Source organism: Callionymus lyra, chromosome 1, assembly GCF_982586985.1.
Source record: "Callionymus lyra chromosome 1, fCalLyr1.hap1.1, whole genome shotgun sequence".
In the NCBI taxonomy this organism is placed as follows: domain Eukaryota; kingdom Metazoa; phylum Chordata; class Actinopteri; order Syngnathiformes; family Callionymidae; genus Callionymus; species Callionymus lyra.
Genome location: NC_141818.1, coordinates 51546988 through 51835345, shown reverse-complemented (window position 1 = coordinate 51835345; position 288358 = coordinate 51546988). Strand labels below are relative to the sequence as shown.

Here is a 288358-nt window from a genome sequence, read left to right as displayed (position 1 = left end):
ATCTGACTGTATCATGTGACTCGTTTTGAAACCAGCTGTTTCAACAGACGCGTGGAGCTTATGACAAAGAAAGCAGCTGATTGGTTGATCTTTTTAAAAGTGATGTGTAAATGAAGCTTCATGAAACAGTGTCATTATCTTCAGAGTCCACTAGATGGTAGTGGTGTGTTGATGAAGCTTCACGAAGCAGTGTCATTATCTTCAGAGTCCACTAGATGGTAGTGATGTGTTGATGAAGCTTCATGAAACAGTGTCATTATCTTCAGAGTCCACTAGATGGTAGTGATGTGTTGATGAAGCTTCATGAAACAGTGCCATTATCTTCAGAGTCCACTAGATGGTAGTGATGTGTTGATGAAGCTTCATGAAACAGTGTCATTATCTTCAGAGTCCACTAGATGGTAGTGATGTGTTGATGAAGCTTCATGAAACAGTGCCATTATCTTCAGAGTCCACTAGATGGTAGTGATGTGTTGTTGAAGCTTCGTGAAACAGTGTCATTATCTTCAGAGTCCACTAGATGGTAGTGATGTGTTGATGAAGCTTCATGAAACAGAGCCATTATCTTCAGAGTCCACTAGATGGTAGTGATGTGTTGATGAAGCTTCATGAAACAGAGTCATTATCTTCAGAGTCCACTAGATGGTAGTGATGTGTTGATGAAGCGTCATGAAACAGTGTCATTATCTTCAGAGTCCACTAGATGGTAGTGATGTGTTGATGAAGCTTCATGAAACAGAGTCATTATATTCAGAGTCCACTAGATGGCATCTTAGCACTACTATTGTTTTGAACAACTGTTCTAATGAAACATCATTTTTACAGTGACGGCGCCAGCTACTAACCTCTGAACAACATGGCACTGTTTCATGAAGCTTCATCAACACACTTTTTAACTTGTGGACGAGCTGATCCAATCAGCTGGACCTTAAATAATGGTTTTCTTTGAGTGTGTAGTTTCAATGAAGTTGCAAATGTACTTATATAAAGAGAAAAATATAAAAGGCAAAACTGAAAAAAGAGATTTGACAAGAATCATGTGACTGAACTGATTGTATTACTTTCTGGACAGAAAAACACTTTTGGTAAATGACTCTGTAAATTACAAAACCATTTTCACCTTAATAAAATGTAACCGATAAATGGAGGTGAAAAAAATAAAGAAAAACACAATACTGTGTCGTAATCTTTCAGGTTACATGACAAAAGTCGATGATTGTGGCGAACAATAGAGCTTTTGTTGTCAGCAGTCGTTTCCGTACGATCACAGAGCTCAACGTTAAATCATTCTTTCTTTGTCCGGCATTTGTTTGAAAGCGTAGGAGAAAAATAAAAAAAGCTTTTCTCTGCTGAATCTTAAGGAAGTGAACTGGCCTGGGAAAGGTGGCAATTCCTGCTGTGGTCTTGATGTTACGCCTCGTAGAGTTTCGTGGCAGAAGAAAAAATTATATGTTGTGTGACTCCATGAGAGACGAGTGTTTGTTTTCGAGGGAAAGAGTTGGATCTACTTCAGATGGTCAAGAACACTTCTCTGTGTTGGTTGAAGGTGTTAGAATTAGCTGCGAGACGTTCCTCACACAATCTCCTGCCTGTGGTCGACTCACCGTTATCTGCCTCCGTAAATGTTTTCATCACATTCTCACAATCAGGAAGATCAAATTATTCAGCCTTTCTAAGCCTTTTCCTGTGATGGACCATGTAATGGAAACCTGTTTCCTTCTTGTTCCTGCCAGACGTATCTAGTGAACCATCAACTCATTCTGCTGCCATTAACCCTGTAACCTCTTCCATAACAAAATTTAAAATAGAATGTTTATATGATTTACGTCTAAACCAGTAGAGAAAAGAAAAAATGTGTTGACATCACATCACTACCATCTAGTGGACTCTGAAGATAATGACACTGTTTCATGAAGCTTCATCACAAATCACTACCATCTAGTGGACTCTGAAGATAATGACACTGTTTCATGAAGCTTCATCACAAATCACTACCATCTAGTGGACTCTGAAGATAATGACACTGTTTCAAGAAGCTTCATCAACACATCACTACCATCTAGTGGACTCTGAAGATAATGACACTGTTTCATGAAGCTTCATCAACACATCACTACCATCTAGTGGACTCTGAAGATAATGACACTGTTTCATGAAGCTTCATCAACACATCACTACCATCTTGTGGACTCTGAAGATAATGACACTGTTTAATGAAGCTTCATCAACACATCACTACCATCTAGTGGACTCTGATGATAATGACACTGTTTCATGAAGCTTCATCAACACATCACTACCATCTAGTGGACTCTGAAGATAATGACACTGTTTCATGAAGCTTCATCAACACATCACTACCATCTAGTGGACTCTGAAGATAATGACACTGTTTCATGAAGCTTCATCAAGACATCACTACCATCTAGTGGACTCTGAAGATAATGACACTGTTTCATGAAGCTTCATCAACACATCACTACCATCTAGTGGACTCTGAAGATAATGACACTGTTTGATGAAGCTTCATCAACACATCACTACCATCTAGTGGACTCTGAAGATAATGACACTGTTTCATGAAGCTTTATCGACACATCACTACCATCTTGTGGACTCTGAAGATAATGACACTGTTTAATGAAGCTTCATCAACACATCACTACTATCTAGTGGACTCTGATGATAATGACACTGTTTCATGAAGCTTCATCAACACATCACTACCATCTAGTGGACTCTGATGATAATGACACTGTTTCATAAAGCTTCATCAACACATCACTACCATCTAGTGGACTCTGAAGATAATGACACTGTTTCATGAAGCTTCATCAACACATCACTACCATCTAGTGGACTCTGAAGATAATGACACTGTTTCGTGAAGCTTCATCAAGACATCACTACCATCTAGTGGACTCTGAAGATAATGACACTGTTTCATGAATCTTCAACACATCAGTACCTTAAACTCAAATAAAATGTTTTCTATCGTTAAAAAAGGTGAATTAATTATAACACATGTATAATATCCGTGAAGAAAACAAGAATATTCTACATACAAGACGGTCTTGCACAATGACACACAGATGATACTTCTCTCCTCACTTGTTGACATCATTCAAGGACACACACGTCACTAAATAACCATTATATGAAAATCACCAACAGCTGTCAGAGGAATACCGACGCACACAAAAGACATACTGAGTGTGATCTTTGATTAATCGCAAATGATTTGAGGAAGTGAGTTTTCTTCAGAGAGAAAGTCTCCATGGATTCCTAGACTTTAATGCCTTTTTATTAAGCAGCAGGATTCACATGGATAAAGTAATCTGTGGTGAAGTTTTAAAGAGCTTCATACAAAATGTATCAGTGCTGTGTCTCAAATAGTGCACTTCTCTTAGTCTACTGCTTTCTAGTACACTGTAAGACAGTGCACTTACTTGTGCAGTGCAAACATTTTGACATTTAGTACTGTCTCAAATTAAACTCTGCTGCTACACACTTACAGTGTAGTTCTGTCTCAAATCAAACTCTGCTGCTACACACTTACAGTGTAGTACTGTCTCAAATCAAACTCTGCTGCTACACACTTACAGTGTAGTACTGTCTCAAATCAAACTCTGCTGCTACACACTTACAGTGTAGTACTGTCTCAAATTAAACTCTGCTGCTACACACTTACAGTGTAGTACTGTCTCAAATCAAACTCTGCTGCTACACACTTACAGTGTAGTACTGTCTCAATTCAAACTCTGCTGCTACACACTTACAGTGTAGTACTGTCTCAAATCAAACTCCTACACACTTACAGTGTAGTACTGTCTCAAATTAAACTCTGCTGCTACACACTTACAGTGTAGTACTGTCTCAAATCAAACTCTGCTGCTACACACTTACAGTGTAGTACTGTCTCAATTCAAACTCTGCTGCTACACACTTACAGTGTAGTACTGTCTCAAATCAAACTCCTACACACTTACAGTGTAGTACTGTCTCAAATTAAACTCTGCTGCTACACACTTACAGTGTAGTACTGTCTCAAATCAAACTCCAACACACTTACAGTGTAGTACTGTCTCAAATCAAACTCCTACACACTTACAGTGTAGTACTGTCTCAAATCAAACTCTGCTGCTACACACTTACAGTGTAGTACTGTCTCAAATCAAACTACTACACACTTACAGTGTAGTACTGTCTCAAATCAAACTCTGCTGCTACACACTTACAGTGTAGTACTGTCTCAAATTAAACTCTGCTGCTACACACTTTCAGTGTAGTACTGTCTCAAATTAAACTCTGCTGCTACACACTTACAGTGTAGTACTGTCTCAAATTAAACTCTGCTGCTACACACTTACAGTGTAGTACTGTCTCAAATTAAACTCTGCTGCTACACACTTACAGTGTAGTACTGTCTCAAATCAAACTCTGCTGCTACACACTTACAGTGTAGTACTGTCTCAATTCAAACTCTGCTGCTACACACTTACAGTGTAGTACTGTCTCAAATCAAACTCCTACACACTTACAGTGTAGTACTGTCTCAAATTAAACTCTGCTGCTACACACTTACAGTGTAGTACTGTCTCAAATCAAACTCCAACACACTTACAGTGTAGTACTGTCTCAAATCAAACTCTGCTGCTACACACTTACAGTGTAGTACTGTCTCAAATCAAACTCTGCTGCTACACACTTACAGTGTAGTACTGTCTCAAATCAAACTCCTACACACTTACAGTGTAGTACTGTCTCAAATCAAACTCTGCTGCTACACACTTACAGTGTAGTACTGTCTCAATTCAAACTCCTACACACTTACAGTGTAGTACTGTCTCAAATCAAACTCTGCTGCTACACACTTACAGTGTAGTACTGTCTCAATTCAAACTCTGCTGCTACACACTTACAGTGTAGTACTGTCTCAAATCAAACTCCTACACACTTACAGTGTAGTACTGTCTCAAATTAAACTCTGCTGCTACACACTTACAGTGTAGTACTGTCTCAAATCAAACTCCAACACACTTACAGTGTAGTACTGTCTCAAATCAAACTCCTACACACTTACAGTGTAGTACTGTCTCAAATCAAACTCTGCTGCTACACACTTACAGTGTAGTACTGTCTCAAATCAAACTACTACACACTTACAGTGTAGTACTGTCTCAAATCAAACTCTGCTGCTACACACTTACAGTGTAGTACTGTCTCAAATTAAACTCTGCTGCTACACACTTTCAGTGTAGTACTGTCTCAAATTAAACTCTGCTGCTACACACTTACAGTGTAGTACTGTCTCAAATTAAACTCTGCTGCTACACACTTACAGTGTAGTACTGTCTCAAATTAAACTCTGCTGCTACACACTTACAGTGTAGTACTGTCTCAAATCAAACTCTGCTGCTACACACTTACAGTGTAGTACTGTCTCAATTCAAACTCTGCTGCTACACACTTACAGTGTAGTACTGTCTCAAATCAAACTCCTACACACTTACAGTGTAGTACTGTCTCAAATTAAACTCTGCTGCTACACACTTACAGTGTAGTACTGTCTCAAATCAAACTCTGCTGCTACACACTTACAGTGTAGTACTGTCTCAATTCAAACTCTGCTGCTACACACTTACAGTGTAGTACTGTCTCAAATCAAACTCCTACACACTTACAGTGTAGTACTGTCTCAAATTAAACTCTGCTGCTACACACTTACAGTGTAGTACTGTCTCAAATCAAACTCCAACACACTTACAGTGTAGTACTGTCTCAAATCAAACTCCTACACACTTACAGTGTAGTACTGTCTCAAATCAAACTCTGCTGCTACACACTTACAGTGTAGTACTGTCTCAAATCAAACTACTACACACTTACAGTGTAGTACTGTCTCAAATCAAACTCTGCTGCTACACACTTACAGGAAATGACTCAACAGCTTCTTCTACTACTTTTTAACACTGATTGCAACCAGTTGTGAAACACTATCATCGACACTTGACAACAGTTTTCTTCAATAGAAACTATTTATTAAGTTATGTTTCATTGTGTTATTACTGTTGTTGTGTTGTTTTGTGGTAAAATAAGTGTTTAATCAAGACATTTACGTCAGTATACACTCCGAACAGTGAAGTAGCTTCAGTTTAGCGTCATCTACGTCACTAAGATGGCGGTTGTTAAGGGTGGAAAGTGTCCATCGATCCATACTCAATTTTCTGTCCATTTGCCATTTCCACTACATTTGCGCACACTGCTTATCAGGAAGCACTTGTGCACTCAAAATGTTAAGTGTAAGTGCAGAAGTGCACGATTTGGGATATAGCCCAGAATTGCTGGTGGATCCTTTTCTGTGTAAGGATGTAAAGACTCTTTTGTAACTTCAAAAGGGGAAATAATATATAAAAAAAGTATTCTACAATACAAATACATAGTAATATCCAGTTTCTAACAACTGACTGGTTGGAAAGGAAAGTTTCCGCCATAAACAGCCGACCTCAATGGTATCTTCTATATGCATCTGAGTCACGGTGTTTTTGAGCAGCTCCTCCACGTGACCTTTAAATGATTCCAAATATCAATCTTGTTATCGGAAACCCGGTTTATTCTCCCTCAATCCACACTCGCCGTCCGTGCTGGCACAATCTGATGTTTTCTAACCGCAGAAAATTGACCTCTCCATTGTGACTCCCCCCCCGGGACCTTTATCTACGAGCCTCCCTAGCGTGACGCCCCATCGCCTTTCAGTCGCTCCACAGCTTTGTCCTTGTTAGAGACTGTGGCTCACTTTTCTCCGGCAGATTTCCCTTCTACTGCGTCCTGAGAGGGAAAGCTGTTTATGCAAGTCCTTGTTGTTCTTCCCTGTTTTCCTCTAACGCTGATGTCACTTACGGTTGTGTTTGTTGACTTGATTTCAGTCGCTTCCTTGTCAAGGTGGGTTTAAAGCTGTCGACGTACAGCTGGAGTAGCCTAGCTAGCTTCGAGTCAAACGTGGCAGGAGAATAAATGTATTGTGGTTTGTTTTTTTTCCCCAGAGATTTGTGATTGTCAAGAATGCTTCAGGGGTCAGAAGATTGCAACACCTTTTATGACTTTTCGGTTTGAAGAACTTGGTGAACGATGGCGAGAGATCACAACATCCCTAGACATATCTAAAGGTCAACTAATGTCAAACTACAACTCTCCTGACATATAGTAAATGTTCTTCTTTCCAAGATGCAGTAAGTTCCTCATCATGACCATGTTTTACACTTTATTACTTTATAAAGTTGCTCTGAAATCTGGACGAACGAGAGGTTACGAGAGTCCATTGTGACGTAATAATGGCTTCACTCCTCCTTCAGCCAGCTGCAATCACTCCTGCTTTATTTATACAACGAGTCCCTTGGAGGTGGAGACCATTGATGACATGCGATAAAAACCTCCATGCTTGACCAATCACAGCAGAGTGGGCGTGGTTATGGTCAACAAGATGTCATCTTCAGAAAAACAAAGTGTTTTCAAGGAGATAAAATAAGATAAGTTTCAGGCATTCAATTATCAGTCTTCAAGGACGTTACGCTCCTTAAACTCAGATCTATTTGTTGTATCACTAATCTCTAAATGTAGATTTGGAGCCAGGGCCTTCAGTTTTCAAGCCCCTCTGATGTGGAACTAACTACTGGTTGCAGTACGGAGGGCAGACACCCTCTCTATGTTTAAGAATCGTCTTAAAAATTGACTTTTCCATAAAGCCTATAGTTAGGACTGACTCAGGGTCTGAACCTTTTTTTTTTTTTTTGGTGCTATAGTCTTCGATTGTTGGAGAACAAGTTTTAGAGACCGAGCTCTCTCTTTGTTTATCCTTCTTTTCTTCATTCTGTTTTTCACCTGTTCAGTGTAAACACTGTTCTTCTCTCCCGGAGCTCCAGAGCTCTACCTCCAGAGCTGCTACTGGATCTAGGACCTCCACCACGTCAACAGATCCAGAGTTTTCTCCAGCACCTCCATGGACTCTTCTATACTCTCCTCTTTTCTCTCACTGTATCCCCCCTCACTCTTTTCTCCATCCATCTGTCTACCCCCCCATCCTTCCTCCAAGCCTGTCGCAACAGGAGGCCGTCGACACGAGTCTGGTTCTGCTTGAGTTTTCTGCTTTCTAAAAGAAGGTTTTCTCCGGCACTTTCACGCTGTGATTCACTCATTGTTGAGTTGCTGGATCTATTTTTCTTTTCTCCAATATAGTCTGAGTTGTCTTAGGATAACTTAGTTATGATAAGACAAGTAAAAAAAAATTGAATTGAACACTTTTCAAGGGAAAATGTTCTGCAAAAACGTTGGCTCACAAGTCCATCACGGGTGATCCAGTGTTTGTTTTATCGTGATTCTCCGCATCCGTATTATTGCATGAAAACCGAAGCAAACGTCTCTTCTTCGGGCCGGGATGGGTCAGTTCCACGTTTCAGTCTACATGACGTGTATTTTACCGTCAGCCAATAGTGTTTTTGTTTTGGGAATTTGACCAGATGCATCTTACTTTTATAACTCGTTTCCTGTCCGAACGATCCAGTCAACACTCGAGATGACACTGGAAAGAAAAGGAATCAAATTCTGTTTTTTTAACCGTAGCAAGGCTCTCACGCAAAATCACTTTGTATCAATTAATTTAAAACATTTTACTGTTTTATTTGATGGATTTCCTGCTGTTTTTATGAAGTGCAAATGTAAGAGCGATGATATTTAAATATTTGATTAATGCTCTGCGACTGCCCTGACAATTCGGAATGTTAAATGTATAGATAATAATCATATAATAACCATATTTCCCTTTCAACTAATGAAATGCTGTTATTATAACTCCATTAGCTCAAACCAGGAAAGGGACTCGTACACCAGGAAAGAAATGTACGCTGAATAATTATACATAATAATATAGCTCGATGTCGAGACAGTGTAAAACATGATGGTTGCGCACTGATGATTGAAAGTGACAAGTGACAAGTGAAGCATGTTCAAATCCTCACCATTTTTCCAGCACACTGAAGATAATTGAGTGAAAGTACAGATATGTCACAAACCCTTGACACCGCAGTCGACACGTTAAACGGCAGCAGAGAACGAGCCTCTTATCGTCGACGTATTTCTCTTCTCTGAGAAGCGAAAGTGTCAAGAGAGTTTGCTTTGTCACCAGTTCGCGTTGACAGACTGAATAAGTGATGACCACATTAGCGGTGAACGAAAACAAATGGCTCACTCTGAGCCGTTAGAGACGAGTCCACCAGGAATAATCGTGTGGCTTCATTACGCTTGTTGTGGTGAGAACACATGAGACTCTCTCGACTAATTACGTCTTCAATTGTCTTAAGAGAAAAAAAACACAATAATTATTATAAAATCAATCCCCAAGCCATCTAAAGAACAGAAAGATAGTGGCAAAACAATCAAAATATTAACTTTAATTCCAAATTAATGTATGTAAGGGAGAGAAATACGTCTATAGAGAACAACATTTATTAAATAAACCTTAAAATTGATACTTTGGCTCATTGAACTTTAGTCGACCATGAAACTTGTTTTCTTTTATATTGTTTTAAAACTATTTAAAGTAATGAATGTTTATTATAAAAGATAGAAAGGAGCTTTTCCCAGATGTTCATTTACTTATCGTGTCTAATGGATGCGACACGTTGTGTTGGGTTTAACATTTGTGTCAGTAAAACACAATAAAGTCAGTGAATAAATTCAATGAATGAACAGATTGATGAAAATCTATATGCAGCCTGTCTCTCCTAAATGGAAACAACAGAAGGGGAATACTTTTTATATCCAACACAACATCATCGTGGAATCTCATCAACATACGGATAGAAGTCTGGCAGCGTGGGATGAACATATCGTGCGACAGGATCTCAAAGACGACGTGAGCGTTTCCGTTTATAGAGCGTTTCCTGTAGCTTTGAACACGTGTGTCAAGATGACGTTTTTTCTCCTTCAGGTCGTCAAAAGCAAGAGCAGCTCTCTCGTTTATTTAAAGGACTTGACAAAACGTCATCAGGATTCAGTCTTGATCAAGTGGAATTCCTGTGAAAGGTGAAAGCGCCAGGTTTATCAACAGAGAATGTATAAAGCAGAGACGTTACTGTCTACATGCAGCAGTGTTCTGAGAGAAGTCAGATACATCGACTCTGCCAGTGTAGCAAAAAACACAGAGTAAATCATCTTTGAGAAACTTGAGTGAGTATTGAGTGTAGATTTTCTAGTGTTGTGTTGAGTGATGAAGCTTCATGAAACAGTGTCATTATCTTCAGAGTCCACTAGATGGTAGTGATTTGTCGATGAAGCGTCATGAAAAAGTGCCATTAGCTTCAGAGTCCACTAGATGGTAGTGATGTGTTGATGAAGCTTCATGAAACAGTGTCATTATCTTCAGAGTCCACTAGATGGTAGTGATGTGTTGATGAAGCTTCATGAAACAATGTCATTATCTTCAGAGTCCACTAGATGGTAGTGATGTGTTGATGAAGCTTCATGAAACAGTGTAATTATCTTCAGAGTCCACTATATGGTAGTGATGTGTTGATGAAGCTTCATGAAACAGTGTCATTATCTTCAGAGTCCACTAGATGGTAGTGATGTGTTGATGAAGCTTCATGAAACAGTGTCATTATCTTCAGAGTCCACTAGATGGTAGTGATGTGTTGATGAAGCTTCAAAAAACAGTGTCATTATCTTCAGAGACCACTAGATGGTAGTGATGTGTTGATGAAGCTTCATGAAACAGTGTCATTATCTTCAGAGTCCACTAGATGGTAGTGATGTGTTGATGAAGCTTCATGAAACAGTGTCATTATCTTCAGAGACCACTAGATGGTAGTGATGTGTTGATGAAGCTTCATGAAACAGTGTCAATATTTTCAGAGTCCACTAGATGATAGTGATGTGTTGATGAAGCTTCCTAAAACAGTGTCATTATCTTCAGAGACCACTAGATGGTAGTGATGTGTTGATGAAGCTTCATGAAACAGTGTCATTATCTTCAGAGTCCACTAGATGGTAGTGATGTGTTGATGAAGCTTCATGAAACAGTGTTTTTATCTTCAGAGTCCACTAGATGGTAGTGATGTGTTGATGAAGCTTCATGAAACAGTGTCTTTATCTTCAGAGTCCACTAGATGGTAGTGATGTGTTGATGAAGCTTCATGAAACAGTGTCACTATCTTCAGAGTCCACTAGATGGTAGTGATGTGTTGATGAAGCTTCATAAAACAGTGTCATTATCTTCAGAGACCACTAGATGGTAGTGATGTGTTGATGAAGCTTCATGAAACAGTGTCATTATCTTCAGAGTCCACTAGATGGTAGTGATGTGTTGATGAAGCTTCATGAAACAGTGTCATTATCTTCAGAGTCCACTAGATGGTAGTGATGTGTCGATGAAGCTTCATGAAACAGTGTCTTTATCTTCAGAGTCCACTAGATGGTAGTGATGTGTTGATGAAGCTTCATGAAACAGTGTCACTATCTTCAGAGTCCACTAGATGGTAGTGATGTGTTGATGAAGCTTCATAAAACAGTGTCATTATCTTCAGAGACCACTAGATGGTAGTGATGTGTTGATGAAGCTTCATGAAACAGTGTCATTATCTTCAGAGTCCACTAGATGGTAGTGATGTGTTGATGAAGCTTCATGAAACAGTGTCATTATCTTCAGAGTCCACTAGATGGTAGTGATGTGTTGATGAAGCTTCATGAAACAGTGTCATTATCTTCAGAGTCCACTAGATGGTAGTGATGTGTTGATGAAGCTTCATGAAACAGTGTCATTATCTTCAGAGTCCACTAGATGGTAGTGATGTGTTGATGAAGCTTCATAAAACAGTGTCATTATCTTCAGAGACCACTAGACGGTAGTGATGTGTTGATGAAGCTTCATGAAACAGTGTCATTATCTTCAGAGTCCACTAGATTGTTGTGATGTGTCGGTGGAGCTTCATGAAACAGTGTCATTATCTTCAGAGTCCACTAGATGGTAGTGATGTGTTGATGAAGCTTCATGAAACAGTGTCATTATCTTCAGAGTCCACTAGACGGTAGTGATGTGTTGATGAAGCTTCATGAAACAGTGTCATTATCTTCAGAGACCACTATATGGTAGTGATGTGTTGATGAAGCTTCATGAAACAGTCTCATTATCTTCAGAGTCCACTAGATGGTAGTGATGTGTTGATGAAGCTTCATAAAACAGTGTCATTATCTTCAGAGTCCACTAGATGGTAGTGATGTGTTGATGAAGCTTCATGAAACAGTGTCATTATCTTCAGAGACCACTATATGGTAGTGATGTGTTGATGAAGCTTCATGAAACAGTGTCATTATCTTCAGAGTCCACTAGATGGTAGTGATGTGTCGATGAAGCTTCATGAAACAGTGTCATTATCTTCAGAGACCACTAGATGGTAGTGATGTGTCGATGAAGCTTCATGAAACAGTGTCATTATCTTCAGAGTCCACTAGATGGTAGTGATGTGTCGATGAAGCTTCATGAAACAGTGTCATTATCTTCAGAGACCATGACTACCGAGCAAGCGCACAGCAGTAACACTCCATTTATACACAAAGTATTTTGACAAGAGATTGAATCCTGGCGTCACTACTTGTGACAATAAAATCCATCGATGCCCTTTATAGTCCGGAAGTTACGGTGATTCGTAATTAATAATACTCGTTGAAACTGCTCTGACCATCAACTGTAGGTTAGTGGAAGAAATGTTTTATAATAGATATAATTACTTCCATTAGTTTCCATTCTTTTCTTTTCCTCCCCTGAAGTTGCTGCAGCCACTGACAACACCTGTCTATGTTTTCATTTCTCTTACAGAAAATACTTTTTTTTTCTCTCCTTCTGATAAGAAAATTGCATGAAATAACTGAAGCAAGAGAAGATAGGGGGATGCGTGGGAGGAGATGTATCCGAGGAAATATTTCCTCCACCGCAGATAAGCAATTGAAATACAAACAAAAACACCGGATCATCCATCAAAGAAACACAAAGATACTGTCAAGGCTCATCGCACCTCAATATGTGCGCTTGTTTGCTCACATCCAAAACCCCCGATTCTTGTCACTTTGCCGCCGTAACACTCGTAGAACCGGGATTGTGGCGTAAATCAACCACGATAATACTAATGCGAGAGAAGAGGAGAAGTTGAAACGCTGTTTTCAAGTTACTCCGACAACTCTGCTGAAACGTCGTCGCCAAATACGAGTTGAAGAATGATTGGAGTGGAGCAGCGTCGCTGCAGAGGTGGGCCCCGTCAGAGACTGTGAATACAGGATGAGATCAAGGGATGTAATCAGCTTCCAAGAGCCGGTGGAAGAGAGAGCCGGGTTTACTCTGTCCTCCTTCTCTGATCCATCCCTCCTTGTTTGTGTCTTTCTTAATTCTCTGCTCGCTATGAATCGTTCCTTCAAGCGTGTCCTTGAGCTCAGCTCGTCGCGGTCCCCTGAGGGCCACTTTAGCTAAACAAGGGGTTTGGAGATCTGAGCGGAATCTGCACGCCATGGTCGACGACACGTTGACCGAGCGTTTCCAGCCAATTATACGTCGCGCGGATAATAACTGTTGTGAGTCCGTGACGTCTTTTATAACAAACCACGGGAGATTTGACTGAAAATAAATGAGGATATTTTTACATCAGTGGAGTCACTGCGGTGACAAATTAAAATTCCCAAAAGTTCAGATTCATTTTTTTGATCTTTGCAAACGTGATTAATCCAGGATGAGGAGAAAATACAGAGAGGAGATAATATAAAGTAACTGAGCTTAAATTTGTTTCATAATTTACTGATCTGATGCAGCCTTACACCCCAGCTCGGGCTCTGAGGTCTGTGGATCAGAATCTACTGATGGTTCCTGAACTTCTGGACCAGAGGAGAGAAATCCTTCCAGACTGTTGCTCCTAAGCTTTGGAACCATCTCTGTGTTTGATGATCTACTGACTCCTTCAAGAAACATCTGTGTTTGATGATCTACTGACTCCTTCAAGAAACATCTGTGTTTGATGATCTACTGACTCCTTCAAGAAACATCTGTGTTTGATGATCTACTGACTCCTTCAAGAAACATCTGTGTTTGATGATCTACTGACTCCTTCAAGAAACATCTGTGTTTGATGGTCTACTGACTCCTTCAAGAAACATCTGTGTTTGATGATCTACTGACTCCTTCAAGAAACATCTGTGTTTGATGGTCTACTGACTCCTTCAAGAAACATCTGTGTTTGATGATCTACTGACTCCTTCAAGAAACATCTGTGTTTGATGGTCTACTGACTCCTTCAAGAAACATCTGTGTTTGATGGTCTACTGACTCCTTCAAGAAACATCTGTGTTTGATGATCTACTGACTCCTTCAAGAAACATCTGTGTTTGATGGTCTACTGACTCCTTCAAGAAACATCTGTGTTTGATGATCTACTGACTCCTTCAAGAAACATCTGTGTTTGATGGTCTACTGACTCCTTCAAGAAACATCTGTGTTTGATGATCTACTGACTCCTTCAAGAAACATCTGTGTTTGATGGTCTACTGACTCCTTCAAGAAACATCTGTGTTTGATGATCTACTGACTCCTTCAAGAAACATCTGTGTTTGATGATCTACTGACTCCTTCAAGAAACATCTGTGTTTGATGATCTACTGACTCCTTCAAGAAACATCTGTGTTTGATGATCTACTGACTCCTTCAAGAAACATCTGTGTTTGATGGTCTACTGACTCCTTCAAGAAACATCTGTGTTTGATGATCTACTGACTCCTTCAAGAAACATCTGTGTTTGATGATCTACTGACTCCTTCAAGAAACATCTGTGTTTGATGATCTACTGACTCCTTCAAGAAACATCTGTGTTTGATGATCTACTGACTCCTTCAAGAAACATCTGTGTTTGATGATCTACTGACTCCTTCAAGAAACATCTAAAGACGTTCTTATTTGTTCAGGCTTTTCCTTGATTTTCTGGAACTCCTGTTGTGTTATCAGTTTTATCTTGACCTTTAAAATATATACTTTATTGAATATTGTTTTGATTGTTTAAGCGCTTTGTGACCCTGGTCTGGAAAAGCCCTATACAAATAAAAATTACTTACTTACTTACTATAATTCATAATTTTAAAAGTAATATGTTTGTATCCTTTTAGTTCTACTACATACATGCTCCGCCCTCTAACAGGCTTTGCTATTGGTTAATACTAATTCACTAATATTGGTTAGTACTAATAGAACTGGAGTTACATCCAGGTTACTAATATTTCTTTGTGCTATTTCCTTTGATCTATGCTCTTTATATTTGGAATTTATCTCTTTGCACTTTGTTCTTTTTAGTTGGCCTTTGTTCTTGTTCTTGCTTTTATGAAACCACTGTACTTTCTATCGTCTGCCGTGAACCTTATTTCCCGAAGATCTCCAGAGGAATTTATAAAGTCAATCTAATCGAGTAAAATCAATTCTAATGTGTCATTATCTTCAGAGTCAACTAAATGGTGTCTCTGCACTTTTGAAACTGATGACGCCACCTACTGACCTCTGAACAACATGACACTGTTTCATGAAGCTTCATCAACACGTCACTACTATGAAGATGCCAGTGTTTAAGATAAGATAAGGAACAGAGATTATAACGGTCGCGCCTTCCACGATCAATAGACAATTACATAATTAGATTCGTACATTCTGTCACAGACAGTAATTATGATTCATTTTGTTTGCCTGCGAAAAGGTTTTGGCGCCGCGTGTGATGAAGTTTCACACCCGTGCACTTAACAAAGGCATGTCAGCAGGGAGGAGGTTCTATTTTAGTTCGCTCTGATCCTCCTCCTTCCATCCTGTGATCAGCCGACTCAAGGTGGAAGAAGAGATATTAAAAGATGTTTTTTTATGTAAATTATTTTCACTGTATTTCTCTTTTTCGCCTCTTTTCCAGTCATGTGGGGTTTTGAACGAGTCTTTAAAATGAAGTGGGTCCGACAAGTCGTCCGGGAGAAAGACAATAGTTACAATATTTACAATAGATTTTTGGAAAAATGACTCAAATAAAGGAGCTTAGACTCGGTCTCTCCTCCCAGTCTTCGGGCTCTTCTACCAGAGCTGTGTCTCTAATCGTGTACTTAAACTTAGTATTGTTAGTGCATAAGTGCGTCTCAATTCTTAGTATGTAAATGTAGTGCTCCATACACACTAAATTGTCACTAATTACCCACAAAACTGAGGATTGATGGACACTTTCGACACTATACGACTCCATCTTAGTGACGTTGACGTTGAGGTTATATAAATATACTTAAACGAGTATTTTCAGCAGCAGTAGGACGATGACACGTCTTCACTGCTGATACCGGCGTAAATATCTCGCCAATATTCACTTTCTCATATTTCTTGATCCAAACCAAACGTGCTGCCAGCAGGTGTCGCCAGTGTTCCTACAGCTGGTTGAAATCATCCTTAAATAGTAGTAGAAGAAGAAGCTGTCGCGTCACTTCCTGTTTCAGCTGACACGGCTATTTTTTAAACTCTCTATTTGTTTCCCTTTTCTTGTGAGCTGTCAGCGATCGATCTCAGGTTGTGATGGTAAAAGTTATGTCATTTAAAAATCAGCTTTGAGTCAAGGACGACACACACACACATATCTTCCTACATTCAAGGGTTGAATCTACAGTAGATGAATCTGTTTTCACATCAGTTCTGACTCTGCTTCAATCCTCAAGAGGAAGTCAATATGTCAGTGTATAAGTGTATATGTGTATGTTTGGATTTAAATCACATCTGGTGTCTGTTACTCCACGTATATAAAGTCAAAACGAATGAATGTTTGCGTGATTGTTTATGAACATGCTGTCAGTGTTGATTTGAGATTGCCGTGTTTGCACAGCTCACAGGAACTGACATTCTTTTCTTTCCTGCTGCTTTAAAAGATCTAGCAGCCTATTCCAGACTTCTCCCTCCCACACAACGCCTCGCCTCCTTCAATCGGAAGAACCTTTTTTTTTTGGTTGCAGAAAAGAGTCATCCCCGTCTGCTGCTGGCGGAAATAACCTTGTAATGAAAAACCTCTTCTTTTTTTAACAACCCTTCCTGCAAATTAAAACAGGTTATTTTAAGACGTTGAATCAACAGGAATTGACATCTTATCGCTTCATCTCCAGCGTTTAACGATCATTTGAACAAATGCACCGAAGATCGTCGGATGTTATTTCCCCCACGTTTGGATTGGACGATGTTCCGTACGAGATAAGACATGTCGCGACAAGTCGAAATAATTATCCCCTTTTGTTGAAAAAAAAGCCAATTTCATCATCAGAGATATATCAGCTCTGAGAAAGTCTCATCTATGAGTTTGAAACCTTGTTTGGCTTCAATACTAGTAACTCAGGGTCAAAGGTCGTTGGCAAAGAAGCCAAATAAATCAACGACGAATGCTTCGAAACTTTTCAGGATCGTAACCGGAATGAAACATTTTTATTTTATTTTTTTCCGACAGACAGACTCACTTCAACGATCACACCAGTAACTTGGCAGAGGTAAAAAAGCTTATGTGCTCAGTCTTAGCAGACAGCTCGATGTTATTGACGACTCATGATCATCCTCGCCAGGAAAAAAAAGTGTCTCTCGCTTCAAAAAAAGTCTAATCGGATCCTCCCCTCTCCTCAGTTCTCCACCAGAAAGTACCAGCTTCCCAGACCTCATTTTCAAGGTCACATGACCTCTTTAACGAAGGCGACGTCGCCTACATTACCGAGTGTTTTGCTCCATAAGAAGTCTCCGGTGAAAACCCAGGGGATAGAGAAGAGTCTTCAACGGACCGTGACCGAAACATGGCAGGTAGCAAATGAGGTTAGAGATGGAGGGGCGTGAAGGGGGATCCGGCGGGAGAGCCGAGTCCGCAGGTCTTAATTGGAAGCGTCTCTGTTCTGTTTTTTCCATCTTGAGCGATGCAGCAACGGAAGTGATGTCTGTAGTCCGCGGCGGGGCATTGATTATGCATCGTCTGATCCTCGGGGGGGAAAAGAACGGCTGTAGCAGGAGGAGGCCGTCCTAAAAGCAACGCTCTAAATGCATCCCATTCCATAGGAAGTGTGTTGTTTGTGTGTTATCCTCGTGCACATGAGTGTGTTCGCACTCTCCTCACCCCCCCCTTCCCCAGGGATTAGCCTGGAGGACTGAAAAAAAGCAGCTTCGGCAAAGCTGCCGGCTTGTAAAGTGCAATCGGAATCTCAAGTGGCCGGGAGGAAGTTTGTAATGTATTTATTTATTTGATCAGTTACTTCGTCTATTAGAGTTAAAGGAGCATTCTTTGAAAGTTCCCGTTCACTGACATCCAAGAGACTTGAACATAGACTGTTGACTTAATGTAGTGGAAGGACACGGATGCAAATATTTATAGCCAGTCGGTATGAAGTACAAATGAGTATAATAAAGATTGTGTTGCGCGTAGATGTCAAATGTTTATTTTTCTTGGACCCCAAATGTAGTCTCTTCAAAAATAAATGATTCTATGAGGGGGGTTGGCTAATTCTTAAGCAAACCACTAGGGCTCTATCAGGATGAAAAAGACACAGTTGTCGCGTCTGCAATTCTACAAGGAAACTTCAAAAGGGTTAATTGTAGTGATGGTGTCGATGAAGCTTCATGAAACAGTGTCATTATCTTCAGAGTCCACTAGATGGTAGTGATGTGTTGATGAAGCTTCATGAAACAGTGTCATTATCATCGGAGTCCACTAGATGGTAGTGATGTGTCGATGAAGCTTTATGAAACAGTGTCATTATCATCAGAGTCCACTAGATGGTAGTGATGTGTTGATGAAGCTTCATGAAACAGTGTCATTATCATCAGAGTCCACTAGATGGTAGTGATGTGTTGATGAAGCTTCATGAAACAGTGTCATTATCTTCAGAGTCCACTAGATGGTAGTGATGTGTCGATGAAGCTTCATGAAACAGTGTCATTATCTTCAGAGTCCACTAGATGGTAGTGATGTGTCGATGAAGCTTCATGAAACAGTGTCATTATCTTCAGAGTCCACTAGAAGGTAGTGATGTGTTGATGAAGCTTCATGAAACAGTGTCATTATCTTCAGAGTCCACTAGATGGTAGTGATGTGTTGATGAAGCTTCATGAAACAGTGTCATTATCTTCAGAGTCCACTAGATGGTAGTGATGTGTCGATGAAGCTTCATGAAACAGTGTCATTAACTTCAGAGTCCATTACAACATGACACTGCTTCATGAAGCTTAGTCAAAATATCACTAATATTATCATTGTAATTGCTGCTACACAACATTCCAAATAACATATAAGCTTCCAACCATCGGTGTGTTTGTCAACTACCTTAGTAGAAAATAAATATTTAATCCACAGTTTTTAATTTTTTCACTCACGTTTGTGTTGTTGGAAACTGAGTGGCTTGACAGGTCCTGCCTTACACTGAACACGGAGAAAACGGTCTCAATGTTTTTCTCAACAGACGAATCCAAAGTGTCCTCCCTATTTATCCATGTATATGATTACACAATCAAAAATGTTGAGGAAATGAAAAAAGTGGGTGTCCTTTTGGACCCTACACTTAATTTTAAAAAACATTTAAAAAAAAAAGAGCTCCTGATGTGTTAAAATGTAACATTGCCAACTTTCAACACATCAGGAGCTCCTTATCATTGGAAGCAGCAAAATGTTATTTTAATGCGATAATAATCTCACATTTTTTGTACTGCTTGTCATCATGGTCCCAAGCGAAACCCACAGTTTTAAACCTGCTTAGATCTTTGCATAATCAGGCCTTAAAAATCATACGTTGGTACATTAAATCCTCCATGATGCTGCACCTCCTCCCCTGAATACCTAGTGTATGTACAGCCACGCTCTCATCCCATCAAAGTGTGGAACGGGCTCCCAGACAATCTAATGAACAAAGCAGATTTTCATAGCTTCTCAAGGGCTGTCATGGACTGGCTTTTAGACCACCAGTCCTGCTCGCACTAACAGTTCCAGATAGGTATTTATGCTATCAGATGATACCCTCGTGCGTACCATCTGATGGCTGCCCCACTGTGAATGATGAACTTAAAACTTTAACTAAATTGTTGCACTTCAATCTACTTCTACACTTAAAATGTAGCTGTGAACAAACATAATTCCCCTCTTTCTAGTGCACCTTTTGTACCGATTGTACTGTGTTTTTGCTATATTTGTATGTGATGTATTATGTAAGAAAGTAAGTAAGTAATATTTATTTATATAGCGCTTTTCGAGACCAGGGTCACAAAGCGCTTAGACAATCAAAACAATACTCAAAAAAGTACATACTTTAAAGATCAAGATAATACTGAGAACATCACAGGAGTTCGAGAAATTCAAGGAAAAGCCTGAACAAATAGAAACGTCTTAAGATGTTTCTTAAAGGAGTCAGTAGATCCATCAAGCGCAAAGAGAGAGAAGATCGTTCCAAAGCTTAGAAGCAACAGCCTGTAAAGATTTCTCTCCTCTGGTCCTGAGCCGTGTGCGTGGAACCATCAGTAGATTCTGATCCACAGACCTCAGAGCCCGAGCTGGGGTGTAAGGCTGGATCAGATCAGTGATGTAAGGAGGAGCCTGACCATGAATAGATCTGAAAGTAAGAACCAGAATTTTAAAGTTGATCCTGAAAGAAACTGGAAGCCAGTGAAGAGTTTTAAGGATCAGAGAAATGTGAGTTCTCCTACTAGAGCAGGTCAGAATTCTCGCTGCAGAGTTCTGAATCAACTGCAGGCGAGACGATCCTTCTTGTTAAGACACGAAAACAAACTGTTACAATAGTCCAGACGAGAAGAAACAAACGCATGGATTACAAGCTCCAGATCATGTTCCGACAACATTTTCATAAGTTTAGAGATTTTTCTCAGTTGAAGGAAACAGTTTCTGGTTAGTTTTCTTCAGTGTCGAACAAGAGACATGTCTTTATCAAATACAACAATGTAAACTGTCTTCATCTTTGCTGAGGACTACAGATGGAATTTAGCATTGTGCTAAATCTGGTGCAGCCATCTTTTTAACGTAACTGCACATCGTCCTTTTAAATAAATGAACTAAACTAAACTGAACAAAGACCGTCCGTGACCCCAGTGACCAGATGTCACACCTCAGGCTGGAGAAAATAGATGTGCTTCATTTCCCCACACATATTATCTGCCCGAGTAACCTCGCGGTCCCACAGGACATCTTCTCCGGTATTAAAACGGCCGGTTGTCTTCATGGCTTCGTCTTCAGAGCCCCTCCTGGACCTGCTGTATGTTAAGCCCCTCCCACTTTGAACTCTTACCACCCAGGACATGGACTTAAAAGCCATAAATCCATCTGAGCTGGTTTTAACGTGTCATTCAACTTGTTTTTGATCGTCGTATAAATATTCATCCAGATTCTGAGCAGACGCTGAACCAGAGCACATGAAAGACTCCTTGAGTGGCATGAGTGTCTGTCACTTGTTGTTAGCTGAGCGGAGGAGTGACACTTTGAACTAGCTGGAGTGTGCTGAGCCGACGCTGTGACATGAAATGAGCCAATATTTATTTTACAAAAAATGCTTTAGTGTTTATGCCAATGGATGAATGGATAAGGGTTGGATAATGGATGGACAGAAGAATGGAATTATAGACGGACGGACGGATGGACGGACGGATGGATGGATGGATAAAACTTTATCCTTGATCCCTCTGGAGGTCTCGCTCCATGGTCTTCATCAGCTGTGAAGCCAGTGCCACTGTACTGAAATGGTTCAGCTCACTCGGCCGGATTCATTTCGGGACTGGAACGATACAGGAAGTATTACAGGATGGATGTTTATGTTTTACAACAAATTTCTGGATAAATACTTGACGATGGATGAATAAGGGATGGTCAGATGGATACATTTTAAATAAGTGAATGGCAGAGGGATGGAGGGATACATGTTGGCTAAATTGATGGCTAAGGGATGGATGATGGATGGATAAATGTAAGATAAGTGGATGGCTAAAGAATGCATGGATGGCTAAGGGATGGATGATGGATTGAGAAGGAATGGATGATGAATGGATTAGGGATTGTCAGATGGAAAGGGGGGGATGGATGTTGGATAAGTGGATGGCTAATGAATGTATGGTTGGATGAATGGATGGCTGAAGAATGTATGAGGGATTGATCAGGGATGATTAATGGATAAGGAATGGATGATGAATGGATTAGGGATGGTCGGATTGAAAGGGGGGTGAAATGGATAACTGTTGGATAAGTGGATGGATAAGGGATGGATGATGGATGAATAAACGTAAGATAAGTTGATGGCTAAGGGATGGATCGAATGCTAATGAATGGATGATGGATGTATTAGGGACGGGTGGATGGAAAGCGCAGTGGATGGATAAATGTTGGATAAGTGGATGGCTGAGGGATGTATGGTTGGATGATGGATGATGGATGATGGATGATGGATGATGGATGATGGATGATGGATGATGGATGATGGATGATGGATGATGGATGATGGATGATGGATGATGGATGATGGATGATGGATGATGGATGATGGATGATGGATGATGGATGATGGATGATGGATGATGGATGATGGATGATTGATGATGAATGATGGATGATGGATGGATTAGGGACGGGTGGATGGAAAGGGCAGTGGATGGATAAATGTTGGATAAGTGGATGGCTGAGGGATGTATGGTTGGACGATGGATGATGGATGATGGATGGATTAGGGATGGGTGGATGGAAAGGGCAGTGGATGGATAAATGTTGGATAAGTGGATGGCTGAGGGATGTATGGTTAGATGATGGATGATGGATGATGGATGATGGATGATGGATGATGGATGATGGATGATGGATGATGGATGATGGATGATGGATGATGGATGATGGATGATGGATGATGGATGGATTAGGGACGGGTGGATGGAAAGGGCAGTGGATGGATAAATGTTGGATAAGTGGATGGCTGAGGGATGTATGGTTGGATGATGGATGATGGATGATGGATGATGGATGATGGATGATGGATGATGGATGATGGATGATGGATGATGGATGATGGATGATGGATGATGGATGATGGATGATGGATGATGGATGATGGATGCTGGATGACGGATGGATTAGGGATGGGTGGATGGAAAGGGCAGTGGATGGATAACTGTTGGATAAGTGGATGGCTGTGGGATGTATGGATGGATGATGGATGGATTAGGGATGGGTGGATGGAAAGGGCAGTGGATGGATAACTGTTGGATAAGTGGATGGCTGAGGGATGAATGATGGACAGGTGTATAAGGGAGGGATGGATGGTCAAGGGATGGACGGATAAAAGGTTGCATAGGTGAATAGCAAAGTGATGGATGGATGCATAAGGGATGGATAGCTTAATGTTGAATAAGTGGATGGCTAAGGGACAAAAGAAGGATGCATTAAGGATGGATGGATACATGATGTGAAAGGATTGATGGTTAAAGGGATGGATGATGGATAAGAGGTGGATCGATAAAATATGACTAATGGATGAACTGATAAATGTTGGATAAGCGATGTACCAGGGATGGCTAAGTGCTGGACGGATGGATGAGGGGACGGCCCAATGGACGGACGACTGGTTGCCCAGTGATGGCGGATGTATGGACACAACAGGAGGCCGTCAACAATGAGTCTGGTTCTGCTCGAGGTTTCTGCCTTCTAAAAGGAAGTTTTTTCCTCGCCAACAGCACGATGTGATTTACTCATTGTTGAGTTACTGGATCTGTTTTTCCTTTCATCACTATAGTCTTACTTCAACTGTAAAGTGTCGTGAGATAACTTTGTTATGATAATAAACCTGAAATAAAATTGAATTGAAATTGAATTAAATTGAATTGAATCGGAAAAACAGAAGAAAGAAGGAAAACAAAAGCGTATAAATGACAATGAAATCCATATGAACACATCTTTGCTAAAGGAGGGTCACAGGGTTGCTTAGCAACTGGATCATATTGAAACTATAGGAAGCAGATGAAATATTTAAACTGTGAATTACATAAATACAAAGCGAGTACCTCACCTAAGAATTATGCTCAAGAAATACTTTCAAGCCAAAAAAAAACAAACATTAAAAGATTTGTTTTAATGTCAGTCCATTATGATTCAGAACATGTCCTTGTGGAGAAACGTTCCAAAATTCAATCCCATTTCCTAAATGTCATTTCAAATACGGCTTCATTTCCGCTGGAATCACGATGGCGGAGTCTCTTCGCTCTCCTGTTAACCTTCTGGCCTTTTACACTCCATTCCCGGTTGATCCCGAGCCTCCTCCTGGTTGAGTCTGACGCACCAAATAGTTCCTCGTCCGCCTCCGCCGCTGCATTATTGAAGGAGTGACGAGGGAGACGAGGCAGCAACTCGCGAGTTGAAGAGGTTACAAGTTGATGGAAACTCTCAACAAGTGGAGGATCTTGTCACGCAAACACAGAGAATTCCAACATGAGAGAAGATCTTCAGGAACTTCCTGGGAAACCTCATTATTTTTTTAGTTCATTTATTATTCACGGCCCTTTTTTTTTTTGGCTCACTTGTAAAAAAGTTATAACTTGATTAAATTTAGATCTCATAAGCCTTCAATTTGAGATCAAACTCTGTTGGAGATTAAAGCTTTTTATGGATCCTCGAGCAAAACGTTCGCCTTTTGGCAACATCTTTGTCTTTACAACAAAAATAAAAATACAAAAAAAGGGTTTTGTTACTCTTGCCAAAGACTCACACCAACAGCAGTCAAGCAAGAACATTGACTAGCCAGACATAAGCGAGTGGAGAGGCCCTGTTTTTCCCATGTTGCTATGATGGTTCAGGCAGGAAATGAGTTATAAAAGTAAAACGTGTCTGCGAATTGACAAAATAAAACAACATTTTTATGACTTTTGATTCATAAAATCACTTCTCTGTGCGACTGTCCCTCTTGATCTCTTCACAACATTTCATGACTTTCATCTTCCAAACACCGAATCCAACTGTTTTGATTGACAGCTGGATGATCCAATCGAAAACCTTTAACGCTCCCACTCAATGGGCGGGGCTTATGACAAAGACATCAGCTCATTTGTTTGTTTTCGAACTTGTGTCCAATGACCTGGAGATTTACAAACATGAGCTGTGCCTCAAATCGAATACTTGTGTACTTAAACTTAGTATTTTTAGTGCATAAGTGCGTCTCAATTCTTAGTATGTGAAATGTAGTGCTCCATACACACTAAATTGTCACTAAAACACCCACAAAAAATGAGTATGGATCGATGGACACTTTCTACACTAAACGACACACCAGCAGGTGTCGCTAGTGTTCCTACAGCTGGTTGAAATCATCCTTAAATAGTAGTAAAAGAAGAAGCTGTCGCGTCATTTCCTGTTAGTGTGTAGCAGCAGAGTTTGATTTGAGACATACTATCTGTGGAGAATTAGTAACTAGTTAGTACGTACACTATCCTGATGCATACTAACCAGTGCACTAAGCGAAGTATGTGATTTGAGACACAGCTCATGGTTCCTTTGAGTGTGTAGAGTCAATAAAGTTGTTGATGAATTTACATTCACTCAGTAAAATAATCACTTTTTGTGCGAATTCAAGAATCTTCCTTTTAGTTTCCTCTTCGTTTTGTACATACAATAGTAACATCTTTTGAATAAAAGTATGACATTAAATGTTACTGGCACACACAAAAAAGACCAAAAAACAAACGTGTGTTTAATAACGAAAAAGTTTCCGGCACACTTGGCTAGCGAGGGAAGATTAAAAAGATCTGAACCTTAGAAGCACATTTTAAATGTTGACTCGAGAAGGAAGAGCAGCTCAGAGGATGAAAGCAAAAAAAAAACCAACAGCCCAGTTGTTTCTGTAATCATTTCGTTTTTTCAACAGCGGGACGCAGAGAAGAGTTTTGCTTGTTCGCCTCTCCTTGTTTATTCATTCAAAAGAATGTGCAGGTGTTGCAGGAACTAAATGAAAGAAGGCGCTCGGTGTTAAATATTTAAAACCCGCTGTTTTTAATGACAAAATCCTTTTTTTTCATTGTAAACAATGTCACCGAGAAAACTATTTTGTCGTTTGATCTCGCGATGATTGTCTTTGATGTCATTTGTCGTGTTATTCCAACCGTATGCTCCGTTTTCTTGTCATCAGCGAGAGAAAAATGGAAAGCATTTGATTCTCAGCTGTCTCGACGCTGCCCTAAAAATGTCAATGCAGCCTGATGGCATCTCCCAGAGGGCCGGTATCCTTCCCAAGATGCACCTCCAGAGTTCACGCCGCCTTCTCTCGCTCTGCACCTGCATCCTTCACTCTTTTCACTCATCCTGTGGGAAGATAACTTGGCGGAGCGAGCGAAGATTAGCTTCAAATTACGACCACCTGCTGGATATCATGTAGGTCATCGAAGCTTCTCCGAGTTCTTCTTCTTCTTTCAACTCCTGATATTCCCGTGAAAAAAACGATGAATAATAAATGCTCTTTAAAAGTGTTCTCTTTGTTTTTTAAGAGAAAGATTTTTGACATTCAGAACAGTTGCTTCGCTTTCAGCTGCAGAGAAATGATTCATAGTGTTTCTTTAAAAAAGGGTTTAGATATAACAAAAATTGTCTTATAGGCAAAAGACAAATCTGCGAAGTGAAGACACTGTATCATGATACAGTTTTGTAGTGAAGACACTGTATCATGATACAGTTGTGTAGTGAATACACTGTATCATGATACAGTTGTGTAGTGAAGACACTATATCATGACACAGCTGTGTAGTGAAGACACTGTATCATGATACAGTTGTATAGTGAAGACACTGTATCATGATACAGTTGTGTAGTCAAGACACTGTATCATGATACAGTTGTGTAGTGAAGACACTGTATCATGATACAATTTTGTAATGAAGACACTGTAACATGATACAGCTGTGTAGTGAAAACACTGTTTAATGATACAGCTATGTAGTGAAGACACTGTGTCATGATACATTTGTGTAGTGAATACACTGTATTATGATACAGTTGTGTAGTGAAGACACGGTATAATGATGCAGCTGTGTAGTGAAGACACTGTATCATGATACAGTTGTGTAGTGAATACACTGTATCAGGATACAGCTGTGTCGTCAAGACACTGTATCATGATACATCTGTCTAGTGAATACACTGTACTATGATACAGTTGTGTAGTGAAGACACGGTATCATGATGCAGCTGTGTAGTGAAGACACTGTGTCATGATACAGTTGTGTAGTGAATACACTGTATCAGGATACAGCTGTGTAGTGAAGACACTGCATCATGATACATCTGTGTAGTGAAGACACTGTATCATGATACAACTGTGTAGTGAAGACACTGTATCATGATACAGTTAAATTTGGGTGAACTATCAAGTTCAACATCTGCAGGTGTGTCAGCTGATGATATCTTGTAATGACAAAAACTACATTAACTAAGAAACCAGGTCTGGAGGTTTCGTTCCTCGGCAGCATCCGTTGCAGACCCAGTATGAATCCAATTGGATCCGCGTCGGCCTGATGTGATTGTTCGATCAGCTCGGCGAGGAAGTTTACAGACGCACTCGTGGAGATATGAAGTCTCAGCCCACCTGCTGCTCAGGACCGGCCATGAATATTTATCCGGTAAACAAACAACCACGTGGTTCTGGTCACGACAGGAGAGAAAAAAGGAAGCAGATCCGGCAGAGACGACAGAACTGCAGCTGCAGAACCACCTCAGTGGCACTGATTTGTCTTCTTGCTCTGAGACTCCCTCAGGAGAAGCTGCTGCAGTCTCAGCTCTGGTGTTTCTCCTCCTCTCTTCCTTTTCCCCTCTTTTCCCTGTTTTTGCATCGCAGATTTGAGGGTTTTGAGCACAGACCAGGATGATGATCCTGCAGAGGTCCACGTCTGATGGTCTCCGGGAGCGAGAGTCGAAACAAACGTGTTAATGATCCGATCAACGCCTGGTAATTACATGTCCAGGATGAGTTTCCTGCCAAGGTTTGGTTATGATGTTGATAATAATGGGGGAGAAAAGAAACTACACTTGGTGTGAAAATAGATTCCTCTGGAGGAGTCGAACCAGAAGGTTTTCATCACAGTGTGGTTCGTCGATGACTCACTGCTGTGTGGAGTTTTTAGTCTTTTTTCTGATGAGTTGAAGAGAAACTCAAGATATGAACTTTTAATTAAGTTTTATTAGCTTGAAAACAGTTGGATTATAGTTGAAAATTGTTTGATTATAGTTGAAAATTGTTGGATTATAGTTGAAAATTGTTTGATTATAGTTGAAAATTGTTTGATTATAGTTGAAAATTGTTTGATTATAGTTGAAATTGTTTGATTATAGTTGAAAATTGTTTGATTATAGTTGAAAATTGTTTGATTATAGTTGAAAATTGTTTGATTATAGTTGAAAATTGTTTGATTATAGTTGAAATTGTTTGATTATAGTTGAAAATTGTTTGATTATAGTTGAAAATTGTTGGATTATAGTTGAAAATTGTTTGATTATAGTTGAAAATTGTTTGATTTTAGTTGAAATTGTTTGATTTTAGTTGAAAATTGTTTGATTATAGTTGAAAATTGTTTGATTATAGTTGAAAATAGTTTGATTATAGTTGAAAATTGTTTGATTATAGTTGAAAATTGTTGGATTATAGTTGAAAATTGTTTGATTATAGTTGAAAATTGTTTGATTTTAGTTGAAATTGTTTGATTTTAGTTGAAAATTGTTTGATTATAGTTGAAAATTGTTTGATTATAGTTGAAAATTGTTTGATTATAGTTGAAAATAGTTTGATTATAGTTGAAAATTGTTTGATTATAGTTGAAAATTGTTGGATTATAGTTGAAAATTGTTTGATTATAGTTGAAAATTGTTTGATTTTAGTTGAAATTGTTTGATTTTAGTTGAAAATTGTTTGATTATAGTTGAAATTGTTTGATTTTAGTTGAAAATTGTTTGATTATAGTTGAAAATTGTTTGATTATAGTTGAAAATTGTTTGATTATAGTTCAAAATTCTTTGATTATAGTTAAAAATGTTTGATTATAATTGAAAATTGTTTGATTATATTTGAAAATAGTTTCATTAAAGTTGACAATTGTTTAATTATAGTTGAATATTGTTTGATTATAGTCAAAAATTATAATTTATAAATTATAGTTTTGTTTTCTTTAAATTAAGTTTAAATTTAAAATAGTATACAGATTTATTTTATGGCATAAATGTTTCATTTAAATATTTCCCTATAGAAAGTTCTTGTACAAAAAGAACCTCCAGGTAGTCCACGTCCACCCATGAGAGTCAGTAAATGTAAAATAAGAATCACTCTCCTCAGTCTCTCCTCAGTCACTCCTCAGTCTCTCCTCAGTCTCTCCTCAGTCTCTCCTCAGTCTCTCCTCAGTCTCTCCTCAGTCACTCCTCAGTCACTCCTCAGTCTCTCCTCAGTCTCTCCTCAGTCTCTCCTCAGTCACTCCTCAGTCACTCCTCAGTCTCTCCTCAGTCTCTCCTCAGTCTCTCCTCAGTCTCTCCTCAGTCACTCCTCAGTCACTCCTCAGTCTCTCCTCAGTCACTCCTCAGTCTCTCCTCAGTCTCTCCTCAGTCTCTCCTCAGTCACTCCTCAGTCTCTCCTCAGTCTCTCCTCAGTCACTCCTCAGTCACTCCTCAGTCTCTCCTCAGTCTCTCCTCAGTCTCTCCTCAGTCTCTCCTCAGTCTCTCCTCAGTCTCTCCTCAGTCTCTCCTCAGTCTCTCCTCAGTCACTCCTCAGTCACTCCTCAGTCACTCCTCAGTCTCTCCTCAGTCTCTCCTCAGTCTCTCCTCAGTCACTCCTCAGTCACTCCTCAGTCTCTCCTCAGTCTCTCCTCAGTCTCTCCTCAGTCTCTCCTCAGTCTCTCCTCAGTCTCTCCTCAGTCTCTCCTCAGTCTCTCCTCAGTCTCTCCTCAGTCTCTCCTCAGTCTCTCCTCAGTCACTCCTCAGTCTCTCCTCAGTCTCTCCTCAGTCTCTCCTCAGTCACTCCTCAGTCTCTCCTCAGTCACTCCTCAGTCACTCCTCAGTCTCTCCTCAGTCACTCCTCAGTCTCTCCTCAGTCTCTCCTCAGTCACTCCTCAGTCACTCCTCAGTCTCTCCTCAGTCTCTCCTCAGTCTCTCCTCAGTCTCTCCTCAGTCTCTCCTCAGTCACTCCTCAGTCACTCCTCAGTCTCTCCTCAGTCTCTCCTCAGTCACTCCTCAGTCTCTCCTCAGTCTCTCCTCAGTCACTCCTCAGTCTCTCCTCAGTCACTCCTCAGTCTCTCCTCAGTCACTCCTCAGTCACTCCTCAGTCTCTCCTCAGTCTCTCCTCAGTCACTCCTCAGTCACTCCTCAGTCTCTCCTCAGTCTCTCCTCAGTCACTCCTCAGTCACTCCTCAGTCTCTCCTCAGTCTCTCCTCAGTCACTCCTCAGTCACTCCTCAGTCACTCCTCAGTCTCTCCTCAGTCACTCCTCAGTCTCTCCTCAGTCACTCCTCAGTCTCTCCTCAGTCTCTCCTCAGTCTCTCCTCAGTCACTCCTCAGTCACTCCTCAGTCACTCCTCAGTCTCTCCTCAGTCACTCCTCAGTCTCTCCTCAGTCTCTCCTAAGTCTCTCCTCAGTCACTCCTCAGTCACTCCTCAGTCACTCCTCAGTCACTCCTCAGTCACTCCTCAGTCTCTCCTCAGTCTCTCCTCAGTCTCTCCTCAGTCACTCCTCAGTCTCTCCTCAGTCTCTCCTCAGTCTCTCCTCAGTCTCTCCTCAGTCACTCCTCAGTCTCTCCTCAGTCTCTCCTCAGTCTCTCCTCAGTCTCTCCTCAGTCTCTCCTCAGTCACTCCTCAGTCACTCCTCAGTCTCTCCTCAGTCACTCCTCAGTCTCTCCTCAGTCTCTCCTCAGTCTCTCCTCAGTCACTCCTCAGTCTCTCCTCAGTCACTCCTCAGTCACTCCTCAGTCACTCCTCAGTCTCTCCTCAGTCTCTCCTCAGTCTCTCCTCAGTCTCTCCTCAGTCTCTCCTCAGTCTCTCCTCAGTCACTCCTCAGTCACTCCTCAGTCTCTCCTCAGTCTCTCCTCAGTCTCTCCTCAGTCACTCCTCAGTCACTCCTCAGTCTCTCCTCAGTCTCTCCTCAGTCTCTCCTCAGTCTCTCCTCAGTCACTCCTCAGTCACTCCTCAGTCTCTCCTCAGTCACTCCTCAGTCTCTCCTCAGTCTCTCCTCAGTCTCTCCTCAGTCACTCCTCAGTCTCTCCTCAGTCTCTCCTCAGTCACTCCTCAGTCACTCCTCAGTCTCTCCTCAGTCTCTCCTCAGTCTCTCCTCAGTCTCTCCTCAGTCTCTCCTCAGTCTCTCCTCAGTCTCTCCTCAGTCTCTCCTCAGTCACTCCTCAGTCACTCCTCAGTCACTCCTCAGTCTCTCCTCAGTCTCTCCTCAGTCTCTCCTCAGTCACTCCTCAGTCACTCCTCAGTCTCTCCTCAGTCTCTCCTCAGTCTCTCCTCAGTCTCTCCTCAGTCTCTCCTCAGTCTCTCCTCAGTCTCTCCTCAGTCTCTCCTCAGTCTCTCCTCAGTCTCTCCTCAGTCACTCCTCAGTCTCTCCTCAGTCTCTCCTCAGTCTCTCCTCAGTCACTCCTCAGTCTCTCCTCAGTCACTCCTCAGTCACTCCTCAGTCTCTCCTCAGTCACTCCTCAGTCTCTCCTCAGTCTCTCCTCAGTCACTCCTCAGTCACTCCTCAGTCTCTCCTCAGTCTCTCCTCAGTCTCTCCTCAGTCTCTCCTCAGTCTCTCCTCAGTCACTCCTCAGTCACTCCTCAGTCTCTCCTCAGTCTCTCCTCAGTCACTCCTCAGTCTCTCCTCAGTCTCTCCTCAGTCACTCCTCAGTCTCTCCTCAGTCACTCCTCAGTCTCTCCTCAGTCACTCCTCAGTCACTCCTCAGTCTCTCCTCAGTCTCTCCTCAGTCACTCCTCAGTCACTCCTCAGTCTCTCCTCAGTCTCTCCTCAGTCACTCCTCAGTCACTCCTCAGTCTCTCCTCAGTCTCTCCTCAGTCACTCCTCAGTCACTCCTCAGTCACTCCTCAGTCTCTCCTCAGTCACTCCTCAGTCTCTCCTCAGTCACTCCTCAGTCTCTCCTCAGTCTCTCCTCAGTCTCTCCTCAGTCACTCCTCAGTCACTCCTCAGTCACTCCTCAGTCTCTCCTCAGTCACTCCTCAGTCTCTCCTCAGTCTCTCCTAAGTCTCTCCTCAGTCACTCCTCAGTCACTCCTCAGTCACTCCTCAGTCACTCCTCAGTCACTCCTCAGTCTCTCCTCAGTCTCTCCTCAGTCTCTCCTCAGTCTCTCCTCAGTCACTCCTCAGTCTCTCCTCAGTCTCTCCTCAGTCTCTCCTCAGTCTCTCCTCAGTCTCTCCTCAGTCACTCCTCAGTCACTCCTCAGTCTCTCCTCAGTCACTCCTCAGTCTCTCCTCAGTCTCTCCTCAGTCTCTCCTCAGTCTCTCCTCAGTCACTCCTCAGTCTCTCCTCAGTCTCTCCTCAGTCTCTCCTCAGTCACTCCTCAGTCACTCCTCAGTCTCTCCTCAGTCACTCCTCAGTCTCTCCTCAGTCTCTCCTCAGTCTCTCCTCAGTCACTCCTCAGTCTCTCCTCAGTCTCTCCTCAGTCACTCCTCAGTCTCTCCTCAGTCTCTCCTCAGTCTCTCCTCAGTCTCTCCTCAGTCTCTCCTCAGTCACTCCTCAGTCTCTCCTCAGTCTCTCCTCAGTCTCTCCTCAGTCTCTCCTCAGTCACTCCTCAGTCACTCCTCAGTCTCTCCTCAGTCACTCCTCAGTCTCTCCTCAGTCACTCCTCAGTCACTCCTCAGTCTCTCCTCAGTCTCTCCTCAGTCACTCCTCAGTCACCCCTCAGTCACTCCTCAGTCTCTCCTCAGTCACTCCTCAGTCTCTCCTCAGTCACTCCTCAGTCTCTCCTCAGTCTCTCCTCAGTCTCTCCTCAGTCACTCCTCAGTCACTCCTCAGTCTCTCCTCAGTCACTCCTCAGTCACTCCTCAGTCACTCCTCAGTCTCTCCTCAGTCACTCCTCAGTCTCTCCTCAGTCACTCCTCAGTCTCTCCTCAGTCTCTCCTCAGTCACTCCTCAGTCACTCCTCAGTCTCTCCTCAGTCTCTCCTCAGTCACTCCTCAGTCACTCCTCAGTCACTCCTCAGTCTCTCCTCAGTCTCTCCTCAGTCACTCCTCAGTCTCTCCTCAGTCACTCCTCAGTCTCTCCTCAGTCTCTCCTCAGTCTCTCCTCAGTCACTCCTCAGTCACTCCTCAGTCTCTCCTCAGTCTCTCCTCAGTCACTCCCCACGACTCCCTGAGTCAGTGGTCACTCAGTGTAATGAATCACAGCAGGGAACTGCCTGAGATATGATGCTAACTTCTCTAATAGATCTTATTGATTCTAGTTTCTTCTGCTCAATGGCTGCCCGACTTTTACTAGTATTTTATGGTCAAATTGGTTTCCTGGTGCAGGAGTGGAAACTGTGCCCTTCAAAGAAACCTTCTTGAATCTCAGGAGCAGGAAAATATCTTCCGACATTAATGATGATTTAACTAAAATGCTAGAAGTCAAACTTATTATCTCTGCATCAAACTGCTGCTCTCTGATCTCACACACTTAGGAAATATTCTGGATAAATGGATCTAAGAGACAATTATTCTCAACAAGAAAAACATTTTTGTATGTTGCAGACACTTTAATTAGGAAGTTTTTTAAGCGAACCAAAGGCTTATCAGGACACTTGCTTCTTAACATCTTTGCTGTTTGATCTTTCTTATCTGAAGACCACGTCACCGAAACAGATCCTGTTTTAAAACATTGAAACTAAATGATCATGGAATCCATTTTTTAACATGATCACGTAACATGTCGTTGGAGTTTATGGAAGATAAAGACTAGATTTATCATTGTCATGAAAAGAAAATAGTGGATGAGTATATTGGGGTCATTTTCACGAGTGAGGGATGACGATGCACCGATCTATGGTTATAAAGAGAGAGATAATGATACTGATGTTGTATTTTTGAAGTGATAGGTCATCAAATATTCAAACTTTTATATATCATATATATTTTATATATTATATATTTATTGTTGAAAATTGTTTGATTATAGTTGAAAATTGTTTGATTATAGTTAAAATTGTTTGATTATAGTTGAAAATTGTTTGATTATAGTTGAAAATTGTTTGATTATAGTTGAAAATTGTTTGATTATAGTTAAAATTGTTTGATTATAGTTGAAAATTGTTTGATTATAGTTGAAAATTGTTGGATTATAGTTGAATATTGTTTGATTATAGTTGAAAATTGTTTGATTATAGTTGAAAATTGTTTGATTATAGTTGAAAATTGTTTGATTAAAGTTGAAAATTGTTTGATTATAGTTGAAAATTGTTTGATTAAAGTTGAAAATTGTTTGATTATAGTTGAAAATTGTTGGATTATAGTTGAATATTGTTTGATTATAGTTGAAAATTGTTTGATTATAGTTGAAAATTGTTTGATTATAGTTGAAAATTGTTTGATTACAGTTGAAAATAGTTCGATTATAGTTAAAAATTGTTTGATTATAGTTGAGAATTGTTTGATTAAAGTTGAAAATTGTTTGATTATAGTTGAAAATTGTTTGATTATAGTTGAAAATTGTTTGATTAAAGTTGAAAATTGTTTGATTATAGTTGAAAATTGTTTGATTAAAGTTGAAAATTGTTTGATTATAGTTGAAAATTGTTGGATTATAGTTGAATATTGTTTGATTATAGTTGAAAATTGTTTGATTATAGTTGAAAATTGTTTGATTATAGTTGAAAATTGTTTGATTACAGTTGAAAATAGTTCGATTATAGTTAAAAATTGTTTGATTATAGTTGAGAATTGTTTGATTAAAGTTGAAAATTGTTTGATTATAGTTGAAAATTGTTTGATTGTTTCATAGAAAGCATTGTTTCGTAAAATTCTACTGTTGTTCATGAATAGAAAAAAACATGATTTTGACCCGACGTGTACAATTGTTTAAAAACGAATTCACTGACATTAATGTAAATAACAAGTTGAGATTGAAACAAACAAATATGTATATAATATTATTATCTTCATTTATAGTTTGATTTTCTTCGCCGTCAAAGTTTCCCTCGACGACTGGACTTTTTCATTGAGTCCTGAGCAGAAATAAACGTGAGTGTCTTCCTCGCTCATCGACCGGAGACGACCTAAGCGTCCATGGATGCTTCAATATTTCCCCACTGACTGGATCTTCACACAGAGTAATTAACGCTGATTGCCATTTGAACGGCTGCTCTGTAGGTCTCTGTGCATCACGAGTGTTTCTGTCGAGAGGATCTCGAGTGTGAAACATGTGAGCGACTCCCGTCACGCTCGACAGAAACGATTCCTTGTGACGTCGTTGAAATGTATCCTAATCGAGGTACAAACGTGAAGGTTTGTGTCATAACTATTTATATTTACCACCTGTTTATTGACATTGTGAAGCTTCCATGTGAATGACAGCTCACCAGACGACCAGATCTTTTTCACACGTGAATTGTGTTGTCAGAGAACATCATTATTAACGCCACACAAATACACAAACTTAAAGGTCGACAACAAATAATAATTAATACTAAGAAACCAAACTAAATTAATTCTTGACCTTTTTCTAAAAGACTCATTTTTTGAGAAGGTCATGAAGAGATTTCTCAAGAGTGTGTTTAATTATCATTTCTTTGTTGGTCAAAATAAAGAGATGTTGGCGTGTGTGTGTTCAGAGTCCACTAGATGGTAGTGATGTGTCGATGAAGCTTCATGAAACAGTGTCATTATCTTCAGAGTCCACTAGATGGTAGTGATGTGTTGATGAAGCTTCATGAAACAGTGTCATTATCTTCAGAGTCCACTAGATGGTAGTGATGTGTTGATGAAGCTTCATGAAACAGTGTCATTATCTTTAGAGTCCACTAGATGGTAGTGATGTGTCGATGAAGCTTCATGAAACAGTGTCATTATCTTCAGAGTCCACTAGATGGTAGTGATGTGTCGATGAAGCTTCATGAAACAGTGTCATTATCTTCAGAGTCCACTAGATGGTAGTGATGTGTTGATGAAGCTTCATGAAACAGTGTCATTATCTTCAGAGTCCACTAGATGGTAGTGATGTGTTGATGAAGCTTCATGAAACAGTGTCATTATCTTCAGAGTCCACTAGATGCTAGTGATGTGTTGATGAAGCTTCATGAAACAGTGTCATTATCTTCAGAGTCCACTAGATGCTAGTGATGTGTTGATGAAGCTTCATGAAACAGTGTCATTATCTTCAGAGTCCACTAGATGCTAGTGATGTGTTGATGAAGCTTCATGAAACAGTGTCATTATCTTCAGAGTCCACTAGATGCTAGTGATGTGTTGATGAAGCTTCATGAAACAGTGTCATTATCTTCAGAGTCCACTAGATGGTAGTGATGTGTCGATGAAGCTTCATGAAACAGTGTCATTATCTTCAGAGTCCACTAGATGCTAGTGATGTGTTGATGAAGCTTCATGAAACAGTGTCATTATCTTCAGAGTCCACTAGATGCTAGTGATGTGTTGATGAAGCTTCATGAAACAGTGTCATTATCTTCAGAGTCCACTAGATGCTAGTGATGTGTTGATGAAGCTTCATGAAACAGTGTCATTATCTTCAGAGTCCACTAGATGCTAGTGATGTGTTGATGAAGCTTCATGAAACAGTGTCATTATCTTCAGAGTCCACTAGATGGTAGTGATGTGTCGATGAAGCTTCATGAAACAGTGTCATTATCTTCAGAGTCCACTAGATGGTAGTGATGTGTTGATGAAGCTTCATGAAACAGTGTCATTATCTTCAGAGTTCACTAGATGGTAGTGATGTGTTGATGAAGCTTCATGAAACAGTGTCATTATCTTCAGAGTCCACTAGATGGTAGTGATGTGTCGATGAAGCTTCATGAAACAGTGTCATTATCTTCAGAGTCCACTAGATGGTAGTGATGTGTTGATGAAGCTTCATGAAACAGATTCATTATCTTCAGAGTCCACTAGATGGTAGTGATGTGTCGATGAAGCTTCATGAAACAGTGTCATTATCTTCAGAGTCCACTAGATGGTAGTGATGTGTTGATGAAGCTTCATGAAACAGTGTCATTATCTTCAGAGTCCACTAGATGGTAGTGATGTGTCGATGAAGCTTCATGAAACAGTGTCATTATCTTCAGAGTCCACTAGATGGTAGTGATGTGTCGATGAAGCTTCATGAAACAGTGTCATTATCTTCAGAGTCCACTAGATGGTAGTGATGTGTTGATGAAGCTTCATAAAACAGTGTCATTATCTTCAGAGTCCACTAGATGGTAGTGATGTGTTGATGAAGCTTCATGAAACAGTGTCATTATCTTCAGAGTCCACTAGATGGTAGTGATGTGTTGATGAAGCTTCATGAAACAGTGTCATTATCTTCAGAGTCCACTAGATGGTAGTGATGTGTTGATGAAGCTTCATGAAACAGTGTCATTATCTTCAGAGTCCACTAGATGGTAGTGATGTGTTGATGAAGCTTCAAGAAACAGTGTCATTATCTTCAGAGTCCACTAGATGGTAGTGATGTGTTGATGAAGCTTCATGAAACAGTGTCATTATCTTCAGAGTCCACTAGATGGTAGTGATGTGCCGATGAAGCTTCATGAAACAGTGTCATTATCTTCAGTTTCCTTTGTTATGAACAACTATTCTAATGAAACATCATTTTTAAACTGATGGCGCCACCTACTGAACTCTGAGCAACATGACACTGTTTCATGAAGCTTCACCAACACATCACTAGCTTCAACCATTTCAGCTAATGTTGAGCTAATTAAACATTGTGAATGAATCCATTTAACCTCTAGTTGGACTAAAATCAAGCCTCTCTGGACACAAGCAGATAAAAGCAGTTTTAGGAATCGATCCCAGACCCTTCGTTTCTCCTCAGTTCCTCTACTAAGTCTTACGAAAAGCCCTGAGAAGCCGGCTGTGGTTTGAGCAGCGAGAGGATTAGACGTCTCTCCCTGCAATTACCCGCCACAGTCTTCTTGTCACCAGCCGACGCCGTTGTTTGCAAATGAGCATTGTGTGTCTCCTTGACACTTGAGCTTGTTTAAGCGGCGCATGTGTTCGACGGTGGCAGATAATGCTGAGAATTAACAGCCTCCCGTAGTCTGGGCTCTAACCTCATCAGGGTCTAATGTGCCACATCATTTGTCATCGCCCCTGTGGGGCGCCTCTTTATTTAGCCTTTCGCCGCCCACAGGTCTCGTCGCCGGGTTCGCCCACATTCTTGGGCTTTTATCGTTTGATTTCTCGCCGCCATTATCCTCTCGTGAGTTACGTCACTTTATTCACGTGCACGTGAGAGCGCACGGACGAAGCCGGTGTAGGTGCAATTGCGGTCCCCACTAAAATATCGGTCCCCCCACTTCCTACGTGATGACGTCACTCGCTGCACATGCGAACGTCGCTTTAAAATATTTTTTAGGGGTTAAAGAAACGTCAACAGAACGTTTACATGATACTTTTTACCACATAAAACATTTATATCGAGAAAAAGACGATGTTCGTCAACATAATAACTTTCCGTTCTTTCATTTCCTGGTCTGACAATCATGTGACTTTGACACTAACAGGAAGTGTCCGCGCTACATGTGACGAAGCCGCTGATTGGCTGAAGCTGTTTTATTAATATTAACGCACAACTGTACGATGAAATACAAACATTCGAGGTTACGAAATAATTAGCTTATGTACATTTAATAATTGATTTAAATCTGGGAAAAAAAATGGAAATGAAAACTAAATAATTACTGAGGTGTTTATAAACTACAGACAGGTAGAATGAGTTATTGAAAGAGGAATATTATAACATTGTTGTTATTTGAAAAGCGAATTATTTCGGAACTCGAATGTTTGTATTTCATTGTACAGTAGTGCGTTATTATTAGTAAAGCAGCTTCAGACAATCAGCGGCTTCGTCTCATGTAGCGCAGACACTTCCTGTTGGTGTCAAAGTCACATGATCGTCAGACCAGGAAATGAAAGAACGGAAAGTGATTATGTTGACGAACATCGTCTTTTTGTCGATATAAATGCATTATGTGTAGTAAAAAGTATCATGTATACGTTCTGTTGACGTTTCTTTAACCCATAACAAATATTTTAGAGACTTTAACACGTTAACATCAGAGCGAGCCTGGAATTATGTTTTTCATTCCTGGTTTTTCTTGAGCCTCCACAGTCCAAACATTTTCATCTATTCCTTCATTTGAGTCTTTAGGTCAAGAGTCCTGCTACCCTTGAGAAAAACTAACATTTTGTATGTATCTCATGTCAATACAAGAAATCTTTAAACCCAAAATTCACACATTTTCTACTCTCATGTTGACTAATGTTGGATTATTTTCAGAGTAATTTAATTAAGTTCTTTTTAGAGTTATAGACAAAAATGTTTGTTCATTTTAATGTAGCAAGTGGAGCTCAGTTGTCTTTGTCTTCGTCTTCATCCAAAAACACTGATAGCCAGAGATCTTCTTGAAATATAGACTTTTTTTTCTTTGAAACAATTCTTCTCATGTGAAGGATTCAACGCGACAGGGACGTTACAGACGAGCAGTATGGACTTCCTACATTTTCAACTGTAATCAAACAATTTTCAACTATGATCAAACAATTTTCAACTATAATCAAACAATTTTCAACTATAATCAAACAATTTTCAACTATAATCAAACAATTTAAACTATAATCAAACAATTTTCAACTATAATTAAACAATTTTCAACTATAATCAAACAATTTTCAACTATAATCAAACAATTTTCAACTATAATCAAACAATTTTCAACTATAATCAAACAATTTAAACTATAATCAAACAATTTTCAACTATAATTAAACAATTTTCAACTATAATCAAACAATTTTCAACTATAATCAAACAATTTTCAACTATAATTAAACAATTTTCAACTATAATCAAACAATTTAAACTATAATCAAACAATTTTCAACTATAATCAAACTATTTTCAACTATAATCAAACAATTTTCAACTATAATCAAACAATTTTCAACTATAATCAAACAATTTTCAACTATAATCAAACAATTTTCAACTATAATCAAACAATTTTCAACTATAATCAAACAATTTAAACTATAATCAAACAATTTTCAACTATAATTAAACAATTTTCAACTATAATCAAACAATTTTCAACTATAATCAAACAATTTTCAACTATAATTAAACAATTTTCAACTATAATCAAACAATTTAAACTATAATCAAACAATTTTCAACTATAATCAAACTATTTTCAACTATAATTAAACAATTTTCAACTATAATCAAACAATTTTCAACTATAATCAAACAATTTTCAACTATAATCAAACAATTTTCAACTATAATCAAACAATTTAAACTATAATCAAACAATTTTCAACTATAATTAAACAATTTTCAACTATAATCAAACAATTTTCAACTATAATCAAACAATTTTCAACTATAATTAAACAATTTTCAACTATAATCAAACAATTTAAACTATAATCAAACAATTTTCAACTATAATCAAACTATTTTCAACTATAATTAAACAATTTTCAACTATAATCAAACAATTTTCTACTATAATCAAACAATTTTCTACTATAATCAAACAATTTTCAACTATAATCAAACAATTTTCAACTATAATCCAACAATTTTCAACTATAATCAAACAATTTTCAACTATAATTAAACAATTTTCAACTATAATCAAACAATTTTCAACTATAATCAAACTATTTTCAACTATAATTAAACAATTTTCAACTATAATCAAACAATTTTCTACTATAATCAAACAATTTTCTACTATAATCAAACAATTTTCAACTATAATCAAACAATTTTCAACTATAATCCAACAATTTTCAACTATAATCCAACAATTTTCTACTATAATCAAACAATTTTCAACTATAATTAAACAATTTTCAACTATAATCAAACAATTTAAACTATAATCAAACAATTTTCAACTATAATCAAACAATTTTCTACTATAATCAAACAATTTTCAACTATAATTAAACAATTTTCAACTATAATCAAACAATTTAAACTATAATCAAACAATTTTCAACTATAATCCAACAATTTTCAATTATAATCAAACAATTTTCAACTATAATCAAACAATTTAAACTATAATCAAACAATTTTCAACTATAATCAAACAATTTTCAACTATAATCAAACAATTTAAACTATAATCAAACAATTTTCAACTATAATCAAACAATTTTCAACTATAATCAAACAATTTTCAACTATAATCAAACAATTTTCAACTATAATCAAACAATTTTCAACTATAATCAAACAATTTCCAACTATAATCAAACAATTTAAACTATAATCAAACAATTTTCAACTATAATCAAACAATTTTCAACTATAATTAAACAATTTTCATCTATAATCAAACAATTTTCAACTATAATCAAACAATTTGCAACTATAATCAAACAGTTTTCATCTATAATCAAACAATTTTCAACTATAATCAAACAATTTTCAACTATAATCAAACAATTTTCAACTATAATCAAACAATTTTCTGCTATAATCAAACTATTTTCAACTATAATCAAACTATTTTCTACTATAATCAAACTATTTTCAACTATAATCAAACAATTTTCAACTATAATCAAACAATTTTCTACTATAATCAAACTATTTTCTACTATAATCAAACAATTTTCAACTATAATCAAACTATTTTCTACTATAATCAAACTATTTTCAACTATAATCAAACTATTTTCTACTATAATCAAACTATTTTCAACTATAATCAAACAATTTTCAACTATAATCAAACAATTTTCTACTATAATCAAACAATTTTCAACTATAATCAAACAATTTTCAACTATAATCAAACAATTTTCAACTATAATCCAACAATTTTCAACTATAATCAAACAATTTTCATCTATAATCAAACAATTTTCAACTATAATCAAACAATTTTCAACTATAATCAAACAATTTTCATCTATAATCAAACAATTTTCAACTATAATCAAACAATTTTCAACTATAATCAAACAATTTTCTACTATAATCAAACTATTTTCAACTATAATCAAACAATTTTCAACTATAATCAAACAATTTTCTACTATAATCAAACAATTTTCAACTATAATCAAACATTTTTCAACTATGATCAAACAATTTTCAACTATAATCAAACTATTTTCAACTATAATCAAACAATTTTCAACTATAATCAAACAATTTTCTACTATAATCAAACAATTTTCATCTATAATCAAACAATTTTCATCTATAATCAAACAATTTTCAACTATAATCAAACAATTTTCAACTATAATCAAACAATTTTCTGCTATAATCAAACTATTTTCAACTATAATCAAACAATTTTCTACTATAATCAAACTATTTTCAACTATAATCAAACAATTTTCAACTATAATCAAACAATTTTCTACTATAATCAAACAATTTTCAACTATAATCAAACAATTTTCAACTATAATCAAACAATTTTCAACTATAATCCAACAATTTTCAACTATAATCAAACAATTTTCATCTATAATCAAACAATTTTCAACTATAATCAAACAATTTTCAACTATAATCAAACAATTTTCATCTATAATCAAACAATTTTCAACTATAATCAAACAATTTTCAACTATAATCAAACAATTTTCTACTATAATCAAACAATTTTCAACTATAATCAAACAATTTTCTACTATAATCAAACAATTTTCAACTATAATCAAACAATTTTCAACTATAATCAAACAATTTTCAACTATAATCCAACAATTTTCAACTATAATCAAACAATTTTCATCTATAATCAAACAATTTTCAACTATAATCAAACAATTTTCAACTATAATCAAACAATTTTCATCTATAATCAAACAATTTTCAACTATAATCAAACAATTTTCAACTATAATCAAACAATTTTCTACTATAATCAAACTATTTTCAACTATAATCAAACAATTTTCAACTATAATCAAACAATTTTCTACTATAATCAAACAATTTTCAACTATAATCAAACATTTTTCAACTATGATCAAACAATTTTCAACTATAATCAAACTATTTTCAACTATAATCAAACAATTTTCAACTATAATCAAACAATTTTCTACTATAATCAAACAATTTTCATCTATAATCAAACAATTTTCATCTATAATCAAACAATTTTCAACTATAATCAAACAATTTTCAACTATAATCAAACAATTTTCATCTATAATCAAACTATTTTCTACTATAATCAAACTATTTTCATCTATAATCAAACAATTTTCAACTATAATCAAACAATTTTCAACTATAATCAAACAATTTTAAAATATAACCAACAATTTTCAACTGTAATCAAACAATTTTCAACTATAATCAAACAGTTTTCATTTGAGGGTTGAGGTACAGTATGTCAGTGTATGTTAAACGTGCAGAAAATTGTAGCAAAGAAACTGTTGCTGAAAATGTTATTAAATAAATGGATCAACAGTTTATAGTTAATAGGTAATAATATTAGTATATTACGCCGTCGTTGTCTTAACACTGTTGAACTTCTGCCTCATCCAACAGTTCCTGATGTTGTCAGCAGTGGTCAGTGGCTGCTGGACAGCTGGAAGGGCTTGTTTGTAATAAGAGGTTAACGACCCTGTCAGACAGAAGCAAACGTTCTCCGGATGAGTCGACAGCGAGGATTTAGACGAGAAACGAGTGCAGCCTTGAGGGCACGAGCAGCGAGAGAGAGAGAGAGAGAGAGAGAGAGAGAGAGAGAGCTGGTGTTTGTGTTGTTTGTGTTGTTTGTGTTTGTCTATTTCTTCAGCCAGACTTCAGAAACATGTTTAATGAAACAAAGCACAAGTGTCTCTGAGCTCAATGTTTCATTATTAAACACAAGAACTTGTGATTTGAATTAATGATCGAGCGAAGGTACTGAAGGTCAAGTTGATTAATATCTGTTTCTTTATCGTCTAAAGCTCTATTTGCACAGGATAAGTATTACCTGAGGACCTCAGTGTTTTGTAAATGACCTCCTCTGCGTTATTTTAAGTGCATTCACACGGGACGTCTGATAAATAGTCATTTTTACTGACATTACCTAGAGATACAGATGTAAAAAGAAATCACTGAAAGAAAAAGTTAGTGTAACCAAGACAAGATAAAGTGGAAAAAACGTTTATTTTCTTTATTTTCTCAACTTATGCAGACGCTCAACAGCGAGAGCTGCACATTAATTTGCCCCAACATTATTCTTACAGAAGAGACACAGAAGAGTCTGCTACAGTAGTGTAACCGAGTGTATTCGAGTGGGAAACAAGGAGAACTTAGTTTGTAGCTGTGCAGCGCGCACTTCTTCTTTACTTTAGTCATGTGGAACACACCCCCAACATCAACGAACTCCATCTACTTCCTTTTCAACCCCTTCAAAATAAAACAGCGGAAGTAAATATTAACACAATGGCGAGTGTCTAGAAGTCCGTTACAGAGTCATATATATGCCGCATTCAGAATTACAAACAGACATTCGGATTCACACGGGACTAGTATTATTACCTGCCGTCTGTGTTTGATGACATCCAGCTCTACTGCTCTTTTGATCCAACTGAGCCCCAAAGGCTGAACAGCTTAGTCAATTGTTTGTTAGAAATCAAACAATGAGTAAAAACACTCTACAGCTAAATGTGGACAAAACTGAAACTCTGGTGATTGCTCCTGATGATAAGGTTCCAGGGTTGAGTCAGTACTTGGGTGACTTAGGTCAGTCTGTCAAACTGAGCCTGAGAAACCTGGGTGTTGTATTTGATAAAGACATGTCTCTTGTTCGACACTGAAGAAAACTGACCAGAAACTGTTTCCTTCAACTGAGAAAAATCTCTAAACTTAGGAAAATGTTGTCGGATCTGGATCTTATAATCCATGCGTTTGTTTCTTCTCGTCTGGACTATTGTAACAGTTTGTTTTCATGTCTTAACAAGAAGGATCGTCTCGTCTGCAGTTGATTCAGAACTCTGCAGCGAGAATTCTGACCCGCTCTAGTAGCAGAACTCACATTTCTCAGATCCTTAAAACTCTTCACTGGCTTCCAGTTTCTTTCAGGATCATTTTAAAATTCTGGTTCTTACTTTCAGATCTATTCATGGTCAGACCTTCCATCAGTGATCTGATCCAGACTTACACCCCAGCTCGGGCTCTGAGGTCTGTGGATCAGAATCTACTTATGGTTCCTGAACTTCAGGACCAGAGGAGAGAAATCTTTTCAGGCTGTTGCTCCTAAGCTTTGGAACGATCTTCTCTCTCTTTGCTCTTGATGATCTACTGACTCTTTTAAGAAACATCTTAAGACGTTTCTATTTGTTCAGGGTTTTCCTTGATTTTCTGGAACTCCTGTGTTGTTCTCAGTATTATCTTGATCTATAAAGTATGTACTTTTTTGAGTATTGTTTTGATTGTTTAATATATATACAGCTATATAAATAAATATTACTTACTTACTTACATACGTCACACACTCTCCTTCCTTTAGGAAACTATTTACAAATCCGTTGATATCAAACCATCCCAACATTTCCTTTTCAGAACCTGTTTTTCAAAGTCTTTTCTATGGAGCACCCTTAACATCGCCATGATGGGAAAGATTGTTTTGGCCTCTGCACTTGCTCTTGAATGGGTTGTTTGATTTTTTATTTTTTATTTTCCTGAATCTGTTTACCCGAGTGTCGCGTGGACTGACTTCTGTCACCTCGATATTTCTAAAATAGATCATGTATTTCCTTCAACTCCTGAACCACCACATGACGTTTTTTTTTTACTCAAGTCAATCCAAGGTGTTATGAACAACTTCTTAAGGACAGGTTTTAAAGAAACTAAAAGTTAAGAAGTTCAAAAACTGCATTTTCATCACCGGAGTACAAGGTTCGACTGGAGGAACTGGAGCAGGTTATCAGGGGAGATTGGGAACAGCTGAGGAGCACTTACACTCACGAAAGCTCCGGGAGGAAAAAAGACTAAATCAGGAAGTGGTTGAGCAAAATAATCTTCCCTTTTAAAGAAAAACGACATTTTGATCGTCTTTCACTTAATGTTGAAACTTATTTTAACATTTTGACGTCTTTATTTATCTATTTTCAAGCATTTTTCTGAGAAACCTAAGAAATCACGACTTTGGATTAAAAGAAAAATGAGTTTAATGTTCATTTTATTTCGACCTTCACTTTACTCATTCTGGTTCTGTTGAGGTTTCTACACTTAATCTTCACTTAAAGACAATTAGTGCGATCAAAACAAGTCATATTATCCATTTTCTAGTAAATCTGATTTAACTATTGATTTCTCCAAAAGTCTACATTTAAATGTTCTGATATTTTTGGGTCAAAAAGTCTACATTTTCTAGAATCTAAAAGATTAATGACCGTCATCGATTGCAAATTGGTATAATTGTTGATTTGTCGCTTCATAAACCTTCATCTTTGACAATGACTTGTATGAGTCACTGCTAAAGTATCACGTTTGAAATTCTACATTCAAATGATATAAAATTTCAGTATTTGGTTATAATTCTATTATTTAAATATAAAACAACCTCTGCCATTTTCAAGTATTTAAAACCTATTTATTGGGTGACAATCTTAATTCTCTTCACACTAGAATCCTACAAAACCAAAAATTGTGCAAATGTACCGATAAGAATCGATGCTGGTTTGAGGGAAAAGGGCAGTAACAACAAATATGGATTTGATTTAGATTTTCTTTTGTTCGCTCACTTTGCATTTTGTAAATTGATAAAATAAACAATTATTATTCATATTTTTGAAAGCATTGTTAGTTTACAGCATTTTTTCACACCTGCCTAAAACTTTTTCACAGTAGTTTATATATATATATAGTTATTTTTTGCAGCATTTGTCTTTCAAGAGCAAGAGAATAAAAGAATAACAAATTGCGTCAAAATGACATCGTAATGTTTCACAATCAACCTCTAGGTGTTTGGATTCTTACCCTGTTGGGTCTCAAGTGCCGCAGTTGGAAGCCCCCGTAAGTGTCGTTTGAACATTTGTTGCGCTTGTTTACTCGTTTCTTTTGGCCGATCGTGAGCACCAGTCGGCGCCATTCTGTTCCCAGCATGCATCCTTTCTCGCAAAAAAACCCCGGCGTCTCAGCAGCCAACCTCCTCCGGAGATGAATACATGAATGTTCAAGCAGTCGTAAAGTCAGAAAGTATGCAAACAGGCGACTGTTGTTTTATTTAATTTTTTGAATTTCAGACGAGTCAAGGTGAAAACCTCACAAGGACGTGTCGATCCCAACACTCGCTCTGATCCAAGATAATGAGGGGAAAACCTCCGGCATGAAAACTGTGTGGGTCCCGAGATGGAATGTCATGGAGAAGTTTTTTTAAATAATTAATCTCTTCTCCTCTGCTGTCAATTTGTTCTTGCCATTTGAAATTTCTGCGAGTGAAGTCTGTTCAGATCCAGGCGATCCATCCAAGGCACAGAGGGAGTGAGATTTTGGCTTTTCTACTGTTTTGAAAATAGGTCTATGCCTATGGAGCAACTGGCAACGCGATTCAACCAAACCTTTTTTTTAATCCGTTACTTTGAAGAAGTTCAATCGGTAAAATCTATTTCCAGGCTTGTTTGCATCGTCCTTATTGTCGACTTCTTCTGCTTGATTTGTGGTTGCATCGCGGGGGCAGCAGCTTGAGCAGGGAGACCCACACTCTCTTCTCGCCGAGCTACATCGTTCAGGCGTTCCAAGGCCAGCTGAGAAACATAGTCTCTCCTCATCGGTCTGGGTCTCCCCCCAGTGGTCTCTTCTGGTTGTGACGTCCAGGAGACAACCTAATCGGAGCAGGAGCTCTACTCCAAACCTCTCATGGAAGACGGTGCTTCTCCCTCCATATCTCTAAGGGAATCCCCCAGTCCACCCTCCAGAGAAAACTTATCTTGACCACTTGTTCTTTTGGTTTCTACTAGGGTTTTAACAAGAACCACTACTTCAGTACCAATTTGTTACCAGCACGCAAAAATACAACGATACCAGTATTTCTTGGTACCTTAAGTACCAAAATACTAGTGATGTGTTGATGAAGCTTCATGAAACAGTGTTATGTTGTTCAGAGGTCAGTAGGTGGCGCCATCAGTTTAAAAATGATGTTTCATTAGAACAGTTGTTCAAAACAAAGGAAAATCTTGTGGAATCTGAAGATAATGAGACTGTTTCATGAAGCTTCATCAACACATCACTACCATCTTGTGGACTCTGAAGGTAAAGACACTGTTTTTTTAATGAAGCTTCATCAACACATCACTACCATCTAGTGGACTCTGAAGATAATGACACTGTTTCATGAAGCTTCATCAACACATCACTACCATCTAGTGGACTCTGAAGATAATGACACTGTTTCATGAAGCTTCATCAACACATCACTACCATCTAGTGGACTCTGAAGATAAAGACACTGTTTCATGAAGCTTCCTCGACACATCACTACCATCTAGTGGACTCTGAAGATAATTACACTGTTTCATGAAGCTTTATCAACACATCACTACCATCTAGTGGACTCTGAAGATAATGACACTGTTTCATGAAGCTTCATCAACACATCACAACCATCTAGTGGACTCTGAAGATAATGACACTGTTTCATGAAGCTTCATCGACACATCACTACCATCTAGTGGACTCTGAAGATAATGACACTGTTTCATGAAGCTTCATCGACACACCACTACCATCTAGTGGACTCTGAAGGTAAAGACACTGTTTCATGAAGCTTCATCAACACATCACTACCATCTAGTGGACTCTGAAGATAATGACACTGTTTCATGAAGCTTCATCACCACATCACTACCATCTAGTGGACTCTGAAGATAAAGACACTGTTTCATGAAGCTTCATCAACGCATCACTACCATCTAGTGGACTCTGAAGATAATGACACTGTTTCATGAAGCTTCATCAACACATCACTACCATCTAGTGGACTCTGAAGATAAAGACACTGTTTCATGAAGCTTCATCGACACACCACTACAATCTAGTGGACTCTGAAGGTAAAGACACTGTTTCATGAAGCTTCATCGACACATCACTAGTTTCTACCCACCACTCATGATCATAGGTGGCGTAGATCTTGGCTTAACTTTCTTTTTACCAACACAGTTTGGTGCATCGTCTGCATAAATGCTGACGCTGAGACAATCAGCTTCTCGATCACAGGATCCCTCACTCGTGAACAAGACTCCTAGATACATGAATACTCTTCCACAACCCGGGGAAGGCTCCTCATCCTTTTTCTACTGAGAATGTGTCTCGTACGCCTGTTTAAAAATATGATCGTTCTTTGATGACGACAACATTGTCGGTGGAGGGAAGATGAGAATCAGCGTTTTATTCAAACCATTCAGATGTTTCTCCATCGACGCCGTCGTGTTCGATCTCCATCAAGAGGCGTCGAGGTGATGCAACCGTTGAGAAACGGCGCTGCGTCGCCGCGCGTGGAGGCTTGAACTGTATCACCGAGAAAGATGTGCTACCATCTGCCCTCCAGACTGCTATCTGCGGAACCTGTCACCCACACTCTGCTCTCCATAAGCCTTTGTGTCATCTGTATCGGCCTGTGAATGATGTCGCTGTCCACCGGAGCCCTGCGACCCCCTCGCAGCTCTTCTGGCCAGACGGGGGGATTAGTTCCGCCGCCGACACTCGGGTTTGTCTGATAAAAAAGGGATTGTGTTGAGATAGATCTGCTTTACTTTTCAACTCATTACCGGCCATAGAAACTTTGCATGTCGAGTCGGATCCGCAGGCTGTTGGACACGATGTTGACGTTCAATATTCATACGCAGGAGATCGTGCGGGAGAGCGCCCTCTCCTGATAGGTTTGAAAGGTGCAGAGAAAAGTTCATCCTTCTGGACCAGAAGTATAAAATCAGAGATGTTGGTTGTTTAGGTAAAATGGTTATATTGTTTTATTTTTCTGGAGATTAAATCTTGTTGGCCATAACCACACCCACTCTGCTGCGATTGGTCAATCATGGAGTTTTTTAAACTTGTGTAATCAATGGTCTCCACCTCCAAGGGACTCGTTGTATAAACAAAGCGGGCGTGATTACAACTGGAGGAGGAGTGAAGCCATTGTTACGTCATAATGGACTCGCGTAACCTCTCGTTCGCCCAGATTTCAGAGCAACTTTCTAAAGTGCAAAACATACTGCATCTTGGAGAAGGAAGATTCAACGTTTGAATCATGAGTCAGGAGAGTTGAGTTTTTCAAATTGATTTCCCTTTAAAGGACAGTAAATAAGTAAGTAAGTAATATTTATAGAGCGCTTTTCCAAACCAGGGTCACAAAGCGCTTAAATAATCAATAAAATACTCAATAAAATATATGCTTAAAAGGTCAAGACAACACCGAGACCAACACAGGAGTTCCAGAGAATCAAGGAAAAGCCTGCAGGAAAAAAAGTGTCTTCAGATGAGAACAAATGAATAGACTTAAGACATAAACTGGTTCTAGGTTGGAACCCTGTCTTTATGGTCACGCAGTAGAAATAAGTTCACTATTACATCTTCTAGTAAACCCGTCAAGTTGTTCTACATTTAAAAAAAAAAGAAGGATATTGTAAGACTGGTATGTAAACTATTCTCTGCTGAGGAAGTTGCTTGAATAAAAAAAATATCTTCCATTAAAAAAAAGTTAATTCCAAAAAACGTACTAAAAAACATTTTTTGTTTTGTTTTGTTGTTTTGTCTGAAGAAACAAATCAACTTTTATTGACACACGGAGTCAAAGGTCTTTCTAGAGAAGCTAAATGCTAGCAAAAGACCTCTGACAAACATCTCTCAACAACAAGAAAACTAACAACAACAACATGGTGACTCAATCTTCAGCATCATAAATATAGCCTTGTTGGAGTCATTTTAAGAGGAAGGACAAGGACACCCAAGTGCTTCCATGAAGAAGAATGTCTTTAACTTTTAAGTAAAAATTAACGTACATACAACAACAGCTTTTCTGTACGAGGAGCTCCGGCTACACGTGTCTTCAAGGCTGCTTGACACTTGACTCTTTTTATAGTATTTTAAATTCCGTGACAGAAGGAAGCGACCTTGGGTCGTCCTACTAGAAGTAACATCTGTTTGTCCTGCACGTTACTAAGATAAGATACAGGAGGGAAAACATGAGCACACATTCCCTTAAAACATATCTTTTATGTGTAAGTGAAACATGATTCAAGAGATGTTTTTTTGTTTTATTTTTGTTCATTTTTTCAACCATCTTAGAAGGTAATGATGATGATGATGATGTTCATGTTATAGTTGTTCATATTCTGCACCAATGGTCTCGATCCAATCTCTTCTGGGCTTTGATGTGTATCCACTGTATCATCTTAGATCGGATTAAATTTCCTCAGGGGCCACTTTATATTCTGTGACTGTTTTGAGGGGCCGTCGAGCTAAAAGCAAAAAAAAGTAGGGGAAAAAGAAAGATCCACAAAAAAACAAAAATAACAATAAAGTAGTTCCAAACCATTCATTTAAATACCAATTATTTATTATATAAAGTAACTATTTCTTCTTAATATGATCTCAAAATCTATTTAGCGGGACAATCAATATTTAACTTAAAAGACGAAAATAACCAAAGGAACTGAAGAAATTTAGAGTAAATACAAGAATAATTTGACTAAATTGTTATCTGTCAGAAAGATGTTCTACTCAGACCTCATGAGGGCCAAAGGTCGGCCTGGATATGGAATAAACTGAATATTTATACGTAACTATGACATATTGTTGTCGATGGCCTGGTTAAGAGTCTTTTTCAAGAATTCAGAATATGCATCAAACTGAGTTAGAAATGCGTAGAAAACACTCGACCTTTTACATTTAGTGAAAACTTAACTAGCAGTTTCTTCCTTTCGATTCAAAAGACACAGCACTTGTCATCATGTGTGCATTTAATACCTTTCCTGCTCACCATGAACTACAACTAGATCGTTATGAATTCAATCATTTATCTGAAGCATTTCACAACATATTATCAGCGAAAAAGTATATTATATTTAATAGTTGTATATTCTCATTTATAAGAAAATACAATGTAATATCTCTGTTCTATTCTAACAATATGTTAAAATATTATACCGAATAGTTTTTTGTGTCAATCTGATTTTACTGTTGCAATTCAATGTATTTTTGTTATCTGGGTGGCCTTTTATTTACATTATTTTGTCATTATAATGCTTTTTTAATCCATGTGTGTGTGTGTGTCTTCTCGTTTAGACAGTTTATTTTGTGTCTAAACAAGAAGGATGTGTCTCGCCTGCAGTTCATACAAAACTCTGCAGCGAGAATTCTGAGCCGCTCTAGTAGAAGAACTCACATTTCTCCTTCAAACTCTTCACTGGCTGCTCTAGTAGAAGAACTCACATTTCTCCTTCAAACTCTTCACTGGCTGCCAGTTTCTTTCAGGATCATTTTAAAATTCTGGTTCTTACTTTCAGATCTATTCATGGTCAGACCTTCCATCAGTGATCTGATCCAGACTTACACCCCAGCTCGGGCTCTGAGGTCTGTGGATCAGAATCTACTGATGGTTCCTGAACTTCCGGACCAGAGGAGAGAAATCCTTCCAGACTGTTGCTCCTAAGCTTTGGAACCATCTCTGTGTTTGATGATCTACTGACTCCTTCAAGAAACATCTGTGTTTGATGATCTACTGACTCCTTCAAGAAACATCTGTGTTTGATGATCTACTGACTCCTTCAAGAAACATCTGTGTTTGATGATCTACTGACTCCTTCAAGAAACATCTGTGTTTGATGATCTACTGACTCCTTCAAGAAACATCTGTGTTTGATGATCTACTGACTCCTTCAAGAAACATCTCTGTGTTTGATGATCTACTGACTCCTTCAAGAAACATCTCTGTGTTTGATGATCTACTGACTCCTTCAAGAAACATCTGTGTTTGATGATCTACTGACTCCTTCAAGAAACATCTCTGTGTTTGATGATCTACTGACTCCTTCAAGAAACATCTGTGTTTGATGATCTACTGACTCCTTCAAGAAACATCTGTGTTTGATGATCTACTGACTGCTTCAAGAAACATCTATGTTTGATGATCTACTGACTCCTTCAAGAAACATCTCTGTGTTTGATGATCTACTGACTCCTTCAAGAAACATCTGTGTTTGATGATCTACTGACTCCTTCAAGAAACATCTCTGTGTTTGATGATCTACTGACTCCTTCAAGAAACATCTGTGTTTGATGATCTACTGACTCCTTCAAGAAACATCTGTGTTTGATGATCTACTGACTCCTTCAAGAAACATCTGTGTTTGATGATCTACTGACTCCTTCAAGAAACATCTGTGTTTGATGATCTACTGACTCCTTCAAGAAACATCTCTGTGTTTGATGATCTACTGACTCCTTCAAGAAACATCTGTGTTTGATGATCTACTGACTCCTTCAAGAAACATCTGTGTTTGATGATCTACTGACTCCTTCAAGAAACATCTGTGTTTGATGATCTACTGACTCCTTCAAGAAACATCTCAAGACACTTTTATTTGAGCTTTTTCCTTATTTTCTGATGTTTGTCTTATGTTGTCTTGGCCTTTTAAAGTATATACTTATTGTTTGTGATTCTTAAAGTGCTTTGTGACTCTGGTCTGGAAACATCTTTACAAACAACTATTACTTACAATAAAATATATTTGTTTTGTTGCTTAAGAACATTTTTCAATCATATTTTATCTCGAGTCTGTCACACAATCAAGGTGAATATGCAGGTGATGTTATCGGCACCTCAGGGCGTCTCGTTGTCAGTTAGGACGTCATATTTCCAGCCGCTGACATTCCAAGGAGCCATATGTTCCACGTGTAGGAGGAAGGGAAGTGTAGCAGTGATGGAAACCGATGGCCGGTCTGATATTTCAAAAGGTTACCGGCTGCGTCTGTGTCTCGGGCGATTGTTTTCTGCAGATTTATATTTGTTTAAAAAGGGAGGTGTGGCTGTCAGCAACAACAAACCCCCGGTGACAGATAACTGAGGCTCCAGCGCCACTTGGAATTCCTTCGGCCGCACACGCTGGAGATGAAGGCGAGTGTCTATGAGCAGCGCCGCGTAAATCAGACGCCGGCGTGAATGTATTACTGTGGCAGGAAAAGTCGGCGCTGAAGGACGACGACGTATATTTACAAGCGTCCACGGAGAGGTCGAGTCTCGCTCCTCCTCAATCAGTCTCTTCCTTCTCTCGCTTTTCAAATTGTTACGAGGGATGGAGGGAAGAACGCTGATGGAGGAAGGGATCGGAAAACAAAGATAATTAAAAGAGGTTTTTCAACGATTCTTTCAATTATTTTTTCCATTAAAGCAAAACAAATGAATGCGTCAAGGTTGTGCTACTGGATTCTAATCTGTACTTTGTCATATATATACATGTATATATATATATATATATATATATATATACATGTATATATATATATATATATATATATATATATATATATATATATATAGCAGTGTATATATATATATATATATATATATATGTATTTGTCAATTTTCACATGAATAAAAAAATCTATTTAATGCAAATTGATACGTATCTGTGGCCAAGGAAGTGATCATTGAAGTTTTTTTTTTCACAAAAGTAAAAAACTAAAAACGGGAAACATCTTTTTATTTTAAGATATTTGTTCATTGATTTTTTTACATAAAACAACCAGTACAGCTCAACAGTGTAAATATATATGAAAAAATATGAAAGAAGAAAATGTCCATCAGAAGAAGAGAAATAACATTTTTGCAGCTGTAAAAATAAAAGTATATATATATATATATATATCCACACACACTCAAATATATACAGTATATTCATGAAAGAAATATGAAAAAATGTAAAGATACATACTTGTATAATTAACAGAAAAGATAAAAAAGAACTAAAACAAAAAACACAAAATAAAAACATACACACATCCTGTAGATAATGACATTGTCGATCTAAACAAGCATTTATCATAAACAAGAAATAAAAGAAAAGATGTTCATGAGGTGACAGTCAAGTGTCCTCGCATAAGCCAGGAAAGGTCCAAACATCCTTCTGAACTTAGTGCTGGATTCTCTTAAAGTGTGACGTAGTTTTTCTAATTTTAAGTTCCTGAGCACTTCTGGGAAACATCTTTTAAATCAAACTATGGTTTGTTTTCGTCAACATTTGCAACGTAACAATCAAAGTAATACAATTCCAATAGCATGATAGAGAAAAGGTGAAAATGAATAAACTAATAAAAAAAACATCTGGGATCGTTGTCAATGTATGGAAGTACATAAGTGTTGTCAATATTTTTAAATTATAAAAACTTGATTTTCTTCTTTTTTTTTTTGGTAAGCATTAAACTGATTTTCTCAATAATTTAATAATGTATATATTGAAAGATTGACATTGTTTCTTGTTGTTTTTATTTAATATTGAATAAAAAAAACTAAATGAATTATTCTTTTCTCATTGAGTTTGATTCTCTAATTACAATAATTAAAGGAATAAATGATCTAAATTAGTTTTTTTCTATTTGTAGTCATTTTAATTCTCAATAAAAACGCTGGTTTAATAGTTTCATGAGACAAAACCAAACGAATACCGAGATATTTCATTCAACTGTCAGCCAATCACAAGCCGAGCTGATAAATCGATTTCATTTATTAATAATAAATGATTATTTTCATGATCAGGATCCTCCAAATGTCCGGATAACAACCTGAAGCACAAACAAATACGTTGTTCAAATGTCAAATGTGATGGAAAATCTTTCAAACAAGTATTTTGTATTCAGTCGACTCACGGGTCGAAGCGATCGCTCGGAAGAAGGAGCTCGAGAAACACGTTTTTAAAACAAGGTCAGTCGCCCGACGGAGGTCGAGGAAGCGATGACGCTTCACTTCCTGCGTGGATGTTTAAAGACTTTACAAACACGCGTCTTTGATTTAGACGTACGAGCTTTTCTCATTCCAACGATCGCTCACGGAGACGCAGGCGTGCGGCGACACGTCCATCCATCTTTCTCTTAAGAGGAGGCGAAGAAAAGGCAGCAGAGCGAGATCACACGCACCCGGAGATCTACTGCACCAGTCGGGAACCTGAACATCCCTCTCGTCCTCGTGAGCCTGCGAGAGAGTCCAGAGGGAAAGGTTGAGGTCAGGCAGGGACAGACTCTTCATTTCTGCTGTTTCACGCTAAAAACATCTTGAATCTCTGAGGAAGTCGAGGAATCTTTCAGATTAAATCACAAGAAAACTTAATCCTACGAACATGTTCAACAAAAAGCAACATTTTGTTTTCTCTGACAAAGAGTTTGAGACAGAAAAGTGACATTTTATTAAATGTTTAATAGTGATTGATTGACATTACGTGTTAGAGAGTCAAAAGTATCTTCATTTAAGCAATATAACCATTATTTGATTATATAAATAATACAAATATATTGAAATAAAAAAGCCTGTTTTTCTAGTAAACTTTAAAATGTAACACCTATCTTTTCAATGATTGATAAATATGAATCTTCACAATATGATTATAAGGGATTTATGTCCAGGTTATCCAGTATCATTGTATATAATATATAGTTCTGGCCGTCTCTGACTGATCATCAATTATGCCTCGAAATAAGCAGTTTCATTTGGAGCACGAATGCTCCTCCCATGATGCAACACTAATAGACTCAGGGACTCGTTCATTCCTCGTGTTATTAGATTCTTTAATTCTGAGTTTGGGGTCAGGAGTGAAAAGATGATTCTATGTTAATCTTTGTGTAATTTGTCTTTGTTATTTCTCTTTGATATATGTTCTTTATCTTTATATTTAAATTGTGTCATCATGCGCTTTGTTTGTATTGCACTTTGTTCTTGTTCATGAATCTAACGTCTGTGTTGCTGTGAGCTGGAAAAACTATTAACTGAAGACCTGCAGAGGATTAATAAAGTTCATCCATCCATCCATCCATCCATCCATCCATCCATCCATCCATCCATCCATCCATCCATCCATCCATCCATCCATCCATCCATCCATCCATCCATCCATCCATCCATCCATCCATCCATCCATCCATCCATCCATCCATCCATCCATCCATCCATCCATCCATCCATCCATCCATCCTTCCTTCCTTCCTTCCTTCCTTCCTTCCTTCCTTCCTTCCTTCCTTCCTTCCTTCCTTCCTTCCTTCCTTCCTTCCTTCCTTCCTTCCTTCCTTCCTTCCTTCCTTCCTTCCTTCCTTCCTTCCTCCTTCCTTCCTTCCTTCCATCCATCCATCCTTCCTTCCTTCCTTCCTTCCTTCCTTCCTTCCTTCCATCCATCCATCCATCCTTCCATCCATCCATCCTTCCTTCCTTCCTTCCTTCCTTCCTTCCTTCCTTCCTTCCTTCCTTCCTTCCTTCCTTCCTTCCTTCCTTCCTTCCTTCCTTCCTTCCTTCCTTCCTTCCTTCCTCCCTCCCTTCCTTCCTTCCTTTCTTCCTTCCTTCCTTCCTTCCTTCCTTCCTTCCTTCCTCCCTTCCTTCCATCTATCTATCTATCTATCCATCCATCCATCTTTCTATCTCAACAAAAACATTTTTGAACAGAACTTGCAGCAGACGATTTAGTTCCATGAGAAAGCGAGAGTTGATAACAGTCATTATAGATTATTTATAAAAACTGAGTGTTTCTGTCACATCACTCATCGATTGTGTAAGAACCTCTTACACAACATTTAATAGTGATATAATCACAAGCCGATAAAAACCTTGGAGATGAAATCTCTCTATGATAGACGGTCCATCATCTCTCCGGCACGTCATGCCTGGAACATCTCACCGGTGAGGCGTCCAGATGGTTCCTGCGCCAGGTTATCTCATTATTATCTCATTATTATTGCAAGTACAGAACCAAGATGGTAAATCCATAGACTGCACACGTAGATTCAACTTGTCGAGGCTACAAACGACGCCTTCAACACGTCGAATCTTTGACGCGGTGAAACCTCCCACCTCACGATAGCAGCGTTGGAGATAGTGCTCAGGGGTTGACACTCTGTTGCAAAAAAGCAGAGATTAGGTTTGACACCTTCACTTCGACTCGTCTCTCAAAGACATCTTTCACAGCCACACAATCGCTTTCAGTCCGGCGCCACGGCAGGTGGTGAAACAGCTGATGAATGGTTCTCACACTTTTTCCTGTTACTTTATTCGTCTTGTTTTACTTGTTCTTTTGGCAGGTTCTATCAGGTGTTGGATCAGAAAGTCTCTTCACCCCCCGACCTGATCATAGTCAAGCTTCTTTATCATCACTTGCTTCCTGTCCTTCATCCAATCTCTACATTCATTGGCCCGGTTTCCCAGAGTCGCTCATTCTTTAAAGGTCAACTAGTGATCGACTCTGGTGTCATGTAGTGAATGTTCTTCTCTCCAAGATAGTAAGTTCCTCATCATGACCATGTTTTACACTTATTACTTTATAAAGTTGCTCTGAAATCTGGGCGAACGAGAGGTTACGAGAGTCCATTATGATGTAAATAATGGCTTCACTCCTCCTCCAGCTGTAAACACGCCCCGCTTTGTTTATACAATGAGTCCCTTGCGCACCGATTGCGCACATTCCTGACAGGTACTTAAAATAAGATTTCTTGTAGAGGTTTTGAGTTGTGTTAAGTTTATCTTCACCTTATTATCTTTGTCTTTTACCTTAATCGTGTTTCACGTCTGAAGAATAACCGCTCAGCACTTTTTCAAAAAGTTTGAAAGTCTGCCCGTAAGAGTCGAATTCTTCACGAACATAGAAAAAACATATTCTCAGCCCCCCTGAGATCCTCCTGGACCATCGGAGCAAAGGGATGGGAGCAAATGACACTCCCTGTCAACACACTAACACATGTCGCAGAGACAGTACCAGATGTCACGAGCGACACTAGAGTTTCTGGAGGAAAAAAAAAGATTGTGTCAAAGGAATGGTATCTTACACTGTCAGGGGGTTTCTTACTGTCAGTCACCCGATGGAACCTCAGCCAAGCTCTGATAACAAGCCTGCAAGAAAAAGGCTTTTTAAACGTGTTATTGTTTTTTGGCCCAGGCAAGTTCAAGCAAAGTTTTAGAAGAACTTTCTCCCCAAACTTCAGTGCTAAGAGTTGCTGAATCCGAAATCTACGTTGTCACATGGATGTACAGCCTGCAGCTCTTTCTATTAACTTGTGATAAAAACTTCCCCCTTGTTTCTGCCAATGTGGGGAAAAACTCCCTACACCAGCTGAACTCTCTCAGGGCAACCAGATGACACATTTTAAACCTTAATACAGCGGTTTACCACTTTGTCTTCCCAACCCCGAGGAATTAAACATTTAAGTTTGGAATTTGGTCCTTTTTTTTCATACAGATTCCAAAGAAAAGAGATCTGGAGTGCTTGATATTCATGAGCGTGGTTTTGCAACAGCATTCAAAGGGAAGCCTCCTACACAGTGGAGCTCTCTGGGAGCCTATATAGTAAGATCCTGTGTCGAGTCTTCATTGAAATTCCGTGTCCCTCCAAAGGCTCCGGGGGGAGCGTGACTCAGCAAAGCAACCTTTTCTTCAACTTAGAGCCGATCGAGGTTTTCCTAATTCCTCCTCATCCTCACATGGACATAAACTCTTGCTCTTTCGTTGACCTCACACTAAACTTTTGTGGCGTTTAGCAACATATGGTGAGAAACTTTTGGTGCCTAGAGAAACAAGGTCCTAAAAAAATGTGGTCAGTTAATAAATACTTTAAAATGTAAAAGTCTTTTGATGTATAAGAGAGTTCAAATTAGTAATTATCACATTTTTAGAAGCTTCATCAACACATCACTACCATCTAGTGGACTCTGAAGATAATTACACTGTTTCATGAAGCTTCACCAACACATCACTACCATCTAGTGGACGTTGAAGATAATGACACTGTTTCATGAAGCTTCATCAACACATCACTACCATCTAGTGGACTCTGAAGATAATGACACTGTTTCATGAAGCTTCATCAACACATCACTACCATCTAGTGGACTCTGAAGATAATGACACTGTTTCATGAAGCTTCATCAACACATCACTACCATCTAGTGGACTCTGAAGATAATGACACTGTTTCATGAAGCTTCATCAACACATCACTACCATCTAGTGGACTCTGAAGATAATGACACTGTTTCATGAAGCTTCATCAACACATCACTACCATCTAGTGGACTCTGAAGATAATGACACTGTTTCATGAAGCTTCATCAACACATCACTACCATCTAGTGGACTCTGAAGATAATGACACTGTTTCATGAAGCTTCATCAACACATCACTACCATCTAGTGGACTCTGAAGATAATGACACTGTTTCATGAAGCTTCATCAACACATCACTACCATCTAGTGGACTCTGAAGATAAAGACACTATTTCATGAAGCTTCTTCAACACATCACTACCATCTAGTGGACTCTGAAGATAAAGACACTATTTCATGAAGCTTCATCAACACATCACTACCATCTAGTGGACTCTGAAGATAAAGACACTGTTTCATGAAGCTTCATCAACACCACTACCATCTAGTGGACTCTGAAGATAAAAACACTGTTTCATGAAGCTTCATCAACACATCACTACCATCTAGTGGACGTTGAAGATAATGACACTGTTTCATGAAGCTTCATCAACACATCACTACCATCTAGTGGACTCTGAAGATAATGATACTGTTTCATGAAGCTTCATCAACACATCACTACCATCTAGTGGACTCTGAAGATAATGATACTGTTTCATGAAGCTTCATCACAGAACATATATTTATTATTTAATAATTGATATACTCATAAATGTAACGTGTATTATTTACATGATAAATCATCAAAATATTGTTATTTCTAATGAAACAGGTAAGAATGTGTGTAAAAATTGATCGATAAATCTGTGAAAGCCACATTTAAAGAAGTTTAAGATCAGGAAAATATGAGATAAATTTAAAAGTTAAAACCAAAAAATAAAGTGATAAACAAAGCCTTTTTTTCTTTTTTTAAGAACAGCAGACGAGAAAAGTTCATTCTCTCTCTTCCTGTCAGATGTGAAGCTCCGGCTCGAGTGATGGTTTCAAAAGAAAATGACTCCACACTGTCAGAGAAAATGATTTTATTGAGCATAAAAAAGGCTGTTTATGGTCCATTGTCAGATTTAGTTGAGCCGTGTACTGCTTTAATAACTCGTCCCCGTTCAACCCCCGATATATTCTTACCTTGAATGGATGGTCTTCAGTCATGTGGAATCCTACAGTCAGTTCTTCAGAATTCTACACATGAATATCAAGCAAAGACCCCCCTTAGGCCCGGAACGGTTGGAAAAACAAGGGAGAATTCTGGGATTCTCCTTCTTGAGGTGGAGAGGTTGAAGATTCTTCTTCCTCTTTGACTTTTTTTGACTTCAACTTTTCTACTTCAACAATAAACTTTTTTATCGTATTATTTTTGTGATAAATTTGGAATTGAAGACCAGAATAATTTTTTTTTTTTTTAAAAACAGAAGAAAGAAAATCAAATAGCAATTTTTTGGTGAAGTTCTATTAATTAAAAAAGTATATTTAAAGAAGTCAGAAGTGGAAAATTAAAAAATATATATATTGAAGTCTTCATAAATTGAATTATATCCAAAAATACAATCCAAATAGATCCATCCTAATGCATGCAAGAAGTATGCGATTTGAGACACAGTAAGTAAGTAAGTAATTTTTATTTATATAGCGCTTTTCCAGACGAGGGTCACAAAGCGCTTAAACAATCAAAACAATATTCAATAAAGTATATATTTTAAAGGTCAAGATTAAACTGATAACACAACAGGAGTTCCAGAAAATCAAGGAAAAGCCTGAACAAATAAAAACGTCTTAAGATGTTTCTTGAAAGATTCAGTAGATCATCAAACACAGATGTTTCTTGAAGGAGTCAGTAGATCATCAAACACAGATGTTTCTTGAAGGAGTCAGTAGATCATCAAACACAGATGTTTCTTGAAGGAGTCAGTAGATCATCAAACACAGATGTTTCTTGAAGGAGTCAGTAGATCATCAAACACAGATGTTTCTTGAAGGAGTCAGTAGATCATCAAACACAGATGTTTCTTGAAGGAGTCAGTAGATCATCAAACACAGATGTTTCTTGAAGGAGTCAGTAGATCATCAAACACAGATGTTTCTTGAAGGAGTCAGTAGATCATCAAACACAGAGATGTTTCTTGAAGGAGTCAGTAGATCATCAAACACAGATGTTTCTTGAAGGAGTCAGTAGATCATCAAACACAGATGTTTCTTGAAGGAGTCAGTAGATCATCAAACACAGATGTTTCTTGAAGGAGTCAGTAGATCATCAAACACAGATGTTTCTTGAAGGAGTCAGTAGATCATCAAACACAGATGTTTCTTGAAGGAGTCAGTAGATCATCAAACACAGATGTTTCCTGAAGGAGTCAGTAGATCATCAAACACAGATGTTTCTTGAAGGAGTCAGTAGATCATCAAACACAGATGTTTCTTGAAGGAGTCAGTAGATCATCAAACACAGATGTTTCTTGAAGGAGTCAGTAGATCATCAAACACAGATGTTTCTTGAAGGAGTCAGTAGATCATCAAACACAGATGTTTCTTGAAGGAGTCAGTAGATCATCAAACACAGATGTTTCTTGAAGGAGTCAGTAGATCATCAAACACAGATGTTTCTTGAAGGAGTCAGTAGATCATCAAACACAGATGTTTCTTGAAGGAGTCAGTAGATCATCAAACACAGATGTTTCTTGAAAGAGTCAGTAGATCATCAAACACAGATGTTTCTTGAAGGAGTCAGTAGATCATCAAACACAGATGTTTCTTGAAGGAGTCAGTAGATCATCAAACACAGATGTTTCTTGAAGGAGTCAGTAGATCATCAAACACAGATGTTTCTTGAAGGAGTCAGTAGATCATCAAGAGCAAAGAGAGAGGAAGATCGTTCTAGAAGATGCCTTTACCCAGAAGGAGAACAGTTGTACAACGGTCGAGGAGAAGGAGCAACCAGAACCTTTCTTTTTCGGTACACTTTCGGGACATTGGGAGTGGAAAACATCTGGAGTTGTGACGCAGATAAAGCTAACGGTGGATTGTTGAGAAATCATGGGACTTCAGGGAGGTAACTAGGTCTACCAGGGACGGCCCAGTCTTGTGAAGTTTTGTCTTGAGTCCGAGGTTCTGTTGATGATGCTCGGATGATGGTCAATAAACGAATGAACCTGTGACTTCGAGACTGATAATCTCATCAATGAAGAACCGACTCGTCCCTTCGATTCTGTGGTCGTCTCCGTCCTTCGGGTCCATCCTTCCACATACAGTTCCTGTGTGTACGAGTGGAGAATCGACCTCATGTATCTCAGCAAACCAGTCAAACCAATATGAATAGAATGTAGAAAACATCTGCGGAGACAATGAACAGAAGCATCGAATAATGTAAATCTACGTATGTATGAGATATTGAATGAGATTCCGATACAATACGTCGGAATCATTTCAGGCCAAACGCTACAAAACCAGCAATGACTTTTTTTTTTTTTTGCGAGCCGCCATCAGAACACTGCGGGCCAGAGGAAGAAGAAAAAAGAAGATGGACCAGACGCAGCCGAGCCAAAGTATATTTGCACTGGAAATGTTGAATAATTGAATCCGTGCTGTGAACACACAGAGAAGTCCGGGCGCTCTCGCCATCCACGAGCAAATTCATCTGATGCAAAAAGTCTTCCGAGTTGGTAAAAAAAAAGGAGGGGAATCCTGGTTTGGTTACGTTAAATAATAAAGGCACACAAGACGTATATTTATTCAGAACTCTGAATCATTTAAAGAGAGTCACTGAGTCTGTTTGTGCACATCTAGTTATACAAACACAGTTAATATTTCAAGATCTTTTTTTCTTTTTCTGCTGGAAATTGACCGAGAAAAACTGTTGTTTTTAAACTGGAGTAGATTCTGTGGGGAGAGTCTTCTCGGAATCATCAGCGGCGACGATGCGGATCCAGCTGCGTCTCAGTGTGTGCGAGAAATAAAAAAGATGTGAAACAATAGGAAAATGTTTGTTTATTCAACAGCTTTTAGATCAGCCGAACACATTCAAGCCAGCGGCGGCCAACCCATAGGGGGCGCTGGGGCGCCGCACTCCAACTGATTTGGCTGTTGTTTTTTTTAAACTTTATTTATCGTTTTATCTTTTATTTATTTTAGTTTTTTTTTAGTTTTGATTTAACATAGTTTTAATCGTCATCATTGATCATTTTGTATATTTTTAGAACTCTTTACATTGATAAACTATATTTTACTAATTTAATTTTACTTTTTTTTTGTTAATATTCGTTTTTTTAATTAATTGGTTAGTTTATTAGTTTAGTAAATCTAGTTTTTACTAATATATATAAATATATATATATATATATATATATATATATTTTTTCTTTGCAGTAAATTTGTTTGTGATAATTTGGTAGAAAGTATCTCTTTTGTTCTGGCGCAGACGACAGGTTGGTTTTTAGTTTTTTAAATAATTGATTTTATTCTGTATAATGTATATAAGATTATAATTAAAATATGTTTTCATTTGGAATGAAACAAGGAGCATAAAAAACACTATTATCCATCATTAACTTAAAGTGATTAGATTAAAGGCGCTTTACAAATAACCTTTACTTACTATTAATGTAAGTAAGTAAGTAATGTATATTTGTATAGCACTTTTCCAGACCAGGGTCACAAAGCGCTTAAACAATCAAAACAATATTCAATAAAGTACATACTTTAAAGATCAAGATAAAACTGATAACACAACAGGATTTCTACATGTCATATATAGGATAGGAGGGAAAATGTACCGGAAAAGAGCACCACCTTAAAATATTTGTCACCAGCCGCCACTGATTCGAGCGTCTGGTCTGACGACCTCCTTCTCTTCACTTACGCCGAGCACAACATATACCATGATGATGATGATGATGATGATGATGATGTGCTTTACATTGGCAGCACTTCAGATGCTATCGTCCGAACGTTCGCTCCGAGCGTGGCTTCCCTCCAAAAGGTTTCCATCCTCGTCTGTTTATCGTCTTCCTGCCAGGTCGAGGTCATTTTCCCTCAGCCATGTGTCGATAAAAGCTCTTCATTGGCTGCTATCATACCTGCTGCCCCCTGGTCTTCCCTTTTTTTGTTGTTGTTGTTTTTTAACAGATGCGGAAAAATGTAGACACATACTTTAATCGTCTGCTGAAAGCACAGCTGCGCTCCATCGCAAGATTCCATTTGCCAGAAGTGCCACGTAATGAGCAGCACCTGAAACCAATACTTGCTGTAAACACTGGCAGGATGGATTTCTGTGACGCCGGTCACTAGGATTTCAGTTCCCTCGGGAGTGGACCTCATTTTCCAACCTGAAATGACTGGAATTGTAACATTTTCACAGGAAAAAGTTGAACATTTATTACCTTTAGAAGAGAAGCAGATGTTTTTTTATTTCATCTGCTTTGGTTCATTTATTTTTCATGACAATTTCAGGTTAGTTTGAACATTTCTGTGATGATGGTTTAATGTCAAACAGTCCTGACTCAGTAGATCTTTCTAGCTCAGTGGTCCAGAACCACTGGTCCACGATGCATTTGATTTCAGGCGCCACATAAAATGTCTTTACTGTGTATTTGATATTTGAAGTTTTGTTTTTTTTCTACATATATTTAGACAACGTAGATATTTTAGGCAGTTACTTCGCCCACTATCTTCTAACGATGTGTAGTACCTGAGACTTGGGAATTAATAAAGTATTTATAAATGCTATGTTCTGTTCATAACTGTCTTAACAGTGTTTTACTTTGAAATAAAAATAATAAAAATCTCAAAATCTCCTTGAAAAAATGCTTTGTCACGTTTACAAAAAAAAAAAAAAACTTATAAAAATAAGTTATAACATGAACTCTATATGGGCTATGGTCAAATGTATTTTTTAATAAATCTTAGTTGTTGTTTTTTTCTGGTGTTATTTTATGTTTGTTAATTTTATCTGAAGTTCCGTCTGTGAAAATAATACACTAAACTTTTCCAACTTTTGGTGCTTGGCGGAGCTGTTAATGTCCATTTGACCAAAACTACTACAGGAGTTGGTCAGAGACAGTATTTTAATAAGCAGTACTGAGAAACAGTTTACATCTTCTATAAGGTAAAAATAAAGACACAACAAGAGACTAAAGTTCTCACAGAAAAGCAGCGACACAGAGATATTAAACCATTGCAGTTACACTGCTCCGACACCAGGGGGAGCCAGAAACTATATCTAGAATCTCAGCATTGGGGCTTTAAAGTGGACCAGTACCGTCAGATCCATTCACAGCATCAGCAACACAGACCTTTTTCAGAGAACCAATCAGCTGCTAGCAGAGGATCATAACAGGAAGAGAAAACAACAATCATACAGCCTCGACCAAAATACTTCTTTAAAAGACAGTCTAAAAGTAATAAAGGTAACATGTGAGTCACTCTATGAGAGATTTGAACCGTCTTCAAATCACGATATATCCTGCTGAATAATGACAGATATAGAAAATTAACTTATTAATAGGTAGGTAGGTAAATTGTATTTTTCCAAATCATCCACAGCAAATACAGCAATTTTTCAACAAAAAAAATTGAAGAAAAAAATAGAAGTGGTGGGTAAAAAAGGTAAGAAGAATCCTTCATTGTTATTCTGGTTTTCTTTTGGAAACAATCAATTACTGCGTCTTCATCTCTTCAATCTTTACAATCCCCTACAAAAATGTTTCTCCCTCTCAGCGATTCTTCACCAGCCCGTCCTCCTGTCACCGCTTTGCTGCCGCGCCACATGTAATATTCAGGTTATACGTGTCGGACTATAGGGGGCAGCGTCTAGAAAAAGGCCAGGATGTGAAATGTGTCCGCGGGTCATATGCTGCTCCGGTGTGATGATAGCGGTACTCAATATGCGTGTCTCACCGCTAACCGACCCTGAAATTACACACAATTTCCATAGCAATAAGCTTTATTGAAGGGAAATTGATCCCCGAGGTGGTGTTGGGCTCGTCTTTCCATCAGAAGACGGCGCCGGAAAGGGTTCCCGAGCCGCCGCCGACTTGTAAAGAGTGTCGCTACAGGGATGTTCCACGAGAACTCTCGTCTGATGTGTTCGCCTCTCGGCGGGACCTTCAGTTCCGGGAGGGATGAGGAGTTCAACAAAGTTCTGTCGGACTGTCACGTCAAGATTTACATTTAAAGTCGTGGACAACTTAAGAATGTATTTTAACCAATTCTTTCAGTCTGGCTTCGATCAGGAATGATCTGACTTCATGTTTATGTTTTTATGTTTTATTCGTTGGGATTGAAATTTTAATTGCAAGGACATTTAAAGAACATAATCTTAATTTAATTGTCTATTTTCTTTAGTGTCACCTGAGGTTTTTTCTGTCAGTTAAAAAAACATTTCTCTAAATAGGTTTCAATATAAATCAATATGTCTATATTCTCCCCGTGTTGTGTGGGTTTACTCCGGACACTCCGGTTTCCTCCCACAGAGACATACAGAGGTTGATTGAGAACTTTGGGAAAAATTGTCCATAGGTATGAGTGTGTGTGTGAATGGTTGTCTGTTTTTGTGTGTCCTGCGACAGACTGGCGTCCTGTCCAGGGTGTCCCCTGCCTCTTACCCTATGATACTGGGATAGACTCCAGTCTCCCCGCGACCCCGGTAAGGAAGAAAGCAGTAGAAAATGATTGCATTAATGTTGATATTGGAACTGAAAATTGAATTATTTTGATTATTCTTGATTAAGTGTTCCCTGTGATGAATAGCCAGGTTTAGTGTGTAAGACAAAAAATGTGAGGATTGCCTGAACGTAAAAGAAAAAGCCAGAAAAGAAATAACGCTATTTATGAAATAAACAATAACCATAAAAAACTGTCTTGGTTCAAAACTTAGGCCCTAAAATGTTGATATCTTTCAAACCAGACAATCTTAAAAAGCAAAAAAGATGGATGAAGTTGAATAATAAAACAAAGATTACAGTCTTGATTTTCTGTATTGAGCTACTCCACTGCTCTATACTGAGATCCATAGCACTGTCAAATGTCTTGTATGGATCTTAAATGCTGCTGCCACCTGCTGTCCAATAGTGCAAGTTCATACCTGAAGTTCGATTTTTAATTAGCTTAAAGTTAACTAATGAATAAAGATGAGAAAAATGTCCACGAGAGTTTGACGATCAGTCTCAAGAACCCAGATCTTAGACCTCCAGATACCTTTCTTTGGGTGGTACCTGAAACACAGAGTAAGTCAGTATGTTATTCGTAAAGCAACTTTCGAGACCAGGGTCACAAACCGCTTGAACAAACAAAAGCAATACACAGTTAAAAATACATACAAATTTAAAAACAAGACAACAGAAATGCAGGGAAAAGCACAAATAAGAAGGTCTTAAGATGTTTCTTGAAGGACGAAAATCGTTCCAAAGCTTAGGAGCAACAGTCTGGAAGGATTTCTCTCCTCTGGTCCGGAAGTTCAGGAACCATCAGTAGATTCTGATCCACAGACCTCAGAGCCAGTGGCAGCCAGTGAAGAGTTTTAAGGATCGGAGAAATGTGAGTTCTTCTACTAGAGCAGCTCAGAATTCTGGATGCAGAGTTTTGTATGAACTGCAGTGTAAGTGGGAGACCCAAGACTACCACAGAATGCATAGAACCCTCAGGGTGAAGATCAGAGCCAAGTCTGCGAGGGCGACATGGACAGTTTTGTGCTGTACCTCTAGAATAATGCACTAAATAAAAAGCCATCTCGAATACATGCTGTAGAACAAAGAATACATGCTGTAGAAGAAGGTAGAAAAGTCATAAGACTCTCCTGCTTGATATGATGATCCAAACATAAAATAATATCTATAACCAAAGTTGCATTCAATTATTGAAGAAAGAAAAGCAACCTATGGAAAGTCGGGGACCATTTTTTTTGGGTTACCCTGTATTAGAAGATACAAATATTTGTGCAGGTAAATCATACGGTGAACATAGTAACCAAGCCGGAGTACACGAGACCAATGCAGAGCGATATCGTCTTTGAGATGCTTCCAAAAAAGCGTGATTTCCAACCAACTGGACATCGTGACCATAGACAAGCAGCAGAGGAACGTCGTCATGTGACCTTTTCGGGCGATTGCAACAGCAGGCTATTGGAAACTTTGTTTATACAACGAGCTTGAAGCGCAGGAGAGGAAAGAGAGCTCAGGACCGACGGCCGGAAATAGCAAGAAAGCTTGAGATTGAAGCTGACAAAGCCGTACGGTTGCTTCGGCTCGAGCTACAACCTCAGGCTCAGGTAGCACCTCGTGGTTGTAAAATGGCGTCTTCTCCTCGATCATCCACCGACACTTTTGACATCACCAGGTACGTGACTTTGGTGCCAACGTTTCTGGAAGGTGACGTCGACTCTTACTTCGCAACATTTGAAGGCATTGCTAAAGCGTCACGGTGGCCTCGCCCTTTATCTCTAAGGGTTTTCTTTCATTGACGAGTCAATCCTCTGGCGCTTCCCAGTCTGTGATCCTGGCCTCACCGTTCTCTGAGCAATCCTGCCGTGGATATAGTGTAGCGTTGCGTGGTTTTGAAATGAGTTTCATCCCTCGGGCAATGCACCGCATTTTTATTAAGTCAAGTTTAATAACAGGTGCTTTTCCTGTTGCCGTGTGTCCAGCGTTGCCAATAGAAGGTGTTTGTTGTCCTGTTAATGGGAAACGATGTGGCGAAGTGAGACCTGCCTTGAAGGGTCAGGGCCCAGAACCACCGGTAGAAACTATCACTCGGTGTCCGGCTCCCACAACCAGGCGTAGGTTTTTGGTAATAGTAGGTTCTTGACTTCCTTACTGAGACCAACAGTTGATTTCAACTGGAGTCCTGAATGTCCAAATGTCTTTGACAATGTTGTGTCACTTCTCTGCCATAAGAAAGGGTCTGAGAACATGTTTGCTGATGATGTCACGAGTGTAAGTGTTTGTAGAAACATTTCTGTTCTCTTTTGTGTTATTTACAAACTGGCTAGTTTGGGTTTTAATGGGAGGAGTGTGTATTTATGTTGTTTCCATTACCCTAACGAGCTGGTGTCATGACACTGATGATACAATAGAGTCACACATCACAACAACACAAACTTACTTACATACACATTGATGATACAATAGAGTCACACATCACAACAACACAAACTTACTTACAAACACATTGATGATACAATAGAGTCACACATCACAACAACACACATACATTGATGATACAATAGAGTCACACATCACAACAACAAACGCACACACACACTGATGATAGAATAGAGTCACACATCACAACAACACACACTGATGATACAATAGAGTTACACATCACAACAACACACACACACTGATGATACTATAGAGTCACACATTACAACAACACAGGCACACACACACTGATGATACAATAGAGTCACACATTACAACAACACACGCACACACACACACTGATGATACAATAGAGTCACGCATCACTGCTACACACACACTGATGATACAACAGAGTCACACATCACAACAACACACACACACTGATGATACAATAGAGTCACACATCACAACAACACACACACACTGATGATACAATAGAGTCACGCATCACAGCTACATACACACACTGATGATACAATAGAGTCACACATCACAACAACACACACACACTGATGATACAATAGAGTCACACATCACAACAACACACACACACTGATGATACAATAGAGTCACACATCACAACAACACACACACACTGATGATACAATAGAGTCACACATCACAACAACACACACACACACTGATGATACAATAGAGTCACACATCACAACAACACACACACTGATGATACAATAGAGTCACACATCACAACAACACACACACACTGATGATACAATAGTCACACATCACAACAACACACACACACTGATGATACAATAGAGTCACACGTCACTTTAATGCTTAATTCAACACATTAGTCGACCTTCAAGGAAGGTTTATAGCTTTAATTGTGCGAGAGTCGTCACACTTCTGTCACTACCTCGTGGTATCTTCTTGTATTCTATAGTAGAAGACCTTGTTTGCTGAAATATCTTCTCACAGCTTCTACATAACCGATTGGATCTTGGACAATATAATAAGTTCTAATGCTGAGGCTTGAATAAGAAGGTGATAAGAAGGTGATGCTCTCCATCTATTTACGCAACGTTGTTCCCGATAAAACAACAACATTGAAACCTTCGGATGAGAAAACTCTGACGCAGACTCAAGTTTGCACGAACTTGTGAGGGTTAATTGTGCGAGTTAAAGAGAGGTTTATGATGCACGGCGAGGTAGAAGAGCGACTGTCAGAGGCTAGAAGGAGGCCCACACTCTCCGCCCACTCAGTCTTCCACCACAAAGGGTCATGAAAACATCACTTCTCTAATGGCACACTCGTGTGAATCACCGCGGCGCAGGCTAAAGAAACGGTGGCGGCGCCGGCCCGAGCTGACGCACCGATAACACCGTGTAGGTGGAAGGAAAAGTGAAGGCAGATCCGGGGCTGAACAACAACTCGGAGGTCAATAGCGTCGCCTCAGACGCTAATACGGGCTCGATGGCCGGCGCCGAAGCGAGGAGGAAGCGCAGCTTTGTTCATTTGAAAGGTTTGAGGAGGCAAACGGGTGATTGAAGCAGATGTTCTGGCTGTTTTGTTTGATTCGAGTCTGCAGGGAGCAGATGTGATTACACACCAGCCATGATCTCATTTCTAGCATCGTGTCTGTTTACACAACTTCCTGTTGATCTTTAAGTATTTATGAATGGATTTTGAATTCAATTGAATCAGTTCACCATTATTTTTTGATGATTTTTCACCAGAACTGTCGGAGGTTTTTATTCCAGTCACATTTCGGAAATAAGTGTAACAGTATTATTATGGTTTTAAAACGGTCACAAATGCATAAAGTATTTAACTCATATGTGTGTGTATCTGGACAGCGACCCGCAAATAACTGACTTCATTTATGCATTTTTAATTTGAGCAACAAACTCAAAACACACAAGTCAAGCATCACAGACAAGGTCTGAAACACGTACATCTTCCAAAACACAGTCGTTTTTTATTTTCATGAATGTTCTTTAATGATTTATATTTTAATTTATTGTTTTTAAGATACGTTTATCTTATATTTCTAATGATCGTTGTAATTGTATCGTCGAGCTGAATAAAGGTGATTCTGCCACCTGCTGGCAGGATAGGGAAACAAATCAAATCATCGCAACAAATTATTTATCTATAAATGTTGACATTTATTGATAAATTCTGTTACACACACAGGGTTTGTAACTCATGGTATTGCTTTGTAGTTAATCACTTTTTCATGAAACAGCTGTGTAGTGAAGACACTGTATCATGATACATCTGTGTAGTGAAGACACTGTATCATGATACATCTGTGTAGTGAAGATACTGTATCAGGATACAGTTGTGAAGTGAAGACACTGTATCATGATACATCTGTGTAGTGAAGACACTGTATCAGATACTGTATCAGGATACTGTTGTGAAGTGAAGACACTGTATCATGATACATCTGTGTAGTGAAGACACTGTATCATGATACAACTGTGTAGTGAAGACACTGTATCATGATGTAGTTGTGTAGTGAAGACACTGTATCATTATACATCTCTGTAGTGAAGACACTGTATCATGATACATCTGTGTAGTGAAGACACTGTATCATGATACAGCTGTTTAGTGAAGACACTGTATCATGATGCAGTTGTGTAGTGAAGACACTGTATCATTATACATCTATGTAGTGAAGACACTGTATCATGATACATCTGTGTAGTGAAGACACTGTATCATGATACAGCTGTTTAGTGAAGACACTGTATCACGAAACATTGTTTTCATTTTTCAAGGCCATTAGATGTCACTCTATTCTTTATATTCTTAGGCTCTAATCCATTAATTCAATGTAACCTGTTGTAATTTTTAAACTTGGAGTTCCATCGTGAGGCCTTGATACACTGTATCATGAAACAACAAATGGTAAAGATACACAGAAATATTTTTATTACCTTCATTTGTTAAACCTTATATGACAGCGTTACTGTGTATTACAATTGTTGCTGTAAACACCAGCCGTCCACAAATTTAACTTTTAATCACAAATGTTTTGTGTCGCTCTAGGTCTTGCTTTATAATGAGAAGATGTGCGGCGAAGATTAAATCCAGGTTCTTGAGGAAACAGACAGAATAGTTGATCCACTTTGACAGCGGCTCGTCGTCCTGCTCGGCAGCACATGTCAATCAAACCCGGTGGCCCTGAGACCCGTCGGCAACTATTAAATACTTTATTAAATGTCACCGTGTTGACTTTGTAGCTCCTTCTGTAGCCTGTTGTCTTGTCAGTCGCAGCCTCCGCTTCCTTCCCTGTGTGGCATCTGAGAAAGAAAGTTTCTTGACAATTTAAGTTGTAGAAAAGTTCATTTAAATCTCGTGTCGAAGTCGACAGACGCTTTTTTTTTTTTTCCGAAGCTACAACAGGTAGACGTGGGCTGGTTTCACACCCGGGCAAACAGCTCTTCTATCTCAGTTCCCTGAAAGACATGTGGGCAGTGGGTAGAAAATGTTTTTGGCCTGCAAGTCAGAAAGCTTGTCAGAGACATAATGGAGCAGGCAACTTCCTTAAGCTCCCCGGTCGCCAGGAGCAGAGCGTTCTGTTCTATCTGGACCGACGGCGTCCAGTCTGACCAGCAGCAGCTGCCGCTTTACATCTGCCTTCACTCTGCAAATCTTTCTTTAATCCTCTGCACAAGCAGCTCCTCACAGACCAGGTAGAGATGAAGCAGAAACGTGGCTCCGCAGCACAGCTCGCTTCAACTACTTAATATGGACTTAAGCAAGAGGAAAAGTTTTCCTCCGTCCGAGATCTACAACTACCTGAGGGATCCCAAGATGTTACCAAGTCTTGAGTAGAGATGTGTTGATGAAGCTTCATGAAACAGTGTCATGTTGTTCAGAGATCCGTAGGTGGCGCCATCAGTTTAAAAATGACCTGTTGTGACTAAGAAAAAAAATGTTCACTACACAGATGTATCATGATACACTGTCTTCACTACACAGCTGTATCATGATACAGTGTCTTCACTACACAGCTGTATCATGATACATTGTCTTCACTTCACAGTTGTATCATGATACAGTGTCTTCACTACACAACTATATCATGATACAGTATCTTCACTTCACAGCTGTATCATGACACAGTGTCTTCACTACACAGCTGTATCATGATACAGTATCTTCACTACACAACTGTATCATGATACAGTGTCTTCACTACACAGCTGTATCATGATACAGTATCGTCACTACACAACTGTATCATGATAAAGTGTCTTCACTATTCAACTGTATCATGATACAGTATCTTCACTATACAACTGTTTCATGATAGTGTCTTCACTATACAACTGTATCAGGATACAGTGTCTTCACTACACAACTGTTTCATGATACAGTGTCTTCACTACACAAGTGTTTCATAATACAGTCTCTTCACTACAAGGCTGTATCATGATACAGTGTCTTCACTACACAGATGTATCATGATACACTGTCTTCACTACACAACTGTATCATGACGCCTCATCAACCCATCACTAATCAGCAGTACACAAAAACCTGATTTTTGTGTGTGTTTAAGTTCCAAGGAGGGAAGAATATGAATCCCTATTTATTTTGTTTTGATTTTGATTTTATCACAGCTTCAGACCTTTCACTGTCGAGTACACTTTTTATCCTCTTGCAAAAAGGTACTTTCCCTCATACTCTGAAAGAAGTAACTAAGGAAATGTAACTAAGTAACTATTTTAAGTAACTTGCCCAACAACTACAGTAATCTAACCCCCAACCATCGAAAATGTTGCAATTCTCCGTAGCGTGACAGCAGTTGAACACAACAGTGTTCATATACATCCATACATTGCAAAGAAGCCTTTTAAGATTGAATTATTTACGTTTTTAAACTCAGTCTAATTCCAAAATTGTACTACATCCTCCTTCACAGCGGCGGCTTCAATAATTACTGCATATCTTTCTGTAACGTGTGAATCTGTATCATGATACAGTGTCTTCACTACACAGATGTATCATGATACAGTGTCTTCACTACATAGATGTATCATGATACAGTGTCTTCACTACAAGGCTGTATCATGGTACAGTGTCTTCACTACACAGCTGTATCATGATACGGTGTCTTCACTTCACAGTTGTATCATGATACAGTGTCTTCACTACACAACTGTATCATGGTACAGTGTCTTCACTACAAGGCTGTATCATGATACAGTGTCTTCACTACACAGATGTATCATGATACACTGTCTTCACTACACAACTGTATCATGATGCCTCATCAACCCATCACTAATCAGCAGTACACAAAAACCTGATTTTTGTGTGTTTAAGTTCCAAGGAGGGAAGAATATGAATCCCAATTTATTTTGTTTTGATTTTGATTTTATCACAGCTTCAGACCTTTCACTGTCGAGTACACTTTTTATCCTCTTGCAAAAAGGTACTTTCCCTCATACTCTGAAAGAAGTAACTAAGGAAATGTAACTATCTTAAGTAACTTGCCCAACAACTACAGTAATCTAACCCCCAACCATCGAAAATGTTGCAATTCTCCGTAGCGTGACAGCAGTTAAACACAACAGTGTTCATTTACATCCATACATTGCAAAGAAGCCTTTTAAGATTGAATTATTTACGTTTTTAAACTCAGTCTAATTCCAAAATTGTACTACATCCTCCTTCACAGCGGCGGCTTCAATAATTACTGCATATCTTTCTGTAACGTGTGAATGATACGCTCAGAGCCGCCGCGTCCGCCCTGTCGGGGGCACAGCGGCGTTCCACGAGCATCACAGGGTGGAACGTTTAAGAGATTTCTGGGAGGCCTGTGAAGATAAGGGTAATAGCTGTAATAGCGCGCTAATCCAATTACGGCTATTCTATTACAGCAAATTACAAATGTCCTCTTTAATAAGGTAATGCCACAGGAGGGGTCACAGGGGAGCCCAGTTGCCATGGCGACGCTCAGAAACCAGAGATATATGAAATGTGGAGTGCAACACAACACCCACGCACACCCTCCTCCGCTCGGAGACGTGGAAAGATTTTTTTCCCTCGTCCGTCGGTCGGGAAGAGGAAAAAAAACAGATGGAGTAAGACGCGCGGTGAGAGTCTTTAATGGATGGATGGATGGATGGAAGAATGGATGGATGGATGGAAGGATGGATGGATGGATGGATGGATGGATGGATGGATGGATGGATGGATGGATGGATGGATGGATGGATGGAAGGATGGATGGATGGAAGGATGGATGGACGGACGGACGGAAGGACGGACGGACGGAAGGATGGATGGATGGATGGACGGACGGACGGATGGATGGAAGGATGGATGGATGGATGGATGGATGGAAGGATGGATGGACGGATGGACGGACGGACGGAAGGACGGATAGATGGATGGACGGACGGACGGACGGACGGACGGATGAATGGAAGGATGGATGGATGGATGGATGGATGGATGGATGGAAGGACGGACGGACGGACGGACGGACGGACGGACGGACGGACGGAAGGATGGATGGATGGATGGATGGATGGATGGATGGATGGAAGGACGGACGGACGGACGGACGGACGGACGGACGGATGGATGGATGGATGGATGGATGGATGGATGGATGGATGAGGGATGGATGGATGGATGCGGGACGAGGGTTGTCAACGCAGGTGAGATGAAGGAAACCAGCACATGTTCAGCTGAGGAGCAACAGCAGGGAGATAAAGAGAGCCGGGCACAGATCCACGCCGTAGACGGAGATGATAAGCCAGATGAGACCATCTGCTGGGAAAATTATATTTCCCATGATGCAGGCGGACAAATATAGACGGCTATAAATTGTTGGACTGCGGGGCCCGAGACGGATGCAGCGAGTGAAATATAACAAACCTCGTGTCGGTCATATCGAGTGTTTTAACATCTATATGAGTTGAGGTTTGTTGATTTATTCTCTAAACCGATACATGTAAAGTCTGTTATTAAAAAAGTGTTGATCAGCTTCATCGGAATATTTAATGGTTGAAATCAACATTTTTTAAAGAGTAAAGATTTGTTGTACATTAAAAGGTTTAGTTTGTTTCTTTTTTTTTTATAATTGAAATGAGAAATATCAAATATTTTCCAAGTCACACATACAGTTTGTATTCTGATTCCAATAATTTATCTATCCTATCTAAGTCTATCCCAGCTTCATTGGGTGAGAGGTGGGGGACACCCTGGACAGGACACCAGTCCCAATCCACCTCTTTATGTTTTTGGTCTTCGGGAGGAAACGGGAGTGCTCTGAGTAAACACTAAATATTAGGAAGAAATGAGTATCCCTTGTGTTGTCTCTGGGTCAACGTAAACAATACCTCCCATTTGCTTCCAGGCCTCCGGGTCACCGTGACCCTGATATAACACAAGGGATAGATACCGCATTGATTCTCATGTTTCATTCATGTTGTTTTTCAACCGTGACTGATTTGTTCGTGTTTGAGGCAGAACTTGTTTGTCTTTCCAGCAGAATTGAGTGAATCCAGACACAATATAGCTTCTGGAGATCAGCGGGTGTCTGCGAGACACATCGACGACCTTGATGAAGACACTTTTGAAAGTATATTTTTTTCACCGAAACCAAAGTATAGTGTTTGTTTACATGTATTTGTGATTTTTATTAAACATAAGGGCTCGTCCTCTACCCTGGACTTCCACTTTTGTATTCCTTTTTTTTCCTAATCACCTCCAGAGATTCCTTTTCTCTGTGTTATCTTGATCTTTTTAGTATATATTTTTTGAGTATTGTTTTTGATTGTTTAAGCGCTTTGTGACCCTGGTCTGGAAAAGCAATCTACAAATATAAATTACTTACTTAATTACTTACTTCTGGTCCAGCATTTCTTAAATGTTGCTTAGTCTTGACCTTGCTAGCACGGATCTACACTGGTCTCCCTGTTTTTTTCTGAACAAGCTTTATTCTGTTGATATTCAAGATAAAAATACCAAAATAAAATACCTTAATATTACATGTTCTGGACAATGTTATCGAAAAAGTCGAGAGATGCGGAATCAGTTCAGAGATCCAGGTAATGATCCAAAAACAGTTTGATCACATACCGTAAAAAAAACAGAACGTCATCACAAACAACTTGTTCAACACTGCAGAAAACTGACCAGAAACTGTTTCCTTCAACTGAGAAAAATCTCTAAACTTAGGAAAATGTTGTCACAACATGATCTGGATCTTATAATCCATGCGTTTGTTTCTTCTCGTCTGGACTATTGTAACAGTTTGTTTTCATGTCTTAACAAGAAGGATGTGTCTCGTCTGCAGTTGATTCAGAACTCTGCAGCCAGAATTCTGACCTGCTCTAGTAGAAGAACTCACATTTCTCCGATCCTTAAAACTCTTCACTGGCTTCCAGTTTCTTTCAGGATCAACTTTAAAATTCTGGTTCTTACTTTCAGAGCTATTCATGGTCAGGCTCCTCCTTACATCACTGATCTGATCCAGACTTACACCCCAGCTCGGGCTCTGAGGTCTGTGGATCAGAATCTACTGATGGTTCCTGAACCTCAGGACCAGAGGAGAGAAATCTTTTCAGGCTGTTGCTCCTAAGCTTTGGAACGATCTTCTCTCTCTTTGCTCTTGATGATCTACTGACTCCTTTAAGAAACATCTTAAGACGTTTCTATTTGTTCAGGCTTTTCCTTGAATTTCTCGAACTCCTGTGTTGTTCTCGGTGTTGTCTTGATCTTTGAAGTATGTACTGTTTTGAGTATTGTTTTGATTGTTAAAGCGCTTTGTGACCCTGGTCTCGAAAAGCGCTATATAAATAAATATTACTTACTTACTTACAAAAATAAAACTGCAAAACGTGCCCAAGAACGGGAGTCAAAAAACAAAATCGTATCCACACTCGTGAACAACAGGATCTCGGAACCGAGGCTGGTCTCGCGGCCGACAACTAAAAAAAGGATCGAGAAAAAGTCACGTTAGAACTAAAGATGCTGACAACGTCGGAATAGAAACAGTCGTCAGTCTCGGTAGAGCGATCCAGAAACAACGAAGAAGCCAAACCTAAATAACAACCCAAAAACAAGGGCATCACGTGGTCAACATGATATAAAAAATCTGTTTAAATCTGAGGAAAATGCAAAAATAAATACATTTTCATTAATGCTACAATTGGGTCGTCTGGTGAGAAATGCCAAAAAAAACTAATATTGTGGAAAATCTGTTCGGAACCCGGAGATGACAAGTGTTGTTGTTTTTGCTTTTCTGGGAAGCATCTCTTGAGCTTAACGAGTCGCCCCAAAGAATGAACAAAAATAGGTGCAATATGTTAAATAACAGCTGCTGATGAAGCATCTTTTATTTTTTTTACTTTTTGGAAGTTTCTGAAAGTTGTCTTTTCGGATGTGGGCTCAAATGAACTTTGTCGGTGTAAATGTAAATGCCAATGTTTTCGACAGAAACGATCTGGAAATGTTGAGAAAACGATCTGCTATGAGAAAGTAAGTAAGTAATTTATATTTATAGAGCGCTTTTCCAGACCAGGGTCACAAAGCACTTAAACAATCAAAACAATATTCAATAAAATATATACTTTAAAGATCAAGATAACACAGAGACAAACACAGAAGTCTCAGAGAATCAAGGAAAAGCCTGCAAGAATAAAAAGGTCTTGAGATGTTTCTTGAAGGAGTCAGTAGATCATCAAACACAGATGTTTCTTGAAGGAGTCAGTAGATCATCAAACACACATGTTTCTTGAAGGAGTCAGTAGATCATCAAACACAGATGTTTCTTGAAGGAGTCAGTAGATCATCAAACACAGATGTTTCTTGAAGGAGTCAGTAGATCATCAAACACACATGTTTCTTGAAGGAGTCAGTAGATCATCAAACACAGATGTTTCTTGAAGGAGTCAGTAGATCATCAAACACAGATGTTTCTTGAAGGAGTCTGTAGATCATCAAACACAGATGTTTCTTGAAGGAGTCAGTAGATCATCAAACACAGATGTTTCTTGAAGGAGTCAGTAGATCATCAAACACAGATGTTTCTTGAAGGAGTCAGTAGATCATCAAACACACATGTTTCTTGAAGGAGTCAGTAGATCATCAAACACACATGTTTCTTGAAGGAGTCAGTAGATCATCAAACACAGATGTTTCTTGAAGGAGTCAGTAGATCATCAAACACAGATGTTTCTTGAAGGAGTCAGTAGATCATCAAACACAGATGTTTCTTGAAGGAGTCAGTAGATCATCAAACACAGATGTTTCTTGAAGGAGTCAGTAGACCATCAAACACAGATGTTTCTTGAAGGAGTCAGTAGATCATCAAACACAGATGTTTCTTGAAGGAGTCAGTAGATCATCAAACACAGATGTTTCTTGAAGGAGTCAGTAGATCATCAAACACAGATGTTTCTTGAAGGAGTCAGTAGATCATCAAACACAGATGTTTCTTGAAGGAGTCAGTAGATCATCAAACACAGATGTTTCTTGAAGGAGTCAGTAGATCATCAAACACAGATGTTTCTTGAAGGAGTCAGTAGATCATCAAACACAAAGATGGTTCCAAATCTTAGGAGCAACAGTCTGGAAGGATTTCTCTCCTCTGGTCCGGAAGTTCAGGAACCATCAGTAGATTCTGATCCACAGACCTCAGAGCCCGAGCTGGGGTGTAAGTCTGGATCAGATCACTGATGGAAGATCTGACCATGAATAGATCTGAAAGTAAGAACCAGAATTTTAAAATGATCCTGAAAGAAACTGGCAGCCAGTCAAGAGATTTAAGGATCAGAGAAATGTGAGTTCTTCTACTAGAGCGGCTCAGAATTATTTCTGTAGATTTTTGTATGAACTGCAGACGAGACACATCCTTCTTGTTAAGACATGAAAACAAACTGTTGCAATAGTCTAAACCACACAAACACATCAATTATAACTATTATTACTATTATTTGTGGTCAGTTTTCTACAGTGTTGAACTAGAGACATTCTTTCAAATACAACACCCAGGTCTCTCAGGCTCAGTTTGACAGACTGACCTAAGTCACAAAAGTACTGACTCAACCCTGGAACCTTATCATCAGGAATTTTAATTATTAACAAATTGAATTTATTGGATTAAATCTACGATACAACCACGTCAGCTGCACCTTCACGTGCTCCAACAATGATTCATGCGTCTTCTCCGCCTCACAAGTGCTATTCATCCACATTGGTCCACGTTGACATGAAACTCATTGGAGAGAAACTTCAGGGCTGCAGAATAAGAGGAAACTAGCTTCATCAATTTGTCGCTGTCTGTCGAACGCCGGCTCTTACGGCGGAGAATTAATCAAGGACAGTGTTATTGCCAAAATACTGACGCCGGTTCAAAGACAAATGAGAATAATATGACGGGTCTTAAGAGTGATTCATTCCTCGCCGCTCCGGTGATTGGCACCGGAGAAGGATCAACACATGTTGCTTATTTCCCAGAGTTGGATAATCCAGTCGTATTCTGTTGGCGTCTCAAGTCGAGGCTGTCAAGACGTCGACGTAGACCTTTGTTTTCTTGTTATTGTGGCAGATTAATGAACATTGGATCCGACACAACAACACAGAGATGTGGAGTCGCTGATCTGGCACAGAAAAAAGTGCTTCCAAGGAAATCACTCATTATTATTAATTGAACAAATCTAAAAAATGGGATTCGATGAACAAAAAGATTGAGTTTAAGTCATGAGCCAAGTGAAAGTATGATGTATTCTATTCTTAGTTAATCTTTGTGTAATTTTCCTTTGATCTACTCTAGTTCTTTGCCCAGTGTTGTGTGGGTTTACTCCGTAAACTCCGGTTTCCTCCCACAGTCCAAAAACATACAGAGGTTGATTGAGAACTTTGGGAAATTGTCTGTAGGTATGAGTGTGTGTGTGAATGGTTTATTTGCACTTTGTCATCCCTTGTGCTTTGTTCTATTTTTTTTGCCCTTTATTCAATTATTTGAACTTTGTTCTTTCATTTTTCTCCCTGTTATTTTCTTTGCACTTTGTTTTTGTTTTTATGAAACTATCGTATGCTGTGAACTGGAAACACAATTTCTCGATGAAGATCTACAGAGGAAGAGAAGTCCATCCATCCATCCATCCGTCCATCCATCCGTCCATCCATCCATCCATCCATCCATCCATCCATCAGTCCATCCATCCATCCATCTGTCCGTCCATCCATCCCTCTGTCCGTCTGTCCATCTGTCCACCGATCCATCCGTCCATCCATCCATCCATCCATCCGTCCGTCCGTCCGTCCGTCCGTCCGTCCGTCCGTCCGTCCGTCCGTCCGTCCGTCCGTCCGTCCGTCCATCCATCCATCCATCCATCAGTCCATCCATCCATCCATCTGTCCGTCCATCCATCCCTCTGTCCGTCTGTCCATCTGTCCACCGATCCATCCGTCCATCCATCCATCCGTCCGTCCGTCCGTCCGTCCGTCCGTCCGTCCATCCATCCATCAGTCCATCCATCCATCCATCCATCCATCCATCCATCCATCAGTCCATCCATCCATCCATCTGTCCGTCCATCCATCCCTCTGTCCGTCTGTCCATCTGTCCACCGATCCATCCGTCCATCCATCCATCCATCCATCCGTCCGTCCGTCCATCCGTCCGTCCGTCCGTCCGTCCATCTGTCCATCCATCCATCCATCCATCCATCCGTCCATCCATCCCTCTGTCCGTCTGTCCATCTGTCCGCCCATCCATCCGTCCATCCATCCCTCTGTCCGTCTGTCCATCTGTCCGCCCATCCATCCATCCATCCATCCGTCCATCCATCCGTCCGTCCGTCCATCCATCCATCCATCCATCCATCCCTCCATCCCTCCATCCCTCCATCCACCCGTCCGTCCGTCCATCAGTTCATCCATCCATCCATCCATCCACCCATACATAAATCCATCCACCCATCCATCCATCCATCCATCCAACAAAAAGACCTCATCCAACAAAGGCTTTAATGACTTGGATAGCCATGGTAGGTTTGAGGGTTTGTTTCTAGAGGCTGTAACAGCAGCAACTACGATCCACACTTGATAAGATTGAATCAACAACATGTTAAAGTCAAACAACATAAAGTCAGAATCAAAAGTCCAGGTCAGCTTTCGTTTCCCACTATCCTGCGGTGAAAAGATAAAGTGCATGAGAACAACAAATACAGTTAAAACAATAAAGAGACAAACTGATACTATAAATTAAAAGGTAAATATAAACTATCCATCCATCCACTCATCCAATCCGCCCGTCCATCCGTCCAATCAACAAGAATAATACATTTGATGTTTGAGCACCTTTCAAAACACTCAGGTCGCTTCACAAGTACTCAAGTTAAACAGTAATATAAGATAATAAATAATACTTACAATCCCATAACGATAAAGACACAAATTAACCTTCATAGATTTTAACGTGAGCTTGAAAATTCATTTCAAAAGCAGTTGGAAAAGCAGCAAAACATCAGTTGACTGGATCAATCCCAGGCTCTAAAACTCAGCTTAAGGAGCTTCATCATAAACATGTGCAGTTGTTGCATTATTTGTGATATTTTTCCTGGTGAATAACTCGCTGTCCTCCCACACCTCAGCCTCAAAGATTGATTTAGAGTAAACCAGATTCTACTCAGATGTTTTTCTTTGTGCCGTACGAAAGCAATACCTGCCCTCACTAATCCAATGAAAAATAGATCCCTGATGCGTGAAAAAACCTTGAGGCGTGATGGCTTCTTATTCCTCTCGGAGGCCTCGCCGTCTGCCGGTGACAGAATGATGTCGCGCGGTCACCCTCTCCTCGGATGCAATAAGAGAGGCGTGGAGAAGCCAGTTGTTTACCTTCTCCGCGCTCTTAGCTTTATGAGAGAAGACACGGATCTAATGGCCGTAACACGGCAGGACAGGTGGGATCCGAGCTCGTCCTTGACTCGCCGTGAAAGAGTGTCGGCGACGGACGGAGTGATGGAGACTTCAGCCCGTGGAGCTGCAAAATGACAACCTTTTGATCTGGTTCTGCTCGACAGACTCCCCTATCATCCTCCACATCCATCCCACGGCGAGGGAACGAGATCAATCGCGTCCATTACGTTGATCATGCTTTAAATGTGCAGGTTTCTGTTGTCATAGAAACAGCCGTAGAGAGAGAGAGAGAGAAGAGAGAGAGAGAGGAAAAAAAGGTGAGGTTGCTGCTGAAGGAAACGTGGAGAAATGAGGATGACCGTTGTGTGGAGTATCAGCAGCACAACTGCACAGTCGACCGTTTTCTTCTGATGAATGTTAGCCACTGGAAAGTACATTTAAATAAATTATTTATACAAACTTGTTTCTTTTTTTTTTCACAAGAACATGTGTCGAGTCAGAAAAATGCATGAACTGGAAACTAAAATAGTTCATAGAGCTAGAAGACGTAGATGATCATGATGATCACGACAGATCGTAAACGGCTCGGACTTATGTAGAACTTTTCTATGTTTATTCAGCAGCGCTTTACACCAAGTTACACATTCACACGCACAATGACACAGTGATGGGAGTAGGCTGCAACGCAGCGTCAGCTCAACCATCAGGAGAAATCAAGGCCCAAAAGTGCTGATGAATAAATAAATATTATCCTACCTGCTAATCCTCACCTTTACAGCTGCATTTGAAGCTGGGCTCTGAGGTCAGTGACCTTCCTGTGTGTAGGTTGTATGTTCTCACCGTGTTGTGTGGGTTTACTCCGGGAACTCTGGTTTCCTCCCACAGTCCAAAAAACATACAGAGGTGGATTGAGAACTCGGGGAAATTGTCCGTAGGTATGATTGTGTGTGTGAATGGTTGTCTGTCTTTGTGTGTCCTGAGACAGACTGGCGTCCTGTCCAGGGTGTCCCCTGCCTATTGCCCGATGAAACTGGGATAGACTCCAGACCCCCCCCCCCCCCGCAACCACCATAAGGGATTAAGCGGAACATACATTTAATGAATGAATGAATGTTTCCCTCTCTTGTTGCCTTATTATTCATTATTAAAGAATCAATATGCATATTGTTGTATTAGAGGAAAGTCATGGAACGTCCATAATATATTATTATTATTATATATATATTGAGTTATTTCAGAAGTTTGTACCAAACTGATGGTTGTCTTTCAGGGAGGAGTAGGTTGGAGTAAATCTCGTCTTAAAACACACTTTTATTCCCTGGCTTTTAACACAGCATGAGACTTTCAACTTTTAACAGCATGTTTTTAGTGCTTTTTTTACTTTTACTACGTTACGATACTAGTGTTTTATTTTATATGGTTTTATCTTTGTGTGTTTTAACTGCTTTCTTAGCATGTCATTGTACATTACTTATGTATGTATCGACTATTGTTGTTTTTAAAGTGCTTTATGAATAAAGTTGAGTTGAGTAGTTCATAGTTGACTCCTGGTCCAATGGCCGACCATTTTTTAACTGTTTTCTCTACAGAAATCCCAATGATCCCATTTCAACAGCTTAACTGAAGCTGCTCTGTCAGATAAGAACTTAAAAAACGGACAAGATAATTTTGTTTCGCACGACATTGGTCATTATTTCGACATTGCGCCGTGAATGTTACACACTTTTGGTTGAATTGCTAAATAAGGGCGTCCTTGGCCAAATATCCATCTAAAAATAATAAAACTTGTACAAAAACTTGCTAAATGTTTGTAAATATTAGGATAAAATATTTGACATTTTATAATGTTACTTATTGGCTTCATCTGTAATCTTTTTTCACTCATAATTCAGGTTTTATTCCTCAAAAAAAGGGAGTCTAACACATGGTATAATCCATGGAGACGATGGACCTTCTGTCTCTGCCTCGTCACAGAGAGACTTCCTGGACGGCGGCAGGTCTCGTGGAGATACGTCGAGGGAGAGAACGGCTGCCACAGGTGCGCGGTCTTGGCCGAGCTCCTGCATAATATCATCAGCGAGTGATAAAAATGTTTTTTCAGGGGCTCGGAATTGGTTTATACCTGCAGCAAAATGCGATCACGTCGCTCCGCCTTCCGTCAGCGAAGGAACCTCCGCCCGGCCTCGTCGAAGTCAAGCAGCTGCGCCGTGTGATGTGTTTTTTAAGACCTGCCCATTAGCATTCACACGGAACGAGGAGCTCTCCCGGCTTTACACAATCTCAGAGAGACGAGTGCTTCAATTCAATTGTTGGGCGGCGGACGAAGCGAGTGTGTGTGTGTGTGTGTTTCCATTTGAACAAATATCGACGACGCTCGGATGTTCACGATCGTGAGGAATAGAAACTCTCCAGCCTCAAAGTGAGAGCTTTTACATTTTGGTGTATTTTGACAGAGACTGCATGTGACCCTGTTAAATATAATCTAAAAACCAACCGACACTTCCCTTTATAGTTTTTATCTGTTATTAAACAAACTTAAATGTATAGGTTAGGTTAGGTTGAACCTTATTGATCCTTCAGACGGTCTCCTTCAGGAAATAGTTTTTTTTTCCAATTAGACACAGCAATACAGACGATTATTCATAAAAATAATAACAAGAACAAAGAGAAATAAAAAGAAAGACATTGACACAATCTAAGTCTAAAGACAAAGAACATAGATCAAAGAAAAACAACAAAGACAAAGGATACAAAGACTAACATAGAACAGAACATCATGATACTTCCACTCCACTCCTGCCCCCGAACTCAGAATTGTACAATCTAATAGCACGAGGAATGAATGAGTCCCTGAGTCTATTAGTTTGCATAATGGGAGGAGCATTCGTGCTTCATCTGCTTCTCTGCTCACTGATGACAGTGTTCAGAGGATGACTGTCATCATCCATGATGGACAGTAGTTTGTTCAGTGATCTCCTCTCAGCAACTGTCACCAGTGAGTCCAGCTTCATGCCAACCACAGAGCCAGCCCTCCTGATCAACCTGTTGACACTGCTCTTGGACACATTCCCTTCACATTCCTTATCTAATCCAATACGATGGTCTATCATCCGTCCACCTTGTCCAGTCGCTGTTTCGCAGGTTATTATAATTTTGCAAAAAGTATTGAATATTGAAATATATTGTTGTGTTCCCAACTGTCAAACCTTCGAGAAAATCTCCATTTTCTCATAGCTTTGTGTTTGATGAATAAAGCAGCTCTGGGTAGTTATGTGTACCTTGATATTTTGGACTAAAATAACTGGTGATGACTCATCAACTTAAAACTAGTTGAATGACTCATATACCGTGACTTGAGGAGTTTTGTGTGATTTTTATTAGGTTCTTGGGGAGGGTGTGAACATGCTACATATTACGCTGGTCGTGGTAGGAAGGGGGGGGGGGGGTTACGGTACAAAAACAAAGTTAAAGTTGTGTTGATACCGGCGTAAATATCTCGCCAATATTTAATTTCTCATATATCTTGATCCAAACCGAACGTGCTGCCAGCAGGTGGCGATAGTGTTCCTACAGCTGGTTGAAATCATCATTAAATAGTAGTAGAAGAAGAAGCTGTCGCGTCATTTCCTGTTAGTGTGTAGCAGCAGAGTTTGATTTGAGACATACTATCAGTGGAGAATTAGTTATTAGTTAGTACGTACACTATCCTGATGATACTTACTAGTACACTAAGAGAAGTATGTGATTTGAGACACATGCTGTGCAGCTTCTTCTTCTACTACTATTTAAGGATGATTTCAACCAGCTGTAGGAACACTATCGCCGCCTGCTGGCAGTACGTTTGGTTTGGATTAAGAAATATGAGAAACAAAATATTGGCAAAATATTTTCCCCGGTATAAAATATCTCATATATATATATATATATATATATATATATATATATGACGTAACTTCCATTTACAACGTCAACGTCACTAAGATGGAGTCGTTTAGTGTAGAAAGTGTCCATCGATATATACTCAGTTTTGTGGGTGTTTTAGTGACACTTTAGTGTGTATGGAGCACTACATTTACACATACTAGGAATTGAGACGCACTTATGCAGTAAAAATACTAAGTTTAAGTACGCAAGTATGTGATTTGAGACACAGCTACAGCTCTGGACTCAGGTGTTTGAAGTAGGTCGTAATTTTCGTGTGTCAACATAAGCGAAACAGGAGAAAAGGAAGTAGATCAAAATAAAATTTTGAAAAAAAAAAGGTTACACACATTTGTGTGTGAACATGACACAACATGAAGGACTTTCTTGACTTTTTCTACCAAGAAAATACTGCTTCTTCGTCTTCAAATCAGATGGATAATTGAAGCCAATAATATAAAAACAGATGATTTACTTTAGTTTTAATAGCAACATGCTTTTCTTCCCTGGCAAGTGTTTTCAATTCTTAATCAATGTCTAGATGTTGTGGTGGACGATGCAGCAGCGGAGAAGAGTCTAGGGCGAGTGAAAGTGTCCACGGGCGTCGACTGGGCTGAAAGTGAATCGCTGATCTGTTTCCTAACTCCCAGTCCTTCGCATTCAAAGCCTTTCCAAGACTTAAACACCTCAAAGGGGTCTTCTGAAGCAGCTTCTCCCAGTGTTTCGTTGGGAGGGGTCCTGCACCAAGAACATAAATGAATAAAGCTCCCCTAACTTCAAGGTTCACATGCGTCCTGCTGTCTCTGGGATGTCAGAAGTGGACGCTACTCTCTTCCCGGGGATCTGTTAACTTTATAGAGTTTTACATGTTTAGCTTTATGTACTTTTCACTTATCGCAGAGAAAAATCTGCATTTCTAGTGTTCAATTAAAGTCGATGAAGGTTTTACACTCGAACCAGAAGATGTTTGACATACATTATAAATCAAACTTTCCAAAATCTAAAAGGATTGAAAGAGTTTCCAAAGCTGCCCTTTGATTCTCTTCACAGCTTTTGATCAGCATTTCTAGGTGAAGCCGAGTTGTTGAGAGACAGAGTAGAGGAACCGGTTGAAGTGTCTTCGAGATTTAAGATGTTTCCTGGACGCCATGAGGGGTTGATTAGAGAGGGTCTGATGAAGCTTCATGAAACAGTGTCATTATCTTCAGAGTCCACTAGATGGTAGTGATGCGTTGATGAAGCTTCATGAAACAGTGTCATTACCTTCAGAGTCCACTAGATGGTAGTGATGTGTTGATGAAGCTTCATGAAACAGTGTCATTACCTTCAGAGTCCACTAGATGGTAGTGATGTGTTGATGAAGCTTCATGAAACAGTGTCATTATCTTCAGAGTCCACTAGATGGTAGTGATGCGTTTATGAAGCTTTATGAAACAGTGTCATTATCTTCAGAGACCACTAGATGGTAGAGATGTGTTGATGAAGCTTCATGAAACATTGTCATTATCTTCAGAGTCCACTAGATGGTAGTGATGCGTTGATGAAGCTTCATGAAACAGTGTCATTATCTTCAGAGTCCACTAGATGATAGTGATGCGTTGATGAAGCTTCATGAAACAGTGTCATTATCTTCAGAGTCCACTAGATGGTAGTGATGTGTTGATGAAGCTTTATGAAACAGTGTCATTATCTTCAGAGACCACTAGATGGTAGAGATGTGTTGATGAAGCTTCATGAAACAGTGTCATTATCTTCAGAGTCCACTAGATGGTAGTGATGTGTTGATGAAGCTTCATGAAAGTGTCATTATCTTCAGAGTCCACTAGATGGCGTCTTTGCACTATTTTCCTTAGTTTTGAACAAGCGTTCTAATGAAAGATCATTTTTAAACTGATGGTGCCACCTACTGACCTCTGAACAACATGACACTGTTTCATGAAGCTTCATCAACACATCACTAGTTTTCATACCCCATCGGTAGATTCTTTGGTTTGGTTCATAAGAATGAGGTAAATGGACGCTACAGAAGAGGGCGGGGAAGCAGCAGGATCAGAGGAGCTGTAACATATTTGACGGGTCGAGTAATCGTTCATATTTTAACGTTATTATGTGTATGTCATTGTCGAGAGAATATAAACTTTACGAGATTGTGGAAAATGTAAATGACAGTTTGAAAATCTGTAGGAGACCACAGGGGAGACCCAGGAAAGTCCTCCGGGCTCCCCTCTGGGAGGAGCTGCACAACGAGGATTCTAAAAGTACAACAAACAGGATTATGCAAATACATTGAAGTTCCAAACAACGTGTTGATGTAAAAGAGCTTTTAAAAAACAAAAAAATAAGAGTTTAAGATCATTCATAGATAGATTTAATCGTAGATGACCTCAAGTGTCCATGGAGTGAGGGAAGTCATTCAAGGTTCTTGGTTGTCCTGATGGTTGAGGATTATAAAGAATCCCTCAACATGATGCTTCTAAACAGGCGGATCTATCCCTCAGCGGAGGAAAATCCACGACAAATCTCCCAGCGGGGAAGATTTTCCAAGATTAGAGAAGCGACGCTGCAGTGAACACCTTCGGGAATAACACCATCCATGAAGGTGGTTTATGGTTCAAGTGAGATTGAGTTGACCTTCAATTACACTGATTGACCTTCATAATTATGTTCGGAGCAGATCTGAGAAACAAACCACATGATTGACGACTCTTTCAGTTTGACCTTCGTATTAAAGGAAGAGAATAATGGGAAGAAGAATGTTTGACACTTTTTTACTCCCTTATGTTTGTCATCATTAGTTCTCATTTATTATCTCTTGAAACAGAAAATAAACTCTTGGGTTTTAATATTTTATGGGTATTTTCAATGTCATATTTCAGTTTTATTTAGTTTGTTTTGAATACATCATGCAAATTAAATTGTTTAATTTTCAACTAAAATGTAATATTTCCAGATAAAATAAAACAACTTTTAGCTGATTAAAAAGATAATTTAAAGATTAAAATGATCAGCGAAAAGAAAAATTCTTCCGTTCTGTCGGTTTTTCATACTTTTAATTTTGGCAGAACATGTGTGTCATGTCATCATTTGTGATTTCTTCTGACTCATGTTGTGTTGCCACTGATGCCTTTTAATTTTTGAAGCACTGTCATGTTCCTGGATAATGGTTACTAGATACTGTATGTGTTTATGATGTCTCATGATACAGTTGTGTAGTGAAGAAACTGTATCATGATACAGTTATGTAGTGAAGACACTGTATCATGATACAGCTGCTTAAAGAAGATACTGTATCATGATACAGTTGTGTAGTAAGACACTGTATCATGATACAGTTGTGTAGTGAAGACACTGAATTATGATACAGTTGTGTAGTGAAGACACTGTATCATGATAAAGTTGTGTAGTGAAGACACTGAATTATGATACAGTTGTGTAGTGAAGACACTGTATCATGATAAAGTTGTGTAGTGAAGACACTGTATCATGATACAGCTGTGTAGTGAAGATACAGTTGTGTAGTGAAGACACTGTATCATGATACAGCTGTGTAGTGAAGATACAGCTGTGTAGTGAAGATACTGTATCACGATACAGTTGTGTAGTGAAGACACTGTATCATGATACAACTGTGTAGTGAAGTCACTGTATCATGATACAGCTGTGTAGTGAAGACACTGTATCATGATACAGCTGTGTAGTGAAGATACTTTATCATGATATTGTTGTGTAGTAAGACACTGTATCATGGTACAACTGTGTAGTAAAGACACTGTATCATGATACAACTGAGTTGTGAAGACAGTGTATCATGATACAGTTGTGTAGTGAAGACAGTGTATCATGATACAGTTGTGTAGTGAAGACACTGAATTATGATACAGTTGTGTAGTGAAGACACTGTATCATGATACAGCTGGGTAGTGAAGACACTGTATCATGATAAAGTTGTGTAGTGAAGACACTGAATTATGATACAGTTGTGTAGTGAAGACACTGTATCATGATAAAGTTGTGTAGTGAAGACACTGTATCATGATACAGCTGTGTAGTGAAGATACAGTTGTGTAGTGAAGACACTGTATCATGATACAGCTGTGTAGTGAAGATACAGCTGTGTAGTGAAGATACTGTATCACGATACAGTTGTGTAGTGAAGACACTGTATCATGATACAACTGTGTAGTGAAGTCACTGTATCATGATACAGCTGTGTAGTGAAGACACTGTATCATGATACAGCTGTGTAGTGAAGATACTTTATCATGATATTGTTGTGTAGTAAGACACTGTATCATGGTACAACTGTGTAGTAAAGACACTGTATCATGATACAACTGAGTTGTGAAGACAGTGTATCATGATACAGTTGTGTAGTGAAGACAGTGTATCATGATACAGTTGTGTAGTGAAGACACTGAATTATGATACAGTTGTGTAGTGAAGACACTGTATCATGATACAGCTGGGTAGTGAAGACACTGTATCATGATACAGTAGTCTCAATTTACAGGCCACTAGATGTCATGTTTTTGGAATCATCGCTGAGAAATCGGGACTTATTTACACTACATCTGTATATTAGCTCTTTATGATTCATAATTCCTCTTCTTGAAGCCAATAAATGTGAGAAGTCAAACTTCCCGGAGCAAAACTTTTTGAGTCAAAGCCGCCGTCGGTGTTTGAAGAAATACATTCGCCTGTTAAGACACTTGACGAGGCACGAGTGGGCTCAGGCTGAGAAGCGTATCAAAATACGAGCCTCGGAGAAAGAGAAGGCAGCGAGTCAGAGACCCGGAGCTCCAGCGACTCAAAGGTTCCTGTCTGTGTCGGCCAGGACGTGACTTGCTAACAAGATGAGGCGCGGCGAAGGGTGGGATTAGCGGAGGAACCGGGAAGATCATAATTGTCACTACCATGTGCTGCAGGTCGCACATGTTGACTGGATCATGACTCACACAGACAGCAAACTTCACAGGGAACTGGTGTTTGCTTTAAGGGTGAAATCGTCATCGGGTGAGTCACTCGCTCGCGACCGGAGCCGCTCGCCTTTTTCATTTACCTCGGCTTCTCTCCATCATTCCGCGCCAGTCAATCGGCGTTTCTGCTTCCTCATTACCGACTCCATAATGAAGATTCTCTCCTCCCTCGCTTTTCCACCTCACGTTGTATTTGTCGTTCAGCGAGCGAAGTCTTAATGGGAACACAGTCAGAGCGACACGTTTACCTCACGACAGCACATATTATTTACACAGAAATATTCACCGCTGTACCAAACTATACTGCTAAATATGAAGCATTAAATATGTTCACGACGGCCTTCGTAGCACTTATCGTTTCTAGCTCGGCATGATTTACATTAGATAAACTAATGAGTCTTAAAAAAATACGAAAAATGTTATTTATAAGAACAAATAAATATCAAAGTAGTCGTCTGTACCGATGTTTCTACTTGATATAGTGAAGCGTGAAATGATAACAATGTTCATAATTATGTTTGTAACAAATTTATAATCCTGAATAGTAAATTAAACTTACAATTGATGATCATTTCCAAAATAAGGTTTGATAAAGACGCACATATGAGGTTGATCATGACTAACTATCTACGATAGAATCACTTAAATACAGATACAGATCTATTCATGGTCAATTGATTTTAATTTACTATATATTTAATTGTTATTGTTTCAGGATCGTTGACTCGAAATGAATCCCAAACCTTAAGTCGACATTAGAGTGAAAAGAAAAAGAATCACTTTAACATGATCATCATTTCACGATCGATTGATTTTAATTTCTTATAAATTGATTGTTAAGTGTTTCAGGACGGTTAACTTAATGAGCTGAAATTCACTATTGATCACATCATGAACGATACTTTTCAAAGGAAAAAAGAAGACAAATAAAGTCGCACAACTTATACATCGCACTTATACTGGACCCAAACAAATGTTTGTTCTTCAAGTTTTCTTAGTATCTGGTTCTGTATGTAGGTTTTCTTCATTTTTTGGTTCATGTAAAGTGTCCTTGTGTACCTTGGAAAAACGCTATAGAATTATTATTATTATTATTATTATTATTACAACAATCTCCCCACACTCATAGATACATGTGTGTAGTTGTGTAACGGTTTAGAGAGCAACTGAAACTGTCACTAGAGTAGCCCTGATACAACATTCTAGTATATTTATTTTAAAACCACTTATATGGTGGAAACCTTTTGTCTTGACAATGCAATATTAGTAATTGATACTTTTTATAATAATCTATTGTTTGATAATCTACAAAAACACCTTTGTCGCATCTAACGGTTACACATTTTATAGTAACATCGGGGACATTGCAGGGTTTATACCTCACACTTACACTAGAGGCAGAGTTCAAGATTATACCCAGTGGGGGGTCACACACACACACACACACACACACACACACACACACACACAAAATTTTGTCCCTGAATTTCAAGATGTCCTCGTTCTATTCGAGCGTATCCTGAAAAATGTCCCCAATTAAACCACACACTCAGTCACTAACGCACTCGTCTATCTATCCTAACCAAGCTCCCGTCAATTTAACCAGCAATGACCCAGTTTACTAAAATAAAGATCCATCTTGCAGAAATCTTTTTGGTTCAGTCACGTCATTAAAAACTGTTCGTCCAATTTTAAGAAACTCAAAATTATATTTGGCGTCAGATCTGTTCTCACCTTCATCCAAGTCTAGAAAATCAGCTTTTCTGGTCTTCGATTGTTAAGAAACTAACCTTGAGTTTCACTTTATTTACCAACTGTCAATGCTAGAATACAAGTACAACTTATTTCAAACTAGATTTGCTCGCTTGATGTTGTTGAGGAAAAAAGTCTCATGAAAACGAAGATGAAAAAAGATGAAGCTGCTTTTGTTCAAACTTCCACCTTGTTTTTTTTAATATTTTGTTGGTAAATTTATTTATTTATCTTTTTACTTTTCATGGTGAGCCGTGTCCTTCATGTATGTTACATTCTGGACTTTTTAGGTTCATTAATGAACCGTTTAGTGATGTGTTGATGAAGCTTCATGAAACAGTGTCATTACCTTCAGAGTCCACTAGATGGTAGTGATGTGTTGATGAAGCTTCATGAAACAGTGTCATTATCTTCAGAGTCCACTAGATGGTAGTGATGCGTTGATGAAGCTTCATGAAACAGTGTCATTATCTTCAGAGTCCACTAGATGATAGTGATGCGTTGATGAAGCTCCATGAAACAGTGTCAATATCTTCAGAGTCCACTAGATGGTAGTGATGCGTTTATGAAGCTTCATGAAACAGTGTCATTATCTTCAGAGTCCACTAGATGGTAGTGATGTGTTGATGAAGCTTCATGAAACAGTGTCATTATCTTCAGAGTCCACTAGATGGTAGTGATGTGTTGATGAAGCTTCATGAAACAGTGTCATTATCTTCAGAGTCCACTATATGGTAGTTTTGAACAACTGTTCTAATGAAACATCATTTATGAACTGATGGCGCCACCTACTGACCTCTGAACAACATGACACTGTTTCATGAAGCTTCACCAACACATCACTAGTCAAACGTGCTCTCAGACTTGCTGAATAATTGACATCAAATTAACATCAAATTTAAACTAGAAAAATAATTCAGTAAAACAAAGACAAGAGAAAAATAACTGCTCTATAACAATACTATTACCTGACTTGAAATAACAGATAATACCATTTCCTAAACCCAAGTGCAAACTATTCTCATGCAGACCTGTGGCAAATATTTGGAATAAAAACCTCGGTCTCCGCGACAAGTCGATCTCTCTCTCACTGACTGAAAACAAATCTTTAAATCTGACCGAACTCACTCCAGAAGCACATTATGATGAAGCAAGTCCATTCTGCCAAGCTTCCCATCCGAGTCAATTTCACAGCTCGCCTAAATCGAGTTTTTTCCCCTGCTCCTCCACGTCTTTCAAACTCCATTTTCAAAGCATTCTGGGAGACAGCGGTGGCCTCGCGCTGGTCGATCACATTTCTCATTAATTTAAAGGCGCCATTGATGCCTCTCGATTGCATCATGAATAATAAAGAGGCCTGTTGGTGTCCTCGTGGTGGGACGCTTCCTGCTCCCTCTCCACGGGTGTGTATTAGAAGAACTGCTTTCCACGCTGAAGCCTAGTGACCTCGGGGCGGACGCTTCACATCGCCGTTCTTCACTTAATAAAGCAACTGTCGGGAGGATTTACAAAGAGCTGCAGCTCGACGGGGCTGAACTTTCCAGTGATATCGGAAGATGAGCAAGTGTTCCTCGGTCGTCCGACATCCGTCCCTGGGATTTATTGATTCTGCTGACTCGGTACATTCAGCGTGAAAATACTTCACGATCAAGAAACGACTTTTAACCCTTTGAGTCGCTTGGTTTTACGTAACGTTTCCCAAAAATGCATTAATCAAGGGCTCAAATACAGTGAAGAATAAATCCAAGTTATGCCTTGTAAATAAGAAAGTTAGTAAGTAATAGTTATTTGTAAAGATCTTAATAGACCACGGTCGAAAAGCGCTTGAACAACAAAAAAATACACAGTTAAAATATATACTTTAAAAGATCAAGAAAACATAGAGACAAACACAGCAGAAACAAGAAAGTTAAAAAAAAAGTATGTGTCTTATACAGTGTCAAACACAGATGTTTCTTGAAGGAGTCAGTAGATCATCAAACACAGATGTTTCTTGAAGGAGTCAGTAGATCATCAAACACAGATGTTTCTTGAAGGAGTCAGTAGATCATCAAACACAGAGATGTTTCTTGAAGGAGTCAGAAGATCATCAAACACAGATGTTTCTTGAAGGAGTCAGTAGATCATCAAACACAGATGTTTCTTGAAGGAGTCAGTAGATCATCAAACACAGATGTTTCTTGAAGGAGTCAGTAGATCATCAAACACAGATGTTTCTTGAGGGAGTCAGTAGATCATCAAACACAGAGATGTTTCTTGAAGGAGTCAGTAGATCATCAAACACAGATGTTTCTTGAAGGAGTCAGTAGATCATCAAACACAGATGTTTCTTGAAGGAGTCAGTAGATCATCAAACACAGAGATGTTTCTTGAAGGAGTCAGTAGATCATCAAACACAGATGTTTCTTGAAGGAGTCAGTAGATCATCAAACACAGATGTTTCTTGAAGGAGTCAGTAGATCATCAAACACAGATGTTTCTTGAAGGAGTCAGTAGATCATCAAACACAGATGTTTCTTGAGGGAGTCAATAGATCATCAAACACAGATGTTTCTTGAAGGAGTCAGTAGATCATCAAACACAGATGTTTCTTGAAGGAGTCAGTAGATCATCAAACACAGATGTTTCTTGAAGGAGTCAGTAGATCATCAAACACAGATATTTCTTGAAGGAGTCAGTAGATCATCAAACACAGATGTTTCTTGAAGGAGTCAGTAGATCATCAAACACAGATGTTTCTTGAGGGAGTCAATAGATCATCAAACACAGATGTTTCTTGAAGGAGTCAGTAGATCATCAAACACACAGACACACACTGATCCAGGATCTTCACCACGTCATCAGATCCTGAGTTCTCTCCAGCACCTCCATGGACTCTCCTACACTCTCCTCTTTTTTTTTCTCACTCCTCTCCTTATCCATCTGTCTACCCCCCCATCCTTCCTCCCAGGCCGTCAACAATGAGTCTGGTTCCGCTCGAGGTTTCTGCTTCTAAAAGGAAGTTTTTCCTCGCCATAGCTCACTGTACAGTGTTTCGCTTCTTGCTCTTTGTTGAATTGCTGGGATCTATTTTTCCTTAATCAACTATAGTCTTATTTCAACTGTATAGTGTCTTGAGATAACTTTGCTATGATAAGACACTTTAAATAAAATTGAATTGAATTGAAGCCAGTGAAGAGTTTGAAGGATCGGAGAAATGTGAGTTCTTCTACTAGAGTCAGTAGACTTGTGTATATGTTTCTTGGAAGATGTTTCTCTCACTAATTTTTTTTATTTCTAATAATTATTATAAATAAATAAATATAATATATACTGTATATATAAAGAAATTTTAATGCCCGATTCTCATTTCACTACCTAAAAACTTCAAGTGATGTAAAATGATGATAAAGATCTGTGGTGTCACATTAAAAAAAAAAAAAGAAGAAAAAAAATCAATGTTCAACATTGTCTTAGGGTTGCTAAACAAGATGATCAGATGATCTGACTTCACTGGAGTGTTAAAAACAATCTCATTTGGGATCAACAGCCAAACAAGAAATAGATTTTAAAGTAGAATTGTGCTGCTCGAGTGCTTCTTTAGTTACCTCCATCATTTTAGATTTCTTGTCAGCACAACAAAAACATACCCGTGTTGTGTTTACAAAACTATCAATAACAAAACAACTCCAAATATATTTATATAATTATATAACAACAACTACAGCTGACGTTTCTGGAGTTCATTTGGAGATCTTGTTAGTCAGTGTATTCTTGTTTTATTTTTAACTTTATCTTGTGATTTTCGTCCATATTTGGTTTTTTTGCTTCCATATTCTGACAACACTATGATCTCTGAAACCTTCAGAGCCACAGATACTGTTAACGATACATTCATGGGTGACGTCGTGTCAAATAACACATCATTTGTCATTCGGTTGCTCACGAGCGATGATGCGATTAACAAAAGTAATCATGAAAATTTTCCTTTACAAACGCAGGACAGACTTCCCATGACGCTCATATCGAGAGCGACAACGCCGCAGGTTTCCAAGGGGTTAACGCAACCATTTATCACATATGAAAGCTCATCACTCGATAATGGTTCGGTCGGGTCTCCCTGATTGTCACAGAAGTTATTCCGCCGAGGAGGCCTCCATACATAATTCAGAAGATTGTCCAAGTCAATAACAACTACCTCTCCCACTCTCTTGGCAAGTGTGGAGCTGCTGAGGGGTGATGTCTCCCCCTGCAGGTCGGTCAAGGAAGTGCTGCGTGAGCCTCCAAGAGCAGCAGGAGAAGAAGCAGGAATGATGGTTTCAACACTGCAGCAGCATTTGAGTCGGAGGAGATGCAGATGGCCGTCGAGCCTAATGAGGCATTAGGTGGACGGAGAGCGATGAGCGCCGTGATGTCGGCCCATTTGACCAGGAAACACTATCAGTGCAATTACACTGAAGCTCATAGAATATTTTCCCCTCAGATTTTAATTCACTCTGTGTCCTCAAAAGCTCAGATTTGATCCCGGCGAGAGTCGTTGCTGGTGTTGAATTCATAACGTGCTTCGGTGTCTCTTGTTTAAAAATCTCATTATCTGCGACGGAAGCGTTGAATGCAGCAGCACGAGAGAGACTTGAAGCTGAAGCTCTGCAGCTCTGGCTCCTCGAGCAACATCAGCGTCGAGCTTTGTGTGGGATTTATACCTTCAATATAACCTTGTGTGGCGTAATAACTGCTTGTAACCTTCCAGGGAGGCGTTTAAAGTCGTCCTCGCCTTCGCTTTCCACAATGGGATTTCAATCCAGGGGTTCAACATCTGTAGGCAACAAGGTTTGAGAGGATCAACGACAACAACAACAATGAAACAACCATTTTAAAATGTAATAAAGGCAAGAAGTGTTGGATTTAAATAAAAAAAATGGATCCTGCGCTACTTTTTTGTGTCAATTTCGTAAGTAAGTAAGTAAGTAATTTATATTTATAGAGTGCTTTTCCAGACCAGGGTCAGAAAGCGCTTAAACAATCAACAACAATATTCAATAAAATATATGCTTTAAAGGTCAAGATAACACCGAGACAAACACAGAAGTCTCAGAGAATCAAGGAAAAGCCTGCAAGAATAAAAAGGTCTGAAGATGTTTCTTGAAGGAGTCAGTAGATCATCAAACACAGATGTTTCTTGAAGGAGTCAGTAGATCGACAAACACAGATGTTTCTTGAAGGAGTCAGTAGATCATCAAACACAGATGTTTCTTGAAGGAGTCAGTAGATCATCAAACACAGATGTTTCTTGAAGGAGTCAGTAGATCATCAAACACAGATGTTTCTTGAAGGAGTCAGTAGATCATCAAACACAGATGTTTCTTGAAGGAGTCAGTAGATCATCAAACACACAGATGTTTCTTGAAGGAGTCAGTAGATCATCAAACACAGATGTTTCTTGAAGGAGTCAGTAGATCATCAAACACAGATGTTTCTTGAAGGAGTCAGTAGATCATCAAACACAGATGTTTCTTGAAGGAGTCAGTAGATCATCAAACACAGATGTTTCTTGAAGGAGTCAGTAGATCATCAAACACAGAGATGGTTCCAAAGCTTAGGAGCAACAGTCTGGAAGGATTTCTCTTCTCTGGTCCGGAAGTTCAGGAACCATCAGTAGATTCTGATCCACAGACCTCAGAGCCCGAGCTGGGGTGTAAGTCTGGATCAGATCACCAGAATTTTAAAATGATCCTGAAAGAAACTGGCAGCCATTGAAGAGTTTGAAGGAGAAATGTGAGTTCTTCTACTAGAGCCGCTCAGAATTCCGGCTGCAGAGTTTTGTATGAACTGCAGGCGAGACACATCCTTCTTGTTTAGACATGAAAAATAAACTGTTGCAATAGTCCAGACGAGAAGAAACAAACGCATGGATTATAAGATTTTCCTAAGTTTAGAGATTTTTCTCAAAAAAAAAAAAAAAAAATCTTATTTCATTATTTCATTCTGCACTGACACCACAAACAATTAATGTGTTGTGTTTACAAAAACTGGCAATAAAAGTTTTTTCTGATGAAGTGACAACTTGTCCAAGATGAAGTCGAACGGTCCGTTTCCAAAAGAAGTCAGTTTTTTTGTCTTCTTCAATGCGATGCATTCACTGACTTCCAGATCCAGCATCTCTAGATCTCTCACGGTATCCAGGCTGGTGCAGTAACAACTGACAACCTTGACCTTCTTCTGTTGTTCCTGGTAGATTCTGACCATTTGTGTCTCATGACTTTTGAAATAAATGTCAACAACATTTTCAGGGTAATAATGGGACGAGTACAAGTTCATCCGACAGATTCCACCTGGACCCTACAAATCTTGAAGAATCTGTCACTTTCTGTCATGAGATCTGCAAGGATGAAGAAAAAAAAATGAATCACAACCGACATCGTTTCCCTCGATAAACAAAACAAACTCATCATCAAGACAAACTACTTGACCTTCAGTCACTTGGTTTTTAATATCTTTTTATTTTTTTAAAGGGTCTTTTGATTAAACAAAGTTGCTCAAATACAGCGGAGAAAAAAGAATTGTGGAAGCTGTAAGTAGGTTGGAAGATGGTTGATTGATCGGGTTTCTTTGGACAGAAATCGATTTTTTTTAAGCATCACTTCCTGTATTGGTATCAGTCTTCGTAATCATTTAAAGTTAAAAAGGCTACAACAAAATGACATTGAATTTGGTTTTGACAGGTTGACGAGGCCTCGTGGTACAGATGTGTCTGAAATCACATACTTCTCTTAGTGCACTGGTTAGTATCATCAGGATAGTGTACGTACTAACTAGTAACTAATTCTCCACAGATAGTATTGCTGTGTCTCAAATCGCATACTAGCGTACTAAAAGTTAGTATTTTTAGTGCGTTAGTGCGTCTCAATTCTTAGTATGCGAAATTTAGTGCGCCATGCACACTAAATTGGCGTACTAACACGCCCACAAAACTGAGCATGGTTCGATGGACACTAACCACCCTAAACAGCTCCATCTTAGTGACGTTTTAAACGGAAGTTACGTCATATATAAATGCATATATATTCATATACTTACAGGTGCATTTTCCGCAGCAGTAGAAGGATAAACACGTCTTCGCTACTGATACCAGCTTAAATATCTCGCAAATATTTCTATTCTCATATTTTTTCTTTATTTCTTTTTCCAAAGTTGCAAAACGTGCTGCCAGCAGGTGGCGATAGTGTTCCTACAGCTGGTTGAAACATCGTTAAATAGAAGTAGAAGAAGAAGCTGTCATGTGATTTCCTGTTAGTGTGTAGCAGCAGAGTTTGATTTGAGACATACTATCTGTGGAGAATGTGCGTACTAGTTAGTACGTACACTAAACTGATGCATACTAACTTCTAGTATACTAAGAGTCGTATGCGATTTGAGACACAGCATATGTCTCAAATCAAACTCTGCTGCTACGCACTAAAAGGAAATGACTCGACAGCTTCTTCTTCTACTACTATTTAAGGATGATTTCAACCAGCTGTAGGAACACTATCGCCACCTGCTGGCAGCACGTTTGGTTTGGATCAAGAAATATGAGAAACTAAATATTGGCGAAATATTTACGCCGATATCAGCAGCGAAGACGTGTCATCATCCTACTGCTGATGAAAATATACCTGTAAGTATATGAATATTTATATATATATATATACATGACGTAACTTTACAACGTCAACATCACTAAGATGGAGCCGTTTAGTGTAGAAAGTGTCCATCGATCCATACTCAGTTTTGTGGGTGTTTTAATGACAATTTAGTGTGTATGGAGCACTACATTTACAAACTAAGAATTGAGACGCACTTATGCACTTCAAAAATACTACGTTTAAGTTTGCAAGTACGCGATTTGACACACAGCTCAAGTTAGTGACGGTCCAGCTGTTCGGACCAGCTCTTCCACAAGTTAGAAAATTAACCAATTGGATGCTTTCTTTGTCATAAGCTCCGCCCACTTAAAGTTTCCAGGCCAAGCCAACTTGTGACCTTTCTGTGTGTAGTTAGTATGTTCTCCTGTGTTGTGTGGGTTTACTCCGGACACTCCGGTTTCCTCCCACAGTCCAAAGACATACAGAGATTGATTGAGAACTCGGGGAAATTGTCCATAGGTATGAGTGTGTGTGTGAATGGTTGTCTGTCTTTGTGTGTCCTGAGACAGACTGGCCTCCTGTCCAGGGTGTCCCCTGCCTCTCGCCCTATGAAACTGGGATAGACTCCAGTCTCCCCGCGACCCTGACCCCGGGATAAAGCAGTAGAAAATGGATGAATGAAGGAACATATTCATACATAAATAAATGTTTCGTATTTTTCTAGTAGCTTCATCTTTTTGACTTCATCGTTTTAAAAAAGTATATCAAGTAATAAAAATATAGTTGTTCTTACCTTCTCAGGTGTTTGGACTTTATCACATCCCTATATTTTAGCACGACTTCCGACAGCCTTTGAGCAAGGTAAGTGTGAACACATTTAAACACGGACCACCAGAGCTCTGGCTGAGAAACGAACAGTTTATAAGAACAATAACCAACATTTGTCAACAGGTTTCAACCCCACAGAAGAAGAAACACAAAAGGGAGAAGAAAATACATCATTTCACGGTTTTTATTCAACATTTAGTCTGATATACAAACACTAAAAACAGCAACGGGATCATTATTCACATGAACTCTGCAAGTTTGCCTTTGACTTTCTCTTCAATGTTGGCAAAGTATTTCATTTGCACGAGCAGCTCTTTGGCAGCTTGAAGCTCTCCTGATATTAGAGGGAAACAAAAGAGAATTGAGTCGGTAATTCATCCAGCGACTAAAAGGGAAGCTTCAGCACATTTGAGGAAAACTAGAAAATGAAAGAGTGGGAGGCAGACGGAGGTCTTAATAAGCGTCTGGGTAGAATACCTCTCCGGAGGGCGGCGTCGATCTCTCCCGTCAAACCTGCCAACTTTCCTGAAGAGAAGCAGAGCGAGGAGGTGACGACGCTCGTTATTAAATGTAATAAAAGAAAGAACAGGATTTGTTTCAGGTGAAGAATAATCGTTTCAAATTGGACGGAACATTAGGCGGACTAATGTGTTCACCTTATATTAGCAGAGGAAATTATACTTTCACTCAGAACTTTCTTATAAAACCTGCTGTGTGAGAAAAGTTATCAGGGGCCTCATGTACTAAGTTATCAGGGGCCTCATGTACTAAGTTATCAGGGGCTTCATGTACTAAGTTATCAGGGGCTTCATGTACTAAGTTATCAGGGGCCTCATGTACTAAGTTATCAGGGGCCTCATGTACTAAGTTATCAGGGGCCTCATGTACTAAGTTATCAGGGGCCTCATGTACTAAGTTATCAGGGGCCTCATGTAATAAGTTATCAGGGGCCTCATGTAATAAGTTATCAGGGGCCTCATGTACTAAGTTATCAGGGGCTTCATCTACTAAGTTATCAGGGGCCTCATGTACTAAGTTATCAGGTGCTTCATCTACTAAGTTATCAGGGGCCTCATATACTAAGTTATCAGGTGCTTCATCTACTAAGTTATCAGGGGCCTCATGTACTAAGTTATCAGGTGCTTCATCTACTAAGTTATCAGGGGCCTCATGTACTAAGTTATCAGGTGCTTCATCTACTAAGTTATCAGGGGCCTCATGTACTAATTTATCAGGTGCTTCATCTACTAAGTTATCAGGGGCCTCATATACTAAGTTATCAGGTGCTTCATCTACTAAGTTATCAGGGGCCTCATGTACTAAGTTATCAGGGGCCTCATGTACTAAGTTATCAGGGGCCTCATGTAATAAGTTATCATGGGCCTCATGTAATAAGTTATCAGGGGCTTCATGTACTAAGTTATCAGGGGCCTCATGTACTAAGTTATCAGGGGCCTCATGTACTAAGTTATCAGGGGCCTCATGTACTAAGTTATCAGGGGCCTCATGTAATAAGTTATCAGGGGCTTCATGTACTAAGTTTTCAGGGGCCTCATGTTATAAAGTTATCAGGGGCTTCGTGTACTAAGTTATCAGGGGCCTCATGTAATAAGTTTTCAGGGGCCTCATGTACTAAGTCATCAGGGGCCTCATGTAATAAGTTATCAGGGGCTTCGTGTACTAAGTTATCAGGGGCCTCATGTAATAAGTTATCAGGGGCTTCATGTACTAAGTTTTCAGGGGCCTCATGTACTAAGTTATCAGGGGCCTCATGTAATAAGTTATCAGGGGCTTCATGTACTTAGTTATCAGGGGCCTCATGTACTAAGTTTTCAGGGGCCTCATGTACTAAGTTATCAGGGGCCTCATGTAATAAGTTATCAGGGGCTTCATGTACTAAGTTATCAGGGGCCTCATGTACTAAGTTATCAGGGGCCTCACTAGACAGGTTAAAAATGTTCACATCAGAGTCACATGAACCATCAATACTGATCATAAATTAACACACAGTAGCTGTAGTTACACGAGTGGATATTAAATTATTCACAAACTCATTAATTTGTTCTCATTCACCAAATTGATGATCTGTATTTATTAAGACGACATCCATCATTTTATAATGAATATTTAAATCCGCTTTTTTACACTGTTCAGAAAAAGAATTAAAGGAATTATGAGCTTGTTTTTATAGTATAACAGAGAAAATGATTCTGATGCTTCAAGTCAACAAATGTCACGAAGATTTTCGTGAAAAAATCTTTGATGAAAGTGAAGCTTCAGAATGAAAGCAGCTGAAGCTGTGATCACATGATCGGAGCGATCAATAAATACACTTTCAGATGATTTGTTCATTTGTTATTTGTACAAAAAACGTTTTGATTTAATACATTTAATTAGAACTCTTGTCAAACTCATTTTGAGACGTTTCAAATAAGCCCCTGATCGTCTGTAAATAAAGTATTTGTGTTAATAAGTGTGTATGTTAAATATAAACATTTACACTGGAGCTCGTCTGCACTGTTTAAATGTAAGCATGTGATCCATGTCAGAAATGTTTAAATGAACGAATATAAACTGTTAATCCAGTTTTAATTCAGGATTTTATTTGTTTTTCCTGATCGCGGAGAGAAAAATCAAGGATTTTTAACATGAAATAGTGAAACGTAGACAGATATCAACTAAGCTTTATATATAAAGTACTTTAAAACAACAGCAGTTGACAAAAGGTGCTCTACAAGTACATTAAATATAGTGCAAAAATAAAACAGTAAAAAAAAACTAGAATAAAACAATTAAAAATAACTAAAAAAAAAGTTGTATAGTACAACTGCGTGTAACCGGTTACACGACGGTTGCAAGCCTCGGCTACTTAAAGTAAACTGTAATGTTGACACCACTACTACAAATAAATCCTAGTTCCTACGGTATTACAATATATGGTATCTGTGACCCTGTATCGTGAGACGTATCATATCGAAAATAAACACAAAAATAATCCTGGAACATGCACACACTGGTGTGTACCCTATTTTCTGGACTATAAATTAGTCCGGGGGACATAGTTTGTCCGGGGGGGCGACCTATAATCTGGAGCGACTTATGTGTGAAATTATTAACACATTATTAGCGGTATATCATTTCACATGTTATTCTCACACTAAACCACCAGAGGGCGCTCTAGGCCTGTGTTGATCATTTCCACGTAGAAGAGGAAGCATCTTCTACCTCCGGAGTTAGTTAGTTGTTTAAAAGTGACACGAGGATGAAGAGTTATTTGAAGTTACACGGATGGTTTGGTAAACTTGTTAGTTATTTATGCTATAGTTCTCTGAATAACTCTTCATATGTTATGTTAACATACCAGGTTCTCAGTTCATGTAACGTAACGTACAATTATTCTGTTGTTGCCTCTAGTTTTATTTTAAATTGTCTTTCAAGATGACATGTCTGTTCTTGGTGTTGGATTTTATCAAATACATTTCCCCCAAAAAAGCGACTTATACTCCAGTGCGACTTATATATGTTTTTTCCTTCTTTATTATGCATTTTATGTCTATAGCATAAATAACTAAGGAGTTTACCAAACCATCCGTGTAACTCCAAATAACTCTAATCTTCATCCTCGTGTCACTTTTAAACAACTAACTAACTCCGGAGGTAGAAGATTCTTCCTCTTCTACGTCCAAATGATCAACACAGGCCTAGAGCGCCCTCTTGTGGTTTAGTGTGAAAATAACATGTGAAATGATATACCGCTAATAATGTGGTAATAATTTCACACATAAGTCCCTCCAGAGTATAGGTCGCCCCCCGGACACACTATGAAAAAAACCCGGCAATTTATAGTCCAGAAAATAGGGTACACACCAGTGTGTGCATGTTCCAGGATTATATTTGTGTTTATTTTCGATATGATACGTCTCACGATACAGGGTCACAGATACCATATATTGAATATAGAAATATATGTTGTATATTTATGACTTGGATATAATCAAATGTTTTTAACTATAATCAAACTATTTTCAACTATAATCAAACAATATTCAATTATAATCAAACTATTTTTAACTATAATCAAACAGTTTTCAACTATAATCAAACAATATTCAATTATAATCAAACTATTTTTAACTATAATCAAACAGTTTTCAACTATAATCCAACAATTTTTAACTATAATCAAACAGTTTTCAACTATAATCAAACATTTTTCAACTATAAACAAACATTTTTCAACTATAATCAAACAATTTTCAACTATAATCAAACATTTTTCAACTATAAACAAACAGTTTTCAACTATAATCAAACAGTTTTCAACTATAATCAAACATTTTTCAACTATAAACAAACAATTTTCAACTATAATCAAACAATTTTCAACTATAATCCAACAATTTTCAACTATAATCAAACAATTTTCAACTATAATCAAACAATTTTCAACTATAATCCAACAATTTTCAACTATAATCCAACAATTTTCAACTATAATCAAACAATTTTCAACTATAATCAAACATTTTTCAACTATAATCAAACAATTTTCAACTATAATCCAACAATTTTCAACTATAATCCAACAATTTTCAACTATAATCCAACAATTTTTAACTAGAATCAAACAATTTTCAACTAGAATCAAACAATTTTCAACTAAAATCAAACAATTTTCAACTAGAATCAAACGAGTAAGAACATTTTTTTTTTCTGCGTATTATTTGACTTGTACTCCGGAGCCACTTATAGTCCGGAAAAGACAGTCGTTTAAACGCTGCTCGGACGTGAGCGCGGAGCAGAAGGAATCGAACGGATTCGATCTAAAATCCAACTCATTTACTCACCCTTTGTCTCTTTTCCAATCCGAGCGACGGCATCTGGAGTCGGAGCTTCATCCAGAGCCTCGTTGATCTCCATCAGCTCCATGAGGAGCGCGGCGTCGGCCGTGGAATCCGTGCCCTCCTCGATGCGCAGACCCTGCAGCTCCAGCTGAAACATTGGGTCGTCAGAACCCTCGCCGACGTTTCTTTCACAGAACATCTGAGCTGGCAGCCAGAGATGGAAGCTCTCCAAACAAAAGACGTCCAACGAGGACGGCTCAGACACTCACCATATAAAGTCCGCGGCTCAAAGGCTTCAGCAGAGTATTGTACGCTTTGTTCACCAGAGCCGACTGATGTTCCGAGAACTCTTGTTCTTTCTGCGGGAGAGAGATTCTGGTATTAAAGTGGTCTCGTGGGGATTCACATGTATGTGTTCTTTAAATCAATCGTTGGCAGAATAGAAACACAGAGTCGGGGAGAAAAAAAAACATAAAAAGAACAAATGTCAGGAAATTTAAGTCTCACATACATTAAGTTATTTCACAATAACAGTTAGAAATGGTGTCAGAGGTGGGATGGTAATTTAAAGGGATTAAAAAATAATTCAGTATCGAGTATGAAAGTTCAATGGGATCAATAAAGATCCGAGTCAAGGATCTATTTTTCTTTTTTAATCCACATTTATCTAATATAATCTATAAATATATGGAGTTCAGTGAAATAAAAAAGTTAAATAAGACGCAGAAAAAAAAATGTAATGTTCTTACTCGTTTGATTCTAGTTGAAAATTGTTTGATTTTAGTTGGAAATTGTTTGATTATAGTTGAAAATTGTTTGATTATAGTTGAAAATTGTTTGATTATAGTTGAAAATTGTTTGATTATAGTTGAAAATTGTTTGATTATAGTTGAAAATTGTTTGATTATAGTTAAAATTGTTTGATTATAGTTGAAAATTGTTTGATTATAGTTGAAAATTGTTTGATTATAGTTGAAAATTGTTTGATTATAGTTGAAAATTGTTTGATTATAGTTAAAATTGTTTGATTATAGTTGAAAATTGTTTGATTATAGTTGAAAATTGTTTGATTATAGTTGAAAATTGTTGGATTATAGTTGAAAAATGTTTGATTATAGTTAAAATTGTTTGATTATAGTTGAAAATTGTTTGATTATAGTTGAAAATTGTTTGATTATAGTTGAAAATTGTTTGATTATAGTTGAAAATTGTTGGATTATAGTTGAAAATTGTTTGATTCTAGTTGAAAATTGTTTGATTCTAGTTGAAAATTGTTGGATTATAGTTGAAAATTGTTTGATTATAGTTGAAAATTGTTTGATTTTAGTTGAAAATTGTTTGATTATAGTTGAAAATTGTTTGATTATAGTTGAAAATTGTTTGATTATAGTTGAAAATTGTTTGATTACAGTTGAAAATTGTTTGATTATAGTTGAAAATTGTTTGATTCTAGTTGATAATTGTTTGATTATAGTTGAAAATTGTTTGATTATAGTTAAAATTGTTTGATTATAGTTGAAAATTGTTGGATTATAGTTGATAATTGTTTGATTATAGTTGAAAATTGTTGGATTATAGTTGAAAATTGTTGGATTATAATTGAAAATTGTTTGTTTATAGTTGAAAATTGTTTGATTATAGTTGAAAATTGTTGGATTATAGTTAAAAATTGTTTGATTATAATTGAACATTGTTTGATTATAGTTGATAATTGTTTGTTTATAGTTGAAAAATGTTTGATTATAGATTTTTTTTTATTATAGTTGAAAATGGTTTGATTATAGTTGAAAATTGTTTGATTATAGTTGAAAAATGTTTGATTATAGTTAAAATTGTTTGATTATAGTTGAAAATTGTTTGATTATAGTTGAAAATTGTTTGATTATAGTTGAAAATAGTTTGATTATAGTTGAAAATAGTTTGATTATAATTGAATATTGTTAGATTATAGTTGAAAATTGTTTGATTTTAGTTGAAAATTGTTTGATTATAATTGAATATTGTTTGATTATAGTTGAAAATAGTTTGATTATAGATGAAAATAGTTTGATTATAATTGAATATTGTTAGACTATAGTTAAAAACATTTGATTATATCCAAGTCATAAATATACAACATATATTTCTTTGACCCGAAGTGTACGATTGTTTAAAAATTCTTCTCAGACATGATGACATTGAAACAAACGTATAAATTGAGACAAAGGACAGATAATAACATTTGTTACTATTTGGACTTGAGAAGGTTCTAAAGGTTATGACAAGAATGGCCTCCATCTGCCGTCACTCTCTCAGTCCATCTCCATTTAGACAACTTGACGATATAAAACGAAGCAAATAAATCGATTTCTAAGATGAATCCTTGATTACGCGTCACGTTATTAATGGTCACACGAGGAAAACGCTACGTTTCATTTGTCTACTAATGCTACGAAGCTGATGTCCTACAAACTTCAACAAAAGTCAAGATCAAGAATTCAATTCATTCATTTTGGGGGGAAATAAAAAAATAACTGAGACCATCTTCTGCAGAACAAACTCCAAGCTAACTTTAAAGAACACATCTTATGTTTATTTATTGCACAGGCTCAATACAATAGCAGCTGTTTCTTCTCACCGGTATAAATGTAATATATCAACACCAACGTGATACGCGCCGAGCATCAGTCGCGGATCCGCCCGGGGGCTTCCACCATTGATGCGGCGTCTTAACACAATTAATTTGTAAAAACAACACCTGGGGGAAATATCCAAGGAATAGTTGGCACATCTATGTTAAGTTTGCTGCTGTAGAAACTCAGTGGGCTCCAGCACAGACCCCTGGGGTACGTCACGTCAAGCTGCTTCTGTAATAGCAGCCAGTGTGAGAGGAGGAAGCTGCCGTGTTGCCTTTTATAACTTTTCTATACGCCACGAGATCCCTGCGGTCGGACGCGTCTAATTAAGGACAAGTTTACGGTGAAGCCGTTAATGAAACGACATGTGAAACATCTTTGATGTACAGTGTCTGTGATGATATACAGCGTAGCATTTAATGGACACTAATGAGCATGTTAGCATGTTTGCAAGAACCCCATTTGTTACGGCCACAGACCCCCTATATACTGTATATAGATATATATATATCTATATACTGTATATAGATATATATATATCTATATACTGTATATAGATATATATATATCTATATACAGTATATAGATATATATATATCTATATACAGTATATAGATATATATAGATATACATATATATAGATACATAATTAACAAGTGTAGTTGTGAGAAAATATCGACACACCGATATATAGCGATGGTTGAAAATTGTTTGATTATAGTTGAAATTGTTTGATTATAGTTGAAAATTGTTTGATTCCAGTTGAAAATTGTTTGATTTTAGTTGAAAATTGTTTGATTATAGTTGAAAATTGTTTGATTATAGTTGAAAATTGTTTGTTTATAGTTGAAAATTGTTTGATTATAGTTGAAAATTGTTTGATTATAGTTGAAATTGTTTGATTATAGTTGAAAATTGTTTGATTATAGTTGAAAATTGTTTGATTATAGTTGAAAATTGTTTGATTATAGTTGAAAATTGTTGGATTATAGTTTAAAATTGTTTGATTATAGTTGAAAATTGTTTGATTATAGTTGAAAATTGTTGGATTATAGTTTAAAATTGTTTGATAATAGTTAAAAATTGTTTGATTATAGTTAAAATTGTTTGATTATAGTTAAAATTGTTTGATTATAGTTGAAAATTGTTTGATTATAATTGACATTTTTTTGATTACAGTTGAAAATTGTTTGATTATAGTTTAAAATTGTTTGATTATAGTTGAAAATTGTTTGATTATAGTTAAAAATTGTTTGATTATAGTTAAAAATTGTTTGATTATAGATGAAAATTGTTTGATTATAGATGAAAATTGTTTGATTATAGTTAAAAATTGTTTGATTATAGTTAAAAATTGTTTGATTATAGATGAGATTGTTTGATTATAGTTTAAAATTGTTTGATTATAGTTGAAAATTGTTTGATTATAGTTAAAAATTGTTTGATTATAGTTAAAAATTGTTTGATTATAGATGAAAATTGTTTGATTATAGATGAAAATTGTTTGATTATAGTTAAAAAAATGTTTGATTATAGTTAAAAATTGTTTAATTATAGATGAGATTGTTTGATTATAGTTAATATAACTAACGCAAAACAAACACTTCAAGACGCCCCTTCGTTCAACTTTTCGAAAAGCGTTTTCTTTCCTTTTATGACTCAATAGAGACTTTTGGGATGAAGCCGATTCCTCCTCCCTCACATTTTATCATCACATAAGAGAAAGTTATAAAGCAGCGTGAAGGCGTGGTACTTAGGGATGATCCACATTTCTTTCCTGCGACAGCTTTAAAGCGGCGAGGATTTGATGTAACGCTCAGGCCGAGCGCGCCCTGGGATGCATCTGATTTACCATGCAGATCACATCCTCCGCCGCCGAACATCGTGGAAAAGAAAGTGTGTACGAAGTGACAAATCAAAGTAAATGGCTGAGTAACAGCTGTATACATTTCCTTGGCAACAGTCAGCGAGTGTGCGAGAGCTCGGCGAACAACCGGCATTAGAGCAAATTTCCCTTTTCTTTACCTCTCCACGGAGAATGAAGCGTCTTAATTCTGTGGGTGTGTTTCACTTCCACAGCCTTTTCTCGCTCCATTTGCCGGCGTGAGACACAAACCAACGTGTCTTTAAGTTTCTCATCCGTAGGCTTTCATTACGGCGTCCATGCCAGAGTGGAGCTGTTTTAGTGGCGCGCCATTATTGATTTAATCATGCAGGTGGAGCGACTCCCGGGGAAGCTTTAATACTCGTGTATAGGTAATACTCGTGTATAGGTGCAGAACATCTACATGGAGATTTATGGAGATTATAAAGTCAACACACACCAGAGTAGGTTGGAGTTAAATGAACGCTGGCGCACTTGTTTAACGTGAGGAAGGCAAATGTAGACAGATCTCAAGTGACATATATACTGTATACATACATACATATATACATACTGCATATATACATTTATATGTAGCAATTTAAAACTACAAGAACAGAAAAAAAAAATAAAGCAGCAAAAACACTAGAATAATACAATAAAACAAGTAAAGGTTAAAAAACAGGGACTACAGGTAAGTTTTATACAGTGAGGTTTTTTTTTCAAATCATATATTATTTTTTATTATAGATCTCTTTTGGTTTGTTCAAATTCGATGAATTGAGTGTAAAAGAAAATAATTATATGTATTATTTAACAACAATTAACAATATTCACGACGTTTGTTCCTTCTTGTGTTGCAATTTAACTTCCAGGAACCCTTATTAGCAGCAGTTACTGTACTTCATACGCAGTAAAAGTAGCTTGAATTACCGCCAGATCCCGCCCATGACTGAGGATGAGAGGATACAGTCGAAACCAGCAGCTTTCAAAGCTGACATTTGCACTCATTTCAGTTCTGTTCTGTTCATTTAACCAAAAGAGAACAATCACTAAATTCAGTGTCGACTTAAATAGTTACAAAAACAAGTGTATCTTAATATAGCGAATACAATGGAGTTTTCACTATAGAGAATTTAAAACACAACATGAGAATATTCTGTTAAACCAGGGAATTAAGTTACTAAGACTTTCTTTTTCTTTTATTCTCATTAGACAGAAAAACACCGCAATTCCATTGCTTGGCTATCGTTAAAAAAAACATTGCATAGAATGAATGTATATAAAAAAAGTATAAATATGAATAAGTTAAAAATAGTGGAATATAGTATAAATACATAATGTTTTAAATGTTACATAGAATGAATGTATATAAAAAGTATAAATATGAATAAGTTAAAAATAGTGGAATATAGTATAAATAGAATAAATAAATAATGTTTTAAATATTTCATAGAATGAATGTATATTAAAAGAAGTATAAATATTAATAAGTTAAAAATAGTGCAATATAATATAAATAGAATCAATAAATAATGTTTTAAATATTGCATAGCTCGTGTTATATTGCATTTGACAGAATAAAGATATATAAAGTTATTTCTAATTATATTTTATAATGTGTTTTGCTGTTGCCATAAAATGAACTAATAAACTGTGTCTTGTAGACATTAATGAACAACAATAGAACAACTAAATCAAACCTGGATCATTCCTCACCAGAGACTTTTGGCTGAAGTTATCCGGGTGTAGAAGTCGCTGAAGCTGCAGGTAGACTTTCTGCAGCGTCTGCGTGTTCAACGAGAAGGTACGTTCACTGGAAATATGAAGAGATTAGATCGTTTATCTAAACTTTAAATGATGAATATACAGTGTATAATTTAGAATGATGAAGTATAGTTATTGTAAATTAACATGAAATACCATATAAAAAGGTAATAATGCAATTAATGTATGGTTTATGTTCCACTAATTTGTTATTTCAAGACAGATGTCTTACTATTCGTGGCTTCCTTTATCAGAATCAGAAGTCTTCAAATAATGAGTACAAATTGGCTTGTGACAGACAAGTATTGCCAGTGTTGGAAACACAACACAGGAATTGTTTTGTTTATATTAGTTTACAGTAAAGAATAGAATGAATTAAATAAATATGATAAAACACTAGAAAAATGCATTTGCAAGTGTGAAAAGCTCACCCTGCTGTGCTGTGGAAGTAGTAGTGAAATAGTAGTAGTATTAGTAGTAGAAGTAGTAGGGGAAGTAGTAGTGGGATTAGTAATTAAAGTAGAAGATGTGGAATTAGTAGGAAAAGTAGATGTAGAAGTAGTAGTATTAGTATTAGTAGTAGAAGTAGTAATGGAAGTAGTAGTAGAATTAGTAGTAAAATAAGAAGTAGTAGTATTATTAGTAGTAGAAGTAGTAGTGGAATTAGTAGTGGAAGTAGTAGTGGAATTAGTGGAAGTATTATTAGTATAAATAGTAGTGGAAGTAGTAGTGGAATTAGTAGTAAAATGAGAAGTAGTAGTAGTATTAGTAGTATAAGTAGTAGTGGAATTAGTAAGGTAAGGTAAGGTAAAACTTTATTGATCACTCAGGAGGTCTCCTTCGGGAAATTGTTTTTTGTAGTAAATGTAGAAGTAGTAGTAGTATTAGTAGTAGAAGTAGTAGTCGAAGTAGTAGTAAAAGTAGAAGTAGTATTAGTAGTAGAATTAGTAGTGGAATTAGTAGTAAATGTAGAAGAAGTAGTAGTAGTAGTAGAAGTAGTAGTAGTAGTAAAAGTAGAAGTAGTATTAGTAGTAGAAGTAGTAGTGGAAGTAGTAGTGGAATTAGTAGCGGAATTAGTAGTAACAGTAGAAGTATTAGTAGTATTATTAGTAGTAAAAGTATAAGTAGCAGAGTGGAAGAGATAAAAGAAAGCTAGTAAACAAAATTAATGCTTCCCAGCATTCACACAATCATAGAGCATCTGATAAGTGACACAAGTGTGCAAACTTGTTATGGTACATTTGCAATTCAACATGTCTCTACTATTCCTATGACTTTCCTCTCAGACAGGTACTGACCACTGCAGACAAATAAAAATCTGACTTTGTTCATATTCTGGTTTGATTTTTAATTCAAGACAAGTTGTAATAATGCTCTGGTTCCTCACATTGACACACAGCAACGATTCCCCATCATTTGATGAGGTAAAGGAAGAGAAATAACATTATTTTAAGAAGGAACTAAACTCACCAGTCCATGATCTTGAAGAAATCCGAGTCTTCATCTGCTGGTTGGACACTTTTACAGGAGAGACAGAAGAAAGCAGGAGGTTTGTCCAGAGTCTGGAGACAGTTCCAGCACTTTAGCTCAACTCCTGCAGCACAAAACCCTCTCACGTGACTGTTTAAATGTAAGTTTAGTTTCTTTTCCTCGCGACATGTTTCCTTCACTGGTCTCTGTGACAAACTTCTAACTAAACATGCAACACTTCTGTGACTCGTCCGGAAACACGTGGCTCCGAACAAAGTCCTGGACGTGAGTACGAGTCTCAAAGCGGGCGAAGACATGATAAATAAACGTTTTAAAAAATATTCAATTCTTATTAAATCATCTGCGCTGTGTTACATGGAAACATCCCCCGGCTCCTGACCGGAAGTGCTACTTTTCGCCTGTGTCGCTGTTGGCGCCCCCTTTGGTTCGGCGGCGAAACTGTCAAGACGCTGGTGGAAAAAACAACAGCTAGCAGTCGTGCTGTTAGCATTTGTACATTTCACAACAACCAGTGGATTCCTGTCATAAACCAGCGAATGTAGTAAGTCGAAATATTTTTAATTTTATACGCTTTGAGTCGCGGTTTTTTATACATCTCGAGTTAAAACAACATTTGGCATGTATGATATAGTTAGCTTGATGCTAACAACGCCATAGCACGTAAATGTTTTTTTTATTTTTATTGCAACAAATCTTAATTTTGTTTTGTGTAAACGCTTTCTGATTATGCGTGTGTGTGATTTAACATGTGTCGAACAACTGCTGTCAGCTCGGGTCTTTGTCAGGGATCATGCTGGTCCACAAAAGACAGTGAAATGCTAACAACAATGTGCACCGATGACAACCAGAGACAATGATTTCTGTTTTTTAACATGTCAGAGGTTTTTTCTGGAATCACAGCCGAGAATGTCAGGATCTATTGTCGTCAAGGAGAAAATGAATTATTAACCAGACCCTGACGCTATTTCTGATGACCTGTGCAGGAAAACGGTCTAAACCAGTTTCCCCAGGTTCCCTTTTTCCCCTTTTTCTTTTTTTTTTTCTACAGATGGTGAAATCCACAGCAACAAGGGTGGAACCGGTCCAAGAAGACTCATGGACACACAAAGAGTGGCTTGTTCACCAACAGCAGCGTCAGGAGTTCAGATAACATCTTCCAACCGGTCAGTTATATCATTCTCGTGAGTTAATTGTTTCTGAGACAAAAGCCAGACGGCCCTTTATGGGATCGCTGTCGTGTGTGTGGAAGCGGCGTTCTGAAGCCCGGGCCAGTCTAAATAAGCTCGCTTGGCCCCAGATCAGACGGGCGTCTTCTTGACTCCTCGTCTCCGCAGCTTCCTCAACAAAGTACGAGCGGAGATGAATGCCAGCGCCACGCTTCGCTTGTGTATATGTGGATGTGTAGCTCCCGAGTGGGAGGTGGCGGGACAAAAGGTGATTGGTGAATTCCAGAGAGAGACAACTGGATGGAGACAGCGGTGTCTGTAAGGTAAACAGGATCTCCTCCGGTCGGCTGGGGGGGAGGCGACTCTCAAGGCCCCAACAGACAATACTTTGGGTATTGCTAAAGGAAGTGGCTAAGAATAGGGAGCAAGGGGGCAAGGTGGCTCCTTTGGCAGTTGTGTTGCTTTGGCCAAACGAGCCAAAACGGAACATCATCTTTAGAAATGTGACCTCCTGAGATTACATGATGGGTGTGTCGAAACACGCACAAGTCTGGAACTGGAGTCGAGGTGCTCCATCTTGCGCTAATGTGCTGCGGAACCTGGCTCTTTTCAACACGAGACTGTGTTATGGAGTTTAACTATTGTAACGTGTGAGTAGAATTATTTTTCCTTGGATTCAGCTGTATTTCTGACATTCAATTTGTTAATTAATGATGTTATTTTTACTGTTGTACTGTCGTGAGATAAAGGGTTGGCGAGCAAAGTGGTATATCCTTAATTATTAATTACAAAACAAGTACATGTTTTCTGTTTTAAAAAAATAATCATAAATTCATGTCACATTTCTATTTTAAACACTAATAACATTTCTGCATGACTCATCGTGACTGCTTTTCTTATGATAAGAGTATTATATTTTACTTCAACTTCAAATCTCACTGGCTAGAACTTCCTGTATTAAAAAAAGACCTTAACCTTGCCTGGAATGTAGTAGTGATGGTGATCACACCTACCTGTTAAATATGTGAAGCTTTGTTTTGCTTTGTTTATTTAGCTCAACAAGCCAAACTTTTTAAAAGTGAAACATTTCCTTGTCTGTAAGTTTTTCTCTGCCGAGCACAATCTCCATTACGACTAATTATCTCGGCATACGTCTCCATTTTCTCTTCCATTTGGCATCTTCATTTATGTCTTAATGGCTGCAGAAAACTATTATATTAGTGCAGCATAATTAGTCCCTTGATTCACTTCACAATGCCGGACCTCAATAACTCTCACCATTGTTGAGTTTGACAAAAAATCGACGACTCGGTGTCGGCTTAATAGCGGAGAAGACTGATTATATTGAACGAAGATGAGAGGCTGTTTCTGTTTTCATTATTCACATTAAAATCACATATTTTCCTTGAAGATCCAATTCTGAAAAGTTTACATTTTTCGACATCTAGAATAAAGTTAGGCAGTAATGTTAGTGATGTAGTGGTTGTTATATCACACTTTGTTTGGTTCTTGTTTGTATACTAGTGTTTTAACTGTACAAATATGTAGCAAACAAGTAATATTCATATATTATTGTTATTTTTAATTATTATTATTATTATATAATCATTATTAATTATAATTTTTCAATTGAATGTAATGTTTTTTAATTCATTGTATTTTGTAATTGTCTTTTGACGTTCATATTATTTCATTATTTTATTCCGTTTATGCCAACACAAAGAAATTATGTTGTGTTTACAACAGTGGTAATAAATATAAACGTATGCATATATTTAATTCAGAATAGAACAAAGGAACCAATTTACACTCTTCTCACCATAATGTCTTATTATAATGTCAATGTATTTTCTTTTGCAACAAAATTAGACAATTTTAAAGGAAGCTTAGTGATGTCATTAATTAAGTGATATCATAGAGGTTCATTTATCAAGCGGTGGTTTTTATAGAAATGCTTGAGCACAGAACATGTAAGTAAGTAAGTAAGTAATATTTATTTATATAGCACTTTTCGAGACCAGGGTCACAAAGCGCTTAAACAATCAAAACAATACTCAAAAAAGTACATACTTTAAAGATCAAGATAATACTGAGAACAACACAGGAGTTCACGTCTTGGCTAAATGGCTGAGAAGCAAGGCAGAGGTGGTCGGTGTCCACCGAGAATTGTCTTGTGGTTCAGTCGTGGTTTGAGCGAGGGTTAGACACCGGTACTGACGATGAAGCCTCTAACTCAGCATGAATGTAAGTACCTGCCAGATAGTGCTCCAACCCTTCTGACCTTGCCTGTCGAGTGTAAACGGTGTAGGATTGCACGGCGTTTAGATAAGTGAACCAAAGGGAAAACTCTCCAGCACAGCATATATTGCTTTGAACTGCTAGACTGGACCAGAATTAAGTATTATAAGAACCGTTATGCAACATCGCAGCATTCCTTTTGCGGCAACTTCCTGACCTTGACAGTATTAAATATCACGGCTCTCTCGCTCTCGCTTTGCTTTCCGACAAAAAAAAGTGTGATTGTGCAGTAAAAGCCGACAAGTAGGCCACTTTTTCAAGGCACGCAAGTGAAGAAAGGAAGACTTGGCAGTGAAAATATAGAGGATTCCGCTGAAGATGATTGAACTCGTTTCATATCTTGAAGCCGTGTGACTTAAAAAAATGAACCTCCTTAAGTTCTGCCGCGTCATTGTCCAACAAACCCACATGAGAACAAGGGATGAAAAGGGATTTTCTAAAAGTCTGTTGTCTTTTATTTCAAAATTTTGTTTGTGTTTACTGTGTAACTTAAAGAAATAACTCTGTCCGTTCTACTTTCCATGTGTTTACATGCAGGTTACGTAAATGCCTTTGAAGGAAAGTAGTTCCTCTTGTAGCGCATGGTTTGTTTGAAGTTGAAATGTTCTGAGTTGTTTCTGTGTTTTGTCGCCGCAGATAAACAATGATCCCCATCACCGAGCTGCGGTACTTTGTGGACACGCAGCCAGCGTATCGAATCCTGAAACCATGGTGGGACGTGTTCACCGACTACATCTCCATCGTCATGCTGATGATCTCCGTGTTCGGGGGGACGCTGCAGGTCACCCAGGACAAGATGATCTGCTTGCCCTGCAAGTGGGTCGTCAATCAGACCTGCAAGAAGAACTTCAACTCCACCTTGTCCGCGTCCCTGTTTTGGGAGCCACGGGGAATACAGTATTATCTGGATCGCCACCAGTACAACTACGTGGACGCAGTCTGTTATGAAACCAGACTGCACTGGTTTGCCAAATACTTCCCCTACCTTGTTTTGCTCCACACACTCATATTCCTGGCCTGCAGCAACTTTTGGTTCAAATTCCCCCGGACTAGTTCTAAACTGGAACATTTTGTCTCCATCCTGTTGAAGTGCTTCGACTCCCCCTGGACGACACGAGCGCTATCGGAGACCGTGGTCGAGGAGAGCGATCCAAAGCCGATGAAAATGAACGGCTCGATGGACCACAAAGAGTCGGTTATCAGCGAGGACGTGGAGGCGAGCGTTCCCATGCTCCACCGGACAAAGAGCCGCTTGGAGCAGGGCATCGTGGACCGAACGGATACGGGAGTTTTGGACAAAAAGGAGGGGGAACAGGCGAAAGCTCTGTTTGAAAAAGTGAAGAAATTCCGCATCCACGTGGAGGAAGGAGACATTGTGTACAAATTGTATATACGACAGACTATCATCAAAGTCATAAAGTTCATCCTGATCATCTGCTACACCGGCTATTATGTCAACGACATAAAATTCAGTGTCGACTGCTCGGTCAACATCGAGAGCCTGACGGGCTACAGTGTTTACCGTTGCGCTCATCCGCTCGCGACACTTTTTAAAATCCTGGCGTGTTTCTACATCAGCTTAGTGGTCGTGTACGGCCTGATCTGCATGTACACGCTCTGCTGGATGCTCCGGCGCTCGCTGAAGAAGTATTCCTTCGAGTCCATCCGGGAGGAGAGCAGCTACAGCGACATCCCCGACGTGAAGAACGACTTTGCCTTCATGCTGCACATGATCGACCAGTACGACCCGCTCTACTCCAAGCGCTTCGCCGTCTTCCTGTCGGAGGTCAGCGAGAACAAGCTGAGGCAACTGAACCTCAACAACGAGTGGACCCTCGAGATACTCAGGCAGAGGATAACCAAGAACTCTCAGGACAAGCTGGAGCTGCATCTCTACACGCTGAGCGGGATTCCCGACACCGTGTTCGACTTGACGGAGCTGGAGGTCCTCAAGCTGGAGCTCATCCCCGACGTGACAATCCCACCCACCATCGCCCAGTTGTCCAACCTGAGAGAGATGTGGCTGTACCACACGCCCGCCAAGATAGAAGCTCCGGCCTTGGCGTTTCTCCGGGAGAATCTGAAGTCTCTGCACATCCGGTTCACCGACATCAAAGAGATCCCCCTGTGGATTTATAGTCTAAAAAACCTCAGTCAGCTCCATCTGACCGGGAACCTCAGCGCTGATAACAACCGTTACATTGTAATCGACGGGCTGCGGGAGCTCAAGAGGCTCAAAGTCCTCCGTCTAAAGAGCAACCTGACCAAGCTGCCTCAGGTGGTGACGGACGTGGGCCTGCACCTTCAAAAGCTCTCCATCAACAACGAAGGCACGAAGCTCATCGTGCTCAACAGCCTGAAGAAGATGGTGAACCTGACCGAACTGGAGCTCATCTGCTGCGACCTGGAGCGCATCCCGCATTCTATCTTCAGCTTGCACAATCTGCAGGAGATCGACCTCAAGGACAACAACCTGCAGACCATCGAGGAGATCATCTGCTTCCAGCACCTCCACAGGCTCGTCTGCCTCAAACTCTGGTACAACCAAATCGCCTACATCCCCATCCAGATCGGCACGCTGGTCAACCTGGAGAAGCTCTACCTGAACCGGAACAAGATCGAGAAGATTCCCAGCCAGTTGTTCCTCTGCAAGAAGCTTCGCTTCCTGGACCTGAGTCACAACAACCTCACCGACATCCCGCCGGATATCGGTTTCCTGGAGAACCTTCAGTACCTGGCCGTGACCGCCAACAGAGTGAGTATCATGAACTCTTTATCTTTTCATTATCATTTGAAAAAGAAAAACAAATACCATCCATCACTAGCAAAGATGTCAGATACAATGTTCACTCACCTGGAAACTCAAATCTGCTGCTGACGTTTACTGAATATTAATTCAGGGGTTTTGTTTCCTCGTGGCTTCTTGACGTTCATTTGGCTTCAGTGAGTTGTGACAGTTAAAGGTGTGTCTGTGAAATGCAATCGGATCAAATGTTACTTTAAACGAGAGAGCGGTGAGTTCAAAACTCTTGTTTTGTGTTAAAGTAGACTTTAAAAAAATGAATAAAAACAAGATGGATAAAAGTTTTAATTTGAAGTATAGAGTATGGAAGTACATTAGTACCATCAGAATGTTGAATAGTGTTTAAACTTTGATTTAATTACGTTTTTTAGTTGGAAAAAAGCATTGAATAGTTTGTTGAATCATCTAATTCAATAATTTCCATATGAAAGGTTCAATTGTTTTGTTTTTTTTCTTTTGTAATTGTGTATAAAACTTTTTTTTTATTTAATTCAATATAAAAATGTTTTTACTATTATACAAACATGCTCAAATTAGTTTAAAAGGTTGTGGAAAATATAGTGAATTTGGAAAATATATATTTGAACTTTTGGAATAACAAAAATGTTTTTAGAATATTAGATTTTGAAGATATTTGGTTTTGTTCTTCATTCAATTATGAAACTACCAACATTTTTATATTGAATTCAAAAGGCAACAAATTGAACATATTGAATTAGAAAAATGTGTTTTTTTTCAATAACTTGTTCAAGTCTATCTCCAAAGAAAAAAAATATATATATATATATAGTTTAGTTATATATATATATATATATATATATACATATATATATATATATATAACTAAACTAAAACTATAACTAAACTACTCACAGTTTGGGGTCACCCAGAAAATTGTGTTTTCCATGAAAAGTCACACTTATTTACCACCATGAGTTGTAAAATGAATAGAAAATATAGTCAAGACATTGACAATAATGATTTTTATTTGAAATAACATTTTTTTTCCTTCAAACTTTGCTTTCGTCAAAGAATCCTTCATTTGCAGCAATTACAGCATTGCAAACCTTGGGCATTCTAGCTGTTAATTTGTTGAGGTAATCAGGAGAAATTTCACCCCATGCTTCTAGAAGCCCCTCCCACAAGTTGGATTGGCTGGATGGGCACTTCTTGCGTACCATACGGTCAAGCTGCTCCCACAACAGCTCAATGGGGTTTAGATCTGGTGACTGCGCTGGCCACTCCATTACAGATAGAATACCAGCTGCCTGCTTCTTCTCTAAATAGTTCTTGCACAACTTGGAGGTGTGCTTTGGGTCATTGTCCTGTTGTAGGATGAAATTGGCTCCAATCAAGCGCTGTCCACAGGGTATGGCATGGCGTTGCAAAATGGAGTCATAGCCTTCCTTATTTAGAATCCCTTTAACCCTGAACAAATCGCCTCTTCACTGTAGATGTTGACACTGGCGTTTTGCGGGTACTATTTAATGAAGCTGCCAGTTGAGGACCTGTGAGGCGTCTATTTCTCAATCTAGAGACTCTAATGTACTTATCTTCTTGCTGAGTTGTGCAGCGGGGCCTCCCACTTCTCTTTCTACTCTGGTTAGAGCCTGTTTGTGCTGTTCTCTGAAGGGAGTAGTACACGCCGTTGTAGGAAATCTTCAGTTTCTTGGCAATTTCTCGCATGGAATAGCCTTCATTTCTAAGAACAAGAATAGACTGTCGAGTTTCACATGAAAGTTCTCTTTTTCTGGCCATTTTGAGCGTTTAATCGTCCCCACAAATGTGATGCTCCAGATACTCAACCAAAAGGAAGGTCAGCTTTATAGCTTCTCTAACCAGCTAAACTGTTTTCAGCTGTGCTAACATAATTGCACAAGGGTTTTCTAATCATCCATTAGCCTTCTGACCCAATGAGCAAACACATCGTACCATTAGAACACTGGAGTGATGCTGGAAATGGGCCTCTATACACCTGTGTAGATATTGCACCAAAAAACAGACATTTGCAGCTAGAATAGTCATTTACCACATTAGCAATGTATAGATTAGTTTAAACTTAGATTAGTTTAAAGCACTGTTTAAAAAAAACAGTGCTTTTCTTTCAAAAATAAGGAAATTTCTAAGTGACCCCAAACTTTTGAACTGTAGTGTATATATATATATAAAAGATATTTAAAAATAATATTTTTAAAGATCATTATGCTATTATACCGACATTTTTCTATTGAATTTAAAAGGTTGCAAATTCATTAAATCAAATAGAAAAGTGTAGTTTTGAAATATTGAAATTAGAATGTTTAAAAAAAAAAAAAGAATGAATTGTAAAAAGTATTTGCAAAAAATTCCACAATTCACTGTACAAATAATTCAATTAAATGATTCAATAATCATCAATGAACAAAATCAGTGTCAACATTTAAAGTGTCAACTTCTATATTCTAATGACACTAATATACGTCCATAGTTGAGCATATTTGTAATTGAGCCGATTTAAGGTGTTACTTTATTTGCTGGTTTAGTGACTCATTTACTTTCTCACTGATATCAACTCGAACAGGTTAATGTTTAGATTCAGCCACGAACCCGACGGTTTCCTGGAGATTTTTTTAAGCTGAAAAACTTTTTCTCACAACTTTTCTTCTCTGTGCTTTTACCTTGAAATACAGATCGAAAGTCTGCCAAACGAGCTGTTCCAGTGCAAGAAGCTTCGCACTTTGAACCTGGGGAACAATTGCCTGCAGACTCTGCCATCTCGCTTCGGAGAACTGACGGCTTTGAAGCAGCTCGAGCTGAGAGGGAACCATCTGGAGTGTCTGCCGGTGGAGCTGGGCGAGTGCCGGCAGCTCAAGAGGAGCGGCCTGGTGGTGGAGGAGGACCTCTTCAAGACCTTCCCCACCGAGGTGAAGGAACAGTTGTGGAAGGTGGACAAGGAGCCGGTGTGAACCAGTCCGGAAGCGACGCGAGGTCACAAAGGAAGTCGGAATCACCTGCGGGTTTGGGTATCGAAAGGACCGGATTAACCAAAACCAAAATGGCTGCTTGTGGTTCTTCTAGAATTCTTTTAGCGGATTTTTTTTTTCTTGTTGTGTTCCAAACACGGAAGTGATTCTTTCGATGACTAACCCACACGGTGCCAATCGTGATGGATAAACATGTTGACACTCCCTGCCACGGTCCAGTTGTAGACGACACTCCAGACCCACAACGACCCACAACGACCCACAACGACCCACAACGACACCTGAAGGAAGATCTCATCCTCACGATGGATGAGCAGGTCCTGCCGGTGTTCGACGTCTCGTCCTCGTGATCCTCCCTCACTCGTGGTCCAGGTCCAATCAAGTCAGTTTTCCCTCTCGGGGGGGCGTAGAGTTCTAGGCGGGGGTTGAGGTTTGTTCTGACATGTCCCGGGTCGGGAGACGAACGAGTGATGAGAAACCCATAGAAAAAGGTTCTTGTAAATGAATCGATCGCATCGATTTTAATCAGATTTTTTTTTTTAGAAACCGAGCCCGAAAAATCCAATTTCACAGGCTCCTGACTTTTAAGCGTGAAATGAAGAAAACATGTTAATATCATGGTAAAGATTGACGTTCGAAAAAAGAACCTCCAAATTTCTCCAGATCTTTAATAATCGAATTATTTACCGACATGCATCGGTGGAACTGGACCTTCTTTCGATTCTCGCAATCGACCCAGAGACTCTTTCTCATAACGGGCGACGTCGACGAGTCCCGTCATCAAAACATCTGCATCTGGATTACTTTCCCCGGCGCCGTTGAGCACGTTTGAAACCTTGTAGATAACAAGAGTCGTCGATCAGCATAATCCATATTTAATCGTTGTAAATCCACGTTCGTTTGACGCCGTCGTCAAAGGTTTCGAGTCTCGATCGCGACGAGTACAAACGAGGGCTCGATCGGGTTGGAATCCTTCTCTCGTCTTGTCTGGTGGAAGAACGACCTTTTAAATTCTCTTTATTTGTTCAAAGAAGGAGAGAAATGATTCACCTGCGAGTCTCCGTCGACGCCTGTGCCAAAGCATCCGTTTACAACGACGCACCTTCACATGCGGAGCCACGATGTGTTTGTGTCGAACGACTTTAGTTTTGAGAACCAGTGTCTGTGTCCCCGATGTCGTGAACCTCCCGTCCGACCACATCCTGTTCCCCGTCGCCGTGGCGACCATTAACCTGTCAAAGCGATTTAAAATCGACACGTCATGAAGATGTAAAGTTCTTCAATTAAATAATGGGGTTTCTTTAATTATATGTTAAATTTAAAAACCTGAAATGTATCGATATGACTTGAGCTCACGTTTCCTGTCAATTATTTAGATTTAATGTTAATAAGTTATTCCATTTCAAACTCAGTGAGTATTTCCCACCACGTGTTTTAAAATGTTTACCCGCCATTTATTCAAATCAACATGGAAAAGCAGGAAAACCTTTTGAACTAAGTAACTTTTTTTTTAATATATTCTTACCGTCATGTTATTTGTGGTATTTAATTTTTGTTTCAATCTCAACTTCAGTAAGGCTTTTAAAATATGAACTATTTTCTCTCCAGTAGCCACAAAAATCACATTTGTTGACGACGTTGACGATGTTTAAAAGTAACAAGAGATCATTTCCTGTCAAAACCGAACCAGCCTATTGTTGCAGAAGGATAATGAAGACGCAGCATATAACCCTTAAATGAAAACCCTCATTTATTAAGATCCCAGATCAGGAGCTCCACGGTTCAGTGCAGACGTGCTAAGACGTCGTGTTCGTTCCTCCGTTAATCCCGAGAGTCGAGGATTTATTTATTAACTGCTAAGATTATACACAGTAGTCACTCGGGCAGCAACAAGGGGATTTAAGAGACTTAAGAAATGATATTTATTGATCATCTTTTTTGGGCTTTTCAGATGAAGATCGAAGAAATAACTTGCACGAGTTGATATATCTGCAGCAATAAAACGCTTTTTTAGGTTAAACAAAGGAAATATTAAATGTCGAACCAGATTAATTTGATGGTTTGCTGAGACACTGATGCCGTCGTAATAATGCATTTCAAGGTTTTCACGACGTCACGTGATTTGAACTGTACAGACACACGTTTGTCCTGTAGTTTTAAGATTCACATGTCTTTGTCGGATACTTTAAACTGTTTTGGGTTCGTGGTCGTCGGAAGGTATGGATGTCGCCTCTCTGTGTCTGAGCAGCAGCAGCAGTTGCCATGGTGTCTAATTTATTCACCCGCTTAGGTTCGTCTGGATTGTTCCGCAGGACTCGAAAGTAAAAGTGTTTTTTTTTCTTCTGTCGTTGAGTGAGAAACATCACTCTCCTCCTCCTCCTCCTCCATGCATGTCCACTCGCTCCACGTCTGTCGTCTCGTCCTCGTCTGATCAGTTTTTTCCACGACGACGCGGCATGAACACGACTTTTTTTGGGGACTTGCTGCAATATTGTATGAGATCAATTTTGTTGTTAATTATTGGAGTTGATTTATTACTTTTTGATGCATCTTTTTTAACAATAAATGATGATGAAAACCACTGCAATCCACTTGTTTTTACTCTGACAAGTATAAATATGTATTTGGGAAGTATTTACTTTACATCACCAACATAACTTTAAATACCATTCATTGTAAAGCATTAATGATCGATGACGGAATGAATGAAGGATCGTTTTGAACTATTATATACTTTAATTTACAAGATGAAACTTGAACAAATGTGTACATTATTTATAATGATGTGTTGTTTGATTTATTAGTCTAATCATAAAAGGCTTTATTCACCAAGTATATATATCGACAATATACGTTTTCTTTTTCTTCGGCTGTGAGTGACTCCTTATGGAATTTTGCACTTCACACAGGAGATGGATTTTATTTCGAAATTCAAAAAGAAATAATAATAAAAACATTGCATACTTCATAATATATGGAATTTAAAAAAAAAAAAAAGCGTTACTATGCCATAAGATGTATTATGTAGTATTTCATTTTCTATACATTTCATTAAATTGTGTGATTTAAAAGTACTATGAAAAATATAAAACCAATACCCCCCAAAAATGACATAAGTAATAAAAAACGGATAAAAAATAAACTTATATGCAGAGTCTGGTATTAATATTGTTAGATATCCATCAGAAACATTTACGTATTTATTTTCTTTATTTTGTCATTTATTATTTATCGCACTTTAATTGTTATTTGTTATTTAAAATCCAAAATTAATTGGAATACAATAATAAGAAAGTAAACGTATAAAATCAGCACATATAATAATTATAATAAAATAAAACTACGTGTTGGAACTTTTTTCATTTTATTTTTTTTGTCGCGGAACCTTCAGTCTGGTCCTGAGTTTCCAGGCGGACAGTTTTACGTAGCGCACTCGTGATCTAACACCGTTTTTAAAATGGTAAACTTCCCGTCACACGTTTTTCACTTTAAATATCTTTATTCCTTTTATCTTTCGTGGTTTTGGATACATTTTAGGAATAATAACGTTTATATTATCCGACATGTTTACGTAGCAACCAATTAAAAGTGTTTAAAGAGGTTTCTTTTGTCTGTTCCTCAGGCGGTCTCGCTGCACACAGACCTGGGAGAAATAAAGATCGAACTGTTCTGTGAACGAACACCGAGATCTTCTGAGGTGAGTCAGAGATTCTGTCCTTCATTTCCTACCGAACCTTCATGGGTCGAGATCCTGGACTGAAGGACAAACACTGAACAAGCTTATTCTAGTTATTAACTGACAAATATCAAATGTTTCGTGTTCAACGTTTGTTCTACTCACTCTCTCTGTCGACTAATGTTGGATTCTTTTCAGAATAATCTGCTCTTTTTAGAGTTATAGACAAAAATGTTTGTTCATTTTAATTTATCGACTGGAGCTCAGTTGTCTTCGCTTTCATTTTCGTCCTAAAAGACACTTAAAAACATCCAAATACCTCCAGACTGCTCGACTGTAACGTCCCTCTTGGATTGAAGCCTCAACAAACAAACACGTTTATATTTTAACTTTATATTGGGTTTATAGTTTAACTTAAATGCAAAAGCTCATCTATTATTGTGTAGTGATGTGTTGATGAAGCTTCATGAAACAGTGTCATGTTGTTCAGAGGTCAGTATGTGGCGCCATTAGTTTAAAAATCATGTTTCATTAAAATGGTTCAAAACAAAGAAAAATAGTGCAGAGACGCCATCTAGTGGACTCTGATGATAATGACACTGTTTCATGAAGCTTCATCAACACATCACTACCATCTAGTGGACTCTGAAGATAATGACACTGTTTCATGAAGCTTCATCAACACATCACTAAATTCTAGTGGACTCTGAAGATAATGACACTGTTTCATGAAGCTTCATCAACACATCACTACCATCTAGTGGACTCTGAAGATAATGACACTGTTTCATGAAGCTTCATCAACACATCACTACCATCTAGTGGACTCTGAAGATAATGACACTGTTTCATGAAGCTTCATCAACACATCACTACCATCTAGTGGACTCTGAAGATAATAACACTGTTTCATGAAGCTTCATCAACATATCACTACCATCTAGTGGACTCTGAAGATAATAACACTGTTTCATGAAGCTTCATCGACACACCATTACCTTCTAGTGGACTCTGAAGATAATGACACTGTTTCATGAAGCTTCATCAACACATCACTACCATCTAGTGGACTCTGAAGATAATGACACTGTTTCATGAAGCTTCATCAACACATCACTACCATCTAGTGGACTCTGAAGATAATGACACTGTTTCATGAAGCTTCATCAACACATCACTACTATCTAGTGGACTCTGAAGATAATGACACTGTTTCATGAAGCTTCATCAACACATCACTAAATTCTAGTGGACTCTAAAGAGATAATGACACTGTTTCATGAAGCTTCATCAACACATCACTACCATCTAGTGGACTCTGAAGATAATGACACTGTTTCATGAAGCTTCATCAACACATCACTACCATCTAGTGGACTCTGAAGATAATGACACTGTTTCATGAAGCTTCATCAACACATCACTACCATCTAGTGGACTCTGAAGATAATGACACTGTTTCATGAAGCTTCATCAACACATCACTACCATCTAGTGGACTCTGAAGATAATAACACTGTTTCATGAAGCTTCATCAACATATCACTACCATCTAGTGGACTCTGAAGATAATAACACTGTTTCATGAAGCTTCATCGACACACCATTACCTTCTAGTGGACTCTGAAGATAATGACACTGTTTCATGAAGCTTCATCAACACATCACTACCATCTAGTGGACTCTGAAGATAATGACACTGTTTCATGAAGCTTCATCAACACATCACTACTATCTAGTGGACTCTGAAGATAATGACACTGTTTCATGAAGCTTCATCAACACATCACTAAATTCTAGTGGACTCTAAAGAGATAATGACACTGTTTCATGAAGCTTCATCAACACATCATAACCATCTAGTGGACTCTGAAGATAATGACACTGTTTCATGAAGCTTTATCAACACATCACTACCATCTAGTGGACTCTGAAGATAATGACACTGTTTCATGAAGCTACATCAACACATCACTACCATCTAGTGGACTCTGAACATAATGACACTGTTTCATGAAGCTACATCAACACATCACTACCATCTAGTGGACTCTGAAGATAATGACACTGTTTCATGAAGCTTCATCAACACTACTGTTGTGTCAGTATCACCAGGAATGTTTATTAATATTTACTCAAATGTATTCTCATCTTGTTTCACAGAATTTTCTTGCCTTGTGCGCCAGTGGCTTCTACAACGGCTCCATCTTTCACCGGAACATTAAAGGCTTCATGGTTCAAACTGGAGATCCAACAGGTACGAGTTTATACAGAAAATATATACGATAGGATGAGATATTTCTTTCTCTTTCCTGTGAGTTGTCACAGATTTCGTGGACCGGTGCCATTTCGTCAGATGATGACAACATGTCACAAACACTAACGTCTCTTCAAAAAGTTTTTTTTTATGAGTAAAAAAAATTGAATATAAATGTAAAATATGTTGTAGAAAGGGTCCTTCAATGGCACAATTAAAGTTTAAAAAAAATGCCGGTGCGACCGGAGCGTGTGGAGGATAAATACAAAAATGATATGACGTCAAACTGTCTATTGTATGTTCAATATAATAAGAATACACCGCTGTGAACTCTGTTACAACTTTATTTACATCGTACTCGTAACATCACGCCAAAAACATGACAGAAAGTAACATCCACTCTGTTGTCTTTATCTTGCTCTTCTGTGTGCTCTCTGGTCGCTATGGTAACGTGTAAACATGCCTTCAAAATAAAACGATACAGGTAAAATACCGATGCACCACGAAACGAGTATAAACTGCACGTTTTACTCACCATGACACCGCCAACGTATCACGTGACCCAGATGCGAGTAGAGAATCCGGTAAATTTTCAAAATAAAACATCGGATAATGGTTTAACAAAATCATAAATAAATAAATACAAATAATGGTGAAATCAATAATAAAATAAACATGATAATAAATAAAAGAATGATATTATGAACAACAATAAACAGTCATACAAGTGCACACGGTACAGGAGTGGTCGTAAGGAGTTATAAATAAGGCTGAACGATTAATCACTTAAAGATGACAGACTAGCAAACGTAATAAACATGAGCTGAAGAAAAAGGCAGAAGGAGTGACCAGTGTTTGCACTTTTATTCGCTCTGCAATTTATTACTGATTAATAATTATAAATGACTACATCACACCTTTTAAGCTCATTTTTGCCAGGAGTTTTTAAAGTATTTGCAGTGAATATATTGTTTACAACTGCTATTAATCTTGTAATTTGTAATGTAAGCTTGTAATCCATGCGTTTGTTTCTTCTCGTCTGGACTATTGTAACAGTTTGTTTTCATGTCTTAACAAGAAGGATGTGTCTCGTCTGCAGTTCATACAAAACTCTGCAGCCAGAATTCTGAGCCGCTCTAGTAGAAGAACTCACATTTCTCCTTCAAACTCTTCACTGGCTGCCAGTTTCTTTCAGGATCAACTTTAAAATTCTGATCTTTAAAGTATATACTTTTTTGAGTATTGTTTTGATTGTTAAAGCGCTTTGTGACCCTGGTCTGGAAAAGCGCTATATAAATAAATATTACTTACTTACTTACTATTAAAGTTACTAAATTAAACTTTATTTGAATGTACGTTTAATCTGCCTTTATGTTAAAATTGGCTTTTTAACTTTATCTTAACAAAGAAATACATTTTACTGTAAAGTCAATTATTTATTGTATAGAGGAAAAATTGGACGTTGAAAAAATAATCACATATTTAATCACAATATTTAGGAAAATAATAGCAATTCAATTATTTTTGAATAATTGTTCAGCCCTATTTATTAATAACCAATGAATAATGTTACATATTTTTACAAACAAACTGAACACACTGGGAAGGAAGGAAAGGACAGAATATCTTCTTATTTATGAATTAATTAATTATTCTTATTGTTGTTTTCACTAATTTTTAATTGCATTTACTATAAATGAAAACTTTTTCTTGACACAGTCGTTCATCTTCTCTTCCTTCTCTCAGACACGGGTAAAGGAGGGACGAGCATATGGGGTCGCAAGTTTGAAGACGAGTTCAACGAACACTTGAAGGTGATTTTTTTCTTCTCGTGTTTAACGTCCAACAATCTTGTAACAAGTTTGGTCTTTTCCAGCACAACGTGAGAGGCATCGTTTCCATGGCGAACAACGGGCCGAACACCAACGGGTCTCAGTTTTTCTTCACGTACGCCAAGCAGCCGCACCTGGACATGAAGTACACGGTTTTTGGAAAGTAAGAGAAGTTTTTAAATTCACGAGCGTTTCATGTCAAAAGTGGCTTCTTTTTTTTTTAGTTCGACGACATGAACTTGTGTCGTCTGATGTTTCAGGATCATCGACGGCTTCGAGACTCTGGACGAGCTGGAGAAGCTGCCGGTGAACGAGAAGACGTTCAAGCCGTTGACTGACACCAGGATCAAGGACGTGACGATTCACGCAAACCCGTTTGCTGCGTAGAAACCATGGAGGAACATGAACACGTTTTTATATTCTGGTCTAAACTGTTGAACTAGAAGAATTTTGAAAATGTGTTTTTCTCTCTTAAATGTTCTTCTGGGGAAAATCATGTAAATATATGCTTTTACTTTTCTTAAAAATAAAGTTTTTTTCATTCGTACTTCGTATTCACGTGTGAAAGATTCCACTATTGGGTTGCAATGGGCTGCATCCCAGCTGCTCAGGGCAGGAGGCCGGGGATACCCTGAACTAGTTGCAGAGCACACAAGATGATTGAACCACTTCTGTTGCATTTGAACATAAATACACAAGAAGTTTGTGGAAACACACGTATGTAAAAGCAGAAAAAGTATATTTCAGGACCATGAATATTATAATAATAACAATCATTTTTAATATTAAATTTAATGTGTTTATTATGTATATTTAGTATATGTGTAATATGTAGAATAAGATATATTTACTGACAAAAGACAACATTGTTTAGCTGTGAAATTAAATCTCTTACACACTTGGGAGCAACACAATACAACACATATAAAACAAATACAAAATGAAATGTAAAATAAAAACGGTAAATTAGTTGTTTGGGCAACTTTTATCCTTATGTTGTTTCTTTTGTTTTTGATTCTGTCCTCAAAACTAAAAGATGAAATGTGATCTTATAAATGATGATATACATATTAACATTAATTAGTAAATACATTAATAAAGAATCATTATTAAATAGAGATTAATTTCAACCGGACATTAATAAACTGTGCAAAGGGTGTTTGATTATTTATTTATGTTTTGTCCTTTTGTATCATATACACACTTTAATATAAAGTCTCCTTTTCATTCCGTTAGTCTCTATTTAATTTACATTTATTTCATTAATTGTATTCAAATACTGTCATCATCACATGCACAAAAAAAATCACGTGTTGTTTTTCATAGTAGATCAATAAATCAAAATATTCTGGCTCTAAACGAATTTAATTCTGATTAAATATGTGTACATTTAAATAATAACGCATTTTTCAATCGTTAGACATGACAGACTAAAATAAGTTATTTTTATTTTGTTAATCGAATTATAATAAACATACATTTTCCCAAAACACTTTTAAATACCACTCTATATCAAATATTTAACCGTGTATATATATTTTTAAAACAACTAATTTAAGTTTTAAAACTACAACAGCGACAGGAACTTTTTTTTCCTAGCGGCGGCACGTTGATGACGTCATCAGCAGTAGCCGGGCGCGTCTGTCATTCTCTCTCGTCTCTATGGCTTCAGTGGACGCGTTCAAAGTGAGTCGCTGACGATTTATTCTCGTTTATATCCGAACTTTCAAGAGTTTTAAAAACATGTTTTGTCGCGCAGGTCTCCTCTCTGAGGGCCAAAGTGTGTCTGGTCACAGGGGCCAGCTCGGGCATCGGAGCCGGAACCAGCCTTCTGTTCGCCAGACTGGGAGCCTCGTTGGCCCTCAACGGGCGAGATGTTGACAACCTCAGCAAAGTGGCCCTTCAGTGTGTGGAGGCTGGAGCTGCTCAGGTGACTTGTTGTTTAGTTTGAACCTCTGGTACCATCGAGGGCCCGGTTGGAGCCTCGAAACTTTAGAGTTAATTTAATTTAATCCAAAATCAAGTATAAAACATGTTCATGTGAGAGTTTAGAAGTTTAGTGACATTTTCCTGATTAAATATAGACTTTTCTTTATTTACGTCGTTGTTTATTTAGATGTTAAACAAACATTTAATATTTGCTCATATTAATTAATACATGATTCTCCTTCATGTGTTATTATCATGTGTAATTACACACACTAGTCCGAACTGTTGACGTTTGTTATTTTTAATTAAATTATATTTCATCCTATCGTTGCTATTTTTAAATGGAAATATTAATACGGCGAAACATCGCAATATTTTTTTTATGATACTGTATTAATATTCAACAGCCCCTGTTTTAACTTTTTTAATTATTTAATTTGAAAAACTTTTTGGCTTTCAAATATATTATTTTAACCATAGTTCCTTTATGTATTATAGTTAAAAAATAATGTGTTTAAGAAAAAACAAAAAACCCAATTAAAATGCAAAGATTTACAGCGTTTGTTCATTTTTGTGTTGCGATTGAACGTCCGGCCACTAGATGGCAGCAGTCGTAACGACTGCTAAAGGAAGAAAGAAAACCCACGAGATCGCGGTGATGACTGAGGACTAGAGGATACAGTGGATCACATCGTAACACGATGGATGATGCGTCAGATTCTTGCCGATACAGACACGCCTACTATTTTATTTATCCTATCATTTTGTATTTTGTTATTTGCACTTTATTGGATTTTTTCTTCTCTTTAAAGCAAGTGAAAAGTACGAAAACTTGAATCTTAATTGTTGTATCTGGTTACGAAACTCGGTTTCAAAGGTATCAAGTATAAAACATGTTCATGTGAGAGTTTAGAAGTTTAGTGACATTTTACTGATTAAATATAGACTTTTCTTTATTTACGTCGTTGTTTATTTAGATGTTAAACAAACATTTAATATTTGCTCATATTAATTAATACATGATTCTCCTTCATGTGTTATTATCATGTGTGATTACACACACTAGTCCGAACTGTTTAATTTAATTATATTTCATCCTATCGTTGCTATTTTTAAATGGAAATATTAATACGGCGAAACATCGCAATATTTTTTTTATGATACTGTATTAATATTCAACAGCCCCTGTTTTAACTTTTTTAATTATTTAATTTGAAAAACTTTTTGGCTTTCAAATATATTATTTTAACCATAGTTCCTTTATGTATTATAGTTAAAAAATAATGTGTTTAAGAAAAAACAAAAAACCCAATTAAAATGCAAAGATTTACAGCGTTTGTTCATTTTTGTGTTGCGATTGAACGTCCGGCCACTAGATGGCAGCAGTCGTAACGACTGCTAAAGGAAGAAAGAAAACCCACGAGATCGCGGTGATGACTGAGGACTAGAGGATACAGTGGATCACATCGTAACACGATAGATGATGCGTCAGATTCTTGCCGATACAGACACGCCTACTATTTTATTTATCCTATCATATTGTATTTTGTTATTTGCACTTTATTGGATTTTTTCTTCTCTTTAAAGCAAGTGAAAAGTACGAAAACTTGAATCTTAATTGTTGTATCTGGTTACGAAACTCGGTTTCAAAGGTATCTAGTATAAAACATGTTCATGTGAGAGTTTAGAAGTTTAGTGACATTTTACTGATTAAATAGAGACTTTTCTTTATTTACGTCGTTGTTTATTTAGATGTTAAACAAACATTTAATATTTGCTCATATTAATTAATACATGATTCTCCTTCATGTGTTATTATCATGTGTAATTACACACACTAGTCCGAACTGTTGACGTTTGTTATTTTTAATTTAATTATATTTCATCCTATCGTTGCTATTTTTAAATGGAAATATTAATACGGCGAAACAACGCAATATTTTTTTTATGATACTGTATTAATATTCAACAGCCCCTGTTTTAACTTTTTTAATTATTTAATTTGAAAAAAACTTTTTGGCTTTCAAATATATTATTTTAACCATAGTTCCTTTATGTATTATAGTTAAAAAAAAATAATGTGTTTAAGAAAAAACAAAAAACCCAATTAAAATGCAAAGATTTACAGCGTTTGTTCATTTTTGTGTTGCGATTGAACGTCCGGCCACTAGATGGCAGCAGTCGTAACGACTGCTAAAGGAAGAAAGAAAACCCACGAGATCGCGGTGATGACTGAGGACTAGAGGATACAGTGGATCACATCGTAACACGATGAATGATGCGTCAGATTCTTGCCGATACAGACACGCCTACTATTTTATTTATCCTATCATTTTGTATTTTGTTATTTGCACTTTATTGGATTTTTTCTTCTCTTTAAAGCAAGTGAAAAGTACGAAAACTTGAATCTTAATTGTTGTATCTGGTTACGAAACTCGGTTTCAAAGGTATCAAGTATAAAACATGTTCATGTGAGAGTTTAGATGTTTAGTGACATTTTACTGATTAAATATAGACTTTTCTTTATTTACGTTGTTGTTTATTTAGAGGTTAAACAAACATTTAATATTTGCTCATATTAATTAAAACATGATTCTCCTTCATGTGTTATTATCATGTGTAATTACACACACTAGTCCGAACTGTTGACGTTTGTTATTTTTAATTTAATTATATTTCATCCTATCGTTGCTATTTTTAAATGGAAAATATTGATACGGCGAAACTTTACGGTGTTGTTTTTCTCATGATGCTGTTTTAATATTCGACAGCCCCTGTTTTAACTTGTTTAATTATTTAATTTGAAACTTTTTGGCTTTCAAATAATTTTTTTCCTCGATAGTTCCTTAATGGTTTATAGTTCAATAAAAATGTGTTTAAAATACATAATATTAGATTTTTTATTTATTTATAATTAATATGCAAATATTTACAGCGTTTGTTCATTTTTGTGTTGCGATTGAACGTCCGGCCACTAGATGGCAGCAGTCCTTACGTCCTTACACTGCTAAAGGAAGAAAGAAATCCCACAAGATCGTGGCGGTGACTGAGGACTAGAGGATACAGTGGATCATATCGTAACACGATAGATGATGCGTCAGATTCTTGCCGATACAGACACGCCTACTATTTTATTTATCCTATCATTTTGTATTTTGTTATTTGCACTTTATTGGATTTTTTTATTTTTTATTTTTGCTACGTCTCTTTAAAGCAAGTGAAAAGTACGAAAACTTGAAAGGTAATTGTTGTATCTGGTTACGATACTCATTTTCAAAGGTATCAAGTATAAAACATGTTTATGTGAGAGTTTAGAAGTTTAGTGACATTTTCCTGATTAAATATAGACTTTTCTTTATTTACGTAATTGTTTATTTAGATGTTAAACAAACATTTAATATTTGCTCATATTAATTAATACGTGATTCTCCTTCATGTGTTCAGTTATAACAGAACTGTTAACATTTGTTATTTCTATTTTAATTATATTTCATTCTATCGTTGCTATTTTTAAATGAAAATATGAAAACCTCGCAATATTTTTTTCACAATACTGTACTTCCTTAATATTCGACAGCCCCTGTTTTAACTTATCTAATTTGAAAAACTTTTTGGCTTTCAAATATATTCTTTTAACAATAGGTCCATAATGGATTATAGTTAAAAAATAATGTGTTTATAATTAAAACATTAAACAATTAAAATAATTTACAGCGTTTGTTAATTTTTGTGTTGCAATTGAATGTCCAGCCACTAGATGGCAGCAATCGTTACGTCCTCCGCAGCTTAAGGAAAGAAGAAAGAAATCCCACGAGATCCCAGCGGTGACTGAGGACTAGAGGATACAGTGGATCATATCGTAACACGATAGACGATGTGTCAGATTCTTGCAGATACAGACACGCCTTTTATTTTATTAATCCTATCATTTTGTATTTTGTTATTTGCTCTTTATTGTAGTTTTGCATTTTTCCTTTGTCTCCTAAGGAAGTGAAAAGTATTGAAGACTTGAAACTTAATTGTTGTATCTGTTTATCTTTAGCCATTTTAAAGGGGATTCATTTAATCCAATTGTTATTTATTTATTTTATTTTAAATACCTCAGATATGAAACTTGTTGTCACAGTTACAATCGTTTTTTTAATTATAAATATTAAAAGTGTGTTTCAGTTCATTCTTTCATGTTGTAACAAAGGTTTATTTAGCTTTTTTCTTGTTAACGAAAAATTTTCTTTTTGATTTGAGGCTCTTTTTTTTTAATATCCTTACGGTTCGAAAATCTTGTCTTTAGTATCGTGATGAATATAATAAAGTAAAGCATAATAGCAGTTACATTGTTTAACTCAAAGATAATCACATTTAAGGACATTTGAAGACATTTTTGTTCTTGGTTTTTGTGTTTAAACATGTTTGAGTCACGTGACCCTTCAGAGTAACTGTCATTCGTCGGGTTTTCATTTATTTTTGGTTTTAACCGAGAGTTTGTTTTTAATTCAATAACATCTTATTCCAGACGAGCGACTCGACGAGTGTTTCTGTGAAAACCTCTGTTTAAAAACATGATTGAACTTCTTTTGTTTGAGTCTAAAGAGTCTATTTACAAAAGTCTCTCTGTCGACTGACGTTTAATCCTTCAGCTCCTCACCAACTAGTACTACAGTGATGCAAATACATGCTGGAGAAGAATCAGAAATATTTATAAATAGTATCTAATACTTTACTATTGGATGATGACATTTACAGTAACTTTTCAAACCTCAAAACTTTGACATTGATTTATGGAAATTAGCATTTCATAATTTAATTATTTATTAAGTATTGTCTTCGATAATTTGTATTTTTAAAGGTTACATTTGAGGTTTATATAATCATTTAATTCAGTAATATGTATATGTAAATGTTATATATGTTTTAATTGAATTAAAAAAAAAAATATATATATATATATATATATATATATATATATATATATATACACATGTGGTTTCATTTCTAATTAAACTCATTCAGAAATCAATGGTCAAAATGATTAATTCATTAATTTTCTACCACTTTATTGGGGGTCGCGGGGAGTCTGGAGTCTATCCCAGTATCATAGGGCGAGAGGCAGGGGACACCCTGGAGAGGACGCCAGTCTGTCTCAGGACACACAAAGACAGACAACCATTCACACACACACTCATACCTACAGACAATTTCCCCAAATTTCTCAATCAACCTCTGTATGTTTTTGGACTGTGGGAGGAAACCGGAGTGTCCGGAGTAAACATACAAACTCCATGTTTAAAATGATATATTTATTATTTCATACACCGTTATATTGTGTATAAAATGTTCTTGTAACACCAGACAGAACCAACAGAATCAGGATTAATTAAAAAAATGTTTTTTTATTCAATTATAATGAAAAATGTCAACTTTCGATATATTTTAACTATTTAAAGAAAGTAATACTTTATTAAATCATAAATAATAATAATGGATGATCCTCATGAATCATGGATTATTATCTTTTCTTCTGACTTTTCCTGCGCAGCCTCTTCTCCTCCCTGGAGATCTGACGGACGAGGTCGTGGTGAAGACGGCGGTGGATCAGGTCGTCGCTCACTTCGGTCGCCTGGACGTCCTGGTCAACAGCGCCGGGATCCTGATGATGGGAAGCATCGAAACCACCGACCTGGAGCAGTTCGACCGCGTGATGAACATCAACGTCAGGTTCGTGGCGACGATTGTTTGCTAATGTGTCGTCTATGTTGACGTTTTTTTAAATATATTTCTTTTAATTGTCTGGTTGTCACTATTATACCAACATTTATATATATATTGTATTATATTAGAACTAAAAGGCTGGGAATTAAAACTAAAAAATATATATATTTTAATCGTATATTTACAAAAGGTTTTTAATTATGGTAATTAAAATATCATTTTTTCTCATTAAAACATTTTTTAATTATTCAAACAAAAACAAATTAAAACATTTATTAAATAAACTGTTTCATGAAGCTTCATCGACACATCACTACCATCTAGTGGACTCTGAAGATAATGACACTGTTTCATGAAGCTTCATCAACACATCACTACCATCTAGTGGACTCTGAAGATAATGACACTGTTTCATGAAGCTTCATCAACACATCACTACCATCTAGTGGACTCTGAAGATAATGACACAGTTTCATGAAGCTTCATCAACACATCACTACCATCTAGTGGACTCTGAAGATAATGACACTGTTTCATGAAGCTTCATCGACACATCACTACCATCTAGTGGACTCTGAAGATAATGACACTGTTTCATGAAGCTTCATCAACACATCACTACCATCTAGTGGACTCTGAAGATAATGACACTGTTTCATGAAGCTTCATCGACACATCACTACCATCTAGTGGACTCTGAAGATAATGACACTGTTTCATGAAGCTTCATCAACACATCACTACCATCTAGTGGACTCTGAAGATAATGACACTGTTTCATGAAGCTTCATCAACACATCACTACCATCTAGTGGACTCTGAAGATAATGACACTGTTTCATGAAGCTTCATCAACACATCACTACCATCTAGTGGACTCTGAAGATAATGACACTGTTTCATGAAGCTTCATCGACACATCACTACCATCTAATGGACTCTGAAGATAATGACACTGTTTCATGAAGCTTCATCAACACATCACTACCATCTAGTGGACTCTGAAGATAATGCCACTGTTTCATGAAGCTTTCTCATTAAAACATTTTTTAATTATTCAAACAAAAACAAATTAAAACATTTATTAAATAAATGGTTTATTATTCACAAAATACTTTGACAAAATTCAATTTAAAATTCGAAGTTTCAACATTTGAAATGTTTATTTCAACCATCAATACTTCTGATCTAACGGATATAAAACAGTGTATCTTATGCCAAATATGGTTAAATCTCTTTAAATCTCCTCAAAAACACAAGAAAAAAAAACAACTTTTCTGAATGTCCAGGTCTGTGTTCCACCTGACTCACCTGTGCGTGCCTCACCTGATCAAGACTAAAGGCAGCATCGTCAACGTGTCCAGCGTCAACGGCCAGAGATCGGTGAGTGACCTTCGACTCCTCCTTCTTCTTCTCTTATCGTTCAAGTGTTTTTCTCTCTCCTCAGTTTCCCGGGGTTCTGTCCTACTGCATGTCCAAGTCGGCCATCGACCAGTTCACCAGCTGCACCGCCCTCGGTCCGTCCACACCTTCACCGTCGCCTTCACACCCGACTCACTCTTTCTTTTCACTTCCTCAGAACTGGCGCCGAAGCAGGTCCGAGTGAACTCCGTCTGGTACGTCTCGTTCGAATGATGAGGAGCCGTAACATTATGACCACCTGGCTTTGCTTAGGACAAGGATCGCGTGACGATGAACGAATGAAATATTCTGGTAAATGTTTTCCTTCTCAGCCCTGGTGTGATCGTGACTGAGGTCCACAAGAGAGCAGGACTGGACGAGGCTCAGTACGCTCAGGTATTCCTCTGGTTCTTCAACTTGAAGACACTGTATCATGATACAGTTGTGTAGTGAAGACACTGTATCATGATACAGCTGTGTAGTGAAGGCACTGTATCATGATACAGTTGTGTAGTGAAGACACTGTATCATGATACAACTGTGTAATGAAAACACTGTTTCATGATACAGTGTCTTAATTTTGCCTCATTTATTATCATAGGCTCTAATCCAATAATCCAATGAAACCTGACAACATTTAAAACTTAGAGTGACATCTTGTGGCCTTAAAAATGTAGACACTGTACCATGATACAACACATCACTACCATCTAGTGGACTCTGAAGATAATGACACTGTTTCATGAAGCTTCATCAACACATCACTACCATCTAGTGGACTCTGAAGATAATGACACTGTTTCATGAAGCTTCATTCACACATCACTACCATCTAGTGGACTCTGAAGATAATGCCACTGTTTCATGAAGCTTCATCAACACATCACTACCATCTAGTGGACTCTGAAGATAATGACACTGTTTCATGAAGCTTCATCAACACATCACTACCATCTAGTGGACTCTGAAGATATTGATACTGTTTCATGAAGCTTCATCAACACATCACTACCATCTAGTGGACTCTGAAGATAATGACACTGTTTCATGAAGCTTCATCAACACATCACTACCATCTAGTGGACTCTGAAGATAATGACACAGTTTCATGAAGCTTCATCAACACATCACTACCATCTAGTGGACTCTGAAGATAATGATACTGTTTCATGAAGCTTCATCAACACATCACTACCATCTAGTGGACTCTGAAGATAACGACACTGTTTCATGAAGCTTCATCAACACATCACAACCATCTAGTGGACTCTGAAGATAATGACACTGTTTCATGAAGCTTCATCAACACATCACTACCATCTAGTGGACTCTGAAGATAATGACACTGTTTCATGAAGCTTCATCAACACATCACTACCATCTAGTGGACTCTGAAGATAACGACACTGTTTCATGAAGCTTCATCAACACATCACTACCATCTAGTGGACTCTGAAGATAATGACACTGTTTCATGAAGCTTCATCAACACATCACTACCATCTAGTGGACTCTGAAGATAATGACACTGTTTCATGAAGCTTCATTAAACCATCACTAATGATCTCATCTTAACTTCCAGTTCCTGGAGAAGTGTAAACTCACACACGCCCTCGGTCGTCCAGGAGAAGTGGACGAAGTCGCCCAGAGCATCGCGTTCCTGGCGTCAGACGCGTCCAGTTTCATCACCGGCGTCAACCTGCCGGTGGACGGAGGACGACACGCCATGTGTCCAAGATAAGACGACGGATATAAAGTTTTACCGAGACAGTGATCCTGTCCTTTTTTCAACTTCATCAAGTGACAGGTGTTGTTTGATGGTTCGACACGGTGGAAAGAAACGTCTTCGACTTTATTAACGGTCACTTGTGACCTGTCTGTCACCTCATGAGACTACATTGAGCTGATCTGCAGTCACAGCTGTTGAGTATTATAATAATGTTGAAATAAAGATTTATAAAATATGTGGATTTGACGTTTGAAAATATTTTAATCTGAATCACTGAAGACGACATGTAGAAAAAGGTTTTCATAAACGACAAGCGAAAAATCCATATTTTTCAAAACGAGGAAAAAACTTCTTTATGTCAATAATTACTAATACTATTTTGAAAATATTTCACATTTCAAACAATGAGATACGAGTTGCAATAATAATGAAAAAAAAAGAATAAACCAATGTACTGAAACGAAAAGGGAAGAAATTCAAGCAGGGAAAAGATAAAATGCACAAAATAAATAAATGGATAAATGTTTTTCTGTACTCGTTTATGTGAGTATTTATTTCCTCATTGATACATAAGTGTCTTTATCTGTAGTCAAAGTTGTTTATATATGTATATTGGAAGTAAAGACATTGATGGGGAAACAAGTAGAAATATATCCATCCATATATCCATCCATCCATCCATCTATCCATATATCTGTGTATCCATCCATCCATCCATCCATCAGTCCATCCATCCATCCATCCATCCATCTACTGAATATCACCGTATTTACTAACTTGTTATTTAGGGCTTCAAGGGTCATAAACATCTGAGATTTAATGTCTTATAATAACAAATATTCATAAAAAGTATTTGTCAAAACGTTTTGGCATTATTTTTAATCAAAATAAATGAGGTGGAGCTCATACGAGTTAGTAAATTCAAATAACACTTTAAAACTTAAAATAACATCCTTTTTTCTTTTTGCCAGCATGGATGTGAAATTGGTTAAAAAAAATGTAAATAATAAAATACTTCCAATAATTCCACGGATCTGATTCTTGTTCCTGGCTGGAAACATTTGTCAAAATCGAAATAAATCATGAGTTTAAATCAAATTGAGAAAAACAATCCGACACATTCAAAAACATTCTTCTTATAATTTAATGATTTGAACAAGCGAATCACAAACTTTCCCTTTTTTTTTCTAACAACAAAAGCACCGATGGATCGTGTCGACGCCAGACGTTCCCGGGTTCCCGGAGCGTTGCTCAAGGGCAGGACGAGGTAGCATCTCAACACGATTCTGTGGAAGACCTGACGTGAACATGGTGGCACAGCAGTTTGTGTTGCTCTCAGCGCCGGAGCAGCTCGGAAGGAACAAACCTGAAGTCGGAGAGAGTCGATGCTTTTACCTGATGACGATGAAGTGGAGGCTGCGGAGGAAACACTATTGCACCTTATCTTACAATGTACACGACATATACAGGTATAAATAAACATTCATGTTGCTTCTGCACACAGGAGGTCGGACAGGATCAGACCTTGCAGGAATATCATACACCGTGGTCCAAACGTCCGAAACAAAAAGACATTATTTTCTTAAACGAGGGCGTCCAGGTCTTCACAAGTCCCTGAAAGAAGCTTATTCGAGTCGTGACCGGAGTCTCAGAGTTCGGCTCCTGGGTCTGCAGTCCGAGTGGGGATTGTCTCGAGGAGGTTCCAGGGGGGACCGGCGCCTACAAGAAGCACACGGGTCCGACCTCCAGGTGGTAACGTGAGCCAGGACTTGTGCCGGGTAAGTTGGTCACGTCCACGATGGGGAGTAGATTTGGGTCCTGGGTCTGGAAGACGAACCGGGTCTGATGCCAGCGGCCATCTTTGATCTGGAGAAAAGAGGTTCTCGTTATTTCTCGGAGTGTGTGTTGATATGAATCACGATACAATGAAATAGTGTCATCACTACACAGCTGTATCATGATACAGTGTCTTCACTACACAACTGTATCATGATACAGTGTCTTCACTACACAGCTGTATTATGAAACCGTGTTTAACTACACAGCTGTATCATGATACAGTGTCTTCACGACACAGCTGTATCATGATACAGTGTCTTCACTACACAGATGTATTATGATACAGTGTCTTCACTAAACAGCTGTATCATGATACGGTGTCTTCACTAAACAGCTGTATCATGATACAGTGTCTTCACTACACAGATGTATCATGATACAGTGTCTTCACTAAACAGCTGTATCATGATACAGTGTCTTCACTAAACAGCTGTATCATGATACAGTGTATTCACTACACAGCTGTATTATGAAACAGTGTCATCACTACACAGTTGTGTCACGATACAGTGTCTTCACGACACAGCTGTATCATGATACAGTGTCTTCACTACACAGATGTATCATGATACAGTGTCTTCACTAAACAGCTGTATCATGATACAGTGTCTTCACTAAACAGCTGTATCATGATACATGAGGCCTCATCAACTCATCACTGTTATATATATATATATATATATATATTGACACAGCATTAATATCAATACATAAATGTGAAAATGAATCGTGATATTTAAGCGTATCAATAGTTGATGATAAGAAGTCATTGTTTCTACCCAGCAGTCGTCCTGAGGCACCTGCAGCTCCAGCAGGTCTCCAACTTGAACCCTGTCGCCGGTCCAGGCCTTGAAGCCGACGGAGTCGGAGGGGGCCTGAGGTTGCGAGGAGGGTCCGGCCGACCACACCGGCGTGTCCAGGCAGTGGATGGTGATGTGCTGGACGGCCTCGGTGCTCAAAAGATGCACAAAGTTCATCTGGATTCGACCGACTCCGAACTCCGGCTGGAACGTCGGAGAAGCTGGGTCAGGAACTTTCATCGCAGGAAAAGAAAGGGGGAACATCCGTCACCTTGGAGACGCTGATGGGTTTCAGGCACGTCTGTCCTCCGGCCGTGAAGTTGCACATCACCTCGATGGTGTCGGCGGCGCAGCCCAGGTTCGGGTCGATCCAGTAAGTGCCTGTCAAGAAACAAATTGGTGTGATTGATGATCTCCAGAACCACTTCTGGACCGAGTCAGCTCACCGTCGTTCATCCTCTGCTCGCAGTTGAACAGGTCTCGGCAGATCCGGGCGGGGTTGTCTCGGGTTCCCAGCGGGTTCTTCAGAGTCTGGATCAAGGTGCTCAGCTGCTGCAGGGTCTGGAAGATTTGGGATCCCTGGTCCAACATGGGCAGGTCCAGACGCTGGTACTGCAGCTTCAGGCAAAGATTTCAATCTTTAAACCTCATGTTTTTCTTTTTGCTATTTTGATGAAAACTTCGCCTTCACAGCTGTGATTAGTTGGCTGGGCGGCGAAGCATTTCGGGGGTTTCTCAGGTCACCGTTACAGAAGTTCAGATCTTCTCAACAAGTACTCACTTCTGGTCTCAGTGCAGCCTGGGATTCAATGATGACTTGGAAAGCAGCGTTAAGAGCCTCGTACTTCTGCAGGTTCAAACCAACATTTTTATCATTTCATTATTAAAGAGCAGATTAACCGACGATGGTCTCACCAGTGAATCCACAGAGCTGGACGGACCCTGGTCACCAAGGCGGTTCAAGAGAAGATATGATGTTAATTTGTTGTTGAATTACTACGACTATCATTTTAGTTTTTTAATTTTTAACTCCGAGAATTATTATTTTTTAACATTACAAGATTAAGGTTGTAATATTTAATATTAATACTACTTTAATCTTGTGACAACTGTTATATAAACAACTTTAATCTGGTGATTAATGAAATATTACTTTAATATAATAATATTACACAATATATACAACTTTATTCTCGTAATACATGTTATACAAGACTTTGATATCATATAAAAGTTATGTATGAAGTTAATCTCGTAATAAACTTCTTTTCTACGACTTAAATGTTGTAAAAAGTAATATTTACGACTTAAATCCCTGCATAAATGTAATATAAAGGATATTCATTTATTAATAAACGCAATTTATGTGGCCTTGATGTTGTAATTATTGTAATAGCTACAACTTCAATCTTGTAATAAAGTTAATAAATATTACATTAATCTTGTGATAAAAATGATACACAACTTTAATCTGAATAGATAGATAGAACTTTATTGATCTCTCAGGAGGTCTAATAAACGTCATAACTAAGAATATAATCTTATAATGAATCGAATACATACAACTTTAATCTTGTGATAAACTTAATACATACGACTTAAATATTGGAATAAGTAATATATACGTGTTACATTCCTTAATACATGTAATACAGACAACATTAATCTCACACAATAAATTATAATAAACTCAATAAAAGTAATATTATATTTAATATTATTAAAGTAAGTAACGTTTATTTAATTTCTTAATCATTTCTTTTATCTCTAAATAAACTCATTTACATGACTATTTTTCTTGTGATTAACATAATAAATAAGACTTAAATATCATTACAAATCATCTAAATCTACGACTTTAATCTCTAAATACACATAATATATAAAACTTTAATCTCTAAATAAGATAATATACTACTTTAATCTCTAAATAAACATAATATCTATGACTTTAATCTCAAAACAAACGTGATACATTTGACTTTATCTCGTAACAATTGTAATATATTTCACTTTAATCTGGTAACAATCGTAACATAAACAACATTAATCTTGTAATGTTAATGTAAAAGACAGCGACACTCGTGGTACATTAAGAAATGATGTCCTGACAGGAGGTTCACTGCAGAACTGGGGATAAAAGGTCATTAAAAACATGGAACTCACTGGTGGTCCAGGTGGTCCGCGGGGTCCAGGAGATCCCTGAAAATTGTGTCAACTCATTAGCCCTCAAATTATTTATAAATTGGCCTTTTACAGAAGATAATTAATTGGTTCATTCTTTTCTGCTGGCGCCTGCAGAGAATAAAGATTAAGTGACGGAGGTGAATAATTACTCACCCGGGCTCCGAGCAGACCCTGCCCGGGACAAAAGACAAGACACAAGTGGACAATCAGACGACGACACAATCAGCGGCGACATGATGTTGGACAGCTGCTCTTTATCTCGTCTATTCAATTCCACTCATTCCGATTCCCAACCTTTAGCTGCTGTGAAGAGGACTGTCGATGTGACTACACAAGCTCGCTCAGAAAACTATGGGATGTCGTGCGCCCTCCATACTAAACACACAGATTCATAGAACACTCACCGACTCCCCTCGACTCCCCTTGTCCCCCTGGGGTCCCTGGTGAGGAGAGAGAAGACACAGCATCACTCCCTGACTGTCGGATTAAAGCCTGGCGAAGCTCAACAGAGTGAGATACGAGCTACGTACTGGATGACCGCTGGGGCCGACGATGCCCACGGGGCCCAAGACTCCCTCCGTGCCCTGGAACGCAGACGGACATTAGCATTAACCCCCCCCCCCATTATTTTTCAATGGAGGTTTTTGAACCGGCAGAAGTTCCATTAATCTTCATCTCACCGTCAGACCACGTGGTCCTCGCGGCCCCTGGATCCCAGCGGGGCCGACATCTCCCGGGGGCCCCTGAGAGGAGGCAACATTAGCGGGTAAGAAACTTGAGGAACGTTCTTTTTAAGAGGTTGAAAAACACAATGATTGAAATAATTCATCAAATAAATCAGACATGATGACATGAGGATCATAGATATGAAGAGATGTTGATGTTCTTCGGACACAATAGTCGTGCAAATGAAAGACTTTCTGAAGTTTTCTTTGGTAAGAATCATCGTAAAGTCGTTGCCGATGTTCGTCGGATCATTTCATACTGAAATTGTATTTTAAACACTTAAAAATATTTACTTATTTAAAACTAAAATGTAAACTCAATCACACAAGGGGCCACAATCCTTTAGTGATCTAGGGTCAAACAGTTACGTTCTGAGCACATTTTCTATTTTAAGATTAAATTAACATTATTTTTTTTAACATTTGAACTTTCAAACTCAACATTGAGTGAGATGCGACGTGACCTGAACAGCTCCCATAATGCTTTGCCGCCCAGCCGACTAATTTTTTTTAAAGATTTGAAGTCAAACCCAAGTCGGCAAAATGGCTTAAATGAATAAAATTGTAAAAGTTGCAAACGCCTGTCGATATCTTGAACCTCAGTGACCCGAGAAGCTCCCATAATGCTTTGCCACCCAGCCAACCAATCACAGTTGTCGATCACTTTTGACACAGAAACATATAAGTAAGTAAGTAATTAGTATTTAAAGACCAAGATCACGAAGCGCTTAAACTATAAAAGAAAATACACAATAAAATAAAATACTTAAAAGATCAACTAGAATTTAAATACGGTGTTGTAACAACCAATTTGTTGTCACTCAATAGTAGTGATGGATAGATGAGGCCTCATGATACAGTTGTGTAGTGAAGATACTGTATCATGATACAGCTGTGTAGTGAAGACACTGTATCATGATACAGCTGTGTAGTGAAGACACTGTATCATGATACAGCTGTGTAGTGAAGACACTGTATCATGATACAGCTGTGTCATGATACAGTGTCTTCATTTTTAAGGCTGCTATATGTCAGTTTTTAAAAATGATGCCAGTTTTCATTGAATTATTGGTTTAGAGCCTATTATAAAAAAGAGAGTGACATCCAGTGGCCTTTAAAATGAAGGCACTGTATCATGACACAGCTGTATCATGAGGCCTCGTCAACCCGTCATGTTTATTTGCAGTTCATATAAATTAACAGATACTTTTACATTTGTGACCAACTGAACAAAGACACGCAGATGAATAAATATGAGTCATATTTTAATATAATATTTTCATTTGTTGAGGCTCAACTGATCTTAATCATCTCTGTGTTCGTCCTCTGTCACCAAATGAATAGTGTCTTATCTTATCTTAAACACTGACTTCTCTAGACCATAGCAACGTGGACATTTATCTACTCATTGAACCATCTAACGGGCGGCATTAAATGAATCGATGGACCAGACTCGGCCCCGGGGCCATGAGACACATTTGCTCTAAAGCATCACGAACAATCAAGGTTTACCTTCGGTCCAAACAATCCCCAAAACCCCGGAAGTCCTTGGTCTCCCACGTATCCCTGATGAAGAGAAAAATCAATTCCCAACTGAGCATTGTCCAAGAGACCAGTTTTATAATTCACCGGTTGTCCTTTAGGGCCCAGGTCGCCATGTTTTCCCGGCGAACCTATCCCGCCGACAAACCCTCTCTTTCCTGCCGGTCCAATTTGGCCCGGATGGCCTCTGTCACCCTGGAAAACACACACCTGTGTCGTGAGCCCTTGAGTTTATTCCTTGGTTAATATTCCGCCGGCGGACGAGCAGGAAACATAAAAGACTAATCATTAGGAAAATATAATTAGTTTCCTCGGCTGCTCCCGAGAGACCGAACACATTGTAAATAATCGTCATATTTCCCGGACACAAACAGTTGTTGTCTCGCTGCCATCCGTGGGAATCACTCGCCGCCAGCCTCGTAACTTCCAAGACGTGATTGCTGCGAGTTTCACTCCAATAAAGTTTGCTCAAAAGCAGGAAACACCAGACGCAGTGAGCGCCTGGCGAAGCCGACGCAGCAGATTAACTGTAAAGCCGAGCTGGCAGTTTCCACTTGAACTCATCGATCTGTGTTTTTTATTCTCAACGACGTGATCCGATTGAAAAACATCTTTAGGGAAAACGCTGTCGCTATCTGACATCTTATGAGGAGACCACGAGGAAGATCACCTTCAGTCCAAAGGAACCTTGGCTTCCGGGAAGACCGGTCGCTCCGCTGGTCCCCTGCAGTCCTGGTTTCCCGAGAAGACCCGTCTCTCCGTCTTCTCCTTGTTCCCCCTGAATCATCCGCATCGTCAGCAGACGCCCAGGACTGATCGCAATGACGTTCTTACCTTAAATCCTGCAAGTCCCTCTTTACCGGTCGGTCCATCTGTTCCGGGCGGCCCCTCAACGCCATCCGTTCCCGCCACACCTTGTGCTCCAGGTGGGCCCTCGGGACCCTGCAAATAATCAGGGACATTGATCAAACACAGTCATTCAACCAAGAGACTTGAACAGATGCTTTCGTGTACCAGAGGTCCTTTGGTTGCAGGTGAACCTCTCAGACCAGATTTTCCTCTCTGACCCTGGACAACAACAGGTTGAAGGTGCTGTAGCTCAAAAACAACTGACAGACTCATCAAGGGTCTTACCTGATCTCCTGTAGATCCTTTAGGACCTGGTTGTCCTTTAGCTCCAGGATTGCCCTGAAATTGTCATTTACAATGTAGTTTCTCTGCCTCGTATTTTTTACCGTCATTTCAAGAGCAGAGACACTTACAGGAAGTCCTGGGTCACCGGCTGGACCTCGCTCTCCTTCTGCTCCTATTTGTCCCTGGAAAAAAATGACAAAAAAAAATGACAAGGAAGGACGTTGACTCTATGAATCTGTCAGTCACAGTCCAGTTTGCAGTTCCTCCTCATGACTTGGATCTGGTCCACTCACCTGCTCATCAGGTTGAAATGTACCTTTTAAAATCGTTGAATGAAATTTTCGTAAATGAGATTATTCTTGAACTTCTTGACCTTCATGAACTGCTGGAAAATAGTTGTGAAAACTGCTCCCCTAATATTATTCTAATAGAGTGGACAGGCCTATGTTCTTCACCACATCATGAGGAAGGTTTTAAACTATTACATTTAAGCTCTGTAGCTCAAATATTAATAAAGTAAAGCCTTTTAATAATGTTTTTTTTCTTTGCAGCTTCGACAGCTTTTGAAAAAAATCTCTAGCGATCGACCGAAAAATGACTGCAAGCATGTTAAAGAGACAATAGAATATTTAAAATTAGATGCATCTTTCATTTAAAATATTGTTTGCGGTTTTGTATATTATAAAAATCTCCTAGCATTTCAGCTGGTACTACTGTTGTACTACTATATTTGAACTGCTTTTGTCATTTCAAACTGTTGGTATAAATAGAAAAAAACTATAATACATTTGATTTTTTTTTTCTGGTGTATGAACTTTTAACTGTATTAGCTTTAGTTTAGCAGTTAAACAACGTTTGTGGTTTTAAGTAAGTTTTAATTTGGCGGGGAACGTATCATATTGACTATGATCATTGACAATATATGTTGGTATTACACAATCTAACAATATTATGAGTCTTGAGAATTTAAACGACTAACGACTAGACAAGATCTTGAAATGATGAAAATGTATTTAAGCTACAGCACCATCATGACATAATAATGGCTTCACTCCTCCTCCAGCTGCAATCACGCCCCACTTTGTTTATACACCCCTAAGTCTGTTTAGTTACGCAATAAAGTGTGTTAAAGTTTTGAGTGTTAGTGAAGGGTTGATGAGGCTTCATGAAACAGTTAATGAGGTATCATGATAGTGTCTTAATCCTGAAAGGCCACTAGATGTCACTCTCTGATTTGACTTTTATCTCCCAATTCTATGAAACCTGGCATCTTTTTCCAACTAAGAGTGAAATTTAATTAAAAATATTCACTGTATCATGAAACCTCATCAGCTGTTTCATGAAGCCTTATCAAACCATCGTTATTTTCACTGTTTTTAATCTTCAAACGTGACTCACCATGTAGCCAACATCGCCAGCGTCGCCTTTATCCCCTTTGGTTCCAGCCGGACCCTCGAGTGTCACAACAAACAAATCAATTCACCAAATGAATCGGGAACATTAGGACAAACCCGCCGAACCCCCGGTTAAACTCACTCTGGATCCTGGGGCTCCTGCAGGACCTGCCGCCCCCCTGTCGTCCCCCTGCTCCCCCTGAACACACGGAAACAAACCAGCAGCGATCAATGGCGTCTCCTTCGAGCCCGATGATCCGTGGAGAATCAACGACGGCTTTGTTCGGGAGAACAACGGTCAGTCAGCGACCACTTTGCCCGAAGAGTAAAATCGTTACAAGGGCCACTTTACTGGGACTGCAGCCGGTGGCGGCGTCGTGCTGTTCGTGGGACTCATTAAGCGAACGTGTTTTGATTTGAACGCACATGTTTCCAGGGACGGAACGGTCCTGGTATATGATGTACTTCCGTAATGAGAGGTGGAATAAAGCCGGCAGCCCCGGGTCCTGTTTACAAATGTGTTCGGCAAGAGTCACAAGCCGTGAGATTGCACGATATGGATTTGAACCCGACTTGTTCAAATGGTCACATGATGCAAACTTGATAACTTGTTTCCTGCTCCATTGAAAAAAACTTCCTCCGGTTCCGTATCCAGGTGCTGCGATGATGATGCATTTGACGAGGCAGAGATCATTGAGTTCTAGTTCATCTCTGGGTTCAAAAAAAAGGGAAAAGTCTCGTCGAAACAAGAACAGAGGGAACTCATTAGGTGCAGAAAAAAGGGACGAGTGCACAGAAGTCTTGACGATAAAATCAATACGACGTTCTGCTCACTGGCTTGACATTCAATCTTGAACTTCTATATGGATTCTTGACACAGAGGCGATCAAAGCTGTTAAACCTTTTTACGCCGCGGACGAGACTCTCCTGAATGTCTTATCACTGATTACTTTGAGGTCCAAGTTGACTTTTATACGCAAGTCAGCAAATTAATTCATCCTACATCTTGTGCTCAGTGTATTTTAATTCACACCAGTGGCATCGTCTTGTTTTCAATTCTTAGTCGTCTGGTTACCCATTTTTTGTGGTTTTATTTTGTTGGTTTGTGTGCTTTCATTGACAGATAGAAGCAGGTGAGCACTTTTGGGGATCATTGAGTGGAGGTTCCTCCCATTAGTGATGTGTTGGTGAAGCTTCATGAAACAGTGTCATTATCTTCAGAGTCCACTAGATGGTAGTGATGTGTTGGTGAAGCTTCATGAAACAGTGTCATTATCTTCAGAGGTCAGTAGGTGGTAGTGATGTGTTGGTGAAGCTTCATGAAACAGTGTCATTATCTTCAGAGGTCAGTAGGTGGTAGTGATGTGTTGGTGAAGCTTCATGAAACAGTGTCATTATCTTCAGAGGTCAGTAGGTGGTAGTGATGTGTTGGTGAAGCTTCATGAAACAGTGTTATTATCTTCAGAGTCCACTAGATGGTAGTGATGTGTTGGTGAAGCTTCATGAAACAGTGTCATTATCTTCAGAGTCCACTAGATGGTAGTGATGTGTTGGTGAAGCTTCATGAAACAGTGTAATTATCTTCAGAGTCCACTAGATGGTAGTGATGTGTTGATGAAGCTTCATGAAACAGTGTCATTATCTTCAGAGTCCACTAGATGGTAGTGATGTGTTGGTGAAGCTTCATGAAACAGTGTCATTATCTTCAGAGTCCACTAGATGGTAGTGATGTGTTGGTGAAGCTTCATGAAACAGTGTCCTTATCTTCAGAGGTCAGTAGGTGGTAGTGATGTGTTGGTGAAGCTTCATGAAACAGTGTCATTATCTTCAGAGTCCACTAGATGGTAGTGATGTGTTGGTGAAGCTTCATGAAACAGTGTCATTATCTTCAAAGGTCAGTAGGTGGCGCCATCAGTTGAAAAAATATGTTCCATTAGAACAGTTGTTCAAAACAAAGGAAAATAGTGCAGAGACGCCATCTAGTGGAAAGACAGTCCTTTCAATAGCTATTGTGAAATAAATACACATGAATGTGTATATCAATATTATCTGTTTGCTCATCTTGTTTTACCTCATAGTGTTTTCCCTCCTCATACATTTCATTATGCACAATACAATAATCCCAGTAGTGCCACAATTAGGTAATACTATGTGTTTGGAAACTGTAACATCTTAAAACAGACATAAATACAATTCTTTAAATGGCTATCATAAAAATAAATACGCCCATAAAACGTGTTGAAAAACCGCCATTCTGTTATCCATCTTAACGTAAAAGACTTTTTCCCAATGGAGTATTCAATAAAGGTCTATTCTAAAACTCTTCTTTTCATAATGACGCATTTACAAACACACTAGTGTGCATTTGCCAGTAGAAAACCCCGCCCACATTACAAATCCGCTAACCAATCATGACTGAGGGGCGTGAACAACGGAAACGTTTCATCAAGCAATGCTGAGTCAGCTGTACCATGTTTAAAATCACATACTTCTCTTAATGCACTGGTTAGTATGCATCAGGATAGTGTACGTACTAACTAGTAACTAATCCTCCACAGATAGTATGTCTCAAATCAAACTCTGCTGCTACACACTAACAGGAAATGACGCGACAGCTTCTTCTTCTACTACTATTTAAGGATGATTTCAACCAGCTGTAGGAACACTATCGCCACCTGCTGGCAGCACGTTTGGTTTGGATCAAGAAATATGAGAAATATTGGCAAAATATTTACACCTGTATCAGCAGCGAAGACGTGTCATCGTCCTACTGCTGATGAAAATGTACCTGTAAGTATATATATATATATATACTGTATATACATGTAATTATATATATGACGTAACTTCCATTTACAACATCAACGTCACTAAGATGGAGTTGTTTAGTGTAGAAAGTGTCCATCGATCCATACTCAGTTTTGTGGGCGTGTTAGTGACAGTTTAGTGCACTACATTACATTAAAAATACTAATTTTTAGTAGTTATTTGAGACACCGCTCAGGTGTTTGTTGTAGATGACGTGAGCATCAGATAAAATCTCTGTCCGCCAAAAGGAGAGAATTTGAATTCTGTAATGTAAAAACTTTCTATAACTACCGTATTTTCCGGACTATAAGTCGCAGTTTTTTTCATAGTTTGGCCGGAGGTGCGACTTATACTCTGGAGCGACTTATATATGTTTTTTCCTTCTTTATTATGCATTTTATGGCTGGTGCGACTTGTACTCCGGAGCGACTTATAGTCCGGAATATACGGTAGTTTATTATTCCTTCAAAAGCTCCCTGATAATAACATGGTCCTTTTGTAATTTTTGTTGTCAACCCGTGAGGAAGATCAAAGGACGAGCAGATCATCTTCCTTTCAACTTCAACTTCAAGTCAACTATTGAAAAACTGTCAAAGCTGTTTGAATTATGACCACGATTCGTATCTTCTCCCATAATATCGACCATTCAGAGCCTCATTGTACACGTTCTCTGCAGAGGTAGAAACAAACTTACCTAGAATCTAAGATCACACATTAGCTGACAGGAACGTTCAGAAACGAAATACAAAGACGCATCTCAACCAATGTACCTTTTCACCTTTAGGCCCAGTGGGTCCCCGAGGTCCCTGCATTCCCATGTGGCCCTGAAATAAACAAAAAATCATTATTAAGGCTGATGAATGAAATACAATTAACAGTTTTTCATACTATATTTTCTGAAGGAAGGTTTTAAACAGGGAACTGTCAGTCGTCCTCCATCTTTTTGTTTTTAATTTCAATTCATCTTACGTTACTTTGCTTTAAAGAAACGACTGAAACTGACAGGTTGAAGGGTGAAAATAGCAGTTTCAGTGATTTAAGTAATGTTTTTTGTGTGTGTTTTTGTATTTTGAATGTGTTTTGTATTGCCAATGCTAACTAAAGATGTATTATGTGTGTCAAGTAGCTTTATGGAATCATCAGCGTTTAGCTTGCGGTTAGTAAATAACTCAAAAACGGACGAACAGATTTAAAACCGTTTACTTCTGGCCGTACCTCATATCCTGGTAGACCCGGGTCGCCAGCTTGTCCCATGTTCCCCGGCGGCCCCTGAGGAAAAGCGAGCGACACTCAGCCTCGAGTCCATCAGTCAAGTCTCTCGCTCGTCTCACCAGTCGCCCGATGGTTCCCCTCGGACCCTTCTGTCCGACACATCCGGGCTGGCCTTGTTCCCCGACGAACCCGGACAACCCCAGCTGACCCTGGTGACCTTTGGCCCCCTGGAGAGAGCGCGTCAACGAGCTGTCATGTAGCGCATATTCCAACATGTCCGTGTCGCGCCCGTGGAGGTCGCTGACCTCCCGTTTGTCCAAGATTTGACATTCAGAGCAGAGACATGACAACAGGGGAAGCCGAGCCAACAAACCTTTTCTCCGACTTTTCCGCCTTCGCCGATGGTCCCCGGATTACCCTCCTGACCCTGGCGAAGGAAAATCGAAGAGGATTTAACGAAAGACAACAGCAGTATCTGGCGTCGTGAAAGTAAAAGCAAAGTGGTCCTTAATACACTCACCCTAATACCTGAGAGTCCCGGGAGACCTGAGGGCCCTTCCTTTCCCTTCTGGCCAACCTCACCCTCCTCTCCTTCAGAGCCCTCGGACCCGGCGTCGCCCTTCACACCCTGAAGTCAAACATATATTTTGATATGAAACCAATGTGATCTGCAGACACTTGAGTCCTCGATTAAGTGTAAGTTTATGATCCTTTTGTCACGAGTATGATTTCATTAACCAAGATTATTGTAACTCTTTGAAGGTTTAGATTTCAATCACATTCAGAGGCAGACAGTCTCGCTTCTACTACTGTTATTATGGTAGGAACCCCCAAAAACACAGACTACTAGTACAACGACTCACGAGTGATTAAAACAAAGTTTCTGAGAGAAGAAAATTAGAATATGCTGGTGCTCCTTTGTTTTGAACAACTGTTCTAATGATATGCTATTTTTCTGTTCGCTATTTTATTATAAGCTATATTTGGATAATGCAGCGTGTCTATATCTGAGCGATGTGGAGTTTAACAAATGGACAGAAAAGTATCACGAAGAACATTTCTAAAGCATCAGGCCATCACAAGGTCTACGCCGTCAACAAGTAGTATAACGTGAAGAGACACTGTTAAAAGTAATAATAATGAAAAACATCATATTTATTTAGAGCTTTTTGGGACGAACAAAGACTGATGAAAAACACACAAAAAATGGTTAAACAAAGAGAAGACCATCAAAAGTAGGCCATTTTGAACAGTTGGGTTTTGAGAAGTGATTTAAAGTCTGGAGTGAGTCGGAGTTACTGATCGGTTTAGGGAGTTCCAGAGTATGGGGGGGCGCCAGAGAAGGCTTGGTCCCCCAGGATTCGGTGGTTTATCCTCAGGGGACTGAGGAGGTTGGCAGTGGGTTGAACAGTTGCTACGTCAATGCATACGTTTGAATGATTGGACGACATTGACGTTGACACGGGCTGGACGTTCTTCTGAAGATCTGTCCTTCAGATCAGTCGAGTCCTGGTCTACGGGGTTTTGGACTGCAGGAAGAATCCTGAGGAAGTCTCAATCCACGAAGAGAGTTTGAATCCCGAGTTCAATCATTTGTTCCTTGAACGGATCAAATAATACGTCGAACCGATCGCGCGTCTGACAGTTAGCAGAAGCAGCGTCGAGGTCCAGATCTGCCAAAAGAAAAACCTGAAATTCATCTCGACTGTCTGGACTAATTTGACGCCGCCTCACACATCCAGCCTCGCCTCCTCCCCCCCGCTCTCGTCGACAGACTTTAATTGTCACAATGACTTCTCCGGAGCCAGAAAGCCGCTTATGCATCTGACAGCGCGGCTCCTGCAGCAGTCAGGCTCTGCTGAGTCGGCGGTTTGTTAGCGTTTCCCTTTCTTTCTTCCGTCTTGTTGCATCACACGCCAGCATGTAGAGCTCCTGAAATAGCTCCGTCTGTTTCCACTGAGCAAACAATGCAGCACAAATGTTCGGGCTGGAGTCTAATGAACAATCAGGATCTCGCCGTAATTGAAAGGGGCTGCGGCGTAATCCGGAGACTTCATCCAGCTCAGAGGCACAAAAGCCTCTGGACTCGACTCACCGGCGTGGAAACTGCTGCCCCGTAATTGGGTCTTTGGCAGATTCTACTTATGTTTTAACGAGAAGTCTTTTCATCTCCGGGAGTAATTGAACTTGCGTGTGCAGTCAGAAGATTCTAAAGATGATTTATACCTTCGCGCCGTTGTGTCCGCTCTGCCCGGCGTCTCCACCCAGGCCGACCTCCCCCTGAAAAACATCTCAACTTAACGGCATTTATTGAGAGATATTAAGGCTTTAAGGTCCGATGGGAACGTTGGCAAAGTCTTAAAATATGATATCTACAAGGACATGTATAACATTTTATTTACGAGAGCTATAGTATACAGTTTAACTTTGAACATTGCTAATGGACAGTAATAATATTTTATTATATATGTATCACAGTACAGATTGGAATCCAGTAGGATCTGGAATAGTACAGATTTGATTCCAATAGATTCCTGCTACTGAATATTGTTTTTCCTTTACATTAACACCATGGAAATAGATTTGAGTTCATCCTAGGACAGATTGAGATTGATGGTATATTAATTGTGAATTGTCACTATGACACATTTTGATTCCAATCCATCATGGGAAAATCCACAATAGTCCAAATGAAGAAGGTCTATGACCTGGACCAGACGGCTGTCGCCATGGTTACAATGTGTATTGACAGAAATGTTATCAGATAAATATGAAGTCATTCACCTACAATAGTAATAGTGACTGTATGCTGATATTTTAGCTGTGAAATGATTCAGTCTATTTTACAAAACATTTTGATCCGAATTTCTCCTATTAGAATTGGAGATTGTCCTGGTAGAATTCCCATTTGTCCTAGGATCAGATCCCAATACAGTAGTAGGATTCCAATCTGTACTAGTAGGATTCCAGTAGGATTCCAATCTGTACTACTGTACTCCTACTACTGTATTGGGATCTCAATATATTAGAATTCCAATCTGTCCTAGGACAAACTATATCCATGGTATGGTGTTAATGTAAAGGAAACAACAATATTCAGTAGCAGGATTCTATTGAATTCAAATCTGTATTTTTAGGATTCCTGATCCTACTGGATTTCAATCTGTACTGTGACATATACATACAGTATATATATAAACCATCAACCATCCACCTTGATTCATAAGGATAGACCTAGACTTTATATGATGTTAAATAACTATAAAAAAAAGTTAAATAAATGTCAATAAATGTCAGTTAACTGTCACAATTACAATGATATTTCATTAATTTGGTGATTGTCATAACGTTCCAGGACTTGGTCAAGCTTGCAGTCAAATTGTAAAAACTTACTCTTTGACCCGTCAGACCCTGATCACCCATGTTTCCTTGAGGACCAACGCTGCCCTAGAATGACATAAAACTCTTGAAAAAGTGACTGAATGACATAAAGAAAGTAACTTAAAGTGATAATTTACCCAAAATGTCACTTATTTTCTACTCACCCTCATGTCACAAACAAAGAAACTCAAAATAGACTTAAAGAAAAAAGATTCTGAACATTTCTTCTGATGTGGAGCTTCAATCCAAGAGAACGTTACAGTTTTAAGTGTCTTTTTGGACGAAGATGAAGACAACTGAGCTCCAGTCGCTACATTAAAATGAACAAACATTTTTGACCATAACCATAAAAAGAACAGATTAAAATGATCAACATTAGTCGACATGAGGGCGAGTAGAAGATGAGTTTGAATTTCGGGTGAATTATCACTTGAAATCAACAGCAGACAGTCATGAGTGATGAATGTCGGATGGAAAAAGAAAAAGTTACACAAGAAGAAAGTGAAGATTGTGAATTATGAGCTGATAATGACCCACAGCTGGAGATAATCCTGTAATCACCCAACACCTGCTCATGAGTTTCCCAGTTCCAGCATTAAGTGTCAGATTGTCTTTGTGCCAGAAAAGCTTTTCCTACATTTTTTTAATTATATTTTCAGAAGCTTTTCTTAGTATTTATCTGTCAGTGTCTTTGGTTTGTGATGTTTGTGTTTATTCTGAATTATTTCTTATTTTTTCGGAGGCTTGTGTTGACAGCTAAGTTGTATTTGGTTTATCCTTTATTCCTTTTGATTATTGTCATGATCATTGGCCAAAGATGAGAGTGACATATAGTGGCCTTAAAAAAACTAGATACTGTATCATAATAAAGTGTCTTCACTACACAGTTGTATCATGATATAGTGTCTTCACTACACAGCTGTATCATGATACAGTGTCTTCACTACACAACTGTATCATGATACAGTGTCTTCACTTCACAGATGTATCCTGATATAGTGTCTTCACTACACAACTGTATCATGATACAGTGTCTTCACTTCACAGATGTATCCTGATATAGTGTCTTCACTACACAGCTGTATCATGATACAGTGTCTTCACTTCACAGATGTATCGAGATATAGTGCCTTCACTACACAGTTGTATCATGATACAGTGACTTCACTTCACAGATGTATCCTGATATAGTGTCTTCACTACACAGCTGTATCATGATACAGTGTCTTCACTTCACATATGTATCCAGATATAGTGCCTTCACTACACAGCTGTATCATGATACAGTGTCTTCACTTCACAGATGTATCATGATACAGTGTCCTCACTACACAGCTGTATCATGATACAGTGTCTTCACTGCACAGCTGTATCATGATACAGTGTCTTCACTACACAGATGTATCATGCTACAGTGTCCTCACTACACAGTTGTATCATGATACAGTTTCTTCACTACACAGTTGTATCATGATACAGTGTCTTCACTACACAACTGTATCATAATACAGTGTCTTCACTACACAGTTGTATCATTATACATTGTCTTCACTACACAGTTGTATCATGATACAGTGTCTTCACTACACAACTGTATCATAATACAGTGTCTTCACTACACAGTTGTATCATTATACATTGTCTTCACTACACAGTTGTATCATGATACAGTGTCTTCACTACACAACTGTATCATGATACAGTGTCTTCACTACACAACTGTATCATGACACAGTGTCTTCACTACACAACTGTATCATTATACATTGTCTTCACTACACAGTTGTATCATGATACAGTGTCTTCACTACACAACTGTATCATAATACAGTGTCTTCACTACACAGTTGTATCATTATACATTGTCTTCACTACACAGTTGTATCATGATACAGTGTCTTCACTACACAACTGTATCATGACACAGTGTCTTCACTACACAACTGTATCATGATACAGTGTCTTCACCAGTACCCGTGGTAATTATCTCATGCAGTCTCAGCACATCCTCACCTTCTCTCCAGGTTCCCCCGTCATCCCAGTCTCTCCGGTCTTTCCTGGCGAACCCTGTCATGATCACAGAACCCCCTCAGTGTTGCAGCAGCTGCAGAACCAACTGTCTTCTCACCATCAGGCCCATCTCCCCGAGAGGTCCGACCGTCCCCGACGGCCCGACTGGTCCCTAGAGTCGCACAGGAACGTTTAATCTCTGACTGACACACTTGGGCAACAGAGGAAGACGTGCTGGGAAACGAGAACTGGGCCAGATAACTTCATCTGCAGCGAGAACATTCAAACAGCAGCCGTCGCTTCTGTTGCTGATAGAATGAAACCTTCTGTCATAGAGAAGCAGCCGAGCTGCAATAAAGCTGCCGCCCTGGGAAGACATCTTTTTAAAGCGCGTCCTCTCAGGCGTCTCTCGTTCTGACTCGTAGAGGGAAGCAGATTAAGATGTTTGGCCTTTTTTCTTCAGAGCAAAAGGCTTTGAGGAGGCAAACAAGCAGGAGTTTGTAAGTGAAGACGAGGGCGACTGTGCAGAAAATGCTGTTAGGAAGTTCAACTAGAATTCACAGACTTGACAACTGCTGTCAAATATATGTTTTGTATGCGTGTATGCAAGTGTAGATGATCGTGTAGACTAGTGCGCTCTGCAGGGGGGAGAGAGTCATGTGGTCTGTAAATACTACAACACCCGAGTCAAGTACTAGACAATACTACACATATATCCTTGGTCCTACACTCTCACAACACCAGAGTCAAGTACTCGACAATACTACACATATATATTTGTTACTACACTCTCACAACACCAGAGTCAAGTACTCGACAATACTACACATATATATTTGTTACTACACTATCACAACACCAGAGTCAAGTACTCCACAATACTACACATATATACTTGTTACTACACTATCACAACACCAGAGTCAAGTACTAGACAATACTACACATATATACTTGTTACTACACTATCACAACACCAGAGTCAAGTACTAGACAATACTACACATATATCCTTGTTACTACACTATCACAACAGCAGAGTCAAGTACTCGACAATACTACACATATATACTTGTTACTACACTATCACAACATCAGAGTCAAGTACTGGACAATACTACACATACTGTATATACTTGTTACTACACTATCACAACACCAGAGTCAAGTACTTGACAGTACTACACATATATCCTTGTTACTACACTATCACAACACCAAAGTCAAGTACTGGACAATACTACACATATATACTTGTTACTACACTATCATGACACCAAAGTGAAGTACTGGACATTACCAAACATATATACTTGTTACTATAGTATCACTATATATATCGGGATACGTAACCAGAAGAGATCTTTGCAGGTTGTTAACAGGGACCTAAACTATCTGGTTAATAAATATATTTTTGGATCACACAACAGAATTAGAATTTTAAAAATCTGGTGAAATATACATATAAAATTAAAAAACTATTATCTCAACACGTACTGGGTTCCCCTCAATTCCTTTGGCTCCTGGAAACCCTGACAGTCCTTGAACTCCCTGGAATGAACAAGAAGCTTCTGTTAAGTAAGAAACACAGACCGAGCCCAGAATTAACTTCTCAATCACTTACTGGAAATCCCTTCGCCCCGACTTCACCAGGCTCGCCCAGTTTGCCCTGAAGGAAGGAAAAAAAGTGCAAGTAAGTCAGAGATAAAAAACACGTTTGAACTATCAGGAGTGGGCGCTAGAAGTCGGCGACAGATGAATGCGTATTATTTGATTCTTTTTCTACATCATCGTCGTGACCAGGGGCGCATTTAAAAGCCTTTAAATTTCTCAAAAAACGACAGCGCGCCATATAATCCGGAGCGCCTTATATATGAACATTACCTTGTGGGTGACTTGTTTACAAACACTTTCATGACTCTGAGCCTGACACGCCGTGGGCGGGATTACGTCATTGCGTCATCACAGGGCGGGATTAACGACGCACGTCACCTCATTGCGGACGTCCATGGAGTAAGATTACTGCCATTTTTTTGAACGAGTGTGTCTTGGTTGTTGTACACTCAAAATCACTCTGCTGCGCACTCAACCAGTCATACACTTGCGTTCAAAATATTATACACGTGCGCTCTAGCTGTCATACATGCGCTCAACTTCACTCAACATTTGTCTGCTCACAACACCAGTCTCACGCGCTGCTGCTTGATACCTTTTAAACATCATTTGAACATCGTTACCATGGGAGCGAACGGAGTTGTCAGAACGCTTAATAAAGTTTGACTTTATCTGACTGTTTTGTTGACATTCCCTTTAGCACAGCTTTATCTAGTGGATGCATAACACAACCCCAGTCAAACGTTTATCTGTATCTTTTATTCTATGCGCCTAACAGTGTGGATAATACGGTAACCAAAGGATGTAAGATCAGATGTTTATGAATGTTTTTTTTTTTTTTTAAATGAAGCATTTTCACGACAATATTATAAGTTAAATGAAAACAAATTGCAGAAAAGTTTCCGATGAACTGGTTGAAGATAAAGCACTTTCTACTCTAAGCTTGTGAATCTTTAAACACGCTTGGACCCCCTGCTGACAGACATCCGAGCGTTTGATCGTCCAACGGTTCCACCGAACCAAACAACTCGCGATTAGATTCAAAGGAAGACGACGGGTCAACGATTCAAAGGAAGAATTTATAATTACCAGATCTCCAGGGAGGCCTTGTCCTCCAGGTGGGCCATCAGGACCCTGAGAGGAAACAAGACTCGGTTTTAAAAACACCATGAATACTTTAGGAAGTCTTTGATTTAACTTAGCGTTGTTGGATTTTCACGACAAAAACGTTTCCCTCGGATGTGGAGAATAGTTCGGGGAACAAAGCTGCTGGTGAAACATTCATGAAGTAGGTTTTATTATTGAGGAGTTTTCACGGCTTTGTTTCCTCGTTGTTGAGCCTCGACTATTAGTGGAGATTCTGAGATTCTCATGAATGTGCAGATGCTTCACACACACACACACACCTACATGCACACGCACACACATCCACACGCACATAAACACACATAGACACACTACAATAAACACACTCTAATGCACACAGACACACACACATGCTAACACATATACACAAACACGGACACTAATACACACATATGGACACACTACCATAAGCATACACTAATACACACATATAGACACACTACCATGAACACACAGACACACACATGCTAACACATATACACAAACACAGACACTAATACACACATATAGACACTACAATAAACACACTCTAATGCACACAGACACACACATGCTAACACATATACACAAACACGGACACTAATACAAACATATGGACACACTACCATAAGCATACACTAATACACAGAGACACTAATACACACATATAGACACACTACCATGAACACACATACACACACATGCTAACACATATACACAAACACAGACACTAATACACACATATAGACACACTACCATAAGAATACACTAATACACACATATAGACAAACTACCATGGACACACAGACACACACACATGCTAACACAATATACACAAACCCAGACACTAATATACACACACACACAGACACTTATACACACATATAGACACACTACCATAAACATAAACTAATACACTTATACACACAGACACACACACGCACATACATATAAACACCTTCATACACACACACAGACCCACCCACACAAACAAACATAAACTAACACACACGTACATAGAAAGCACACACGCACATAAAACACACCCACACACATAAAACACACAAGTATGAGCTGAATACACTTCTCAGCTCCTGGTGTCGACGATGACCTTTAACCTTTCATTCTCACAACCTAAGTTCTTGGTCGAGTTGAGAAGTTTTAACAAACGTCTCAGACTCAGGTTTTCTAAGAGTTGACGTGAATGTATTTGTATCTGGATATATGAATATCTGGTGATAAACACATCTTTGATATATTCACGTCTCAAACTTTGAAGGTCAAATGAATGCAAGACGTGAATATCAGAAACGAATATTTCAAGGTGTGAATAAATAATATTTACATATATAAAAATATTTCATGTAAATAAATACATTGTATTTATTCTTAGTTTAGTGAAAGAGTTTAGTAATAGTTAATAATCAAATTAAAAACAAAAATATTTTTGTATTCAAAGTAAAAAAGTAAATAAAAATAGTTTACATTAAAGCGCTTTGATCTTTGTTGTTTAATAAAATAAAATAAACTCCAACGATCTTTATACTTTTGTAATGTGAGCACTTCCTGTATAGACATCTGTCTGTTCTTCTTCGCTGCTAAGATAAAATGAACACTAATGAAAACAGTGGTACTACACTGCCACCTAGCGGCAGCAAGTGCTACAACCATGACTTTAACTGCAGCAGTTTTCCTTCTTTTTGTGATGATTTGGCTTCTTTGAACGTTGTTGACGTGAGTTAACTTTTGTTTCACTGTTACAAGTCGTTGATTTTATGAAATACTGGTTTAAGTTTTTACTTTAAAATGTGAAAAAAAAGAGAATTAAAAAGTTAATGGAATTTCAATTTAATTGGATTTGATTAGAAATCATGATGTTTGATGATGAAGTTTTGTTGATTCATTTGGATGTAAGAAGGATTTTCTCTCGATCACGTGTATGGCCTCTCACCCACGCTGCCCTCGTGCTCAGCTCTTTTAAGAACAAGGTTCACATGGAAAACTTCATAAAACACAGAATACATTTTTTAAAATAAACTCAACTTCGACGAACTTGTCATTTTTCCATTCAATATCATCAACGTTGTTACGCAAGACTTGGTGGTTTGATTCCTTCATTCTTGACAAATATAAATATATATATATATATATATATATATATATATATATATATATATATTCTAAACTACACTTTCAAGAGTCTCTCGGTTTGAACTAATTTCTAGAATCATTAAGGTTTCTTTTATGAACGTCGTTCTATAAAGCCTTGTGAAACGAGACCCTTGGCAGAGGTATGCTCCGTCTCAGTGCTTTGTATTAACCAAAAAATAACGACAATCTTCCAGCACCAGCTCTTGATCGCACACGATCTGAAGAATTCACGACGCGTCTGCATGAAGATTAACGAGCGCGGCCGCAGATGACAGTGAGGAGATAAATTATGTTTACTCACCTTCACTCCGGCGCGTCCCTTCTCCCCCGGCAAACCATCGGGACCCCTCGGACCCTGAGCGGACGCATAAAGCCGTGATTGATGAGTTGCTATTGAGGGCCCGACCCAGATGTTGTCGAGACGTATTCAAGCAGGAAAACTGAGCCTGTTAATCTCAATCTCGTCGTCGGGAGGTTATTAAGACGCTCGCGGTCGGAAAATGTTTTCAAAGACTATTTAGAAAAATAATCTGGCTCCGGCTCGACGCCGTTAATGACGGAGGGATTCTCTCTCCCGGAACAATGGGGTCTCTGTGAGGACACCTTGGGAAAAAAGACCACAAATCTGCTCCTGGAATCATCTTTTCTTCAAACCAGCACAAACAAGTTCCTCCAGTTTCCACTCAGACCGACATTTACGTGTCGTTTAGTTTTCATCAAAACAGATTCTCTTGAGCCTTCAAACTAAGGTGATGACAGAGAGAAGTACTACACCAGTTAATGTACTACACCAGTAAATGTCAAAGTTTGATGGATGACCTTGACGACCCCCAGACCTTGTAGGTCGAGCCTCTAGTTCTGTCAACACTTTGTGTTTAGAGCATCCTTTAAATCAGAATCAGAAATCCTTTATTTGTCCCGCGAGGGGAAATTCAGTTTAAACAACAGCAAGCGCAATACCTCAAATTAAAAAAAAAAACACCCAGAAATAAAATAGTAAAATGAAAAGAAAAATCTAAATAGAATAGAATAAAAATCTGACCTATATTATATATACACTAACATATTTACAAAAATAACAAGAAGAAAAGGTGCTGTTAAATATTTATCTGGCTGTGTGGAGTCTGATGGCAGCAGGGAGGAAGGACCTGCGGTACCTCTCCCTCACACACCTGGGATGGAGCATCCTATCACTAAATATCACTTGGATTAGATAATGTTTTTACCAAAGTGTTCATCAAGGTCGTCCATCAAGTTTTTTCACTGGTGTAGTACTTTTACTGGTGTAGTAATTTTACTGGTTTAGTACTTCTCTCTGACGACGTTTCTTCAAATCAACTCAGTGTGTTTTAAATCAGCGTCAACAGATAATTATTATTTAATTAATTTGCCATTTCAACTTTTAATTATTTATTTTTAAGCCTTTTTTTCAATAATTGAATTCCATATTTTCTATATCGCAAGGTTGTTTCAGTTTTTATTTAATAGTTGCATTAAATAATGTGTATATTGAATTTTTTACTTGAATACTTGAATTATAACATTTGATTTGACTTTTTCGCAAAGTTAGCAAAAAAGTTGGATCCAGTAGCTCGGATCTCTGTTGGTAATGTCTGGTGACTCTATTATACCAACATATATATATTGAATTTAAAATACTACGATTTTTAAAAATATAGAATAAAGAAAATGTGTTTTTGCATAATTGGAATAAGTATTTATTCCAACTACTGACCTCTGAACAACATGACACTGTTTCATGAAGCTTCACCATTGACATGGATACAAAATATTCAGACACAATAATGTTTGTACAGTTAAGTTACTGGTTTTAAAATAGTTTAAGTGCAAGAAATACAAACATATTCATTGTTTAAAGACTTGTTCCGCTCGTATGGAAATACGTTTCATTTCACTGGATTATGTGTTATTTTGCACACGCTCGGCAATTACAGTCACTAAATATTGCATTTGCCAGCCGTGCTGATATCAAGGGAGTCGTGTCGAACCGATCGGATAAATGAAATTCCTTAATTACACCACTTACTCATTTCAGATGAATTATTCATTTGGCGCAGTGATCTTGCTGCGCGACTGAGGGCTATTTTCCGAAAGTAGGGTTTTAAACATGGAGCCATCGAAAGTCTCCTCCTTGTAATTGCAGACGATGAGACTCGTGTAGTGACGCAGCAGAGCGTTAGACCGAGCGATTGAAATGACAAGTTGGTTCATATTTAGCTGAGGATTCTGTGCCGAGTCTATTTCATGAACGTAATAATGTTAAAAAACATGCATCTAAAAAGGTCTGAACTGTTCATTGAAGAGTTTGGAATTAAATAATGTATCATCGCAGATATATTGTCATCTGTATCAGCTACAGTCCAACACTTTTCACTCATTTCTTCCAAGAACACTGTCATGTTAGACTTTTATTTTGTCGTTTTCCTATTGTCTCTCCTTTTTTATTCTCTTTTTCTTGAACTAATCGTCAATAAAGACTGACTTCAGACAATGGAATTCTCGCAAAACTACTTGCTTCAGTCGTGTTTCCAGGAACTTCCTGCTTTTTTTTTTTTTTTACTGTTTATTCACTAATTTGATGGACGGTTTGTTTTTTTGGACTTTTGAGAAATTGGACTCTTGTTGTTGTATTTATTGGACTCCAATATTTATAGTACATTGTTTCCGAATTTGTCATGAACTTGTTTTCCACCTTATTTTTACTTTGACAGACAGGGTCAAATATCAGCAAATATATACATTGAAAATGCATTTATTTAACCAGATATTGAGTTATTCAATGACTACCATCATTAGAACACAGTTTAAAACCATATTTCAAAATGAAGCCTCACTAGAAGCCACTTTCTTTTAATGACTTTTATTCTGTTTTTTCTTACATTTCTATTTACTTTCTCTGCCTCGAACCTCCTTTCCATGAACTTGCACTTTTTCTTCCACCTTCTTCCAGACCAGTGTTCCTGACCAAACAAGTTTCCTGGCGTCGTTACTGGCTGTGTATCTTCCTTATTCTGCATTTCTCTGGACTATTTATTTTGCTTTTTTTGTCACAGTGCCTGAGCGGTTATTTTATTTTTTTATGGTTTTGACCAAAGTTTTATTTCAGATTACTTCTTTTTCCCACTTCTTTTTCCCAATTGTTAGTGGATATTATGGTTTTGGTGGATTTGGTGGAGATACTGGACTCTTGTTTGCTCGTGAGATATTGGTCTTTATTATTTTATTAAACTGTATCTTATTTTTAACTTTTCTTCCACCTTTTTCAGATCGTGACAATTGGTGAAGCTTCATGAAACAGTGTCATTATCTTCAGAGTCCACTAGATGGTAGTGATGTGTCGATGAAGCTTCATGAAACAGTGTCATTATCTTCAGAGTCCACTAGATGGTAGTGATGTGTTGATGAAGCTTCATGAAACAGTGTCATTATCTTCAGAGTCCACTAGATGGTAGTGATGTGTTGATGAAGCTTCATGAAACTGTCATTATCTTCAGAGTCCACTAGATGGTAGTGATGTGTTGATGAAGCTTCATGAAACAGTGTCATTATCTTCAGAGTCCACTAGATGGTAGTGATGTGTTGATGAAGCTTCATGAAACAGTCTCATTATCTTCAGAGTCCACTAGATGGTAGTGATGTGTTGATGAAGCTTCATGAAACAGTCTCATTATCTTCAGAGTCCACTAGATGATAGTTATGTGTTGATGAAGCTTCATGAAACAGTGTCATTATCTTCAGAGTCCACTAGATGGCGTCTCTGCACTATTTTCCTTTGTTTTGAGCAACTCTTCTAATGAAAGATCATTTTTAATCTGATGGCGCCACCTACTGACCTCCTTACAACATGGCACCGTTTCGTGAAGCTTCATCAACACATCACTAGTGACAATTATAGTGTAAGTGACTGACTGGACTTACCGTCCTGCCTTTTGGGCCCCTGATGCCAACAGATCCAAGCGACCCAAGAGGTCCCTGGATACAAGAAAAAAACAAATAAGGTTGTTGTCTTTTACTGAGATTAAAAGTAAACATGAGCAACACAAAATCACAGTTAAGATCACGTAACGAAACACTGTTTAAAAAGAGCCACATTCGATGCAGTGAAAACAATCGAGGGCCAAAAGAAAGAGAGAAAAACAAGCGTTTTCACCAAATCTTCATCCGACCAGACAGAGGAGGAAAAACATTTTCAGTGTTTAAGAATCACAAGGATATTTATTAACTCGTCATCGTGGAACATTTCCTTCTTTCCACGTCTACTTTCCTCATTCAGGACTTGTTTTTTTTTAAACTTAATCATGAACCTTTTCTTGCCGTTTACTTTCGACTCTCTCCTGCTAATAACTGCTCTTATCGTCGCTCCTCCATTCACATCCTCGCCCGCCCTTTCATCCATTCACGTCCGGGCTCTTATTAATAAGTCCCATTCAGTTTGCCGAGACGTGTCAGCGTCTTATTTGGACTCGGCGGCGCTCGAGGCGATTGTGCAGCGGAAGAGCATCGAGCCGTCGCCGACTGGAATCATCATCTTTGTGCAACATCAAGGAGAAATCGCTGCTGAGTCAGCGCCTGCAGAATGAATGACTTGGGGCCACGAGCACCGACAGCAGGTGGACTCGTGCTTTCATGCTGCGAGAATATGATGAGGGAGAATCACAACCTTCTGGCCGACGGAACACGCCGGTGGAAAAACATATATATATGCTCGCCTGGACGTCGGCGTCCTTCAAACATGAATGACATTTAGTCACGCTGTTGCGCAACATCGTATCATTTAGAATTCTTTATATGAATTCATCTTTATAAGGTGGTCGCCTCACAGCGAGAAGGTTGCTGGTTCGCTTCCAGGCCACGCCAACAAGTGACCTGTGTGGAGTTTGTATTGTTCTCCCCGTGTTGCGTGGGTTTACTCCGGGCACTCCGGTTTCCTCCCACAGTCCAAAAACATACAGAGGTTGATTAAGATCTTGGGGAAATTGTCTAAAGGAATAAGTGTGTTTTTGAATGGTTGTAAGTAAGTAAGTAAGTAAGTAATATTTATTTATATAGCGCTTTTCCAGACCAGGGTCACAAAGCGCTTAAACAAACAAAACAATACTCAAAAAAGTATATACACTTTAAAGATCAAGATAATACTGAGAACAACACAGGAGTTCCAGAAATTTAAGAAAAGCCTGAACAAATAGAAACGTCTTAAGATGTTTCTTAAAGGAGTCAGTAGATCCATCAAGAGCAAAGAGAGAGAAGATTGTTCCAAAGCTTAGGAGCAACAGCCTGAAAAGATTTCTCTCCTCTGGTCCTGAAGTTCAGGAACCATAAGTAGATTCTGATCCACAGACCTCAGAGCCCGAGCTGGGGTGTAAGTCTGGATCAGATCACTGATGGAAGGTCTGACCATGAATAGATCTGAAAGTAAGAACCAGAATTTTAAAGTTGATCCTGAAAGAAACTGGAAGCCAGTGAAGAGTTTGAAGGATCGGAGAAATGTGAGTTCTTCTACTAGAGCGGGTTAGTCTTTGAGCTCTGTGACAGACTGGCGTCCTGTCCAGGGTGTCCCCTGCCTCTCACCCGATGAAACTGGGGTAGACTAGTCTCCCCATGACCCCCACAAGGTATATAGCAGTAAAAAATGAAATTAAGGTTTGATAATAGGAGCAAAGATCATTTCTTTACATTCATCATCGTAAGTTTTCAGGATCAGTGACTGGAAAAATAATAATTTATTTGATGCTCCAGTCTTTATCTGGTTGACCAGTCCAACGGAGATACAATACATTTAATTAATGTAAGCAGAATTTTAAACTCTGTAGAAAAAAAACATTCATTTATAAAAGGTTTTTGAATTACATTGTTAAAATTCAATGGGTTGGAATATATATATATATATATATTGAATTATAAAAAACAAAAAACAAGCATTTTAAAATGCCAAATTCATTATTGAGTCATAATGTCACTGATATACTTCCACACTGAGTCTGGTTCTAATCAAGGTTTCTGCCTGTTTAAAGCTTGCTTGCTGTGATTTGCTGTTTTCTTCTCAACTTTTAAAGTGTAGTTTAAACTGTAAAGTATCTTCAGATATTTCTCGCCAATTCGACACTTAAAAACACCCTGTTATATTTAATAATATTGGGAATTCTTTCTCTCTTAGACTTCAGCTTTTCTGCTCAAAGTTGATGATGATAGGAAAAGTGGAGGTAGGTTGGAGGCTGAACTTCTGCCCAAACTATCTTGGCGAGGGCCGGTACACTTGGCGCCGCCATCAGGCGCTGAAACATATTGCAGGAATCATCAACAAAGGTTTCCGCAGCTGCAGCCGAGTGCAAAAATAATAACTTTTGTAAAGGCAGGAGTGAAGCCAAGGCCAGGACGCACGTCGTGGCAACAGGATCCTGTCATCAGCCCGGGCCTGGCACCTCTCAGTGGACCTGGAAGAACAACTTCCCGCAACACTTCGTCAGCACCACCTTGAGGCCAGATTTACCTCTGGTCTCCAAGGCTACCAGAACCATCATCCTTGTGGAGCTGACCCGCTTGGGTAAGGTCCATGAACGAAAAAAAGGACCAGGACTGAATATCTGGTCTTCGGCTCTTATGAGCAGGGCTGGAGAGCGAGGGGCCAGTGGAGGTGGGTTTTGTGAGCCCCTCACTCCAAAGAGCCCTCAGTAAACTGGGCATCATTGGAGGAGCAAGACCCAGAACTTTTAAGAGCATCACAAAAGCAGCGGAGAAGACTTGAAGATGGCTCTGGATCTTGAGGAAGGTCCGTCAGAAAGTGAACGCCACCTGAACGCACACAGGGTCTGATCAAGCGTGGCGGGGTCTGGGCCTGGAAGAGGGTGAGTGATCGTGGAATGACCCGAAACACCCGACCGATGATGTGTTCAGGAGCATCAGATGATGTATTGAATAACTGTTGGGTATCCAGAGGGGGACTCGTCTAGTGCTGTGTCTCAAATCGCATACTAATCTTAGTATGCTAGAAGTTAGTATGCATCAGTTTAGTATGCATACTAACTAGTACGCAAATTCTCCACAGATAGTATGTCTCAAATCAAACCCTGAAGCTACACACTAACCGGAAATCACATGACAGCTTCTTCTTCTACTTCTATTTAACGATGTTTCAACCAGCTGTAGGAACACTATCGCCACCTGCTGGCAGCACGTATTGCAACTTTGGAAAAAGAAATAAAGAAAAAATATGAGAATCTAAATAATCGCGAGATATTTAAGCTGGTATCAGCAGCGAAGACGTGTTTATCCTCCTACTGCTGCTGAAAATACACATTTAAGTATATGCATATATATGCATTTATATATGACGTAACTTCCGTTTAAAAAGTCACTAAAATGGCAGCTGTTTAGTATGGTTAGTGTCCATCGAACCATGCTCAGTTTTGTGGGCGTGTTAGTATGCCAATTTAGTATGCATGGCGCACTAAATTTCGCATACTAAGAATTGAGACGCACTAACGTACTAAAAATACTAACTTTTAGTACGCTAGTATGCGATTTGAGACACAGCATTGGACTCTATCGATCAAGGTGTTGTTCCGAAGACACAATTTAGCTTTAGAAGATCAGGAGGTGTCGGCAGTGGACGCTCAGTCTAGTTAATCTTGGGCCTCATGTACAAAGAAGTTTGAGGATTTTCTTCTAAAAACAGGTGTTAACTAAATATAAAAAATATTCGTATGAATCTGCTCGTGCGAACAAATACAATCACTTTTCCTTTGTTCATCCCAATCAACGTGGAATTAATCGCAGACTTGTTCGTCCCTTTTCACGCCCTCATTTACATATTTAAATCATACTTAAATGAACCAGAGTCTGTGATTTTTCTCTCCGCGATCAGAAATAACAAATGAAAACATTATTTTAAACTGGATTAACAGTTTATATTTGATCATTCAAAACATTTGATCGCATACTTGAAATTTAAATAGTGCAGACGAGCTCCAGTGTAAATGTTTATATTCCGATTCAAATACTCAGTTTCAAACGATTGATGTTCTCTTCATGAATACATTTCATCAGTTTGGTGAACGAGAACATATTTACAAGTTTGTGAATAATTTAATATCCACTCATGTAACTACAAACACTAGTGTGTGTTAATTTATGATCAATATTGATCGTTAATGTAACCGATGTAAACATCTCAACATGACTAGTGCATCTGAGCAGTACAAAAGAACGTACAAAATAGAATACAATAGAACAGAATTTAACTTGTCAACAGGATTTGACGTTTCAAATTTCTCCACCAGCTAAAAGATTTTGCTTCACAATGTTCAAACATGATCTGAGGTCCAAAGCTTTTTACTCATATAACTGTGACTACGTCAGCAACACTTCTGCAGCAGGACCTCAAACACAGACCAGATTCACGTGACACTGACCTCCCAGTTTAGAACGTTTGGCCAATTTTAAAAGTGGTTTGAAGTAATAAATAAACAATAAACAGAAACCTACCTGGATTCCTTCCAACCCTGGCAGACCTATTTCTCCAGGTATTCCAGTGTGTCCCTGGAAAAAAAAATACATATAACATGGAATGTGTCTGACAAATAAAAGTTAATGATATCAGTCGCCTTTGTCTTGGTCCAGACTTACCATCGGTCCTGATTCTCCAGGTAGTCCAGGAGGACCAGTTTTCCCGCGATCTCCCTGCATATATGTGTGGATTCAGATAAATCTGATTAAAGATATCTAAATGATGAAGACTGCACACATGGACCTCCTTGGCAGAGGTAATAAGCAGAGGTGGAAAGTCTGTGAAATATTGCTCAGGTCAACTGTTTAATTGGTGAGTTGAGCAATTGTTCAGCTTTATTTGTGTCGTTCACCTGACAGGACACAATTATTCTTGACTTTTTGTCCTGATCTGGTCTCTTACTTAAACAAATTAATAAAAAGAATGAATGAAATGAATAGTGACCACTCAAAATTTCACTGTTAAATTAAATGTAGAATAGTTTAAACAGAAAAAAATCTACTTCACTTTAACAACATTCATCTATTATTGATAATATTTATTAAACACCCATTGGATGACGAAGTAGACGGGCAAGGTTTAAATTAACCATATATATTTAAACTTGAAAGGTCACTGAGGCCTCATCCCTCTCAGTAACGGTGACCTCAACGGCTCACCTAATGCTTTGCCGCCCAGCCAACCAATCACTTCACAAAGCAACATAGAAGTAGAATTGAAATCCAGTATCGTAGCGACCACTTAATAGATCAGTGTGTAAAAAAAAAGGCATCATGGGAGTTCACGGTATCGTTGGCGCCATAAGTTAATTTGCTGTTCAAATAAATCGCATGTTTGTAACAGAGTGAACAAAGAGAAGGAGCTTTGCTGGTCCTGACTGCAGTTCTAACAATGTGTAGTACTGTGTACATACATCTGAGAAACAAACTGTGACTTGGTGAAGAACCAGTGTATATTTGTTTGTTTTTATTAATTATATATAGATCTCTTAAAAGAGTCACTCATTGTCTTTCGGATTAAAATACTCGCCTTTTCTCCGGACGTGCCCACCTCACCAAGAACCCCAAAAAAGCCAGGCAGACCCTGAGGAGAGTAAAGAATCCGTCAAACACACACATGGACACATAGCAAGAGCGTCTTCCTACCGTCTCTCCGGGTTTTCCAGCCTCGCCGTCCGACCCGGTCTCACCCTGCAGTCAAGTAGAATCTGTCAGTCAGAAATGTTCTGGGAAACGTTGTGTCTATACCACACATGTTGAGGTAACACCATGAACCACAAACACCTTCAGTCCATCTTCGCCTGTGGGCCCCTCGACGCCCTGCCTGCCGGGTCTGCCCTGCACGGAAAAGTGATGATTAAGCATTTTTTTTAAATTGCTTGTAAAGTGAATCATTTTAAAAACTTTGAAGATATTTTCATCAAACGGCGACTTACCTCCGGCCCGGAAGACGCAACGGGTCCAAGAGGTCCTTCGTCACCCTTGAGAAGGAAAAGACAAACGCGTGTAAATCGGCGAAAAAAGAAGCAACACAAGTCGCACACCAAACGACACCTGAATTCCTGATGTTCCCGGCGGCCCCGGCAGTCCTCGCACTCCTTGCTTCCCCTGACGAACACAGCAGCAGATGATGACCTTCGCTTCAGTTCATCACAAGTCAAGTCACTTCACTGACCTTCGGCCCGACTGCGCCATTCCGACCCGGGGGGCCGATGCCGCCTGGATACCCCTGGAACACAAGCGTCCACAACATCATTCCCTGCATCGGTCTTTTAAAACGGTTGCCTCTCAATCAACTTCCTAATGTTTTTAAATATGTTCTATGATTGCAATTTTATCCACATGTGAAGGTAAAGTCCGGAGCTAAAGTATGTTTTTTAAATGTATTTAAACAAATATAGTATTATCTCACATATGATTTCATCACTGCTTGTGTGAGAGAGAAATGTAGTGAGTGGAGTCAACTCGGTGAAGTTTGGAGTAAGATATTTAAGAAGAAGAATATAACAGCGAACTAACAGCTCTGTGCTTCAGAAAGGAGAAAGAAAAAAGAAAGTTAACTATAATACTTTCTCACTTAAATTAGTAAAATTAGTGACTTTAAACCATATCTGATTTCTATTCTTTGTTTAATTAAATTGTAAGTCAGATTTTTAACCTTTTTTTTTAATTAATGGCTGAAAAATGTTTTTTAAAATGTGTTAAAGCTTTTGTCCCTTTTTCCTACATTTCCAATATTTGGTAGTTTTTCAACAGTACAGAGAGTTTATAACGGTGTATTAGCAGTTTAAATGTAACACACAAAAAGACAAAAACATGAATTTGTTTTGACTTCTTAACATAGAAAAAACTCATTTATCATATGAATAAGATGATGATGATAATAATGATATAAATATTTTTTTTCAAATATTGTAAACTTACTCTACTTAAGATTATTGAGTATTATTCATATTATTAAGGTAATGTGCGAGGTTATTTAGTGGACGTTTACAGGTTTATGTACACAAGAGTCAAGCTAATTTCTAACATTTTCCCATCAGGCAGCATCAAACTCAGTAAAGTAACAACGTACCTCCAGACCAGTGGGACCTGATGCACCAGCAGGGCCCTTCACTCCAGGCTTTCCCTGAGGAGAGACACACGTTTGAAACATAAACTTCAGATAAATCGACCTTTTTCCAGCCTTAAATCAAACAATAGCAGGGGAGAAGGTGGGTTCAGGGTCAAAGTCAGTCTGAGTTGAGAAACAAATGTATTTTTATTAAGAAATATTCTTTACTGATAATGTCACTAACGTGAAGAGAGGCTTTTTTTTCCCCCAAAAGGTCAGGATAAACGGTTTAAAATCCCAGATGTCACGACCTGAACTTAGTCCCTCAATACTCTCTGTTATGATTCTTTTATTTGTGTTTTATATAGAGTTTTAAAGCTGGAAATCTTTGTATTTTCGTTAGCGTGTGTCACAAATGTTGTGCAATGATATTAAAGACATGTTGAATCTTGAGCTATAATCCGGGCCAATAACAACTTCCGAGTTATGTTTTTTCATGTATAAATGCTGAAGAAATACTTGTCCTCGAGCAACAACTGACCTGGAAGTTGGAGTTAACTTGGACAACGAGAAGATAAACAAGATGGTGGACATTATGGTGAGAAAATATAGCAATTTTTTAACTATTAGTTTTAAAAATGGCTCAAAACACTTGAGTTCCAGAGCAGAAGTTCTGATTAAGAGCACTTTATTCACGATGTTAAAAGGTTGAGCGGATTTGATTTCAAACTCACTCTTGTATCTAATCCATCTTTTTGTTACCTTCACAGCTGATCTGGTCCGACTCGGGAACACACTGTCAACATATCTATTTGGTTTCTCACGAGGCTGGCATATAAACGCACCAGCAGACGGCAAATTAAAACCATTTTTTTCATGTAATTGCTGGGAGGGTTTGAATCGTCTTTGTTTTGACAGATGCCATATTCCATCTCAGCACGCCTGGACGACTCGTCCTGCTTTCCAGGACTCGTTTGTGGTGCTGTCAAGATGCTGCTGATTAACTGAGAAACAAACCTCTTCATTTGAAAACATGTTCATACCATCAGCTGAGATTATTTTTTAGTTTGAATGAAAAATACAGGGACAGTTAAAATGACCTTTATTTAATTGTTAATTAAACACACAACAGAGGCAGGCAGACACACACACACACAAACACACACACACACACATATCAAACAGGAGTCAATTAGAAAACAACTATAACATGTTGAAGGATGTAAGAAATACATTGAAGTGAACTATTCATCCTACCTTAGGTCCTGGTCTTCCACATTGACCTGGTAAACCTGGTGAGCCAAGGAAGCCCTGTTTAAAGACCGAAAAAAAAAAAGTATGATTACCGGGAATATCATATTTTCTATCAAATTATTTTCATTCTACCTCAGTTTTACTGTTTCAAATTTAATGTTCTGTACAATTGTTGACATACATAATTTCTGTTCCTTTTCTTATCTTAAACTCTGACATATTTATAAGTCAAAATATGAACATAAATCTACTTTTTGGTCCACAATCTGGCGGGCCACATCAAATGTCTTGGTGGACTGGATGTAGCCCCCAGTAGTGATGTGTTGGTGAAGCTTCATGATCTTCACGTGTCATGTTGTTCAGAGGTCAGTAGGTGGCGCCATCAGTTTAAAAATGATTTTTCATTAGAACACTTGTTCAAAACAAAGGAAAATAGAGCAGAGACACCTTCTAGTGGAAGATAATGACACTGTTTCATGAAGTTTCATCAACACATCACTACCATCTAGTGGACTCTGAAGATAATGACACTGTTTCATGAAGTTTCATCAACACATCACTACCATCTAGTGGACTCTGAAGATAATGACACTGTTTCATGAAGTTTCATCAACACATCACTACCATCTAGTGGACTCTGAAGATAATGACACTGTTTCATGAAGCTTCATCAACACATCACTAAATTCTAGTGGACTCTGAAGATAATGACACTGTTTCATGAAGCTTCATCAACACATCACTACTATCTACTGGACTCTGAAGATAATGACACTGTTTCATGAAGTTTCATCAACACATCACTACCTTCTAGTGGACTCTGAAGATAATGACACTGTTTCATGAAGCTTCATCAACACATCACTACCATCTAGTGGACTCTGAAGATAATGACACTGTTTCATGAAGCTTCATCAACACATCACTACCATCTAGTGGACTCTGAAGATAATGACACTGTTTCATGAAGCTTCATCGACACATCACTACCATCTAGTGGACTTTGAAGATAATGACACTGTTTCATGAAGCTTTATCAACACATCACTACCATCTAGTGGACTTTGAAGATAATGACACTGTTTCATGAAGCTTTATCAACACATCACTACCATCTAGTGGACTTTGAAGATAATGACACTGTTTCATGAAGCTTCATCGACACATCACTACCATCTAGTGGACTTTGAAGATAATGACACTGTTTCATGAAGCTTTATCAACACATCACTACCATCTAGTGGACTTTGAAGATAATGACACTGTTTCATGAAGCTTTATCAACACATCACTACCATCTAGTGGACTTTGAAGATAATGACACTGTTTCATGAAGCTTTATCAACACATCACTACCATCTAGTGGACTTTGAAGATAATGACACTGTTTCATGAAGCTTCATCGACACATCACTACCATCTAGTGGACTTTGAAGATAATGACACTGTTTCATGAAGCTTTATCAACACATCACTACCATCTAGTGGACTTCGAAGGTAATGACACTGTTTCATGAAGCTTCATCGACACATCACTACCATCTAGTGGACTTTGAAGATAATGACACTGTTTCATGAAGCTTTATCAACACATCACTACCATCTAGTGGACTTTGAAGATAATGACACTGTTTCATGAAGCTTCATCGACACATCACTACCATCTAGTGGACTTTGAAGATAATGACACTGTTTCATGAAGCTTTATCAACACATCACTACCACAATTCTTGATTTGTGGCCTTTATCAAACTAACGTGTGAATAAAAGCTTTGACACGTTGTTAGTCGCGTCTCTAATCAGGTTGAAAAGTGAAAACGACTTGTTGCGTCTCTCAAAGTTATCTCTCTGAAGGACGAGACGTGACAAGAAGGCGAGTCAATAGCCGTTTAATTAAAGCGTCCCGGTCTCGCACCGACCTTGTCGCCTTTGAATCCGATCTCGCCCGGCGGCCCCGGAACACCGACGTCTCCCTGAGGACGATAAATCACTGATGAACGAGACACATGGGATCAATGTGGATCGACCCACAATGATGAGACATGATCGTGAAAAGTGTCTGGTGTTGGGAGGAGGACATGTGCAGATCACCTGATCACCTTTCAGTCCTGGCTCACCGGCGTTCCCCGAGACTCCCTTCAAAGCATAAAACAAAGTTATTAAAGAACTGAAGAGATGATGATTCACTCGTTCACCTTGAATCCTGCTGGACCCGATGATCCCATCATCCCTGACGGACCCACGTCGCCCTTTCAGAAGAACATCACAAGAATCCAAGTCAACAACTGACACAAGAACTTGAGCTTCTAATTTACAAATAGTCATCAATTCAAATCTGTGGAGACTTACTGTGAGGCCGAGGACGCCGCACGGACCTGGAGCTCCCAGTTCACCCTTCAAGAGGGAATATAAGAGGAACATATAAGAATCACCACCATATATTGTTCTTGTTCTTTTTATTTAATGAACCTATCGTCTGCTGTGAAATGGAAACCTAATTGCTGTATCATGATACAGTATCTGCACTACACAATTGTATCATGATACAGTGTCTTCACTACACAGCTGTATCATGATAAAGTGTCTTCACTACACAGCTGTATCATGATACAGTGTCTTCACTATACAGCTGTATCATGACACAGTATCTGCACTACACAACTGTATCGTGATACAGTGTCTTCACTACACAACTGTATCATGACACAGTGTCTTCCCTACACAGCTGTATCATGATACAGTATCTTCAGTACACAACTGTATCACAATACAGTGTCTCAACTACACAGCTGTAAAATGATATTGTCTTCAAAACACAACTGTATCATGATACAGTGTCTTCACTACACAACGGTATCATGATACAGTCTCTTCACTACAAAGCTGTATCATGATACAGTGTCTTCACTACGCAACTGTTTCATGATACAATGTCTTCACCACACAATCCTGATACAGTGTCTTCACTACACAATTGTATCATTATACAGTGTCTTTACTACACAGATGTATCATGATACATTGTCTTCACTATACAGATGTATCGTGATACAGTGTCTTTATCACACAGATGTATCATGATACAGTGTCTTCACCACACAGATGTATCATGATACAGTGTATTCATCACACATATGTATCATGATACAGTGTCTTCACCACACAGATGTATCATGATACAGTGTATTCATCACACATATGTATCATGATACAGTGTCTTCACTACACAGATGAACTTGTCACATGTTGTTTTATCGTAAAGTTGAATGATAACTATTTAAATATTGAAAAATGTATCTAGAAATTGCAAGTAAAAAATAAACTATCTAAATTAAACACAGGTTTATGAAAGTTGCTCTGTTATGGGTCACGTATGAAGAAGAAGAAAGCATGTACTTTGAAACTTACCATCGAGGTAAAAAAAACAACAACTTTCAGTTTAGGCTCAAGATCTTTTTGTTCTACCATCAACTCTGACTGTGTTCAAGGTGTTTCAACCCCCTGCTGTGAGGGGCTTTGTAGGGATGAACCTGTGGTAATCTTCTTTTCTTTGATGGTTTCATCCTAGTCCTGCACGTCTATAGGCAGGCGGTCATAATGCCACAACCGTGTTTAACTACTGACATTTAAATCGAAAGTACTTTGTACTCACAGGGTTGCCGTCTGGTCCGGGAGGTCCCCTCTCTCCCGGGTCCCCAGGAAACCCCTGACAAACACACATGAGGTTCCTCGTCACATATGTTGGTTCGTTCACCTTCATTCACAAAGGAGCTCATGAATGTAGAACCAGAACTTCATCCCTGGTGAAGGAACCAGGACATTCCAGGACTGAGTGTTTTCCAAGTGGTGGTGAACACGCCGTGGTGGGACCACGACCACAAGACCACACAAACCCCCCCCCAGGACTCGCCTGAGCGGTTGGATCGAGAGGCCCCGGAAAGTGCTGACTGTGTTCTTTTCTCCGGGTTTTTTTGGAGACAGAACGAGAAGCAGGACGAGGATCCGAGGGCCACACATACGCTCGCCGCCGAGCCAAAGTCAACAACTGCCGCGTGGCGTCGTGACGGTGGAGAAAGTTGTGTTGTTTGTGTCGATCCAGAGTCGCGGGCGAAGTAATTGATCCTAATGGGTGCAACATGAAGCCGGCGGGGGACGTGGAAACTTTTCGTCTGCGTCCAAAAATAGTCAAATAACTCATTCCGTGGGATCAGAAACACATGTGGAGTCACACGTAGTCGATCCTTGTACCTCGATGTGTTTGATGATGTTGTTGTCATATTGAGGTAGTAAAGAAATATACAGTCGTCTTCTAGTTCTTTTGATGCATTTTATTGTTGTATGATTGTGTTATACAGCGTGACCGAGACACAAGAGGCCCTTGACTTTTGAATTTTTTTTTTTTTTCGTTATTTATTTTAGAACTTGATGCAACTTTGGTTAAAACGAGTTTATTATGTTTAAAACTTCATTTAAAAACAGATTTCTGGTCATTCAAGATGGTGTTTTTTTATCACTAGAGTATACATGATGGTATTTTTGTTGAGTGTATTCAAAATAGTATTTTTTAAAGATTGTATTCAAAATAGTATTTTTGTCAATAGTGTATACATGATAGAATTTTTGTCGAATGTATTCAAAATAGTATTTTTTAAAGAGTGTATTCAAGATGGTATTTTTGTCAATAGTGTATTCAAGATGGTATTTTTGTCAATAGTGTATACATGATAGAATTTTTGTTGAATGTATTCAAAATAGTATTTTTTAAAGAGTGTATTCAAGATGGTATTTTTGTCAATAGTGTATTCAAGATGGTATTTTTGTCAATAGTGTATACATGATAGTATTTTGTCATTAGTGTATACATGATAGTATTTTTGTTGAGTGTATTCAAAATAGTGTTTTTTTTCGAGTGTAGTCAAGATAGTATTTTTGCCAATACTGTATACATGATAGCGTTTTTGTTGAGTGTACTCAAAATAGTGTTTTTTGTCGAGTGTAGTCAACATAGTATTTTTGTCAATAGTGTAAACATGATAGTATTTTTGTCAACAGTGTTTACATGATGGTATATTTGTTAATAGTTTATTCAAGATGGTATTTTTGTCAAGAGTGCATTCAAGATGGTATTTTTGTCAATAGTATATACATGATGGTATTTGTTATCAATAGTGTATACATCATGGTATTTCTTTATCAATAGTGTATACATGATAGCATTTTTGTTGAGTGTATTCAAAATAGTATTCTTTAAAGAGTGTATTCAAGATAGTATTTTTGTCAATAGTGTATACATGATAGTATTTTTGTCAATAGTGTAAACATGATAGTATTTTTGTCAACAGTGTTTACATGATGGTATATTTGTTAATAGTGTATTAAAGATGGTATTTTTGTCAAGAGTGTATTCAAGATGGTATATTTGTCAATAGTGTATACATGATAGTATTTTTGTCGAATGTATTCAAAATAGTATGTGTCAAGAGTATTTTTTTTATTTTATCAAGATTGTTAGACTTGTTTTTTGATATGAAGTTTTAAAAATCATGAACTATTTAAATTATTAAAGAAGATTTAAAAACTAGACTTATCTAAAGTCGCGGGTGTTCTTTTTGGGTCACCCTTTATTTTCTTTTACATCATATTTCCTCTTATTTTCCAGTTTTTGGGGCATTTTCATGTTTGATTTTTGATTGATTGTTAGCAGCTTCTATCACTTGAAATCTCAGGATAGACAGATTAAAAGTTTATCTTCTGAACGAGAGTCAGGTTTGATGATTTCATAAAAAAAGGAGATTCTGTCTTGATCCACTTTCCCTCTTTCAATAAACACGGTTTAACTTTCAGCCCAATTTTCTTTTTTTTCGATCATACTTTCAGTGAATATTTACTTGTCCTGCTCCACATCTCTAGAGAATTCAAGGAAGAATCTTTTAAGCAAACATGACCCTTTTATTCCTCTATTTTCAAATCTTTCGGCAAAACTTTTCACAGTATTATCTCCTGTTTCTCCTCAAAGTTTCACCTCGTATCAAAATCCTGAACTTGATAGAAACGGGAATATACGTCTTGGCGTCTAATAGAAAAAGTGTTTCTCGAGTCATGAAAATGTCCTTTTCATCAAACTTCAATCGTACTTTTGAGTAAACATCAGTAGAGTATCGAAGTGTTGAAACATCTCATTCAATGGTGCGAACACAAGAAGTTTGAGCAGAACAACGACCGCCATCATTTACTAGCGGCGAGAATAACCACCGCTACATGACTTGGCTGCACAGACAACCAACAGAACCTCTTGAAACATGAACGTTCAGACTCCGCCAGGGAAAACAATGGCTGCTAAGCGAGCGCAACTTTTTCCTGCACAGAAGGGAAATTGACTCTGAGGCGCCAATGACGACAGACTTCCCCCGTTCCGTGGTGCGAAGCCGGGCCGAGCCAAACCCGTAACTGACACATTATATCATCATCTCGGTGATCGGACGCATTAAAACGAACTTAAAATGCTTTTACGTTTGGCAACAGGCGCTCGTAAACGCTTGGCTAATTTGTCGTTACAAGCATTTCCAATCAAAAAAATGGCTTCGTAACGTGGATAAATAATCTCTGTGCCACATTTTTCACCATAAAAACACACTTTCCGTGTCTTTTCACGCGACGTGAAAATCTCCATCGCGTCGGCTCAACGATCTAAACTTCTGCTGAAAGTTTCACGACTAAGTAAATCATGGGATTCAAGGAAATTTCTTCTCCAGCATCAGAGACGCCAAAATAAACACCTGCTATTGACAAGTAAAACTCAACCCGAGCCAGCCCATAATATAAAACCCATAACGCACCTCAACAGTTTAAGCTCTTGCAGCAGCACAAGTTAAATGTATTCATTCATTTTATGTTCCGTTTAATCACTTATTGGGGCCGCGGGGGTTGGGCGGGGGTCCATCCCAGTTTTATTGGGCGAGAGGTGGGGGACACCCTGGACAGGACTCCAGTCCGTCTCAGGACACACAAAGACTGACAAAAAAGACATCCCAGGATTCAACCCAAGAGTGACGTTACAGACAAGCAGTATGAAGGTTTTTGTTTGTTCCTTTTGTAATAAGATGGAGACGAAGACAACTGAGCTCCAGTCGCTACATTAAAATGAACAAACAGTTTTTTACTCAGATTACTCTGAAAATAATCCAACATTAGTCAACATGAGAGTAGAACATGAGTGAAGTTTGGATTTTGCGTGAACTGTTACTTTAAGAATGCGTTGTCTGGCTTCCGTAGACCAAGACGACGTTAGAAAAAAAAAGGTTTGAAGGTTAAAAGTGAAGTCAAGGAAGTGTGTTGAGAGAAAACTTTACCGGCCTACCCATCTTGCCCTTCCGTCCATGAGTACCGGGAATTCCCTGGAAGCAAAAAAAGAAAAGAAAAAGTGGAAGTTGTTTGTTTTTGTCATCAAATACAAGTTTCTAGTTTCAATAATGTCAACACAGGGATCCCATCAAGCACGAAAAGAGAGAATAAATGATTTTTGTTGATTATCACCGTCTTAAAAGTGTTTTATTTTGAAAAATGATAGGATTTTCTTCTGAGACACTTTAGCGTCAAGCTTGGTCGCTCCGTGAAAATAATGCATGATTAAACTGGTGCTAAAAACGGTTGGAGAAGCATACACTCGAAAATCCCTGCAAGCTAGGGTCACACTACACTTTTTACAGGCAATTTTGCGTTTGGCAACAGGCGCTCATAAAAGCTTTACTAATTTGTCGTTACAAGCATTTTCCTTCGAAAAAAATGGCTTCATAACGTGGATAAATAATCTCTTTGCCACAATTTTCACCATAAAAAAACACTTTCCGTGTCTTTTAACACAACGTAAAAATCAGAGGCTAAAATAAACACCTGCTGTCAAGAAGTCAAACTCAAGGCCTGTCGACCCGAGCCAGCCCATAATATAACATCCATCACCACAACGCACTGCAACAGTTGATGGTATTTTTTATCAATAGTGTATACATGATAGCATTTTTGTCGAGTTTATACAAAATAGTATTGTTTAAAGAGTGTATTCAAGATATTTTTGTCAATAGTGTATACATGACAGTATTTTTGTCAATAGTGTATACATGATAGTATTTTTGTCAAATGTATTCAAAATAGTATTTTGTAAAGAGTGTATTCAAGATGTTTTTGTTTTTTACAGTAGTGTATACATGATAGCATTTTTGTCGAGTGTATACAAAAAAGTATTGTTCAAAGAGTCTATTAAAGATAGCATTTTTGTCAATAGTGTATACATGATAGCGTTTTTGTCGAGTGTATACAAAAAAGTATTGTTCAAAGAGACTTTTAAAGACAGTATTTTTGTCAATAGTGTATACATGATAGTATTTTTGTCACTAGTGTATACATGATAGAATTTTCGTCGAATGTATTCAAAATAGTATTTTGTAAAGAGTGTATTCAAGATGTTTTTGTTTTTTACAGTAATGTATACATCACAGTATTTTTTATCAATAGTGTATACATGATAGCATTTTTGTCGAGTGTATACAAAATAGTATTGTTTAAAGAGTGTATTCAAGATATTTTTGTCAATAGTGTATACATGACAGTATTTTTGTCACTAGTGTATACATGATAGTATTTTTGTCGAATGTATTCAAAATAGTATTTTGTAAAGAGTGTATTCAAGATGTTTTTGTTTTTTACAGTAGTGTATACATTATGGTATTTTTTATCAATAGTGTATACATGATAGCATTTTTGTCGAGTGTATACAAAAAAGTATTGTTCAAAGATTCTATTAAAGATAGTATTTTTGTCACTAGTGTATACATGATAGTATTTTTGTCACTAGTGTATACAGGATAGTATTTTCGTCGAATCTATTCAAAATAGTATTTTGTAAAGAGTGTATTCAAGATGTTTTTGTTTTTTACAGTAGTGTATACATCATGGTATTTTTTATCACTAGTGTATACATGATAGCATTTTTGTCGAGTGTATACAAAAAAGTATTGTTCAAAGAGTCTATTAAAGATAGTATTTTTGTCACTAGTGTATACATGATAGTATTTTTGTCGAATGTATTCAAAATAGTATTTTGTAAAGAGTGTATTCAAGAAGTTTTTGTTTTTTACAGTAGTGTATACATCAAGGTATTTTTAATCAATAGTGTATACATGATAGCATTTTTGTCGAGTGTATACAAAATAGTATTGTTTAAAGAGTGTATTCAAGATGGTATTTTTGTCAATAGTGTATACATCATGGTATTTTTTATCAATAGTGTATACATCATGGTATTTTTTATCAATAGTGTATACATGATAGCATTTTTGTCGAGTGTATACAAAATAGTATTGTTTAAAGAGTGTATTCAAGATAGTATTTTTGTCAATAGTGTATACATGATAGTATTTTTGTCAATAGTGTATACATGATAGCATTTTTGTCGAGTGTATACAAAATAGTATTGTTTAAAGAGTGTATTCAAGATATTTTTGTCAATAGTGTATACATGACAGTATTTTTGTCAATAGTGTATACATGATAGTATTTTTGTCGAATGTATTCAAAATAGTATTTTGTAAAGAGTGTATTCAAGATGTTTTTGTTTTTTACAGTAGTGTATACATCATGGTATTTTTAATCAATAGTGTATACATGATAGCATTTTTGTCGAGTGTATACAAAATAGTATTTTTTAAAGAGTGTATTCAAGATGGTATTTTTGTCAATAGTGTATACATCATGGTATTTTTTATCAATAGTGTATACATGATAGCATTTTTGTCGAGTGTATACAAAATAGTATTGTTTAAAGAGTGTATTCAAGATAGTATTTTTGTCAATAGTGTATACATGATAGTATTTTTGTTGAGTGTATACCAAATAGTATTGTTTAAAGAGTGTATTCGAGATAGTATTTTTGTCAATAGTGTATACATGATGGTATTTTTGTCAAATGTATTGAAAATAGTATTTTTTAAAGAGTGTATTCAAGATGGTAATTTTGTCAATAGTGTATACATGATAGTACTGTATGCTGATAGAACGCACTGCAACAGTTGAAGCTTTTGCAGCAGCACAAGTAAAATGTATTCAAAACTGAACTAAAACATAGAATTATTCGCCATAAAAACATAATTTTTTATCAGTTTTTTTCCTGAGTACCGTCAGTAAGTCACTTGAGAACATACAGCGTCACGAACATCGCGACTCAAGACCCGTCAATACTCACTCTCTCACCGTCGGAGCCGGGGAGGCCGAAGAGTCCGTGGCTGCCGATGTGGCCCTGAGGAGATAAGGACAAGATGGCGGGTGTGGAGGAGATAAGCCACCGAAAATGAAAGGGAAACACAAGGAAAATCGTTAGCAAATGGCTCACGTCTAACAAGCTCAATAAAGACTTCAGCCGTCGAGGATTCATGCTCGGACGGCTCGAAGCGAGTGTGTGGTTAAGACGGGACGGAGCGCCACCGAATCAGACTCCATCGATCTGCGGAGAGAACGTCTGAAAACCCTGGAACACAATCTGTGAGTTTGTTAATCACAGCCAGGAGCAGAAGAGCCTTGAGGCGAGTGTATATGCCCATGGACTGCATGGTGCTGGCTTCCACGATGTAGTCCAAGGGCACATACCCTCGTGTCAGGGAGCGTGTGGGGGACCTGGACCTGGACCTGGACCTGGACCTGCTCGGACAAACAAAAAGACACTTATGTTGAGAGGTTAGTGTTGGTTGTGACGCACCTTTACGTTGTTGTGCATTTGCTGACATAGAAGTTTTTAGTGTGTGTATCTTTGATTATTTCAGCTTTTACTGACATGTATATATAACACAGAATGAGTCCTGGCCAATCCAAAAGTTCTGTATCATCTGTGCTGATTGGATAATGAAGAGCTGCTGAAGGACTTCATTATCATATTCATTGTCTTGTGACATTTTTCCAAAGGTTTTGCTGAAGAAAAAACATCTGACCAGAGCATCATGACACAATCATGAGAGCCGTGAAGATTTATTTCTCTGTGCAGTGAACTTTATCATCATCATCTTCACCTTCATCTTTAACTTCACCTTCATCATCTTTATCTTTAACTTCATCTTTATCATCATCATCATCATCATCACCTTAATTACCATCATCTTCACCTTCATCATCGTTGTTGTCATCATCACCTTAATCATCTTCATCACCATCATCTTCATCTTTACCTTCCCCATCATCTTCATCTTTACCTTCACCATCATCTTCATCTTTACCTTCACCATCATCTTCATCTTTACCTTCACCATCATCTTCATCTTTACCTTCACCATCATCTTCATCTTTACCTTCACCATCATCTTCATCTTCACCTTCAACTTAATCTTCACCTTAATCATCTTCATCTCAATCTTCATCATCATCATCTTCATCTTTACCTTCCCCATCATCTTCATCTTTACCTTCACCATCATCTTCATCTTTACCTTCACCATCATCTTCATCTTTACCTTCACCATCATCTTCATCTTTACCTTCACCATCATCTTCATCTTTACCTTCACCATCATCTTCATCTTTACCTTCACCATCATCTTCATCTTTACCTTCACCATCATCTTCATCTTCACCTTCAACTTAATCTTCACCTTAATCATCTTCATCTCAATCTTCATCACCATCATCTTCATCTTTACCTTCCCCATCATCTTCATCTTTACCTTCACCATCATCTTCATCTTTACCTTCACCATCATCTTCATCTTCAACTTAATCTTCACCTTAATCATCTTCATCTCAATCTTCATCATCATCATCTTTACCTTCAACTTCATCTTGATCTTCATCATCTTCATCACCATCACCTTCATTATCTTCATCTTCACCTTAATCATCTTCATCTCAATCTTCATCATCATCATTATCTTCAACTTCATCACCACCTTAATCATCTTCATCTCAATCTTCATCATCATCATTATCTTCAACTTCATCACCATTGTTTAAATCACCTTCACCATCTTCATCTTGACCTTCACCATCATCATCATCATCTTCTTCTCCACCTTCACATCATCATCTTCATCTTCATCACCATCACCATCACCATCACCTTCATCTTCATCTTCATCTTAATCATCTTGATCTTCACCTTGATCTTGATCTTCATCATTATCTTCATCTTTACATTCACCTTAACCATCATCATCATCATCATCATCTTCTTCATCTTCATCATCGTCATCACCTTCATCTTCACCTTAATCATCTTGATCTGCACCTTGATCTTCATCTTCATCTTAACCTTCAAAATCTTCATCACCTTCATCATAGTCATCTTTATTATCATCATCATCATCATTATCATCACAGAAAGTAAATCATCATTGAAGTTTCCTCTCAGTCTTCAATGACGATCACAATAATATTATTCAAAAAAAAAAGTGTTTATTGTATTTTTATAGGATTTTAAAATTCTGTAAATAACAAAATAAATATCTTGATGTTCCTCCGCGGATTTTCACCAACACTGGATAAATGAGGAACACTGTTACGGTGTAAAAAATACAACAGGAAAAAAAAACCTTGTTCGAACCAAATAAGTAATTATTAATACCATAATAGGAATTTTTAGGAATATTGTTTGTTTCTTGATGAATCATTGTGTGTATTTTGCAGCTGTAAGCCTGAAGGAGGCAGTAAAACTGAGAAACAATATTTCAATTATTATCTGCGAATGCAGGCACTTTAAAATAAACACACTCTAGAAACAATAAAAGATCCATAATGTCACACAAACACTGCAAATATATCCATGTTAACCTTGGAAACTAAAGCAAACAGTTGTCCAGCAACACCTTCTAGTCCTGCAATGCATGATGGGATGTTCACTTATAAAAGAGCAATCAAAAATTTTAACCTCTGTTTGTTTATCACGAGATTTACGTTTACATTTATTCTTTTACATTTCAAATTAACTTTCAACCTCATAATGCTTTGCCGCCCAGCCAACAATCACTTTCAATCGTCTTTCTGACCATGACCTTTGACACAGCAGCATAGACGTAGAATTTAAATGCAGTATTGTAGCGACCAGTTTATAGAAAGGCATCATGGGAGTTCACCGATTTGTTGGCCCCCTAAGTAAGGTGGGTGTGGTCATTAGTGTCTCCCACTACCTAATAAATCAACTGTTTGTAACAGACTGAATAAAGAGCTTTCTTCTCCTGACTGACCAACTTCATGAAATACATTTAAACATGTAGTACCATGGGAGCACATATTAAAGTACATCAACTGGAAATATTTACTTGAAAATGATGTTATTTGCTGCAAAATTCACTCAAACTTTTGCTTATTATATGATTTAATGTTGTTGTTTTCTCTGTCCAAATATCAATAAAACAAAGTCTCACCTTCTCTCCTTTTGGCCCAGGTTTTCCTACCGGTCCTGATAAACCCTGAAATCACAAAATTGACACGACATCAGCAAAATCCACTTTCAATTGAAACCGATTTTCTTCTCAACATTCACGCAGTCAAAGTAGCTTTTAATGGTTGAAATACATCTGGAGCAACACGAGTATATTTTCGCAACATCCTTCACCGCAGGAAGTCTCATCCTCGGGCCACGGAGATGAACCGTGTCTGCAGCGCCGGTGAGTCACAGGACAGGGGGCGCTGGAACCTAATCCATCACGCCCCATTAAGACGTGTCTAAGGGGATCAGGGATGTGGCTCCGAGGACTTAAGTCTGCCAACGCAACAGAGACCTGGACTTATCAAAGGCCTCGGTGAGCAGCAGGAGGTTCATGTTTCCTCTAACCATCTTCATGTCGCACTTTTTCAATCCAACGCCAAGTTTGGAAAAACTTTGAGAGGTCAGAGAGAGGTCACGGGACCCCGGAGAGTTGAACCGTTAGCCACAGGTTTTCCTCGAGGGAAGTTATTAGAGATGAAACCTACTGATCTTCTCTCTGTCGTCACGGTAACAGGTGTTTCACAGCCAGAACAGGTGAAGTTCATTTGAGGACACGATACATGATTGATTTGCTGATCATTAGAAGTGGATTTTTAAGACTTGACAGTCTCTGAACTCTGCGGTAATAACTTTCTAAAACTAGTGATGTGTTGATGAAGTTTCATGAAACAGTGTCATTATCTTCAGAGTCCACTAGATGGTAGTGATGTGTTGATGAAGTTTCATGAAACAGTGTCATTATCTTCAGAGTCCACTAGATGGTAGTGATGTGTTGATGAAGTTTCATGAAACAGTGTCATTATCTTCAGAGTCCACTAGATGGTAGTGATGTGTTGATGAAGCTTCATGAAACAGTGTCATTATCTTCAGAGTCCACTAGATGGTAGTGATGTTTTGATGAAGCTTCATGAAACAGTGTCATTATCTTCAGAGTCCACTAGATGGTAGTGATGTGTTGATGAAGTTTCATGAAACAGTGTCATTATCTTCAGAGTCCACTAGATGGTAGTGATGTGTTGATGAAGCTTCATGAAACAGTGTCATTATCTTCAGAGTCCACTAGATGGTAGTGATGTGTTGATGAAGCTTCATGAAACAGTGTCATTATCTTCAGAGTCCACTAGATGGTTGTGATGTGTTGATGAAGTTTCATGAAACAGTGTTATTATCTTCAGAGTCCACTAGATGGTAGTGATGTGTTGATGAAGCTTCATGAAACAGTGTCATTATCTTCAGAGTCCACTAGATGGTAGTGATGTGTTGATGAAGTTTCATGAAACAGTGTCATTATCTTCAGAGTCCACTAGATGGTAGTGATGTGTTGATGAAGCTTCATGAAACAGTGTCATTATCTTCAGAGTCCACTAGATGGTAGTGATGTGTTGTTGAAGCTTCATGAAACAGTGTCATTATCTTCAGAGACCACTAGGTGGTAGTGATGTTTTGATGAAGCTTCATGAAACAGTGTCATTATCTTCAGAGTCCACTAGATGGCGTTTCTGCACTGTTTCCCTTTGTTTTGAACAACTGTTCAAAGGAAACGTTATTTTTAAACTGATGGCGCCACCTACTGACCTCTGAACAACATGACACTGTTTCATGAAGCTTCACCAGCACATCAGTACTAAAACCCTCTGAAGCATTGCTCACAGAGGTTAGTTTTTACAAACCTATGCATGTTTAAAAGAAGAGAAAGTTTCTAGTCGTCATCATTTTACACTTCTTGTGTAAAAGAAAAATGTGCAAAAACACATCAATGGAGAAATTTCTGATCTTGGCTTGTTTGTGTTTAACATATAAATGATATAACCAGCACTGCAACATTAGATTTACTGCACCTGCCTGCCAGGATAGCCTTTGGTCCCGGGCTTCCCATCATCTCCTCGTGCTCCCTGCAGAGAACAACAGAAACCATTAATACAAAGATTTTCTTTATCAAGAGTTATGTGCTTCTTCATACAACAACTCTTGGACCTTCTCTGTAACTTACAATATCTCTGGGAACAAAATAGGTAAAGCTATGAGCAGCACTGCTGAGTTCACTGACAAAATGTTACAAGAAACAGAGAGTATTAATGTCTACAGTTATACAGACTTGGAATAAAAGTCAAAACTGACATTGAAGGAAATAAATGTGTTGGAAAGCAAACACAAAGACATTTAAGATGAATTAATGAAACATCAGTCATACTTCCTGTTGCAGTTAATTCAGTAAAACATACTTTTTTGTTCGCCTGTGACTTGAATTTTAATTTTAAACTTCCCATAAGATGAGATATTGAATTGTATATGTTGTACTCGTGTTGCTCCAGATGGATATTCAATATTGGTGTCTTGAAGTGCGATATCGATATTAATGTGATATTTTTTTCTTTCTCCAAAAAATGTGAAACACAGTCGAGCGCAGGAGCGAGTACTGTAGTGAAGGTCCGGGGGTTTAAAGAAGGAAAACGATGCATTATTTACCTTTCATTTATTTCTGCACTTCTGTGCCGACATGAAGGTAGAAAAATATCACTTCTAACGCTCAGTCTCGCGGGACTTGCATCGGTTTCCCGCCAAACTGAGCGACATCAGAGAGGAGCCGCCGGCGAATCGTGATATCACCAAATCAATAATAAATCCACCTCCTTGTACACGCACACATAACACTTTATGAATGACGCTAACAACTTAGCTCGTTAGCATACGGTGAAGACGGACAGGTTTGTTCGGAAGTTCACGATCTTATAAGAAAACAACTGAGACGAGATGAAAAGTTCTTACAATATGTTGCTTTAACAAAGGAGTTTGAAAGGGACGAGTGACTGGATCACTAGTGTTTGACTAGATCAGAAGTTAGTATTACTTCCGTGGATATACTGAGCCTCGAAGACGCGTCGCCATAGCAACCGAGGCTAACAAGCTGCGTCGCACAGTTCACAGACGGACGGAGACGTAAACAACAACAAGACATAGAAGTACAAATTGACAACTTTACAGAACGTGACACTGATTGATCGAAGTGCGCATTTTAGAAATGCTTGATTTTAACAATGAAAAATGATAAATGATCACATGTTTTCAACATGCATATCACACATGCCAATATTGGGATATCGATATTTTCTCGATATCTCGTGCAGCCTTAATCTTGACTCATTTCTCAAATCGAATCAAACCGGGGCCACCTGGGAACAACCGTCGTTATCAAAGGGTTAATGCGTATCGCACAATGGATCCGTCACTCCGTTCATCGTCTACTCGTGTAATGAGTCCAAATAGTTTGTAAAATCATTAGAATGGCTGCAGGGAGAGTCTTTCATTGAGAGTGACGCGGCACATTCTTCCCAGAGATAGCAGACAGAATCCTGATCCAGCGCCAGGCAGAGGAGGAGGAGCAGGAATCCGGGTCCGGAGGTTTGGCCCAGTTGTGTGGACGCCAACAAACCTCTCTCTCTCTCTGTCTTCCCGCCAAGATTCCACAACAACTGTGTCTCCTCATGACACTGTTCCAACCCCCGGCTTCACTGTAACGACCTGCTGTTGCACTGCGAGCGTCTCCTGCGACTCCAACTATAAATGGAGAAGCGCCCGCGGACTCTCGCGGGACCCCAGTGTGGACCGAGCCTCTTATTGGACGAGTAAACATGGGGTGACATGTACACAAGACTCTAATAGCGTCGGTTGCGGCGCAAACAGAGCAGTCGCTGAGCTTGTGTTTACACTCGTCACCTTCATGGTAATTACATTTTAAATGAATGATGAAGCAGATTATTACAGCAGGAGTGATACTTACTGGGTCGCCATGGAGACCGATCGAACCCGGGTGACCTTTCTGTCCCTGTAGGTGACAAAATGGATCATCAGAGACGTTTTGATACAAACATCATCTATGGTGCACGACAATATTAAGTAAGTAAGTACTTTATATTTATAGAGTTTTTCTAGACCAGGGTCATCATCATTGTGCAGCTAAACTCTTGTTGATCATAACCACGCCCACTCTGCTGTGATTGGTCGAGCATGGAGGTTTGTCACCGTGCATCATCGATCCCGGAAGTCTCCACCTCCAAGGGACTCGTTGTATAAACAAAGCGAGGCCTAGTTACAGCTGGCTGGAGGAGTGAAGCCATTGTTATGTCACAATGGACTCTCGTAACCTCTCGTTCGCCCAGATTTCAGAGCAACTTTATAAAGTAAGAAGTGTAAAACATGGTCATGATGAGGAACTTACTGCATCTTGGAGAAGAACATTTACTACATGAGAGTCACAAGCCGTGCAGAACCAGTGACAGAGACATAAAAACTTTAACCTATTGATCAATTAAGTTGTGAGTTGATAAAACACCAAAAACTTGTCTAATATGTTGATGTCAGCACAGTTGAATGAGAAACAGACTCCTGTGTTTTGTAGTAGAATCACACAATTCAAATAACAATCCATTAGTTTGTATCACAGGAGAAGCACTTCAAGATGACACAGTGACAAGAGCAACTGTTCAAAATGGTAGAAGCTGGAAGAGAAAAACTGCCACTTTTCTTTAATGTTTGTGTGATTCATATCATAAGTATTCGCAGTGAATGTTTATAAGACTTCAAGTTTCATATTATGTTTGTTTACTACTGTAATTGATTTAACTAAATAAACATTTTTTTTTAATATATGCTTATTTTACCTTTTTTCTAAACAATAGTTTTATCACTTCATCTTAAAGCAGTTAGTGGACTAAAGTGGTTATTCCAGAGTCCACTAGATGGTGTCTCTGCTACTATTTTCCTTTGTTTTGAACAACTGTTCTAATGTAACATCATTTTTAAACTCATGGCATCACCTACTGACCTCTGGACAACATTACACTGTTTCATGAAGCTTCATCAACACATCACTACGGGTTGCTGGTTCCACTTCAATCAGTTTTGTAGATACAACTTGTAAGTAAGTAAATAAGTAATATTTATAGAGTGCTTTTCTAGACCAGGGTCACAAAGAACTTAAACAATCAAAACAATACCCAATAAATTATATACTTAAAAGGTCAAGATAACATCGAGAACAACACAGGAGTCTCAGAGAATCTATGAAAAGCTCAAATAAAAATGTCAGTAGATCATCAGACACAGAGATGGTTCCAAAGCTTCAGGGACCACCAGTAGATTCTGATCCACAGACCTCAGAGCCCGAGCTGGGGTGTAAGGCTGGATCAGATCACTGATGGAAGGTCTGACCATGAATAGATCTGAAAGTAAGAACCAGAATTTTAAAGTTGATCCTGAAAGAAACTGGCAGCCAGTGGAGAGTTTGAAGGAGAAATGTGAGTTCTTCTACTAGAGCGGCTCAGAATTCTGGCTGCAGAGTTTTGTATGAACTGTAGGCGAGACACATCCTACTTGTTTAGACATGAAAACAAACTGTTACAATAGTCCAGACGAGAAGACACAAACAAATGGATCATACGATCCAGATCATGTTCCGACAACATTTTCCTAAGTTTAGAGATTTTTCTCAGTTGAAGGAAACAGTTTCTGGTCAGTTTTCTTCAGTGTTGAACAAGAGACATGTCTTTATCAAATACAACACCCAGGTTTCTCAGGCTCAGACTGACCTAAGTCACCCAAGTACTGACTCAACCCTGGAACCTCATCATCAGGAGCAATCACCAGAGTTTCAGTTTTGTCCACAAATGTTTTCACTCATTGTTTGATTTATAATAAAAACAATTGACTTAACAGTTCATCCTCTGGGGCTCAGTCGTCCACTGTTGACTGCTCGTTACGTATCTGTTGGTGGTCATGAGATGAGACCAGAGTTGTTATGAGGTCTTTAAAGAAATCTGGCTTTCATCAGAAACTCACAGACTTTTCCCATCAATATAAAAACATCATCTCCTTCAACTTCTTAAGCAATGTCAGCTCATTTGTTTGTTTGAACATGACACTCGCGGGGATGAGACGCGCAGATGTTAATCACTCGCCGCTCCAGTCCGATCCGTCCTGTCAAAGTCTGATCACTCGACTATTTATCTGAGGACGGACCTCAAAAAGTGTGACTCTTGGAGCGTCGACGGAGCTCCTGCAGGAGCCAAAGAACAGCCGTGACAGAAGGACATAAAAATGTGCCTGAAGGTCCTTCAACGACTTCCAGCGCTTTACAGTTGAAAGAAGCTTGGAACGTGTTTAGTGACAAGAGGACGAACAAGAAGAAGCATCTGGTCTGTTTCACGGTTTACAATTGGGCACAGACGGGACAGACCGTCGTTGATCTTCCTTGACATTTATTTTGAGTAAATCGGTGCCATCTGAAAATGTAATTTTACATTTCATGAAAATATTTTTGGGTTAATTTAAATTGTTGTATTGTGCATAGTTTCTACAATAAAAGGTTGCATTTATTTCATTGATTTTTTTTAATTGTATTTCATTATTTATATAGTTTGATATTCTGATTCTAATAATCCCCAAAAAATCAATTATTAAATTGAATTATTAGTAAATAAATAAAAATCGAAAATAAACTGAAAAAAATTGGATTTTCTTTTTCATTTAATTAATTAAAAAACACTTTCAATATCAGAATTATTTAAATAAATGATTCAATGATAAGATAACAAAACAAAATTTAAATAAAGAGAGTTTTATCATTTTTAAATGTTCTGAAGCCACTGATGTGCTTCAGTACTTTACCATTTTAAATTATAGTACAGGGTATTTTTTAGGGCAGTAAGTATTTTTCTCCATGAAATTAGCTTCTTTTTGTTTATCAATAAAGTGAATAGAAATCAGAATTACAATGAATTGCACCAGAAGAAGAGCCGTTTACAGTTTTACATGCTTTATCTTGATGTCCATCTGTTAGCATTAGCAACACGTTAGCTCTGGATTTACATCTGGAGACAGGACAGTCCTGAAGAATCATGATGAACGTTGATGGCTCGTAACTACAGTTTGTTCCAGTGCTTTCCCTCTTCTGGATCAACCCCCTATCTTCTGGCTTTCTTCTCTTTCACGACCACCAAGATGTTCCTCAACATCTTCCACCCTGGACCACAAGGAACATCTGTCTTTGATAAACGATTCCAAACCTCCAAACATGTCACTTGGGTGATGAGCCGTAAATGAAAAGATGACTTGTAAATCTCAACTTTAATAAGAAAAAAAAAAAGAAAAAAAAGATGATCTCCAACAATAAAAGCAGATCATCTTGGAAATATAGGTCGCCAACATCTCATCCAATCTGCTGGAAATGATTCTCGTGAAATCATGATTGCGTTTTTAAATGAGCGTGTCAAACTGGATCCATGTGGTTCCAGACTTAATGTTCTTGACTTGGAGAGACTTGTGTCTGGCTCACGTCGATCCTTGACACCAACACAGTCAAAGAAGTTTAGGTTCTTCATGATGAGAGTCAGCAGGACTGTGACTCATGGCTCATATACGAGCGTGTGAAGGAAACAATCCAGAGACCGACCATCAAACCCGCAGGAGTAGGTGCGACAGCTTCTTCCAGTCAATGGAAACACTGTGAGTTTGAATCCTCCACAGGCTCGTCAGGCAGTTGTGAATCCGTCTGTAACAGTAACCCACTTGAACTGATGACTCAGAACAGGAAATGGAGCATCTGTTCCAAGACCCCGACCTCGGCCTGGACCCCGGCCAAAAGAGACCCCGCAAGCGACCGCGAACCAGCCGCCGGAATATCATCGTTTTCCCATGACTATGTGTTTTATGACTCACTTGGCAATAGGAGCACGAAGAGGTCTTTGTTTTTCCTGTCATGCTCGGTAAATTGAGTGGCCGAGACCGGAGGAGTCCAGATGGCTTTTCGCAGTCGGTTCTGTCCGGTTGCATAATAGATTGTCCCGGCTCCAGCCGAGGCATTATTGCTCTGCTGTAATTGAGTCCCGCGAGAGGAGGAGGAAAGAAAGTTGCACACAAAAGCGTTTTCTCGCAGCGTCGGCCTCCGTGGAAGTGCAGAGTCACGGTTGATCGATGGTACCGGCGTTTGAAAGATGGACCTCGACCTGGTTTCCTTTGATCGCCAGAGAATCCATCTTCACGAGCGGACAAGACACCAGGAATCACGGCTGTTAGACGGTGAGAAGAAATGTTCGGAGAGAAAAGGAAAGAGGTGTGAAGCTCAAAGTCACGTTGTTCACAGGAAAGACGAATACAAGAAATGGTTCAACGCGACGAACAATCCTTCACAACAGGAGCCAACACTGAGAGCGTCACTGCTCAGATGGTATTGGTCTACTTGTGGCCTGAGAAGTTGCAGGTTCAAAGCTCCGGGTGAGATTGTCGTGTTGTTTCCCCGATCAAGACACCTTACCCTGATTGCTCCTGATGGTTGAGCTGGTGTGCTGCTTTGCAGCCTACTCCCATCAGTGTGTTTGAATGGGTAAATGTGTAACTTAAAGCGCTTTAGATGCTGAATAAGCATAGAAAAGCGCTGTATAAGTAAGAGCCATTTAGAATTTATTCTTAAATTTTCGCTACAAATGGTGCCACAAGTAGGCCACCAGAGGAGGCAAGAAGCTGGTGAGATCCAAGTGTGAATGAGCAGTTACCAGAGTGGTCTTAGACTTCTACTCTTGCTCTTTCATCAAGTGAAGACCGGACATTGTTGGGACAGAAGATAGTTGTGTTCTGCTGCAGGAACCTGAGAACTCCCAGTAGACCATTGACCAGGCATCACAAAAGACAAAGTTAGTTAAATAGTTAACATATTTAGAGTATAGGTCCCACCGGATCATGAACATTTGTTCTGCTGCTGAACTGGTGGGCTTGAGTTTGAAATCCACTTCGTAACAGCTGCCATTTGTATACAAACACCATAACATTATTTGAAGCACAGAACCTATGTTGATGAAGCTTCATGAAACAGTGTCATGTTGTTCAGAAGTCAGTAGGTGGCGCCATCACTTTAAAAATGATGTTTCATGAGAACAGTTGCTTAAAACAAAGTGGACTCTGAAGATATTGACACCGTTTCATGAAGCTTCATTAACACATCACTACCATCTAGTGGACTTTGAAGATATTGACACTGTTTCATGAAGCTTCATCAACACATCACTACCATCTAGTGGACTCTGAAGATAATGACACGGTTTCATGAAGCTTCATCAACACATCACTACCATCTAGTGGACTCTGAAGATAATGACACTGTTTCATGAAGCTTCATCAACACATCACTACCATCTACTGGACTCTGAAGATAATGACACTGTTTCATGAAGCTTCATCAACACATCACTACCATCTAGTGGACTCTGAAGATAATGACACTGTTTCATGAAGCTTCATCAACACATCACTACCATCTACTGGACTCTGAAGATAATGACACTGTTTCATGAAGCTTCATCAACACATCACTACCATCTAGTGGACTCTGAAGATAATGGTTTCATGAAGCTTCATCAACACATCACTACCATCTAGTGGACTCTGAAGATAATGCTATGCTTCACACCTTTACTATTATAAGGTATTACTCCTCCTCGAGGAGTATACTGCTAATACTATTGAGGTGCAGCTTCATCACTTACTAACATTTCGATTGATTACGTTTAATTTCACATCACATTAAATCAGTTTGATTAGAACCAGATTTAATACATAAACACTTTTGACTTTTTGAGAAACGTAAAAGATTTAAAAATGCATCTTATAGTAAAAAAAAAAAAAAACAGTATTAAAAACATTTAAATTTTGACTTGATAGAAACTAATATTTAACCAATTGTGCGCAACGTCTATCATTTCCTGTTCCTTTTCCTGCATAGTAATAATTTCTCTGCTGGTGTGTTTTGACCTCTACGTGCCTTTCGTCTGTGCTTAGATTACATTCATTGTGTTTGGACAACTACTCTTGTTTTCCTTTTGCGTTTCTGACCTTTGATATTGTTTCTGTAAATGTGTCTTGACAACCAAATATTATTTGGAATTCCCTCATTTTGTGTTGTAATATTGTGTTCTGCGAGTACGTAGTGACATCAGCGTGATCCTTGGTTTTTAGGTTCTATCCCTTGTTTCTGTTTCTGGTTGTGTGTGTGTTACTGTTGGACATTCAGGTTATTTTCCTCCTGAATTTAATACACTTGTTCTCAGCTGGTTACATCATGGATATATTCACGTCCTATTGGTCGTTTAGAAGGATTTTAAACGACCGCCTCGACTTGTATTTTAAATGGAACCGACGTTAAAATAAAAAAGCACATCAAACATTTATCACTGAGACAAGCCCTATAGAATCATCTCCAGCTGTGAGGTTTAAAGGACGTTGAATACTTCAATATGTGCCAACGTTAGCTTTGTTTGGGTACAATTTTGAATCCGTAGCCAAACGCCGACAACAAGGCATGAACAGTCGATCACAGAATTGGCGGCTGACGTGATTCCACAGATGTGTTAGACAATGGTCGTCCAGCAAAGCCATGTGGAAGACATTGTCGAGCGAAGAATTAGTGCGCGAGTCTGGCGGACAAACAAGACCAGGGCATTTCAGGAAAAGTTCTCTATGTGCGAGTAACTGCCATAATGAATCTGCAGAGATGTTGAGAAAAGAAACTGATGAATATCATATTTTCTCGACTCGTGTTGTTACTGGAATCGAGGTTGCTGAGTTCGCCTGGAAGGTTCTTTTTTTAAGGGATCTCTGCTATGTCAGTCATTGATTATGAACTTTAACTTCTTTAACTTGTGCAAACATGCAGTTTGAGACCACTCTGGTTTCCTCCCACCCGAGTGTTACATTGTAAAACGACCCACACTCGGAGGACGACGGCAGGGATGTCGTGCTGCAACAGATCCTGGTTCAGTTCATCATCATCGAGGGCCATCGACAAACCTGACCTAATGAAGCTTGACATAACTCGCCTTCAGGAGGAATAGGAAATTAAAGATCCAACAAAGGAGTGGGACATCAATCTTTATCCAAACCTGTCAGGACAGAAGTGCTTCTTTCAGACACTCGCCCAGACTGCAAAGCATCTTCATTAAACTCAGGTCAGATCTGACCATTTCATGTTTCCAAGCGACAATGCACAGCCTCCGTTGAGTCTCCGGCGGACGACACAGTAACTCGATCCATCACATCCATTAGTCTTCCTGGCTTCATCCTTCTAAAATGAGCTGCAGTAATTCATCTTTTTTGGCAGATTTCTTTTGATTATTCCGGCTCATTGGGAGTCATATCCGTATAACTTGCTTCAGATGTCAAGAGTTTACCACGCACTCTGAATACAACCGTTTTGTGAGAAAAACAACGACGTGCTAGGAAACACCACACAGGACCGCATTAGCTAACCTACATTCAGAACTTGTCCTACTTTTCGGGGGAGAAACACACCCGATGGCCTTGATAAAAAGCATTTACCAGCTCTGATGTTGATGTGACGCAACGGCCCGGAGATTGCTGTTGCTTTGCCCAAGAGCGAGACCAGGTGTTCTGCTGCATGTCTGAATTTTGTCAGGCTGCTTTCCAAACACTAGATCAAGCATCATGTTTGGCACAAATCCTCCAAACACTCACAGATTCCCCTTAAGAAGTCTGATTCGGAGCAGGCGCCATATGAACGCTACACGTACTGTTCCTTCAAACAACATAAGTCAACTCCCAGAAGTTTGCAAAGGTGTTTGGGGTTCAGGGTGAGAGCAAAAGTCTGACACATCTTTTGAAAATACAAAAAAAAAAAACACCCAATACAAATCTTACTCAAACTAAAATTGTTAGACATCGGCCGAGTAAATGGAGAGATTTTATAAATATTATTTTGCCTTTTCCATATATGAGGAACTCTGTCACAATGCACTTGTTTTATTTTGTCGAAGTGCTTCCTGCTACGCCATTTTCTTTTTCTTTGACAGTTGACGGGCGCAGTTCCTGACAGTGGTTGGCACAACTGCTGGTGATCAATCAATCAGCCCTGACAGAATTAAGGGGCTGATCTCCAGCCAACAGTTGTCAGCTCGTTTCCAGTTCCACCTGCTAAATTTTGACTCCACTAAAATCTACCTGCTTGCTGTTCCAACTTGTCCCTTGGATGTTGTTGATCCTAACATTTTTCCAGTCAGCGTTTCTTGTTACTCCGTTTTTGGTGAGTGTTGGATTTGTCTTTTATTCTTTCCCCCTCAGTGGATTGTGTGTCTTGCTGCACTGTTGGAATCTTCCTCCTTGTTTTACTTGGACTGTTTTTGAGAGAAAGGACTCTGGACTTGATTGTTTTATTTTTGGAAAATACTGTTTCGGAACCTGGTTGCTATCCTGTGGACATTCGGAAGTTCTTGTGTTTATTAAATTGTTTTTTTATTTGTAACTTTTCTCCTGTCTGCCGTATGTCTTCCGCTCGTGGGTCACGTTATTAAGTGATTCATGAAAAACTCTTTCTATTGACCTTCCCAATAGGGAACGTACACAATATACCGAAATGCTGTAAATTTTAAATATGTTTTATAGAATTTCATGATGAAATTTTTACAGGTGAGATTTCCGTGAAGATGAAGATCAACATAAAAAGTCTTATTCCATCTTTGTTCTGTTATTAAATCACATTTTAAGACAAATACAGAACAATAAGTTCAAGATTACTTTATACATACAAAATAATATCAGAAAGTACCAGGATTGTGTAATCAACCGCCATTCACTCTATTTATCAATTCCTCCGTCTTGCTTCTGAAATGTCACTCGAACCATTATTTATCAAGTTAAATGAGCTCATTATGAAAGCAGGTGGTGAAACACCAACAGACCCACTCACACAACACAAAATAAACACCACATCAAGCAAATGTTATTCCAGCGTCATTCATCATCTGTTCCTTAACCCATGATAAAACTCATGTTTTTATCATAAATCCATTTAAAAGTGTGTCGATCATCATCCTAAAATATAAATTTAAAATGTACTGTATATGACAATATTTTCTTTTGACAGATTCTTATTACAGCTCTCAGGGTAGGCACATAGGTAGATGGACGGATGAATGGATGGATGGACAGACGGATAGGTGGGAAGGTTGGTAGGTGGATGGATTAATGGATAGTTGGATGGATGAATAGTTTGAAGAATAGGACAGGTAGGTAGACACATAGGAAGGTTGGAAGGTACTTGGATGGATGGATGGATGGATAGGCAGATGGAGGGATGGTTGGTTGGTTGGATGAATATGTGGGTAGGTAGGCACATGGATGAATGGATGGATAAATGGATAGTTGGATAGATGAAGGATTTGACGAATAGAAGGGTGGGTAGGTAGGCACGTATAAGGTAGGTAGGTACATGGATGGATGGATGGATGGACAGATGGATATGTGGGAAGGTTGGTAGGTGGATGGATGGATTAATGGATAGTTGGATAGATGAAGGATTTGATGAATAGAAGGGTGGGTAGGTAGGCACGTATAAGGTAGGTAGGTACATGGATGGATGGATGGATGGACAGATGGATATGTGGGAAGGTTGGTAGGTGGATGGATGGATTAATGGATAGTTGGATAGATGAAGGATTTGATGAATAGAAGGGTGGGTAGGTAGGCACGTATAAGGTAGGTAGGTACATGGATGGATGGATGGATGGACAGATGGATATGTGGGAAGGTTGGTAGGTGGATGGATGGATTAATGGATAGTTGGATGGGTGAATAGTTTGATTAATAGTACAGGTAGGTAGGCATGTAGGAAGGTTGGTAGGTACATAGATAGATGATGGATGGATGGATGGATGGATGGGTCACAATTTCTGCATGAATTTGACAAAAATCCAAGGAATCGATGTAACCCCAAAGTTTTGAACTTTTGCTTCGTCTTGAAACATGAAAAGTATCCTGGGAATCTGTTTTTCCTCTGATTATCGTTTGTTTCTTCTCTCCAGTTAAAATAATTGCTAACAATGAAAGTTAATACCTTCTGTCCCTCGTGTCCAGTCGGTCCTTGTGTTCCGCTCACACCAGGCTCTCCCTATAAGAAGAAAACAGCAGGTCAATATGTATGTAAAGCAGCTTCAGGAGTGGTTTATGAGACGCCATTACTTGTTGTCCTTTGGGTGCTTGACCGTTGGAAACGCCCGCATCTCCCTTTTGACCCTGCAACATAAAACAGGCGGCGTGTCATGTTGCTGTGCTGAATATGTCTCCAGTGCTGCTGTAATCCTCTCAAGGCGCTGAAGAGCTTTTCTGTTTGCATTCACACTATCAAAGCGTAATGAGCTCATCCGGCACTTTGGCAAGACCGGCGCTGGTATTTACACGAGCTCGAACTCCATTTAGGCCCTCCAGCAACTCCGTTTACACCAGGCCACTCAGAGTCCACAGGGAGGGCAGAGAACCTTCCCTTTTTCGGGCACTGAGAGTTTTCTCGGTTCACTCAGGGTCACTGTTCGACTTCCTGTTGCATCATCAGAGTTATTGAACATTTTACCAGGCAAGCGTTTGTCTGGATCGGTGGGAAGTTTTACCAGCAGCCATGTTACACAACCTCTCAATCTTAGAATGTAACACTGGGCTGTTCAACTTAAAGATATTTGGACTGAAACATTCACACATGAATACTAGAGATATTTAATCTCTAGCTATATTATACGTATCACAATACATGGCCAATGATACGATATATCTTGATACTGTAGTAACATGGTTATATGTGTAGTATTGTCCAGTACTTGACTCTGGAGTTGTGATAGTGTAGTAACAAGTATATATGCGTAGTATTGTCCAGTACTTGACTCTGGTGTTGTGATAGTGTAGTAACAAGTATATATGTGTAGTATTGTCCAGTACTTGACTCTGGTGTTGTGATAGTGTAGTAACAAGTATATATGCGTAGTATTGTCCAGTACTTAACTCTGGTGTTGTGATAGTGTAGTAACAAGTATATATGTGTAGAATAGTCCAGTACTTGACTCTGGTATTGTGATAGTGTAGTAACAAGTATATATGTGTAGTATTGTCCAGTACTTGACTCTGGTGTTGTGATAGTGTAGTAACAAGTATATATGTGTAGAATAGTCCAGTACTTGACTCTGGTGTTTTGATAGTGTAGTAACAAGTATTTATGGGTAGTATTGTCCAGTATTTGACTCTGGTGTTGTGATAGTGTAGTAACAAGTATTTATGGGTAGTATTGTCCAGTATTTGACTCTGGTGTTGTGATAGTGTAGTAACAAGTATATATGTGTAGAATAGTCCAGTACTTGACTCTGGTATTGTGATAGTGTAGTAACAAGTATTTATGGGTAGTATTGTCCAGTATTTGACTCTGGTGTTGTGATAGTGTAGTAACAAGTATATATGTGTAGTATAGTCCAGTACTTGACTCTGGTATTGTGATAGTGTAGTAACAAGGATATATGTGTAGTATTGTCCAGTACTTGACTCTGGTGTTGTGATAGTGTAGTAACAAGGATATATGTGTAGTATTGTCCAGTACTTGACTCTGGTGTTGTAGTATTTACAGACCACATGACTCTTGATGAAGTCGTAACTGCTTTCATTTGTTTTCAAACCAAAATATGTCCAAACATCAGCTTTAAAAGCTGCTGGACTAACTGTATTCTCTCGTTCTCAGTCATCACTGTGATCTTGCGGGATTTCATTCTTCCTTTGGCTGCGGAGGATGTAATAACTGCCGCCATCAAGTGGTCGGAGGAATAATCACGACACAAAAATTAACAAATATTTGCATGTAAATTTTCAATAATAAAAAATATTATTTTATTTTATACACACTTTAATGATATATAAACCTCTTTAAAAATGTATATTTAGAAATATTAATATTGTATACACCATTGTTATTAATGCGTAATTAAAAATATGCTAAACTCTAGTTTTGCTGCTTGGTGACATTTTGAGATTCTTTTTGTCACTTTTTCAGGTCACAGTCAGTCGAGACGCTTCATTTGAAATCATGTCAAATCTCAGAGTGATGAGATGTTGATACAGAAACAGAAGATTTAACGAAGAATATAAAAATATTAACTCAAAAGCATTCATTATGAAAAGTATCTCCACTTATTTAATAAGAGAACACTTAGCTATGTCATTACATTATTGCAAAATTCTTCATAACACTGTTTATTCTTGTTGCACTGTTGCATCTCTTTGCCCAACATTCAGCAGGAAATAGTACCAGAGGAAACTGTACACACATTTTTCCTTCAGTACTTTAGTGTCGTTGAAAATCCCTGATGTAACACGAGGATGATTTAGACTAAATCCTTCATTTCACACCTCATTTTTTCACCAGGCTGATAACATCTGGATGGTAGTTTGTTTTATTTAAGATATTAAGTGTGAGAGTTTCCGAGTAACTTCACACTGACCTCAGGTCTGGCAGCCGAAGACGTCTGAACTTCCTTCGCTACTAATGTCAACATGTGCAGCTTCTCACATCCTTCAACGTCCTCCTGGTATGAGGGGATTATTGCTGACCATCTGAAGCCGACACTTCTCTTGTGCGTCAGTGCTTGAAGCTCGTTCTGTCTCGCAACACATGTTCTACGACTCGACTCCCGCCAATGTTTCCATTCTGATCTTTTTTTGATCCGGCGTGTTTCTCGTTGTGGACCCTCGGCGCTGTGTCGGGCCGCGAGCCCGTTTGGATCCGGATCAGGCTCAGAACATATGTGCAGTGTAAGTCTGGGGTTACCCCGTGGAGGACCTGCCAAACGTCACAACCGTTGTGGAAAGACCTTGAATTCCAGTTCATTGACATGGTTTTGGCTCGAGACAGAAGCACCTTCAACAAACCCTCTTTGTGCCGCATGACTCACATGGACTCCAGCTCAGCAGTTCTTGAGACAAGTCAGACCAGACGTTTGTGGATTTGTCTGCAAACTAGAGTTTAAGATGGAAGCTGTGCAATGATGTTTTGGACTAAATAGTGATTTACTGTGAGAGAAGCTGGGTCAGGTCTGTTTCTTGACTCAACTTGTGGATTTATTTTGAAACTTCCCTTTTGTCCCACTTGGTTTCTGAGTTTGTTTTGATCCACAGCGCCTGTTGCTGTGTCTCAGCAGCTGCAGGACATGAAGGCACATCGTCCCTAGCAACAGGCGCCAGATTATAATCGTTGATTCAATGTACATCCCTTCCTTCCTTCTGTAGTCCAGAAATATAACCAGAGAGAAATATTCTTAAAATATTTTCCCTTTCCTCATAGTTCTTCTCCTTTTCATTCTATGCGCAAAGTGTTTTTCTGATCACTGCTGTATTTGTTTTTCATTTCTTTCCCCGGCTGAGTTGTGGTGCAGTTTCAGTTGACTTGAACTTGGACCCTTATGATCCTGGACACTTCTTCACAGCTCTAATGTATAAGGGTTGAATGAGGACTGGGCTGTCAAGGAAGGATGGTCAAATGGGTTGCAATAAAGATGGCTGACCGGCTGTAGCAACCCCTGATGGGATTCAAATTGTTGCTACGCCGATCCAAAAGTGTTCCTGCAGGAGGTTTAGATGATGTAGCTCTTAACCATGGAACATAAACCTCTTCTTTGACCATGTGATCAATTTGTCGACCAACATATAATTCAACTTTTAAAAGAAAAACTTGCTGAAGTACCTGGAGATTTTTACAAGATACAAAACTGCAGTAGATATTTTTAAATGTCGAATGTGAAGGCCATGTGATTTAGTTTTAACTTTAAAGGGACCTTCTGAAAAATGACACTGAAGCTGTTAAGAGCTAAAAAATAAAAGTACAATTAGTAGTACAAACGAATAAGGCCTAAAAGAAAAAAGGATCTTAGTCCAAACACAGTTGTTTTATGCATTTTGAGTCCAGGAAGATCTCAGTACCACCAACGCTAGAATAAATGGACTGAAACGAACAATATAGATATAGATCTGTCTACATTACAGAAATGTTTATATCAGATTATATCCATTTCCCCCAACCACAGTAGAAGTCCTCTTAAGAGTTTTATTATCCAGGCGTCAACAATAAGTCGGAGCTATTTTGTTGTGAGTCCGAGGTTATTAGGAAAGTACAGTAACTGGAAGAGCCGTCAGTTAAAATGTACTTGACTCGTCACGTCAACCTCCCTCGGATTCTTTCCAGAACGATCCAGCAGGATAATGAGAATCTCATGAAGAAGGATGTCGTTGTCTTTACATTTTGGAATGTCATGACTTCACTCATTAGGTATTATCTCAAGTCTACTATGAGGTAACACTTTTGTCTCACTGTAGCTCCATCACGATGACCTGATCGGTCTTTGGATCATCAATCAAAAGTTGAATATGTTCTTAAGGATCTTGAATATTCATCAGCAGGTTCATCTACTCCATGAAGACTCAGCTTAGTTCTGTTGCCACAAGGGTCAGATCTTCTTGGCTCATTCTGTCGTCTTGTTCCGTGAACGGTTTAAAAGTCAATTTAGAGCCGTGTAGCTTCAAACATGAAGCTAGTTCTAGCATTAAAAAAAATAAGTTTTCTAACATTTTAGTCTTTCCACTTCCTTTTTTTCTGAATCTGCCACGATCAAATGACACTGAGTCACGTTTACCTGCATGTTAAAACTAAACATGGCTTTTGCATTTTTCGTTCAGATATTTTTCGTGTTTTTCTCTCTTAAATAAAATCAATTTCTTACTTCAGCAAGTAAAGTATATAGTAGTGATGTGTAGGTGAAGCTTCATTAAACAGTAGTTATGTCTCAAATCGCACACTTTCCTTCTTTAACTTAGTATTTTTAGTGCGTAAGTGCGTCTCAATTCTTAGTATGTAAATGTAGCGCTCCATACACACTTAATTGTCACTATAACACACACAAAACGATATATATATATATATATATATATATATATATATATATATATGACGTAACTTGCGTTAACAACGTCTAAGATGGAATCGTTTAGTGTAGAAAGTGTCCATCGATATATATACTAGTAGTATACTACTCAGTTCATATATATACTGTATATATATATTATATTCATGTACTTAAAGGTGTATTTTCAGCAGCAGTATGAGGATAAACATGTCTTCACTGCTGATACCTGCGTAAATATCTCGTCAATATTTAGTTTCTCATATTTCTTGATCCAAACCAAACGTGCTGCCAGCAGGTGTCGCTAGTGTTCCTACAGCTGGTTGAAATCATCCTTAAATAGTAGTAGAAGAAGAAGCTGTCGAGTCATTTCCTGTTAGTGTGTAGCAGCAGAGTTTGATTTGAGACATACTATCTGTGGAGAATTAGTGACTAGTTAGTATGTACACTATCCTGATGATACTAACCAGTGCATTAAGAGAAGTATGTGATTTGAGACACAGCATGAGTCTTTATCTTCAGAGTCCACTAGATGGCGTCTCTGCACCTTTGTTTTAAATAAGTGTTCTAATGAAACATCATTTTTAAACTGATGGCGCCACCTACTGACCTCTGAACAACATGACACTGTTTCATAAAGCTTCACTAACGCATCACTAGTTTATAGACGTCCTGTCTTCTTCACTTATCCAGAACAGAGAGTCAAAGTCTCACCGGGAGACTTTCTGATCAGATGTTCAACTAACGTGGAGGAGCATCGACTCTACATCGAGTATCTCCCGGATGACAGTGTTTCTCAGCCTAAATAAACCAATGATAATAAATGGAACCTCCTCTTACAACACAGAGTCGTCCTGTTTTTAAAATATATACATCAGTGTTGATCATGTGATTCACCTTTGGTCCATGAACTCCAGCAGGACCGGGCGCCCCATGTGGTCCGGGAGGACCCTGAAAAAACAGATCCAGAGTTAGAGAAATATACAATCAGGAGTTGATTTAAGGGACATTTTGCTTGACACAGATCAGGTCAGTCGTGCCCTCGGGTCCCGAGAGGTTCTCCAGATATCTATGAGTCTCCCGCCTGTCTTTCCTGTCTGCCTCCGTGTCCAAGTCATGACATATGGATGTGATTTCCCTTCTGCCTACACTTTTTCCACCATGCATGGTGGAGTCCCCCCCATACATCACCCCCCGATCTAGAAGCCTCTGTAATAAATGGGTATCAGTTCATCCATTCATCAAAGCGACGAGGGTGGTGGGAGGTTGAAATGTAAATCGCTGACAGGTTTGAATTAAGGGTTAAAATACATCTTAAAAGTGGGAGGACAGAAGGAAAACTCAGAGAAACTGCAGGAACGCCATTGAAAGAGAATCTTTCATGAGATTTTTTGAAGAAAACATAACCTAGAGATGAATATCAGAAAGAAGTAGTGATGTGTTGATGAAGCTTCATGAAACAGTGTCATATTTTTCAAAGGTCAGTAGGTGGTGCCATCAGTTTAAAAATGAGCTTTTATTAGAACAGTTGTTCAAAACAAAGAAAAATAGTGCAGATACGCCATGTAGTGGACTCTGAAGATAATGACACTGTTTCATGAAGCTTCATCAACACATCACTACCATCTAGTGGACTCTGATGATAATGACACTGTTTCATGAAGCTTCATCAACACATCACTACCATCTAGTGGACTCTGAAGATAATGACACTTTTTCATGAAGCTTCATCAACACATCACTACCATCTAGTGGACTCTGAAGATAATGACACTGTTTCATGAAGCTTCATCAACACATCACTACCATCTAGTGGACTCTGAAGATAATGACACTGTTTCATGAAGCTTCAGCAACACATCACTTCCATCTAGTGGACTCTGAAGATAATGACACTGTTTCATGAAGCTTCATCAACACATCACTACCATCTAGTGGACTCTGAAGATAATGACACTGTTTCATGAAGCTTCATCAACACATCACTACCATCTAGTGGACTCTGAAGATAATGACACTGTTTCATGAAGCTTCATCAACACATCACTAGAGAGAGGAAGCGAGTGTTTTCTGAAACAACATTTTAAACTTGTCGAGGTTGTGTTGCAGAAAGTGATGATGTGGAGCTTCTGTCCACTGAGTCAGTCAAACTGAACATAATTTGAAAAGAATCTCAATAAAATTATTTATAAATCATAAATTGCTGCTTCTTTTATTTTCATCCCCTGGTGTTTGTCCCTGTTTTTGTTTAAGGACTTTAATTGAAAGCAACTACAAAAGAGAGATTGTTTGGAAACGCAAAACCACAACTTCCTTTTGAACGAAGCGGCAACTGATCAACAAACAAAAGTGCTGAGTTGGAAAAATGTGTCGCAGAGAAAGAAAAAAAAAAAAAGGTTGGAAAACGTTCAAAGACGTAATTGGAAGAACGCTGCTGCTTTTAAATTCTCCTCTTTGAAAAAACGACTTATCAACATACTTGTTTAATTATCTATTCTTCGGCTACTTTCACAAACGTTTCAACTTCAAATATCTTTGTACGGACCTGACACAAGTACAGTCTCAGAATCCATAAGATTAAAGATCTAGAAATGTTTCTTGATTGTTGAACTAATAACACTCAAAGATAGTTAGAAGAGATATTTTGGTAAAGGTTTATATTACTCGCTAGTGTCTTCATTCAAAATACTTTCTCACGTTCCCCACTTTTATTTGTCAATTAACTTTAATTCGTTCTTGTTTGTTTTTTAAAATATCAATTATCATTTTTGTGAAGATGCACCACAAATAATTGTGTACCACTTTGTTTCGGTTTACAGCGCTTGTTGCTGTGTCTCAGCAGCTGCAGGGCCTAAAAGCACAAGTTCCCCAGCAACAGGCGCCAGATTAAAATAGTTGATTCAAAAACAAAATGTTTGAAGATTTATTTCGGTATCAATTTGAAGCGTAACTCTAACATATTGATTGGTTTATAATATTAATGCTTAATATTCATAAGATTATTGAACATTTAATTTAATTTAATCTTATATTAAGGCTTCTTATCTTTAGACTTAGATTGTATTATCTTGTTAGTTCTCTTTATTTCTCTTGGTTCCTGTTCTTATTTTATTTTTATGAATAATTGCTGTATTGCTGTGGCTAATTGGAAAAAAAACAACAATATTAATAAAGTTCTACCTCAAGTTCAAGGGCCCTTAAAAACGGTCCCAATTAAAATGTGGCCCCTAGGTTGGCTGAAAATATCACTTCTATCCTTCAAAGCTTCTCTTTCACTCAAGCTGCTGCTTCGACGTCACAGTCGACACACATGCCGACCCGTCTGCACTCTCTTCTTCACCTGCTGTGATCTTCGCACCTCAGACACTTCTCACCTCTGCATAAAATAGTAAAAAACAGCTTCATCCATTTTTTTTTCATCCAACGCCATTTATCAGCCTGCGAACGGAGGTTCCTCTCGCTGCCCCCTCGACCCGTCGCAGACACCTGAAGCCTCTTACCAGAAGCTCATCTATGCATTTCCAGCCTTCACTCCACTGCGACTACTTTCTCTGGCTGCAGATGGAAGCGTATGGCAGCGTTTATCTTCAGATAAGCAGCCGAGGGAGGAGGAAACACGACCGTTTGGAACCAGAAGACACAGATTGCAGCACATACGAGAGCGACGCCGCTGACTCGGGTTTGACCCACAAAAAGAGAACTTTCCAGTTTATATTATCTGTAGATCTGTAGATCTTTGAGGACGTTCGAGAGCGACTCGAGTAAACAGCGTCGTAAAAAGTGAAGTTCCAGAGCAGAACACAAGAAGACACCTGGAGTAAACATATAAAAACCTGATTTAAAAAAAGACCAATAAGGACGTGACTCACAAAGATCAGAGAGTTCAAGCCATCGTTAAATTCATTAATGTGGAAAAGAAACTCAAAGGTTGCCGTGGGAAGAATTTGATGAACACCTGGAAGCTTGTTGTCTCTTAAAATGCTGATGATGCATATTATCACCAGTTACACATGTTTTTTACTTTAAAACCCACAACATGTGTTTTTTTATACACGCTGTGGTGCTTAAGCTCTCTTTAAAGTGTAACTTAATTGTGTTGTTGTGATGTGCGACTCTATTGTATCATCAGTGTGTGTGTGTTGTTGTGATGTGTGACTCTATTGTATCATCAGTGTGTGTGTGTGTTGTTGTGAAGTGTGACTCTATTGTATCATCAGTGTGTGTGTGTTGTTGTGATGTGTGACTCTATTGTATCATCAATGTGTGTGTGTTGTTGTGATGTGTGACTCTATTGTATCATCAGTGTGTGTGTTGTGATGTGTGACTCTATTGTATCATCAGTGTGTGTGTGTTGTTGTGATGTGTGACTCTATTGTATCATCAGTGTGTGTGTGTTGTTGTGATGTGTGACTCTATTGTATCATCAATGTGTGTGTGTTGTTGTGATGTGTGACTCTATTGTATCATCAGTGTGTGTGTTGTTGTGATGTGCGACTCTATTGTATCATCAGTGTGTATGTATGTGTTGTTGTGATGTGTGACTATTGTATCATCAGTGTGTATGTATGTGTTGCTGTGATGTGTGACTCTATTGTCATCAGTGTGTGTGTGTTGTTGTGATGTGTGACTCTATTGTATCATCAGTGTGTGTGTGTGTTGTTGTGAGGTGTGACTCTATTGTCATCAGTGTGTGTTTGTACAAAACTATTTTTTCATTTAAAATACATTTGAATAGTCGTTATTGAAAGATATGAGAAAATATTACTTGATCTTTATTTTTTAAGTATATCGCACAACTCTAGAGCCCAGAGACCCTCTTTTTGGAGAATGTTCGGCCAAAATTTGGAAGTATTTTTCAGCATCTCAAGAAATTGGGATATTTTCTGTTGGGAAATTGCAAATATGCATTAAACTTGGTTAGAAGTCTGTAAAAAAACACAGACTAACCCTAGAAAACTCCGCTCCAGTTAGTTTTCCCCTTGTTTTCGCACCTTGGATATTCCTTGCACTTTGTTCTCGTTTTCATGAAACGATCGTCTGCTGTGAACTGGAAATCAAATTTCCCGAAGGAGATCTCCAGAGGGATCAATAGAAGTCCATCCACTCCTGATGGGTCGGCCTTCCTCCGCTCTAAAAACTTCTGTCGGTACTTCAGCCACAACAGGAAATGGACGCAACCAAATGCAACTGCCGTCTCCGGCCCATTAATTGGTGGACACATCAGGACTAGTCAGGTCGCACTAGGAAGTTTGTTTAAGATGCTGCTGAGAAGCTCATCCATGCTTTTGTAACCTCCAGGCTGGACTATTGTAACTCTCTTCTGTCAGGATGTTCTAAAAAAGTCTCTCAGAACTCTTCAGCTCATTCAGAACTCTGCAGCTCGTGTCCTGACTAAGACTAAGAGGCGCGAACACATTTCCCCTGTACTGTCTTCCCTACATTGGCTTCCTGTAGAATTTAGAATACAATTTAAAATCCTTCTCCTAACCTATAAAGCCTAACATGGTCAAGCACCAACATACATTAAAGATTTAATCCAAAATGACCAACCCTCAAGGACCTTACGATCCTTAAACTCTGATCTATTAGTTATACCACAAATCTCTAAATGTAGATTTGGAGCCAGGGCCTTCAGTTTTCAAGCCCCTCTGCTGTGGAACCAACTACCGGCTTCAGTCCGGAGGGCAGACACCCTCTCTATGTTTAAAAACAATCTTAAAACCTTACTTTTCGATAAAGCCTATAACTAACTTAACTGTTTATCTTTAGCTGCTATAACTAACTTAACTGTTTATCTTTAGCTGCTATAACTAACTTTACTGTTTATCTTTAGCTGCTATAACTAACTTAACTGTTTATCTTTAGCTGCTATAACTAACTTAACTGTTTATCTTTAGCTGCTATAACTAACTTAACTGTTTATCTTAGCTGCTATAGGCTGAGAATGCAGGAGGAGTTTTAGACACCGAACTCTGTATATCCTTCTTTTCTGCATTACATTCATCACCTGTGCAGTTTAAACACCTTTTTATTTCTCTCCCGGAGCCCCAGGGCTCCACCTCCAGAGCTGCTGCTGATCCAGGATCTTCACCACGTCATCAGATCCCGAGTTCTCTTCAGCACCTCCATGGACTCTCCTACACTCTCCTCTTTTTTTTTCTCACTATAATTTCCCTCACTCCTCTCCTTATCCATCTGTCTACCCCCCCATCCTTCCTCCCAGCCGGTCAAAGCAGGAGGCCGTCAACAATGAGTCTGGTTCCGCTCGAGGTTTCTGCTTCTAAAAGGAAGTTTTTCTACGCCATAGCTCACTGTACAGTGTTTCGCTTCTTGCTCTTTGTTGAATTGCTGGGATCTATTTTTCCTTAATCAACTATAGTCTTATTTCAACTGTATAGTGTCTTGAGATAACTTTGTTATGATAAGACACTTTAAATAAAATTGAATTGAATTGAAATTGAATTAAGAGCAGCTTTAAATAAATGGCTACAGAGTTTTATCGAGTCACTCCTGACTTAAAAATATTAAAGGATTTTTGATGAAATATATGAACTACATCTTAATTCCTCCACTACGTGACAATCTCACTGTTACACAGTTATTATTAGAGCCTTTCATTCTCAACTGTTAAGGCTTTTGTTGGCCACACGCTGCTGTTTTGTGGATTTCCCGAGAAACACGTGAACTTATCGTCAGAAATCATTCTGGAATTCAAGCAGTGAAAGCCTGGATCTCAGGAGCTTCGGCGAAGAAAGAGCTCAGAGATGTTGGTGCGCCACATGAGGGACCTTCTGAGCTCCAGACGGGGTCTTAAACGCTTGCAATAAGACCAGGACAAAGACTTCTTTCTTCCTTTGTGGCAAGAGATTGGGTTCACATGGCTCGCCCCACCGAGAGCACGACCACAGGGTCTCACAAGCTGCTGCAGGTACAGTAACACAACTCACACACACACACACACACACACACACACAGAAGGAAAAGGTCCCTCATACACTTCTATAGAAACAACTACTCAAGTATGATCGTCTTACTCAGAACATGGTTCTCAGTTTGTAGAGGTAGAACTCAGATTCACGTCTCTTTTGATCGATAGCCCACCCGTTGTAGCCTCTTTATTCATCTTTACCCCGAAATGTCCATAGTCATGTGATCCAGTAAGAAGGTCCTGAAGATGACCATGTGCAGAAAAAACATGTTGACCACTGACATATTTATATTCCTCAGAATACTGTACGATCTTACTTAAGATAAGTTTTAAATTAAAATCATCAGATATAAATTCCAAAAAGAAGCAATAATTAAAGATATAACAATTATATTTAGAAGTTTATTTTATCTTTTCATGCATTAAGATGACCTTAAAATAAGTTGTTCATTTCATTATTAATAGACGAGGCCCGGAAAACGATCTTAAGAATCAACAATTAACTTAAACTGGAACAAGTAAATAAAAGTTAAATATGAAAAATAAACCAATTTGTTTGTTTTTTCAATTGAGTTAATACTAGTCAAGTGTATTCAAAGGTTTTTAAGTGAATTAATAAAACAGAGAATGTTATTTAAATAAAGAGCCAGTTTTGTGATCACGTAGGAAGTTGAGTGGAACCAAAAAAAAGAAAAACTGAAGATATTGCACGAAAAATAACATAATTGTTCTTCAAATTAATTCAATACACTTCCATATGTAATTAACTTTTGAATGTAAAAAATATTTTCAAGTGTCATTATCTTCAGAGTCCACTTGATGGTAGTAATGTGTTGATGAAGCTTCATGAAACAGTGTCATTATCTTCAGAGTCCAATAGATGGTAGTGATGTGTTGATGAAGCTTCATGAAACAGTGTCATTATCTTCAGAGTCCACTAGATGGTAGTGATGTGTTGATGAAGCTTCATGAAACAGTGTCATTATCTTCAGAGTCCACTAGATGGTATTGATGTGTCGATGAAGCTTCATGAAACAGTGTCATTATCTTCAGAGTCCACTAGATGGTATTGATGTGTCGATGAAGCTTCATGAAACAGTGTCATTATCTTCAGAGTCCACTAGATGGTAGTGATGTGTCGATGAAGCTTCATGAAACAGTGTCATTATCTTCAGAGTCCACTAGATGGTAGTGATGTGTTGATGAAGCTTCATGAAACAGTGTCATTATCTTCAGAGTCCACTAGATGGTAGTGATGTGTCGATGAAGCTTCATGAAACAGTGTCATTATCTTCAGAGTCCACTAGATGGTAGTGATGTGTTGATGAAGCTTCATGAAACAGTGTCATTATCTTCAGAGTCCACTAGATGGTAGTGATGTGTTGATGAAGCTTCATGAAACAGTGTCATTATCTTCAGAGTCCACTAGATGGTAGTGATGTGTTGATGAAGCTTCATGAAACAGTGTCATTATCTTCAGAGTCCACTAGATGGTAGTGATGTGTTGATGAAGCTTCATGAAACAGTGTCATTATCTTCAGAGTCCACTAGATGGTAGTGATGTGTTGATGAAGCTTCATGAAACTGTGTCATTATCTTCAGAGTCCACTAGATGGTAGTGATGTGTTGATGAAGCTTCATGAAACAGTGTCATTATCTTCAGAGTCCACTAGATGGCGTCTCTGCACTATTTTCCAACTGTTCTAATGAAAGATAATTTCAAAACTAATGGCGCCACCTACTGACCTTTGAACAACTTGACACCTCGCAGGAAGCTTCATCAACACATCACAACAGTTAAATAGGAAAAATAAGAACCACTGACACTCACCGGTGGACCCCGTTTTCCCGATTTTCCTGGCAATCCTGGAAGTCCCTGAAGGCCCTAAAAAGAAAACATATTTTTAAAAATTTTGGAATCGAGATTTTGCCCCAGTTGAAAATAAATGTATTCTACGGTTAGATAATTTTATTCCTGGGAACGTCTCGTTAGAACCTCAGACATCTAAGCAACAGCTGCCAATATTATTTCGATCCAAGCGGAGCTGGACTGACTGAGTTCTTGGCAGCGACGGCAGAAGTGATTCCAGCACCAGCCGATCACATTAATTAGCAACATCAGACAGTTTTAGTCAAAAAGCTGGTGAGGTCAGCTCTCATGAGGGGTCAACCTGTGGACCTGGAGAATGTTGGAGATGTTAGGACGGTTCTTTCTGTTCCCATGACTCCTGCCTGCGACTCCTACACTTTAAAACCCAGATAAGGGGAGAGTCTCGGACGCACTCCAGGCCTTATTAGTCAGTGTTTGCTTTTCGCTGATCCCTTAGGATGACGTTAAACTGGTGAAAACATCAACATCTCAAAACCTTCCATCATTTAATAATGGCATTATTTTCACAGACTGACCTTGAAAACTAAAATAGCAAGAAAACGTTAGGTACAAAAATACATCTCACAATAACCATTTGGAGTTTGTTTTACTAAAAGAAGAAAAGAAAATTAAAATATTAATATGTGTTAAAGGGCAACTAATGGGGAACCACACTCTCCTGACTCAAATGTTTTAAATGTAGAAATCTTCCTTCTTCAAGACGCAGTTAGTTCCTCATCATGACCATGTTTTACACTTTATTACTTTATAAAGTTACTCTGAAATCAGGACGAACGAGAGGTTACGAGAGTCCATTATGATTTAATAATGGATTCACTCTTCCAGCTGTAATCGAGGCCCGCTTTGTTTATACAAGGAGTCCCTTGGAGGTGGAGACTTCCGGATTGATGACAAGCAGTGACAAACCTCTGTTTGACCAATAACAGCAGAGTGTGTGTGGTCAACAAGAATCTCCAGAAGAACAAAGTGTTTTCAGTGGGCGGAGCTTAAGATCATTTTCTAATGTCAATGTTTCAATGAAAAGAGAGTTTTGTACAAACACACACTGATGATACAATAGAGTCACACATCACAACAACACACACTGATGATACAATAGAGTCTCACATCACAACAACACACACTGATGATACAATAGAGTCACACATCACAACAACACACACTGATGATACAAAAGAGTCACACATCACAACAACACACACTGATGATACAATAGAGTCACACATCACAACAACACACACGGATGATACAATAGAGTCTCACATCACAACAACACACACACACACACACACACACACACACACACACACACTGATGATACAGTAGAGTCGCACATCACAACAACAAAACACACACTGATGATACAATAGAGTCACACATCACAACACACACACACTCACACTGATGATACAGTAGAGTCAAACATCACAACATTACACATAGAGACTGATGATACAATAGAGTCACACATCACAACAACAGACACACACACTGATGATACAATAGAGTCACACATCACAACAACAGACACACACACTGATGATACAGTAGAGTCGCACATCCCAATAACACACACACACTGATGATACAATAGAGTCACACATCACAACAACAGACACACACACTGATGATACAATAGAGCCACACATCACAACAACAGACACACACACTGATGATACAGTAGAGTCGCACATCCCAATAACACACACACACTGATGATACAAGAGAGTCACACATCACAACAATGCACACATATTGATGAAACAATAGAGTCACACATCACAACAATGCACACATATTGATGAAACAATAGAGTCACACATCACAACAACACACACACCCACATACACACTTTAGTTGTCCTTCCTTGTCCCTAACATCTTTCAAACAGTACAAATAAATACGACGTAAATTACACATATTTTTTCTGTCTATCAAGTCCCTCAAGAACCAACAGTTGAGGGTCAAAGCTATAAACAATGACTTCCATCATGTTGCTAAACTAAATAAATGACTTGTTGATTCATTCAAAGATCTGACGTGAAAAGAGACGTCAGCAGGTGATGATAATCAGCAGCGGACCATCATATCTGTTCCACACTTCCTGTCGAGGCGCTCGTCTGCGCTGCTGAATCAACGGAAGCTAAACAACGTCACGTGAAGACGGACCACATACGATCCACTGCTCGAACACCAGAATCCAGTTAGGAGGTTCCAACAAACCCTCCAGAAGTTACATTGCGGTCGAACCAGAGTCTCTCTCAAGGAAAAGACTTTGAGGGTGAGCAGCCTTGTGGTTTCTCTCGCTGCCAGAGCAGGAAGGATTGACTTAAAGCCCTCGTTCTGCTCGTACAGTTCCTGATGCTGGAAGACAGCGTTTCTACAAACAGTGGAAATAACAAGCAGTTTAACTACCGACAGCTTTTTTCAATGTTAAGTTGGAAAAACATGATGTTTAGTAGTAACGCAACAAGGACTGTTGTGTTTTGAAAATATATTTCCAAACCAACAACCGGTCAATTTTTGTCAAATCTTTGGTGTTTGTCCAAATTACAAAGGTTGTACACGGTCGAACCATTTCTAAAGAAGGTTAAACCATTTATTTAAATCTCATGCTGCGAACATCAGCAATTCAAACTCAAAATGTCATGATGGGAATAAAAAGTTTAAACAAATTAAAGTAGAGCTTCTAGACTTCAGTGCCAGTCAAAACCAATATAAATATTTATATTTCCAAAAACAACAAGAAGTGACACAAACACAACTTAAATCAACTTCCTCGAGAATTTCCAAAGTTTCACAAAGATATTTTTCAGTTTTTCTTACAAAATCAGATTAAATAAAAAAATGTTTAAATGTATAACATTATTTAATGTCAAATCTGAGCATTTTCTACAAAACTCTCCTGTTTCAAGGTTTTAAATCCAACCATTCTTTGATAAATGTCATTTTTACCTTCAACAATGTAGTTTTTTGATCGTCTGCACACAATATTGATTTGCAAAATTGCTTGAAAAGTTATGAATTATGAATAATTTAAAAGTAGTTTTACGGTTGAAGTACATTTTAAATTATATATATTTTAAACAATTGCATCGATACTTTTTTGTTGATTATCAAGATACTAAATGTTCTTTCACCAAATGATTATTTTTCTCTACTTTCATTTAATCCATCGTTTGGCTCTGATCTGATTGACGCTAATAAAAGTCAAATTAAACGTCACATACTAGGATTCATGATCAAAACACTAACAATATGACATAAGAGAAGTCAGTGGAGTCTCACTGCAGCTCTCTAGACAAAGATTCATCCTTCAAAAGGTTTCTGGATCCAGATGGTTATCCGCTAAAACCCGTTCCTCATATGATCGCTTCCTGATGATGCGATCAAAGTGCGCTCGTCTGTTTGTCGTTCAGTATCGGGTCCACAAACAACAATAACCTTCTGGGCAGCGGTAGTTGAGCCGACCACCGTCTTGCGACGTGAAGCGCCTTGAGATTCTCGTCTGAGTTGAATTTGCGTCGTGTAAACATCGTCAGCCCGTCCGGAGGAGGATCACTTATATCAGTTACTCGGGGAAGTTTGTCGTCTTCAATGCAAATGTTTACAGATGTTCCGACTTCCTTTCGTTCGACGTGAATCCGTGAAATAGATGTTGGCTCGAGGACAGACACTCAAAGAACATCTGAAGAAACTTTCAAGCAAATAAATCCCCCCCACATCAAGATGAAGATGCACTCACCGGTGGTCCTGGCTCTCCCTTGAGTCCCGGGGGTCCGGCGAGCAGCGAGAACCGCGTCGGCTCCAGGTCGTACGTTTGCGGTCCATCTGTAGCAGCTGGTGTGACCACGATGAAAGAAGGGACTTCCTGTTTACTGATCGCCTTCCAATCCGGTTCCTCTGAAGCTGCTGTGGTCCACGTCTTTGTCTTGACGTGGTCGGAGTTCAAAGGAATCTCGGGGGTCGTCGGAAACGTGGGTCGATGGGTTCGGCTCCTGGAAGACGCATCGAGCCCAGTCACGTTTCTCAGAGGCGTTCTGGAGGTGCGGCTGATCCGGAGGGAAGAAGTGATGGTCGCAGTGGCCAGTTTCAACGGACCTTCAATCCCTGCGTGAACGGATGAAGTCACTGCGGCGTATTTGGGAGTTTGGTTGAAGGAAGTTCTCTTCTGTAGAACCTCACGGTTGGCTTCCGTGTTGCTTAAACTCATGACATCGACAGAATCTCTCTGTGGATTGTCTGGAGAGTCAGGGCTGAGATCCGGTGGAAGCAGTGGCGGCAGCGGAGGAAACACGGGCCGATGACTGTCGGCTTCTCTGCACTGCTTCTTGATGTAGCTGCAATAGTTATGAGCTGCCTGAGCCGAAGGATAAATGTCCAGCTGACAGATCGCGCCTTCGAACGGCACCGAATTCTGGCTCATCTTCCCCAACAGGAACGATCCTCCCGCGTCCAGAACCTCCTCCTCCTGCGAGTGCAACTGGGCTTCGACCCTCTTGTCTCCACACGACGTGTACAAGGTCAACCGATGACCTCGGACGTCAAAGGCGAGATGATGCCAGCGGCCGTCGTGAAGGTCGTAGTCGAAGGTAACCGAGTTCTTCTGGCCCACGTGGACCGAGATCTTCCCCGAGGAGAGCTGCACGCCGAGCTGCAGCTTCCTCTTCCGGGACAGCACGGAGAAGAGGAAGGCGCTGTTGACGCGATGGACCAGCAGGCCGAGGATCACCGAGAAGCTGGAGGAGTTGAAGGTCGCCGGGAGGACGGCGTGCAGAGGAGCCTGGACCCGAGCCGTGGGGGTGAGGATGACTCCGGACTTGATGGGGATGACGCCGACCGGGACGTGGGCCGGCACCGAGGACGAGCCGCCGACCCGTCGTCCGGAGAGGCCGAGCTGCTGCAGGACGTCCACATCTGGAGAGAAAGAAAATTTTCAGTTCAATCCAGTGAAAATACTTGAATCAAAACCAGCATCTTCTTCAATAATATTCACAATATTAGACACATTTGTCACAAATTTGTATGTAATACAGGTGTCATTTATAAATTAAACTTATTTTAATTGTTATTTTAATCCACTGTAACAACAAGATGATCTCTAAAAATCATCTACTGAGAAATATCCTCAATTTCAAATATAGGTTTGTTATTAAATTAAAACTTATTTGAAATTACGTAAATATATTCACCTAAATAAGATACACATCCCTATATTTTTCATTTATTTGTGCATTTGTGTGACCCTGGTGTCATTTTAAATAGAAGATAATGAGAAATGTATTTTTATTACACGGTAATAACAAGATTCTCTCCAAAAGAATGTCCTGGAAAATGTCTTTCAGTTTCAAATTAGGTTTTTTTTATTTAATTGAATCTTTAATTTACAAAACATATGCAATATATATGCGTCTTAGACATTAATCTTTACACATTTCATTTTTTCTTATATTTACATTTTTTTGACTCAAGTGACAAAAATTACGTGTTTTTACCATCATGTGATGCCAAAATAAAATAAGACATTAAATATATACTAGCAGCTAGGAGTTTTTATTTCAACAAAATATTATAACCCTGTAACGACAACACGCTCCTCAAATCAGCATCAAATGGCCTTAATTTGAAAACAGGTTTTTTTTATTAAACTTACATTTATATATATAGAAAAACCATGTTTTTTAAATTATTTAGATTTTTTTCTACCTTTTGTGTAAAGTTTATTAACAATGACTTGGGAATATACTGTATAAAGTGACGTTTTTGGATTTTTGTAAAGGATAAACTTGAAATTATTACTGGACCACAATGCACTGCAACACTTGACGGTTAGTTAATATTATGGATTAATAATTTTAAAATAGTTTTAAAAACATTACATTTAAATGTAAACTAATCTTGACATGAAAAAGTTAAGTTTAGTGTTTAATCAGTTTATGCTTTACATAAAAAATGTGTCTCCTATGAAACGTTGAATCAACAGTGATCGTGACCTTCAGTAAAGTTCACTTCAGTAAAGTTCACTTCAGTAAAGTTCACTCTTCTGTAAAACAAACTCAAAGTATCATCGTACAATCCTGTGAATGATTGGATTCATTTTAATACTGAAGAAATGTACATTAGAAAGGCTGGTTTAGAGAAGTGTTTTCTCTTAGAACAGTCTTGAGAAATGGACGTTCCCTGGAGACGCAGGTGAGAACATTTAAAAACCCTCGGAGCTGATGGAGGTCTGTCAAGAAATCATCGTCTCATCATGAAACGACTCTTTCAAACGCTACTGTGGTGAGGAAATGACTGTTGCACAGTTAAACGTTTGCTTTACGATTCCAAGATCTTAATTAGATCCAAACGTTTAATTACAACCAGATTCGAGCTCAGAAACACACTGAGCGCAGATTCTCTCGTGATTCAAGAAGTATTTTTAAACTAATAAAGTCACCAAAAATGTCTTCTCAAAATCAGTCTTTTTTTTTTTATTGATTAATTAATCCATTCGATTTTATTATTTGACTTCCTGTTTCTAGAGTTGCTAATGTTTTTGTTTCATGGAAGAAAATTTGAAAAATCTCTAATTTGATCTCCAAGTCTTTGGTGCATTTTTCTTTTTTCTCTCATTCCTTTTCATCCGACCTTTTCTGGTGTTTTGTTTTTGTTTTTGTTTTTTTAATGGGCGGAGCTTATCACAAAGTAGGCAGCCCATTGGTTGATGTACCAACTAGTGATGGAGCTGGTCCAATCAGCTTATATCAGGACTTATAATAAATCACAGAAACTGTCAAAAATATGGCTGTACGATATATCGAAAAAATATCAATATAGCGATATTGGCACGTGTGATATGCATATGGAAAACGTGTGATCATTTATAATTATTTATTGTATAAATCAAGCATTTCTTAAATGTGCACTTCGACCAATCAGTGTCACGTTGTGTAAAGTTGTCAATTTGTACTTCTATGTCTCGTTGTTGTTTACGTCTCCGTCCGTCTGTGAACTGTGTGGTGCAGCTTGTTAGGGTCGGTTGCTATGGCGACGTGTTTTGCTGGCGCGCTCACTTAGCTCAGTATATACATGTTTTTATCTTCTTCCAAGATCGCGGAACTTCCAAAAAAGTGAAAACCTGTCCGTCTTCGCCGTATGCTAACGAGCTAAGTTGTTAGCGTCATTTATAAAGTGTTATGTGTGCGTGTACAAGGAGGTGGATTTATTATTGATTTGGTGATATCACCACGCGCCGGCGGCTCCTCTCTGATGTCGCTCAGACTTGCATCGGTTTCCGACTGCGCGTGCAGAGCTACATTTTTAGGTGAAAGAAAAAATATCACATTAATATCGATATCGCAATTCAAGACACCAATATTGAATATCGCAGTTATTTCCAATATCCTGCAGCCCTCGTCAAAAATGACCTTCAAACAGACGAACAAATCAAGAAGTCAAGAGTTCAACTTCATTATTTGCAGAGATATTCACTTTCAAAAAGACGTTAATCATCTTTTCTTCCTTCTTATCTTTTCTACGAACGATTTTTCAGCAGCAGTTTCATCTAACTGTGTAATTGTGTTGTCGAACAGAGGAACTATTATTTCATGTCGAGCTCACACAATGTTGTGTGTTAATCCTCTCAGTGTGTGTGTGCGAACGGAAAGATTATAAACAGATCTTGCGTACAAACACGTTTCCACGGCGACACAAAACAAATGTAGAAAATTAATCTCAGATCAGAAGAATGTGAGTGTGTGTGTGTGTGTGTGTGTGTGTGTGTGTGTGTGTGTGTGTGTTATATCTTCCATCTTTATACGTTTGTATGCATTAATGGTATTTATTTGATTGTATTTATTTATTTGATCATTTTTATAGATGTTTGTTAGAAAGGATGCATTTTTACTTCAGGACGAGATCATTTCTCCTCCGTGGATCAATAAAGTATCTAATAAAACCTAAACCTTAGAAAGAGAAAAATGTTAAAATAATCACATTTTCTCTGAGATGTATTTTTTAAACGTTAACAAAAAACAAACAAAAAAAAAACGAATATTACTGTAAATACAAATCTGTCAACTAAAGCCTGTAAGATAGTTAAATTTAATTAAATAAAAAATGTATAACGTCATTGGTTACGTTGAAAATATGAATATATTTATGTATATCATTTGTGATCAATAACCAGGAAACATATTTTGCCAGTGACATGAACAGAGATCCTCAAACAATCCGACGAAAAGTAGAAAAAGATTTCATGAAACAACTGAAATATAAATGTATTGTCTGAACTTAAAACCATGAGTTTATTTTGAGTCATAAACCAGAAACATTTGAGTCTTAAAGTAAAATATAATTTAGGTGAGAAAAGCTTCGCTTGGATCTAAAGTTCCTCTGAAACATGGACGATGATCTCATCCGTTACTTCGACTCTCGCTGGAGAAACTTGTCAAATACGATGTTTGAAACTGTCAAACTCAAGGACCCTCAGAGTCCAGCTCTGGCATCAGGATGACCAGGTAAATGCAAACACAGGAAATGAGTCGTGACAGCGGCCGGCGTTCCTTAAGTGACCTGTCAATCAAAAGGAAGTGGTGCTTTGATTATGACCCCCGTGATTTATAGTCCATCTTCGTTCTTGCGTTCGTCTGATATTTTACAAGCTGGTGAACAAGTGTGAGCGGAAACACTTGGCGTTGCCTTGGAAAAATAAACATAAAATTACACTTATTTATTATGTATTAAATCTGCTCTAAAGTTGGACTTATTAGAATTTTCTGTGAGAGTCTTCTGCCCCCCTGTTGCCCCCTAACAAGTCAATTATATATATAGAGCGCTTTTCTAGACCAGGGTCACAAAGCGCTTAAACAATCAAAATAATACCAAATAAAATATATACTTAAAAGATCAAGATAAGACCGAGACAAACACAGGAGTCTCAGAGGATCAAGGAAAAGCCTGCTCGAATAAAAGTGTCTTGAGATGTTTCTTGAAGGAGTCAGTAGATCATCAAACACAGAGATGGTTCCAAAGCTTAGGAGCAACAGTCTGGAAGGATTTCTCTTCTCTGGTCCTGAAGTTCAGGAACCATCAGTAGATTCTGATCCAGAGCCCAAGCTGGAGTGTAAGTCTGGATCAGATCACTGATGGAAGGTCTGACCATGAATAGATCTGAAAGTAAGAACCAGAATTTTAAAATGATCCTGAAAGAAACTGGCAGCCAGTGAAGAGTTTGAAGGAGAAATGTGAGTTCTTCTACTAGAGCGGCTCAGAATTCTGGCTGTAGCTTAATTGACATTAATCATCCTTGTTTGTTTTTTTTGTATCAAATACGATTTAGTAGAAATTGGAAGCATTTAGGTTTTATATGGGGGACGAATGCTCCTCCCATTATGCAACACTAACAGACTCAGGGACTCATTCATTCCTCGTGCTACTAGATTGTTTAACTCCGAGTTTGGGGGCAGAAGGTAAAAGATGATTCTATTCTATGTTAATCTTTGTATCATTTTTCTTTGATCTTTATCTTCAGATTGTGTCATCTTGCACTTTCTTTTTATTGCATTTGTTCTTTTTTATGAATCTATTGTCTGTTGCTGTATCTGTCAATCAATGTTGTATTAAATATCGTTTAAATGTTATAGTTATTGACCCAATTGACAAAGAGTGAAAATGACAAAAATACATTTAAAGTGAATTTTTGGAAACATTATTTGGGACCAATGTTCATTTTTGGATCCATTTCTTTCCAAATTAAATTAAAACAACGACACTAGCGTTGAAGTCTTGCCGCCCATCTCGTCCAAACGTACACATTTATCGGGAGAAAGACATAAACGGCGTCTCAGTGAATCTCCTGCTGCTTGTGCACAAACACCAGTGAATCAACCCCCAAGTGTTCTCCTGCTCTCAGCAAAAATAGCAAACAACTGTGTTTCTCCGAGCCGGCGCCTCCTCCAGAGCTCATGTGGAACAAATGACGGAGCTTAGACAAGTCCATCATGAACAGGAAGAGGTTATTCCGAGGGGAGTCTGCGCGTCAAACAAGTTTCACTTCGTGAGCAACGAGAAAAGTTAAGAGTCAGACTGTTGACGGTTTGGCCTCCAAACTCAGAGCAGATCCAGATACGATGACGCAACGATTGGGAATCATGATTTTAGAAGTTAACTCTGGTTTAATCGAGGGATAAAATACTATGAATCTAATTAAACATGAAAAAGTAACAAGAGAGTATTTAAATGCTGCGTTACGTGAGCAATAAACTTCAATACAACAATCCAAATATATAATTTAATTTATTTCTTATTTAATTTTCAAATTATTTTCTATTTTCTATTATTTATGTTTCATGAAGCTTCACCAACACATCACTACCATCTAGTGGACTCTGAAGCTAATGACACTGTTTCATGAAGCTTCATCAACACATCACTACCATCTAGTGGACTCTGAAGATAATGACACTGTTTCATGAAGCTTCATCAACACATCACTACCATCTAGTGGACTCTGAAGATAATGACACTGTTTCATGAAGCTTCATCAACACATTACTACCATCTAGTGGACTCTGAAGACAATGACACTGTTTCATGAAGCTTCATCGACACATCACTACCATCTAGTGGACTCTGAAGATAATGACACTGTTTCATGAAGCTTCATCAACACATCACTACCATCTAGTGGACTCTGAAGATAATGACACTGTTTCATGAAGCTTCATCAACACATCACTACCATCTAGTGGACTCTGAAGATAATGACACTGTTTCATGAAGCTTCATCAACACATCACTACCATCTAGTGGACTCTGAAGATAATGACACTGTTTCATGAAGCTTCATCAACACATCACTACTATCTAGTGGACTCTGAAGATAATGACACCGTTTCATGAAGCTTCATCAACACATTACTACCATCTAGTGGACTCTGAAGATAATGACATGGTTTCATGAAGCTTCATCAACACATCACTACCATCTAGTGGACTCTGAAGATAATGACACTGTTTCATGAAGCTTCATCAACACATCACTACCATCTAGTGGACTCTGAAGATAATGACACTGTTTCATGAAGCTTCATCAACACATTACTACCATCTAGTGGACTCTGAAGACAATGACACTGTTTCATGAAGCTTCATCGACACATCACTACCATCTAGTGGACTCTGAAGATAATGACACTGTTTCATGAAGCTTCATCAACACATCACTACCATCTAGTGGACTCTGAAGATAATGACACTGTTTCATGAAGCTTCATCAACACATCACTACCATCTAGTGGACTCTGAAGATAATGACACTGTTTCATGAAGCTTCATCAACACATTACTACCTCACCGATGTTATCAGCCACATGAACAGGATTGGAAACCACTGACTTGGAATAAGAAAATTGATGGATTCAAGTTGAAACTGGAAACAAAAAAAAAGTTTTTTCATCAGTACTGGACTCACCTTGAGCTTGTGTGAGCTCCACTGACCAGACGTACCAGATGATAATCCAGAAGATCAGCACTCTCCTGGAGGAGAAGAAAATCAGATTAAACACCTGTTTTTTTCCCAAAATGGAAAATGTAGCGTCAACGTATCCAAACCTTCTCATTGATTGTTATAACTGTGATCAAAAGTGCATTTGTTTGTCTGACCCATCAGTCACCTGGTTGTCGACACACACACACACACACACACACACATCTGCTTCCAGACAAGACGAATGTTTTTATCTCCGGCTCTGACAGAGGGAAGATCAGAACCAGGTGACTGATTCTCAGCCTGTCAACCCTGGTGAACACTTCATCGCTCCAGATCTAGGAATTCAGTCTTGATAGAGACAAGCGCAGCAGGTTCAGTGCATCAGTGTGTCGTTCATCCACGTCACTCCAGGAGATACAAGCAACAAACCAACACCATCGTTTTCCTTTTCTTTTTTCAGACACAGCATCTTTTTAACTTTGTTCACAAATGATGTATTAAACTTGTTTTATGGTTTGTATTTCAATTAGCAGCTAATGTAATTATGAAATGAGATCCTGGCGATGACTGAGGACGAGAGGATACAGTAAGTCCATCAGCTTTTAAAGCTGATGTTTGAACATATTTTGGTTTGAAAACAAATGAAAGCAGTTACGACTTCATCAAGATTCATGTGGTCTGTAAATACTACAACACCAGAGTCAAGTACTGGACAATACTACACATATATCCTTGTCACTACACTATCACAACACCAGAGTCAAGTACTGGACAATACTACACATATATCCTTGTTACTACACTATCACAACACCAGAGTCAAGTACTGGACAATACTACACATATATCCTTGTTACTACACTATCACAACACCAGAGTCAAGTACTGGACAATACTACACATATATCCTTGTTACTACACTATCACAACACCAGAGTCAAGTACTGGACATTACTACACATATATCCTTGTTACTACACTATCACAACACCAGAGTCAAGTACTGGACAATACTACACATATATACTTGTTACTTCACTATCACAACACCAGAGTCAAGTACTGGACATTACTACACATATATACTTGTCACTACACTATCAAAACACCAGAGTCAAGTACTGGACAATACTACACATATATCCTTGTTACTACACTATCACAACACCAGAGTCAAGTACTGGACAATACTACACATATATATTTGTTACTACAGTATCACAACACCAGAGACAAGTACTGGACAATACTACACATATATCCTTGTTACTACACTATCACAAAACCAGAGTCAAGTACTGGACAATACTACACATATATCCTTGTTACTACACTATCACAACACCAGAGTCAAGTACTGGACAATACTACACATATATCCTTGTTACTACACTATCACAACACCAGAGACAAGTACTGGACAATACTACACATATATCCTTGTTACTACACTATCACAACAACAGAGTCAAGTACTGGACAATACTACACATATATACTTGTTACTACACTATCACAACACCAGAGTCAAGTACTCGACAATACTACACATATATACTTGTTACTTCACTATCACAACACCAGAGTCAAGTACTGGACAATACTACACATATATCCTTGTTACTACACTATCACAACACCAGAGTCAAGTACTGGACAATACTACACAGATATATATCCTTGTTACTACACTATCACAACACCAGAGTCAAGTACTGGACATTACTACACATATATACTTGTTACTACACTATCACAACACCAGAGTCAAGTACTGGACAATACTACACATGTATCCTTGTTACTACACTATCACAACCCCAGAGTCAAGTACTGGACAATACTACACATATATACTTGTTACTACAGTATCACAACACCAGAGACAAGTACTGGACAATACTACACATATATCCTTGTTACTACACTGTCACAACACCAGAGTCAAGTACTGGACAATACTACACATATATACTTGTTACTACACTATCACAACACCAGAGTCAAGTACTCGACAATACTACACATATATACTTGTTACTACACTATCACAACACCAGAGTCAAGTACTGGACAATACTACACATATATCCTTGTTACTACACTATCACAAAACCAGAGTCAAGTACTGGACAATACTACACATATATCCTTGTTACTACACTATCACAACACCAGAGTCAAGTACTGGACAATACTACACATATATCCTTGTTACTACACTATCACAACACCAGAGTCAAGTACTGGACAATACTACACAGATATATATCCTTGTTACTACACTATCACAACACCAGAGTCAAGTACTGGACAATACTACACATATATACTTGTTACTACAGTATCACAACACCAGAGACAAGTACTGGACAATACTACACATATATCCTTGTTACTACACTGTCACAACACCAGAGTCAAGTACTGGACAATACTACACATATATACTTGTTACTACACTATCACAACACCAGAGTCAAGTACTCGACAATACTACACATATATACTTGTTACTACACTATCACAACACCAGAGTCAAGTACTGGACAATACTACACATATATCCTTGTTACTACACTATCACAAAACCAGAGTCAAGTACTGGACAATACTACACATATATCCTTGTTACTACACTATCACAACACCAGAGTCAAGTACTGGACAATACTACACATATATCCTTGTTACTACACTATCACAACACCAGAGTCAAGTACTGGACATTACTACACATATATACTTGTTACTACACTATCACAACACCAGAGTCAAGTACTGGACAATACTACACATATATCCTTGTCACTACACTATCACAACACCAGAGTCAAGTACTGAACAATACTACACATATATCCTTGTTACTACACTATCACAACACCAGAGTCAAGTACTGGACAATACTACACATATATACGTGTTACTACACTATCACAACACCAGAGTCAAGTACTGGACAATACTACACATATATCCTTGTTACTACACTATCACAACACCAGAGTCAAGTACTGGACAATACTACACATATATACTTGTTACTTCACTATCACAACACCAGAGTCAAGTACTGGACATTACTACACATATATACTTGTTACTACACTATCACAACACCAGAGTCAAGTACTGGACAATACTACACATATATCCTTGTTACTACACTATCACAACCCCAGAGTCAAGTACTGGACAATACTACACATATATACTTGTTACTACAGTATCACAACACCAGAGACAAGTACTGGACAATACTACACATATATCCTTGTTACTACACTATCACAAAACCAGAGTCAAGTACTGGACAATACTACACATATATACTTGTTACTACACTATCACAACACCAGAGTCAAGTACTCGACAATACTACACATATATACTTGTTACTACACTATCACAACACCAGAGTCAAGTACTGGACAATACTACACATATATCCTTGTTAGTACACTATCACAACCCCAGAGTCAAGTACTGGACAATACTACACATATATACTTGTTACTACAGTATCACAACACCAGAGACAAGTACTGGACAATACTACACATATATCCTTGTTACTACACTATCACAACACCAGAGTCAAGTACTCCACAATACTACAGTATACTACAGTTTCACTATATATCGTGATACATAACACCGTCTTGACGATACACACATGATTATCTTTGTCGTAACCAAAGACAAAATCCATGTGGTTAATGAAAGGAGGAAGAGTCAGGAAGTAGAGGATCAGTATTTGGTGTCAATCATGCAGAGATTAAAGAAGATGAAGAAGAAAGTTCAGCCAGGGTGGAACAAGGGGAAGCTTTATAGTCAGGGAGTTCAATCGTTGTTTTTTTTGGTTTGATCATATTAGGGGTGTTAGAAAAAAATATATATTTATTTGTATTTTTCATGTAACTATCAATATTGAACAGCACTGTGTTCTTTTTGAAATTGTTATTTTGTTCTCCACTAGATTGAAGAAGCACCAAAGCACAGCCAAGGCTAGTCAAAGTCAGGTCAAAGAAACATTTAACAAACGAGCAACAACGAGTTCAATTATTAATCGTATGAACAAAGAACCAAAGTTAACTCACGAACAGACAGAATAAACCAAAGTCACAGCGAAGGAGACAAAGGACGACTGTTTACACAGAGCAGCAGCAAACATGACTACAGTCAGCAACTTGTTTATATCAGGTGTGAGGCAGGTGAGGTGATCAGGATTGGTGCAGGTGAAGATTGACCAATCACAGAGCAGGCAGAGGTGGGAGTAAACAGAACCCACAGGAGCCAATCAAAAACAAGCACTGGAACACACCTATTTGCATACAAATGTCACTGAAAACAGGGCAACAGGATATAACAGCCGCTGTGACGATAATCTTTCATTTTTATCAAAGTTCTCTTATGGTTTATGTTTCGATAAAGTGTTTATCACATCATTTGATGTTTTATTCAGAATCCTGTTTTAAATTTTTGTGCTGCACGTCCTCCGCAGATACACAATGAAATCCTGTGAGATTCTGGCGATGACTGAGGACAAGAGGATGCAATGACTCCAGCAGCCTTTAAATCTGATGTTTTGGACATATTTTGGTTTCAGTTCTATTTATTAAACCAAAAGAGAACAATCACAAGATGGCACTAAAATCTTTACAAAATAAGTGCATCGAGAAACGTGTATATCAAATTAATATATCTTATTGTGAGCAGAATATATCGTAATGTATTGTATTGTAAGAAGAATATATCATAACGTATTGTATTTTGAGCAGAATATATGGTAATGTATTTTATTGTGAGCAGAATGTATTGTAACGTATTGTATTGTGAGCAGAATATATCGTAATGTATTGTATAGTAAGAAGAATATATCGTAATGTATTGTTTTCTGAGCAGAATATATCAGAATGTATTGTATTGTAAGAAGAATATATCGTAATGTATTGTTTTCTGAGCAGAATATATCGTAATGTATTATATCGTGAGCAGAATATATCGTGACGTATTGTATCATAAACTGAATCTATCGCAACGTATTGTATCATGCGAAGAATATATCGTAATGTATAGTATCGTAAGAAGAATATATCGTAATGTATTGTTTTCTGAGCAGAATATATCGTAATGTATTATATTGTGAGCAGAATATATCGTAATGTATTATATTTTGAGCAGAATATATCGTAATGTATTGTATCGTGAGCAGAATATATCATAATGTATTGTATCGTGAGCAGAATATATCATAATGTATTGTATCGTGAGCAGAATATATCGTAATGTATTATATTGTGAGCAGAATATATCGTGACGTATTGTATCATAAACTGAATCTATCGCAACGTATTGTATCATGCGAAGAATATATCGTAATGTATTGTATCGTGAAAATAATTTATCATAACGTATTGTATGATAAGCAGAATATATCGTATTGTATTGTATCGTGAGCAGAATATATTGTATCGAATCCTCTCATGAGATTAATGTATCGCAGCAGTCCTAGACCTTAGATTTATGCTGTTTTTTAAAATGTCGTGTGAAATGCGCCCCTTGGCAGAGGTTTGTCCTGTCTCAGTGCTTTTCAAACTTTCTAAAAGACAATGTTCTGTTTCTTAATTTCTTTTGTTCGTAATTCCAAAGTTTGTAAACGTTCTACTTACAATATTCAATCCTGAGCTAAGACAGTAGATGTCATTCAGAATCATCAAATCTAAAACAAATCCATAACAAGCTGTGGTTTAAAGTCGTGGAAAAAGTTCCTGAGACGAAAACAGCTTCAGTCCAAGTTAAACTTTGCACCGCAGAGAACATTAGGATCCAAACATATTGTAATAACAAGTGTCATAACATGCCAGTAACAGTTTTCTAACCTTCTTCTACCATCGCTGCACAGGAGGTCCAGAGTGAGACGTCCTGACCCTCCTGTCAGTGACATGTGGTCCATGTTACAGACGTGAAGCTGCTCTCGTCACAGGTGGACGTCTGTTATCAGCATCTGTCAGACGCTCACACAGGTCAAGCTTTGGCAGACGCTGTTCCACGGACTCGTGTTTGCATCGAGCAGCACGACACAATGTCATGAAAGCTACTCCACAAGTCTATTAGTGGTTTCTACAGTGGGCTGTTGAAATGTACCGGTGCACCGCTGACAGCTGCTCGTAACTACCCTGCACTTAAGTGTCTCTGCGGAGACCACAGCCATCAAGGACATTCAAATAAAACATTTTGTCAAACACACTGGCTGTGTTTTGGAAGAATCTCGCGATAAGACTCGTATCAAGATACAGGGTCAACTAATTTGATATATAGTGATAGTGTAGTAACACGTATATATGTGTAGTATTGTCTAGTACTTGATTCTGGTGTTGTGATAGTGTAGTAACAAATATATGTGTGTAGTATTGTCTAGTACTTGATTCTGGTGTTGTGATAGTGTAGTAACAAATATATATGTGTAGTACTGTCTAGTACTTGATTCTGGTGTTGTGATAGTGTAGTAACAAATATATATGTGTAGTACTGTCTAGTACTTGATTCTGGTGTTGTGATAGTGTAGTAACAAATATATATGTGTAGTACTGTCTAGTACTTGACTCTGGTGTTGTGATAGTGTAGTAACAAGTATATATGTGTAGTATTGTCCAGTACTAGACTCTGGTGTTGTGATAGTGTAGTAACAAGTATATATGTGTAGTATTGTCCAGTACTTGACTCTGGTGTTGTGATAGTGTAGTAACAAGTATATATGTGTAGTATTGTCCAGTACTTGACTCTGGTGTTGTGATAGTGTAGTAACAAGTATAAATGTGTATTATTGTCCAGTACTTGACTCTGGTGTTGTGATAGTGTAGTAACAAATATATGTGTAGTATTGTCCAGTACTTGACTCTGGTGTTGTGATAGTGTAGTAACAAGTATATATGTGTAGTATTGTCCAGTACTAGACTCTGGTGTTGTGATAGTGTAGTAACAAGTATATATGTGTAGTATTGTCCAGTACTTGACTCTGGTGTTGTGATAGTGTAGTAACAAGTATATATGTGTAGTATTGTCCAGTACTTGACTCTGGTGTTGTGATAGTGTAGTAACAAGTATATATGTGTATTATTGTCCAGTACTTGACTCTGGTGTTGTGATAGTGTAGTAACAAGTATATATGTGTAGTATTGTCCAGTACTTGATTCTGGTGTTGTGATAGTGTAGTAACAAATATATATGTGTAGTACTGTCTAGTACTTGATTCTGGTGTTGTGATAGTGTAGTAACAAATATATATGTGTAGTACTGTCTAGTACTTGATTCTGGTGTTGTGATAGTGTAATAACAAATATATATGTGTAGTACTGTCTAGTACTTGACTCTGGTGTTGTGATAGTCTAGTAACAAGTATATATGTGTAGTATTGTCCAGTACTAGACTCTGGTGTTGTGATAGTGTAGTAACAAGTATATATGTGTAGTATTGTCCAGTACTTGACTCTGGTGTTGTGATAGTGTAGTAACAAGTATATATGTGTAGTATTGTCCAGTACTTGACTCTGGTGTTGTGATAGTGTAGTAACAAGTATATATGTGTATTATTGTCCAGTACTTGACTCTGGTGTTGTGATAGTGTAGTAACAAGTATATATGTGTAGTATTGTCCAGTACTTGACTCTGGTGTTGTGATAGTGTAGTAACAAGTATATATGTGTAGTATTGTCCAGTACTAGACTCTGGTGTTGTGATAGTGTAGTAACAAGTATATATGTGTAGTATTGTCCAGTACTTGACTCTGGTGTTGTGATAGTGTAGTAACAAGTATATATGTGTAGTATTGTCCAGTACTTGACTCTGGTGTTGTGATAGTGTAGTAACAAGTATATATGTGTAGTATTGTCCAGTACTTGACTCTGGTGTTGTGATAGTGTAGTAACAAGTATATATGTGTAGTATTGTCCAGTACTTGACTCTGGTGTTGTGATAGTGTAGTAACAAGGATATATGTGTAGTATTGTCGAGTACTTGACTCTGGTGTTGTGATAGTGTAGTAACAAGTATATATGTGTAGTATTGTCCAGTACTTGACTCTGGATTTGTGATAGTGTAGTAACAAGGATATATGTGTAGTATTGTCGAGTACTTGACCTAAATATGTCCAAACATCAGCTTTAAAAGTTGCTGTACTCATTGTATCCTCTCGTCCTCAGTCATCGGTGGGATCTCAATTCATGCTTTATTTGCCATCTAGAGGCCGTCATTTTATTTTTTTCAACACAAAATCAACATTCCCCAGTATAATAATTTCATGTTAATTTTAAATAATAATAAAAAAGTTAATACAAATATGTTATTGAAATAAAACCCATAAAAAAGAATAATAAACTATATAAACTATGATTTGAAAGCAAAAAATGTAATTAATGCTGCGCCATTGAATACAGTATTAAAAGCAAATTAGTTCATAAAAATTGTGATTTTTAAATGTATGAATATTTTAAATGTATAGCTAAAGATGCTCTGGTGTACTGACCAAGAAAGAAATCAGTTCAAGTCCCTCCTGAATACTTGGTCCTGAAAGATTGAGACTCCCATTTTTTTATTAGAGTAATTAATTAAAATTCTACCGGAAATAAATAAATATATAAATTACTATGCTTCTTGCTCAGCAGTTTTTTGTGTTTAATATGTCACTTCCCACTGAGCAGGAAATTAAAGAATCTTCTGTTGCTTCCATGTGGTCAGTGAGTGGCTTTGATCCGAGTTGTTTATCATTTTTAACACACAACAGGAAGTCGAACATCTGCTTATTGGCCTCTGCTGTCGCACACCTGCTGGGCAACAAACAAACAAAGTATAGTTTGTATTGATTTTTCAAGGCATTTTAAAAGTTTAAATCTACTTCATTTGATTTTTACATTCTTTTAAAATCCCTGTTTTCGACTATTTTACTACAATTACCTTGTTTGTTTTCTTAAATAGTACATTTCCTTTTTTTATTAACTGGAACAGATTGACTGGGTAGAAAGTGTTTTGCTGACACAGCGCGGTTTAAATGATAGATATTTGGATGCAATAAGGGAAACCATGAAGTCGTATCATCTATCTGGTCCAGATGTGTTTTCCATCATCAGGATGAGTCATCAAAGACCAACAGAAGAGTCCGGGGGGTAAGTTGGCTGCGAGGCAGAAAGATAGTCCGAGACAATCTAATGCGAAAACTATTTGATTGATCATCGATAGATGAGCGCGTTCCAGCATCGCAGTCTCCAACCTTAAAGTTACATTTGAGTCACTGTTCAACCTTTATTTCAAGTAAAAACAAGGACACATTTATCTCTAAAAAGACTATTTGAAGTGTTGTGTGTACAACGTAAAAAAAAACGGTGGAATCCATGTTTGTTATGTTGCAGGAGCGGACGTGACGCGGAGTCATTTTCTTAAAGCTTTCAATTTTATTCTTTTAATATATTTGCATTTGACTTCAACTATGTTTTCAGGCTTTTAGGTCACCTTGACCCAGAGACAACACAAGGGATGAAACAAACACATTTGTTTTCAGGCTTTCGGGTCACTTTGACCCAGAGAGGACACACGGGACACCACAAACATGTCTGTTTTCGGGCTTTCAGATCACTTTGACCCAGAGACAACACAAGGTATATCACAAACACATTTGTTTCCAGGCTTTTGGATCACTTTGACCCAGAGACAACACAAGGGATACCACAAATACGTTTGTTATCTGGCTTTTGGGTCACTTTGAACCAGAGAGGACACACGGAATACCACAAACATGTCTGTTTTTGGGCTTTCAGGTCACTTTGACCCAGAGACGATACAAGGGATACCGCAAAAAAGTTTTTTTTATGGCTTTCGGGTCACTTTGACCCAGAGACAACACAAGGGATACAACAAACACGTTTGTGTTTGTGGAGACAACACAAGGGATACCACAAACACATTTGTTTTTGGGCTTTTGGGTCACCTTGACCCAGAAACAACACAAGGGATACCACAAACACGTTTGTTTTGGGGCTTTCTGGTCACCTTGACCCAGAGACAACACAAGGGATACCACAAACACGTTTGTTTTGGCGTTTTGTGGGTCACCTTGACCCAGAGACAACACAGGGGATACAACAAACACGTTTGGGTTTGTAGCGACAACACAACTTCCTTCCAGTCCAGGCAACACAAGAGAAAACACAAGGGTTAGTAGTAAGATGTGTCGCCATAGCAACCGAGCCTAACAAGCTGCGCCGCACAGTTCACAGACGGACGAAGACGTAAACAACAACGAGACATAGAAGTACAAATTGACAACTTTACAGAACGTGACACTGATTGGTCGAAGTGTGCAGTTAAGAAATGCTTAATTTACAGAATTAAAAATTATAAATTATCACATATTTTTAATACACATACATATACATACATGTATCAAAATATTAAACTCCTTCAACCTCACTTTTACCGTCATCCTTAATCACCAACACATTGATTTAAACAAACCGTCGTGTGCGACACGTTCAATGACCTCAGATTTAAGTTTGTCATAATCTGGCTCGTGCACTTGGTCCAATAAAAGAAATCCTGCATGGTGTCACATCGCGCTGAATACCTCTGCCAAGGAGGTCAAGGCTGGAGGGAACAAGTGGTTCAACTTCACTGCAGTTACCACTCGAACCCAGGACGGTTTTCGAAGAGTTAGTCATTCAATCGTTTATAATTCAGCTTCTTGAACAACGAACCCCAGAGTCTTGAGTCAAAATATCTGCTTGTGTGTTTAGAAAACATGATTCTACCTCATGAATATTCATACTTTCATCATGAATATTCATACTTTCATTATCGTGATGCGTTAATAATTCATTTCCACACTTTATTGTTTTGGAAATGAACTAAAAAAAAGTCTCCACTGACATGAAGCCTCAGCACTTTACTTCCAGCCAAGTCTCTCTTGATATGATGCAATGATGGGTTTTTTTAAGAGTGATGAGAGAGAGAGAGAGAGAGAGAGAGAGAGAGAGAGAGAGAGAGAGAGAGAGAGAGAGAGAGGGAGGGAGAGATAAAAAAAAAACAACGAAAAAACTCTCCTCCTCTCATACATTTTCTGGAAGAGGGAAAAGAGTCCCACTCACTTTGGCAGCTCGTTTGGAGATCCGATCCAAATCAAGTGCACATGTTCTCGGGAGAGCGCGTGCTTATTACTGTGTAATAGAGGCGTCATGACGTGCACGAGCAGGTAATGGTGGAGCAGATGTTTGTTTGTTTTCTATTGTGATGAGAGGAGGAAGAAGAAGAAGAAGAAGAAGAGAAGAAGTGACTCACCCCCCGACTCCAGAGGTTTTGGAGTTCAGGGCATTTTCTGGCTCCATCTCTTGTTACTTCATTCTTTCCTGAGAGTTGGTACAATCCAGAGCCAGAGCTTTCGGTTTTTCCATCCCAGGTGTGTCAGGAAGAAGATCAGCGTTAAAAGAAAAATAAAAAATGAAAAGAAGATTGAATTCAATGAAAAAAACCTCCTTTTGCGTCGCTGTCAGTGACCAACTCTCCACCTGCACCTCCTTCTCACTGTCCGGGAAAAGTGTCTCTCCAGGAGAGGAGGAAGTGTGTGTGGATCGTGGATAGTGTGTGTGGAGAGTGTGTGTGGAGTTGCTAAATGAAAGTTTGTATGAGGAACGAGGGGGAGGAACACACGCCTCCCTCGGTCGCGCTCAGCTGATTTCCCAGCGAGACAAACCGAGGAGCAGCAGCAGATTTTCACAATAAAAGCCCCGAGACTTGAGCGGGAACCTTTGGAGCAGAAACACAAGAGAGGATCAAACACACTGTCAATGAACCGGTGAGACCATGAGTATGAGAGGATACTATCATGTGTTTTCTAATCAACTAATGTGTGTGTGTTTGTGTGTGTGTTGTTGTGATGTTTGACTCGATCGTGTCATCAGTGTGTGTTGTTGTGATGTGTGACTCTATTGTATCATCAGTGTGTGTGTGTGTTGTTATGATGTGGGACTCTATTGTGTCATCAGTGTGTGTGTGTGTTGTTGTGATGTGTGACTCTATTGTATCATCAGTGTGTGTGTGTGTTGTTATGATGTGTGACTCTACTGTATCATCAGTGTGCGTGTTGTTGTGATGTGTGACTCTATTGTATCATCAGTGTGTGTGTGTGTTGTGATGTGAGACTCTATTGTATCATCAGTGTGTGTGTTGTTGTGATGTGTGACTCTATTGTATCATATGTGTGTGTGTGTGTAGTTGTGATGTGTGACTCTATTGTATCATTAGTGTGTGTGTTTTGTTGTGATGTGTGACTCTATTGTATCATCAGTGTGTGTGTTTTGTTGTGATGTGTGACTCTATTGTATCATCAGTGTGTGTGTGTGCAGTTGTGATGTGTGACTCTATTGTATCATCAGTGTTTGTGTTTTGTTGTGATGTGTGACTCTATTGTATCATCAATGTGTGTGTGTATTGTTGTGATGTGTGACTCTATTGTATCATCAGTGTGTGTGTTTTGTTGTGATGTGTGACTCTATTGTATCATCAGTGTGTGTGTGTTGTTATGATGTGGGACTCTATTGTATCATCAGTGTGTGTGTGTATTGTTGTGATGTGTGACTCTATTGTATCATCAGTGTGTGTATGTGTTTTTATGATGTGTGACTCTACTGTATCATCAGTGTGTGTGTGTTGTTGTGATGTGTGACTCTATTGTATCATCAGTGTGTGTGTGTGTTGTGATGTGTGACTCTATTGTATCATCAGTGTGTGTGTTGTTGTGATGTGTGACTCTATTGTATCATATGTGTGTGTGTGTGTGTAGTTGTGATGTGTGACTCTATTGTATCATTAGTGTGTGTGTTTTGTTGTGATGTGTGACTCTATTGTATCATCAGTGTGTGTGTGTTGTTGTGATGTGTGACTCTATTGTATCATCAGTGTGTGTGTGTGCAGTTGTGATGTGTGACTCTATTGTATCATCAGTGTTTGTGTTTTGTTGTGATGTGTGACTCTATTGTATCATCAATGTGTGTGTGTATTGTTGTGATGTGTGACTCTATTGTATCATCAGTGTGTGTGTGTTGTTGTGATGTGTGACTCTATTGTATCATCAGTGTGTGTGTGTGTTTTATATGTGTGACTCTATTGTATCATCAGTGTGTGTGTTGTTGTGATGTGTGACTCTATTGTATCATATGTGTGTGTGTGTGTGTGTAGTTGTGATGTGTGACTCTATTGTATCATTAGTGTGTGTGTTTTGTTGTGATGTGTGACTCTATTGTATCATCAGTGTGTGTGTTTTGTTGTGATGTGTGACTCTATTGTATCATCAGTGTGTGTGTGTGCAGTTGTGATGTGTGACTCTATTGTATCATCAGTGTTTGTGTTTTGTTGTGATGTGTGACTCTATTGTATCATCAATGTGTGTGTGTATTGTTGTGATGTGTGACTCTATTGTATCATCAGTGTGTGTGTTTTGTTGTGATGTGTGACTCTATTGTATCATCAGTGTGTGTGTTTTGTTGTGATGTTAACAAAACTATTTAACATGTGTGGTAAATAATCTAGTGATCGACATATGTTGGCTGGGCGGCAAAGCGTCATGGGAGCTGTTCAGGTTGATTTATGGTTACAGGTTGATTTCAGTATCTTCACCCTAAATACACAATCTATTATAAAGTTGTACTTGTGTTCAAGATTGAATGTATGATAATTGTTAAGTTGATAAGTTGTATTGTCTCCAACTAACTCTGTACATTTAAAGCGCTCCTCACACTCTAAGATCATGGTTCTCAGCCTGTGTTGCATATAAGATCTTCCCCAGGAGGAAAAGTTCCAGGATCTTGGCCCGGGGGCCCTCAAGAGACGAAAACTGTTTATTTTGATATTATTATATTTGATTATGGTTGAAAATGAAAGAAGATAGAATAGAATAGAATAGAATAGAAAATGTTTATTCAACCCCAGAGAGGAAACACACTTTTACAACAGCACAGTTGAAAAAAATAAAGTGCAAGGAAAAAAGAAATAATAAAAGCCAAAAAAATGTGATAAAGAGTAAGAAGAGAGAGAGAGCTGTTGTAACAAGCTGCTGCTCGGGCAGCGCCATCTTATTTAGATGAGGGTTTTTAACTGTAATTTTTTTTCTTAAAATTCCAACAGGATGAAACCTGATGTTGACGAGAGGATGTTTGATCAATCTTCAGAGTCCACTAAATGGTAGGGATGTGTCGATGAAGCTTCATGAAACAGTGTCATTATCTTCAGAGTCCACTAAATAATAGTGATGTGTCGATGAAGCTTCATGAAACAGTGTAATTATATTCAGAGTCCACTAGATGGTAGTGATGTGTTGATGAAGCTTCATGAAACAGTGTCATTATCTTCAGAGTCCACTAGATGGTAGTGATGTGTTGATGAAGCTTCATGAAACAGTGTAATTATATTCAGAGTCCACTAGATGGTAGTGATGTGTCGATGAAGCTTCATGAAACAGTGTCATTATCTTCAGAGTCCACTAAATAATAGTGATGTGTCGATGAAGCTTCATGAAACAGTGTCATTATCTTCAGAGTCCACTAAATGGTAGGGATGTGTCGATGAAGCTTCATGAAACAGTGTCATTATCTTCAGAGTCCACTAAATAATAGTGATGTGTCGATGAAGCTTCATGAAACAGTGTAATTATATTCAGAGTCCACTAGATGGTAGTGATGTGTTGATGAAGCTTCATGAAACAGTGTCATTATCTTCAGAGTCCACTAGATGGTAGTGATGTGTTGATGAAGCTTCATGAAACAGTGTAATTATATTCAGAGTCCACTAGATGGTAGTGATGTGTCGATGAAGCTTCATGAAACAGTGTCATTATCTTCAGAGTCCACTAAATAATAGTGATGTGTCGATGAAGCTTCATGAAACAGTGTCATTATCTTCAGAGTCCACTAGATGGTAGTGATGTGTTGTGAGCTTCATGAAACAGTGTCATTATCTTCAGAGTCCACTAGATGGTAGTGATTTGTTGATGAAGCTTCATGAAACAGTGTCATTATCTTCAGAGTCCACTAGATGGTAGTGATGTGTCGATGAAGCTTCATGAAAAAGTGTCATTATCTTCAGAGTCCACTAGATGATATTGATGTGTTGATGAAGCTTCATGAAAAAGTGTCATTATCTTCAGAGTCCACTAGATGGTAGTGATGTGTTGATGAAGCTTCATGAAACAGTGTCATTATCTTCAGAGTCCACTAGATGGTAGTGATGTGTTGATGAAGCTTCATGAAACAGTTTCATTATCTTCAGAGTCCACTAGATGCCGTCTCTGCACTATTTTCCTTTGTTGTGAACTGTTCTAATGAAACATCATTTGTAAATTGATGGCGCCACCTACTGACCTCTGAACAACATGATATGTTTTATGAAACTTCATCAACACATCACTAGTATTTGCAGGAGATATTATTACAAAAGAGCATGAATTGCAAAAGTGAAGCTTTGGTTGCAAAATAAATTTTGAAATATATATATTATCAAAATAACTAAAGTAAAAATAAATTTATATTTACATCAAATAAACCTTTTCAATGATTAGTACAACCTTGAGTCTGAAACCAACAAGCAGTAGCTGTTAAATAAAGAATTATTTTTATTCATTGTATTAGTGTTAGTATTTAGGATTTAACTTTTATTCTTTATATTTACATTCTATTCTATTATGTTATTGTTATATTGGGTTAATTTTTAACTGTCTGGAAATAACAATTGTTTATTACAATTTTCTTATTCTAAAGATCTCACCAAGACTCTTACTCTTATTTGTTTTCTTTTCAGACATTATTTTGCTCCAGAAATGTTTTTTTTTAATCTGCAATATTTAATAAAATCCGCAATATTTAATGAATATTTCATATATATATATATATATATATATATATATATATATATATATTTATATATATATATATATATATATATATTTATATATATATATATTACATTGAAATAAACATGTTGATAATATACATATCAAAATAGAATAATACATATAATATATATACAGTGGACTGTGAAGAATAATATATCTATATCTATATCTTTATATATATCTATATCTATATACATAGATATATACATAGATATATATATATATATTATTCTACTTTGATATGTAAATTATCAACATGTTTATTTCAATTAAATCTTCTGTGAGAACGAACATGAAAATACCTCAAGACACAATAACAGCTTGAGAAACTAATCCATATTTATTGTTCATATACTGATCAATAAAGTTGCTTAGATGACATGAAATATTGATCAGGGTATAGATTTGTACACTTGATATTTGTAGATTTGTTATTTCGTAGCAATATTTCTATGCGGGGGCTTCGTTAACAGGCTCGTCGTCGATCGGTGTGGAAAATAATATCAGGATATTAGTGAGTAACTGAGTTTTAACCGAGTCACTTATTTCAGGCTCATCAAGAAATGCTAGTGCCCTCTGGTGGAGGATCAGAGAACTACACTATCTCTGGAGGAGGTTAAAGGAGACACTGTGCTGATCATCAACACATATTCGTGGGAGGATCTTCTGATTTGTGTCGCTCCGGGGACCAGACGAGCGAGTCGCTCAACATCTGCGTCTTCCTCTCGCCAGAGTAGCAGAGCAGTGTTGCCAGACGAGCTGATGTCGTCGTCCGATGTGAAATTCCTGCTCCTCAGAGAGTTCCTCCGTGACCCGTCTTCAGCAAACACCGAACAGAGCCGTGATTCAAGCGCCTGCAACCGGATCCACGTCCTGGAACACAGAGCCCTTCACGGGCCGGACACGCAGGAAGAAGAAGCTCAGCACCTTCGCCAGGTACCTGTCGAGACCAGATCTTTTGTTACTGCACCAACAAGGACTGGCAGTGTCTGCGCGAGCCGCCAGGAAATCAAACTCTCCCGGGAGCTCAGGTCCACGGACAGGATCCTGAGGAAGTGAGACATCACAAGTTCATTTAATACATGAGCCAGCAGTCATGTGACTGTATTTATGTGGCTCTCATGAGGTCAATGTATTTAAGTATTTATCTCTATTCATTACTAGTGATGTGTTGATGAAGCTTCATGAAACAGTGTCATGTTGTTCAGAGGTCAGTAGGTGGCGCGGTTTCATGAAGCTTCATCAACATATCACTACCATCTAGTGGACTCTGAAGATAATGACACGGTTTCATGAAGCTTCATCAACACATCACTACCATCTGGTGGACTCTGAAGATAATGACACTGTTTCATGAAGCTTCATCAACACATCACTACCATCTAGTGGACTCTGAAGATAATGACACTGTTTCATGAAGCTTCATCAACACATCACTACCATCTAGTGGACTCTGAAGATAATGACACTGTTTCATGAAGCTTCATCAACACATCACTACCATCTAGTGGACTCTGAAGATAATGACACTGTTTCATGAAGCTTCATCAACACATCACTACTATCTAGTGTACTCTGAAGATAATGATACTGTTTCATGAAGCTTCATCAACAAATCACTACCATCTAGTGGACTCTGAAGATAATGACACTGTTTCATGAAGCTTCATCAACACATCACTACCATCTAGTGGACTCTGAAGATAATGACACTGTTTCATGAAGCTTCATCAACACATCACTACTATCTAGTGGACTCTGAAGATAATGATACTGTTTCATGAAGCTTCATCAACACATCACTACTATCTAGTGGACTCTGAAGATAATGATACTGATTCATGAAGCTTCATTAACACATCACTACCATCTGGTGGACTCTGAAGATAATGATACTGTTTCATGAAGCTTCATCAACAAATCACTACCATCTAGTGGACTCTGAAGATAATGGCACTGATTCATGAAGCTTCATCAACACATCACTACCATCTGGTGGACTCTGAAAATAATGACACTGTTTCATGAAGCTTCATCAACACATCACTACCATCTAGTGGACTCTGAAGATAATGACACTGTTTCATGAAGCTTCATCAACACATCACTACCATCTGGTGGACTCTGAAGATAATGACACTGTTTCATGAAGGTTCATCAACACATCACTACCATCTAATGGACTCTGAAGATAATGACACTGTTTCATGAAGCTTCATCAACACATCACTACCATCTAGTGGACTCTGAAGATAATGACACTGTTTCATGAAGCTTCATCAACACATCACTACTATCTAGTGGACTCTGAAGATAATGACACTGTTTCATGAAGCTTCATCAACACATCACTACCATCTAGTGGACTCTGAAGATAATGACACTATTTCATGAAGCTTCATTAACACATCACTACCATCTAGTGGACTCTGAAGATAATGACACTGTTTCATGAAGCTTCATTAACACATCACTACCATCTAGTGGACTCTGAAGATAATGATACTGTTTCATGAAGCTTCATCAACAAATCACTACCATCTAGTGGACTCTGAAGATAATGACACTGTTTCATGAAGCTTCATTAACACATCACTACCATCTAGTGGACTCTGAAGATAATGACACTGTTTCATGAAGCTTCATTAACACATCACTACCATCTAGTGGACTCTGAAGATAATGATACTGTTTCATGAAGCTTCATCAACAAATCACTACCATCTAGTGGACTCTGAAGATAATGGCACTGTTTCATGAAGCTTCATCAACACATCACTAATGGAAACACAATTGAAATGTATAGATTTTTTTTTTTTAATATTGACTTTATTTTGTGGAAAAATGTTTATCGAAGAAAGAACTTCAAATGAATAATGATGAAAATGGTGAAAACCTCCCAATATTAGTTTTTGACTTGTGATAATATTTTCCCTCCTGTGACTGAAGTAAACACAATTATTATCATAAAACACAATCGATCTGAAGCGAAGTCGTCAGTATAACACTTGCTCCTCCAGTAACGACCTCTGCTGCTGCTTGACATTTCCACGCGATGATCTTCTCCGTATCGATCGTTCCTCTAAATGTCAACACAACAATACCAGCGTCTCGACTCACACACCATTGTCACCTGCAGCTGATAAACACCAGAACTAATGTGCGTCTGTAACATTGAGCGGCTCTGATGTGAACGACTCGTCCTCTTCATCGGGTCAGAACTCTTTATCTCTGCCGTGATCCATCTCTTCTGCACATGGATGAGACTCAAACCCTCCAGAGACTCACAGCTGCAGGAAATGGATCCGAAACTGAGTCTCAGGAGGATTTAATCACTAATGTAAGGCCTGATGTAACTGTTATCAAACAATCTTTTAAATACAATCAAAAAATGTTCAACTATAATCAAACAATCTTTTAAATACAAGCAAACAATTTTCAACTATAATCAAACAATTTTCAACTATAATCAAATAATTTTCAACTATAATCAAACAATTTTCAACTATAATCAAACTGTTTTCAACTATAATCAAACAATTTTCAACTATAATAGAAACATTTTCATCTATAATCAAACAATTTTCAACTAAAATCAAACAATTTTCAACTATAATCAAACAATTTTCAACTATAATCAAACATTTTCAACTATAATCAAACAATTTTCAACTATAATCAAACAATTTCAACTGTAATCAAACAATTTTCAACTATAATCAAACAATTTTCAACTATAATCAAACAATCTTCAACTATAATCAAACAATTTTCAACTATAATCAAACAATTTTCAACTATAATCAAACAATTTTCAACTAAAATCAAATAATTGTCAACTATAATCAAACAATTTTCAACTAAAATCAAATAATTGTCAACTATAATCAAACAATTTTCAACTATAATCAAACAATTTTCAACTATAATCAAATAATTGTCAACTATAATCAAACAATTTTCAACTATAATCAAACAATTTTCAACTATAATCAAACAATTTTCAACTATAATCAAATAATTGTCAACTATAATCAAACAATTTTCAACTATAATCAAACAATTTTCAACTATAATCAAACAATTTTCAACTATAATCAAACAATTTTCAACTATAATCAAACAGTCTCTTCTGCAGGTTCTGCCGTGTACGAGAGGAGACGTGGAACAACACGCGTGATTGGTCGCAGTGATGTCAGGTTCGAGGGAGAAGACAAAGCTTTGATTGTGTTTCTGCAGCAGAACAAAGTGGAGCAAACATAGGTTTTTGTTAGAGTCTCGCAACCATTCTGTGAGTAAACAACACGTTAAATGAGGCAAACAGGTAAATAAACACACACTGTGTTCACAGCAGAGTGGAGAGATATTTGGCACGAGGTCACATGAGGAATAGTTGAAAATTGTTGGATTATATTTGAAAATTGTTGGATTATAGTTGAAAATTGTTGGATTATATTTGAAAATTGTTGGATTATAGTTGAAAATTGTTGGATTATAGTTGAAAATTGTTGGATTATAGTTGAAAATTGTATGATTATAGTTGAAAATTGTTTGATTATAGTTGAAAATTGTTGATTATAGTTGAAAATTGTTTGATTATAGTTGAAAATTGTTTGTTTATAGTTGAAAATTGTTTGATTATAGTTGAAAATTGTTGGATTATAGTTGAAATTTGTTAAATTATAGTTGAAAATTGTTTGATTATAGTTGAAAATTGTTTGATTATAGTTGAAAATTGTTGGATTATAGTTGAAAATTGTTTGATTATAGTTGAAAATTGTTTGATTATAGTTGAAAATTATTTGATTATAGTTGAAATTTGTTAAATTATAGTTGAAAATTGTTTGAATTTAGTTGAAAATTGTTTGATTATAGTTGAAAATTGTTAAATTATAGTTGAAAATTGTTTGATTATAGTTGAAAATTGTTTGATTATAGTTGAAATTTGTTCAATTATAGTTGAAAATTGTTTGATTATAGTTGACAATTGTTTGATTATAGTTGAAAATTGTTTGATTATAGTTGAAAATTGTTTGATTATAGTTGAAAATTGTTTGATTATAGTTGAAAATTATTTGATTATAGTTGAAAATTGTTTGTTTATAGTTGAAAATTGTTTGATTATAGTTGAAAATTGTTTGATTATAGTTGAAAATTGTTGGATTATAGTTGAAAATTGTTGGATTATAGTTAAAACTTAATTGTGTAAGTGACAGCTGATGTTGTCCTGTCAGGGAAAAGTAGACAATCTTGAAATAAGATGTCGTCTGACAGAACGACATCAGATACTCCGATCCTCGAGGAAACTGAGACAACCCGGCGGATTCCTGCTCAGCTCGGTCCATGATCTGGTGAAATTCAATCAAAGGACTCTTGTACCATCGCGAGGTTGGTTTCGGAGCAGATGAAGATCGCAGACGCCGGACAAAGATGTCAGTGTCGCTCACCGGAGGAGGATCCATGTCTTCAGTGAAGGCCTTGTTCAAAATCAACCTGAGATATGAAGCAGGAGCCGTCATTTACTCCATGTTCTCTTGATACGTCTCAACGTTTTTCAGGGTTTTACATTGGGTCTTTTTACGCTGCCGTCTCCAATGTCGGGGCCATGACCTGTTGAGTCACTGTGCTAATGGCTAGCAACAGAAACAATCTTACACTGGGTTTCAAATAGCGCACCATTCAAAGTGCACTGCTTTACAATACACTGTAAGTCAGTGCACTTAATTGCCTTGTGTGAAAAATGTATCAGGGGTAGTACTGACTCAAATCAAACTCTGCTGCTACACACTAACAGGAAATGACTCGACAGCTTCTTCTTCTACTACTTTTTAACACTGATTGTAACCAGTCGTTGAAACACTATCACTGACGCTTGACAACACTTTTCTCCAATTGAAACAAGTTATTAAGTTGTGTTTTATTGTTTTATTGTTGTTGTTGTTGTTGTTTTGTGGTAAAATTAGTGTTTTCTCAGGACATATACGCCGGTATCTGCTCCGAAGATGCGTCGTCAGTGACGTTTCTTTACGTCATCTACGTCACTAAGATGGCGGCCATTTAGGGTGGAAAGTGTCCATCGATCCATACTCAATTTTATGGCCTTTTGAGTGCTCATTGCGCACTACATTTTTGCAAACTGTTCATCAGGAAGCACTTGTGCACTCAAAATATTAAGTGCAGAGGTGCGTTATTTGTGATACACCATCAGACATTTTATATGTAAATAGATATAATGTTTGCCTGAAATGACTGTAACCACAGAAACATTTTTCAAAAATCTCAAACAATCCACTTTCTTTAAATCTTATTTTATGAGGAAACTTCTTTTCTGTTACTTGTTTATACTATTGACAGTTGAAGTGGTGGATTACAGACGAACTCCTATTGAGGCACAGCTGCTGGTAATCTGTCAATCATCCTGCCTTTATTTACATTGGACTTTCTACAGACCGGCGTTAGATCGTTTTAAAATCTCCCTCGTTTCTTGTTTTTGTTTTTAACTTCTGGATTGTTATTTGGGACACTTTGATTTTTTCTGCCTCTTTTCCATCAGTGCTATACGTTACTTGTGCCGTGCCTCAAATCTCATACTTCACTTAGTGCACTGGTTAGTGTGCATCAGGATAGTGTACGTACTAACTAGTAACTAATTCTCCACGGATAGTATGTCTCAAATCAAACTCTGCTGCTACACACTAACAGGAAATGACGCAACAGCTTCTTATTCTACTACTATTTAACGATGATTGCACCTGTAAGTATATGCATATATATGTATATATATATATAAGATGGCGGTCGTTTAGTGTAGAAAGTGTCCATCGATCCAAACTCAGTTTTGTGGGTGTTTTAGTGACAATTTAGTGTGTATGGAGCACTACTTTTCAAATACTCATAATTGAGACGCACTTATGCACTAAAAATACTAAGTTTAAGTACACAAGTATGCGATCTCTTAATACCTGAATTGTTTACGCTGCCGTCTCCACGTGGGTGACCTTGAGTCATGGTGCTAAGAGGTGGAAACATCACTTAGACTGTTGTTTACCTGGATCTACACACGGTTCACAGAAGAACCAGAGAAGAACCAAACAGAACCAACATATTGGATCCTTAAAAACCTTTGTGTTGTGTTTGTGGTTCGTGAGCAGCTTGTCAGTCACACACCAGAGCAGGATGAAGACGTGTTGACGATGTTCAGGCGTCTCTCTCTCCGTCATCATCAAGTGTCCGTCAGCAGAGGATCATTCAGTCAGTGAAGGAACGAAGATCCAGCAGCAGCAGCAGCAGACGATAATTAGAACCACTGACAGCTTTGATCAGACGCCGGCTCCACATTTTCCGATGATTCAGCAGTTTTTTTCCCCGTGAAAAGCTTCTCCGGGTTCCGAAGAAGGTGGCGCTGATGAAAGCTTGTTTTTGTAGGAGAGCGTCGAAGGCCGGGAGGAGGTCTTCGTCTTCGGCTGATCCCGTGGGTGGAATGAATCACGGAGGGTTTGCTTCTTGTCGGTCGAGGGGGCAGCGAACGACGGCATGGAAACAGGGCGGACGGAGCCGGAGGTGAAGTCGGCTGGAGCGAGGGAGGAGGTGCGATGTAGAAGAAGAGTGGAGGTGAACTCGGAGGTGAACCTCGGAGACCGGAAGAAAAGTCCGGTTCACAAAGATCTTGGTTGAAAGCAAACACGACCTCAACACCACCTGAGGAAGTTTGTTTACTCGGAAGAATCGAAGAGGATTTTTAATCTATTTATTTTTGCTCAGACGTTGACCTGAATGTCAATCATACTTTTTTTTAATTTTATTTTATAGCTCCTGTGGTTCAAGAAGTTATTGAAGCGTCTTATTTTTATTTTATACACTCGCAGTGAGTTCAGACTGAATGGTTGAATTTTACTGAACATTTAAAATTTTAATTTTTTGTAGGTATATTATTTTTTACCAATTCTTTTTTTTTTACCAACAATTCAATAATGTCAAGGTAAATTGTTTGTTTTTTTTTTATATTTTTTTATCTGTAAATGTAGATATTGAAAGGTTTAATTCGTTTTTTTAATAAACTAATTTTAAAAAATTGAATATTTTGAAAATCATTACTTAAGTATTTAAATTGAAATGTAATTATAGCCTTTAAAATTCAGTATGTAAATGTTTTATAGTGCCGCCCGATGGATCGGTCATGTGATCGTCTGCTTGTTGCTTGATTGGCTGAAAGTTTGATCAGTAGCTCTGTGCTCTGTTAGTAATGTCTGGTGACTCTATTATAGCAACATTTATATATTGAATTTAAACGGCTGCAAATTGAAAAACATTGAATTTAGAAAATGCTTTTTTCAATTATTGTAATTAGAACATGAAACTATATGTGTAACGTATAATATATATACATATATATATATATAATATATATATTATATATATATATTATATTATATATATATACAGTATATATATACGACGTACTACCATTGGAAAGTTATTAAAATTTCACTTTTATGTTTTCTTTTCAATATTACTAATGAGTTGAGTTGTATAAAATAAATAAGTAAAAGGAAGTATCTTTAGATATTTACGCCAAACATGTACTTTTTGTGTCACGAACACTCATTATCATTTAAAAGGTCTAAACGATTTGATCAAACAGGTTTAATAAAAGTAGCCTTTGTTCATTCATTCATTTCCTCTTATCAAGGTCGCGGCAGGTCTATCCCAGCTACTCAGGGTGAGAGGCAGGGGACACCCTGAATATGTCATCAAGCTATTGCAGGACGAGCAGAGACACACAACCGTTCACACACAGACTCACAATTCCAGACACATTTTCAATCAACCCTTTGTGTGTATTTGGACCGCGGGAGGAAACCGGAGTACCCCGGAGATCAGGGCCCGGGCTTGACCTCTTCTTGGATCCTGCTCATGAGTCCCGGACTGATGCTGTTGTCCTGCAGGCTCAGGTGTGCGAGCGGAGACCGACTCCTGCACAGCAGCGCCGCCATGACATCGTTTCCTCCCACGTCGCTGACGGCGTTGCTGTCCAGATCCACGCGCCTCAGGTGCACGTTGACCGCCAGGGCGTCGGCCAGGAGCCGGACCCCCGGGTCCCCCAGGTTGTTCTGGTCCAGGTTGATCTGAGCCAGCGAGGCGTTGCCCCTGACGCCGTCGAACAGATCCTTCCAGGCCGACAGGTCGGCGCCGCCGCTCCGGGCCAGACCCAGGTACCTCAGGCGGGAGTGGCTCCTGACGAAGGAGGCCAGGACCTTCACGCCCTCGCTGCCCAAGAGGTTCCCGCCCACGTCCAGCTCCAGCAGAGAGAAGACCTTGAGAGAGCGCCACCCGTGGGGCGAGCTGAGGACGGCGTGATGCAGGTGCAGGTTCTGCTCGGACGGGAAGAGGAGAGCCTGCTGGAGGGCGGCGGCGTCTCTGGACGTCTGGACCTGCAGCTCGGCGACTCCGGTCAGGAGAGCCAGGAGTCCGTGATCCTTCAGCTGGTTCCCGAATAAACTACAACAACAGAAAAAAGTTATAGAATTAAATAAATTAAAATTAAAATATTTTTATACAGTTTTACTTTATTTATTCAACTTAAAAAGATGATGGCTGTCAAAAAATACATACAGCTTATAATAGTATAACAATATTATATATTCTTTTTCAAATAGAGTTTGAAGTTCTAATTCCAATGATTGAAAAATACGAAATAACATTTTTTATTATTTTTTTATTTTTAATTTTTTATAGCCTTTAAAATTCAGTATATAGTCATGTGATCGTGTGCCTGTCACATGATTGGCTGAAAGTTCAATTTTCCAAATGAAATATTTTATTTTACACATGGAGTTTGATAATACGATCCCAATAATTCAAAAATATTGTTTCTAAATTGAGTGTTTTCTTAAGTGCAGTCTTTTGAATTCGGTATAAAAATGTTGCCATAAGTTCACCAGACAGAACCAACAGAGCACCGAGCTACTGGATCATGTGTGTTTACGTCGTCATGTGATCTTCTGCACGTCACACGATTGGCTGAAAGTTTGATCCACTAGTTCTGTTGGTTCTGTCTGGTGACTCTATTATACCAACATTTATATTTCGAATACTATCCAATTATATTGAATTTAATTGAAGACAACAAGTTAAAAATTATTGAATTTAGAAAAGACAAGAAATATTCAATAATTCTAATTAAATTCAATTTAAATTTAAATTCAACACAGATATTGTGATTCAAAATGAAAAGTTAAGTTGAATCAAATCTTAAATATTCTGATGATGTTGATTTACTGACATAAACAAACTAATCATCAACAGTTAAAAACAAGATGTCTAAGAAAACGTGAATCTAAAGTAAACTTCTGTTAATCCCTGAGTCGTTGTCATAGCAACCAAGATACGTGGGTCTAGAGACTCACTGGAGACCTTCGACCTCAGGCTTGGCCCTCAGCACGTCCAGCAGGATGTGGGCTCCGTAGGGGCCGATGAGGTTGAGGTTGAGGTTGAGCATGGTGACCTCTGACCTGCTGCTCTTCAGGGCCCCGGCCAGGCTCAGCAACAGGTCGTCCGTCAGGTCCGTGTTCCTCAGAACCAGCTGCTCCACCTGGTCCGAGGAGCTCAGGACGCCCATGAGAGCCTGGAGCTGGACCAGAGACGAGACCAGGAACGATGAAGAACCGGAATCAATTGCTTTATCTATCAAAGGTTGAATTTTCTGTTGTTTTTTCACTTAGTTTCATGCATAGATCTGTATTTTTATTCAAAATGTCTTCGATCTTTACGCATGTTTGATCTTCTGATCTTCATCATTTTTAAAATATTCAAAATGTTTGATTCAATTGATTATTTTTATATAGAAAAAATATATTTCCATTTTTTATACAATTCAAACCAGGTGTATAAAAGGGGATTTAAAGACTGTAAGGTCAAAAGAACCCCATGATTTATTTATTTTTTAAAGGCAAATTTATTAATATTTACATCATATTTTATAAATATGAAATATTTTATTTAATTAATGATTAAGTACATATTAAATAAGAATAAGAAGCCCCTGAAAATTGAAATAGACCACATTTAATTTTAATTAATACTTTATTAACAGATTACATTTTAATTATTTAGATTTTAAGAAAATAAAAATAAATAAAAAGTCTAATTTCAATTAAATTTAAACCAAATTTAACACATATTAAATCTCTTTTTTGTTTGTTTCATCAACACATCACTAGGTAACACTAATATAAGTTTCCTCCTGGTACTCCATTGAAAACAGACAAACCTCCTTCCTGGAGTAGAAACTTTCAAAGTTTTCAAAAAGTTCTTTAAATCAGATACACAATGTTGTCGCAGACTCACACCTACCTGAGCCTGCAGGTTGTGTTCTTGTTCCGACTGCTCATCCACAACATTGTCATCTTCTTCTTCTTCTTCTTCTCCTTCTCCTCCTTCTTCTTCTTCTTTCTTCTCCTCCTCCGGCGCTGGGTTGACGTCACTCTCTGGACTGAGCTCCAGGTCTGACGACGAAGGTCCTGAAGATCTCAACAGTTTCTCGTTGAGTCGACAACGTTCCTGGACTTGATGAGAGAGAAGATCCACTCAGTGTCGCCACGGAAACCAAGGTCATGTTGATGCTGTTGTTGACGTGAAAAATGTGTTGTGGTCTGTGGTGTGTATGTATGTGTGTGTTTGTATATATATATATATATGTGTGTGTGTGTATATATATATATATATATATATATATATATACACACATATGTATATATTTGTCTCTGTGTGTGTACATATGTGCGTATGTATGTGTGTTTGTAAATGTACGTGTGTCTTTATATGAATGTGCATGTGTGTGTGTATGTCTATACATGTGTATATGTATGTATGTGTGTCTGTATATGAATGTGCATGTGTGTGTGTATGTCTATACATGTGTATATGTATGTATGTGTGTCTGTATATGAATGAGCATGTGTGTGTATATGTGCATGTTTGTGTATACATGTGTGTTTATCTATGTATAAATGTATGTGTAAATGTATGTTTGTGTTTATATGTGTGTGTGTGTATATATGTGTGTATATCTATGTATAAATGTATTTTTGTGTGTATATGAATATGTGTGTGTGTGTATACATGTGTGTATATGTATATGCATGTGTCCGTCTGTAAATGAATGTGCCTGTGTGTGTCTGTATATGAACATGTGTGTATACATGTGTGTGTATGTATATGTATGTGTTAATGTATATGTGTAAATGTATGTGTGTGTATACATGTGTGTGTCTGTATATGAACATGTGTGTATACATGTGTGTGTATGTATATGTATGTGTTAATGTATATGTGTAAATGTATGTGTGTGTATACATGTGTGTGTATGTATATGTATGTGTTAATGTATATGTGTAAATGTATGTGTGTGTATACATGTGTGTGTATGTATACGTATGTGTTAATGTATATGTGTAAATGTATGTGTGTGTATACATGTGTGTGTATGTATATGTATGTGTTAATGTATATGTGTAAATGTATGTGTGTGTATACATGTGTGTGTATGTATACGTATGTGTTAATGTATATGTGTAAATGTATGTGTGTGTATACATGTGTGTGTATGTATATGTATGTGTTAATGTATATGTGTAAATGTATGTGTGTGTATACATGTGTGTGTATGTATATGTATGTGTTAATGTATATGTGTAAATGTATGTGTGTGTATACATGTGTGTGTATGTATATGTATGTGTTAATGTATATGTGTAAATGTATGTGTGTGTATACATGTGTGTGTATGTATACGTATGTGTTAATGTATATGTGTAGATGTATGTGTGTGTATACATGTGTGTGTATGTATATGTATGTGTTAATGTATATGTGTAAATGTATGTGGTGTGTGTATACATGTGTGTGTATGTATATGTATGTGTTAATGTATATGTGTAAATGTATGTGTGTGTATACATGTGTGTGTATGTATATGTATGTGTTAATGTATATGTGTAAATGTATGTGTGTGTATACATGTGTGTGTATGTATACGTATGTGTATGTGTAAATGTATATGTGTACATGTGTGTGTGTGTGTATAAGTTGTGCACACAGTTGTGATCTTCAATGACTTGAAGCTTCAACTTGACTTTGTTATTTCAATGTTTTTTCTGCTTCACTCACTGTTTGCTTTGAAGATCTTGTGTTTGTTTTGATGCAACGTCTTGTTCGTTTCTATACGTTCTTGGTGCGAATCCTTCAGTATTTCCTTCGGTCTTTCCTTCGGTCTTTCCTTCAGTCTTTCCTTCAGTCTTTCCTTCGGTCGTCCCTCGTCTCTCACACTTGATCCCTCGTTCCTCTCGTTCTTCCTCTGCTGACTCAACAGGACCTCGTCCTGCGACGAGTCTTGAAAAATAAACTTTTGATGATTTGACTGAAGCTTCACTTCCACGACTGAGGATTCATGAGCAGACGTCATCAACGTTTCTTCTTAACTTCTCACATTGAAAGACATAACTTTATCGATGAAGTTCAGATGTTTTTCATATTCTTAGTTGTTGATGATTTATTTTAAAGTATGTTATTTTACTTGGTTGATAATAAAAAAAAAGTCTAGATTGTTGTGTAAGGAAATGACATGTGTCTGTCCTTCATTCCATCACCACATACGAGGCTGGGGAGGGGTCGGTTCATCGGAACACAAAAACCGCTAACAGTTGCTAGCATGATGCTAACATTACTATGTTAACATTTGCAGTTTCACTGAGCGAGAGGCAGGGGACATCCTGGACAGGATGCCAGTCAGGACACACAAAGACACACAACTGTGGGAGGAAACCGGAGTGCCCGGAGTAAACCCATGCAACACATGGAGAACATACAAACTCCTCCCAGACCTGGAAGTTCATTCATTGGCTTGTTTTTTCATTATGTTTTTTCGTTTACTTATTCTGTTAGTTCATTGATTTGGTTGTTTTTTAATTGATTGTTTTTTTTTCCATTTGTCTTTTAAATCATCATTTTGTTTATGTATTCATTAATTCATTAATCTGTGTGTTTGTTTAAGATATTTTATTTTTTTATGAATTATTTTTAGTTTGTTTGTTTATTTATTTGTCCGTTAAATCATTATTTTGTTTTTGTTTATTTTTTTATTCGTCAGTGAAACGATTATATTTTGTTTATAGTAAGTAAGTAAGTAATATTTATTTATATAGCGCTGACCATAATATTATGTATTCCTTTGTTCATCTGTGTGTTTTTTTTTTAGATATTTTGTGTGTTTATTCATTATTTTGTGTTTGTTTATCTATTCATTTGTCTGTTAAATCTTTATTTCGTGTTTATTTATTCATCTTTTTTTCATTTTAATATATTTGTTCATTTATTTGATTGTTTTATCTGCTTTGATCTGGTTCTTATAGAAGCTACTTTATCAACTTCACTTGTGTTTTTACTTCTCTGTTGTTTCTGATCTAAGAGAACTTTTCTTGGACCATTTTTTCAAAGATTTTCACTTCAGCAAACGTTGAAATCAGCTTCACTCACTGAAGCTTCTGCTCGTCTTGTTGGACGACGGCGTCTCTTCTGCTTCGACGGCCATCTTTGTTTTCTGGTCTCTGACGGACGATCGTCTGAGTTTCTGGGACGACTTCAGCGAGACCTCGGACGCCTCGTCGTCCTCGTCGTCCTCGTCATCCTCGTCGTCCTCGTCGTCCTCGTCGTCCTCCGTCGTTCTGGCTTCCGTCCTGCGTCTGTGTTTCTTCTGACCCTTGCGGCGTCTTCTCTGGCCTTTGACCTCAGGGTCAGGAAGGTCGTCGCTCTCCGTGGATCCGTCCTCGACCTTCTTGACGCGACGCATCGTCTTCCTCGCCGTCGCAGGCTTCGCCGGGAAGAACAGAGGAGACGACGGACTCGACTCTGAGGATCATGAGAGAATTTAATTAATTCTTGTAATAAATTGTTTTATTTATTTAAACGTTGGTGTTTTAACTATTTTTTAATTGAAAAGTTGTTTATTTTTTAAATCATTTTTCAAATGAAATATTTGTTTTACTAATGGAGTTTGATAATATAATCTTAATAATTAAAAAATCTTTTTTCTAAATTGAATATTTTTTCAAGGGTAGTCTTTTAAATTCAGTATATAAATGTTGCTATAATAGAGTCACCAGACATTAACAACAGAGCACCGAGCTACTGGATCATGTGTATCTACAGCGTCATGTGATCGTCTGCACGTCGCACGATTGGCTTAAAGTTTGATCAGTAGTTCTGTGCTCTGTTGGTTCTGTCTGGTGACTCTATTATACCAACATTTATATTGAATTTAAAAGATTACGAATTGAAAAGTATTGAATCTATAAAAGGTATTTTGGAATATTAGGTATTAAAATATCAAACTCACAAAAGTATTTTCTTATTATTAAAAAAAATACAAATTCACCTTTTAATACAAAATTGATTGAATCAAATTATAAATAAAAATAATTCAATCTTTTAAAATAAAACATATTTAATGAAAATGATTCAATAAAAATATATCCAGACTTTCAATATATAAATTAATATATTAAATAACTCAATTATAACTAATTCAACCTATCAAAATGAAAATGATTGAATGTAAAATATTGTCTTTCTTCCTGTATTAAAGGTTGAATTTTCTGTTGTTTTTTCACTTCATTTCATTCATAGATCTTTATTTTTCTTCAAAATGACTTACATATAACCTTTCAATATACTCATTATTAAATTAAATTATTTAAATATACATAACTCAGCCTTTTATTATAAACATTATAAAATTCAATTATTTAAATATACATAACTCAACCTTGTATTATACACATTATTAAATTAAATTATTTAAATATGAAAAATTCAACCTTTCAATATACTCATTATTAAATTAAATTATTTAAATATACATAGTTCAACCTTTCAATATACACATTATTAAATTAAATTAATTAAACATAAATAACTCAACCTTTTATTCTACACTTTATTAAATATAATTATTTAAATATGAAAAATTCAACCTTTCAATATACACATTATTAAATTCAATTATTTAAATATAAATAACTCAACCTTTTATTCTACACATTATTAAATTCAATTATTTAAATAGACATAATTCAATGCTTTACAAAAACACGTAACTACATAATAATGCTGTTATTCTACTTCCATATTATTGGAGATATTTGAGAGAAAATACAGGTGAAATTAAAATGTTCTTTCAGGAGGTTTGACTGAGATCCAAAGATGAAGTATTAAAAAAGATGAAGTATTAAAAAAGATGAAGTATTAAAAAGGATGAAGTATTAAAAAAGATGAAGTATTAAAAAAGATGAAGTATTAAAAAGGATGAAGTATTAAAAAGGATGAAGTATTAAAAAAGATGAAGTATTAAAAAAGATGAAGTATTAAAAAGGATGAAGTATTAAAAAGGATGAAGTATTAAAAAGGATGAAGTATTAAAAAGGATGAAGTATTAAAAAAGATGAAGTATTAAAAAAGATGAAGTATTAAAAAGGATGAAGTATTAAAAAAGATGAAGTATTAAAAAAGATGAAGTATTAAAAAGGATGAAGTATTAAAAAAGATGAAGTATTAAAAAGGATGAAGTATTAAAAAAGATGAAGTATTAAAAAAGATGAAGTATTAAAAAGGATGAAGTATTAAAAAAGATGAAGTATTAAAAAGGATGAAGTATTAAAAAAGATGAAGTATTAAAAAAGATGAAGTATTAAAAAGGATGAAGTATTAAAAAATATGAAGTATTAAAAAAGATGAAGTATTAAAAAAGATGAAGTATTAAAAAAGATGAAGTATTAAAAAGGATGAAGTATTAAAAAAGATGAAGTATTAAAAAAGATGAAGTATTAAAAAATATGAAGTATTAAAAAATATGAAGTATTAAAAAAGATGAAGTATTAAAAAAGATGAAGTATTAAAAAAGATGAAGTATTAAAAAGGATGAAGTATTAAAAAAGATGAAGTATTAAAAAAGATGAAGTATTAAAAAAGATGAAGTATTAAAAAGGATGAAGTATTAAAAAGGATGAAGTATTAAAAAAGATGAAGTATTAAAAAAGATGAAGTATTAAAAAAGATGAAGTATTAAAAAGGATGAAGTATTAAAAAAGATGAAGTATTAAAAAAGATGAAGTATTAAAAAGGATGAAGTATTAAAAAAGATGAAGTATTAAAAAAGATGAAGTATTAAAAAGGATGAAGTATTAAAAAGGATGAAGTATTAAAAAAGATGAAGTATTAAAAAAGATGAAGTATTAAAAAAGATGAAGTATTAAAAAGGATGAAGTATTAAAAAAGATGAAGTATTAAAAAAGATGAAGTATTAAAAAAGATGAAGTATTAAAAAGGATGAAGTATTAAAAAAGATGAAGTATTAAAAAAGATGAAGTATTAAAAAAGATGAAGTATTAAAAAGGATGAAGTATTAAAAAAGATGAAGTATTAAAAAAGATGAAGTATTAAAAAAGATGAAGTATTAAAAAAGATGAAGTATTAAAAAAGATGAAGTATTAAAAAAGATGAAGTATTAAAAAAGATGAAGTATTAAAAAAGATGAAGTATTGAAAAAGATGAAGTATTAAAAAAGATGAAGTATTAAAAAAGATGAAGTATTAAAAAAGATGAAGTATTAAAAAAGATGAAGTATTAAAAATCAGAGTCTGAACACCAGCCTCAGTACCTGGAGCAGGAAGGAGCGACAGAGGAAGGATGACGTTCTCTGTGGAGCTGAGGTTGAGTCGCTGGCATGAGTTGTATTTGTGTCGAAGACTCGTGCATCTGAGGAGACATGTTTCTTCATCACCTTCATCCAGACGTCCATCATACCAGCTCAACAACACGCTCTCGGGCGGTGGAGTCAGACCTGTAGCAGGGCACGCCTCCGGACAGCCAGGCCAGCCTGAAGCAGCTGGTCCTGCCCTGCTGGAACCCCGGGGCGTAACGGTACTCGCAGCAGGAGCTGATCCGGGCGACCATCACTGCGTTCACGAACAAGGAGGCGCTGAAGGGAAAACCTTTGTGTCGCTGGGAGACGAACTGGAACTTCTCTGAGAGATGATACAGTTTCAGCTCATCGTCGAATACATTTGTTACAGTTGAAATGTCTTTAGGTGTAGCAGAAAATTCTACAGTTGTACTTGTATAATGTATACAACTGTTGCTCTTTATGAGGTAGATTTGTAGAATACTACACATATATACTTGTTACTACACTATCACAACACCAGAGTCAAGTACTCCACAATACTACACATATATACTTGTTACTACACTATCACAACACCAGAGTCAAGTACTGGACAATACTACACATATATCATTGTTACTACACTATCACAACACCAGAGTCAAGAACTCGACACTACTACACATATATCATTGTTACTACACTATCACAACACCAGAGTCAAGTACTGGACAATACTACACATATATCATTGTTACTACACTATCACAACACCAGAGTCAAGTACTGGACAATACTACACATATATACTTGTTACTACACTATCAGAACACCAGAGTCAAGTACTGGACAATACTACACATATATCATTGTTACTACACTATCACAACACCAGAGTCAAGTACTGGACAATACTACACATATATCATTGTTACTACACTCTCACACCACCAGAGTCAAGTACTGGACAATACTACACATATATCATTGTTACTACACTATCACAACACCAGAGTCAAGTACTGGACAATACTACACATATATCATTGTTACTACACTATCACAACACCAGAGTCAAGTACTGGACAATACTACACATATATCATTGTTACTACACTATCACAACCCCAGAGTCAAGTACTGGACAATACTACACATATATCCTTGTTACTACACTATCACAACACCAGAGTCAAGTACTGGACAATACTACACATATATCATTGTTACTACACTATCACAACACCAGAGTCAAGTACTGGACAATACTACACATATATCATTGTTACTACACTATCACAACACCAGAGTCAAGTACTCCAAAATACTACAAATATATACTTGTTACTACACTATCACAACACCAGAGTCAAGAACTCGACACTACTACACATATATCATTGTTACTACACTATCACAACACCAGAGTCAAGTACTGGACAATACTACACATATATACTTGTTACTACACTATCACAACACCAGAGTCAAGAACTCGACACTACTACACATATATCATTGTTACTACACTATCACAACACCAGAGTCAAGTACTGGACAATACTACACATATATACTTGTTACTACACTATCACAACACCAGAGTCAAGTACTGGACAATACTACACATATATCATTGTTACTACACTATCACAACACCAGAGTCAAGTACTGGACAATACTACACATATATCCTTGTTACTACACTATCACAACACCAGAGTCAAGTACTGGACAATACTACACATATATCATTGTTACTACACTATCACAACACCAGAGTCAAGTACTGGACAATACTACACATATATCATTGTTACTACACTATCACAACACCAGAGTCAAGTACTGGACAATACTACACATATATCATTGTTACTACACTATCACAACACCAGAGTCAAGTACTGGACAATACTACACATATATCCTTGTTACTACACTATCACAACACCAGAGTCAAGTACTGGACAATACTACACATATATCATTGTTACTACACTATCACAACACCAGAGTCAAGTACTGGACAATACTACACATATATCATTGTTACTACACTATCACAACACCAGAGTCAAGTACTCCAAAATACTACAAATATATACTTGTTAATACACTATCACAACACCAGAGTCAAGTACTCCAAAATACTACATATATATATTTGTTACTACACTATCACAACACCAGAGTCAAGTACTCCAAAATACTACAAATATATACTTGTTACTACGCTATCACAACACCAGAGTCAAGTACTCCAAAATACTACAAATATATCCTTGTTACTACACTATCACAACACCAGAGTAAAGTACTCCAAAATACTACAAATATATCCTTGTTACTACACTATCACAACACCAGAGTCAAGTACTCCACAATACTACACATATATACTTGTTACTACACTATCACAACACCAGAGTCAAGTACTCCACAATACTACACATATATACTTGTTACTACACTATCACAACACCAGAGTCAAGTACTCCACAATACTACACATATATACTTGTTACTACACTATCACAACACCAGAGTCAAGTACTCGACAATACTACACATATATCATTGTTACTACACTATCACAACACCAGAGTCAAGTATTGGACAATACTACACATATATACTTGTTACTACACTATCACAACACCAGAGTCAAGTACTCGACAATACTACACATATATACTTGTTACTACACTATCACAACACCAGAGTCAAGTACTCGACAATACTACACATATATCCTTGTTACTACACTATCACAACACCAGAGTCAAGTACTGGACAATACTACACATATATCCTTGTTACTACACTATCACAACACCAGAGTCAAGTACTCGACAATACTACACATATATCCTTGTTACTACACTATCACAACACCAGAGTCAAGTACTCGACAATACTACACATATATCCTTGTTACTACACTATCACAACACCAGAGTCAAGTACTCGACAATACTACACATATATCCTTGTTACTACACTATCACAACACCAGAGTCAAGTACTAGACAAAACTAAATCATGATACGTATCAACACAATCTTGACAATACACACACCTAGCTAACTAACTAAACATGCTAACACACTGATGCTAACAGACTAAAAACATTTCTCTCTTTCTCGTTCCTTCATTGGAAACAAGGTTGGCATCAGTTGTTAATCTTCCCTCAGAAAAGGTCAAACTCTTGAAGTCGATCCAGAAATTAGAGCCTCTGAAGCTCTGATGATCGCTGGCGTGTAAACATTGTCTGACACTGTGGACACGTAGGTCGACCGTAGATTTTCACGCGGTAAGAAAGAGTCAAAACTCTGTAAGTAATACATGTAATGACAATGACGAGGCGTTGAACCTGAACACATGTGAATGAAGTCTTCAGGAGCAGTGAATGCTGACGTCACACGAGGAGGACGAGCTGTTCATGAATATATCTCAGTCAGACACTGTATTTATAGGTCAGGTTGACGAGGCCTCATGATACATTCTTTTGTTTTAAGACCACTAGATGTCACTCTTAGTTTGAAAATGACACCAGGTATAAATGAACTATTGGGTTAAAGCTTTAGATTATAAAGAAGAGAGTGACATCTAGTGGCCTTAAAAATAAAGACAGTTGTATCATGATACAGTGTCTTCACTAAACAGCTGTATCATGATACAGTGTCTTCACTACACAACTGTATCATGATACAGTGTCTTCACTACACAACTGTATCATGATACAATGTTTTCACTACACAACTGTATCATGATACAGTGTCTTCACTACACAACTGTATCATGATACAGTGTCTTCACTACACAACTGTATCATGATACAGTGTCTTCACTACACAACTGTATCATGATACAGTGTCTTCACTACACAACTGTATCATGATACAATGTTTTCGCTACACAGCTCTATCATGATGCAGTGTCTTCACTACACAACTGTATCATGATACAGTGTCTTCACTACACAACTGTATCATGATACAATGTTTTCGCTAGACAGCTCTATCATGATGCAGTGTCTTCACTACACAACTGTATCATGATACAGTGTCTTCACTACACAACTGTATCATGATACAGTGTCTTCACTACACAACTGTATCATGATACAATGTTTTCGCTACACAGCTCTATCATGATGCAGTGTCTTCACTACACAACTGTATCACGATACAGTGTCTTCACTACACAACTGTATAATGATACAATTATTTCGCTACACAGCTCTATCATGATGCAGTGTCTTCACTACACAACTGTATCATGATACAGTGTCTTCACTACACAACTGTATCATGATACAGTGTCTTCACTACACAACTGTATCATGATACAGTGTCTTCACTACACAGCTCTATCATGATACAGTGTCTTCACTACACAACTGTATCATGATACAATGTCTTCACTACACAACTGTATCATGATACAGTGTCTTCACTACACAACTGTATCATGATACAATGTTTTCGCTACACAGCTCTATCATGATGCAGTGTCTTCACTACACAACTGTATCATGATACAGTGTCTTCACTTCACAACTGTATCATGATACAATGTTTTCGCTACACAGCTCTATCATGATGCAGTGTCTTCACTTCACAACTGTAACATGATACAGTGTCTTCACTACACAACTGTATCATGATACAATGTTTTCGCTACACAGCTCTATCATGATGCAATGTCTTCACTACACAACTGTATCATGATACAGTGTCTTCACTTCACAACTGTATCATGATACAATGTTTTCGCTACACAGCTCTATCATGATGCAGTGTCTTCACTTCACAACTGTAACATGATACAGTGTCTTCACTACACAACTGTATCATGATACAATGTTTTCGCTACACAGCTCTATCATGATGCAGTGTCTTCACTTCACAACTGTAACATGATACAGTGTCTTCACTACACAACTGTATCATGATACAATGTTTTCGCTACACAGCTCTATCATGATGCAGTGTCTTCACTTCACAACTGTATCATGATACAGTACCTTCACTACACAACTGTATCATGATATAGTGTCTTCACTACACAACTGTATCATGATACAGTGTCTTCACTACACAGCTCTATCATGATGCAGTGTCTTCACTTCACAACTGTATCATGATACAGTACCTTCACTACACAACTGTATCATGATATAGTGTCTTCACTACACAACTGTATCATGATGCAGTGTCTTCACTACACAACTGGATCATGAGGCCTCATCAACCATCTTACAATTGGAACAATGTTGTCATTTATTAAATTATGTTGTAAAAACAACACAAAATGTTTCTTTTGTTATTATTGTTTATATCATCAAAAAAAACGAGAAACTCATTATCGACGTCGCACTGATGGAGGAGTAAGAGTCTGGATGAAGATGCAGCCAAGCAATGTCTCAGCAGGGCAAGCAAATCAAAATTTTTAGGCAGTGGAAATGTTCAAAACGTGTGTAAAAAAGTGTTGTGACTTCTGTCATTGAGGTAACAACCAGAGTGTTTGGACAACAATTAGTTTTCATCAAGATGTTCAAAAGTTTTTTAATTTAACCTTTTGAAATATATTTGAGGTAAGTTTTGATTCAAAACGGTCTTGAACGCTTGAAAGGTTGAACAAACGTGTAAGTATCTCGTTGCAAAAATGTTCTGTTCTCGAGTCTAAAGGAGGCGATGTGGCCACCTGCTGGTCGAACTGTGTCATCGCAACAAATGATGTATTAACAGACACTTACACGGACTGATGTGTTTTTTAGCAAGTTTTTCTGTGATGCTTGAAGTGTTTGTGTTTTGAAATGTGTTTGAGTATCGAGGATCACAGATACACATGTTTGAGGAACCTTTCATGAATTCTATAATTGTGTAACAACAATCATCCGGAATGTTGTGTAGCTAACTTTGTTATTGTTTTAATTCACTTCGATAACAACCCGTCGTTCTAAGACGTAAAATGTGCTCCTTGGCAGGCGTATGCCGCGTCCCGGTGTCTCAGCATCGACTCACCTCCTGGACTCACCAAACCCTTGAAGACGCCGATGTTCTCTCCTCCGTTGACCTGCTGGAGGACCTTCAGTTCGTCGGGGGTCGACGAGCGACCTCGTCCACGGTGACCTTGACCCAGGTAGGTCATCGTCACGGTGACGTTGGATTTCTTCGCCTCTCGCTGAGCTTTTAAACTGCTCTGAGATTCAGGAGAACATCTGCACGTTATTGGATGGAATCTCAAGGTGAGTCGATGGATCTTCTCACCTGTCGTTTCAGCGACGCTCCGGTGATCCTGGATCCCACGGACGAGAAGGATGCTCGTCTGTTGCCGTGGAGATACGGACACGAGTGACTCAGGGCTCCAGTCATGGAGATCAGGTTCGTCTTCGCGTCGATCGACGGAAGGTAAACGTCGTCTTTTCCACGTCTGCGGACGTTTGAGTCGTGAAGCTGAAGAAGTCGAAGCACAAACACACAATGAAGAAGTCGAAGCACAAACACACAATGAAGAAGTTGTTTTGGAAAAACACATTTGAAAACCAGGAGGGACGTCCAGGTGGATTATGGGTAATACAACCGTCACATAAACTCACGCCCACACACACATTTATGACACACGCACACAGACAAGTAGGCGCACACACGTACACACACAAACACAAACATGTGGACGCACATACACACATGTATGCACAATAGGAACACACACAGACACGCATACACATTTTGGACACATATGTATGGACACACACGATCACAGACACAAACATAAACATACGTACATATAAATATACAGAAACACACATTTACACAGACAGAGTGCACACTTGCACAAAGACACATAGACATGTATGCACACAGAAACCTGTGCATACACACCTACACAGACACACACGAACACACACAAAAATACAAAGACAAACAAACACAAATTGAAACAGACACAAATACAGACACATGCAGAGACAAATTCACACAGATAGACAAACACACAAACACCTACACACACACACACACAGATACACAAATACACAAGCACGCATTCATACTTATCTACACTGACACACATAGACACACACATATTCACACAGAAACACATACACACAAATTCAAAGACTAAGACACACATTGAAACACACACAGAAATACATACACATACCGACACAAATTCACACAGACACACACAAAAACACACATAAAAACACACAAATACAAAAACACAGACACACAATTAAACACACACAGAAATACATACACATGCGGATACACATTCACACAGACACACACAAATACACACATGAAAACGCAAATACAAAAACACAGACACACATTGAAACACACACACAAATACATACAAATATAGATACAAATTCACACGGACACACACAAAGACACACATAAAAACACATAAATACAAAAACAAAGACACACATTTAAATACATACACATACAGATACAAATTCACACAGACACAGATAAACAAACACACACACCTACATGCACACATACACATACACATACACACACACACACACAGACAGACAGACACATACACACACACACATGCACACACACACATACTCACAGACACACACATATACACACACACACACACATACTCACAGACACACACATACACACACACACACACACACATACTCACAGACACACACATACACACAGACACACACACACACACACACACCACCAACCACCAACAAACTAGTTTAATATAAACTAAAAAATACTTATGAATATTTAAAGTATGTTATTATTAACTAAACGTCACATCAGTTTCACCTCAACAGACTCTTGAATCTTCTTGGTTCTGATCCGACTGTCAATCATCTCAGCTTCTCTTCTCTTCTGAACCTGATGACATCGTGACGTCAACGACTCTCTCGCTCACGAGACTCGACACTCACAGGCTCGTCTTCACTGACTCCTCGATGATGAAGATGATGAAGATGATGATGATGAAGAGGAAGAGTTCTGCTCCTGGATCTTCTGGTCCAGTCGCCGCGGTACGAGTCCATCACTGACCCGCCTTTGAGCAAACAAATGACTTCAACCTTTGAGATTTGATCGCAACCTCCTGTCAATCATCAGCAACATATGGACACATAGATGTCACCTGTGCTCAGGTGAGTGGCAGAGATCGTACCTGTGCTCAGGTGAGCAGTAGAGATCGTACCTGTGCTCAGGTGAGCAGTAGAGATCGTACCTGTGCTCAGGTGAGCAGTAGAGATCGTACCTGTGCTCAGGTGAACAGTAGAGATCGTACCTGTGCTCAGGTGAGCAGTAGAGATCGTACCTGTGCTCAGGTGAGCAGCAGAGATCGTACCTGTGTTCAGGTGAGCAGTAGAGATTGTACCTGTGCTCAGGTGAGCAGCAGAGATCGTACCTGTTCTCAGGTGAGCAGCAGAGATCGTACCTGTGTTCAGGTGAGCAGCAGAGATTGTACCTGTGCTCAGGTGAGCAGTAGAGATCGTACCTGTGCACAGGTGTGCGGCAGAGATCGTACCTGTGTTCAGGTGAGCAGCAAAGATCGTACCTGTGCTCAGGTGAGCAGCAAAGATCGTACCTGTGCTCAGGTGAGCAGCAAAGATCGTACCTGTGCACAGGTGAGCAGCAAAGATCGTACCTGTGCTCAGGTGAGCAGCAAAGATCGTACCTGTGCTCAGGTGTGATCTGATCCTGGAGCAGCTGCTGCGACACCTGATCCTCTCATCCATGTTTAATCTTCACTCTTGACTCCACGACTGGTGTGAGCGACAACATCAGAGGATCATGTGACTTCATAGACGTCACTGAAGCTGCACTAGAGTTGTGTAGATGTGTGTGTGTGTGTGTGTGTGTGTGTGTGTGTGTGTGTGTGTGTGTGTGTGTGTGTGTGTGTGTGTGTGTGTGTGTGTGTGTGTGTGTGTGTGTGTGTGTGTGTGTGTGTGTGAGTCTGGAAAATACGACACAATCTCTCTCTCATTGCATCACAAACATGGACCTGATTCACCTGCACTGAGTCACGCAGAGTTGTCATCGTTTATTAATGCTTCCGCATGTGTGCATGTTTTTGTGTATGTGTTTTTGTGTGCATGTGTTTGTGTGTGCAAATGTGTGTATGTGTTTTCGGTGCATAAGTGTGCATGTGTTTGTGGGTGCAAGTGTTTGTACATGCACATATGTGTACGCATTTGTGTTTTTATTCATTTGTGTGCATGTGCATGTGCATGTGCATGTGCATGTGCATGTGCATGTGCATGTGCATGTGCATGTGCATGTGCATGTGCATGTGTTTGTTTGACTATATCTTTTTTCTTTCATGTGTGTGTTGGTGTTGTGTGTATAGCAGAGTTCTCTGAATGTGTTAATAGTGTCTGATGTGTTCATGTATTATGAGTTCACTGAGGGGGAGTGAGACTGAGTTAGAAAATGAAAGTTGCTTCACATGTTACTGTGAGTCTCACTGACCTTCATTAACACAATCAGCTGAAGTCGTTTCTACTACAGTAACAGAGTTTGAAACAAAGTAAAATAGCAGAAAAACAGCAGTAAAATACTTTTTTACATTTTTGCTCTCGAAAATTAATTAGTTTTTTATTCAGGAGATAAGGTTTTGTGTTTTTTGCAGTTGAATATTTTCCAAATGAGGTAAAAAGAATCATCATAACTGGTTTATAAAATATGTTAATATATATAAAAATATATATAATATATAAAATATACATATTTTTTTTTTATGTCAAATTTGATCTTTGATCCACATGAACTCCGAGCCGGTCGTAATGTTTCCTGACACATGTGTCGGTTCCGGGGCCACAGACTGGATCCATTCCGGCTCCTGACTCGTCCACTGCAGTAACGAGTCGCTCCGAGACGCACCTCAGCCAGAGCGCGACAAGAAGCGCCGACGCTGCAGAAAAATGTGCGTTTGTGTCGACTCTGCACTTTTAGGATCGTTGTTTGGAAACAATGGAGATCAATAACTGATCTGGAACTAACTCGCTCGGACATCACGCGCAGCAGAGAAGAGCAGAACGCTCGTTCAAACCCTTGAAGGAGCCGAGGCCTCAAGCAGGCAATTTCCTACACAAATTATTTTTATTAATTTGACTTTTATTTGTATTATTTCTGTTTACTATTTTGAATATTATATTACTATATTACTTAATTATTTCATAAAAAAATGCTTCTTTTTCTCAGTAAAAAAAAAAACTTCAATAAAAAAAGACTTTAACACATTTTTACTTAAAATGTCCCTATTTTTACGTTAATTATGAAAGAATGGAAAATTATTTTTTGCTTAAAGCAACTTTTTGGTGATTAAATAATTCAATGAAAAATTAACAATTTCGCTCAAACTAAAAAATAAAGAATCAATTAAGATTAAAATCCCCTTTTCATCTAAAATTTTGATTAATATATATATATATTTTTTAATGTAAGCAATTCATATTTTAATTATAATGCTATATACCTGAACAATTAAACAAAACAAAAATGTATACAAATGTTTTCAATTTTTTGTTAAAAATACACTGAAAATGATGTAAAATATTCAACAATAAAAACATGAACTAAAGATTAAACATATTGCATGTGTTCAGTATTTGATTCTTTCAAATTTAACGCGACTCACAAGTTTCTAAACTTAAATTAAAACCTTCATCGCTGAAGAAAAACTCCTTTGATCTTTTAAAAGCAGCAGAAAACGAAAGAGTTTCTTCTTCTCTCGACACTGAAGGCCCCGGAGGAAGAAAACCCTTCACTCCTGTGGAGCCCAGGATGGTTTGGATCCACTGACTTGACCTTGAACCACCTCTGGACCAACACTGGCCTCAAACCATCAGTGAGTCACAGTCTCTGCAGCTGAAGCTCAACACCGCCCTCTAGTGGTCAACACCTCTCGCTGACACTGACTCGTTCAATCGCTTATGTTCGAGTTTCTTGTCATTAGACTCAGAAAATTTGTTTTTTTTAATCCTTTAAATGTTTTTATTATCATCTTAATTTGTAATATTCAGATCGTCATGTGTCCCGGATGAGCTCCTGCTGTCATGACACAATGTGGCCACTAGATGACGCCAGAATACAAACCACGACCACCATCAGCCGAGTTAAGAAATTATATTTATTATGATATTTAATATAAAGACATTATTATGATGCGAAGGCTCCAAAAAAACAATACCTCGGTAACAAAGGAAAATATAAATATAATAAAAAATATGTAAATAATGTTCCATGTTCCATCAATTATATTTTATATAAATATAAAAAAGATTGATTATTGTAATTGTTAATCACACGTGATTCTGAATCATACGTGTGTTAAAATTTGATATTTATCTGGAGACACATTTTAAACTGTCATGGAAAAGTATCCACATTTTTTTTAATCTTTATCTCTATTATCTGTTTTTTTTGTAAAAATTATATATATATTTTTTTATTATTATTTCATTTTAAAATATTCAACTTAAGAAAAAAAACAATAAGGTTTTATATATTCTTGAGAATTTTATTTTTTTTTACCTTTATAAGTTTTTGTAAAATTGTGTCACAGTTTTATTTCTTTATTTATTATATACATTTTCACTTTGTGGTAAAAACAATTATTTTTTTACATATTTTTGAGAAGTTTTTTTAATCTTTATTTCTATTTACAGTTTTTTTTGTAAAATTATAGATATAAAATAAAATAATAATTTTAAAATATTCAATTTGCGGAAAAAACAATTATGTTTTATATATTCTTGAGTAAAAAAATACATTTTATCTTTATGGATTCAAGAAGTTTTTTTAAAATTGTGCAACAATTTATTTTATTATGTTAAAAATATTCAATTATATTTTTAGATATTTTCGGTTCCTTTTTTTTGTATCTTTATTTCTATGTATTGTTTTTGTAAATATTTATCATTGTATTTTAATGTTGTTTAAAAATATTTAATTTGCACGAAAAGCGATATATTTTTTTATTATATTTTTGACTAAGAAAATATATATTGTTAAATGAGTTCAGTATGAACGGTACAATATTGAATGAAGTAAAGTTATATTTATTTTTTTGTCATGAATTGATTTGTAAAAGAATTTTGGCCAATTAATATAAAAGAAAAACCTATGAACCTTAAAGTAATTTAATATTTTTTATTTTGTATTTAAATCTGGATAATGATTTGAGATATAATTGAATAATTATGATGAACGAGAAAAACACTTGGTAAATGAAGTAATTAAAAATAAATCAAACAATAATTGAAACAAATATAGGACGGATTCAAACATATACACAAAAATTAAAATACACTTCTTCAGCTTCCCAGGGTCGAGGCGGCAGCAGCTCCATCTTGAATCTCTTCCTCACCTCCACAGATACTCAAATAAAATCAAAATTAAATTAAATAAATCACCAAAGAAGCTTCAGCAACAGAATCATAAAACTGTCAAAACAATTTTCAATCTTCCTTCTCACAGCGCCCTCTGGAGGACAGGTGGAGCGAGGCGAGGCATCCACGGAGGCTCAGGAAGAAGATCTTCAGAGGAACCATTAAGAGAGAAGATGAAGAAAGAGAGGATGAACCCGCAGAAGAGAAGGTCTGACGGGATCAGTCTTGAGTTTAATGATCCGGTTTTACGAGCCGGTCTCGGTGTCGACCTCCTGAGGACCTCAGTGATGGAGGATCATCTGTCGAGGGAAGAGCAGCTGAAAACCTTTATGTTCCAGGAGTCTAGTTTTTCACGAGCGAGTCTCACTTTCAGAGGGACTGGGTTTCTCTGGGTTTCTCTGGGTTTCTCTGGGTTTCTCTGGGTTTCTCTGGGTTTCTCTGGGTTTCTCTGTGTCACCAGAACATCTGTGTTCAGCTGCGACTGAGACGAATTAATTCAAAATAAATCAAATTATTTATTGTATTTTAATCCGTTATTTTTAACAGAATCAATTGAGAAAGAAAAAAGAATTAAATTATATTAATAAGGAAAGAAGAAAAAAAGATAGAATCCAGCGACAATAAAATGATTTAAAAATTACAGTAATTTTAAGTTTTTGTAAATTCCGCTTTTATCAATTTGTACATTCCTGTTTTTGTTTGGTTTACTCCGGATACTCCGGTTTCTCCTACTAAAGTCAACTTTTAAAACCTTTTTATTCGGAATAAATATGTTTTGAAAATATGTTTATAAAAATGTAGTTTTAGTTTAGTAAGTTTAGTTAAATCATCTTTTTTTTTAAATGTGCACCTTCTTCCTGTGTGTTTGTGCAGGTTTACTCTTGGTACTCCCTCTTGGTTTTCTCCCATTTAACCACAATTTTTGAAAGATGTTTTCCTAAAAAAAAAAATTTTCAATGCTTCAACATCTAAAGAGTTTAATTTAATCCTTCAATAATCTGATGCAGATTAAATGTATTAAAATAACGTTTGTCCTTTGACACTTTAAATAAAGTTGGATTCAATCCATCAACGCTAAAACAACATGTGTCTTGAGGCGCAAACATGTTCATGTCGTGAGTCAGGAAGTGAGTGACACGATCGCACCCCAAAAAAACCTGTGACTAAAGTCGCCCGGCAACAGAGCCGGAGCTTCAGAAGCACATTCTTGAGCCTGACGACGAGATGACGTGTCGAGGTTTTCCTTTACATACGTGTGACATGTGTGACATTGACCCGTGGACAGGTGTGCGGGGGGTCATGTGATGCGGGGTCTTTGATGACATCATGACATCATCTGACCCTGAAGCCATGAATCATCAAGAGTTTCACATGTTGTTGAGCTTCTTAAGTTCTTCCCAAAGAATCTCACTCTGGAAAAACATATTTCTTTGGTGTAAATATTGTACAATTTTAGCTGAATCAGCTTTTTACGACCGTGACCTTTGATCCTGTGATTCACTGAGACTCTACGACACAATTAAATAACTATTTTATCGTAATGATATTATTTACTTTATCAATTTTCAAAAGCAGGTACTGGTATTTACTTTGTATTTTAGTTGTTTTATGGTTTATATTTTAATAAAATTGTGTATACCGTAAAATAATGAAGAAAAAAATGTATTTACAATTACATTTTCTCGGCGTCTGTTTATTTTTGTGCTGTAATTAAACATCCGGCCTCTAGATGGCAGCAGTCATTTCGTCCTCCACAGCTGAATGAAGAGTGATGACTGAGGACGAGAGGATACAGTGAGTCCAGCAGCTTTTAAAGCTGATGTTTGGACATATTTTGGTTTGAAAACAAATGAAAGTAGTTACGACTTCATCAAGAGTCATGTGGTCTGTAAATACTACAACACCAGAGTCAAGTACTGTACAATACTACACATGTATATACTTGTTACTAGACTATCACAACACCAGAGTGAAGTACTGGACAATACTACACATATATACTTGTTACTACACTATCACAACACCAGAGTCAAGTACTGGACAATACTACACATATATACTTGTAACTACACTATCACAACACCAGAGTGAAGTACTGGACAATACTACACATATATACTTGTTACTACACTATCACAACACCAGAGTCAAGTACTCCACAATACTACACATGTATATACTTGTTACTAGACTATCACAACACCAGAGTGAAGTACTGGACAATACTACACATATATACTTGTTACTACACTATCACAACACCAGAGTCAAGTACTGGACAATACTACACATATATACTTGTTACTACACTATCACAACACCAGAGTCAAGTACTAGACAATACTACACATCTATACTTGTTACTACACTATCACAACACCAGAGTCAAGTACTGGACAATACTACACATATATCCTTGTTACTACACTATCACAACACCAGAGTCAAGTACTGGACAATACTACACCTATATACTAGTTACTACACTATCACAACACCAGAGTCAAGTACTGGACAATACTACACATATATACTTGTTACTACACTATCACAACACCAGAGTCAAGTACTCCACAATACTACACATGTATATACTTGTTACTAGACTATCACAACACCAGAGTGAAGTACTGGACAATACTACACATATATACTTGTTACTACACTATCACAACACCAGAGTCAAGTACTGGACAATACTACACATATATACTTGTTACTACACTATCACAACACCAGAGTCAAGTACTAGACAATACTACACATCTATACTTGTTACTACACTATCACAACACCAGAGTCAAGTACTGGACAATACTACACATATATCCTTGTTACTACACTATCACAACACCAGAGTCAAGTACTGGACAATACTACACATATATACTTGTTACTACACTATCACAACACCAGAGTCAAGTAGTGGACAATACTACACATATATACTTGTTACTACACTATCACAAGGCCAGAGTCAAGTACCTGGACAATACTACACATATGTACTTGTTACTAGATTAGAATATTGAGAAACACAAACCTCTAGTTAAGATGGAACACATTCATAAAATAACTAAAATAACTTTCATCAAAAAAATATATGCTGCATTTTGTTCAAAAAAAGAAAAAACTGCTGAAAGACCCTCCAGTCTGCGGCCCAATGTCGACAAGAATTGACCTCTGGTGGCCCGCCAGCCAGTTGAGTTTGAGACCCCTGGTTTAAGAGCTTCTTATCTAAAGATGAAGGGTCTTGAGAGAGCAGGTGGTCGGGGCCTGAGACGACAGGTCTGCAGCCATCAACGTGCAGATCCTTCACCGGCGAACACTGTTGACGTGTCTCACCTGCCGAGTCTCTTTGTCGAAGGTCTGCCCAGAATAACCAGCTCGTCGCCGGAATGTTCCTCAGAATAAACACAATTGAAAGGTTCCATCCCTGCATCTTTCATCCGGACACGTCCTCGGCCTGTTTACGGCTCCAGGAGCCTGCATTCCTCGAGACTTTAATAAACGCCGCAGGAAGATTGGAGTTTTACTGCCGAATGTCTCAAATAGCCGGAGGTGTTTGAAGGTCGCGGGGTGGTCGAGGGTCTCAGAGCAGAGTGGACATCTTCAGCGGAGGAGCCTCGTCTCGTGGATCATCTTCTTCTTCTTCTCGTCCTCGGGGGATCGGTCGCAGGTTTGTTGCTTTTATTGGGTTTTTGATAAAAGAAACTCTTTCATGAAGATAGTTCCACTCAAGGACTCGCGTCACCGAGATACTGTGAATCTGAGCCGTTCATCGTTTCCTCACAGATGTATTAAGTAAATGTTCCATCACAACTGAACTTTTCTCGCATGGAAACTTTCAATTTATTATTAAAATGTCATCAATTTTCTTAATTAAATTAAGTTAAATTTTATTTAAAGTGTCTTATCATAACAACTTTATCTGTAGACACTTTACAGTTGAAGTAATACTACAACGTTATCTGTAGACACTTTACAGTTGAAGTAATACTATAGTTGATTAAGGAAAAACAGATCCAGCAATTCAACAATGTTGGAATTTTTTTTTTTTACTCTACACTCTTAGTTTGATATTCTTATTCTAATAATTGTTGTTGTTGTTGTTTTAACCCTTGGGTTATTACTGGGTCAAGATATATATATTTATCAATAATTAAATAATGTGTATAAAACCTTAAGAGTTTTATTTGTTTATTTTTTTAATAAATGTAAATGTAATTGTAAATTTTGAATCATTTCGAAATGGAAACTTTATTTTACACATACAGTTCGATATTATAATTTAAAAAATCATTCAACTCTGGTGTTGTGATAGTGTAGTAAATTAGTCAAATTCATCAACACTTCACTACCATCTACTGGACTCTGAAGATAATGACACTGTTTCATGAAGCTTCATCAACACATCACTACCATCTAGTGGACTCTAAAGATAATGACACTGTTTCATGAAGCTTCACCGACACATCACTACCATCTAGTGGACTCTGAAGATAATGACACTTTTTCATGAAGCTTCATCAACGCATCACTATCATCTAGTGGACTCTGAAGATAATGACACTGTTTCATGAAGCTTCATCAACATATCACTACCATCTAGTGGACTCTGAAGATAATGACACTGTTTCATGAAGCTTCACCAACACATCACTACCATCTAGTGGACTCTGAAGATAATGACACTGTTTTATGAAGCTTCATCAACACATCACTACCATCTAGTGGACTGTGAAGATAATGACACTGTTTCATGAAGCTTCATCAACACTTCACTACCATCTAGTTGACTCTGAAGATAATGACACTGTTTCATGAAGCTTCATCAACACATCACTACCATCTAGTGGACTCTGAAGATAACGACACTGTTTCATGAAACTTCATCAACACATCACTACCATCTAGTGGACTCTGAAGATAATGACACTGTTTCATGAAGCTTCATCGACACATCACTACCATCTAGTGGACTCTGAAGATAATGACACTGTTTCATGAAGCTTCATCAACACATCACTACCATCTAGTGGACTCTGAAGATAATGACACTGTTTCATGAAGCTTCATCAACACATCACTACCATCTAGTGGACTCTGAAGATAATGACACTGTTTCATGAAGCTTCATCAACACATCACTACCATCTAGTGGACTCTGAAGATAATGACACTGTTTCATGAAGCTTCATCAACACATCACTACCATCTAGTGGACTCTGAAGATAATAACACTGTTTCATGAAGCTTCATCAACACATCACTACCATCTAGTGGACTCTGAAGATAATGAAACTGTTTCATGAAGCTTCATCAACACATCACTACCATCTAGTGGACTCTGAAGATAATGACACTGTTTCATGAAGCTTCATCGACACATCACTACCATCTAGTGGAATCTGAAGATAATGACACTGTTTTATGAAGCTTCATCAACACATCACTACCATCTAGTGGACTCTGAAGATAATGACACTGTTTCATGAAGCTTCATCGACACATCACTACCATCTAGTGGACTCTGAAGATAATGACACTGTTTCATGAAGCTTCATCAACACATCACTACCATCTAGTGGACTCTGAAGATAACGACACTGTTTCATGAAGCTTCATCAACACATCACTACCATCTAGTGGACTCTGAAGATAATGACACTGTTTCATGAAGCTTCATCGACACATCACTACCATCTAGTGGACTCTGAAGATAATGACACTGTTTCATGAAGCTTCATCGACACATCACTACCATCTAGTGGACTCTGAAGATAATGACACTGTTTCATGAAGCTTCATCGACACATCACTACCATCTAGTGGACTCTGAAGATAATGACACTGTTTCATGAAGCTTCATCGACACATCACTACCATCTAGTGGACTCTGAAGATAATGACACTGTTTCATGAAGCTTCATCAACAAATCACTACCATGTAGTAAACGCACAATAATCCAAAATATAAATCAAAGTAATATAATATTATTTTTCTGTGTATTTTCTGAAACTCCTGTGTTGTTCTTGGTGTTATCTTGATCTTTTAAGTATTTATTTTATTGAGTATTGTGACACTGGTCTGGAAAAGCGCTCTACAAATATAATTTACTTACTTACTTATATTTTAATTTTTCTATTTCAATATGTTTTTATTCTTCCATTTGATTAAAGCTGACATTTTTCTAAGCTAATATTGATTTATTTTTAAAAATTTTTTAAAGGAAAGCTTAATTATTCGCTGATAAATATAAAGAGAAAACGTGTAAAACCTGCTTCATGCATTTTTTTGTTGAATATACTAAAATGTTATTTAGTCAGAAATGAACTACAATAAATCATGTTGATTGTACGGGTCAAAAGGTCGAAGGTCAAAGGGACCAGGTCGACCCGTGACTGACTTCTATACGCCGATGACTCACGCGTCTCCGGTCCAGAACCTTATAAGCAAGACTCTCTGAAGACACGAGATGATCCACAGCATCACCTCCGGTGTCGCCACAGGAAACATAAATAAACTCGTGGAATCTGGAGCAGCAGGAGTCGCGACAGTGATGGACGACTGAAGGAGGCGCTAGAGGGTCACAGACCGCAGAACTCAATTGGGCCCGGAGAGAAAAATGATCATTGGATCGAGGAGGCGACAAAGACGAAGAAGGAAGACAGGATAAGACAGGAAACAAGAATATACTAAGTTTTAAACATTGAATGATTGATTTCTCAACTTAAACACGTTAAAAATACATCGTTTTCTCCGTCGTTAAATCTGAATAAAGACATATATTATATTGACTCAACATTTACAGGCGTCTCTTTAATGGTGCGATAAACTGTCACGTATCGAGTCTCACAGTAATTTTAGGTTTCCTATAAACTGAGGAGGTCTTGGGTTTCAGGGATGGAGGATGATTCACGGCTGAAGGTGTGTCAGGAGAACATATAAGTACAACAGTGAAGTGGGACGAGTTCAGAAAACTACTGAGATAAAGTCAGTCCGAGAAGTTTGAAACACAGCTTGACAAAAACATGGGAATTTACAATGAACAAGGGTGAGAAACACGTTTATTATTTGACGTTTAACAAGATTTTTATCATTGTTTTAAAGTTTGTTTTTGAACGAGTCCAGCAGCTTTTAAAGCTGATGTTTGGACATATTTTGGTTTGAAAACAAATGAAAGTAGTTACGACTTCGTCAAGAGTCATGTGGTCTGTAAATACTACAACACCAGAGTCAAGTACTGGACAATACTACATATATATATACTTGTTACTACACTATCACAATACCAGAGTCAAGTACTGGACAATACTACACATATATACTTGTTACTACACTATCACAACACCAGAGTCAAGTACTGGACAATACTACACATATGTACTTGTTACTACACTATCACAACACCAGAGTCAAGTACTGGACAATACTACACATATATACTTTTTACTACACTATCACAACACCAGAGTCAAGTACTGGACAATACTACACATATATACTTGTTACTACACTATCACAACACCAGAGTCAAGTACTCGACAATACTACACATATATACTTGTTACTACACTATCACAACACCAGAGTCAAGTACTGGATAATACTACACATATATCCTTGTTACTACACTATCACAACACCAGAGTCAAGTACTGGACAATACTACACATATATACTTGTTACTACACTATCACAACACCAGAGTCAAGTACTGGACAATACTACACATGTATACTTGTTACTACACTATCACAACACCAGAGTCAAGTACTGGACAATACTACACATATCTACTTGTTACTACACTATCACAACACCAGAGTCAAGTACTGGACAATACTACACATATATACTTGTTACTACATTATCACAACACCAGAGTCAAATACTCGACAATACTACACATATATCCTTGTTACTACACTATTATTGTATATTGCATCGTTGACCCTAAATCCAGATATTTTTGTTATCAATGTATTTGTGACGATACTCACCTCTAGAAAACACTGGGTCTGATTGAGCAAGTGTATGTATATTTATACTTCTGGATAAGGATACAAAAGACGTGTCTTTTTAAAACAGTTGTTTATCTTTGTGCAGGGCGGCCATTGATGAGCCAGAACCTTGTCATCTGCTGCTCAAAGACTCGGTCAGGAAATCCGTACCCAGTTGCCGTCGTCGAGTCCCTGTGTCCAGAAACAAAAGGTCCAGCAGACTCATGCCGGCAGAGGACTTTGGTGACCAGATGTTTGTAGGTCAGTTTTTGGTAATGATGGGTTGATGAGGCTTCGTGATTTCACTGTATCATGATACAGTTGTGTATTGAAGACGCTGTATCATGATACAGTTGTGTAATGAAGACGCTGTATCATGATACAGTTGTGTAGTAAAGACACTGTATCATGATACAGTTGTGTAGTGAAGACACTGTATCATGATACAGTTGTGTAATGAAGACGCTGTATCATCATACAGTTGTGTAATGAAGACGCTGTATCATGATACAGTTGTGTAGTAAAGACACTGTATCATGATACAGTTGTGTAGTAAAGACACTGTATCATGATACAGTTGTGTAGTAAAGACACTGTATCATGATACAGTTGTGTAGTAAAGACACTGTATCATGATACAGTTGTGTAGTGAAGACACTTTATTATGATACAGTTGTGTAGTGAAGACACTGGATCATGATACAGCTGTGTAGTGAAGACACTTTATTATGATACAGTTGTGTAGTGAATACACTGTTTCATGATACAGTTGTGTAGTGAAGACACTGTATCATGATACAGTTGTGTAATGAAGACACTGTATCATGATACAGCTGTGTAGTGAAGACACTTTATTATGATACAGTTGTGTAGTGAATACACTGTTTCATGATACAGTTGTGTAGTGAAGATACTGTATCATGACAACTGTGTAGTGAAGACACTGTATCATGATACAGTTGTGTAGTGAATACACTGTATCATGATACAGCTGTGTAGTAAAGACACTGTATCATGATACAGTTGTGTAGTGAAGACACTGTATCATGATACAGTTGTGTAGTGAAGATACTGTATCATGATTCAGTTGTGTAGCGTAGACACTGTATCATGATACAGTTGTGTCTCGAAGCGTTCAACGGTTTTATAATCGCCATGGTAACAACTCCTCTTCTATTAGTGGGAGGTTGGACGAAGGACGACCCGTCCTGTCTGGTGGAGACCTTCTGTCCAGACTACAACGAGTGGCGTTCGGCGGCTCGGATGGTGAAGAGTCGCGGAGACGTGGCTGTAGGATCTCTGGACGGACAGATCTACGCGGTCGGAGGAGAAGATGGTTTACGGTGCTTCGGCTGCGTCGAGAGGTGAAGATGGATCCTGGTCCACGACCTTGAGACTCTGACCGCGGTGCAGGTCTTCATGTCGGAGACCAGATCCACAGCCTTGAATAATTGATCCTAAATTGTGCTGTAAACAAAGACTAGTATTAAGAAAACACAATGATATGTTGCTGTGTTTCTACAGGAAATATAGAAATTAAATAATACAAATGAAATAAAAGGAGATTAATAAAATAAAATTCATTACTGTAAAATGGAAAAAAGTTATCAATTATTAACCAATTAAAATTTAAAAAATATATATATAATAAAATGTGTGCAGCACATATTCACTTTATTAAGAGCCACAAACTATTAACCATTTCTGACTAATATTTAATGAATTATCTTTATTTATATT

At 38.1% G+C, this 288358-nt stretch overlaps 6 protein-coding genes across 9 annotated transcripts in view; 4 read left to right on the top strand and 2 right to left on the bottom strand.

The window, feature by feature from the left end:
• Positions 1 to 103624: 103624 nt before the first annotated feature.
• hscb (HscB mitochondrial iron-sulfur cluster cochaperone) lies at positions 103625 to 116403 on the bottom strand. Its single transcript, XM_087785618.1, has 6 exons — positions 116017 to 116403; positions 114499 to 114595; positions 108570 to 108659; positions 108304 to 108448; positions 103934 to 103981; positions 103625 to 103790 (listed from the first exon to the last, which is right to left on the bottom strand). Exons 1-6 carry the CDS (start codon positions 116331 to 116333, stop codon positions 103696 to 103698), a joined length of 792 nt encoding a protein of 263 aa, XP_087641744.1. The 5' UTR covers positions 116334 to 116403; the 3' UTR covers positions 103625 to 103695.
• A 61-nt stretch (positions 116404 to 116464) lies between these two features.
• lrrc8ab (leucine rich repeat containing 8 VRAC subunit Ab) lies at positions 116465 to 127848 on the top strand. Of its 2 annotated transcripts, none has more exons than XM_087812192.1 (4): positions 116465 to 116578; positions 117086 to 117200; positions 120138 to 122256; positions 124974 to 127848. In XM_087812192.1, exons 3-4 carry the CDS (start codon positions 120145 to 120147, stop codon positions 125247 to 125249), a joined length of 2388 nt encoding a protein of 795 aa, XP_087668318.1. In that variant the 5' UTR covers positions 116465 to 116578; positions 117086 to 117200; positions 120138 to 120144; the 3' UTR covers positions 125250 to 127848. The 2 variants fall into 2 exon arrangements, with proteins under 2 accessions (XP_087668318.1, XP_087668310.1); XM_087812184.1 differs by having other exon boundaries at positions 116470 to 116578; positions 117021 to 117200.
• An 844-nt stretch (positions 127849 to 128692) lies between these two features.
• Positions 128693 to 133579, top strand: ppil3 (peptidylprolyl isomerase (cyclophilin)-like 3). Its single transcript, XM_087785610.1, has 6 exons — positions 128693 to 128727; positions 128890 to 128964; positions 131107 to 131200; positions 132947 to 133014; positions 133077 to 133195; positions 133293 to 133579. Exons 1-6 carry the CDS (start codon positions 128725 to 128727, stop codon positions 133417 to 133419), a joined length of 486 nt encoding a protein of 161 aa, XP_087641736.1. The 5' UTR covers positions 128693 to 128724; the 3' UTR covers positions 133420 to 133579.
• Positions 133580 to 134654: 1075 nt separating this feature from the next.
• LOC148090093 (uncharacterized) lies at positions 134655 to 144041 on the top strand. Its single transcript, XM_087785603.1, has 8 exons — positions 134655 to 134718; positions 134792 to 134962; positions 140498 to 140676; positions 141960 to 142053; positions 142118 to 142187; positions 142250 to 142286; positions 142404 to 142467; positions 143654 to 144041. Exons 1-8 carry the CDS (start codon positions 134695 to 134697, stop codon positions 143810 to 143812), a joined length of 798 nt encoding a protein of 265 aa, XP_087641729.1. The 5' UTR covers positions 134655 to 134694; the 3' UTR covers positions 143813 to 144041.
• Positions 144042 to 144926: 885 nt separating this feature from the next.
• LOC148090092 (uncharacterized) lies at positions 144927 to 244179 on the bottom strand. 3 transcript variants are annotated; one of them, XM_087812153.1, is made up of 61 exons: positions 243890 to 244179; positions 232545 to 232609; positions 224835 to 226006; positions 221030 to 221083; positions 213168 to 213221; positions 207529 to 207582; positions 207404 to 207457; positions 197291 to 197335; positions 195351 to 195404; positions 193448 to 193492; positions 190288 to 190341; positions 187403 to 187447; positions 183706 to 183759; positions 182403 to 182447; positions 182249 to 182302; positions 182145 to 182189; positions 181973 to 182026; positions 180057 to 180110; positions 178821 to 178874; positions 177921 to 177974; positions 177800 to 177853; positions 177682 to 177726; positions 177530 to 177583; positions 177392 to 177436; positions 177272 to 177329; positions 176366 to 176415; positions 176225 to 176278; positions 171662 to 171715; positions 168024 to 168077; positions 165536 to 165580; positions 164457 to 164501; positions 164330 to 164383; positions 162951 to 163004; positions 162836 to 162889; positions 160835 to 160888; positions 159668 to 159721; positions 157962 to 158069; positions 157815 to 157868; positions 157561 to 157668; positions 157445 to 157498; positions 157000 to 157053; positions 153564 to 153620; positions 153426 to 153479; positions 152156 to 152209; positions 152028 to 152081; positions 151908 to 151961; positions 151728 to 151835; positions 151564 to 151671; positions 150981 to 151088; positions 150864 to 150917; positions 149307 to 149369; positions 149157 to 149210; positions 149031 to 149066; positions 148780 to 148797; positions 148606 to 148641; positions 147355 to 147381; positions 147221 to 147286; positions 146886 to 147057; positions 146711 to 146820; positions 146419 to 146643; positions 144927 to 145666 (listed from the first exon to the last, which is right to left on the bottom strand). In XM_087812153.1, the coding sequence occupies exons 1-61, from the start codon at positions 243934 to 243936 to the stop codon at positions 145520 to 145522; spliced, it is 4968 nt and encodes a 1655-aa protein (XP_087668279.1). In that variant the 5' UTR covers positions 243937 to 244179; the 3' UTR covers positions 144927 to 145519. The 3 variants fall into 3 exon arrangements, with proteins under 3 accessions (XP_087668279.1, XP_087668288.1, XP_087668297.1); XM_087812162.1 differs by lacking the exon at positions 148780 to 148797; XM_087812171.1 differs by lacking the exons at positions 144927 to 145666; positions 146419 to 146643; positions 146711 to 146820; ... (1 more) ...; positions 147221 to 147286; positions 147355 to 147381 and having other exon boundaries at positions 148506 to 148953.
• A 34246-nt stretch (positions 244180 to 278425) lies between these two features.
• The window catches only part of LOC148090091 (uncharacterized), a 23324-nt gene continuing 13391 nt past the window's right edge, over positions 278426 to 288358 (top strand). The window contains exons 1-4 of the mRNA XM_087790553.1: positions 278426 to 278445; positions 278700 to 278819; positions 286725 to 286879; positions 287799 to 287982. Coding sequence (XP_087646679.1) covers positions 278426 to 278445; positions 278700 to 278819; positions 286725 to 286879; positions 287799 to 287982 — 479 coding nt within the window. The remainder of the gene's footprint in view (positions 278446 to 278699; positions 278820 to 286724; positions 286880 to 287798; positions 287983 to 288358) is intronic.

What these genes read in the sequence shown, in the direction of transcription:
- hscb (XM_087785618.1), bottom strand. Translation starts at nt 116,333, where the DNA reads ATGTCTTCGCCCGCTTTGAGACTCGTACTCACGTCCAGGACTTTGTTC. An exon ending in TGAGCCGCGGACTTTATATG is followed by an intron (nt 108,449 to 108,569) that starts GTGAGTGTCTGA and finishes CCAATGTTTCAG; the next exon opens with CTGGAGCTGCAGGGTCTGCG. An exon ending in CGACGCCGCCCTCCGGAGAG is followed by an intron (nt 103,791 to 103,933) that starts GTATTCTACCCA and finishes CTCTAATATCAG; the next exon opens with GAGAGCTTCAAGCTGCCAAA.
- lrrc8ab (XM_087812192.1), top strand. Translation starts at nt 120,145, where the DNA reads ATGATCCCCATCACCGAGCTGCGGTACTTTGTGGACACGCAGCCAGCG. An exon ending in TGGCCGTGACCGCCAACAGA is followed by an intron (nt 122,257 to 124,973) that starts GTGAGTATCATG and finishes CTTGAAATACAG; the next exon opens with ATCGAAAGTCTGCCAAACGA.
- ppil3 (XM_087785610.1), top strand. An exon ending in GAACACCGAGATCTTCTGAG is followed by an intron (nt 128,965 to 131,106) that starts GTGAGTCAGAGA and finishes CTTGTTTCACAG; the next exon opens with AATTTTCTTGCCTTGTGCGC. An exon ending in AAGTACACGGTTTTTGGAAA is followed by an intron (nt 133,196 to 133,292) that starts GTAAGAGAAGTT and finishes CTGATGTTTCAG; the next exon opens with GATCATCGACGGCTTCGAGA.
- LOC148090093 (XM_087785603.1), top strand. Translation starts at nt 134,695, where the DNA reads ATGGCTTCAGTGGACGCGTTCAAA. An exon ending in TGGAGGCTGGAGCTGCTCAG is followed by an intron (nt 134,963 to 140,497) that starts GTGACTTGTTGT and finishes TTTCCTGCGCAG; the next exon opens with CCTCTTCTCCTCCCTGGAGA. An exon ending in GTCCGAGTGAACTCCGTCTG is followed by an intron (nt 142,287 to 142,403) that starts GTACGTCTCGTT and finishes TTTCCTTCTCAG; the next exon opens with CCCTGGTGTGATCGTGACTG.
- LOC148090092 (XM_087812153.1), bottom strand. Translation starts at nt 243,936, where the DNA reads ATGGAGCCAGAAAATGCCCTGAACTCCAAAACCTCTGGAGTCGGGGG. An exon ending in CTGCAACCAAAGGACCTCTG is followed by an intron (nt 151,836 to 151,907) that starts GTACACGAAAGC and finishes GATTATTTGCAG; the next exon opens with GGTCCCGAGGGCCCACCTGG. An exon ending in GGGGATTGTTTGGACCGAAG is followed by an intron (nt 149,370 to 150,863) that starts GTAAACCTTGAT and finishes GCCTCCTCTCAG; the next exon opens with GGGCCCCCGGGAGATGTCGG.